Raw genomic sequence first — 220449 nt, 5'->3', positions numbered from 1 at the left:
TATTCCCTGTGCTGTACCTGTCATTCCGTGACTTATTCCAAAACTGGTAGCCTATAGCTCCCACTCCCCTTCACCCATTTCAATCATCCCTCTTACCCCCCTCCCCTCTGGCAACCAGAAGTTAGTTCTCTGTGTTCATAGGTCTGTTCCTGCTTTGTTTGTTCATTTGTTTTATTTTTTAGATTCTGCACATAAGTGAAATCTTACAGTGTTTGCCTTTCTCTGACTGATGTATTTCACTTAGCAAATACCCCTAGGTCCATCTCTTTCCCCAGTGTTTTTCTGGCACATTCCTCACTTCACTCAGGTCTCTGCTCAGTTGTCACCTTATCAGAATAGCTTCCTTGACAAATTCGTATAAAATTCCCCATCACTCTTTGTTCCTTGCGCTATTTTATTTTCTCCTTAGCATTCAAGGGCTCACACTTGAAAACTAGTCTAAGGCTTTTTCTCAAGGTGTGGGTTACATATTTCTTTACTTATTTGCTTATTGTGTCTCTAATCCCTTAAAATTTAACCCCCATGAGAACCGAAAGTTACTTTGTTTGGCTTTCCTCCGCCCCAGGCGGCCCATCTTAAGTAGCATATAGCACTTGGTGGCACATGGTGAATGTCGTGACTGAATGAATGCATGAGCCTTATATTCCTAACTTTTGCTATGGCTATTTTCAAATGTTTTTTTTTTTTATTTTTTTTAACGTTTATTTATTTTTGAGACAGAGAGAGACAGAGCATGAACGGGGGAGGGTCAGAGAGAGGGAGACACAGAACCTGAAACAGGCTCTAGGCTCTGAGCCATCAGCACAGAGCCCGACATGGGGCTCGAACTCACGGACCGCGAGATCATGACCTGAGCCGAAGTCGGCCGCTTAACCGACTGAGCCACCCAGGCGCCCCTCAAATGGTTTTTAACAAGCAGCAATTTTTGAGAGGGGAGAGGGGTGGGGTGGGGAGAGAGAATCTCAAGCAGGCTCCGGGCTCAGCACAGCTCAATCCCATGACCCCAGGATCATGGCCTGAACCAAAATCAAGAGTCAGACGCTGAACCACCTGGGCCACCCAGGTGCCCCAATAAGCAGTAATTTCTTTTTTAATATTAGGTATCAGTATTATATAACATGATGTTGCTTTAAACAAATCATCATAAAGATGGCCATTTTTTATTGCTACCTGTAGTTGTTTCAAGGAAATATGGAGTAAATATGTGTTTGTGGCTAGAATCAACTCTCCACCAACCAAATTTTTACAAACTTATGTGTGGCCCTCTGTAAAATACACAGCAGAAAAATGTAAGTCATGATTTTCTAATATAGAGTTTTTTCAGTATTATTATTTGAAGAGCCTATTTCTATGACTTAATCTCATAATCCCTGTCTCATAAGAAAACTATTTCTGCAGCATCAAGCAAAGGAATTGGTTTTTCACTTAACATATAGCTACTCATGGGGCGCCTGGGTGGCACAGTCGGTTAAGCGTCCGACTTCAGCCAGGTCACGATCTCGCGGTCCGTGAGTTCGAGCCCCGCGTCAGGCTCTGGGCTGATGGCTCAGAGCCTGGAGCCTGTTTCCGATTCTGTGTCTCCCTCTCTCTCTGCCCCTCCCCCGTTCATGCTCTGTCTCTCTCTGTCCCAAAAAATAAATAAACGTTGAAAAAAAAAAATTAAAAAAAAAAAAAACATATAGCTACTCAAATGGGAACCTTCTGAGTCATTTGTAACACACATAATGCCTGCTCTGTCTACTCATTGCTGACAGAATTATTAAAGGATATTGTAAACATGATTCTTATTATACTAACCATCAACCATCCACAGAGATGGCAGCTTGGCACTCAATACATCTAATTTCTGATAATTATATATAGACAGTTGCTAAACATTTTAAGAAAACTAGATAAATCTTTTCTCATTTGAGCATAGAGTTTATATATCATCTAATTGCCATTCCAGATCCCTCAGTTGGACTAAAATGGGGGGGTGGGGGTGGGGTTCTTATTTAATCTTTTTAATTGATTGAATGTCCCAAAGACTGATTTCTGTTTTTTCCTGGCTCATTCTATCCACACTGGCCAACACATGAGTCATAATCTTCAAGAAATATTTGCCAGGCATCAGGTATGAATATAAAGGATCAGAACTACATAAGAGTCTAGACAGCATTTAGTCTAACTCTTATTTTAAATATGAGAAAACTGGGGGATTTTCCCAAGGACAGGAACTGTTTTTTTGTCCTGTGCTTCCAGACACAGGGATTCGGTAAGATTTATGGTAATAAAAAACAAACAATATATTGTATTCATCCAGCCACTCCAAAATAAAGGTGTAAATTCAGAGCTCACCCTTGAAAACTGGTCTAAGGCTCTTTTTCAAGATATAACTATTCACCTATATCAGAGTTTCTTGGAAGTCCTATTGAAATGCAGATTTTACAGACTTTCCCTAAACTTAGCAGATCAAAATTGTGGTGAAGTCCACCACTAGCCCTTTTTGTTCTTACTGAGCATGCTAAAGTTGGAAACCACAATTGTAAGCTATACAATTGTATAAATTGGGAATTATAAGTCCCAACCCTCCCAGAAGAAATAATGAATAAGTTAGCAAGTCATGACAAGCATATTTTGTTTCTACTCCGAGATTTAAGCACAACTCAAAATGCATTTTGCATCGTTTTGGAAACAGAGATTTGTCCTTTTACAGAAAGCATTTCTGAGCAAAAAGCCATACCCCTAAATGTTTTGGAAACAGATTCACATTGGATTTTCAAATGTAATTCTTCTTATTGAGGTACTCTCAAAAGTATTAACTTCAATCACTGCTTTTTTTTTTTTTTTTTTTTTTTTTATTCAGTGAGTTTCCTTTGCTTTCTTTCCCAATAGCTGCTTCTAAAGTCAGTTCTCAAATCTTATCTTTGGATCTTGCTGAGTTTTAACACGAATATCACTTGCACAAACTACACAGAATTCCTAGTTTTGCCCTGTGCCATGTAAATATATACGATGTTCTTGGAAACAACCTCTGAAGAGCACCTTCATTTCTCATTTCTATCCCCTGTGCCTTGTGTTTTTGCATTCATTGCAATGCTAATCATCAGATTTGTTGGCTCACCATTATGATGATCACTTTGAACCCCCTAAAACATGCCATTACTTACTGAATAAATTAATGTAAATTTGTGTCACAGATCCATTTAATTCTCCAGTGAATGCAAATTACCACGAAACCTTGGAAAACAGTAATAAATGTATATAGCTTTTTTCAAAAAAAAAAAAAAAACTTCTCCACATACTGGGGTATTTTGGCCTTAGGCTATGAACACACATTAATTCATAATTCTGCAAATAGGGCCATAAATGCACTGCTTTCAGACAGCATTTTCCAAAACTACTGGCACCTGAGAGTTTTGTTTTCTTTTGCTTTTTAACTCTCCCAGGAGAAACAAGTGAAAGATCCTCCTTCACAGAATCATTGGGAACTTTGTTCCTGACTTTGCAACTCCTTTGGAGTTTTTTGTACAAAGTAGAGGCACGTGGCTTAAAAGCGGGATGGGAGACCACCATATCAACTTAACGTAGGCACAGTGTTATTGGTCCCATCTCATGGATATGACTTTGGCTCATTGTAACCCCAAGCCTCTATTTGGTGACAAAAAAACACTCTCCCTTCTGGGTGCAAAATCTCATCACAATACACACTTTAACCTTACTGAGTATATAACCCTGAGTACATTTTACTGCCACTCATATTCCTCTTCTGTCTTGCTATTGCCAAACTGATAACTTTGTGTCTTACGTAATCTTAACCAGAACCCCCAAATTATATACATTTTAAGTTCTGCCATATAACAAATTAAGTCCCTCTAGTCTCTCTTCTTTATATGATACAGTATAGAAGGAATAGTAGAAAGTAAATGCAGTTAGGCCAATGGGAAGTTGACTTCCCTAGGAATCAAGACAACTGAATTCTAAACTTAGCTCTGTTACCAACTTCCTGTTTGATTTGGAACAAGCACCAAAGTCTTCACATCTCAGTTCCCTCATCTGTAAAGTGAGAGGAGCAATTAGCCTATGTGTAGCAATTAAGTTATGCCTTGAATGATGTCTGTCGTGAATGCTGGACCAGGAAACAGCAGGACCTTTCTGTGTATGGACTAGAGTCCTCTCCACCCAGATAACAAGCATCAAAACCTTAGTTTCCTCATCTATAAAATGGGAGTAACAGTACCTACTTCCTGAGAATTAAAATAACTAATATATGTACAAGTTCTTGGCTCTATACCTGGCTGGATGATACCTTTAATCCATAAGTTCCAGCCCCTATTTTCAGCTTTTACATCCAATGAAAGAATCATCTCTACCTCGAGAAGCCTCCTGCTTGTTTTGTTATGACAACACATTTGCTATTACTTTGCCTGCTGTTTCCAGCTACCCTAGGCTTTTTTTGGATGCCATTCTTCAATCAGGCTGTGTCAAACACATGTTATTGCTTATCTTCCAAGGTCAGAATTTAGCATTTATTTTCTGACATGAGAAGACAAAGAAATAGAGATCACCCTGCATGATTGTTGCACTGGTAAGAACACCATATCGGTTGTGTCATTGATGTATTCAACTAATCCCTTGAAAATAAAACAGTGGCTACAACTTAAGTACTCCTTTTAAACTGAACTGTTAGTTTTGTCTTCATCCCAGAGAAGCTTTGAAAACCAAGGAACTCAATTTTATGAATTAGGCAAGATTACTGAGATAATTCTTCTGAAAGAACAGTATTGCTCCCCAAATCAGCTTATATATTTGAAAATCACTTATAGCAACTTAAAACTAATCACATCCAAAGAAAAGTGCATAGTTATTTTGATTGAGAATTGATTTGTCTGCTCAGCCCACCTAAAAGAAGAGGAGGAGAAGAGGGAGGGGAAGGAGAAAGGAAGGGAAGGAAGGAAGGAGACAAAGTAGAGAGAGGGAGGAAGGAAGAAGGAAAGACTTTCCACCACAAGAGCATAAGAGTGTTAGCCTCTAACAAGGGGCTCGTGGTTCTGCTTCCAGATTCTGCTTAAGAAAATGCTCAAAGTTCCCCTTGCCTCTCCTGGCCTGTCACACTCTCACCACATTTCTATTCACATGCATCATACTATGGTGTCATTATTTTCTTTCTTTCTTTCTTTCTTTCTTTCTTTCTTTCTTTCTTTCTTTCTTCTTTCTTTCTTCCCACAAATAATAAGCACCAAGAATGTTCCAGACACTGTCCAGGTCCTAGGAAATCACCAGGGAGCAGCAAGTTAGACTTGCTTCCTGTTTTCATAGAGCTAAAGACTAGGAAAAAGGCAAATATGCACAAAAAAATAAAATAAATAAAACTTAAAAAGGAAGATTCCAGGGCTTGTTCATTAATATAAATGCAGGACTTAATATGGCACCTGTCACATACCTGTTTCCAACCCAACTGCGCCCTTCCATCCTGCACATAGGAGACACTAAGAGAGCATTTGGTAAAGAGTAAAAAAAAAAAGTTAAGAAATGGATAAAAAGTCTCAAACTTCTGTTCAAAATATATAAACATAATTTTCATCTTAAGTTTGCCTCCAACAGAACACAGCTCCTGCTGGGCCCTACTAACTCAAAGTTGAATGTAGATTCTATTTTTAGTGGATAATCTAGTGTTTATCTTAACTGTGAGATACCTAATTATAAGCTGTCATTAGAAAATTTGCATCACTGTACTTGCAAAAGCAAACTCACCGAAAATAGGACAGGTTTCTCATCTTTCAGTATGCTCAAATTATATCAATTGTCTCAGGGAAAACCCATAGGAGCCCAAGCTGTGTTCCTCCATTTTAATTGCTCTGGAATACTCGCTGTCATTAAGATGAACAGACCCAACACATAGTTTCAACGCCATTAGGGTTTGGCTTGTTTAGTTTATTTTGTTTTGGGGGTATGGGGTTGTCATTTCAGTCATCATAGATAAAGCCTTCTCAACAGCATGCCCACACATCTGGGACTGTCTTCCTCAGGTTGGTGAAACACTCAAGGGACACTATCTGTGATATAAATGATAAAGAGCTCCTTCTCTAGTGTCTGCAGCCTTTTTGTAGTCCTCTCCAATAATAGGACAAAGAATTCTAGCTAGGTCTGAAGTAAATCTGTTAATAATTATATGATTATATTTTTCTAATAAGTTCAGCTTCTTTTCCCCAAGCTTGTCTTTCTTTAACCATTCTAACAGGTGACTAACTGATTCGAATTTTCACCTCATTAACCTTATCTTGTCTCTCGCTTCTAGGGGTCTCACTTCTAGTGTTCATATAAATGAACAAATAACAGAGAAGGAGAAAAACAAAGAATCTTACAGAGATTAATCGATCCCTGAAAATCTGAAAGTGACTTTTGTCACTATTATAAATCAATATACAGGATTTTCTTAATCACTAGATAAAAACCATACATCAAAACCATGATTAAAAGGTAAATAAATATAATGAATTTTAATAAGAGCTTGGACTTATTTTGCCATTTTAAAACAAGTATAGGATAGATTGTTTTTTTTCCTTTAGTCTCCTTCATACAATGATGATTGCATTAAGAAGTTTCAAATTTTCCACATTGTATATCTGGGCTTTTAACCTCTCACAAAGATCAGATAAAGACTGCCAAACCAAAAAGCATTCTTGGCTCCTGTGCACAGCTCAATCTTTAAATAGGAGTTTCAGCACGTACAGGCAGGAGCAAAGACTTCTCCAGAGTCTTTATCTATTGATTAACTGTAGAGGATATTCTGTTTAAAATGAATCTTGATACTCTCTAAAATAAATGTTTTATTCTATTTTGGAGTAAAAGGTGTAAAGGAAAAAATGAGACATATGTACCCCTCCCCCACCCTGCAAATATGCTACATTACATTTTTTCCCATGATATTTCTATAAAAAGCTGGAAGCAGAAGGAAAAATCCATTTGACAATAAGAAAAATCCAAGATCAAGTGCCAGTTACTGCTCTAATGGGCAGAAGTCACTTGGTGAGTGACTCCCTACTACGCATTAGGAACTGCCCCAACACCTTTGGTTAAACTACTGATGTACCCCACACCTCAAAAGGAGTCAGGAAGACCTTCCTTTTCCTGTGATTTTGATGGTTAAAATATCAAAATTCTTAGAGGCCTCAGGAGGAGACATGACATTGTCAAGAGATCAGTTTAAAGTGAGATTTCCAGTGTTCTTACATGGTCATTATCTTTATGATTATTACAAGTAGTGTATCAGCCAGGAAACAGAAACCACTCTGTCTCAAAAAGAAGTTTAACACAAGGAATTTGTTGCATACGTGATAGGAGCACTGAGAAGCCAAATGGGATGGTGAATTCTGATGTCAATTCAGGAATTAGCAATGGCAGGATGCCACTGTCTTCGGCAGGAAATGGAAAGAAACAAGGTGGAATTAACGTCATCAAAGATGAGAAATGGTCAAAGCATGAGCTACATCTACAACAGAGGACTTTCTGGCGGGAACCAAAACTACAGAGGGAAGCAACCGTCCCAACAGGAGCTAGAATCATGAAGGTAATTTAGCACTGCCAGAGACACCCTTAAAAACACAATGAATGGAAGAAACACCTTTGCTTCTCTCTGTCTCCTACCTTCCAGTCTTTACCAATGCTTTCCATTGGTCAAGACTATCAGGAAAACAGGGCAAAGGAATCTGGGAAATGTAGTTCACTAAAATGCAGAGCCAAGCTGAGGATGTTCAGGAAATAGATATGAGAAAACAGGTAAATATCTGGCAAAAGTGACTGTAAGTAGACTCACAATTTGGGATCTCTGCTTATCTTGAGGGTTCGTCATAGAAAAAAACAAAAAACAAAAAACAAAAAACAAGCCCTAAGACTGCCAGCTGCTAGAAACTGATAGCTTGAGAGCTTTGACTGCAATGATCAATGCACCCTCCCTGAGCTACACAGCAAAAATATTGCACATACTTTTGATCCTTCATATCTCAGTAGTCAACTTGCTACTGAGAAGACACATCTGCCCATCCATGAAAGTTCAAAAAAATATTAACAAGTGCTTTCAATCAAAGAATAGACTCAGGGGAAGAAATCTGTGAGTCCATGAAGCACTTGTTCTCAGAGAATAGAAGGGCAGATTGGCTTAGAATAAAACCTGCAGAAAGCATGGCCATCAAAATGATTGTCTAAGAAGTCAGTGATTAAACTTTGGCCACCCTGCTTTAGATCGCAATTGGTCTTAAGTCCAAATTTTCATATGACTGATAGCACTTTTTTAAGCCTTTATCTGCCAACCCAAATACATCAGGCTAGTTTTATACCCTACTTTGTGGAGCATAAAAATGATGAAAGCTAAATGATCATGCAAGAGAGAGAGCTTAGATTTTTTTTTTTTTAAGACACTGACTCTATTAGTTTAATAGTCCTCACCAGCATAGAATCCTGTGATTTAAAAAAAAAAAAAAATTACCTAGAGAAAAGACATTTTGGAGCATTTTGCTCTTCATTCTTCACTTGGTTTAGATGGCAATGCTTTCTCTTCCAAGCCCAGTTCAAACGGTTACCTCTGAACCGTTCTCTGTCTTGCTCTGTTTTGTTCTGGTAGCACCTTGTACAAACCTAAATGGGTGTACTTATTATATTATATTGGAAGTATTTGTTGCCAGTCTAACTCTCTCTAGTAGTGATTTAGATCAAAACAACCTGTCAAAACCAATTTAACTTTACAAATTGGACAAATATAAGTCCAGTTTGCACTACAATTTGGTCAAAAATTAATCCCCCAGTCCCCGTTGCCAAGTTTGACCATTTGGTTGCAGAATGGGGTTGTTTGGCAATGCTTTGTGAGTCCTGAATTTAAGAATTTTTTGTCATTTTCTTTTTTTCCAGAATTGGGACTGGAGCTTTTCTTATTTTTGCTTATGTATTTTCAGCTAGTTGTTGCTACTCTGTGTTATTTGTCAAAGTTGAAACAACCAAACTATCCAATTTAGGAAATTGGTTGAAACAAATTTGCAGTATTCGGAGGCAAATTGGAACAACTTCAAAGTCCAAAATTGATTGGCTGAAAGACAATATGTAAGTAATGTTTTCCTTTTTATAGAAGAATATTATAATGGTGCCTATTCATCCTTGATGCTAGCTCACAATACATAATAAGTATCTAATAAATGAGTGTGTGCTGTAGCCTCAATGCATTCCTCTGAGAGTCACATTTTGAAACCTAATTCTTGGTGTGATGGTATTTGGAGGTGTAGCATTGGGGAGGTGATAGGTCATGAGAGTGGATCCCTCATGAATGGGACTGGTGCCCTTATTGAAGAGAACCCAGAGGGCCCCCTCACCCCTTCTACTACATGAGGACATGGCAAAAATACTCTGAACCAGGAATTAGGCCCTCGCACGACACCAAATGTTCTGGCACCCTGGTCTCAGACTTCCCAGTCTCCAGAACTGAGAAATAAATGTATATAAGCCACCCAGTTTATGGTACTTTGTTATAGCAGCCTGAATGTACTGAAACAGTATGAATATAATTTTTGTTCTTTTTTTATTCTGAGTTCAATCCATATGGATGAGTGGCATTCATTCTTTCAGTATACTGAAAGGTGTGTATGCTCAAAGGTCTTTCTTTATCGAAGATTTTGCATGAATGCATTAGTTCAAATGTGATTCTACTGAGTTAAGAAATAGGGAATAAACAATGCTTCTTTCCCTCCTCTTCCCTCAGACAGTCTGTGTCTCCAATTCCCAGCTTCTCCATTCCCTACTCCTCCTCCCCAAATGTTAAGCAAAAGTCTCACTATCCATAAACCATATGCTGGAACAAAGTTATTCCTTTCATAAGTTATTTTCTGCCCAACTCTAAGAATTTCATTTAGACAACACTCTTGAGGGCTTTCCATACCAGAGTTGTATATTACCGCCAAAGGCACGGGGGGAAAAAAAGAATTAGCAATCTCATAAATTGTTCCTGAGTGGTTATCTGCTTCCAAAGGCTGAATGAGAGGGTGATTGCAACAGACATCCTTTATAATCAATCCTAGCAAAGTGTTGACTGGTTTTATTTCCAGTTTATGGTACAGGAGATGTAAAATCTAATGTGGTATATTAATAAACAGTAATGGTCTATAATCATTTCATAACAAGAAATCAGCTAAACAAACAAGTAATTAGGTTAATTAATAAAATTATTAATTCATGTCAGGACTTAATTGCTTTTGGCAAGACCTTTGTTGGACTTACAGTAAGTTACCAGCCCATCAGAGTACTGCAGAGGAGTGGTCATTTTATAGAACACAAATGGCCTTCCATATGGTATATACCCAAATGTACCCATCCCATAAATGGTGGAGGGTAGGCATGCTGTGGGTTTTTTTTTTTTAATGAATCACTAAAAGGAAATAAGAATAAAGAGACATTTGGATTATGAGAATGAAAAGGTCGTATTTTAGAGCAGTTCAAACAAAATAAATTATTTGTAATGTCAACCAACAGTTTTAGTGCTGAATTTTTAAATGCCCAGTGCAAATAATATTATCAACATTCTCATATTTGGCTTTTTATGGCATATCATCACATACATTATTTCATTTCACCATTCTAATGGAGAAAATGTCATTCATATATGTCTGTAGTATGTATACATGTTTCACTGTAAACAATGCATTTTGGCACATTTCGAAAGTGCACAACAAGTAACATAAACACAAGAAATTCCTGGTATGGTGTCAGGTGAGCAGTTGTTGATGTAGGGATCCATGGATGGGGCCTGTGAGTGTGTGTGCATTTTTCAGGAATGAGGATCTAAAATTTTAATCAGACTCTCAAAGGGGAAAGAAGATGAAAAATATTGGAAAGCACTCTTATAAACAGATGCTACAGTCACCAAGTAAATATAGGTGGTCGAGTTAACCCAGGAGCTCCCCAAATGTAAGTTCCTTGCACTATTTGTATCCAGAGAATTTTGCTAAAATTGTTCATTTTTATTCCATGATCCCAGTTAATGTATGATGAAGAATGTGAGCCCCTTTTTTTCCATTTGGGAGCTTTTATGATAATACCAAGGAAGAGATGCACAGGTGAAAAAGGAAGTTGCTACTGTGTGTGACACCCTATGTATTTTCTGCTAGACCAGGTAAGCTCGGCCAGGGGCAAGTGCATCCTGATAAACTATACACTTTGGGAAGGCAAGTATAGTCTCTCAAGTCACCAAGGTGCTGTTTAAAAGATGTGTTGTATTCATTTGTTAGGTTGTCAAAAAGAGACCATCTGAATCCTGAGACATACTTTGAAAAGAGTCTGTTACAAATTTTTTCATAAGGAGAAAATGTATATCAAGTGGGAGCAAAACTGAATCAGCCAGGATCATCTGGAATTAATTACAACAATGCCATGGCCATTCCAAATACTGAGATATCTACAGATGTCAACTTCTTGCAATGGGAAATTATATAGAAGTGATTTATTTTCATTAAGTCCATTTTCTAAGTGCTGTTCCCGAGAACATGCATTGGTTTCCTGTATGTCATAAGCCAAGGCCTGATTTGTGATTGTGTTCCAATTTTCCTCATCATATTATTTCCCCAAATACTCCATTTTATGGTTATATGTGCAATCGATCTCTATATAGAGATTTATGTTTAAATGGATGCTACAAGCTAGGAAATGCTAAATTAATCCCATTACTCTCTTTTGTGGGAAAGAAATGCTTGTTGTTGACCAAATACCAGCCTAACTGGCTGCTCTCTGACTGGATTAATATGTTCCAGAATGGTATTCCTGAGCAGTAGGGGTATTCATTAAAACATTAATTCCCGAGCTATCCTAGAAACACTAACACTGAGCCGCTAAATATGAGAATAAATATAAACGTTTCCTTTCACTCAGAATCCATACAATGCCTAAATTTCTATTACCAAGCTATTGAGATTATGATGAAAATTGTCCTTAATGCCAACATAATAATAACAGGAACAAAAACAAGAAAAACAAAACGGAAACCAAAACCACCAGCATAACAATAGCAAAGGATCAGGTGAATGGGAGTTCAGGGAAGATCTGTTCTGAGGAAACTGATGAAGCGTTGGCCCAGTTCTCCCTTCACATTACAGTTTCTTCACAGTAAACACCTCCATTCTAGACGCCAATTAAAAGCAAAAAAGAGAAAACCATCACAGCAAACCAACCCTCAGGGGCTCAGCTGCATTTCTGCCCAGAGAACAGCCACCCAGACAGTGCCTGGTACCCCTGCTCCCCTGGCTCTTTCTCATGCCCTCTCAGGCTCTGTCCTGCCCTGACACCTCCAGCTCATGCCTCATAAGCCCCAGCTGTTTCCCTCCATCATTTCCTAGAGAGCAAATCCTTCAAGCAAGGCCAGGAGCCAATTCTGGATTTGACAGGTGTCTGACTTGGAGGGATCTCAGGCATGTTTCTTGAGCACTCAGCATGGGCCCAACAGCTTGTGTTGTCTCCAGAAAGCCCATTCAGGACACTGCCAAGGAGGAGAGAGCTTGGTGCGCTGTGACCAGAAGCATGCCATCTCATCAGGACATGCAGGATGCCAGCAAACCTGTTCTTCAGGAAAAACAAAGCAAAGCACTGTGCTCATGGATATGTTTGGTATCCCTGCATGAGGGAGCAGTCTGATGGAAAAATCTAATTAACAGGCATCTCTTGAATGGCCAATAACGTGCTCTCCACCAGAACAGGCCATGGTTTCTGAGGTTAGCTTGGGAGCTCGAATCCAGCTCTCCTCTTGCTAGATTGATTGAGTGAGCTCAGCTGTTGATTGAGAGCCTACCATATGCCAGTCATTATTCCAGGTGCTTTGGAGACATCGAACAGACAAAGCTTCCTGTTCCTGAGCAGCTTACATTTCAGCAGAAGACAATAAACTTCATAAATAAGGAAACCCTAAAAACAATAGGAGATGAGAACTATAGGAAAATTTAAAAGAACAGGGTAAGACAATCAGGAGTGTGGGGATAGTACCCGCTGCACATGTTGCAGAATGAAGATGAAGTGGTCAGGGTGGACTTCATTGAGAACAAGAGACTGGAACAAAGGCATGAAGGGTATGAATAATTAGCCAAGGAGCTATTTGGGTTATCCAGGGGAAGAGTGCTCCAGACAGAACGGCTGGGTAGAACAAAGGACTTACACAATGGGACAAGGGGATCGGGCATGGAAGGTCAAGGAATGACAAGGAGAAGGAACAGGAATGAAGTGCTTTGAGGACATGAGTGAGAAAAAAAAGGGGGGGGGGCATTGATACCACTGTCAGGGGCAAGTCCCTCTTCTCAGCCCTCCTTTCCTGGTGGGCACAGTGTATATCACAAGGCTTTTTGTGAGGTCTGGTGAGGATGTGGTAATAAGCATAAAGTTCCATGTAGTACAAAGTGAGCCTCCACAAACGTCAGAAGTTCTCCTTTCCACCTCTTCCACCTCCGATGGCACAGCTTGTACAAATGAGCCCAAACTTAGGTCTGGAAAACAGGAGCTATGCCCCACATCAAAGTAGCAGAGGGCAAGTATTTTAAAATATTCGAAGGGGGGTTTTTCTAACAAATTTGAACCTTCTCACTACCCTCAACGAGCAGTCCAAGCTTGCAGCCACTACAGTCCCCTGGCAGCAGGTGGACAGTGGACCACCCTAGAGACCCAAGGTCAAGGGTGAAATCTTGCTCCCAAGGGGTTTCCCTTTCCCTCCCTGTATCCCCTCCCTGTTCTCACACCCATGCTTGACCAAGCTCTAAACTGGGTGGTGGGGTTTTATCCAGATGTACAGTATCATGTGAGCCCCCTGGTTGTATGCCACTGGGTATAACTAAGAGCTCCACACTTACTTCTGTGAGGAGTGAAGTGCGTGTGGACCAGCAGGTTCTTGGACAGGAAGGGGGCACACTGGAGAAGGGACAGAGAGTAGGAAGGGGCCTTCCCTGGAGAGGAATGCTTAGCACCAAGGAATCTGGATTGCTGCCCCTTTCTGGGATTCCTTGGTGGTAGGAGAAGCTAGTTGCAACTGCCCTGGCTGGGGCTTCTCTCACCTCTTTTATGCCCAGTGAGACAAAGTCAAATGCTGACATCAAAATGCTGAAGTCTCCCCTTCCTACTTCAGAGATGCAGAGGCTTAGATGGACATCTGCTGCAGCCAGATTTCCAAAAGCAGGATCTCATTCCTTCACAGAGACCTCCCCAAGCAGGGAGGAGCCCAGCACACTGAGGTGGTGTGGATTCCTTCCCCACAGACCATACATAATGGTTTCTCTCCAGCCCTCCCCTACAGCCTAGAGGGAAAAGAGAAGATGAGTAATGACAAGAAGGGGCAGGAGCCCAAGTGGCCAGCCCAGGACCTATTCCACTTGCATGTAAATGAGTTCCAGGAATTATTCATCCAGGTTGTCACCCAGCAGCTCCCCATTCCTCCTGCACTTCCAGGACCTAGCTGCCTGGTCCCTGCCTGTTCCACAGCACGTCACAGCTAAAAGTGTTGGGTCCCAGGGAGGAGACCCAATTCCTGAACCCCAGGGAAGTGCCACCCTTGCCTGTATTTACCGAGAGGGCTTCCGGGAAGAATTAGGCAGTGACTCTGACCTCAGTGCATTTTTAGATGAGTTGGGGGAGACAAAATTGGCATGAGAGACCAGGGGAAGCTTTGAGAGAGAGAGAGAAAGAGAGAATTAATGTGTGATAAGCACCACCAGTGATTAGAGAAGAGAGCCAGGCGACCTGGAAGATGAGAAATTTAAGAATAAGGCCAGCGAGGCAACCAGACTCAAGAGGGGATGTTGAAAAGCAAGTGAAAAACAAGTTGCATAAGCAGGGTGGGGCCAGACTAAGGAGGGTGTTGAAAGCAAGGGGAAAACTTTCAAATTCTCCAGGAAGAAATACAGGGTCACTGAAGGTTTCCCGTGTTGGGCTGATGTTGATGACGGAAGCACAGCTGCACGGCCCCTCTCAGCTTCACACCAGGCCTGAGGCTCCTCCAGACGCAATTCACACACTCGATTCATCACCAGGAGCAAGTGCTGCTCAGGTCCCAGGGAGTGGGCAGCCACAGAGGATGTTCTTCTTGAATGGATCGGATCTCTGGGGAAGCTTCTCGACCCTGATACTCTATTTCTGGCAGCCAAAGAAGGCTGCCAGGATATGGAAAGCTCTGCATATGAAAATAATGTCAGCCGCCTCTGGAGAGGAGGTTGGAAGCAAAATCACTCTGAAAACTCGCAGATGGCAAGCGCAGACTGCACTGTTTTGGCATCGTCCATTTTTGTTCTTTTATTTTGCATTTCCAGGTTCCAACCACAGTGGCCGGGGAAACATTTCATGACAGAGAGCTGGGGTGGGTGAGGAGAGGGGGACAGTGAGAAGGGGCTTCAGGCCCCATGACGGTGTAACAGAATCTACCCCTCCGCCTGTTGCCGACACCTCACCTAGCCACAGCAGATGGTCACCAGGACATTCACAGCTGACCCCTGACCTTCCACTTCATGCCCCCTCCCACTTTTATATCCACCTATGAAGGAAGGAGCAGTCACCTCTCCTTTTTCCATCTGGCAAGGACTTCCCATAGGTCAAGTCCTCTTCCTTCCCTACTCAGTCATCATAACTTAGTCATAATAGCAGAAAAACAGCAGGGGAGGAAAGGAAAAGGCAAATGTAGCCTCATTACATATTCTGGATCATCCTTCCTTCAGAGGGTGGAGGTTGGGCTGGGGAGCGTGGTGGCTGCCTGGAAAAGGACTAGTTATCTACATTTTCTAGTATAAAAAACAGTTCCTCTTTCCATCTCTCACAGTGTTTCCTGTGGCAGAAATCCTTGGTCTCTTCATTCAGTCAACAGTTATGGCACACTTGCCCACGCTCCGTGGCAAGTGCACATGCTTACATTGATGGTCTGCATAGCTGCTGCTCCCCAGTAACTCTCAATGCCTTCGCTCAGCAGCACATACACCTCTCCGGTTGCACTGTGGGAGATGGTGTGCTACATGAGGCAAGAGCCAGCTGTGTGGAGAACCTCAGGAAAAAGCCAGATGTGAGTAACCCGCCTGCCCACATGGCAGCCTCTCAGCTCTAATCTGGTTTGGTTACCAGTCAAACCTTAGCCAAACTCCAGGGCCTCTGCCTCTCCTAGTACTGAAGTGCAGCCTGAACCACAGCTGCCTAATCATGAAATTTGGCTAAATGTCAGGGAACTAAGAGGAGCCTCAGTGAGGCAGGAAGGAAGCCACACTGGGGGGGGGCTGGGAAGCAGTGCTGCTCCGGAAGGGGACAGGGGGCACAGCTATTAATTAAGGCAGGTAGCAGCCTGGCCTGGCACAGATGCAGGAAGCGTCTGGTGGATGCTGGGCCTGTTTTAAGGTTGATGATCTCAAGGAGACCTGCTCTAGGCTCCTGAAAGCTGAGCTCCAGCCAGTGTTGAGATTGGCTCTTGGAAAAGATCACTGGCACTTTACAGGGCAGCATGCACTCAGGCAAAGGTTAGGCTGGGAGAAGTTCCCAGCTCTAGTTAGGAGAAATATTCTTGGGGTTTTGAAAGACAAACCCAGGTCTGGGCTTTCCTGCCTCCAAATGCGATGTCCCACTCAGCCGAACTCTATGCCCACAGCCATCAGAGGTACAGAGGAGAAACCCTCGGCACTAAGAGGCTGGCTCCCACCGATGTATTCTGGCTCTTGCTGACACGTTCATGAACTATATGGATTGTTCCCCTGGCATCTCCAGTCTTTCACAAAAACATGGTGTTGTGCCTGTACCACAATATTCCAGGGTAATTTGGCTCAACATTGCAGAGTGTTGGCAGTATTTAACAGCCTTGTAAAAATATATTGGCAAGGGTTGTTGGCCATGTGATATTCTTTTAAACCGCAGTGTTTGGGCTACAGTTAAGTGTGTGTATCATTTACTTAGAGTTCATGCTATTAATTAATACATGTCTACTTTAATCCTGCCTGTCACTGACTTCCAGAAAAAGTGGGAGGGGAGTTGTTTGTTTCCAAACAAAAAGTCTCAGAGTAGCAGAATGAACTACTGGTTGGCTATGAACTTGGGCATATTAATGGTGACCTACACCCTCCGTCTGCCAACATTCTTACCCTGTCTTTGGCTCTGTGCTCAATTCATACCTGGGATATGCAGCTTCCCAACACATGACTTCAATTACCCTGACTTCCTAAAGATTTTCTTTCTTCTGGACCAGCCGACCTCTCAGAGAACTGTAACCCATAAAATTTCTAAAAACAGAAGTGGGCCCTTGGCATTCTGTCCCTCTCGACCCTCTTCTGAGCCATGTGACCATGCTGAGCGCCATCCTGAGCCATTAGCTCTGGTTTATTATGCAGACCACTCAGCCTGTATCCCAGTGCAGGTGGAGATCATAGGGCAGCAGCACAAGGATTTACACAGGAGCCTTCCTAGTGCAGAGCTCATAACCAGGACCAGGTCTGTGTCTTTAGCCTCACAATTTCTATTCAGCCCATTTTAAAATCTACTATAGCTACTTAGGTCCTGGCCACAAAAAGAACTGCCTCTGGACAGTCAAGATAAGCTATTCCTCCTGCTATAGAAGCTGGCATTCATTAGGTAGTGTGCTGGGCTAAAGTACACCCATCTCCTCCTCTAATGAGATATTTTAGGCAGAAAGAGGAAAGGATGACGTACTGCCACATGCTGTGTTTATAGACTCAGCATGTCCTTGAGTTTGTGTGAGTTCAGAGTACTCTTCAGAGGGTTACAAGGGGCATAAACTCAGGGGGTTGGTTAGGTCGATAGGTGTTCAGGATGACTGAAAGCTATCATAAAAATGCACTTACCTTTTATTCTTTCCACCTAAAGAGCATACTCCTAAATGGACCCCATCAATCTCCCTTCTCAAAACCCTTCTTTGGATGTCAAAGAAATGTCCAGAGCACCCAGACCGTCCTGGAGAGGGGGCGGCCATCGCAAGGTTGGCTGAAATAACAGTGCAATACCTGAGGTCACAAGGCTAGAATGGTAGAAATTATTGGGTCACTATCTTGAAAAAGGGACAATTGGTAAGCTAATACCTGGTAACCGTGTTTACCTTTACCCAGGGTCACTAATGGAAAGCAGAATGTACCAGTATACTGCCCTGGACAACTTGGGAGAAAAAGAAGATTTTTAGTAATCTATTCTAAGTACACAGAAACATAGTCAGAAATTTATATTCAGTTTTCACTGCAATATTATTTATAACAGTGAAAACTCAAAATCAGCCTACATTAGAATTAATTAATTAGGCCACATCAATAAGTCAGAATATTGCAATGCCATTAAAAAAGATGTTAACCAAAAAGATTTAATGATGTTGAAAAATATTCATGATCAAGTAAAAAGCACATAAAAAGTTGCATGTGCAGTATGAATGGGGTAATATTAACAGTTCATAATTTCATTTTTATTTTCTGCTGTTTTCTGGATTTTCTTCAAGGCACATGCATAACTTGTATAATCAGAAAGCCTAAAGGCAGAACTAGAGATTTTAAGTGATAAGATAATCACTTTACACTGTACATATTAAATGTTTCTCAAGATAGTTAACTCCCCAATTGCATAAAAGATTTAATTTCCACGTACAATTCATTAATTGAACAAATACTTACTCAGTGCCTACAATCTGCTGGCTAATTTATTTATTCCTGTAACAAATACTTATTAGAGATTGAGCATGAGGTACAGAAAATAACAAAATGGATTTTCTGCCCTTTTGGAACTAAGAATCTGCTAGGAATTGGTGATACTGAGATAAAAGACAAAAATCCCTTCCCTCAAGCAACTGTAGAACCCAGAAAGAGAGACAGACAAATTAATAAAAGATGATGATGCTTAGCACAAGGGTTAATACTCTGCTGAGGATCTGTGGGGTGCAGTTTGAGGAGGTCTGCAAAGGAAGGAGGGAAGAAACCATAGCAGGCTATTGGTCAGCAGTCTATTCCTCAGCCCAAATGCAGGTAAACTCATGGTTTCTTAGCTCCCTAACTTTGCATTATCCTTCCTACTCAAGGAACTTTAGCTGTGTTCAAAATAGGCAACTTAAAAAGGAGTCCATTTTAACAAAAAAGATCTGAACTCCCCATGTCCATACCCACCCCACTGCGCAGGAGAGGAATCTGCCACTGCTATAGACTGAGTGTGCCCTCAGATTCATGTGTTGAAATTTATGTGATGGTATTCAGAGTTGGGGCCTTTGGAAGGTGCTTAGGTCCTGAGGGTAGAGACTTCATGAATGGGATTAGTGCCCTTATAAGAGACTTTAGAAAGTGCTCTCATTCCTTCTGCCATGTGAGGTACACAGCAAGATGGCTATCTATGAACCAGGAAGTGGGTTCTCACCAGATATCAGATCTGCCAGCAGAGAAGTAAATAAGAAATAAATGTTTGTCATTTATAAGCCACCCAATCTATGGTATTCTGCTAAGCAGCCTAAGTGGACTAAGACAGCCACCTTTATTTGTTAAGAACACTAAGGAAACCTTGGTTTCACAATGGCAAAAAAAGCCTAGAGCCAAGGCACAGCTGGGGAAGGGGCCACATTTCCACCTTTTAAATGGTTTCTTATTAGTGACACATGGATGCAATCCTACACTTTCCACAGGAGAGCCTAAATGGGATCCCAAATCTCATTTCATCTAATTAGCAGGAGATGGGTGACTGTCTGCACAAACAGACGTCCACAGGCAATCGTTCTTGTCTGGTGGTTGCCATTGTTACTGTTTGTGAGGCTGACTAAAGGAAATATAAAGATATAGAGCAGTGGAGAAGAGCAGTAAGTGAAAGATAAGGTGCCAAGACTGACAAGTGGGGGCCAGAAGTTAGAGGAAAGTATATTATTAATGGAAAAGTCATTCACTGTGCCCACATCTGGTGGGACTAAGGGCATTCAAGTTCCACACATCATGTCTTACAGGACTTACTCTTTTCTCTGATGGTGAAAACCATGTAACTGACCTTTGGCCTTTGACCTCTCAAGGATCTCAGAATCATATTCAAAGCTTAATTACGGAAACTATTTGTCCACCCCACCCCCAATACCTGCACATGTTTTTCCTGACTTAGTCTTTACTTTCTGTTATTGTGTATAATATTCGTGTTCCTGATTCCCTAATTTTATTTTACCATTATTTGTATCTGCAGTTAGCAGATAAAAATCTTGCCTGGCGGGAAGCTGTTAATAAATACGTGAAAAATTGATTCCCAGCAATAGCCTTGCGCAATAGCCCTGTGGTATGTCTCAGTTTTCCAGATGAGGAACTGACATGAAGAGGTACCGGGCTGTGTACTATGTACCTTGAGTGTTTACATATGGAAAGAGGGTGGTGCTTTCAGAAAGAGGTGGATCACAGGGTAGAATTTCTAACATCAGTGGAGGAGAGTTATTGTTTTCATAAACCGATAAGTGTAGTCCTGACAACTGATGTCATACTCTTCTTACTAAAACATTACCTATCTGCCTAGGTCATAAATATATATATTATAATTATAAATAATGGGAAATATATATATAGTGGAATATATATACATATATATACACATATATCAATGTAATATGTACACACATATATAAATATAAATATATATATACATATATATACATATATTGAGAAAAGAATCCTCAGATCATGTAGAAAACAGTGTTTTGTCTCCAAAGGAAGTCGCAGGGACACAGACAGGAGAACCAGCTGCTAGAAAAAAAAAAAGAGAGAGAGAGAAGGGGCTGAGAGAAAGCTGAGCCACTTGAAATGAAAAATTAAATTAATTTTAAAATCTAATTTAAAGCAAAATAGAGCAGCAGATGTGGAGGGAGTTGAAACTCCTCCTTGGATTGTATCCCCTAAACTTTCCTGTTCTTTCATTCAGCCTGAACATCATCCTATTTATACCAAATAGCAAAACTGGATTAATTAAGAAATAAAATACTCCAGACAGTTCATTTCTAGGGATTGTTTGTACACAGCATGTATGAGAGGAAGGGACTGCTTGTAATTTTAATTTCTCCAGAAAGGAAGACCACCAACACTTCCTACCTCAAGCTTTTATTTTCCTGTGCAACTGTCCTAATCTTTAAGGCCCAGAATCAAGTATGAGTAAAATACATATTTCTTTTTGCCACTCATTTAGTCTTACTGCACATATGTATTATTGAACACCTTCTGGGAGTCAGAAGCTGTGTGAACTTCTCTGTTGTGTAGGTAATTTCAGAGTCAGTCCGGATGCCAAGATCCAAAATCAAGTCACAGGCCAGATCAGTCAAGAGTTCTGCCTCATTGTCACCAGCGAGACAGGTTATATCAAGAAATGAGAAAGAAAACTGCTTCCTTTGTGCTGTCACGGGACAAGCATAAAATAAAGCAGCCACAAGGAGCCCTGCTAGGAATCTTGTGCTTTTCATGAGATGAACGTCCACTCCCTGGAGGTCTGTGAATAACAAAACAGGATGCCACTTCCCTCCCTCGGCACTGCCAGCTCTCTCCTGCTAGCCACGGGCAGGACACCTGCCAGTACACCCCGCAATTTAATTACACAAGTTGTTTCGTTCCACCCTTACCTTGCATAAAATTGTTCTTTATACACCAGGCTTTCTGTTTAGTGATGCTCTGCTCAAAGTGTTTAGATTTTTAAAAAATCTAAACAACAGCTTGGTTGAAATCTGCTCTTATAGATTCCTTTCTGCATGTATTTAAGCATCACAATAAAATGTAGGTTCTAGTAACCAAGCAGGAGAAAACAGCTGGGAATATTCCTCTGCAAAGGAACTGATTTTAGAAAAGGTGAGATACCTTACTGGCCAACAGCAACAGCAATAATATCTAACATGTATCGAATGCTTACTAGGTGCACTGGGTTAGTGCATCCATGTATTAGTTTCTTGGGGCTGCTGTAACAAAGTGCCACAAACTGGGTGGTTTAACGGAAATGTGTTGTCTCACAGTTCGGGAGGCTACAAGTTTAAGATCAAGGTGTCTGCAGATTTGGTCGCTTGTGAGGCCTGTGAGGGAGAATCTGTTTCGTAGGTCCTGGTGCTTTGGTGGCAATCTTTGGCTTCTAGATGCATCAACCCGATCTCTGCCTTCACCTTCATATGTTGTACTCCTCATGTGTGTGTGTGTCTCTGTGTCTAAATTTCCTCTGTTTAAGGACACTAGTTGCATTGGATTAGGGCCCATCCCAATGACCTCATGTTAACTTGACCATCTGCAAAGACCCTATTACTAAATAAGGTCCCCTTCATTGGCTACTGGTATCAGGACTTCAACATCTTTTTGAGGGGGGACAAAATTCTTTCCTTAACACCTGCATTGCTTAATGTTGAGGAAAGGAATATGGTTATCACCATGACAAACTGGGATACCAAAGCTTGGAAAGTTTATCTTCCCTTCTCTGAATTCACCTGCTGCAAAAATAGCAAACCAAGGGTTTGAGTCCAGACAGTTTGACTCAAGAGACCATACTACTAATCGCCACATGGGGTCTCCAAAAGAGCATCAGGAAGTTTCCTGATCTTTCAGTTGTTCAACCATAGGTTATGCTCTGTGATCATTGCATCTACACAGAGCACCAGTGATTGAGCCCCTACTATGCAGACTTGTATTATCTTATTTAATCTCCCAAACAACTTTAGAAGTCAAAAACTCTTTACTTCAGTTCACAGATAAGCATATGAAAAGCCAAAGAAGTTGAGAACATTTGACCAAGGTCACAAATAAAGTAAGAGTTGAGCCAGGATTCAGGCCACCCCCGCCCCTCCACCTTGATCCTGAAGATGTATTTCTCCCCACTTTGCTGTCCTTCACACAGAGCTCAGAGACTATCAGGCTATCATTCATCACATTAAAAAAAAAAAAAAGAAGAAGAAGTCCAAGAAAATCTCACCAGTGCTGTTTTTAAAGGCATGCACAGGGGCGCCTGGGTGGCGCAGTCGGTTAAGCGTCCGACTTCAGCCAGGTCACGATCTCGCGGTCCGTGAGTTCGAGCCCCGCGTCAGGCTCTGGGCTGATGGCTCAGAGCGTGGAGCCTGTTTCCGATTCTGTGTCTCCCTCTCTCTCTGCCCCTCCCCCGTTCATGCTCTGTCTCTCTCTGTCCCAAAAATAAATAAATGAAAAAAAATAAAAAATAAAAATAAAAAAAAATAAAGGCATGCACAAAACAGACTTCATTTCCTAAGAATCTGAATCAGCCAGGGAAGGTTTTGGAAAATATCAAATGTTTGTATGATTACCTGGGCAACTTTGCCTGTGCTATGTAAATATGTAGTGACTAATCAGCCAGAGCAGCTGAGGGATTTTTCTAGATGTGGGCAGTTTTCATTCGTGCATGTGATTTGCCCAGCTATGCATATAGAAAGGGAAAAGTCTTCTATTTACTTAGCATAACGATAGACCAAAACAAAAGGAGAAATCATTTCACTCATGCTTAGCTAAGACATTTTAATCTTTCTTAAATCTCTGTGTGTGTATTTTCGGGTTCATGGCAACTGACAGACTATTTGGGATGGAAAGTGCATGTGTTGGTGCAAAGAGAAGAGGGCCTTGGGCGGTGGGGATGTGTGCAGAGGAAGGATAGTTGATTGATGTCTGGCGAGTGTCAAACACCAACGGCCATTGATTAGGAAGAGTTCTTGGCAAAATAATATTAAGATTTTTCTGGAGGTTGTTGACCATTATCATTTTTCAGTTTTCTGACATTCACAAAAACAGTGAAATACAGATCTGGACTCCCTAGTGACTCTAGTTTGCCAACTCTCTGAGAGCATTGGCAGCTGTCTAGTGCCATCATGTGGTCACTTCTCAATCTGTTCAAAAATTTGGCTAGAGCCAAGCCTGGCAGGGAGACTTGGAATGATTCAGATAGGATTGTGCTGGGCAGCTTGCGACAACAGAACTGGCTAGTCTGCATCTGATACAGGCGGCAGTAGTGTGTGTGCTGGCAAAGGGTGAAAGAAAGGGCTTTGAGGATCCCTGAAAGCAGAGCAAGGGTGGGACAAGGGGAAGCCAAGCAGCTGGACTTGGCCCTAAAGACAGACAGCTGGCAGACAGGAAATATAGCCACTGGGGATGAGGGCCATTCTAGTGGGTTTGCGTTCACAAGACAGACTTTACTCCTTGAGAAGTAGGAATTGGCAAGAGTAAGGCTAGACCCCAACCCTCATGGGGTAGGTAGAACCTGGAAATAAAGAAACAGAGCTAAACCCCAGTTACAGTCTTGCCTGGTCACTGGCTCGTAAAAGAAGCAAGGCAACCCACACGTGTTACTTGGGAGTCCAGCCAAGCCCTGCCTGGGTTTTCCCGAGAAAAGTGCTCATCCTGGGTGCCTGGTTGGCTCAGGTGGTCGAGCGTCCGGCTCTTGGTTTCAACTCAGGTCATGATCTCATGGTTTGTGAATTCGAGCCCCACATCTCTGCACTAGTACAGAGCCTGCTTGGAATGCTCATGCTCTCCCTCTCTCTCTGCTCCTCCCCCTTCTCTCTCTCTCTCTGTCTGTCTCTGTCTGTCTCTCTCTGTCTCTCTCTGTCTGTCTCTCTCTCTCAAGATAAATACACTTTAAAAAGAAAGGAAGAAAAGTGCTAATGCTGACACACTCTGCTGGCCATACTCTTCTCCCCAGAATATGATGGGAATCTTGTCCACAGAGGAGACTCTAGGATCTGGAGTCTCATCATCAGGCAGGGTGCTAGAGGCATGGGTTGTGCTCTGTGGAAATAAACAAAGCCCAACCAAATGAGAAAAGCAAATGCTATTTATTCTGAGCTGGATATTAACAAGGGAGTCAGCCACCACCACCCTCCTTTTGGCATAGACTCCAGACAGAGGGTGGAGACTTTAGATTGGAATGAAGTGAAGACCTCAGGCATGCCCTTATTGGAGGCTGTTGGTCTGGGGAAGCTGTAGGCAGGCTAACTAGAAGTGGAGCTTCCTATATGACTGGTGAGGGGTACGTATTTGGCTTTCCGTGGTTGGTTCTAAGTTAAAAACAAGGGCAAAAGTTAGGGAAGCTGTCAGTTATTAATCAAGTCCTGGTCATCTGGGGCCAATTGTACAGAAGGTATTGTTCAGCTTCCTGGATTGTCACTGGAGATAGCAATCTGGCTTCCTAGAAGTCTGACGAAGAGCCGGCTGGCTTCCTGCATTCTTTATTGTAGATGAGGCTTTCTGGGCAGGTTGCTACAGATTTTTATATATGGTCTGGTCTGTTGCTACTTTCAGTCTCTCAGCTCTCAGGGGCTATGCCCCAAGGATCAGCCTAGGAGTAAACAATCTGTGCTGAAGGCCTCCTCTTGAGTCAGACAATGAGGACTTGGAATTGGAAGAAAAAAACAAAAACAAAAACAAAAACCTCACCCCACCCTACCCCCCCCCATCAGAACCAAGTCTTTTTTTTTTTTTAATTTTTTTTTTCAACGTTTTTATTCATTTTTGGGACAGAGAGAGACAGAGCATGAATGGGGGAGGGGCAGAGAGAGAGGGAGACACAGAATCGGAAACAGGCTCCAGGCTCCGAGCCATCAGCCCAGAGCCTGACGCGGGGCTCGAACTCACGGACCGCGAGATCGTGACCTGGCTGAAGTCGGACGCTTAACCGACTGCGCCACCCAGGCGCCCCCAGAACCAAGTCTTCAGGGGACAGAACTATTTAAAAGCCCAGTGGCCAGTATGGGGTATATAATGGCTCAGACCAGCAGCACAGATGGGCTCATGCTGAACACCCTCCTTCCTGCCACTATTATGTAGCCACTAATATGTGGCCTGGTTATTTGCTGCCTGAGTCAGGACTAGATGAGGAACTTGGAAGAGACTTCAGCTTCAGGAGGGGAAAGTGGTGTTAGTGGTGGTGACAGTGGTGGTGACGGTGGCAGTGATGGTGGCACATTTTGTGGGCAGTTTCTTACCTCTGGGGTAGGTATGAAACATGAATCAGAGCCTGACATTGTCTTACAGGGTATCTTAATGCCCCTAATGAGGGCTTGGGGACCTTGCCGTATCCTGGTGAGAAACTATTTGATTTCCTAGAAAGGCAGTGGCCATGATTTGGAGAGGGCAGGGGTGCTGCAAATACAAGGCTGGGGAGCTCCTACTTTAATTGAAGTAGAGCACAAAGAACCCCGGTCTATGCAACAGGGGATCTGAGGACTTTTCCGGTCCTATTCGTGATTATAACATACTCACACTTGTACATCATTCCTCATCTAGGAAGTTACTCATGAACCAACACAACTGCCATATAATACTGACATTATTCCGTTCGCTGTCAACTCCACATGACCCAACTGGTGGCACAGACACATTAGCTGTGGCAAAAGTGTATTCAAACAGTCTCTGGTAATAGGCAAAATATGGGTATGTTAATCAGAAAAGGCATTTGGGAGCAGATGGACAGATATTTAATTTTTTACTTTCTAGCAGAGTTTTGTTTTGTGTCGACACTTGGAGCTCACTGAGGGCCAGTGTGGAGTGACACGGTGTTCCCCAAGCTTCAGTCATCATTTTGGTCATATCCAGACTCAACCTACATAATTCTGTAATATTTTTCTTTAAATTTATGTAGTCTTTCCCTTTACATTGGAAAGGGAAAGTAATTCAGTATTGAAAATGGGAAACCATTATCACTTGTCATAAATAGGAAGTAATCCTAAACAAAAGCACATAACTAATCATATCAAACTCTTCACTCAACACACTGCCCCCAAATTGTCTCCTACACCAGCAGGGGTATAAGGGCCATGTTTAGGGAAAATCGTGTGGTCAGTAACAATCTGGCTCTTGTATCAGGCTGCCTGTGTTTGAAATCTAACTGTAAAATCTAAAACAAATGTCTCTAAATTTGGTTTTCTCATCTGTAAATGAGGGTGTTTGCTTCACAGAGCTGTTGTGGGGATTCAGTGAGATGCTACATAAAAGATTGAGCACAATTCGCAGCATATGATAAATAATAAATGTTAGCTGTCTCTCTTAATGTCACTATTATTGTTCTTAATATTATCCTTTTGGACAAGGTTGCTAGTTTGTAGCTCCCCCCTGATAGCTCGTCCTCAAAACATTCACACTTATCTGTGGACAGGAATCATGGTCAGAATATACAGAGGGTGGAAGTCTTGAAAGATTTTAAGACTACCAAAAATAAAAAGCCACAGAATCAACAGTAGAACTGTTGGGCCTTTTATGTTAAAAATTCCAGTCAGTGAATCAGAGAACCTCAGTATATCCATCAACTTTTGATTTGTATTTTTTTTTATATTACCTATCCTTTCCCAGCTCCTTGGCTCCGTGTGATAATATTTTTTTCTCCTGGTACTCACCATATATCAGTCAGTGTCTCAGCAGGATTCAGATGGTACTTCAAGGAGTAATTGAAGGGCTTAGTAATAGAGCTATTTATAGAGGGGTTGGCAAGAATTAAAGAGCCAGCAAAAGACAATGAAACACCCAGGGCCTAGCACCAACAGTAAGCTGTTACACCCCAAAGCCTAAAGGGCAAAAGGAGTGTTCAAGTTTTTCTAGACCCAAGATGAAACTGCTTCTTCCCAGGGTGCTATGTCAGCAAACAGAACTTTTCTGTTGCCATAAATGTTCCACTTAACCAGGAACCCAGTATACCCAGGCAGCCAGTCCCCAAACTCTAAGCCAACTCTGGGCTCTATGCTTATTTCCTTGTTCCTTGATCTTTCTCAATAAGGTCAGATATGCAGCCCCAGCCAATCCTGCCCAGCTTCCATGCTGCCACTTCTAATACTGTATAAAACTCACCCTGGCCCAGACTCCTTTGGAAGAGTGTTCCACTGTTTGTGAGGCACTGTGCTCCCCCAACCCATGGATTGTTTTCCCTTGAATAAAGGACACCAAACTCATTACTACTAAAATCATTTTCATTTTGTCATTTGTCAGGAGGAAGCTACTGCTGGAACCCTGGGAAAGCCAAAGCCATGAGACGTCACCCCACTCTATACCCACAGAAGCTGTGGCCTCACCAGAGGAACGCAGTCATAGGCCAGCAGGGAGGAAGCAGAGGGAGTACCTACCGTGAATGCCTGCTCTCCCCTGCCAGGGTCTCCCAGGGGCTGAACCCAACTGGAAGCCAGAGAGAAAGGGGAGCCCTGGACATGTCATTTTCAGAGGTCAGCAGAGAAGGGCAGAGAGTGGATCTAAAGGGCCAGATGGAGAGGAACCAACACATTCATATAACACTATGATGTTTATATATCTGTGGAGCCCCTTTGCACCCCTTAAATTCTCAGTAGAAGGAATTGTAAACGTCAGGTGAATCAGACTATAAATGTGTGCCAGCAGCACAAAGACAAGCAAAGCAAACAAAATGGAGGCATGCACCACCCACCTAGAGTGCTGACAGAGCACCCCAGCAGGCCAGGGGCCGCTGCCCGGGAGCTCACAGCATCTCAGCACTCAGATCCCATCCATAAAGTAGAGGGCTGAAGCCATGTCTTAGTTGGTGAGCCATAGCTCTGCTACCAACAAGCGTGGGATTGGAGGTGAAGGTAATAGTCCATGGAAGGGACCCTCATGACTCTCCTCTTCACCTCAAGCTAGCAAAGTCAGGAAGTGGTGTAATTAAAATCACTCTTCTAGTAACAAATAAACGGGTGTTTTCCTCAAATCTTTTGAGAGAAGGACATAGCTAAGTCTCAAGGGCAGATGCTAAGCCCCTGAGCCAAGCTGCCTCTCACAGCATTTGGAGTAACAGTGGCTGAGCGTATACTGGTGTGAAGGGCAAAGCTGGCAACTCTCAGTGTGTGGGCTTCCAGACCTCTACAGAAAGGCAGGTGACCTTCCTTCTTTGAGAGCTTCCATTGGATGCAAGTCGCAGGCAGGCAGCACACTGTTTTCTGGTGTGAGGAAACCAGCCTGTGCAGTCTGGCTGCCCTCTCGTAGCTAGGCCAAGCTAACCCTCCTATTATCAGAACAAGCCCCACCCACATCTCTCTCTTTTTAAAACTATGGCAAAATACACATGAAATTTACCATTTTTAAGGGTACAGTTTAGTAGTACTAAGTACATTTATGTTGTTGAAGAGTTCTGGAAATTGGGTATGCTTCATAAAACCGAATTCTATCTCCATTAAACAACCCCCCATTGCCCCCTCTCCCCAGTCCCTGACAACCAGCCCTTCAACTTTCTGTCTCTACAGATTTGACTACTCTAGATACCTCATGCAAGTGGGATCGTACAGCATTTGTCTTTTTATAACTGGCTTATTCCAGTGACCAAACGCCCTCCGGGTTTTCATTCCATGTTGTAGCATGTGTGATATTTCCTTCCTTTTTAAGGCTGCATGTATGCCATTGCATGTGTGTTCCAAATTTTCGTCATGCATTCATTCATCCATCCATGGGCATTGGGTTGCTTCTACCTTTTGGCCATTGTGAATAATGCTTCTATAAATATGGGGGTATGAATTTTCTAATTTCAATTCTTTTGAGTATATACTCAGAATGAAATTGCTGCACATCTCTTTTTTATTCACCTCCATGTCAACTACTTTCAGAGGTGGTGTGGGGAGAAGGGCCTGGGATTTGAAGACACAGCTCTGGGTTTTCTTAAGTCTCCATGTTAACCTTCTATTGGCTATGCAATCTTTTTTTTTTAAATTTTTTTTTTCAACGTTTATTTATTTTTAGGACAGAGAGAGACAGAGCATGAACGGGGGAGGGGCAGAGAGAGAGGGAGACACAGAATCGGAAACAGGCTCCAGGCTCTGAGCCATCAGCCCAGAGCCCGACGCGGGGCTCGAACTCACGGACCGCGAGATCGTGACCTGGCTGAAGTCGGACGCTTAACCGACTGCGCCACCCAGGGGCCCCATTGGCTATGCAATCTTGAGTGACTTCCTTAACATCTCTGAAACCTGTGTTCTTCCATAAAATAAAAATATAATACCCACAGTATTAGTTTCTTGGGGATGCTGTAAGAAAATACTGCAAACTAGCATGGCTTAAAACAAAAGAAATGTTTCTGTAACAATTCTGAAGGCTAAAAGCCCCAAAAAATGTCAGCAAGATTGGTTCCTTCTTGGCAACCCACAGGGAGAATCTGTTCCATGCTTCTCTCCTAGTTTCTGGTGGTTTCTGGCAATCCTCGGCATCTTTGGCTTATAGCAGCATAACTCCAATGTCTTCCTCCATTGTTCCGTGGCTGTCTTCCTTGGTGTATCTGTATCTTCACATGGCATTCTTCTCTCTGTGTGCATCTAAATTCTCCTCATTTTATAAGGACACCAGTCATTGGATTAGAGCCCATCCTAATTCAGTATCATCTCATTTTAGCTTGATTACATATGCAAAGACTCTACTTTCAAATAAGATCATGTTTACAGGCATTGGGGTTAGGACTTCAACATTACTTACAGGGAGATATACTTCAACCTGTAACTCCCACCCTGCAGGATCTCTGTGAGCAGCAGATGTATTTTGTAAATGCTGTAGCATCATGTTGGAAGGGAGTGATGATTATGGCTAGGCTGACAGTTTGTGTGCCTTGTAATCGCAGTCAACTCCTTCTCTCCGTGCTGTTTAGAGTGTTAAGTCCATTCTTGTTTACTGAGTGGCCCTCTGGTTTCCTGCAGGGACTGCATTCGCTGTGTGTTGTTAAATGTTCAATGTCATTTTTGTCCCTGAGAGGAGGAAGAACATTAAGTGCGGGCTTCAGTAGATAAAGTCGGCTCCTTACCCTTTGTATTTTTTGTTGCTTTTGGTCTCTGAAGAACATGTCCTCTGCTGCTTTTCATTACCCTCTTTTCCCGGAGGACAGGCAGAAACGATGTGCCTGGGACACTGTCGGGAAGTGAAACCATCAGGCCGACAAGGTCACTGCGTCCTTCCCCGGCCCATTCAATAGTCCCCACATCCACAAATACCGCACCCCAGGGAGGCCCGTGCTGCCTCACTGATATATTGTCTTCAGATGTTCCTCCGTGTCCTCCATAACGTTCCAAGCTGGGACACACAAAACAGATTTCGTGGGAGTAGGAAGAGAAATGATTAACTCTCCACACTTTAACTATATTGCTGCTAAATGGCTCACTCACCCATGTGCCCTGTTCCTCTGGAGGAATAATCATTTTCCAACATATGAAAATCTGCACTTCTAGAAGAGATAAAATTAGGGGATGATTGTATTTAAAAAGGATTCGTGAACATGGGTCTTTAAAGAAGATGGCCTAATAACGATAATAGAAGATTTTACTTCAAATTGTTCTGAGCTCCTCTATTGGAAAATGTCACCTGATCATCTATCACACAGCCTCCTTCCAGGACATGTAACTCTGGGGGCCCTGAGATGGACTTTATTTAAAGGAGTCCAGCTGATCCGTATTCAACGGCTCAGCAGCTCAGCAACCAGACTGCTTAGATTTGCACCAGCCCTGCACCCAACTGTCAAAACTGCAGGCAGCCAGAGGGAGAAGTGACAGACTGGTGACACAGACCGCTCAGAGACTTGGACGGGGCCACCTGGTGATTTATTGACAGAGGCAGATTTGCTTTAAGATCAACACCAGGGCAATTTGAGTAGGCAGGCCACTGAACCCTAAGGCAAAGTCATAGTTTAAAAGTGTTGTTATTTTTTGTCCTCTGTATCTAGTCAGTTTTAATGAGCTATGGCTTTCTAGTGAACGCGTTAAAGATTGATTCATCGTAGGAACAAATCTAAGTAAGGGACTCAAGACGCAAAAGTCCACATTCTCCTCTGGTCCTGCCACCTATTCGCAGCCACGAAACGTAGCCCTGGATTTCACACATCCAGACAGACAGGACTTCAGGAGAGCTTATCTCCACTTGTAAAAGCCTGTTTAATGCTACTAATAGCATAAGTAATTTTGCTGGAAAGCCTGGGGAGGATTCTTCAATTTATTACCTAGTGAATCAATTCTAGCTTTAATAGAAAGACATTGGCCCTAGACCGCAATGCACCATGAAGCTCCACGCACAAATCCCAGCAGGGTGTTGATGCCAGGATTCTGAAAGGGAAAGAAAGACCCTCCCGCCCCACCCTTCTCGCATGTTCCTGCTTGGAGTGTGGGAAAGGAGACTCAACTTCTGGCAAAAGGAACCTCTCTGTTCTTCTGCTAGTGCCCTTGAGACTTGAGACTGCAGCACAGAGAACAGAGGGGAGGGAACCAGGTTTCAGGCATTGTGTTGCAAACGGAGGAGAGGTGCGGAGGAGATGGTGCTGATTAAAGGCACTGATGGAAAGCAGAGAGCACAGTCCTGAAAATGGCTGAGAAAGGAAGAAAGAGATGCCCTGTGAGTCCGGGAAAGTGGATATTGCGTATTGGGTGCCACGGGCATTTGTCCTTCAAAGATGAGGCCCACCCTGCCTGAAGTTCATTGGCTGCTTCCCCCAAGTGCCTTCTCACCAGGCGGCTAGGGGGTTGGGGGGAGGAATGGAGAATCATTTTTCCTGAAGAAGCAAATTTGACCAGACGACCCATTAGTGTGGCATATGGCAAACAATAAAGACACTTAGCCAGAAAGTTAATTCTCCCGTCCCTTTTGTCAGCATACCTTTTTATTGTCAACTCCTGTCCCTGTCACACAGAAGGCAACTCACGAGGGCAGACTGCACCATCTTCCTTTCGGATATGGCCTTGTGTTCTTAAACATTCCAGTATCCACCCTCCTCCTCCTCAAGCCCGTTCTCACCACACAGCTTAGAGCACCCCCACCGCCAGTCCTTAACCTCTGTCACTTGCTGGGACTTGACACCCAAACCAAACCTGGCAGTCTCAGCAAAGTGAGGCCACCACAGACTCACACATATCTCACACAACCGTGCATCTGAAGGGAGTAAGTTTTCACTTGCCATGACTAAATGGTCACTTTTTCACCTGGAATCACGAAACCCTAGTCATTTGCTTGAAGGGAAAAAGAGAACTTGAACACAACCCTTAATTGCCTTTTCAGAACTTCTCCAGAGCCGCCACTGGAGAGACTTCCAAAACTACATCCTGCCAATTAATTTAGTTTTAAGTGGGTCACTAACAATCCCCAGTGGTGTTTTTTCTCATACCTTCATAGCAGCAGTATGGGAAAGTATAATACGTTAAGGAATTGCTCAGTGTCTTTTCCCCCATAAGGAAACAAGGTCCCTATCTTCTCTTATTTACATGAATCTTTTCCTACCTCTGCTCTAAAAGGTGCCAGGGCATATTCTTTAAAGCGTTCCCCACCCCTCCCACGAGTAACCCTGTAGGGAGGAAATCTTGCTCAACAGAGCACTCATAGTTAAAGATTTCCAGATACTGACTGGAATAGTCTGAGAACAGTGAGTCAGCTGTGAGAGTCAGAAACAACCTGCTGAGCTCTTCTGCATAGCAGCTGAGAGAGGGCTGTGGTTTTGACACCTGACCCTCTCATAAAGAGGAAGCTCTCTGGGATTCTCTTGAAATCTCTCAGATACAAGGAAAACAAACAAACAAAAGACTCATCCAACTTTGGATGTCCCCTGTGTTTCACTTTACTGTTCAGTAACACACTGAGAACAAAACCGAAAAGAGAGAAGAGAAAACAATTCCATCCATTATTGGGACATGGTAAAGCTACACTAGGGAGTGGTAGGCAAAATAATGCCCCCCACCCTAGGTGTCTTTGTCCTAACCCCCAGAACCTGTGGGTGTGTTGTCCTACGTGGCAAAAAGGACTTTGCAGATGTGATTAAGCAAAAGATCTGATGGGGAGAGTTTCCTGGATTACCCACGTGGACCCAATGTAATCACATGAATCGAATCCTCGTAAGTGAGAGAGAGATGAAGGAGAGTGTCAGAGTGTGACAGGAAACGAGGAAGGTTTGACTGGATGTTTCTGACTTTGGAGATGGAAGGGCCATAAGCCAAGAAGTTGGCCTCTAGAAGCTGGAGAAGGCAAGGAAACAGATCCTCCCTAAGATCCTCCAGAAGAGACGCAGCCCTGCCTACACTTTGATTTTCGCCCGGTGAGACCTGTTTTGGACTTCTGACCTCCAGAATGGAAGGTAATACATTGTAGTGTTTTAAGTTCGTGGTAATTTGTTACAGTAGCCATATAAAAACTAATACAGGAAGGAAGTTGAAAAATCATATTCTCTAGTAATCAGGGAACTAGAGATCCCAAGTAACCATACACACATGAGTAGTTTATATATCTCATTTGACCCTACACCAAACCCAATAGAATCACCAGTCCAAATGATCTTTTGAAAACACATATTGGAACCTGCCTTTCCCCTACTCCCACCTTAGGTCCTGGGACAGAGAACAAAATCTTTTTTTTTTTTTTTTTTTTTTTTTAGTTTATTTACTTATTTTGAGAGTGAGAGAGTGTGAGTGGGGGAGGGGCAGAGAGAGAGGGAGGGACAGAGAGAGAGAGAGAGAGAGAGAGAGAGAGAGAGAATCCCAAGCAGGCCCCATGCTATGAGCACAGACTCCGACTCAAGGCTCAATCTCACAAACCATGAGATCATGACCTCAGCCGAAATACTGAACCACCCAGGTGCCAAAGAGAACACAATCTTTGACAGGGCTAATGGCTGTATGCTTTTACGTCTGCCTTCCTGCCCACCTTCTCCTTACATGCGTGACTCTTGCCACACCTCTCTTTGATCCAGGCAAAGCTCAATGTGCCAGGTCCCTCCCACTTCAGGGCCTGGACACATGCTGTTCCCTCTGCCTTGTGTGTTCCCCCACCCCTACCCCTCACTGCCCCCTCCCCTGCTCCCAGGCAACTCCTGCTCCTCCTTCATTTTTCTTATCCAAGATCATTTCCTCTGGAAAGACTTCAGTGACCTATGCTATCAGATTAGTTGGTAGCTGCCCACCCTCCCCACATGTTCTATAGCATCCTACACTTTTTCTTCATAGCACAGATCACCGGCTTCTCAACACCTAGCCCTGAATTTGTAAGAAAGCAACACACTTTTGTGGCATCCGTGAGCTTACTGAAGTTAAGTGATTTCCTTAAAGTCACACAGCTTGTAAATGCTAGAGCTGGGAATAGAACACAGGTGCTCTGACTTTCACATCTTTTCACAATTCCACATGGCCTCTCTTAGTAATTTCTGGTGGGGTGTCAGAAAAACAGAAGAGGAGACGCTACCAAGATTGGAGCAGTGCCTGCTGTAGAACTGAACTGCAAAAAAGTAGTAGAGTCAGATGAGCCATCAGAGGCAGAGCCTCTCACATTGGGGGCTCACTCTTGGTCCAGGAGGAGAGGAAGGGCTCTCCACAGAGCCTGGCAAACCCTGACAGATTGCTCAGGAAATGGCGCTCACTCAGCAGACATTGCAATCAAATTTGTGCAAGAGGACAAGAAGACTATCAAAGTGAGTTATTTGCCAAATTGTGAGCCCCATAGTGGGTACCTGCCAAGAACTGAATTATGTCTCCACAAAATACATATTTTGAGGCCCTAACCCTCAATATGACTATATCTGAAGATGGGAATTTTAAGACATAATTAAGGTTAATGAAGTCATATGGGTGGGGTCCTAATCCTATAGGATTTGTGGCCTTATAAGAGGAAGAGAGAGACAGGAGATCCCTTGTGAGGACACAAGGAGAAGGTGACCATCGATAAACAGGAAGAGGGCTCCCACCAGGACCCAACTGTGCTGGTACCATGATCTCAGACTTCCAGGCTCCAAAACTGTGAGAAAATAAATTTCTCCTGTGCAAGCCACCCAATTTTTGGTATTTTGTTATAGCAGCCCAAGCAGACTAAGGCCCAAACGTTTATAGCATTCATTTAAATTGTACAGTGGTTCTAGGTAAGAATACAGCAAAATTAATTTCTGATCAAAGGGTTCTAGTGGATATCTGCTATTTTTCTAGCCCAACATCAATGCCCATATTCTTTAGGAACGACCCTTGATTTTCCTTTGGAAAACACGGGATCTCTTCCCATCCCATCCCAAACCTATCACTGTAGCAAACCTAGATCAAATTTTCCATCACAGCATAACTTCGTCTTGTCAAGAAGAATCCTATGACCCAAACCAGGCCAGACTATAACAGGAATTTGAAAGTTAAGCACAGTGATACAAGAACTGAGAAATACTGAGGTGAATTTATTTTTATGATAGTACCTAGGAAAAAAATACTGTCTAGGCCCCACTATCTAGATTCCTGGATCTACCCTAATTCCTGCCCTTTCCAAAGTCTGATGGGTCAATTATTTCTTCACTTCAATTAGGTACCCCAAGTCCTTCCAGTAAATTCTTTTATAGTTTCAATCAGTCAGATTTGGTTTTGGTAGCTCACATCCATTGTCACTTATCTGCTGGCTCACCTCCTGGGTGTAAAGCAACAGCCAGACCTGCTACTATCCACCTTCCCCCAATCCCTCAACCTCTTAGACTCCTGGGCCAGGTGTGTATGTTTAGCTCCATGATGAAGTTCCCTTGTTTTTCAGGATACTCACGTTAAGAAGTGCCCAAGGCCGATCTTAGATGTTTTATGGCTTTCACACTACTGTGTGGTCATATGCAGCACTTACTGCCTGAATCAAAGGAAGTAAAAGATAGCTTTCAACACTTGGGTTTTCTATAGTTCTGGTTTTCTCACCACAACTCTGGAAGGAGTAATGTAAGAGACAGGGACTAAACATGAGTTCCTGTATGCCTGTCCATGGGCACTGCCACCACAAATGGATCAGGAAACAGAAGCTTGTGTGATGCCACCCCTGTCTGGTGATCTTTAGCCCTACTCTGAATGTCATTGTTAATGGACAAATCAAGTAAAATATGAACTGTCAAATGCAAAAAAAAAAAAAAAAACAAACCCCCAAAAAACCAAGAACCCAAAACCCTGCTGATAGTCCAGTCTATCAAATCTGTGCTGATTTTTTTAATGCCAATGAATTGTTTTTGATAAAATTATGCAGCTAAAATGAATATACATTACTGAAAACTGTCTGCAACTTGGAATGAATTTAAAAATATTTTTAGTGATTAACATACATGTTAGAAAAATTGTACTGTATTTCTGGAAATATTTTTTCTGTTGATTCTTTTATCAACAGGAGAACCCTAATATTTAGGGCCATCTGGGTAACTCATCTGGAGATGATGAGATTTCTACGCTGAAACATTTGCAGAACATTAAGAAGAATAAAGAGAGTAATACATACTTTAATATTAAAATGGCATGGATGCCACAGACCTGAAAAGGAGTAGGATTCACACAGTGAATCAATTTCAATGAAATTCTAATCTTTCTTTTGCATGAGGGTTAGGTTTGGGCTTATTATTCTCAGTCTATTTTAGCTATTCTCCTGAAAATACACATCAAAGATCTGGAGCCAGACAATGAATCAAAAGGAGCTCTGAGGGCAAATTACCATGACTTTTGTGATAACATTTGTGAACTGAGGAAACTCCGCTCCCTTTTTCAGGCTTGATATATTTATACTTTTCTGTTTTGATGAAGGAGAATGGAGGTTGGATAGATACTTGATGTGTAATGATGAATATTTTAGAACAATTTGCTCGCTGAAATAATTTAAAATGCCAGGGCTATATCTCTTTTTAAGAATACTTTAATTTGCAATTTTTTTTGCTGTGAAGCATATCATCTTTACAAAAAAAGCTGTACAAAATGTATCTGTAGAGTTTAAAGAATCATAGTAAACTTGCATGGCATTGAGAAGTAGAACATTATCAGTGCCCCTCCCTTACCCAGGAGTATCCCTCTCCCACAGAAGTAGCTACCATCCAATATTTTGTATTGATCATTCTTGTCTTTACAGTTTTATCTCCTATACATAGATCTCTAAAGAATAAATTGTGCATTTTCCTTTGTGACTTTTGTGTTTTGTTCAGCATTGTCTTTGAGATTATCTAAGATGATGCATATACTTAGTTCATTCATTTTGTATTACAGTATAGTATTCCACTTGAGGAAATATACCATAATTAGTTTATTTGTTAATGGATTATTTATGAATTTTTGCTATTTAGAGCAAGGCTTTTGTGAACATCTTTTCTAGGACACATGTGTACAACTATCTTTAACATATATACCAGGAGTGAAGTTGCTGGATCACAGGTTGTTCAAATGAGTTCAACTCATAATGAGTTCAAATCACCTAGGAAATGCAAATATTCCTTAACATGGTTGTGCCTGTTTATATTTGCACATGCAGATGACAGAGTTTCTATTGCTCTAGCCTCTTGGGTTAAGGAGAGACAACATGTCTTAATGGTCCTTGTTCCTCTCTCTTGCCAGAAAAATAGTAAGAAAGGGGGACTATAGAACACAATAACTCTCCTGCCTTGAGTTTTTCCCATGTGGTCCTAGTGAGTATAATTTTGTCCCTTTCATGACAGGAAGTGGTGGATGTCTAAGTTCTTGCATTCTGTTAGATGTGCAATTATGCCTGAGGTAGCTAGCACCCAAGATGGTTCTCAGTGAATCTTGCCTCTTGATATTCCTCTCCTTCCAGACTGTGCTCCCACAATAAATACCGCTGACCTACATAAACAATAAGATGTTGTAGAAATGAAAGACTCTTATTTCTGAGGTGAGCTCATAAAGGGCATCACAGCTTTGCCAGACTTTCTTTTGGATCACTTGCTCTGGGACAAGCCAGCTGCCATGTTAAAAGGACACTAAGCTATTTCTCCACAAGGGTCACTTGCATGGCTAGCAAGTTGATGTTGGTTATTGCTATCTTGGAAGCAGATCTTCCAGTCCTGGTGAAGCTTTTAGAAGATTACAGCCCAGCTAACCTCTTGACTGCAAGCGCAGAAGATACCCCCAGGCAACAACTACCCAGCTAAGCCACTTGCAAATTCTGGACCCACAGAAACTATGTGAGGTGATAAATGCTTATTGTAGTTTTAAGCTGTTGAGTTCTGGAGCAAAAGATAACTGATAACTTATAGTGCTCATTTTTAGTTTAGTTTGAAGTTCCCTGATTACTCATGAGGTTGACATCTTTTCCTCTGGTTATAGACTGTGTTCCTTTCTTGTAAATATCTAGCTCATATGTTTTCTTCATTTTAATTTGGTTTCTTTGCCTTTCCTATATTGATCTAAGTTTTTATATTCTAGATATTAATCTTTTGTTAATAGGAGTTGTAAATAATTTCTCCCAATTTTTGAGTTTTTTTTTTTTACTCTCGTTACTGTGTCTTTTATCACCTGAATGCTTAATTTTAAGATAGTTGAGTGTGTTAATGTTTTCCTGTGTAATTCGCATTTCTGTGTCTTCTTTAAGAAACTGTTCCTTATTCAAGAATTTGAAGACATTTCCTATATGCTATTCTAAAAGTGTATGGTTGTGCCTTTCACATTAGGTATCTAACCACCTAGATTGATTTATAAGATAAAAATCTATCTTCAGATTTTTAAAAAATATATGGATAACAAATTGTCCTTAAGCCATTTATGAAATAATCTGCTCTTTCCCACAGATCTATACAAATCAAGTTTCTATATATGCACAGATTTCTTTCTGGACTCTATTTCCTGTTCTGTTCCATTTGTCTGTCTCATCCTGTATCAACATTATATTCTTAATTATGTAGTCTGATAATAAGTCATTATATCCAGTAATGCAAGTTTTCCCATATTTCTTCTTCCTCCCTGGTATTATATTCTTCCATATAAATTTTCAAATCAGCCTGTTAAATTTCACAAAAACCACAGTGGTATTTTTGCTTTATTGGAATTTCATCAAATCTATAAATCAATTTAGAGAGAACTAATATAGTTATTTAAGAGTCTTCTAGGAGTGCCTAGGTGGCTCAGTTGGTTACACGTCTGACTCTTGATTTTGGCTCAAGTCATAATTTCACAGTTCCTGGGATCCAGTCCCACATCTGGCTCTGTGCTGACAGCTCTGGGCCTGCTTGGGATTCTCTCTCTCCCTCTCTCTCTCTGCCCCTCCGCTGCTTGTACTCTCTCGCGCACACACACTCTCTCTCTCAAAATAAATAAAAAATTTTAAAAAGTCTTATATCCATAAATATTATATATCTTTCTATTTATTTACACACTTTCTAACATCTCTTGATAAAGCTTTATCATTTTCTCCATGAAGGTATTACATATTTTTGATAGATTTATTTCCAGTTATTTTTATGCCATTGTAAATTATATTTTTAAATAAGGTTTTCTAAATTATTTCTTGAATATAGAAATGCAGCCGACACACATACATACAGATACCTACATATATTTACTTTGCATCCAAAAACTCAAACTCTTTTTTATTATAATTATTTGTAGATTGTGATGAAAATAACATCACCTGCAATTCACAGTCATTTTGTTTATCTTTTAATCCTTAAAGCTTTTTCTTTTTTCATGCCTCCCCACACAATGCTGAATAGAAATGGTGATAATGAACCTCCTTGTCTTGATTTTCTAATCTTAAAGGGAATCTCTCAACATTTTACCACTAAATATGACATCTGCTATATGCTTTTTGTATGTACTTGTAAAGGGCACTGTGTGTGCTTCTGAGGTCCCCCTTCTGAGCTGAAGTAATTCTCCCAGCAGGTAGGAGTCCTGCTAGCAGATAATCCTCAGCTGTCTGCCTTCTTCAGCTGAGAAGAGTACCTCACCTATGTCACACCTACTTCCTGGAGCAGCCCACCTCAGGTGATTGGCTGACATGAGGTAAGGCCCAACCTACTCATTCCAAATCAGGGCAATTCCAAAGGGCCAGCCTCATTTCAGAGCTGTCTTTAGGGTTGGCTGAGGCTTTCCCTGAGGCTACACTACAACCCAACTTCTCCTCCCTCTGTGTACCTCTACTTTCTTTCTTTTCCCTCAAGAGGTACTGATACCAAGAACAATGCCTAACAAACCTCCTGTATGTTAATCTCCATCTCAGACTCTTCTTACTGAGGAACCCAAGCTGTGATAATAACTGTCAGTTTGCCAAGAATTTTTCTAAATCTGAATAAATGTTGAGGTTTTTCTAGTGTTTTTCTTCTGCACAATGTTGAAATAATCTCATGATTTTTTTCTCAATTTATGAGGTAGTAAACAAATTAAAAGTGAACCAATATTACACTCATGGGATAAATGTAATTAATCATAAAATACAATCTTCTTATGCCTTTTTGGATTCAGTTTGCTAATATGAATTTTTTTTAAGGATTTGTATCTATGGTCATGATTGAGAGTATTTTGCTTGTTCATTTCGGTTGTAATGTCCTTGTCTAGATCTGGCATCAAGGTAATGTTGACTGCATGAAATAAGTTGGGGAATATTCCCTCAGTTTCTATTCTCTGTAAGTGTGTAAGATTAGAACTATCTGAAGAACAAAATTTCTTTGTGCAAAGATTTTTAGCTAATTTATGTCTTTAATGGTTATAGGAATTTTCAGATTCTATTTTTTCCTGGGATAGATTTAGCAAGTCATATTTTCATATGAATGTATTCATTCGATTGAGGTTTATAATTTATTGATTTTTCTCATAATGACTTTTTGATATCTTTAGTTTTGTCCTTCTTTTCATTCATGATATACTTTGAGAATATTCTCCCTTTTTTCCTTAGTTTTTCCAGAGGTTTGCTATGTTTGTAGTCTTTTCAAGGAATCAAATTTGAAATATGTTGATCCTCTCTATTGTGTTTTATATTTCATTGTTTCTACTCTGCAATTGCATTTTTTCTCCCTTTTACTTTCTTTGTGTTTATTCCATTGTTCTAATTTCTTCAGTTAGATATTTAACTCATTGATTTTGAGCCTTTCTTCTTTTTTTAATATAATTTTTCTGTATTTGAACCCACTCTATTTGATATTCCCTGGGTTAGAAGTGGCCACAATGGAGAGAGAGTTAGTCTGCCCAATAGTCTTCTTAAATCAGGCTGTGACCTTAACAGAAGGAGTGGATTCCCAAGTCCCAGGGGTTGAGGGAAGACATTGGATGGAGAAAAAAATCATCCCTATCTCAGGAGTAATGGAGGGATATATTCCAGGTGGAGCCTCCATAGATCCACAAACACACACCAAGAGAAATAAACCTCTTCCAGCTGGAGGAAACCAGTGCCAGGTTCCTTGCCACAAGTGAAGGCAGTAACTGTCCTGCTCCTACCCTTGTCTCTCCCTGGGTCCCCTTCTGTGAGGATCCAGGATTAGCCCCATGAACAGAGGACAGAGAGGCATGGTCAGAAGCTCAGATACAGTAAAAAAAAAAAAAAAGAAGCCATCATGCTCTCTTTTCTCATAGCATCAGTTTGGAGCAGCCTTAATTGGGGAAGAGAGGCTTTGAGTGAGATTTGGAGTTCTATGTGTGACTCAACAGTTTACTGGAATGAAGCTATTATTAGGACTCCTGTTGACCACAAAACTTTTCATTATCCACAGGTGAGCTGCCTGAATCCACTTTATTTGAATCCCCAAAGATTTGATGGGTAGTACTTTTATTTGTTCAGATCTCAATGTTTTCCAATTTCCATGATTTGTTTAACCTTATATATATGTTTTTTAATATCTAAATATATAGGATTTTCTTAGTTATGTTTAATGATTTCTACGTTAGTTGCATTGTGTTAGAAAAGTGATCTATATGATACCATTCCTTTGACTTGAGGCTTTATATACAGTGGGTGAGGAAGCTCTGATTATGACCTGGCACAATGTGAATTTTCAAAATGTTTCATGTGTACTTTTAAAAAAAAGTATATACTCCAAATTGAGGGATTGAGTTTCTTGATTTTGCTCTTTAAATCTTCTATATACATACAGATATTTTGTCTACTATCATTTACTCTGAGAGATATTTAATATCTCCTACTATGCTTATAGATTTATTTATCTTTATATAGTTCTGCCCATTTTTGCTTTTTATATTTTGAGACTTCATTAAGTCCATACAAGTTTTAATTGTTTATATCTTCCTAATGAATTTAACTTTGTCCATCATGAAGTGACTTCATATTTAACTCTTAAATTATATTTTGTCTAATAGTAATTTAGGTATACTAGTTTTCATTTAGATGTTTCCCATATGCCTTTTCAGTCTTTTGACTTTCAATTTTGTGTGTGTGTGTTTTTTTTGTGCTATGTATATCTCTTACAAAGAGCATATTGTGGAATTTTATTTATCAAATTTTATTTGATGAAATTTGCCTTTAGCTAGAGAGTTATTATGATTACCTATTTGGATTTATCTCTAGATCTGTATCATGTGATTTGTATTTATTTTACTATATTTCCTTCTTTTAGCTTTCTTGCCTTCTTTTATTTATTTTTCTATTGAAGTATACAATGTTGACACACTGTAACATTGGTTACAGGTATACAACACAGTGATTCAACAAGTCTGTACATTATGCTGTGCTCACCACAAGTGTAGCTACCATCTGTCACCATTCAACGCTACTACAATACCATTGACTATATCCCCTATGCTGTATCTTCCATTCCTGTGATTTATTCATTCCATAACTGGAAGCCTGTATCTCCCACTCTTCTTTATTCATTTTGCCCATCCCCCTACCTCTCTCACCTCTGGCAATTGTCTATTTGTTGTCTATATTTATGGGTCTGTTTCTGCTTTTGTTTACTGACGAGACTGTCTTTTTCCATTGTGTATTCATGCCACCATTGTTGTAGATTAATTGACCACATAAGCATAAGTTTATTTCTAAGCTCTCTCTTCTCTGCATTGATCTATGTGTCCATTTTTGTGCTACTACCACACTATTTTGATTACTACAGCTTTGTAGTATATCTTGAAATCTAGGATTGTGATGCCTCCAGCTTTGTTTTTCTTTCTCAAGATTGCTTTGGCGGTTTGGGGTCTTTTATAGTTCTGTACAAATTCTAGTTCTTTGGAAAATGCTCTTGGTATTTTGGCCAGAATTGCATTGAATCTGTAGATTGCTTTGGGTAGTATGGAAATTTTAACAATATTGGTTCTTCATAAACATACAATTTCCTTCCATTTGTTTGTGTCACCTTCAATTTCTTTCACCAGTGTTTTGTAGTTTTCAAAGTCTTTGAAAGTCTTTCAAAGTTTTCTTGGTCAAGTTTATTACTAGGTATTTTATTCTTCTGAGAGTAATTGTAAATGGAATTGTTTTCTTAATTTCTGTTTCTGCTACTTCATTATTAGTGTATAGAAAAGCAACCAATTTCTGTGTATTGATTTTGTATCCTACAACTGTAATGAATTCATTTATTCTGAGAGTTTTTTGGTGGAGTCTTCAGGGTTTTCTATATATAGTATTATGTCTTCTGCAAATACTGACAGTTTGACTTCTTCCTCACCAATATGGATGCCTCTTCACGTTGCCTTTTAGATTGACTATGTTTTCCCCATTCCATTTCCCTCCTCTGTTTGCTTGGAAGTTATATCATTTCTAGCCTTTTAATGGTAATCCAACCTCTTTTAATACACATACTTAAAACTACAGTTAATATCTTACCTTCCATAATTCCTGCTTTCAGTTCTGTTTCAGACTTTCCAGTGCATGAAGGAAGAAATGAAGGAAGGCTTTAAAAATTTATTTATCTAAGATTTCTGTACTTCAAGTAGGAATCTCATTTTGGATAGCTAGTCTACTGCACTACCAGAAATAAAAATATAAATTAGATCTCCAGCATTTTGTGATCAAGATATTTCAGAATTCTTTAGTAAAACAATCCAGAATAAATTAAAACCCACATGGAAAAGACTGCATAGAAACTGAGCTGCTGAATGCAGTTGGCAACAACCAATTAGTAGTGTTTTCTTATGTGCCAAACACTTTGCCAAACTTTCTCCTTTGAATACATACTTCCTCCTGAGAATTTACTGATTCTCAAACCTCTGATGAGATGATCACTCTTTGGTCACGCAAAAATATCCACAAATGAGTATAAACAAGCACAATCAAACAAGATTTACTACAACTCAGTTTTTCAACTCACTGACAAGTCTTAGACCAGCAATATGTATGAACAAAGCCTGTCTTTATTGCCTGGTTTGGCTCTTTGTCCCCTAATATTTTCAACTCTAAGGGCTGGTTAAAATGAAGGGAGCATTATGTGAACATCTGGGTCCCAGTTCTACCCATCCTCTAAGCTTTTTACTACCAGTGTAAAATTAATTGAAATCTAATGTTATCTGAAAGGTAGAACTTAAAGCCAGAGTAGTAAATAGATTTCACCTCATGTGACCACTTCCAACAATTGGTAGGAACTGTTTGGATCACTGTGCTGTAAAGTATTAGAGGGCTATATCCCATTCTAAGGAAAAGCAAGCTGTAATCCGTCAGAGATATCTGTCACCAGCGGGATTAACAGGGTAGAAAAATGGGGAGTCGCGAACATGTGAAAAAATAAGAGACTGAGTAAAAAAGAAATTTGCAAGTGAACAAGAAGTGGCATTTACAGTTGGAGTTACCTTTTTCTTCAAAAATGTAGGTTTGGAGTGCACACGAGTTGTTGAAACTGGGATCCAGGCAGCTGTTGTAGCACCAGCTGACAATTTTAATGGTCTCCTGGGGTTGGAGCTGCATCAGAACCTCAAACAAGAACTCTTGTCCTCTAGCCAAGCCAGCCAAGTAGGAGTTACCAGCGTTTGCAACCAGCTAACTTACTGCAAATTGTATTGCATTCGCAACCATAGGCTGATAGGAGGAAAAATATTTAGCAGATAGGCACAGGCAAAGAAATGAAATTGATCCTGCAGTTATTAGGGACTGGTTAACAGTGTAGATTCATTCTTTATTATGAGAAAAATGTTCTATATCCTGATACTTAATATCATTAAAATCTACAAGGAACTTGGCATTTATTTCAAAACAGAAAAAAGTGGAATGTTTTAATGAGGAGAAATAAACCTCAAAACTTTGTTCCCACAATGGGACATGATTATGTAGGAAAGGATAGATAATCAAGTTAGCTAGAAATGAAATTTTATTCATTTTATTCATTATGCTTTACTTGGGAGAGTTAAGTGTAAATTACCATATTGTTCTCCTTCACATGATTTCCCTTCCAAATGCTAGTTTGAAAATAAATTAATGAAGAATAGATTTACCCATACAATGATCCCCTACACACACACACACACACACACACACACACACACACACACCCCTCATCTCCCAATACTCTGATGTTTTTCTGTATTGAAATATATCCGTAACATAAAACATCATACAGGACTGTATTTTATGATTGAGTAGTTAGGTTACAGAAGTATGTAAGGGCCCTTCACACATAGTAAACAAACCTTTGAAAAAAGAATAATAAAGAATTCTAAAATTGCTGCCAGTCTGCCCAGATTCCTCAGGCAAACACATAAAGTGAGGAATCTTGTTTCCATACTTATCACGGTCTGTTGGGCCTTTTGAGCCTGGCAATCCAGAAAAAAATTTAAGGAGAAATGTTTCAAGTTTGTGCTCAGAATCTTTATGTCTTTAAAAGGAGCAATAAATCAATAGGCATTCCTTTTTACCTTTGGCTTAGGAAATAACATTGGCCATCAGTAAATACAATTCTGATCATGACATTGTGGCAAATTCCCAGTCAGGGTGGACCTGGGCAGAGGGCAGTGTGTAAGAGCATTACTGTGAGTTTTGATTTGATAGTCAAGCTAGGTTTCAGAGACCTTTTATAAAGACCAGTTCTTATCACAGGATTCTGGGTGTGTGACACCAAAAAACAAATTTGTAAATTTCCACAGGGTATTAGCACCCATGGGAACAGGCAGTCCAGTGTTTCTTAAACTAGATTGCTAATTTCCTTCATATCATCTGGGTTTTGTAACATATTTTCCTATAAATCAATAAGACTACTTTCATTTTATTTTCAGCTGTTTTCTATGGTGAAAAAAAATTAAATCTTCTGTGATGATCCATGTGCCCTCTTTTCTTGCTGTAATTTTTTAAGCAGCTTGTGTCTTTTGGCCAGTTTGCCAGGATGTATTTGATACTATGGGAACATCTGTGTCTGGTGGCAGTTGGATCTTGAGCACTTAGTTCTGTTCCCTGGATAAGATCCACAGGAATCTGGCAGTCTTTCATGAAATGCTTATTTCAGAAATAACGTTTCATGATTTGGGGGTTCCCTAGAATCTTATTTCTGGACCTATAAGCCTTGCTGTAATGGTGGTTTTCGGATTCTTCCTCTGGCTCTAAATAAATCACGTGAATTCTACTTAACAAATGAAATTATTTGGGAAAATATGACTCATATTCTAAATATTGACAATCTCCAAATGTTTAACCTCTGTCTTTTCTTTGTAATCCTTGTGAGCCTCTCTTCTTACATCTTGCCGTGTGCTACATAATGTTCAGTGTGCTCTTGCCCCATTCTTGGTTTAAGGCAGGGGTTCCAACCACCCTTTCAATAGAGATTCCCAGACTTCATCCCTAAAGCTTCTGAATTCGTAGATCTAGAGCAGGGCCTGGAAACCTACATATTTTTAAAACTCCTGTTCCACTCAGTTTTGCTGTAAACCTAAAAGTGCTCTTAAAAAATAAAGCCTATTTTTTTAATGCAGATGCATTAGAAAGAAAGAAAGAAAGAAAGAAAGAAAGAAAGAAAGAAAGAAAGAAAGAAAGAAAGAAACCAATCCCCAGTGATTCTGACAGTAAGTCCAATTTAAGAACTCCTGGAAATTTCTCTAATACTGACGCTAAGAACCTTAGATAGTCTCATTGGCAATAATGTCTAAATCCCTCTGGTTCCCTCTACTGGACTAAGATAACATGCACTTTCTACAAATCATCTAGGCAGTTATGAGAATGAAATTAGATTAAAATGCACATAAGGAGAAATTTTGAGATATAGTCAGAAAAAGGCAATATGCACCCAATTAAATGGGTCTGGGCCCTAACATGGTAGAAATGTCCCACAATATCTGCTATATGGCTGGTTTTGCCTTGGGTGGGGGGAGCCCAGGTCGACCCTAGTAAATAAGCCACAGGAAGAACTTTCTCATGGCCATCCCCTGCAAATTGCATTCAGGTGTCTGCCCAGGCACATAGCTCCACTGCTGATTGGAATTTCTGATTACAGAGCAAAATGAAGTTTTCAAACTCCATGCATTTTATGTTGAATATGTACTCAATGCATCTTCTTTCACTGAGAGGGGAGAAATTAAAGGGAAACTGAATGTGGGTGCATACTCCATGTGCCGAAGGTAAATACCTACCATGTGTCACATTGGGCAAATTCCAGAGATACCAGGTTGTAAAGCCAAAGTTATATACATGGCTGTCTCTGGCCCTTAACTTTGCAATATTCCTGGGACAAGAGCACTACAAACATTCTTCCTTTGGGGTATCCCTTGATCCAAATGTGAGCTGCATTCAGGGAGTTCTGCTGGTTCTTCTGTTACTGCAGCCAGCAACTCAGGAGAGCCTGGGAAGGAACTGGAATCTGCCCAGCATCTCCAAGTGGATTTTATGGGTTCACAAGGGTTAGATCTAGAATTAGTCTTTGAGGTTTTCAGTTCAACCCATTCGCTGAGCAGATAAGGAAACCAGGCACTGGAACCCAAATCTTCTGTATCCTGCTTAAATACTTATTGACAGTAGAACATTCCAAACCAATGGAATAAACAGTCCAAAGGATACAGAAGATCTTCTGTCTTATTGTAACTAAACATCTTGTGAATGGAGAAGACAACTTGAGTAGTATAAAGGGGCAATTGTGAGTTAAAATACATGCAACCACATTTAATCCTGTAGCTCCTATATCTGGAGATACACGGATCACTCCTTAAATGCAACCATATACACTCTGCATCTCTTTCATATCCGCCTTCTCTCTAAACCCATTGACACCATCCTGGCCCTACACATTTGCCGTGGTATTCCTGACTCTGCTATAACCACCTTCTTCACTATATTTTTCAAACTATAGTCAGGATGATACTTTTAAAGTGCTAATCTCTAAGTCACTCTTGCTTAAAACCTTTTGATGTTTTCCCATTGCACTTAGGATAAGAATCCAAATTCACTAACATGATTTATAAGGCCAGTTATGGCCTGTACCAAAACAGGTCACAGTGGGCTGATTATAATGCCTTAAATGTGCCTTAACCATTTAGGCTTCCACCCCTTCATAAATGCTTTTTCCTTGCCTGAATGTCTCCACCTTCCTCACACTATTGCATTTCCAATCTCTTCTCTCAGCTAATGCCTACTCCTTAAGCATCCTCAAGAAGGACTCCTGCTTTCAGGCCCATAGGGTCCCCACTCAGTAACATTCACCATCTTGTACTCACTTGCCTCTGTCTCCCTGGCTAGATGGTAGGTGAGCAAAGAGCCTGTATGCTTTTTTCTAACTTCCCCAGGGCCTAGCACAGTGTTTAGCACATAGTAGGTGGTCTTGAATGGATATTTGTGGAATGAACTAGTGAGTGAGTGAATGACCTGAGGAACAATTTCATATTTCGTATGCCCGTCCTGCTTCTTTGTCAGCCTTTCTTTCCCACCTCCCGGCACCTTTACAGCTTAGGAAAGAAGGGGAAGTGCTTGGTTTTAAAAAGCACCCCAGGTAACTTCAGGGTAGTTGTCTTACTCCTGCTTCCCCATCTTGTTGGGAATTCCTGATCTATTCAATCCCCTCAGCTCCAGACCCAGAGAAGTTAAAAGATCTGACTAAGATCACATAGCTACTTAGTGGAAAGGGCAGGTCTCCTAACTGCTAGGCTAAGTCCTTTTCTATGAGGTTCAGTGACCTCACAAGAAACCCAGAATATTTCCTCCCATGGCCTGCATGTGTTATTTTTTTCTGAAGAGTGGAGAACAGTCTTAGCTACCTGTTTCCCTTGTGAGACCCTAGATCTTGTCCTCTCACTGTTACCCCATGGTAGAGGATTCTGAGACTCCCCACTGCCACCAGTGTGCATATATCTTTTCCCAGTTATTCAATGGAACCCTAACCTAGGTGCTGCCATGAATGGATTTTGCAGGTCCCAAATCAGTTGACTTTCAGATAGGGAGATTATCCTTGGTGAGCCTGACCTAATCAGATGAGCCATTAAAGGGATTGGGCTCTCCCTGGAAAGGGATTCAAAGCATGAGAGAGATTTGATGCAATGGTGGTTCTCCATTGCTGGCTTTTACAATGGAGTTTTAGGCTTCTAATGACAGCAAATTGTGGAAACATAAATATATGGAAGAGAACTAATGGAGTAAGGTTTGTTTGAAGATTCTTCTGGTGCCTTCTTGGGGCTGATAAGAGTTAGTAAAAGGAGAATTTATATTTTGCTTGTAGGCAGAAAAAGAGGGGGCTTTTTATGTGTTTGCTGCTCCTTAATTGCCTTCAGTTCAAAATAATTTTTAAGTCAAAGAAGTGTATTTGGGAGTGACATATTCTGATTTCTTTCAATGGTTACTTTAAATATTTGTGTCACTTTTTCCTTTTTTTCAACAAAAATGTACTTACCACTTACTATGTTATGTGCATTGCACTAAGTGCTAACAGGTATAGAAAAGATAGGAATGGAAAAGCAGAGTCCTTGCCTTGGGCTGGTAGAGGAAGTAATCAGACACACAAATGTGTGCCCCACTCCCCACCCTGTACACATCTGTAACAGAAGGGTATGCACAGTGTAGAAAGGTGTTCACAAGAGTGAGATTCCCTTACACCTGCGGAAAGGTGTTGGGAATACTTTGGATCAATAATTAATGGACTCTTTATAAATACACAAAGGGTTTGAAATTAGAGGCTGTGTAAAAGTTCAAAAAGAAGCACTAGTCTCCATGTTATAGTGTCAATTACATGCAGTTTACTAATCTATGACTTCTACAATAAAATGCAGCTATCTAAAGCATCACTAGAGTGAGACTCTTACATTAAACTCCTCTACCTCCCCATGAGGACACTGGTGAAACCCATAGCAGGCAGTATGCAAAATAACTCTCAGGTCCATGATCACTGACCCAGCTCCTCCTTTGGTGTGCAAACTACATGTTCTCCACTGATATACTTTTGTATTCTATACTGATCCATACCTTTTAAAATTTTTTTTTCAACGTTTATTTATTTTTGGGACAGAGAGAGACAGAGCATGAACGGGGGAGGGGCAGAGAGAGAGGGAGACACAGAATCGGAAACAGGCTCCAGGCTCTGAGCCATCAGCCCAGAGCCCGACGCGGGGCTCGAACTCACGGACCGCAAGATCGTGACCTGGCTGAAGTCGGACGCTTAACCGACTGCGCCACCCAGGCGCCCCTGATCCATACCTTTTAATACTTGATTGTCACATCCTTGTATCAAATTTGACCTATTAAAAACTTTTTCTCTACCCTAAAGTACACCTATTTTCGTCAACTCTATTTCTAATGCCCTATTTCTGTTGTTATTTGTTATTTCACAAATCTGTGACATTTGGAATCTCCAGGAAGTGGAACATTCTTTCAAAATGAAAATGTTCTATTAATGACTACAACTAAACGTGTCTACAAAACACCTGTGAACACTAACCTTAAAAATGCCATCCAGGGGCGCCTGGGTGGCTTGGTCGGTTGAGCGTCCGACTTCGGCTCAGGTCATGGTCCCACGGTCCGTGAGTTCGAGCCCTGCGTCGGGCTCTGTGCTGACAGCTCGGAGCCTGGAGCCTGTTTCGGATTCTGTGACTCCCTCTCTCTCTGCCCCTCCCCTGTTCATGCTCTGTCTCTCTCTGTCTCAAAAATAAAATAAATAAACGTTTAAAAAAAATGCCATCCATGCAAAAAAAATAGGTATTGTATGATTACACGTATATTAGATATCTAGAGTAACCAAATTCATAGAAACAGAAAGTGGAATAGTGGTTGCCTGAAGCAAGGGGGTGGGGAGAATGAGTTGTTTAACGGATATAGGGTTTTAGTTTTGCAAGATGAAAAGAGTTCTGGAGACTGGTTGTACAACAATGTGAATATACTCAACACTACTGAACTGTACACTTAGAAATGGTTAATATGATACATTTTATAAGATGTATATTACAGGGGTTCAGAATATGTCACCCCAAAATCTACCAATTTGGCATATTGATTATTTTGAATCAAGAGTGCTTGAGAAAGAACAAGTAAAAGAAGGATACTCTGAGCCTCCTTTGTCTCCCTGAATGCAGAAGATCAATCTCCCATGTGAAAGCTACGTTCCCTGTAGCAGGAGGGTAGAAGGCATCCTTATCACCAAAGACAGGGGCTTTAGGACTGAGAAAGCTATATAAACAAACCTGGTTACTTCTTCACCAATTTACTACCCCAAAGCCAAATCCCTTTGTCTTGTCAATTTTTCACAAATAATTCTTTGTCTGAAAGCTTCCTGTTTTGGTTACTTCTTCGAGCCTCATATTTTTATGAGGCTCTTCTATGTATAAAATTATATCTGGTTTTTTTTTCCGTTGATATATCTTATGTCAACTTAATTATTAGACCAGCCAAAGAATCTAGAAATGAAGAAGGGAGAATTTTTCTACCCTTACGGTGTTTTACTACAATTTAAAAAATGCCACCATGATTGAAAAAGAAGGGATTTCAAACATCTAACTTCCAGGTTGAGAGTTGTCAGGAAAAACCCTCTCTACCTGTCATCTGTTAGCACTTTCTGCCACAGGAGGCTGACCAGTATACACTCTTATTGGGTTCTTGCCAAAAGAGAGCCCAACAAGAGATCAGAGGTGGGAAGAAAGTGACAGAGGCATTTACCCCCTTGGCTGTCTCCTAGGGAGGTCACCCTGGGCTGACCGTATCCCTGGACAGAAGGTGACCTGCTCTCTACCACTCTTCTGGTAACTGCTAGCTTCTGGTAACCTCTCTCTGTCTTGGCCCTTTAGACCTAGGGGTGGTGACAACCTCACCAGATTCCTGTGCTACTGTAATAGTTTCCCTACCTCACCCCCATTTTCGAAATTATCTCTTTATAGATGGACCTCTCTCAAATTATCCTAATTTGAATGTGCTGTCTATTTTCTGTTGGGACCCTGAGTGAGGCATCCACTGTTGAGAAGCTCTCCCTTCAAGGTAACATCCTAGCTTCCACTGTCAAACTCCCCCCTGCTTGGTGCACCTCAGGGAAAACCCCCACTTGCTGGCTTACTAGTTGCTTCTAAGAACCTCCCTGAGGTGCACACTATGCGCAAGACATTAAGAACTTTTCCTCTTGGAATGTTGACCTAGGGACCCACTCTGAAATTAGACCAGCTCTTTTGGGAATTCAAAGTAGTTTGCCAATTGTGGGTGCAAAGTTGTGAATGCAGAACTTATATGTCAGAAAATACAAAATCTTCAATACTGTTAGCAAATTGGTGCAGCCATCTAGGTTTATAACTAGCTCTTCAATGAATGGAAGGAAATAAACCTGAAATAAAAGATAATATTTCATTATTGGACTTGCTTAAAGATGGCCACATTAGTAATTGTTAACATACATTGATCGATCGATTGATTGATTGATTGATTGATTGATTGATTAATAAAGCCAGCTGAGACCAGACTTGTATATAAATTTTCTGAAATCTTATCCTCAGAAAACCATTAATAAATGCTATGGCCTGGAAATGAATCAAAATTATTAAGCCATAACAATGTTTATAAAGAATAATTTATAACACCTTTCAAAGCACTTTCAAAGCATTCATAAAATTAGCTTACTTGCAATTAATATTTTCTGAGACTAACTGAACAGAAATTAGAAAACTCTATGGATCCCAGGAATTTTTATGAATAATTAAGTATACACATATGTATTTTCCTAGGCCAAAGGGATCATTGCTTTTGTCAGACACATAACCCCAAGAAAGGTAAAAATAACTGCTCTGCTGCGAAGGGTGCTGGGGTTGTATCTATTCGGAATATACAGTTTTAACTGTTAACGAAAGTACTTTAAAGATGTAAAATAAAGTACACCACTGGGGCAGGGTTTATTTGATCTTCTAATTAGGCTATTAGTTTGTTCATGACTAACATCTTTTCAAGTATTCTTAGAGTTGCCAGATGGAAAAAAAAGACCTCTACTACCAGGGTATAACTTACTTTTTGCAGCCATTATCATTTAGATGAACCCCTCGTAAGCAATGATTTCAGCATGACTCATTTTAATAGCGTATAAAACTATCATCTTTTTAATAGAGTATGAGAAGGCTTTTACACCCCCAGGTAAAATTTTTATAAATAGATGTAGATTTTTAAATTGTAATCATAATTGCTGGCATAAAGTTAAACCTAATGGTCTAGTTATAATCATAATTATTGCCTTGATTTAAAAATTGAGAGTTGGTAGCATAAGTTTCAACATAATTTATTCTAAAAAAATTACATAAAATATTGCTGGTCAATAAGTTGTTAAACTTGTAAGATAAACTTTGATACTATAGAGCTCTTTTCACTGTTAACACATATAAGAAGTTGTCAATGCTGTGGCTAAACCAGAGTAACTCTGACAGAATTCAAGTCATTTATAGACCAAGTAGTTAAACCAAATGAAATGAAAAGATAAAAATCCTTCGGATTGAAAAATTTCTTTGACCACAACCTATAACTCCATAAACACTGATTAACTAAGACTATGAATAGCCAAGAACACTTGAAATTTTACAAAAGAAATAAAATGAGAATTTTCAAAGCCAATTTTACTTATTATCAGTAATACAGGGTTCCATAAATAGTAATTGATAGCGAATATGATTTTGGGGTGTGCTTTGTAAATGTTTGTGTCTGAGGTTTATTTAAATCTATATATGACAACTGTAATCTAATTCTACAATCAGCAAAGGGGTAATTTAGACAGAATTAAAAATAGAGTAGGGAAGAAACAAATGTCTCCAGCTGTATTTCTCTAGAGTTTAAAAAAATCACTGCCTATATTTATTTCCTAAATACCTATATTTCTCAGCAAAGATTCTGTGACCAAAACATCTACACATTCTATGACTAGTGTAAGCAGCAATGAACTTGTCACCATAAACAGTAGAGGTTTAAGGAGCTTGATCTTGTTAGCCCAGCAATACCTGAATTACCCTAGAAGCCCTCTCTATGTAAGATAAGCCCTTCAGGGTTCTTTTCCCACTTTGCTCTGGTGACTGAGGCTGAAATGTCAGAGCGCTGACCATCGGGTGCTTCTATAAACATCCACAACCCTAAACAGAAAGAGCACTAGTGTTCCCAGAGGATGGGTCAATTAATTCACCCTCAAAGAAAAAAGTGACAAATAGTCTACTGAGAAAGGATAATAAATAGAGCCAAATTCTGTTAGGTACTGCATCACTTTCTTGGCAAAGTAGAGTACCACACTGTTTCATCGACAGTTCAGATCTTCATGCCTTTTTGAGAAATCACTTTGCCTTATTCTCACTCCAATTAGCCTTCTAAACTAGTTAGCATGAAGCCAAGCAAAAGTGATATCATCAAATAATCACTCAACTGACAGCAAATATCTTAGAGGTCTGCACTAGAATGTTGGTGCTGCTAAAATATTAAAACGTATGAATGCCACTCCAGATTTTCTAACATCACTGAGTTTTGGAAGTTCTGAATCAGGCAATTCCAGGAACTATTTAAAATGAAATGGCACTCAAATTGAAATTCCTGTACTGCTCATCTATCTAACGTTCTCTTTTTAAAAAGTACTTTTCTATTAAAAATGTCATATAGTTCTCCACTCAAATAACAGCAACTCTACAATGAGATACCACTTCACACCTACTGAGATGGCTTTGAGCAAAAGGTAGACCAGAATATGAAGAAATTTGAATTCTCATAGGTAAGATGTAAAATAGTGCAGCCACTTTAGAAAACACTTTGGAAGTTCCTAAAAATGTTAGACATGGAGTTGCCATATGACATGGCAATTCTACTCCTAGGTATATACCCAAGAATTGGAAACACACTGGAACATGAATGTGCATAGCAGCATGATACTCAAAAAATAGAAGCAATCCAAATGTCCATCAAATGATGAATGAATAACCAAAATGTAGTATATTCATATGCTGGAATATTATTTGATCATAAAAAGGAACGAAGTACTAAAACATGCATGAACCTTGAAAACACTATGTTAAGTGAAAGGAACCAGACACAGAAGGCTACATATTCTGATTCCATTTCTATTACATGTCCAGAATAAGCAAATCCATAGAGACAGAAAGTAGATTAATGGCTGTCCAGTGGCTGGGGGAAGCCAGGGAATGAGGACTATTACAACTAATGGCCACAGTTTCTTTTTGTGAAAATGAAACATTCTAAAATTAGTGTTGGTGCTTGCATAGCTGTGAATATACCAAACACCACTGAATTGTACACTTTAAAAAGGCAAACTTCAGGATGTGAAAGTTATATCTCAATAAAATTATTTTAAAATGGCAACAACCTCACCAGGAAAATGTTAGAATAAACAAATTCAGTAAAGTTGCAAGATACAAAATCAGTATACAAAAGCAGTTGTTTATATACACTAACAATGAACTACCAGAAGGAGAAATTACAATAGAATTAAAAAGAACAAAACACTTAGGAATAAATTTAACAAATGAGGAAAAAGATCTGTACACTGAAAACTATAAAACAAAGCAAACTTGAGAAAGAACAAAGCTGCAACTATCACACTTACTGATTTCAAACCATACTGTAAACCTATAATCAAAACAATATAGTATTAGCATAAAAACAAACAGACCAATGGAATAGAATCAAAACCTGGAGATAAACCCATACATATACAGCCAACTAATTTTCAACAAAGAAGCCAAGAATATACGATGGAAAAAGGATAACCTCTTCAACAAAGAGTGTTGGAGAGGGGCGCCTGGGTGGTTCAGTCAGTTGAGCATCCAACTTCGGCTCAGGTCATGATCTCACAATTCATGAGATTGAGCCCCACTGCTGTCAGCACAGAGCCCACTTCAGATCCTCTGTCCCCCTCTCTCTTTGTACCTCCCCTGCTCCTGCTCTCTCTCTCTCTCTCTCTCTCTCTCTCTCTCTCAAAAATAAACATCTTTTATTTTTTTAAAAAAAATTTTTTTTCAACGTTTATTTATTTTTGGGACAGAGAGAGACAGAGCATGAACGGGGGAGGGGCAGAGAGAGAGAGGGAGACACAGAATCGGAAACAGGCTCCAGGCTCCGAGCCACCAGCCCAGAGCCCGACACGGGGCTCGAACTCACGGACCGCGAGATCGTGACCTGGCTGAAGTCGGACGCTTAACCGACTGCGCCACCCAGGCGCCCCAATAAACATCTTTTAAAAATGGTGCTAGGGAGGGGCGCCTGGGTGGCGCAGTCGGTTGAGCATCCGACTTCAGCTCAGGTCATGATCTCACACTCCATGAGTTCGAGCCCCGCGTCGGGCTCTGTTGTGCTGACAGCTCAGAGCCTGGAGTCTGCCTCAGCTTCTGTGTCCCCCTCTCTCTCTGCCCCTCCCTGCTCATGCTCTGTCTCTCTCCATCAAGAAATAACAAATGCAGGCGAGGATGTGAAGAAGAGGGAACACTTGTATACTGTTAGTGGGAATGTAAACTAGTATAATCACTATGGAAAACCGTATGGAGATTCCTCAAAAAATTAAAAATAGAACTACCCTATGATCCAGCAATCCCATTTCTGGGTATGTCTATAAAGGAAACAAAATCATTACCTTAAAGAGATATCTGCACTCCCATATTGATTGCAGCATTATTCACAATAGCCATGGTATGGAAACAACCTAGCACCCATCAGTGAATAAACAGGTGAAGATATGGTGTGGAATATTATTTGACCTTAACAAATAAGAGAGTTCTGCCATTTGCAACAACGTGGATGGATCTCCCAGGCATTGTGCTACGTGAAATAAGCCAGACAAAGAAAGACATATAATGACATGATATCACTTATACATGGAATCTAAAAAAAAAAAAAAAGTGGAATTCCTAGAAACAGAGAGTAGGATGGTGGTTGCCAGAGTTGAATGGTGAGAGAAGTAGAAAGAGATTGGTAAAAGGGTACAAACTTTCAGTTGTAAGATGAATAAAGTCTGAGGATCTAATATATAATGCGGTGACTATTGCTGATGCATGTATACATATATCAGGTCATCGCACATTACAATTTTATTTGCCAAGTATAACTCAATACAGCTGGAAAAGAAAACCACAGATGGACTTCTGAATCAAAATAAAAACAGAAACTTTACACTTGAAAGAAAATGAAAAACTGATGCCATGTTGAGTTTTCTTCTAGTCTCTTATCTTTTAGAGTTGTGATTATACTGTGTTCACTGATAATTTTAAAATTGTGCCTTCTTACGAACTCATCAGAAACAGAGTCTTAAGGGCTACACAATCTTCTATGAAGATCATTTACCACAATATAAAGAAAACTATTATTAAATGCTTAATGTGCACTGAGCATTGTTCTAAGTCATTTATATACTTTATCTAATTTAATACTAACAACAACTTTATGGAATAGATTTAATTTTCACATAGAAATTCATTTTATGTAGGAAGAAATCAAGGTTTAATTAATTTTATGGCTAGTGAGTGGCAGAGCCAGCATTCAAATAGAGGCAACCCGGCTCCAGGGCCCCAAAGTTTGACTCACAAAGTCACCACTGCCCCTTCCTCGTTGTTTCCTTTACTATTTTTTATATTGTTATACATTTAAGTTCTTTTGAGTTTTTCACTATTTTAAGCAATAAGAATTGTTCTTGAATGCTGAAGATCACACTTCCTGGGTCTCTCTGATTAGGTCCTAGAGGTCTCCTAGTAAACTGTCTTCAGCAACTAAACTAATGATATAACTTTATGAATAAATTAATATAAACTAATTATATAACTTTAGTTTTTTAAAAAAACTCCCAGCCCTATGAAAACAAGTGAAGCTCAGTCCTTTTGCCAACAGATCATTTCCGCTCTTGGGCAGTAGGAGATGTCAACTACACCCACCTGAGAGAAGCTGTAGGAAAAAACTGCTAGATGATGAGCTCATTGCAGGGAGGAGCCATATATTTTCTTATTTGTGTTCCCAGAATCTGCCAGATCTTCTAGTATGAAGTGTATGTTGAATAAACAATGAAAGACTAAACAACTTTGAGGGAAACAGCAATTCATGAACAGAAGAATTGCAGAGTTCTCAGAAGACAGCACCGACCATAAGAATCAACCCCGGAGAGGTCTCTGGGCCTACCCACTTTGTTTAGAAATTAAGATGGCTCTTTCCTTTTGCAAGAACCTTTTCCCCAGCTCCTTGCCGCAGTATAATTAATATATAATTAATATAGAGAACTCTCTTTCTTTTTTTAATTTTAGAGAAAGTAAGCAGAGGAGAGGGACAGAGGGAGGGGGACCCCAAGCAAGGTCCACACCCAATGCAGAGCCTGATCCCACGACCCTGGAATCATGACCTGAGCCGAAACCAAGAGTCAGATGCTCAACCGACTGAGCCACCCACGTGCCCCAATATAGAGACCTTTTAAACTCAAGCACATGCGTGATTCTATCCTGACTCTCCAAATCATCTCAGAGGCTATACCTATATAAACACTGACAAATGTAAGTGTAAATTCAGAGACATTCTTAGCAAAACTAATTTCATCATGTTGTAAATGAACAAATTGCCGTGAGAATGTGCTATAAAAGGAGCTTCTATTAACCCGAGTCCCAACATAGGATTCTTTAACATATGATTCTTTAAGCTGAACACAACGTACGATGAAAGACGTTGTTCATAATGCTGCTCATGTACATATGGGCTCTTTCCAGGGATTTGAGGGCTTTTCATTTTAAGAATACAATAGTATAAAAGAACAGTTAAAAAAAAAACAACATTTCTGTATCTACCACTCCAATATAACATTTTTCATTTACATGTTACTTTAAATCCTTATTCATATTAACATTTGTATGTTAGAAATTACAGTATATATTTAATTTTATACTCTATATAAATACATTATATTAATCATATATTCTATTTTCACATCAGAACATAAGCATCAGTCCATTTTTATATAAAATCCACACATTGATAATATTAAGGAATCTATAACATTTCATTATGTTCATGTATCCTTATTTTCTAATATTGGACAATTATCGAAAGGGGGATAGAAAATGATTTGTGTGTTTTATTTTATTCTGTTTTTGCTTTTAATTCTATTGCATTCTTTCCATGAGTGAGACATCTGAACCCAGAGCTATATGTCAGCAAAGCGAAAAATTTTGCCTTCTTCCTCTTAGCCTCTAATTTTGTGTATTTGAACCAAGAACCACCCCACTAATACTCTGGGAACCAATCCAAAACAAGTGTCAGGTCTATAGTTCACTGTGGCCACCACCAAACCCTCCGTAAGCCAATAAGAAGAAGGGGAACACAGAAGCAATGATCAAATGTTGCTCTCAAGAGCTGTGGTTCTTCACCTTCTGCTCTGTGACATTCTGGAGAGTTGGGCCACCATTTCCAACAGGCTTTTCTAGCCAACAACAAAAGGAGCCAACAAACCAGTCCAAGGACGCACCGTTTCCTGGTCTGGTTTGCCACTGCTTCCTCCCAAAGGTGGCAGATTTTAATAAACATTCTACAGAACTGATCAGCTGGGGATAAGATGAACAGTTAATTGCTTTATCCCTCTGCAGAAATAACCTTCTTCCTCTGGGTTCTTGTTACCCTGGCTGAGTTCCATTTATTCAATAATTACTTACTAAGCACTTACTAATACCAGATATTGTACTAGTCAGTGGGGATGCAATAGGGAACATAACAGACATAGCCAAGTGTCCTCATGGATCTTTAATTTGAATAAACATTTAAGCACAATGCATAAAAGAACAGCTGGTTTAATGAATGTTATGACGGGAATTGAAAAGGCACTATGATCAAGAATAGCAGGAGGTGTCTACACTTGGCCTCATTGAGGAAGTTATATTTTAGGTAAATGCTGAGGAAGGAGAAGAGCCACCCATGCAAACAGCTGACAGGAGAATATTTCAGGTGGAGGAAACCACAAGTACAAAGGCCCTGAGGCTGCAAAGACCTCAGTTCTGGGAAGTTACCAGACAGCCAGGATGGCTACAGCACACTGTTGAAGAGGAACCTGATACAAGATGAGGTAAACGAGGTGGGCAGGGCCCAACGTTACACCTGCATTAAGACCGACCCTCGTGAGTGGGGTGAAGGGAGATCTGTACATAAGACGAAGACCCTGCTTCCCCAGACTGCCCTATTCCTCAGCGTTTACAGCCTCACCACCACTCTCAACCTTCACTGCATCATTATAGCCTTTACCTCTGTTTATGTCTGTCACTCACAGGAAGCGCACACCCCCCTCATATGCTGAACTGCACTTCCCATAGGCCCCCTGTGTCCCTCTTGTGCCCCCTTTGCCCACATCTCCCCAGTTCCTGAAATCTTCCTACTGTGACTTCTGGGATTCACAGTCCCTCATCAGCAAAATCCCCTGCATGCTCACACTATTCTCCGAATATTTCTCTTCCTTTTCTGGCTGTAATGTGAAGACCCTACATTTCTGCAGTGCTTTTCTCCCACACCCCGCAGACCACAGGACCTGGAGCTGGGACAGGAGTTCTTAATGTTGCCTTCAGTCTTATTTCCCTTCCCTCTGCCTGATCTTCCCCCTACTTTCAATCTTGTGCCATCAGATCACATCTTCCACCAGCTGTCATTGTAGCTGTCATCGTCCTATTTTTCAGTGATCTTAGCTCCTTGCTCACTGTCATTCACTCTTCTTTCCTGAACCTACTCCACCTGCATCCTTGCCCATCTCAGCTGATGGCAACTCCAACCTTCCAGTTTCTCCAGCTGAAATCCTTGATGTCATCATTAACCCTTCTCTGTCTCTCAAGCCAGTCTGCTAAGAAATGCCGTTACCTCTGCTAGAAGCTGACACATGCCCACTACCAACCTCTCTCACCTGGATTACTACAGCAGCCTCCCAAAAGATGTCCTTGCTTTTACACTTCCCACTACTATGCTTTCAAAATGTAACTTAGATTGTGATACTCATCTGCTCAAATCACTGACGTGGCTTTCCATTTCCTCAGAGAAAAGCCCAAGGCCATGTATTGGCCTACTTAGCTATAGATGACCTGGTACCCAGTTACTTGCCAACCTCACTCACTAGGCTCCACCTGTACTGACCTCCTTGCTGGGTCTTAAAAACACAGACACATTTCTGCCTTAGAGCATTTGACCTTCCTAGGTGTTCTCCCTCCTCCCCAGATCTCTGTGTGTTGTCTCACCTCCTCTAGCTCACTAATCAAGCATCACTTTCTTCCAAACCTAATGACCAAATTTAGAATCACCATTCACCTCCCCAGCACTCCCAAACCCGTCTACCCTGGCCTACTTTTTATTGGTAGCATTGCACTTATTTGAACCTATTAAATACATTGCTTATTAATGTTCTCCTGTTGTCAGAATATAAATTCCATGAAGCAGGGATTATCATTTCCTGTTTTGTTTGCTTTTGTACCTCAAGTGTTTACAGACCATATCTACCACGTAATATAGGCTCAGTAAACAGTTTTAGAATTGTAACCCATGTGAAGTATTTGGGTTATATTCTAAGTGAAACTAAAACCACTGAGAGTTTCAAGTAGGTAATTGATGTGATCTAATTTACATTTTATTTTTATTTTTTTATTTTTAAAAATTTTTTTTAACGTTTATTTATTTTTGAGACAGAGAGAGACAGAGCATGAACAGGGGAGGGGCAGAGAGAGAGGGAGACACAGAATCTGAAACAGGCTCCAGGCTCTGAGCTGTCAGCACAGAGCCCGACACGGGGCTCGAACTCACAGACCGTGAGATCATGACCTTAGCCGAAGTCAGATGCTTAACCGACCGAGCCACCCAGGCGCCCCCTAATTTACATTTTAAAAGACAACTTCCATTGCTATATGGTGAATGGGTTATAAAATGAAAAAAAAAAAAAAAAAAAAAAACTAAACTAAAGACAAACTAAGAGATTATACCCAGAATAGGAGTGATGTGCTGTCAATGGAGACAGAAAATTGATTATATCTTTTGAGGGTAGAACTCACAATACTTGCAACGTTATTGAATGAGCCTAATGAAAGAGAGAAAATTGAGGAGGAGTGTAAGGTTTCTGGCTGGAAAAAAATATGTTGGAGGAGGTATGGATCTTCTAAAAAAGGGAAACTGAGAGAATACTTTGGGCTGCCGTGGACTGAATGTCATTGTCCTCAAAATTCATATGTTGAAGCCAAACCCCAATGTGATGGTATGAGAATGTGGGAGCTTTGGGGTGTAATTAGGTCATGAGGGTGGAGCCCTTATGGATGGGATTAATCCCCTTACAAGAAGACATGTGAGAGAGCTTGCTTCCTCGCTCTCTCTGTTCTCCACCATATGAGGATATGAAAAGACAGCTGTCTACAAACCAGGAAGAGTGCTCTCCCCAGACACCAGATCTGCTGGCCCCTCAATCCTGAAACTCCCAGACTCCAGACTGTGAGAAAAACATGGTTGTCTAAGTCACCCAGTCTGTGGTCTTCTATTATAGCAGCCTAAGCTGACTAAGACATAGACATATCTTATATACTTCCTTAGATCTCCTCAGCCTTACCTATCTCCTAGACCTTCTGGTATTGTGTCCTGCCTCAGCCAGCACTGTGGTCAAACACTGTTCTGACCCTGAGATTGACCAACCAACCCCCACCCAGGGTCTCTGGCTGTTCCTGTCACCTCGAAAATGGGAGACAAAGAAGGAAGAAGAAGTGTGCAGATTACCCTTCTCCTGAAATTGGCCTGTTCTCCATCTGGCCTGCCCAAAGAACCCCACAAGTTCAAGTCCTTACGTTGGCCAGGGCAGTAGCATGTCACCTTACATGGTTTCCAATGCCTCCCTGCCTTGCTTTCCTTTGTGTTCACCTCATAGCATTAGCATTAAACCTTGCCACAGGCTCTGTTTACTTGTGAGCTTCTACTGACATGGAGAGAAACAGATTTGTGGACAAATTCAAGAATCATTTTGGAGTGAGTGTAGACAACTATTTTGAGAAGTTTAGGTATAAAGCAAGAGGGAAATGGGGCAACTCTGCAGGAGCACTGATGAGAGAGAAGCTAGGAAGTGGTGACCCCGAAGTGTAGGAAAGTCCTGAATGGGCACAAATGGTAGAATTACCCGGCAAGTTGAATATGCATTCTATAATCATATGGTCCTTGCGTTCTATGATCATGTGGTCCTTGTCAACCTGATTTTCTGATTTTCCTTGAGCAAAACCCAGCTTCTGGGGTGCAAGCACAAAAAGTAGAGTTGGGTGCAACTTGGTTAAGTTAGGCATATGTGAGTGATAAAAGGAGAAAGTCAGGAACTCCAAGCTGGATGAAGGAGAAAGTAAATCAGGAGAGTTGATTGATGTTGAGAAAAAAGTGAGATCAATGAGTTGGAGGCCTCAAAAGTTAAAAAAAAAAAAATGGAATGAGTGAAGGTTCTAGAACAAGGTCAGCAAACTTTTTATGGAGTACTAGATAGTAAATGTTTTTGGCATTGTGATCTGCATACAACCTCTGTTGCATATTATTCAGTGTTTATTTTTACTACTCTTTTAAAATGTAAAAATTGTTCTCAGTTTGTAAGCTGCACAAAAAAACTATCCTTGGGCCACATATGGCCTGTGGGCCATAGTTTGCCAACCCCTGTTCTAGAGAATGTAAGGTAGAAGACTAGAAGGCAGAAATCCCATGTTTTAAACTGAGATTTGGAGGGGGTAATGTTCCTGAGTGTGACTATAGACACGGTGCTAGAGTACAGTAGAAGGAAAGATCATATGAGGTTAGGAGGTGAGTAACCAAGAGGCCAGTGACCCTCACAGACACTGAACCACTGAAATTGAGAAGGAGAGTAAGGGAGGAATGAGAGTTGCCATATAAAAACGTATGTGGGGGCGCCTGGGTGGCGCAGTCGGTTAGGCGTCCGACTTCAGCCAGGTCACGATCTCGCGGTCCGTGAGTTCGAGCCCCGTGTCAGGCTCTGGGCTGATGGCTCGGAGCCTGGAGCCTGTTTCCGATTCTGTGTCTCCCTCTCTCTCTGCCCCTCCCCCGTTCATGCTCTGTTTCTCTCTGTCCCAAAAATAAATAAACGTTGAAAAAAAAAAAATTAAAAACGTATGTGTTGTTTGAAAGTCAAATTAACTGGGCATCCTGTATTTTTACTGCTTAATCTGACAAGGGTAGGCGGAGAGAGATACTGAACTAGAAACTAAAGCCTTCCGTGAATAAGAAATGATAGCAACAAGGTATAACTGTATGGCATGAACTTCAAAGGACCATGATGGGGGTGGAGGAAAGAAAGGAAGAAAAAAAGGGGTGCCTGTGTGGCTCAGTCAGTTAAGTGTCTGACTTTGCCTCACAGTTCATGGGTTTGAGCCCCACATCAGGCTCTGTGCTGACAGCTCAGAACCTGGAACCTGCTTTGGATTCTGTGTCTCCCTCTCTCTGCCCCTCCACTGCTCACGCTCTATCTCTGTCTCTCTCAAAAGTAAATAAACATTAAAAAAAAAAAAAGAAAGAAAAGAAAGGAAGAAAAATGGCTTCAGAAGTGTGAGTGGGAATGAGGAGGACTCTTCCTCCATGTGCTGGCACCACAGGCACTTGAGAAGGCTGCAGGAGAACCAGTGCCCTCAGGACTCTGCCAGGCTTCTTAATGGTAGTGAAGGGGAAAGATGTTGAGAGTCCAGAGAGATTTGGGAGGATGTATGGCAGGCTGAACGTGTGCAAGAGTTTGTTGATCACACAGTTCTAGAATTTCAAGGGATACAGTTTGTGTGTTTAAGAAGGAAGAGCTGAGGGGCACCTGAGTGGCTCAGTAGGTTAAGCATCGGACTCTTCATTTGGGCTCAGGTCATGATCTCACAGTTTGTGGGACTGAGCCTCACATTAGGCTGTGTGCTGTCTCTCTCCTTCTCTCTCTGCCCCTCCCCTGCTCTCATGCATGCATGCACATGTGCGCTCTTTCTCTCTCTAAATAAATAAACTTAAAAAAAAAAAAAGGGAAAAGTTGAGGGAAGTAAGCTGAAATGGAGTGTTTTGGGACTGGGGCTTTGAGGTGGGCTGAAGAGAGTAAGGAAGCAAGGGCTGATGACTGGGTCTGTTCTCTCAGAGGAAGGGCAGACTCCAGCATGATTGTCCTGAATACTTAGTTCGGTAAATTGCTGTGTTTATTGGTATGTAAACTGGGACTTCTGAGAAGTTGTCACCAAGATTCATTAGACAGTCAACAGATTTATCAGGGGAAGTGCCTATAAAGGATAATGAGAGAAGGCAGCAGTGGAAGGGAGGAGGCTTCCCACGGTGGCGAGGCAGGTCCCACACCTGTGGAAGCACAAAGGGAAAGAGCTGGAATCCTGTAGGAGTCTCAGATGCAGCACAGTCATAAGAAATTCCCCAAACAGCCCAGCTAAAGTTGTCCCAAACAGCAGTATCCCCTCCCACAGGGAATGCACCTCTGCCCCAGAAAGTCAATAGCTGGAGCCAACCTGGGGAGTGTGGGCCCAGGGCAGCAGCAGGGGGCTGTCAGTCAACTGCACGCCCCTCTGTTGCAATAGACGAGTCCCCAAACGTCCCCTTGTCCTTTCTCAAACTGCTGCACAGAGCATTTCGAAAAAGGAAATGTGTCTTTCAAATAGCCTGACAGTCATGCCGTTGCTGTTCTTTGCAGAAGTCATTCTTCTTCGACCCCACATGCATAAATCTTCCATGGGTGTCCTCAACTCTACATCTGTCCTTTTTCATCTTTTCTGATATTTCAAATATCTTTCTCAATTCAGTTTCCAGCTTTTCTATACATGTTTCCTTAAAAAAAAAAAAATAGCATGAGCATCTCAAGACATGAAGAAGGACTTCAGTCAATTTCCCTATTTTATTCCTGAAAGAATAAAATTCAGTTTTTCTTTAGAGTGAGGCCTGTCAGGGGGGTCACTCTTCAGGGGTGTAAGAGGTAGCAGCTTCTCTGAACTGCTGGTGCTGGAGGGGAAGCCCAAGAAACTGAGAGAGGAAAAGGAATAAGAACGCTGCTTTATGTAAAATCCAATAAACTTCCAGTGAAAGATTTTTGTAATGATTTCATGAACATAGGAGGTCCTCACATGCTTTCTTTCTAGCATAAATAACATTCAGGAATTACATAGTTTCTAACTCTTAAAAAAATGTATACATACACATAGTCTTGTAATTTTGCTATGTTATTTTGCTATATTCTAAAATTGCCAAAAGACCATAGAAATAATTTCTCTAGGACTGTTAAACAGTCCAAACACTATTTCTTGTAATGAAAATATTCAGCTCCACATACCAAGAAATTGCTTTTTTAGAGAAATATAAATTGCCCAAATTACCCTTATTTGCCTTCTTACCTAGAGCTGAGTCTGCTACATGCCTCTTTTGTAGCACATTAGTACATTAAATCGCTGCATCCCTGATACTATACCCAAACAAGTTGCATATTCATCGACCGCAAGGGACCTACTTTTTCAGGAGTAGAGAAACCCAAAAGACTTCATGCCAATTTGTTACTACCTGGTAATATAAATTAGAGTATACCTGGTTTCTGTATTCTACAGAACCAGCTTACTCATTTTCCTGGAAATTCAATATTTTAAGAAGATTATCATGGTAAAGTAGGCATAACATAAAATGTACCATTTTAACCATTTTTTATACGTACAGTCCTGTACATTAAGTACATTCAATAGTTGTGCAGCCGTCACCACCATCCAACTCCAGAACTTTCTGATCTTCCTCCCCACTGAAGTTCTTATACATTAAACATTAATTCCCCAATCCCTCCTTCCCCCATTGTCTGGCAACAACCCTTCTACTTCCTGTCTCTATGAAGTTGACTGTCCTAGGAGCCTCATGTAAAGTGGACTCATACAGTATTTGTCCTCTTGTCACTGGCTTATTTCACTTGGCATAATGTCTTCAAAGACATTCATCCATGTTGTAGCATGTGTCAAAATTTCCTTTGTAAGCCTGAATAACATTCTACTGTATATATACAACCGCAGTGTGTTAATCCATTCATCTGTCAGTGGACACCCGGGTTGCTTCTAGCTTTGGGCTATTATACATAATGCTGCTTATGAATGTGGGTGTGCAAATAGGGAATTTAATTTTGAATAAGCTGCAGCAGTGGCAAGAATACTATTATTGCGATTTTCTTCCTTTCTACTCCCTGGGTCCTTATGTTCCAGTTACAGGGGACAGCCAGAGTGAATATCAAGTTTAAACTGCAGGTGGCAGCAAATATCCATAAACTAGACATAATGCTGAGCAAAAGCACAGATGTTAAATTTTGTACCTATGTTAAATTTTGTACAGTGTTAAATTTTGTCCCTTTAAGCAAAGTGGAATTAACATTTTTCTCTAGGTCTCCTACATTCATTGTAAGAAACGCTTGAAGGATTTATCTGAACTTAACTAATAAAGAGTACTTTATTGTGAAATATAAAAGTCTAATTAATCAGTGGAAGCAATACCTGAGTGCTTGAAATTCTGCTCAGGGCTTTCAACAGTCTTGCCTGAAATGTCTCAGGCAACCACACATACATTAATAATCTTTTTGCCACATCTTGGAACTTTGAAAGTAGGTTTTAATTGTGAGTAATTTGCTTCTGGCTTTTCTGTGATACACACTGCTAGTTGCTTACTCAATATCCTTCTCTCTAATATCTTCTTCTCTAATAATAAAAACTCCAATTTTTATTAGTCCCACAGTATACCCTACAACATGAAAAAAAAAACATTTCCTTCTGTTGCAGCCAAAGATGACCATGTGACGCAGCTCTGCCCTTCAAATGCAAGCTCAAGTCCTCTACAGATCTAGAGTTTTACTTTCCTGGTATAGGCTCTTCTTCCTTACTGCTTTTGTTGCTGTTGTTTTCTTTTTGTGTGTTTGATTTTTATGTTTCATATCTAAAGCTTGGATGGGAAACAAGATATGGGGCAGCTATACTGAAACCATTAGACCCAGGAAAAGAAAAGCCACATGTTCAACATCGCAAAGTAAAAAGCAGCCTGGGAAAGATGACCTTAGTGAGGTGCTAACCATCCCTGGGTGACCTACCTCTAGTTGGGCTACTTACTTTCCAGTAGGGCTTCCTACTTCCTGTTGTATAAGAAAAATCTCTCTCACTTGGCTAAATCATCAGAGTCAGATTTACGTCAGGTGAAACAATCCCTGGAGCCCAGGGATTGTCAGGAGCCCATTCCCTAAGTGAGATGGATAGACACTCTCCGACATGGCGAGATGAGTTAAAAGTGTGTTTAAAGACAAAAATAATAAATATATTTGTTTTTTCATTGAGAAATGTGCCTAAAATATAGTGAAGAATTACATTTTAATCAGATGGGCACCTGAAAATAATGAACTAAGGCTGCTATTGTGTAACATTTAAAATAATGAATTAATAGGCTTTTAGATAAACAAAGGAATGGCATTAGGAATGGTGGAAATAGTGAGAAGGAATGATCTTTTAAAAATTTATTTATTTATTTTTGAGAGAGAGAGAGTGAGCAAATGAGCAGGGGAGGAGAAGAGAGAGAGAGAGAGAGAGAGAGAGAGAGAGAGAGAAATAGAATCCCAAGCAGGGTCCACCCTGTCAGCAAAGAGCCCTATGCAGGACTTTAACTCAGGAACCATGAGATCATGACCTGAGCTGAAATCAGGAGTAAGACGCTTAGCCAACTGAGCTACCCTGGTACCCCGGGAATGACTTTTTAAATAACAAAAATAGAGCTGAGTTTCCTAAAATTTCTCATAAAAATCCTCAGGAATGTGGGCATCCCTATCATTAAAGAGTTCAATTTGTCAGATTTTACCACAATGTTATAAAAACTCATGTGTAAAATGCCACAAGATCAAGATAATCCTGTTTCCATCCATATCCTATTATATTTTATGAGGATACGTGATGGTCTGTGTACATAGCTAATATATTCATCCTTTGAAATGACCATTTATCAACATTCAATAGAGATAAAGAGAAGGATTCATAAAAAAAAAAAAAAATACAATGAGAGGGTTTAAAGAAAATATTCCAGAATCAGAGCACACAATGGAATGGAAGTATATAGGAAGAGGGAGTGGGGAAAGGGGGTGGGGCTTAAGTGCTAAAACCAGTTCTAAATCTGTGACCTTAATTTCTTCTGTAAACTAGGAGCAGGTTTTTGCATTTGTAAAGTAAGAGATGTGAAATGTCATCGTGATACTTATAATTTAGTTCGAGAATAAAAAACTAAGACAACACTAGAGCAAATAACATGGCACAGTATGTAATTAATGGCTAAATTATGTGGTTCAGAGGATAAGTGCTACAGAAATTGAGAAATAAGACAAAGAAAAGTGGAGAAAGGTTTTGTGGAGGAGATGGGAATAGGGAGAATTTTTGAAGGGAGAAGGTTAAAAAAAGAAAAAGAACATTCCAAGTAGAAAGTAAGGAAAGGCAAGGAGGTAAGAACACAATTGACTTCTTTGTGAGATGGGGAGGAAAGCCTGTTTTGGAAAATAGTGGGGAACAGATTTGGATTTGTAGTATTGGGTCAGCTCATGTGTGCACTCAAATACTAGGAAGAAAAACTTTTAAAGTTTACTAGGAGAGGTCAATCCTATTTTCTGGAGAATAGAGATGATCGGTCCCAGCATTCCCAAATCCACTTAGACCCCTGATGATTAGAAAACCTAGCAGCATCCGAGGGTGCCAAGCTAGTACTAAGTCTCAGCTCATGGACCAGCAGCTCTCTTTGCTCTCCACCAAATGATCCATCAAGACCTGGGTAACTCCTTCCAAAGAAGCCAACCCAGTCTCTGGAGGTATTGCCACTTTCAATCCATGGAGAGGGCCTGGGATACCAGCTGATTTCTGAAATTTGAAGTATACAATTTGAAAAGGTAGAGAGACTTAAAAAAAAAAGAAAGAAAAAAGTCAAGAAATTGTTCTCAAGAGTAGCAGACCCAGGACACTACTATGGAACACTGCCAGAGGCAAAGATAGCCACCAGGGCTTGCTGAATTCTAGAGCCACTGATTAGAGAAAGCAAGCTGAGGTCCAGAGGAGTGCAATACAGCCAGGATGGGATATAGGGCATTTAATGGTGTTTCAAAACAGAAAAGAGACCCTAGGTTGCTGGCGATGGTTCTACTCTGCTCTAGGCAAGCTCTCCAGTTCTTTCCACTTCCCCATAGTCATTCAACAAAAAAGTAACTATTTGGTAAGGGTGTCAAGGACAATTCACCCACCCTACATCAAGGCATCAGAGGTCTGGATGAGCAACGTATATTAACCGCAAATAAGAAGAAAAGGAATGCCATGGCAATCATGCAAGAACTCTACACCAAAAATCGTCAGCATCATTAGTGCTTTTCACACTTTCGAGTACGTAAGAATTATGAGGAGAGCTCATTAAAACATAGATTCTGGGCCTTACTCCCAGAAATCCTGATTCTGATCTCTGGAGGACCTGGCCTGACCGACCTTTTATTCCAATTCAGATGATATTTGTAAAGAATGCTGCTACCTAATGAATATGTCTTAAATTTCCTCAGACTACTAATAGCAGGAAAAAAAAAAATCAATGCCCTTTTTATTTATATCACAAACTCAAAAGAAGAAAGTTTAGAGATTCTCCATTCCATCATCCTTCCTGATATAAAAATTCCATCTATGACATCCTTTTAAAGATATGCCCTTCAAATTGATAATTGTAGCCTGCAGTGATGGAGTGCTTACCATTTCATATTTTAGCCCAACACTTTTGGGCCAGCCATAAAATTGCTATAAAACCCTTTTTGGAGATAGTCTTATCTTCCCCTGGAGAGATTTACTTATATTTCAAAGGGTTAGAGTGAGAACGTAGGATCCTTCTCAAGGAACAAAGGTTTTTGTCCCCACCTTTCAGGAGGGGAGGGGAGACAGCTGTTTCTTCTTATACAAACACCCAGATTTATATTTTCCAGATTCTTCACCTACATTACAAACTCTGGTGTGTATAATTTGGATCTACCTTTTATCGTGTTACTGTAGGGACAATTGGAGCAAAGGGAAACTAACACAGTTATTTTTCATAAACAAATAATAATCTTCTCTGCCTCAGAAACCTTGAGTTCACATTCAGGGTAATATTAATAAATGTGAGTTTTTAAAAAGTTTACAATCTCATGGCAAGGTAGGAAAACAGTATGGACATAAATATCTGTGAGAGGTTATTGGCTTTGGAAGACTAAGATCATGCAGAAATTATTTTCCATATGCAATTTTTACATTTAATGTCTACTATATGTTAAGTGGTATTTTCCTAGTAATTAACTTTTATCACAGCTTCAGGATAATAGATTTACCCCCCAAATTTTGAGATTCATTTGAGAGCTATGAATGAGAAATATATGGCCTACAGAAATATTCCACAAAGTAAGCAACCTGGATAAATGAGTGTAACAAGTGGATATGTGGTTTTTCCTCATTTCTGGAAAACATTACTCTCAATTACTAATCTCTGTTCTTACAGAATCTTCCCCCATTCGTCATAACTACTCAGAGCTTTTTTTTTTTTTCGGTGAATGTTTGTGTTTGCAAAGAACATTTAGTATTCTGAAATGTACCTTACCTATCAAGCTTTTCATGCCTTATTACTTTACTTATCATCATTACAACAAATTTGTGTCATATGTGATAATTACTATTTGTTATTTTTAGAGATAAGGAAACTGAGACACAAAAAGGTTAAGTAATTTACCAAAGTCTATCCAGTTAATTAGTTTCAAAACTGAGGTGAGAGCCAAGTAATTAAGTAGATATACTGAGTTTGCTCCAAATAATTCATATGACCTCTAATTATAACAGTTAAATTAGCAAAAGAACCTAATGGCATAGTCAGTACTTGGCTTACTTTTTTTCAAAGTCATAAAACTGCAAAAACAGATGAGAAGACAAAAGGTCCCACTCTGAGTAATAGCTATACAAATTACCCTTTGATATGTTCTCTTTTGAAATAAATCAGTGTGATCTCTAATAGCATTTCTCTTCCCAGTGATATCCAATTCAATGACAGTTTATAAAAAGCATGCCAAAAATCCAAGACAATTCTGACCTTGGATAGTGATGCAATTTGTTTAAGTATAGAATTGGTAACTCACTGACACTCGGCTGTTCAAGACTGATGTCTTTAAGTTAGTTACCCATAGTTAATTAATTAAAATTAATGTTTGCCAACTACCTTATTATGTGTCTTAGCAATAAGTGTACTTGATATTTGCTGTCAAAGTATATATTATAATGAATTTCTATGATGTGAATATGCTATTATGTATATTTCTACTATCAAAATGATAAAAACAGCTTTGTATTAGATGGAAATTATTAGAAAAACAGGAAACATAGCTAGAAAGTTAATATTTTTGTTTTAACTATTTGTAGCCCATATGTTTTTTAAAATAAATTTTATTTTTTGAAAAATTTTAGATTTACATGAAAATAAAGATAGTGTACAGAGATCCCAATATCCCACATCCAGTTTCCTCTATTATTAACATTTTGTATTAACGTATGATAGATTACTATCAATTAAAGCCCATACTTATTCAGTTTTCCTTAGTTTTTACTTAATGTCCTTATTCTGTTCCAAGATCCTATCCAGAATATGACATTACATTTAATAGCCAAGTTTCCTTAGGTTCCTCTTGACTGTGACAGTTTCCTAGACGTTCCTTGTTTTTGATGACCTTGACAGTTTTGAAGTGTACTGGTCAATATTTTGCAGAGCATCTCAACTGAGATTTGCCTTATGTGTTTCTCATAATTAGACAGGGCTTATGAGTTTGGGGGAAGAAGACCCCAGAGCTAAAGAACAACACATCATATCATATCAAAGGTACATGCTATCAAAATAACTTACCACAACTGATATTGATCACCTAAGGTATTGTTTGTCAGTTTCTTTTTTTTTTAATCTAGTGGTGTAGTTCACAATTTTTTTTAATGTTTATTTATTTTTAAGAGAGAGAGAAACAGAGCATGAGTAGGGGAGAGAGAGAGAGAGGAAGACACAGAATCCAAAGCAGGCTCCCCAGCCTCTGAGTTATCAGCACAGAGCCCAATGGGGCACAGGCCCACAAACCAGGAGATCATGACCTGAGTCAAAGTCAGCCACTTAACCAATGGAGCCACCCAGGAGCCCCTGTTTTTCAGTTTCTGCATTCTAAAGTTACTCTTTTCCCTTCTTTTCATAGTGCTCTTTGGAAGAAGTATGGAGTTGACACTTACGGAATAAATAGCTATGTGCTTTTTACATGTAAATAAAATAAAATTTATAATTTTGAAAGCATGCACTATTTTTTGCAAAATGAAATAATGAAAGTCTTCATGAGTTTTGGCATCTTGAAACGACACAGTTAAGATTTCATTCTTGGAATCTTTGTAGGGATACTCTCTGTAATAGACCATTTGGATCCTCTCTGTGTTACCAAATTTTCCCAGTTTTTCAGATTACTCATTTGATAAACCTTTATTTATCAGGCACTATGCTGGACTCTGGTAATGCAAATCTGAGGCATCCTCCTAGCCCTCAAGAGGTTTAAGTTCCCATTCTAAAGGTTCCATACCTTGAAAGCAAATACTTTCCTCATTTCTCTGGCTGTAGTATCTGGAATATTTGTAAATTCAAATATTTTTAAAAACTATCCTCACGCCCCCAACTAATATCATACTCATTGGGAGAGGTTGAAAACTTTTCCTCTAAGATTAGGAACAAGACAAGAGTGCCCACTCTCACCACTCCTATTCAACGTGGTACTGGAAGTCCTACCCAGAGTGATCAGGGAAAGCAAGAAAGCAAGAAAGCAAGAAAGCAAGAAAGCAAGAAAGAAAGCAAGAAAGAAAGCAAGCAAGCAAGCAAGCAAGCAAGAAAGAAAGAAAGAAAGAAAAGCATCTGAATCAGAAATGAAGATGTCAAGTTGTTGATGACATCTTATATATAGAAAATCTGGGGTGCCTGGGTAGTTCAGTTGGTTAAGCATCTGACTTTGGCTCAGGTCATCATCTCATGGTTTGTGAGTTCGAGCCCTGCATCAGGCTCTGCACTGATAGTGCAGGGCCTGCCTGGGATTCTCTCTCTCCCTCACTCTCTGCCCCTCCCCCACTTGTTCATGTATTTTCTCTCTCTCTCTCTCTCTCTCTCTCTCTCTCTCTCTGTCTCACAAAATAAATAAATAAATAACTTTTAAAAACTTAGAAAAAAAGAAAATCCTAAAGGCCCAACCAAAAAACTGTTTGTACTAACAAATCCATTTAAGTTGCAGGATACAAAATCAGCATACAAATAGCAGTTGTGGTTTTATACCCTAAACAACAAATTACCCAAAAATGAAATAAAGAAAACAATCCCATTTACAATATCATCAAGAACAATAAAACACCTAGAAATAAATTTAACCACAGATGTAAAAGATCTGTACACTGAAAATAATAATACCTTGATGAAAGAAATTAAAGAATACAGAAATAAATGGAAATATATCCCATATTTATGATTTGGAAAAATTAATATTGTTAAAAGGTACATATTATTCAAAGCAATCTATAGATCCCATGCAATCCCTACCAATATTCCAAGAATATTTTTTACAGAAATAGAAAAAAAATCTTAAACTCATATGGAGTCAGAAAAGACTAAACAGCCAGCCAAAGGAATCCTGAGAAAGAACAACACGGGCAGCATCACATTACTGATTTAAAACTCTTACAAAGCCATAGTAATTAAAACAATATGGTATTTGTATAAAAACAGAAACATAGACCAATGAAACAGAATAGAAAGTCCAAAAATGAGCCCATGCATGTATTATTAACTAATATTTGACAAGGGAACCAAGAATTCTCAATGGAGAAGATGATGTCTTCAATAAATGGTGCTAGAAAAACTGCATATTCACATGCAAAAGAATTAAACTAAATTCCTACCTTATATCATTCACAAAAATTAACTCAAAATGGGTTAAAGACTTAAATATAAGACTGAAACCATAGACTTCCTAGAAGAAAACACAGGGGAAAAGTTCCTTGACATTGGTGTTCACAGTGCATATGGATATCATACAAGCAACAAAAGCAAAAATAAGCAAGCGTTATGATATCAAAGTAAAGAAGTTCCTATTAAACTGAAGAAACTATCAACAAAATGAAAAGGTAACCTATGGAGTGAGAAAAAATATTTAAAAACCATATATATCTGATAAGGGTTAATATTCAAAATATACAAGGAACTCATATAACTCAATAGCAAAACAAATAATCCAATTAAAAATGGGCAAAGACCTGAAGTGGTCAACAGTACATGGAAAGGTGCTCAACATCACTAGTCATTAAGGAAATACAAATCAAAACCACAGAGATATCACCTCATACATGTTAGACTGGCTGTTATAAAAAGACAAGTGATAACAAATGCTGGTGAGGATGTGGAGAAAGGGAACCTTTGTGCATTGTTGGTGGGAATGTAAATTGGTGCAGCCACTGTGGAGAATAGCATGGAGTTTTCTCAGAAAAATTAAAAATAGAACTACCATATGATCCAGTAATCCCACTTCTTGGTATATATCCCAAGGAAATGAAATCACTATCTTGAAGAAATAGATGTATCTCCATGTTCCCTGCAGATTTATTTACAGCAGTTAAGATACAGAAACAACCTAAGTGTCCATCAGTGGATGAATGGATAAAGAATGGATAAAGAAAATATATATATATATATATATAATGGAATATTATTCAGCCATAAAAACTAAGGAAATCCTGCCATTTGTAAGAAAATAGTTGAATCTTGAGAGCATTTTGCAAAGTGAATTAAGTCAGACAGAGAAAGGCAAATACTAAAGAATCTTACTTACATATGGAATCTAAAAAACAAACAAACAAACAAACTCACAAAAACAGAGCAGATTGATGCTTGCCAGGGGAAGGAGGTGAGAGGTTGGGGAAAGAGTGAAGATGATCAAAGGGCACAAACTTCCAATTATAAGATAAATAAGTCCTGGAGATGTAGTGTACAGCATGGTGACTATAATTAACAATACAATATTTTATATTGGAAAATTGCTAAAAATAGATTTTTAAGGTTCTGACCATACACAAAAGTATATAACTATGTAGTGGTGGCTGTGTTAACTAATCTTTTTGTGGTAATCATTTAACAATATATACATATATAAAATCACTATGTTATGCACTTTAAACTTATGCCATGTGATACATCAATTATATACCAATAAATCTAATGAGAAAAAAAAATCCTCATTTTCAAATATATGGCATAATGCATTATTACTGGGGAAAAGAATTAACCTTTCTCCCTCTTTTTTAATTATTTTTTTCTCCATTTCTTTTAAAAAATATTTTTTCCTGCTTCAGGAAATCACAGATATGATTCCTTGGAAGTAGATTTTCCCTGAATCTTTTCTAACAAATAAAGTGGAAATATAATATTTGCACTGCCTCCTAGTTTTGTCCTGCTCCTCTTATATAATTGAAAGGGCAAAGTCTGCATGCTGGGATGGAAGATATACCACCACTGCTCTCACTTTTACATAAGATAAGGTGTTTTTGGTTGTGAGTTACAAAAATCCCAAATTGACTTGAATAATAGAAACTCATCAATTCATATATCAGAAAGTCCTGAAACAGTAAACAGGTTTCAGAAGATTGATATAGCTACCCACGAATGTCATGAAGGACCCAGCTTCTTTTCATCTCTCCACTTCCCAATATATGATCAGTGTCTTGGCCTCATTCTCAGACTGGTGACTAGATGGCTGTAGCAGTTTCAGCATCACATACAGACACAGCAAGGTCGAGAGGCGGAAAGGGGGCTGTGTTTTAGCACAGGCAACCTCACCCAGAAGCTCTTGCCCATCCTCTTCATGGGTATCAGGTCCCTGGACCACATACTCATAAACCAGTTCCTGGCAGGAGAATAGGGATATAATAACTGACTCAGACCAATTAGCACTGACCCCTGTGCTGAGGATTACTCCAGAATCACATGTGGAATAGATGAATATCTAAACAAAACTGAGGTCCTGTTGAGAGAGAATAGGCGAATGGATCTTTTATAGCAACCCAAGAACTGCTATGTCCTCTTCCCAATATTTCCTGGCAGATGTGTTGATTTAAGCCTGCTTTTAGAGCTCATATTTGTTTTCTCTGACTTTGTTAAATCATGCTTTTCTCCAGGGTAGTAGCTCTCTGCTTTCCTGTTACATACTGGAGTTCAATTTTGCTATAGTTCCTTTTACTTTGTAAACCTGACTCCAAATAGAGATTATTTTAGGCATAGGCCTTCTTTCTTGTGCCTTCTGGGTCTTTGATAATTTCTTGGGTAATTTTTCCCCTTCACCTTAGCTCAAAAAAAAGTACCTACCCTATGGAGCCAACTCTTTTAACCTCTCACAGATGAGACCCACCCCCTCTGTGTTCTGTCTTCCACAAAGTCCACTACTATGATCAGAATTGATAGATAAAGACGCATTGGACATTTCCAATATGGGGTGAGAGAGGTGTTCTGGATGTTCAACAGTGAAACATAAAACCCTTTGTTGTTACATGCTTTCCGAAACCACTATATATACCTTCTTAAATTTGTATACTTTCTTGACATTGCCTTAGACATTCAATGTAGGCAAGCCACAGTCATGTTGAGAACAGAAATGGCTCTGTTGCCTATGAAGTCTACTCATCCTCAACAATTATCACCCCAGAAATTCTCTCCCCACCTTGTCAACAATACTTGGGGGAATTAAGAGTTCCACTAACTGTTGGTCTACAGCAAATCCTAAGTGACTGGTACCTTATGTTTATAATCAAATTCACTCTTTTCATGAACATGACACTCTTGATCTTCTGAAGTGGGAAGGACAATGATGCGCAGCTTCCTTCCTGTGCCCTGACACCCAATCCATGTTAGACTCTGGTTCAGTTTCTTGCTAGTATTGCTGTATTTATAACGGATTCATACCATTTATTCTTTTTTAATTTGCATTTATTTTTTTAATTTTAATTCCAGTATAATTAGCACACAGTGTTATACTAGTCTTAGCTGTACAACATAGTGATTCAACAATTCCATATATTACTCAGTGCTCATCAGCATAAATGTACTCTTAACCCCCTTCACCTATTTCCCCTGGCCCCCCAACCACCTCCTCTCTGGCAACCACCAGTCTGTTCTCTTATAGTTAAGAGTCTTTTTTCATGTTTGCCTCTTTTTCCTTTGTTCATTTGTTTTGTTTATAAATTCCACATATGAGTGAAATCATATGGTATTTGTCTTTCTCTGACTGACTTATATCATTTAGCATTATACCCTCTAGATCCATCCAGGTCATTGATTTCATTCTTTCTTATGGCTGAGTAATATTCTATCGTGTGTGTGTGTGTGTGTGTGTGTGTGTGTGTGTGTACATCACATCTTCTTTATCCATTCATCTGCCTGTGGGCACTTGTGTTGCTTCCATTCACACCCTTTATTCTTTAACTTCATTTGTATCTTTATGGTGGTTCCTTGTCTTCTATTATGTATTCTGGGTACACCAGCTAGGGATATGAGTAAGAGAGAGTCACATAAAGAATGTTAAAATGATTTTTACTTAATGTTTAAGCATTATTAGTATAGTACATCTTATGCTTATGTTCAAGAAATTCTGTGCTATTATAGGAAACAAGTGAGTATCGTGGGAAAAGCACCAAGGTTAGAATGGAGAGAGCCACGTTTGAGTATCAGCAACTTACTTGATGGCCCTATGGGGTAATACTTAACTTATCTTAGCCACAGTTCTTTTACAGTAAAGTGAAGCTAATAATATTCATTTCAAGAGCTATTTTGAGGTTAAAAGAAATAATTGGAAGTACATTGTGAGAAACATGAGACATTATAGAATATTACTATTATGATGGAGCCTACAAAAACATAATATAGAAAAGTACTTTTAATGTTTTAAGAAAACTAAAACAGTCAATACAGAGAGAAAAAAAAGCTAAATTATCATATGGTTTTTGAGACAAAAATATGCAACTCCGACATCAATGCTCTGCTCAGATCTCCTCAGCTCATTCTGGAGGTCAGCTTCATTTGGGTAGAAAATTTGCTTACCTCCAATGACTACCTTAACTTTAAAGATTTCTCTGCTTGAAGGGTTCTGGGGAGTAAACGCCTTGGGAGCTAACTTCAACCCATAGAGTAGTGCCCGCTTACCCAAAGTTTAACTTTCAATGGTTTCAGTTACCTGCAGTCAACCCCAGTAAAACAGATAATCCATTATCACAATAAGAAGGGTCAGTACAGTACAATGAGATATTTTGAGAGAAAAATCATATTCACACAACTTTTATTACAGTATATTGCTATGATTATTCTGTTTTATTATTAGTTATTGTTGTTAATCTCTTACAGTGCTTAACTTATGAATTGAAATTTATCCCAGGTATGTATTTCCTATGTATAGGAAAAGATATAGTGTATCTAGGGTTTGGTGCTATTCTTGATTTCAGGAATCCACCGGCAGTCTTGGAATGTGTCCCCTACAGCTAAAAAGGGAGCCACTGTAATGGGTGAATATTGATGGGTAAATACTCCTGCTTCTTTGTCTTTTGTTGGGAGCATTTCAGATGTGTTTTTGTTTTCTTCCAAATTTTTATTTAAATTCTAGTTAGATTCTGTGTCTCCCTCTCTCTGCCCCTCCCCCGTTCTGCTCTGTCTCTCTCTGTCCCAAAAATAAATAAACGTCAAAAAAAAAAAAAAATTAAAAAATAAATAAATAAATAAATTCTAGTTAGGTAACATATAGTGTAACATTGGTTTCAGGAGTAGAATTTAGTGATTCATCACTTACGTATAACACCCAGTGCTTATCATAACAACTTTTCTCCTTAATACCCATCATCCATTTAACCCATCCCCCCACCTCCTTCCCTCCATCAACCTTCGTTTGTCCTCTGTATATGAGTCTCTTATGGTTTGCCTCCCTCTCTCTTCTTTTTTTCCCCTTCCCATATGTTCATCTGTTTTGTTTCCTAAATTCCACATATAAATGAAATCATATGGCATTTGTCTTTCTCTGACTGACATTTCATTTAGCATAATACACTCTAGTTCCATCTATGCCATTGCAAATGGCAAGATTTCATTCTTTTTTATGGCTGAGTAATATTCCACTGTGTGTGTGTGTGTGTGTGTGTGTGTGTGTGTGTGTGTGTGTGTACCACCTCTTCATTTTATGTTCATTTGTTTTTGAGAGAGCATGAGTGGGGGAAAGGGCAAAGAGAGACGGAGACACAGAATCCGAAGTAGCGAAGCAGGCTCCAGGTTCTAAGCTGGAGCTTACCAGAGCCCGATGCAGGGCTTGAACTCATGAGCTGTGAGATCATGACCTGAGCCAAAGTCAGATGCTTAACTGACTGAGACACCCAGGCACCCCTCACCTCTTCTTTATCCATTCATCAGATGTGTTTTACACAATCTCTCAGAAGGTCTACAGTGGTAGTGATCTAGTTGCTCATGGCAATAACCTGCCTAGTAATAATGTGCCACCTTTGGCATGTCTCCCTCCATTTCCTGTCCTGCTTCCCCTCCTCCCCTGTGCTTCTTATGACCACTTCCCAAATAAACTACTTGTACACAAATCCTTGTGGCAGATTTAACTTTGGGGTGAAACCTAAAGGAAGACATCTCAGTTATTCATTTTATTAGTTCAGTTATGTGGATATGTAAAACTTGTTTTACAGGTGTATATTGATGATGGCTCATATTTTGTTTCAGTTTTTGCTTTTCACTGTTCTTTTATAAAGATAGTGTGAGAAATTAAAGAATAAGACAGGAAGAAAAAAGAGGAAAAGAGGTTGAGAAGTGAAAGCTAAGGTCATTTACTTAAGTGAATAAACAGTTTTGAAAAAAGGAAGTAGCACTTTTCAAGTTGTGAATAAAACCAATCATGAGGCAGAGGTGAGAGAAAAAAGTGTCAAGCACTAGATGGAAAGGATAGAAAATAATGTTGTCATTGTTCTGACCCCAATATTCCTTTAGACGTAACTTTTCTAAATCTGGACTCCTCTCGTTATTGCTTCATCTGGCCCCCACTCTTTGTTCTCCCTGAATTCTTCCTTCTTAACCCCATTTCTCATCCTCCAGAGTGAAACAATAAAATTTTCAAATGAGAAAAAAGAGGGAGCTTCAAGCAGGATGGTGCCAAAATGCACTGCTTTGTTTCTAAATTCTGGACTTCAATGGGTTGTCTAGAGACCAGCCCATATTAACCAATGCCAATGACATGCTGGTACCTGAGAAGAGCAAGTTGGAGGGGGGTAAGGGGACTGAAGGAGGAAGGGAAGAGATAGACATGTACCCAAACATTTACCCAGTGTGCTATCACTCCCATACTGAATCTCAGCCTTGCAAAGAATATCAATACTAATAATACCCTTAAATATTACCTTTTTCTTTCTTCCTAGTCTTCCCATTATCTGGACGGATGCACCAGAAGTTCACAAAACAGTAGAAGAATGTATAGTATTACTCCTCTAGATGTTTTAATATCTTCTCTTACAGAGACCCTCCCAGAGAATGCCATGAAAAGGAAGGCAAAATTCTATCTCCTGGGCACTCGATGTTGGAGCCAGAGGTGAGGACTGAACAACTGGTAATTTGTTTAGATCTTTTCCCCCAGTAATTTGACACACATAAAACACACATATATACCTGACAGGAAATCACAATCACACAAATCTTATTGCTAGGATCTTTCCTAACTTTAGCACTAACTTAATAATGTAGATTGTTTCTTTTCTCACTCACTGCCTGTGAGGAGATAAAAGTTATTCTGGTAAGAATGGATAGGGCCTATAATTTAGGGTTCTTAACAAGGAGGAGATGGGGACATTTAATTAAAGGACACTAGGAGACCATTCACTGGTATATGGGATTGGCTTTGGTGATGAAGCAGATGCTCTTGTTAACCTGTGCTGCCTCCACTTAGCCCACCTTTGCTTTCTGCTACAGCTGTAGTGTGCTTTCCCATGCATATTGACAGAGTCCCATCATCTCATCCCTCTGACTTTCTTTCTAAGTCTTTCTCTTAAGCAGTGGGAGCCTCTATAGCTGTGTGCAGGGCAAGCCCAAAGTGTAGGGAAGAAAGGCCTCCAGGCATGCCTCGAACAATGGAGTGTGGAAGCCAGGGTGTTAGTTTTTAGCCTCCCATTCTTTGGAGGGGCAATTCAGAGGTATATCCTACATGGTTTCTCAGAGGATCCTCAGAAGACTTGAGTGCCATTGCCGTCTGTGGTAGTTGGATCAATAGCATACCCTTTTCTGGCTTTTCCATCTTCCTTCTGTTGAGAAGCTCACTTCCTCTCTCCAAACTTCTGGATTCATCTCTCAAATAAATTACCTAAACTCATGTCCTTACTTAAGGCTCTGCTCTTGAAGGGACACAAATTAAGACATGTATAACCCTAAAAAGTGAGCCCCCAAGATAGTATTCTGGAAATGGTTTACTCACCAGACAGATGGAGACAAAAACCCCATTGCTGGTGATAATTGTGATGCCCATACCTCTGGTATAAATATCAAACTTTCAACTGCAGTGGATAGGATGTGGTAGAAGGGAAAGCTTTGCTTATCCAGTATCTCTAATACTGGAATGAAAAGAGTCTATGATAATTATATAAGCAGTAGTATTGGCTAGCTTTTGTAAACTGCCTTAGAAGCCTTAACGAATGCCTTAAAGAAAGAGAGACAAATTTATTTCACCCAATTATCAACTCAAGGAATTCTGTGAAAGTCAGACGTCCTCTGTGACAGAAAGTAAAGAGACCCTATAGCAAAAGAGCAGACTGTGCTAAAAATCAGGTTCAGAATGTAATCTTAAAAGTAGCAGAATGACAAATGAGATTGAACATGCAGGTCTAAGATCTGTGCTCACATCATGGCTTTGACAGAGAAAGACAGGGACTCTGAGACTTGGGATGAAGGCATCTGTGAGGATATGCGAGGACATTACACCCTGGATGCTCTTGAATAATGGAGGCTGTAGAAGCCAGTCTCTCCCCACCCCCCCTCACTAGAAAACAGCAGTCTTCCCTTGCCTTGAGAGGATGGGCACTGCCCTGAGCTGAATGCCTGGCAACATGATGCTTATCCTCCTTGGGACCTTCTCCACTAACTCCTCTGATTGCTCTGCAGCTTAATAATGAGAGTCGGGTCCCAGAGTACTATATGAGGGAAGGTAGAGTCTGCTATGGGAAGAAATAATTTACTGAAAGAATTAGAGAATCTGGCTAATATATACTGACAGGAATGAGGGAAAGATCTATGGGAATGGATTTGAAGGTGTTATATAAAATAGGATGAGTGGGATATAAAGCAGAATAGGGGGGAGTTTGTTGGAATATATAACATGACTCAGGGATTGATATCCTGTCAGGGACACCTGGATTGTCCCAACACACTGCTGAAATGGTGCCTTGACGTTGGGACATAACAACAGTGTAGAGATGCCAAAACTGCCTATCACAGTATTAGGGAACAGATCAGAAGCCTTAAAGAGGTATATATATTAGAATTTGGTTTTTATGTGAGACCCCCTGCCTGGCTATATTTCCTAGACTATTCTCTTTACTAGGGCAATAAGAAATGTGATAGCATTTTTTAAATTTCGGTGGCAGTGTACTCTATGAACCAGGGCTCACAGAAGAAAATGTTACCATAGAATTTGGTTCTGAGGGTCCATGAGAATGAAAGAATTTCATGACATTAGAGGCCAGGCAGCTGTACTTAAACATCAAAGGCATAATTACTGTAATAGGCAACAAAACTAGAGGGGTAATTCAGGGTTCCTCTACACTAGAGATTTGGGGTAATGGCTAATAGACCTTTATATTACTAGAGATAAGATAGGCAGCCTATGAAAGTATTACTTGACTTTCATAAATAGAAAAAAATCAAAAGCAGGTGAACAGCAGGCTGGGGTCAACATCCTGATCAAAGAAAATCATAATGCTTCATCGAGTTTCCAGATCTGAGGTAGTTCCCATCCCAAGAACGCAATGACTGAAAAGGAAACCTAATTCCATCAAGGAAAGACCATGCAGCCCCATCATAAGTATATACGTTAACTCTTCCTACAAGGGAACCTATAGCCATCTACTCAGACTTTTCAAGGACTATTAGATACAGAATCTAAGATGTCAATCATATAAGGATGTGGAGAAACGGGAACCCTCTTGTACTGTTAGTGGGAATACAAACTGGTGCAGCTGCTCTTGAAAACAGTGTGGAGGTTCTTCAAAAACTTAAAAATAGAACTACCCTATGACCCAGCAATAGCACTACTGGGAGTTTACCTAAAAGATATAGGAATGCTGATTCATAGGGGCACATGTACCCCAACGTTTATAGAAGTGATTTCAACAATAGCCAAATTATGAAAAGAGCTTAAATGTCCATCAACTGATATATGGATAAAGAAGATATGGTCTATATATACAATGGAATACTACTTGGCAATGAGAAAGAATGAAATCATGCCATTTGCAGCAACGTGGATGGAACTGGAAGGTATTATGCTAAGTGAAATAAGCCAGTCAGAGAAAGACAGATATCATGTTTTCACTCATATGTAGAACTTGAGAAACTTAACAGAAGACTATGGGGGAAGGGAAGGGGAAAAAATAGTTACAAACAGAGAGGGAGGGAGGCAAACCATAAGAGACTCTTAAATACAGAGAAAACTGAGGGTTGATGGGAGGTGGGAGAGAGGGGGAAATGGGTGATGGGCATTGAGGAGGGCACCTGTTGGGATGAGCACTGGGTGTTGTATGTAAGCGATGAACCACGGGAACCTACCCCCGAAACCAAGAGCACACTGTACACACTGTATGTTAGCCAATTTGACAATAAACTATATTAAAAAATAAGATGCCAATCATAACAGGGGGCCCAAATGCCATCATGCCCTCCTCAATAAAGTGGAGGCTTAAAGAAGCCAGGGGATAAGTGGAGTACCAGGATACCTGACATCTCCAGTGTGTTTGCAGGCCATCCTATGGTACTCTACCAAGCCCCAAATGCATAACTGGGATGGATATGCTTCATTCTTAAATTTCGCATTCCTAACACTTGGCAAGAAGTACAGCACAAGTTTGGTCTCTTAATTTTAGAAGCAACAGATACTGCCCCAAACCAAATTGAGTGATGCAGAAATTTTCCACTTTCTAGTGAGACTCAAAGAAGAGAAGACTCTGCAGAAGTTCAGGCAATAATACAAGTTTCCTTGTTGCTAGGACTATACAACCCAATAGATTCAGTGGTGCTATAAGTATCCAACAGAGATGACAATTCAGAGCTCTATAATTCTGAGTCAAGGTATGCCTCCTGCTACAAAGAACCACCCACCATTTGAAAATAAGTTTCCTTATACTACAGGGTCCTAGTCGAGACTGAGCACCTGACTATGAGACATCAAGTGACTGCAAATGGAAGTATATTGTCAAATAATCTAAGTAAAGGTGAGCTTGCACAGCAGTAATCCATCATATGATGAAAATGATACATACAGGGTCACGTCTGAGGAAGTCCAGAGGGCACAAGAAAATTTCACAAACAGATGACCAGACTCCCACATCACCACCTTCTGTTGCATCAGTGATTCTCTGTCATTCCATACCTATGGCCTCATGAAACGTTCCCTGTGACCAACTGACAGAACGGAAAAAATCTAAGCCTATTTTAAACATGGCCTGGTTCTATATGTTGGTACAAGTGAAAATGGTCTGCTATTGTACTATATCCCATTCATAGGATTACTACCACTAAAAGCCTGTGCTAAAAATAAAGTCTCATAGTGGGCAGAGATTGGAGCAGGCACTCGGTATATGGAAGAAGAACTAGCCTGATATAAGGATATATTTGCTCTTCTGTGCAGTGGTGAATAACTTGGCTGATTGATCAGGGGCCTAGGATGAATAAGACTATACTATCGAGTATAAAGCTTGGGAGAGAGGCATATGAAGTGTAGGAGTAGAAATGAACATGCACATCCTTGTGTCTTACACTGTCTCCCAGAGAGCAACCAGGTAGACAAGATTCTCTTCATGTAAATGTCAACCAGCCTCTGTTCTTACTACCCCAATGCTAGTACAATAGGCCCATGCACACAGTAGCCTTATTAGTAGGTATGGAGGCCATGCATGGCCCCAGTAGTATCGATTACTTTTCACTAAACTGAAATAGCTACTGCTTCTGCAGAAGTTCTGACTTGTCAGCAGCAAAGACCAATACTGAGCATTCAGTAAAGTACCAAATCTCAAGGACACCAGCCAGGTACTTAATGGCAAGCTGATTGCATTGGATCCCTCACCCCTCTCTGGGGGAAGAAGTGATTCATCCTTACAGGAAGCATCTCCTATTCTGGATATGTTCTTGGCTTCCTTACCCATAGCATCTCTTTCAGGATTATTATCTGAGGGCTTACAGAATGATTCATTTACTGACATGGTATCCTTAATAACATCACTTTGGACTAAAAGACCCATAGTAAAAGAGATACAACAAGACAATAATGGACACAAGACAATAGGATCCACTGTTCCTACCATACACCATATTATCTAGAAGAAGTTGATCTGATAGAGTGTTAAAATGGACTAGTAAGGGTTCAGTTAGTTTGGGGACAACACCCTATATGATTGGGAGTTGTCCTACATGAGGAGGTATATGCACTGAGCCAATGACAAATACGTGGTGCTGTGTACTCAATAGTTAGAATACATGAGCCTGGACACCAAACTAGGGAAGTAGGAATGACTCCTCTCACCATCATACCCAGTAAGCCTCTTATAGAATTTGTGCTTCCTATTCTCACATCCTTAGGCTCTGTTAAATTACAGATCTTGGTTACTGTTGGTGGGAAGGAGAAAATCTCTACTACCAGGGAGTATTACAACAGTCTCACAAAATTGATAGCTATGACTGCCACCTGTTCACTTTGGCTCTTTATGCCAGGGTACATGCAAATAAATAAAGGCATTTTTTATACTGGAAGGTAAATTTATATGTTGTCATAAGCACCTGGCTAAATAATGGGGACAAGGAGAAGTATTTCTAGATCACAAAAGATTCACTGGGATTCCCCTTTTTCTTTCATGCCTGGTGATATAGCACTGAATGAAAAACTGTAGCAACCTCCGCCTGACCTGAGCATGGGCATAGCCTCCTCAGGGGGTGAAACTTGGGTGTATCCATCAAACAAATAATTCAGACCAGCTAACGTGCTTGCCAAGAGTAAGGAAAATCTATAATGGGTGGTGGAGAAGGGACCTGATGAATACAAATTGAGGTCTTTGGACCAGTTGTAGCATGGGACATCTGTTTGCTACACTAACTCTGTTGCCTTAAGTCCTTTGGAGAAGCCGGCCATGACCTTAAAGAATTGATGACTGAATGGATTTTATATAGGGCAAAAATGGATCTGAAAAGTTTCAGTGATAGATTGTAGCAGGTACTTTTGGTCTCCTGTGGCACTTCATTTGATTTCAGCTGCAGAGGTGTTGGACAGTTCCCATGCATGCCACAGTTCCTACTCAAGTGTCTGCTGCATCTTTCTGCCTTTCTGACTCACCTCTCTTTACAAAGCCACAGGAGCTCACTAAGCCTACACTGAATGACCAGACATATGAGAGGATTATTCCCCTGGAAGCTGCCCTCAATTAATGAGTGAAATGAGTCAATTGATAAATGCATCAGCCTTTTGTCCTTGGGCAGGAAAATTCTGAGATGCATTCTATATGGTTTCTTGGAGGGTCCTTAGTAAAACTGAGTCCCAACTGATCAACGTGGTAGCCAGCTCAATAATGTATTCTCAAATGCCTTTTCCTTCTTATCTCTCTCAGTTTCTCTGCTTCCCAAGATTACATATTGAGTAAACTACCTGATTCAGTCTGCTTTCTGAGGAATCCAAACAAAGTGGATGGATAAACTAGTTAGTTGCTCGTTGATTATGTTTTATAGAAAGGGTTGGCTTTGTTCATAAAGGAAAAGCTAATTATAGTTTTGGTGGAGAAAGTAAAATTAACTAAAATTTGGGAACATTTAGTGAGGATTTTTTTGTGCATCAAACATTTTAGAAGTATTATATACCACTTTCAAATGATTGATGTGACAGCAATGAGCTTTCTAAATTCATGGGGAAGGAACAGAAAAAAGAGAAAGAAAGAGAAAGGAACACAGTCCCAGACATCAACAAATAACAGTTAACAGGAGTCATACTCCTTTACAGTAATGTCTACCAGTTTTCAGCCAAATGGATTTACCACTTATTTGGATGTGTTAGGAAGTAAACACAAGAGTTGGTATATGACTGATTGTAGTATATCCAAATAAATATAATCAAATTATGTGTTCTAAAAATATGAAATAATTCAACATGTAATATATGGGAAATATAGAAAATCCTCAAGATCACTTAGTTCAATATCCTAACTTTACAGATGAAGAAAAAGAGGTGGTTTAGTGGCACAATCAGTCCTGGAATAGAAGAAGGATTTGGATTCCATTATCCTTAGAGACTGTCACCAAAGTAATGGACGTCATTTGGAAAATGTTTAATACAAAAAAAGTTCTGTACATGTGTCAAGTTTTACAGAGATCTGGTGTGTTTACTGGTACCACTGGAGTTCAGTTGCTTGTACACATTCTTTATTAATTCTGAGTTCCTTATGCTATTAAGCTTTGTTGTAAAACCTTAGATTAAGTTTCATTCAAGTACTGAATGTTCCTAAGAGGCTTAACAATGTGATGCAGAAGAGAGGAGAGTTAGAAGGTTCTTTAGAGATCACCTGCCCAACCAGGCATTTTTGTAGATATTTGGTTCCACTCTCAATTTACTCCCTGATTTGAATTCTATGACCCTTCTGATCCAAATGGGAAGGATGGGAAAGGAAAAATGGAGAAAGAAGAACATTCCCCTACCTCGTTCTTCTTTCAAACTTCATATCTAGATGTCCTCTATAGCTAACCATGACCTGGGATAGGAAATGATTATTTCACTCCATGAAGGAAGCATTCAGTAGATATTTCTTGGTTGATGGAACAGTATTTTCTGTTTATCTGTTCTCTGGAATAGATTTCCCAAAGGTAGTGAGGGTATATTTCATTGAAGAAGTCAGTGTCAATATTCTTATTGTGTTAAAATACACATAACAAAAAATTTACCATTTTAACCACCTTTAAGAGTACCATTCAGTGCATTAAGTATATTTACATTGCTGTGCAACTATCACCACCATCCACTTCCAGAACTTTTTTATTTTCCAAAACTGAAACTCTGTGCCCATCAAATAATAACTTCCCATTCCCATCTCCCTCCAGCCCCTGGCAACAACCCTTCTATTTTCTATATCTCTGAGTTTGATTACTCTAGGCACCTCATATAAGTGGAATCATACAGTATTTATCCTGTTGTGACAGGTTTATTTCATTTAGCATAAGGTTTTCAAGGGTTTTCCATGTGGTAAGCATGTGTCAGAATTTCCTTTCTTTTTAAGGCTGAGTAATATGCCATTGTATGTATATACCATATTTTGTTTATCCATTCATTTATTAATGGACACCTTGGCTTCCACATTTTGGCTATGTTAATAATACTCCTAAGAACATTGCTATACAAATATCTCTTTGAGTCTTTGCTTTTTATTCTTTTGGGTACATACCCAGAAGCAGAATTGCTACATCATATGTTAATACTATGTTTAATCTTTTGAGGAGCTGCCATAGTGTTTTACACAGTGACTGTACCATTTTTTCATTCCTACCAGCAATGTACAAGTGTCCCAATTTCTCCACATAACACTTGTTATTTTCTGTTTTGTTTCTATAATCACCATTCTAATGGATGTGAAGCAGTATTTAATTGTGGTTTTGATTTTCGTTACTCTAATTATTAGTGATCTGGAGCATCTTATCATCTTTTCATGTGCTTATTGGCCATTTGTATATGTTCTTTGGAGAAATGTGTACTTATGTCCTTTGCCCATTTTTTTTTAGTAGTCTCTATGCCAACGTGGGACTCAAACTCATGACCCCAGATCAAGAGTTGTATGCTCCAGGGGTTCCTGGGTGGCTCAGTTGGTTAAGTGTTCCACTTCGGCTCAGCTCATGATCTCACGGCTTGTGAGTTCGAGCCCCACACCGGGCTCTGTGCTGACAGCTTGGAGCCTGGAGCCTGCTTCGGATTCTGTGTCTCCTCTCTCTTCCCCTCCCTAGCTTGTGCTCTGTCTCTGTCTCTCAAAGGTAAATAAATGTAAAGAAAAAAATTTTTAAAAAGAGTTGCATGCTCTACTGACTGAGCCAGCCAGGTGCCTGTTCCTATTTTTTAACCTGATTGTTTTGTTGTTATTGAGTTATAGGGGTTTCTAAATAAATTCTGAATATTATTCCCTTATCAGATATATAACTTGCAAATATTTTCTCCCATTCCAGGAGATGCTTTTTTACTCTGTTGATGATGTCCTTTAATGCACAAAAGTTTTTAATTTTAATGAAGTCCAGTGCTATTTTGTTGTTGTTGCTTTTGGTCTACTAACTTTTAAGATCACATTTCAATCCTAATATTAATTCTTTTTTTTAATGTTTATTTTTTTTTTATTTTTTAAATGTTTATTTATATTTGAGAGAGAGAGAGGGAGAGAGACAGAGTGCAAGTGGGGGAGGGGCAGAGAAAGAAGGAGACAGAATCTGAAGAAGGCTCCAGGCTCTGAGCTGTCAGCACAGAGCCCAACATGCGCTCGAACTCATGAACTGCAAGATCATGACCTGAGCCAAAGTTGGACGCTTAACCAACTGAGCCACCCAGGTATCCCAAATGTTTACTTATTTTTGAGAAGGAAGTAAGGGCAGAGAGAGAGAAAGACTCCCAAGCAGGCTCCATGCTGTCAGCACAGAACCCTACATGGGGCTCAATCTCACAAAATGTGAGATCATGACCTGAGTCAATATCAAGAGTTAGATGCTTAACGACTGAGCCACCCAGGCACCCCAATCTTAATATTAATTCTTAACTTCAGGTACTGCTGCTTGGGTTAATCTAGGTTTTCTGGAGTCTGATGTATATACAATTTGGGAGTCTTGAGAGAAAAATACAAAAAAATTATTTTCATAATTTTTTAGTAAATTTTTAACCATGTTATCACTAGTTAGGACCCCTCCTGGAAGGAGACATGGACACTGCATTAGCTTCATTAATCAGCCCTTACAGCCCCCACTACCACTTTCTTCTTCCTTCCCCCTACCATTTCTAACAATTCAGAAAGTGTGTAGGGAATTTGAGAGCCTGGGAGGCATCATTCCAAATATAAATCATAATTGAAAAATCAGAGCTTGGAGGTTTTAGAATAAGAAATTTCTAGTCAAAGAACATCAGAACAGAGATTCTCCTATGAATAGCTTTAAACTATTGTTTAGTAAACCAGAAAGAACTGGGTATATAATATCTAGGTCTGTCTTCTAGCTCTATTATTAATTGGTTTTGAAAATCTGTGCAACTTAACCCTTCTTTTTTTTAATGTTTTGTTTAAAAATTTTTTTAAGTTTATTTATTTTGAGAGAAAGAGAGTGGGGGTGCGCAAGCAGGGAAGAGGCAGAGAGAGGGGGAGAGAGAATTCCAAACAGGCTCTGCATCATCAGCACAGAGCCCAAAATGGGGCTTGAACTCAAGAACTGTGAGATTATGAACTGAGCCAAGATCAAGAGTTGGATGTTTAACCGACTGAACCACCCAGGCACCCCACAACTCTACCTTTCTGATCTTCAATGTGTATAAAGTAATAGGTTTGGACTTGAACTTCTATTCCAGCTCTAACAGGCAATAATTCTTCTTACTTCCAGCTTATTCCTTTACCTGTTTTCAGAGCCTGCTCCCTTGTACCAGCCTCTACCTCTGCTTTACTATGAGCCCATGTCTCCAGCATTGTTTCCTTTGGCCTGATGCTTCCATCCATGGGTTATGACTCTTCTTCAGAGAGAAGCTTGAGGATACCATAGACAACAACCGTGCCTAGACAGATGCTTCTTTTCATATACTAATAGCTTCTGGTTTCCTCTTTGTAAGCAACCTTCTATTGTATTCAAACTTGATTACCATATTACCTCTTCTACTCTGTATTGGATTGCAACTGAACATCTCCATTTGGATGTCCCATAGGCACCTCAAAAGTAGCAGGTTCTACGCTGAACTTATCACTTTCTCCTCTAGGCCATCTCAGGTGGAGCTCTTGATTGCTTTCTCTTCCTCGGCCTCGATGTCCTGTTTTACTTTATGGATGTTTCACATACATCTGTTTCTTTCTATTCTTGCTGTCATAATTTAGGTCAATGTTCCATCCTCTCTCACTTGAATAAGTGCAAGAGCCTCATAACTAGTCTCCTTGCCTATAAAGTTGCCTCTGAATCCATTTTCCACAGTCACAAGAATTATGTTACTAAAGAACAAATCTGATTGTTTCATTTTCTGTGTAAAGCCCTTCATTAGTTCATTATTGCTTTCAGAATAAAGTCCCAACTATTTATCAAGGCAAATAAGCACCACCCCCATGAATGATCTTGATATCTGCTCTATCTCATATTTTGACATCCCATCAAGCTCTTTGCTCCAGCCATACCATACCACTTGCTGCTCCCTAAGTGGATTATGTTCTCTCTCACCTTCAGAGTTTGTAGTCCACCTTCCTACCCTTTTTATCTGAAAAATTCATCCTTCAGAAGTCTGTTCAATTATTGCCTTTGTGTGTGTGTGAAGTCTTCTCTGACACCTCAAGCGAGGTTAAGTGCCCCTCTTGTGAGTTCCTTTAACACCACATTGCATTGCACCTTATTCTTTGTGTTTCCCGCTAGACTGCTAACTTTTTGAGGACAGAGACTGATTCTTAGTCATTACTGCAACCTCAGCACCTAACAGCACCTGGCACACAATAAGTATTCAATAAATATTTCTGCATAAACCATCTCATGAGAGAAACAGGTACTAAATAAAGATTTCTTGCCTAACTAGCTTTTCCTGTTTTCTCTCCTATTGCATACCTCCTTTATTGGATTTTTAAAAAGTGAGATTCTGGGTAATAGGATTATGGGTGTATTATATTATTCTTTATGTTTATATTATTTATAATTGCATAGAATCCTATACAAGATGACCTGTGTTATCCCATTGTGGTAGAGCAAAAATATTAAATTCATGGAATGACACTGGATGTCTTGTGAGCATAGTATTTAGGATAAGGCTCCTCTTGGGCTATGCCGTACAGTGACGCCAGGATCTCATGTGATAGGATTCAGCGTAAACCAGGGCCGCCACCTCTAACTGCCCAGTTAGAGTGCGAAGAGACTGATAAATACTGTCTCTTTTCAGAGGAGGAATTTGAGGAGCAAACAGGTTCAGCTGAGGCTATACATTGATCTCATTATACACTTTCCACTATATTATAGAGACAAAACTAAAAACACCTTCTTTGCCCTAGCAAGACTTAATTATAAAAATTTAAGGAAATGGGGAGTCTTTTGAGCATACATTTTTGCTTAGCATGTAAAGGATATAGGAGTTCAAAAATGAGTGTTCATCTATGCCTAGAATTTGATGAAATAACACTAGCTCCTAATTCTCCTTAATTTCATTGAATCATTAGAGTTTAAGAGCAAAGCAAAATTTACATGATATTTGTTTCTGGCCATCTGCTCCATTCAGACCTTGGAACTAGACCACTTATTTTGGGGGACTTGGGGGGGGGTGGGCTGAGTACCTAGCACCTGGGAAAAGATGTAGCCAATTTCAGTCTTCTTTTCTGGCATTCCAACAGTTCTGGAACTATTTCATGATGCTATTCAATCTTCACCTTGTTGGTTTAGATTTGTTACAGTCAGATACTTTGTGATAATCTTGTCCCCAGTCGGATTTGTTAATAATCTCAAGTTTATACAATGGTTAGTTGCATCCTAAAGAGAAATTACATATTATAATGCGGGGGAATTCAGTTCTGCAAAACTGCCCGGAGAACAGAGTTTCTAAAATAGGCACAATTCTACGTTTTTAAAGTTTCTGTTAAGATCGCCCTAAAACGAGTTATTTACTTCAACACAGGATACACTTAAAAATTTTAAAAAATCACGATCTACAGGAGTAGAGATGTTAGGAGAAAATCAGTAGGAAATAACACATTTAGAGAGGTGAAAATGCACAAGTAATGACACATTTTGGCGCAGCCCCAAAACCTTAAGGAGCTGGCATCTTGTTCCAACTTGTTTTTCCCCGTTGTCTGGAAGTAAAGTAGATTCCATATATAATTGCCTCGGACTCCATTAAGACTGGGAAAAAGTAAGGGTGCTGTGCTATTGACTGATGAGGTATGATCTCTCCACACACACATACTTGACGTTGAATGAAGTACAAATGCCTGGCACTTAGTAGGTCGGCCAACTACACTGTAACCATCATATTTGCATGAATTTGAAAGGTTTAAGGGAGGGATTATTCCATTCCCAGCTATTTCATTACCCACGTTCTGCGGTGCTGAGGCCAGCTTTGGGAGGGAACTGGATGTGAGCTTGACGCCCTTCTTGGGGAAAAGCTAGTTAGCCCAAGCGCACGCGATGTTACACGTGGAAAACCGTCAGTAAATCGGCACGCGTTCTGCAAATCGAAAGGACCACAGCTTCATCCACTCTCGCAGAAATTTTTACGTAGAGCCCCACGCATGGCACACAGGGCTCGCCGCCCAGTTGGGGGCTCGGGGATCCCCACCGCAAGGTGAAGCACCTGGCGGCGCGGTCCCGGCGGGCCCTCCCGAGGCGCCTTTTACCCGCCGCGAGGCTGCGGGACTGGCGGTGGCGGCGGCCCGGGGCGGGGCTTGGCTGCGGAGAAATGACGTAGTCGTCCCCGCGCTCTCCGCGGGCCGCGCGCCCTGGTAACGGCGGCTCCGCGGCTCCCGCGTCCTCCTCCATGTCCCGCCTTCCCCCGCACCAGCCCGCCCCGTCTCCTCCTCCCTCCGCAGCCCCGGCGGCGGCCGTCTTGCCGGGTCCCTGGTTCCGGGTGGGAGCGGGACTTGCGGGGCCACGCTGCCCACGACGCCCCCGCCAGGAGCCAGCTGGAAAGCTGGCAAGAGCGGGCCGGGCCCGGAACCGCCGCCGCTGGACCCCGGGCGTCTGCCCCGCGCCGGTGTCGTCCGCGGCCTCGAGCCGGCTGGGCTGCCCCGTCCCTGGACGGGAGTGACGGGGAGGGGGGTGTCGTGGGCCGGAGGGCGCCTGCGGCCGCGGTTGTCAAACGCCGGGGGTCGGGTCCGGAAGCGGCCGCCCGGGTTCTTGCCTCCCAGACGCTGTTGCTCCTCGGCCCGCCCCCGGAGCGCGAGGACGGGTGCCCGGGCCGGGGTCTATCGGGAAGATGGCGACCCCGGGCATGAGCTGGCAGCAGCACTATTACGGCGGCCCGGCGGCCGGGGCGGCCAAATTCGCGCCCTCTCCGGCCGCCGCGCAGCAGGCGGGGCACAGCATGGACTACAGCCAGGACCTGCACCTGAAAATGAGCAAGAAAATCGCCCAGCTCACCAAGGTAAGAGTCCCCATGTGGGCCGCGACGGGCTCAGCTGCCAGGCTGGGAGGCTGCGAGCCCCGCGCCCGGGGCGAGTTGAAGGGGGCTTCTGTGGGGAAGCAACAGCCAGAGACTAAGCTCCAAGAACCGTTCAAACTTCGGTGGAACGCCGGAGACGTTCATTTAAACTAGATAACTCACCAGCACAGCTGGGTTTATGGGACTCGCACCCCGCTGCCCTTTAGGGGGTAAGCCAGCACAGAACAAATTAGGATCTACTTCCTTTATTGCACAATAATAAATCACTTTAGTTTTGCTCTCATGTATCTGCCCAGACTTCACGAGCCTTTATACTAACTGTATTAAGTACAGTACCGTATTTACCCAACAAGACCCGGAATCTTCCCAATTAATCAGTATCTTCTGTTGGATACGTACTTAGGGGAGAATAAACCTGAACAATGTAGGAGGGTAAAACATACCTTGCGTGCCATTTTGGGGATTTAATGAGTCATTCCTTACCCTGACAAAATGTCAAACACGGCTTGTTAGATGAATCATGTGTCTGCGCTTAGTTAAATGTTTTAGTCTATCAAAAGATAATTTTCAAAGCGCATAAGTCTGCAAATTTGGCCAACTGTAGTTTAGGATGGTGAGCTTTTTTTCTAGTTAATGTCGATAATGAGAAGTTGATATCTGTGAAGCAAGAGCAATTTCAGACCAATTCTATTGCTCTGTTTAGGTATCATGAGCAATCTTTCAATACCTGTTAATGAGAACAAGTGATTCGTGGTCTCAGAAAGTAGAGGTGATCTCAATGTGTTTAAGCTGAGTTGGCTAACCACTTGTTAGTGTGGGTATGATGAAGAGAGGTGGGCATCATGGGCGTTTACTAATCGTAAGTACTAATAGTAAGTCTGACTCTTTCAACTCCAAAATTCTCATTTTATAATTCCAGTACTAGTTGGCACTATTGAGAAGGTAGAGTAAGACAAAGCTGGAAGAAAGGAAACAGGAGTGAAATGGGAATGAAAAGAGGGTAAAATGATTTTGGTGAAGAAATATGATTGAGGGTAGAAAGAAAACTAACATGATAGGACTGAAGAAGGAGGTCTCCTACAGAAGAGCATTCAAGGAAAAAGGAGCAAGAACATGATGGTAAAAGTCAGCCACGCAAAGCAGGGCAACACTGGGGGAAATTTTGTGTTTTGGTTTTCATTTTAGGTCCACTCTGTCTCAGAGCTTACTATGTGCCCAGTTTTTACTGCCTAATCTTGTGACAGATGATTCCCATATTCAGAGGAAGGAAGGCCCAGGAAGAAACAATAGTATACCATCAGGGCATTTATACGTTTGGGAGCTCAAAGCCCGGTTTCCTGAAATCATGTTTGGTCTTCAGAATACTGATGTTCAGAATGAAGCACATGGTTATATATTTATTCTGGCTTTTCTTATGGTATGTCCACAACACCCATTGTTCTTATTTGAGATTGTAACCCTCTAGGTTCCTGCCGTATGTAATAGAAACAAGTTGGTAGTGGAACTGTGTGCAGTTGAATAAAAAGTTTCTCATCTCTCCAGTAAACTACTTTTATTTTTACTACTTATGCTTTTTCGATTTTCTGTTCTTTTATCAGAAAAAAATATTAGCACAACTGTTAAAGTTGAGAGTATTGGTAGAAGCTGCTATCACCTTCTCTGATTACTCACCTTTACTCTAATGAGGCAGGAAGCTGCCCCCATACCAGTGCTCCTCAAGGCTCCAGTACTATTCCTAATCTTTACTGTTACTTGGACTCTCTGATTTAGTGTTTATAGTTACAGTCTCTAAACACCCACACCACCTTCTCTGCTAAGTGCCTCGACATTTAATCTCTTACACTAGAGTTTCTCAGACTTGGCATTGTTGACATTTTGGATTGGCTAATTCCTTGTTGGGAGCAGGCAGGGCTGTCCTGTGCATTATAGGATGTTTAACAGCATTCCTCCTGTTACCTCGTAGATTCCAGTAGCACTCCCCACCTGCACACACCATCATGACAATGACCATGTCTTTAGACATTGCCAAATGTCCCCGGGAGGTGGGGGGACTCCTCTCATGTTGAGAAGCACTGACTTATACTGGAATATCTATCCCACCCTGTCTCTTGCATTTATTACTAAGATAAGATGTGACAATGAAATAATAAGATAATAGGACTCTACTGGAGCCAACATCCTTTAGTTCTTGAAACCTACAATAAGACATGCATCCCTTATGTACCATTTTGGAAACTGTCCAATTTTACAGTCACAAACACTTCTTGTAAATACTGTACAATCAGAACAATATCATGATTAATATATCAACTGTTAGAAACTTTACTGGTATCTGCTACATAGAATTTTCACTTAGGAAGGGTTTATTCACATTAGTAGAAGTAGGTTGGAAGCTTAGCGTATATTTCAGAATTAAACATTATAATCATTAAAATAGGATATTCTATCTTTTGGAGAGAGTCAGTAGTACTCAGCTCTTCAGCATTATAATTAGCGTGGCTTGGGAATCTGACTTTCTTGAATTAAAACTCCTGCTCTTACTGATTACTAGTAATATGACCTTGGGCAAGTCATTAAATTCTGGACCTCAGTTTCCTAATCTTTAAGAGAGGGATGATGATACTATAACTCTCTAAGATAGTAGGCTCTTAATTGAGACTGTCACTGAAAAGAGAGAATCTGTGCCAACAGAATATTAATAAAATAGTGGATAATATATTTTTAAACTCTTCCTCTCTTTTTAAAATAAACTAGTTTGCATTTAATAGTATTATTATATTGTATTTATTTAGAGAGTTTTCTGCTAAGTTCATAAAAAATATATACATTAATTCTATTTGAATTGCCGAGTTTAAATTTTTCACATGTATTCTGCATTGTTGTAGAACAGTATTGAAAATACATGCATTTTTCAAATACTTGACTAGTTATGAAAGGTTAAGGATGAAAGTAATCTGTATTATAATTTAAAAAAATTTTTTTTACATTTATTTTTTGAGAGACATGGAGAGACAGAGCGCAAGTTGGGGAGGGGCAGAGAGAGAAGGAGACACAGAATCCAAAGCAGGCTCCAGGCTCTGAGCTGTCAGCGCAGAGCATGATGCGGGGCTCGAATTCACGAACCATGAGCTCGTGACCTGAGCTGAAGTTGGACGCCTAACTGACTGAGCCACCCAGGCGCCCCTCTGTATTATAATTTTGTACATAGTAAGACTCAATATGTTTTTAACTAAAAAGCCAGCTCAGCTGCAGACATATTTGTTCAGATTCTATTTCCCTAGAACCTAACATAGCAGCCATCTCCTAGAAAGAAGAACAGTAGTTTTTAAAGCACCTTTTATATAAGGGGCACTATCCTAAATGTTCGAGATATAGCACGGAGCAAGACACAGTCTCTGCCTTTTAAAGTGAATCTGTTATATTCAGGCCACTCCAGCAAATTTTAAGAATCACTTTTAGATTCTTGAGTCATGTTATGGCAGGTTCCTGGGATTGTTAGTGGCTGAACCATCTTAGGATAGGCAGAGAAGCTGGGTGGGTTGAGTTATGTTTAATAGGATCATATTTGTGTGCTTCTCTACTCTCTGCTGTGTTGCCTCTTTATTGTATTAGGGTGAAAAGCAATATATGTAATGTAATTATCAAACAGCTTTTTTTGTGTGTTACTCATTGTCCCTTTCAGTTTGTGAGGCTGGCTCATCTGCCTGTAGATAAACTTGACTTTTCTGGTGGCTGTTAGATAATACAAGTTGTCTTTCAGTAACTAATTGCAGAAGTCTCAATTTGATTATTAGAATGTTCAGTGCCAACAAATAAAGACCCGAAACCAAACCTAAATTAAGGACAACGCTTCTCCCCCATGCCCATTCCCAGCTCTGCCCACTACGAGCGGGAAGCCAATAATCAGGGAGGGGGGCATCATGACTTTTTTTCTTCTGCCTGGGCTTTTCTACTCTTGCTTTGTCTTGCTGTTCCTGATTTAACACCCCCTCTACCCTCCCATCCCTGTTGGAAAAGGAAGAAGGGAAGAGAGGAAAGACTAGTAGCAAACTTCACTTGAGTGGTGCATGGTGATCTAGCTTCAGTGCTGTTATAGATTTGGCACACATTTAAAGCTCATTCATTCCTCCTGCGTCTTCTACCTCCTGCCTCCATTGCTCAGGATTCCTCACTTCAGATTGCTTGACAGTGAGAATGCATCTGTATTCTGGCTGGTTGCTTACTCCTTCCTCAGCCTCTTGGATGTTGCAGGGTCTTCATGTTTATTTTGCTGAGGTCTGTTCAAGCTTCGGGTAACCCTCTTGGATACACCTAGGTGACGCCAGCTTACTCTGTCTCCCATAGGACCCACCTTGGTCCATGGGGAGCATTCATTCTTTGTCCAGACAAAGAATGTTAGTCATATTTGAGTGGTTTAAATTGATTTCTTGTATTTTATTAATAGGCACAAAAACTTGATATACTGTTTATCAGTTGTCCAAACTTTTATAAAGGGACGCCTTTAGAGTTAAAAAAAAATTTAGAGCTGGAAGAAACCACAGATTCTGACCAGCCTAACCCTCTCATTTAATAGGTGTGGGAGTTGAGGGCCGGAGTCATTTGAAGATTGTACAGCTTGCCCCTGGCAGAACCTGAACACGAACCCAGAGAGAAGGGCAGCTGTGCTAGCAGCTCTCTTTTCCCTATGTCTTCCTTCTTTCTAACTAATACTACTTGCTCATTTTCTAAGAAGCTGGAGACTTGTTGTTTTGGTGGTGGTTTTGTCATGTTGGAACCATGTCTTGTCTACCATCTCAATCACAGATTTCTGGGGACAGTGAACCCATGTGATGTGCTGTCTTTCCGTATTTACAGGTTGTACAGTTTGCAACTGTGGCTTTGGCAAATTTGTAACAGCTATTTTTTGTATTCTCAGGTAAATGTCATAATATTTTTATGTTTTCTTTAACAGCTTTAGTCATTCCAGACTTAAAAAATGTTTTAATTACTTTGATTTGGAGACTGTCTTACTTGGTGTCAAAGTTACTACTAGGGGGTTATTTTCAATTTGTTTCCTTACACTGCTTGCTTTCTTAATTGGATTGTTGCTTAGGTCTCATTCCTGAAGGCAGGAAGTTGGAAGTTTACCAGTTTTTCTCCCTTCACCCCTCTCTCTGTGTTGTTTGTTTGTTTATGAAAATTATTTGCTGTCTTTTAATTGCCAACCTCTTAAAAAATGGTATGAAAGAGGAGGTTCAGCAAAATATTAGTGAAACAGTCTGGTCATTTGAATTGAATTAGTAAGTAAATCCCTATACTTTAATTTTGAAAATTATTAGTATTTCTGAAAACGTTGTACCTCATAAATTTGAGATGAGAATGCAGAGTAAGTTGGGTCTGTAAAACCATTTAGCTTCTGAATGATAATAGGAGGTAATTGGTGGGTGGGGGGGTGGGAGGGGAGGAATGGAGGAATAAAAAAGAAAACCAACAACTTATTTTCTGTCCTTTCAGTTTATCTTGGGAGATCGAAAAAGTTTCTAATCTTTGAGCATTCAAATAAACTTGAATATTATGCCATGAGATCGGATTGATGTGAATAATAAAAATTTGTAATGCCATATTTGTTTTTTCACCACTGGAAGTTTGTATTTTGTACACCACTTATGAGCGAGAAGGACATTAACTAAGCCAGTAGAACTGGTATCCCCCTCAGTCTGTTGTGGAGATAAACATCTGAGGAAAGGTGGGAGACAATTGCTAAATTAATTCAGGATTTTTTTTTTTTTTTTTTTTTTTTTTGGTAAATAAAAGCGATGTGAAAAATAGTAGTTTGATATGGGGAAATATTGTTATCAAAGTTGTATTTTATATCCCAACCGTGATCTGAGCCACAGAGGCTTTTTTAGATTGAACTGGGAACTTAACAGTTCTTTGAAATACTGAAAATAGTCTCTGACTGCCAATCAGTTAATATATAAAGGTGAATTTTGGAAACACCAGTCTTTGCAAGTTGGGGATTACCAATTATAGTCAGTATTTTGGTATACTTAACATTTGAGACCAAAGCAAGTATTTTAGAAAATAAAGTTTTTATTCTTAGCTTTCTAAAGTTAAACTACAACAGTGAATACTGTCATTTGTAGGTCTCAAACTTATTTCATTACTGATTACATCTTTCCCACTAAACCTTAATGAGAATGTACACAATTAGTGAAGTTGAATATGTAAATTTTTGTCCTATATCTTTTACCTTCATTTTGAGATATAAAGGGAGGTTGAAACTACCAAAGGACCTATAGTAGATGGAAAAACAAAAGACTTAGTGGTCAACCAGAATATTTGGGATTTGAACAGTTTAGATTCAGGTCCTAATATGCCACCTAATTTATTACAAAGGATATAGTATTTTTTTTTAATGTTTATTTATTTTTGAGAGAGAGAGAGTGTGCAAGTGGGGAGAGGCAGAGAGAGAGGTGGCAGGGACAGAGGATCCAAAGTGGGCTCTGCACTGACAGCAGCCCAATGTGGGGCTCAAATTCATGAACCATGAGATCATGACCTGAGCCAAAGTCAGGCATCTGACCAACTGAGCCACCCAGGTGCCCCGAGGAGATGTATTTTTAATGACTTCTAAAAATTATGAATCTATATTTCTTTATTTATATGTACCATTTCTATTTTGAGATTTAAAAATGAAAATTTGGTATACAAAGTACATTGCTAATATTTAAGTTATCTCTAAAATTCACAATTTTAGTAAAATAATTAAGATAACCCCCTATTCAAAGTTATTGGAGGGGTTATTTTAGTTAACTAGAAGTTACCATAGGGATTAATAATTTTCCATCGTCCAAAATAATATATTTACATTTAAACCATACCTTCATAAGTTCCACAGAGTCCTTTATTACCTCTCCATCAGTGTTATAATTTCAGTATATGCATAGAAGATTAGGCTAAACCTATACTAATCCTGTGGCAAATACTGAAATTTTATTTATTTATTTTTTTTAATATTTATTCTTGAGAGAGAACAGGGGAGAGGGCCAGAGGGAGAGAGAGAATCTTAAGAAGATTCCGTGCTAAGCATGGAACCTGACGCGGGGCTCCACCTCATGACCATGACATCATGACATGAGCCAAAATCAAGAGTCGGATGCTTAACCGATTGAGCCACCCAGGTGCCCCTGAAATTTTATTTCTGAATAAATTCTGTTACTTCTTGTTTTATTTACCCTGTTTTCCTCATAAAACAAAGTGCAAAGTTTGTGCACAAATTCTAGACATTGACTTTCTGGTTGGGAAGATGTTGTTTATTCTGCTGAATGTGCGTCTGTGTGCTCACAGGTATTTGCATTTTTCATCCTGTTTTTTCTTAAGCACGGTGGTAACAGAATGTCATGTCTTTCAGAAAACATTTCATAACTGAAACACTAAATACCATCTCAATCTTATTCTTAGATGTTTTGCCTAGTGAAACACTTTAAAAACAAAGCATATGTAATTTTGAGGGGAAATTGTGTATGTATGTATGTATGTATGTTTGATATAATGGTCTACCCACAATAACAAAAGAAGATCTACTTAAATTTTTTTTTTAAGTTTATTTATTCATCTTAAGAGAGAGAGGGAGAGTGAAAATCCCATGCAGGCTGACATGGGGCTGAAACTCACAAACCGTGAGATCATGACCTGAGCTGAAATCGAGTCGGATACTTAACTGACTGAGCCATCCAGATGCCCCTGAAGATCTACTTAAATACGACTAAAATAGAGCATATAGATCCATATGGTTGGTAAACTTTTGTTGAATGTTTCGTCCATGAAAGATGCTGTGCTAGGTACTAGTGATTATTTGATACTATTCATTTATCATTCCACTTTTGGACTATATATATTTTTAATTTTGTTCCAATAGATCTGTGAGAAAATATGACCAGAATGAAGTAGGTGAACATTTTAATCAACAGATTAATCTGATAATTTTAAATGCTTAATTATGGGCAGCTTTTTGGTTTGTTTTGGGTAGAATTTATAGATCTCATTTTCTTAGATAAACTAAGCTAGTCCCTTCCAGTGTCCTCTTTAATAAGGTTTTTAATAATAATTTAAAGAGTAACATCAACACGTTCTCTGGTTACAGATATATAACATATTTGTCCAGGCGGTAGAGAACTTGCAAGGGAAATTTCAGTTTTCTGAAACCCAGGAGTTAATGGGACTGTATTAGGTTTAGGTCTCTCATGGGCAGGCCAGAGAGCCACAGCCCCATAGCCATATGACCCAGTGAAGCAGCAGTGCCCATCATTATAGGTCAGAGGTGTGGTTCAGTGGGTTTGACAGACCCCAGTTTGAATTTCAGGTTCACTATGTATTAGTGTTTTACTTTTAATAAGTTTTAACCTGTTAGAGCCTCAGTCTCCTCATCTGTAAAATGAGAATAACAAAACCTATCTCATAGAATTATTGTAGAGATTAAATGAAATAATTTGTGTAGGAGAGGAGGTCAGTAAATGCCAATTTCTACCCATTTTCCACACCCCTACCCCTTGGCTTAGCATTTGCTGATACAGTTTTAACGAGTGTGTTTTTGTATATATTTTCTCTTTTGATGGAGATATATTCTACATTATTAGAGACCACAGCTATCAAAAGTAAAGGTTTAACAGCAAATAAAATACAGTTGGTTCTTATTATTTGAGATGGTTGTATTCTATGAAGTTATATTCTAGGGGAAATATAGGGTTATGTTCCTGACACCCTCTGGTCACATTTTCATCAACCAGTCAACACATAGCCTTGTTTTATGTGTGTTTCTGTTTAACGGCACCTTATTTAATATATCTTATTTGGGTGCCTGGGTGGCTCAGTTGGTTAAGTACCCAACTTCAGCTCAGGTCATGATCTTGTGGTTCATGGGTTTGAGCCCCACGTTGGGCTCTGTGCTGACAGGTCAGAGCCTGGAGCCTGCTTTGAGTTCTGTGTGTCCCTGTCTCTCTGACCCTCCCCCGCTCACACTCTGTCTGTCTGGCTCTCTTTCTCTCAAAAATAAATAAACATTAAAAACAATTTTTTAAATACACCTAATTGATTCATTAACAGTGACCTCATAGGCAACAGTGTATAACTCATGTGTGAATGAAGATTATCTAACAAACTGTGAGTGTTAAATTGTAAGGTTACATACAAATTTTAGCAAGTCCACAAACTTGGAAATATAGAATCCATGAATGATGAGCATCTACTGTATCTAAGAATGGATACATAACTGCATCTGCTGTTTACTTAGCCCCTGCATCAGCTGTTGTTTTGGGCTTGTGTGACTATGACTCTTATTAACACCCTGAACACCCTCACATGAGTATGACTTTGACTTTTATTATCCCTCTAAGCACCCACAGATGAAAGGGGTAGAAAGGATAGTGGGGGCAGGAATACTCATCTTTTGTGTGAGTTGCCAGTCACCTAGTAGCCAGCCTATAATCATAAACATGGGACAAAATTGCACCCAGAGATTCTCCTTGTATATAAACTGTGATCTTCACAATCTGAACTTGAATCTACCACATTGCTCTAGGTCAGAAAAAGGAATCAAATATAAAAAATATTCTATGGCATGGAGTGAAACCTTTGAAAATATAATGTTGACTTAATTAAAATAAAGTCTTATTTTTTTTATATTCATTGTTTAAAATATGTTTGCAGTTACTTCCTTCTCAGCATAAACTGTCAGTGTGGGAGTTGTTTTTGTTAAAAGCCTTTGTATAGGTATCTAAAGATAACTACAAAATTTATATTCTCTGGGATTCAGCACATTTGGGTGGAAGTTTCTGAATTAACTATACAATGTGCAGAAAATTTAACTATTCAAATATAGAATATTTTGGCATATAATTAGACTTACTGTTTTTTTTTATCTTGACCTATACCTTTCTTAAATGACCTAGAATATGTGTATTTTCAATGTTGTTAATAGTAGCGTATGTTCATATTTATCCATACCTTCTTGTCCCAATCCCCTGGTGATTATCAGAAAATACTGGTGAGAAAGGAGCCCAGATAAGAACACTCTGTGGTTTTGAAGGAGTTAGCAAAGTTAACTGGCCTAGAAAAAGTAAGACTTTGAATTCAAGCCATGCCTGCCATTTTGATATTGTTCTCTTGACCCTGCATATCTTTAATTTCAATCCTGAGTCACCTTTCCTCTTTGTTTTCTCTGTTTCTGGATTGTGGAGCATTGCCAGAGAAATTTTGGAACTGGACTGTGGCAGAATAATGCTGCCCTTCACTTCCTTACCCCAGAGATGTCTACAGCCCAATCTCTGGTATCTTTGAATATGTTACTTTATATTTGCAGATGTGACTAAGTGAGGGATCTTGAGATGGAGAGATTATCCTTGATTATTTGGATCGGGCCAGTATAGTCATAAGAATCCTTCTGAGTGAAAGAGGGATGTAGGTGAATTAGTGCCAGAGTGATGGGACATGAGAAAGACTTGGCCAGCCATTGCTGACTTTGAAGATGGAAGGTGGTCATGAGCCAAAGAATACAGGTGGCCTCTAGGAGCTGGAAAAGGCAAGAAAACAAATTATCCCCAAGAGCCTCCAGATTTTAGCCCAGTGAAACTCTTTTGAGACCTCCAGAATTGTAAGATTAATAAATGTATGTTGCTTTATGCCCCTAGTTTTGTGACAAATTGTTATAGCAGCTAGAGGAAACTAAGGCTTGGACATTGATAGCTCTGTGCAACATCATATGATCCAATTTTACCTGATCACACCGTGTTGCTGACTTATATTATGTTGCTGTCTCTCTGAATTGCCCACCGTTGCTTCTTCTCCTCTTAATGTATACACATCATGTAGATAAGCTGCTTTCTATTTTACTAAAACGGTCAAGACTACCAAACTTCAGTTACTTGTCTATAAGGATACTGGGGTCATTCATTCCTTGAGAGAACTTTCTCCTGGTCCTGCCACTTTAACTGCCATGTATATGCCGTTTTTCTGTGTCTTAAGTAGCTCACTCTTGACAGGGACAGATGGGAATCAAGGAAACTAATTGGGAGGGTATTGGAATATAGTACTGATGAGAGATTATGAGGACCTGGATTGGGACTGTGGTAGTAGAGAGAGCAGAGAGATTTGGAAAATCTTCAGGGGCAGATTAAAGAAACAGGAAGTAAACTTGTCGGGACTTTGTGACAATCTGTTGTGGTGGAGGATTAAGAATAATAGGTCTCTCATCACATGGTAGGTACTCGTGAATGAATGTTAATGATTGAGTGACTAGATAGATATTAACGTCAACTGAGATAGGAATATGGGAAGGACATCTATTTCTGTGTAACAAGTTACCCTCAAATTTAGCAGGTTAAAACAACAAACATTTATTATCTCACGGTTTCTGAGGTTCAGGAATGTAGGGGTTACTTAGCTGGGTGGTTCTCAGGTTACAGTCAAGCTGAAGAGTTGACTGAGGCTGGAGGCTTCATATTTTAGTTCACTCCTATGGCTGTTAGCAGGAGACTTTAGTCCTTCACCACGTGGGCCTCTCCACAGCAAGTGACCCACAGGGATTGGAGAAAGAGACCAAGGTGGAAGCTATAGTCTGTGTAACATAATCATAGAGTGATATATCACCACCTTTGCCATATATTATTTGATTACACCAACCATGGTATACTAGAGGTGGTAACCACACAAAGATTTGAATATTGGGAGACAAAGATCAGTGGGGGCCATTTTAGCGGCTGGTTACCCCAAGAGAGAAGCAGAATTGATGGGAGAGAGATAATGAGTTCACAGTTTGAGATGGCCATGTATATCCAGATAGAAAGAGCAAACATTTGGGTATTCATTTTAAGCCAAAAGGAGAGATCAATACTAGAAATAACATTTACAAGTCATTAGCATATAGGTGGTAGTTAAAATCATTAGTGATTGGGGCCTTAAGCAGAATAGAAAATATTTAGTATAGTTGCTGGGGGAAGAAGGAGAAAATCACTGACCAGACACAAGTGAAAGGATCCAGTGAGATGTGTTGTTGTCCCAAGAGGAAATTAGATGTGGTATTTGGTCTCAGTTTAAATGCATCACAGTTTTCTGTAAAGTCCTATGTAGTCCTGTGGAGAGGACCATTGTTCACCAAATGTAGAAGAGAAGAAGGCAGTTCTTAAATGATTAATCCAGAGTCTTTGTTTTGACTGATGGGTATAACGGAAGGACTGAGGTTAAAAGAGTTAACATCATGGGGCACCTGGGTGGCTCAGTCACTTAAGTGTCCCACTTTGGCTCAGGTCATGATCTCACGGTTCGTGAGTTCGAGCCCCGCATCAGGCTCTGTGCTGACAGCTTGGAGCCTGGAGCCTGCTTCAGACTCTGTGTCTTCCTCTCTCTCTGCCCCTCCTCCACTCATGCTCTGTGTCTCTCTCTCTCTAAAAAATAAATAAAGACATTAAAAACAATTTTTTAATTAAAAAAAAAGAGCTTCGATAGATAGTAGTTCAGTTAATCTACCCTTGGGCTGCATGCTGCACGGAGAAGGAAGTGGGGTTAGGACGGAGCTGATAGATTAAGGAAAATTTAGGAATTGAGAGGACCATTGGTGTGAATGTAGTTAATTCCCAGAAGTTGAAGGTTTACAGCAAGGAGTTATAACATGGGAGGGGGGCTATTTCTGAGGTGGAACAAGTTAAAATGAGATGCAGAGTACAGTCTTGAGAATGTTTATAGCCGAGTGACAGTTGTTAGAGTTGGTCTTTCAGATTCTACATGAATTTTTAAAATTTTTTAAAAATGTTTGTTTATTTTTGAAAGAGGGATAGAGAGGGAGGGAGGAAGGGGCAGAGAGAGAGGGAGATACAGAATCTGAAGCAGGCTCCAGGCTCTGGGCTGAGGGCTCTGGGCTGTCAGCCCAGAGCCTGATGAGGGGCTTGAACCCACAAACTGTGAGATCATGACCTGAGTTGAAGTCAGATGCTTTACTGACTGAGCTCCCCAGGCATCCCAATTCTAGATAATTTTTGAAATCTCCAAATGTAATGACATTTGGGATAGGAGGGAAATTTATGAGTACCATGCCTAAATATATACTAAATGTGGGCAGTGACTTGGAGGCTGGTTTATTACTATCATGAGGCAGGTGCAGTGATGAAGCTAACTAATAGAACAATTTGTCTGACTGTGGCATGTTGCCCTTTTTAGAAGGCAGCATTGAGTAGCTAGGTGAATGCCCAGATCACTTCCACATCCCATGATGAGTTGGGTGCAGCATAGGATATGGCTTCTGTTGGAAGAGAATCTATGTCTTTGGCTGAGAGGGGCAGAAAGAAAGGGGTTCTGAGGATGTTAAGAATTAGTTTTATTTGTGTGGGTGGGTGGTAGGTGTTTGATCTGATATTTAATTATCGGCTCAGGGATTGCAAAGAGTATAATAATATGGGCAGTGGTGGAGGAACCAGGGGGTGAAGATGGATACTGGAATTTAGCTTTTGCAGCTATTCTGTAGTCATATGGCTAAATAAGGTGGAATATGTTGTCTTAGAATGCAGAATCTTATTTTGCTTGTTCTTTTTTTATTAGCAACTAGAACATTATAGGTCTTCAATAAATATTAAACAAGACACTAGAATTTTTAAGAAAAAAGTGATATATTTGTGAATTATTTGGCCAAACTGTCTTTTCTAACTTGATTATTAATTTATATAAAATTCCTGCATAGTTTGTCATCCTTAATTTTTTTAATTAAGGAATGAATAAAAATACCAATATTTTATTACTAAAACAAATATGGGTATTTTTTCAGGTTTTTGCCTTTTTGTTGAAAAAAAAGTTTTAAAGGTTAGACTTGAAAATCACATTTTACAAAATCTAAACATCTTTTAGAAAACTAGAAGTTATTAAACAAAAGAAGAGAATCGTGCCAAATATAACCTCTGGAATTCCATGTCTGAGGTATGGAACTTTGCCTGTTTTACTTTATTGCTATATGGGTAGTCATGCAGTAGCCATTTTGAGGGTCTAATAAGTGCTGGACACTGTGGAGGACACACATAGGTCCAGGAGCTCATCCTTCAGGAGCTTATAAGCTAACTGATGTACAAGAACATACCTGAGACAGAACGTACCTGAGACAAAGCAGTGTTTGGCAACCCTCTTCATGTTTCGTGTCACCTGAGCAAAACTGGCCAGATCAGTAAGAAGAGCCTTCTGATCCTTTCATTTCCTCTACTGAGCACAACTGTTTTTACAAGATGGGAGATGGTGGACCTAAGCCGGCTTGTCCCGTGCATACGGGTTACTGGTTCTTGGAAGGACATATCAATAAGCAAAACAATTAAACTGAAAAATGTGCAATACTGTGTGTCATGCACTGTGTTAAGCATTTTAGATACACTATTCTGTTTCATCATTTTAACTTCATCAACTGGATATTATTCTCTTCACTTTACAGGAAAGAAACCTAAGGCTTAGAGATATTTAAGGTAACTTTCTCAAAGTTAGTTGTAAGTAAGGCTAACCCTGGTTACCTGTCTCTGACATACTGGAAATCCTGTGGATTCAGAATAAGAACAGAGCACATATAGAAGCTTCAAGCCAGCTCATTCTGTCTTACCTCTTATCTCTGTCCCTGGGCCCTAGCTCCAAATGCAGGTCCCGGGGTCACCTAGCTTATCCTCAGGCAATTGTGTGCTTCCTTTTCCTGGATGCTTGTTGGGTTTTTATACTTGCTGTCTAGAACTCTTGCTCCCTACTGAACAAACGTCTCTACAGCCATATCTTGTCATCAAATACTCTATCTGCTTGCTTTATTTGAAAACCTCTCTCCCTAGGATACTGCTTTTCCCACTGCCTTTGTAGGTGACCACTACTCATTTTCACATACCTCATCAACCGAAGGTCCTGGAGACAACATCTTTCTTCTAGCTCTCATTGCAGCCTGTAAACCATTACTCCTAGACTCTTCTGTAAATATAGTTCGTGAGGTGTAGGACAGCTGTCTCTTCCTCCTGCACCTCTCTCTTTGTTGCTTCCCAGGCTAGCAGAGAGTTGCTGTCCATGGGTGACCCATCTAACATCCTAGTCTCACATTCTTGACCTTTGCAGATTCTGTGGTCTTTAACTTTACTCAAGCTACTTGATAGATTTTCCTCTCAGTTTTAAAGTCCAGAATAACCAAATGGATGGCACTGTAAAAATTTGTTGATTAAATCGATGGACTTCTTAACTTTTCATTTCTCCCTTCCTTTTTCACATTTTACCCATTCTCCAGACCCTGTGGTTCTTTTGTGTCTTCATTTTCTTTCTATTCATCAGCCCTTCCTTGCTTCACTTTGTTCTTTATCTGTCATAGACTGCTTGCATTATTACTGCTGCCACTATCTTGCCCAGTGTTTTTCCACTACACTTTCCAGACCAGCAAGAGGATAATATTGGCCAGATGTGCAGCTTGTTCAACCTAGCATATGTCAATAAGAAAGCAGAATGTCCATGTAAGCGCCCCTAGAAGGGCCCAGCTGAGTGGGCTGAAAACAGAAGAAACAGTAGGTGGGAATGCTTGGATGACGCAAGTGAGGTCCAAGGGATGGAGTTTCCAATTGTAACTGGAATGATAATATCTGATTTTAACTGAATATCTTCTGCAAAGAAAAAACTTTAATTAGAAATGACTAAATACTTAGAAACAACAGGACTAAGTTTTTCTCTACCAAGTAGTTGCAAATTCATAAAGAAAATGAAGTTCTGTATTTAGGACCTTTCTTGCTTCTTGAGAAAGGCCTGAATTGGAATATACTTACCTCTTAGGACTACCTTTGCTGCATCCCAAATGTTATGGGATGCTGTATGTTCATTTTCACTTGCTTCCATGTATTTTTAAAAAAATTTCTTCTTTAATTTCCTGGTTAACCCATTCATTCTTTAGTAGGATGTTCTTTAACCTTCATGTATTTGAGGGCTTTCCAAATTTTTTCCTGTGGTTGACTTCAAGTTTCATAGCATTGTGATCTGAAAATATGCATGGTATGATCTTGATCTTTTTGTACTTATTGAGGGTTGATTTGTGACCCAGCATATGACCTATTCTGGAGAATGTTCCATGTGCACTAGAAAAGAATGTGTATTCTGCTTTAGGATGAAATTCTGAATATATATGTTAAGTCCATCTGGTCCACTGTGTCATTCAAAGCTATTTTATCCTCCTCCTCTTCCTCTTCCTCCTCCTCCTCTCCCTCTCCCCTCCCCCCTCAAAAATTAATAAAAACATAAAAAAAATTAAAAAGGGGGGGGGCGCCTGGGTGGCTTAGTTGGTTGAGTGTTCTACTTCAAGTCGTGATCTCATGGTTGGTGGGTTTGAGCCCTGCATCGGGCTCTGGGCTGACAGCTTGGAGCCTGGAGCCTGCTTCAGATTCTGTGTCTCCCTCTCTCTCTGCCCCTCCCCATCTCTCTCTCTCTCTCTCTCTCTCTCTCTCTCTCAAAAATTAATAAAAACATTAAAAAAAAAAGCTATTGTATCCTTGTTCATTTTCTGCTTAGGTGATTTGTCCATTGTTGTAAGTGGGGTGTTAAGGTCCCCTACTGTTATTGTATTATTATCAATGAGTTTCTTTTTGTTTGTGGTTAATTGATTTATGTATTTGGGTGCTTTCACATTGGGGTCACAAATATTTATAATTGTTAGATCTTGGTGGATAGATCCCTTAATTATGATATAATGCCCTTCTTCATTTCTTGTTAAAGTCTTTGTTGTAAAATCTAGTTTGTTTTGATACAGGTATGGCTACCCTGGCTTTCTTTTGACGTCTACTAGCATGATACATGGCTCTCCATCCCCTCACTTTCAATCTGCATGTGTCTCTCGGTCTGAAATGACTCTCTTGTAGGGAGCATATAGAGGTCGGTGGGTGGGTGATGGGTACTAAGAAGGTCGCTTGTGACGAGCACTGGGTGTTGTATGTAAGTGACAAATCACTGAATTCTCCTGAAACCAATATTGCACTGTATGTTAACTAAAATTTAGATTTAAAAAGGGAAAAAAGAACAAAGAAAAAAAGTTTTAAAAGAAAAAAGATGATCTGTTGGGAAAATGAAGAGCTTGATTTTTTTATGCTATGGTTTGTGAGTGACCAATTTGTACTTATTAAATATAAAAGCAAGTTATAAAATAGACTATATTTATGAAAATTCAGTGGTTTGAAGATTTCATATTAATATTATATATTAAGGATACTCTTTGTTAAACAGTAAAATGAGCTTTTTCTGGCAAAATAAGACTTTCGGATGAGAGTAGATATATAGAATTCAAAATAGCTAACTCATTAATAAAGCATTTATAATGGTAAAACCTGAAGTACTGGTATAGTTCTTTGTTTATGATAAGTGCCGAATAATTCTTGTGCTTGACAGAATGTTTACTTATCATGGTTATAGTTGGGTGCACAGCATCTTCAACTAATTATGTCTTTAGACATGACCTAATTGAAACATAAATTGTAATAAAAGGGTGAAAAAGACTGTCTAGTAACTGGAGAGAATGTTAGAAATAAGATTTTAAAACCAATAAGCTGGAAATCAAACACTAGGAAATTATTTTATTGGATATGATGGTTTTTAAAGTTGAACTGTCAAAATAAATGGGGAAATTAACAAAATTGGCAAAAAAAAATTTCTTTAAGAATGGAAGTTTCAGTAACACGAAGGAAGAAAAACATGGAATATGGTCACTAAAGTGAGGGGATGGCCACATTGCTCAGCATATACATTCCAGTTACTGTTGCTGCTCTGGTTATCCATCTGCCTTTCACACCACTCAAAAATTTTGCATAAAACAACAGCCATTTTATTCTCAAATTCTTGGGATAAGAATTCGGAGAAGAGATGGAAGGGTTGGTTTTTCTGTTCTATGATGTCTGGGTTTTCAGATGGGAAGACTAGAATGGATGAGTGTGATTTGCTCAGCTGGGAGTTGAAACAGCTGGCTTTGGAGAATCTACTTGCAAGATGACTTCTTTTTTCACCTTGTGCCTGGACTGGGGTGACTTGAAGGCTGGGCTCATCTGGGGAATCTAACTTGAGGACCTATATGCCCTCTCCATGTGGTGTTAGCTTTTCACAATATGACAGCCTGGGTCTTCCAGAGACTGAGGAAGAAGCTGCAAGGCTTCTACAGATCTAGGTTCAGAAGTCATTCATTATCACTGTTGCCACATCTGTCGGTTACAAGTGAATCATTAAAGCCAGCCTAGATTTGAGAGAATTGGACTCCTTGGTGGGGGAGTGGCAAGGTCATATTGCAGAAGAGCATGTGGGGTGGGAAATATTGTGACCACTTTGGGAAAACACAGACTGCTAAAATGTATACTTTCTGGGAATAGGGGAGAAAAGTAATCCACGTTTATAGCTTTTTCAGTAATTAGCCACAGACTTTTAAGGGTGTAAAAAATAAGAGAGATGGTTACCTAATATAAATTATTAGGAAAGAGCTCTTCTTGCCATTTGAACACAAATCGAGAATCCTCAGATTAGCAGAGACACTTTCCCACAGCATTTTAAAAAGGCATTATTAGATTTATGGTAATATATGGTAATAAGAAAAGCTTTTTTATTATAAGCATAGCCGAAAGTTAGAGCTTACACTATGTAATGGTGTGTACTTTGAATATTGTCACTGCTTAACCGCTTGTCATCTTCTGCCTCTTGGGACAGTAAGCAAGAGGACCATAATTTTAAGACTTTTTGAGATGTTGGATTTGAGATCTTAGAGATTTTGGATCTTTGCTTCAGCGATAATAGTGTATGTGTATATTGGGGCAACAGCGTTCACTGGTTTCAAGTTATGCTACATTAATTTTTAACCATATTGTGGAAAGAAGTTCTCCCTCTGACTAAGCTCTTGTTTCTATCCTCTTAGCCCCTTTAAGAGAGGGGCATATGGTGACAGATGTAGTGGCTGTGTCAGGAAGAAAGAAATCAAAATCTTTAGCACACTGGTGAGTGCCCTTCAGACCAGACCTACATAGGACGTAGTCCTATTTCTAGGAGGATTTAAGGGGATTTTAGTGATCTTGTGGTTTGAATCCTGAGTATTTATGATAGTTTTTGTCTCTTGGCTTCCTTTTATCACAATGTAAATGACCAGCATGTGTGAGTGCTCAAATTTACATCACTTTGGAGAGGAGGGAAGTTCTTAGTAGATCATATGAATAACATTAGTTTGGGAGATATTTGAAGATTTTAGTGATAGAACTGAAACTAACTGCATCATAGAACCAAGATTCATTAACCAGTTACTTTGATGTCCAATGCCAAGTGATGCCCTTGAATAAGACAAGGGATATATTCTGGTGAGTGTAAAATGTTGCTGTGGGATGGTACAAGCCTAAATTAATTTTAGGAAGCTTCTGTCCATTTCATCTTTTAAGATTGTCATCTGTACCTGGATGTCTGCCATCACCTCAAATGCCACATGTCCAAAATTGAATTAATCATCTTCTCCATCAGACCTCTCCCACATGCCAAAGAATAAAGAAATAAACCAAAAACCTAGTTTCCTTTCTTAACTATAGCATTTCTGTCTGACCCTACTCTCCTTTTAGAGTGGAACTTTGGAATTAAATTTTCTATTTCTTTTTTCTTGCATTTTTGTTTCTTTGGTACATTTCATTTGCATTTCCCCAGGCAGGAATCCATGTAGACCTTATTTTTGTAGTCTCTTGACTTTTGTCCCTATTTCAATTTGTCTTGTTTAGTCTATTGTACTATTAATAAACGTAACCCCCGCACAAATAGTCATTTTCTCTTTTTTGTTCACTGGACCAAATCTAAATTCCTCTCCATGACTTTTGCTTATCTTCCTATTTGTGAGTTAAGGGGTTCTATGGCTTAAACATCTGTATTAGTCAGGTTCTCCAGAGAAACAGAGCCCATAGAATGTATGTGTGCGTGTGAGTCTGCATATATGTATACACTCTATGTATGCAAACCAAAATCTAAGCCTGTAAATGTCAAGGTTATGAAATCTAAACACACAGAAAACCAATCACAAAGAGCCAACTAGAGTTTAAGCTGTAGCCAATCGGATAATGTCCTTACTTTGCTTCCACCTCTTCTCTATCAAAGTCATCACTAGCTTCTGTCAGTGGAATGCTCTGTTAACCACATTTGGTTTGGCACTGCCCAATTTGAATTAGGTTTTGCTCAAATAAACTCTTAAAATTTTAAATATGCCGTAGCGATGTGTGTTAGGAAGCATAAGTATTTGTTAGGACGCATTGGCTCATGTGGTTATGGAGGCTGGGAAGACCCAATATCTTTCGTCGGCTAGTGGGAGACCCAGGAGAATTGATGATGTAGTTCCAGCCCCATGGCTGGAAAGACCAGTGTTCCAGTTGAAATGGACAAAGCAGTTCCCTTTTACTCAGCCTTTTTTGTTCTATTTGGATCTTCACTTTGATTGATGAGGCAGTTTGCTTTACTCAGCCTACAGATTCAAATGTTAAAGTCATGGTGAAACCCCCTCACAGACACCCAGAATAATGTCTGACCATACACCTGGGAAACCCCATGTTCCAGTCAAGCTGACACATAAAATTCACAATCACAGCTCTTCAGTTGGAAAGGTTTTCTTCTGTCATTGCTTTTACTCACAAATCAAATGGCAGACAGACTGCAGACTACAGTGACAAACTGAGGAATAGAGAAAGAGAATGGGACAACATTTAATAGTGCTAGGACAAACCACAGGTGAAGGAGTAGGTCTGGAGGGCTTGTAGCCTAGGCATATTAGGAAGGAGGAGCATGGAGAGGATCGGAGGGGCAGAGAGGAGGCTGGAGTCAAAGGGAGAGGTGGTTTAGAATGAAAAATTAGGAAGGACTTTGGAAGTGTGGAATGTGAGAGTGGGAGACAGAAGAGGGAATTGAGAGAGAGGGAAAAGCTGAAGTTTACAGAGGTAGGGCTGACAGAGGCTGCTGTGATGAGGGCAAGGCTGTGTGAAGGAAAGCTAAGTATGTGTTGTCCAGGTGGGAGCAGGAACCTGATGAGGACCAGGCCTCAGAGATGAAGTGGAGAGTATAGGCTTTGTAGGAGAAAGAAGAGAACAGGCTAATAGACAAAGAGCATGGCTTTTGGGGAGGTTACCAAGACAGGAGCTGAAAGGGAGGGAGGAACTCATAATAACCACACCCACTCCAGACAGTAGCAGAGGATAAAAAAGCATGTCATAGGCGTGCTTGGGTGGCTCAGTCGATTAAGCATCTGACTTCAGCTCAGGTCATGATCTCACGGTTTGTGAGTTTGAACCCCACATCGGGCTCTGTGCTGACAGCTCAGAGCCTGGAGCCTGCTTCAGATTCTGTGTTTCCTTCTCTCTCTCCAGCCCCCCCCCCCCCCCCATTCATGCTCTGTCTCTCACTCTCTCTCAAAAAATAAACAAACATTTAAGAAATTAAAAAAAAAAATCATGTCATAATGCCCAAAGAAATGTAGTATGTGATGTGACACTAGAGATACGTTATCTGTACCATGGATATTTAACAAAGAATTAGTTGCCATCACTAGTCATTAGGGAAATGCAAATCAAAACTACAATGAGATCACACACTAAGACAGGTATAATAATTTACAAAAATAGGAAAGTGTTGACAAAGATGTGGCGAAATCAGAGCCTTATATATTACTTATGGGATTATAAAATGATGCAACCACTTTGGAAAATAGTTTTTCAGTTTCTCAGTAGGCTAATGTAGAGTTACCATATGATCCATCGATTCTATTCTTAGGTATATACCCAAGAAAATTGAAAATATGTCCACACAGAAACTTGTACATGGATGTTCATAGCAACATTACTTATTTTCACTAAAAAGTGGAAACAACCCAAATGTCCATCAACTGATACGGGGGAACAAAATGTGGCTTGGCCATAAAAAGATGGGAAGTACTGATACATGCTAAAACACAGATGGAACTTGAAAACATTTAAGTGAAATAAGCCCAACACAAAAGGACACATATTGTATAATTTCATTTCTCTGAAGTATTCAGAATGGGCAAATCCATAGAGACATAAAGTAAATTAGTTGTTGACAGGGGCCAGTGGGGATTGGGAATAACTAATGGTTATGGGTTTTTTTTTAGGGTGATGAAGATGTTCTGGAATTATTAGATGGTGGTAATGGTTGTAAAACCTTGTGAATGCACTCAAAGCAATTGAATTGTATACTTTAAAGGGGTAAATTTTATGGTATATGAATTATATCTCAAAGCAGTTGTTTTAAAAAAAAGTCACAATGTTTAGTTACTCAGGGCTCAACAAGACCATTTTTGAACATAGGGCCTATAAGAAGTCTGTGTGAATTCCTCCTGCTTTAATCTTGCCTAAAACAAAACGTATGACTTAACAGGTTTGATGAGCTACTTTTAGTGACCATTAAAGTAAATGTATTGATTCCTTAAAGTCATCTTCTGTGCCCCATTTTGGGAAAATCTGGATTATTGCATGCAGTTGGAAAGCTAGCATGCTTTATTTTGTTGTAATTCACTCATTTAGCTTAGTTTCCCTTTCAGGGTTACATACAGTATTTTCTTAAAAAAATTATGTTAGGGGCATCTGGATGGCCCAGTTGGTTGAGCATTCTTTAACTCTTGATTTCAGCTCAGGTCATGATCTCACTTTTGTAAGATCAAGCCCCGTGTCCAGCTCCACGCTGGGCATGGAGTCTGCTTGAGATATTCTCTCTCTCTCTCTCTCTCTCTCTCTCTCTCTCTCTCTCTCTCCCCCTCTCCCCCTCTCCCCCTCTCCCCCTCTCCCCCTCTCCCCCTCTCCCCCTCTCTCTCTTCCCCCTCTCTCTCTTCCCCCTCTCCCCCTCTCCCCCTTCTCCCTCTCTCTCTTCCTCCCACCCTCCCCCCGTCCCCCTCATGTGTGCTCTCTCTCTCTCTCAAAAATAAACAAACAAAAAGTAAAATAAGGGGCCCCAGGGTGGCTCAGTTGGTTAAGCATCCAACTTCGACTCAGGTCATGATCTCTGAGTTCATGATTTTGAGCCCCATGTCGGGTTCTGTGCTGACAGCTCAGAGCCTGAAGCCTGTTTCAGATTCTGTGTTTCCCTCTGTCTCTGGTCTTCCCCCACTCATGCTCTGTCTCTGTCACAAAAATAAATAAACGTTAAAAAAAGTAAAAAATTCTGTTACAAAAGTAAAGATGCATGGGTTAGTAAAGGAGTAGGTGTTTTTTTGTTTGTTTTTGGTCACTAAATTAAATGCTCATTTTTTTCTCTAAAGAATTTGAATATTGACAGCACTAAAGCTCTTTCCTAAAATTTCATTACCTTTCTTAACTTCAGATCCTCTCAGAATGGCACTGAGATTTTCACAGTAGGGAGAGCATCATAATATTCATCTCGTTAAACTATGTGTAGTTCCTGCTGAGCAGTAGATTGAGACCTGAAAATGTTTATCACCATAGGAAACAACAGAGAAGATATTTCAAAAACCACAGAGTAACTTCTCTTAGAATTCAATTTGGGACACTACTGTTATATATCCGAATCTTATTCTTATAAAACAGGTTAGGAAAGCAGTAGGTGGTTCTTAATCTTGTTTCCACTCAATCCCACCCCTTGGTGAGTGTGTTGGTACCTGTCAGAAAGGGAGAGGGGAATGAGTGTGTAGTTTTAAAAGGCCACTTGGTGATTCTTGATTGCATCCTATCCCTAGATCAAAGTAAGAATGTCTACCGTAGTGATCAAATGAGGGGCGCCTGGGTGGCTTTGTCGGTTGAGCATCAGACTTCAGCTCAGGTCATGATCTCACAGTTCATGGGTTTTTGTGCTGACAGCCTAGAGCCTGCTTTGGATTCTCTGTCTTTCTCTCTGTCCCTCCCCCACTTGTCCGTGCATATGCTTTCTCTCTTAAAAAAAGTTGGGGCACCTGGGTGGTTCAGTCAGTTGAGCATGCAACTCTTGGTTTTGGCTCAGGTCATGATCCCAGGGTCATGGGATTGAGCCCTTTGTTGGGCTCCGCACTGAACATGGAGCTTGCTTAAGATATTCCTCTCTCTCTCTCTCTCTCTCTCACTCTCACTCTCACTCTCACTCTCTCCCCCTCCCCCTCTCCCCCCCTCACTCCTCTGCTTGCGGCTGTGTGCTCTCTCTCTCTCAAAAATAAAAATGAAAAATAAAATACATTTTAAAAAATGTTATTTATGGGAGCGTAATATCCTCTTGGTTATGGGGCCAAAAAAGGATTAAGCACAAATAGCCCAAGAGAAGGCTACAGAAATTTGGGATGATGAATTTTTAGAAGTGCCTGGTCTTCTGGGAAGATAGAAGCAAAGAACAGAACTGTAGACTTGGGAGTCAGAGGCTCCTGAGTTCTATCAGCCCGGGTCTATTTGAAACAGCAGGTCACTGTCTGGGGGTAAGGGTGGGTGGTAGAGGGGTGGGACATGTGAGTAATCTCAGTAGGCACTATACAAGTCCCCAGTAACTCATCAGGTATGAATGAACCCTGGTTGAAGATAGAATGAAATTTATAGACGTACATAACCTCCCTGACAGACTGAAAACTGGGAGAGGTATCTCTCCTTCCACTTTGAATCAGCCACCAGATTCCCTTGCTGTGTATGATTTCCTAAATACCTCTAAACAATCAGGTCTCATCTCTCCCTGCCAAAGTTTATGTTAGGAACCTCAGGTTATTTTGATACATTTTGGCTGTTTTTTAGTCTTACCCCATCTAATGTATCTTTCACAGTGCAGTCAGAATTTTACTTTCTAAAATGAAAGATCAAGTTATTTTTCTGCTTAAAAGCCTTCACTTCTCCCATTACTTACAAAGAAAGGCATATTTATTGAACTCCTTAGAAGGTACTGGTACCTTGGCTTTTGATTGATTCATTATGCTGGGGGTACTTTCTTTAAGAAAACGCACATAGAAATTCAAATTCCTCATGAGTTTTGTACCCTGTGCCTCTCAACACAGCCTGTGTAGTACTGGTCTCAGCTTGTGCTGCTTCCTCTGTTGTCTCTGGGGGTATATTTGTTGATTCATTTGGCTTTAGGCTTAGGTTAGGAGTAGGGACCAGATCAGGTACAACTTCGAAGGTCACAAAAAAGGATTTTTTTTTTCTGCATTCGTGTGATGAAAACTATGAGAGTGTTGTTAGAGTGACCTCAGCTGTCTAAAAGGTTCAGGAAAACTTGTGATTTTGTAGGTGTTTGGTATTTTTTGTTACTGTGTACATTGCTCCTTCTATCTTTCTATATCCTACTTGGAAACTGGAAGTCCTTCAGATGATATATGTATATATATATATTTTTTTTTTAATTGAACACACCCAATGTCAGTATGACTTTTCTTTGAGTGGTTTGTGTTCTCCAGAGGATTTTTTTCTTTTTTAATTTTTTTAAATGTTTGTTTGTTTTAAGAGAGAGAGCAGGGGGGAGAGAGAGGAGAGAGAGAGAATCCCAACCAGATTCCATGCTCAGCGAGGAGCCTGACACTGGGCTTACCCTCACAACTGTGAGATCGGAACCTGGGCCGAAACCAAGAGTCAGATGCTTAACCAACTGAGCCACCCAGATGCCCCTCCAGAGGATTCTTTAATCTATTGCCAGGGACCTGTAAGTCTGACTCCTGGCATTTGGAATCTGGGAAGGACAGGGAAACTGGGACTCCTTTTTCAGGATGAGGATTTTGTCTTTAATAGATTTTATATTTTAGAACAGTTTTAGGTTCTCAGAAAAACTGAGTGGAAAGTACAGAATTCCCATGTATCCCATTCCTATACAAGACACAGCACCCCCACTATAAACTTCCTGCACTAGGGTGGTACATTTGTTATACTGATGAACCTGCGCTGACACATCATAATTACTTAAGATTCCAGAGTTTACAGTAGGTAAATGTAACTCTTGGTGTTGTGCATTCTTTAGATTTTGACAAATGTGTAATGACATGTATCTATCATTACAGTATCATACAGAATCCTTCCACTGACTTAAAAATCCCCTGTGCTCTGTTTGTTCATCTGCCACTTCTCCCTGGCAACCACTGACCTTTTTACTGTCTCCATAGTTTTGCCTTTTCCAGAATGTCCTATGTATCCTTTTCAGATTCGCTTCTTTTACTTAGGTATATGCATCTAAAGTTCTTCCGTGCCTTTTCATGGTTTGATAGCTTATTTCCTTTTAACACTGAGTAGTGTCCCCGTCTGGGTATACACCAGTTTATCCATTCACTTACGGAAGTATTAATTGGTTGCTTCCAAATTTTGGCAGTTATAAATAAAGCTGCTATAAACATAACGTGTGTAAGTTTTTGTGTGGACATATTTTTAATTCATTTGGGTAAATATTGAAGAGCAAGGTTACTAGATCATGTTAAGAGCATGTTTAGTTTTGTAAGAAACTGCTAAATTATTTTTTTAATATAGTTGACACACAGTGCTACATTAGTTTCAGGTGTGCAGTGTTGTGATTGCACAAGTCTGTACTAAACCTTAGTTATACCAAGCTTATACTAAGTGATACTAAGTTTATATGAAGTCTATACTGTCTTTTAAAGTGGCTATACGATATTGCATTCCTGCCAGCAATCAGTGAAGAGTTCCTATTGATCCACATTCGCACCAGCATTTGTTGTTATTAGTTTTCTGGATTTTGGCCATTTTAACAGGTTTGCAGTGGTATCTCATTTAATTTGCAATTACCAAATGTCATGTGATGTTGAGCATCTTTTCATATACTTCCTGCATGTCTTTGGTGAGGTGTCTGTTCAGATCTTTTGCTTATTTTTTTTGAGTTCATTTATTTATTTTGAGAGAGAGAAAGAGAGGGAGGGAGGGTCAGAGAAAGAGCACGCGAGAGAATCCCAAGCAGTCTTGTGCTGTCAGTGTAGAGCCTGACTCGAGGCTTGACCTCATGGTTTGTGAGGTCATGACCTGAGCGAAAACCAAGAGTCAGATGCTTAACAGACGGAGCTACCCAGGTGCCCCTTGCCCATTTTTTAATCAGGTTACTCATTTTCTTACTGTTATGAGTTCTCTGTATATTTTGGATAACCATCTTCTTCATCAGGTATGTCTTTTGTAAATATTGTCTTCCAGTCGATGGGTTGTTAGATTTTTTTATGCCTCATCCCTGCCCTCTTTTGTGCCCAGTGTTCCCTAGTCTGGAGCTGTTCTAGCTCACTTTTCCCAATTCCCTTCTATTTTGTACCAGTATAGAAATGACTTAACTGTTTGCTTGATCCAAGTGATGACTTGGGGATTTAACTGCTCTTGACAAACTTGGAAACAACGTCCCTATCATCATACCATGATTTTACCCCATGCTTTCCAGACCTGTGCTCTGGAGAAGTTTTCAACTTCTACTCTGAAAAATAATTTATCATTTCTACATTTGCTTTCTATCCTCTGGTCTCTCTGTTGTGAACTCTTCACTTTCTGTAAGGACTCAATTTAGATATGTTCCTACCCCTTCCTGCTCTAGATCTTCTGGTCATTTCTGTTTCTTGTGAGTAAGAAGTAAGAATTTGCAACTTTTTATAGAGTTGCAAGTTGATCATGTTCTACTTTAAACATAAAACACTTTTCCCCCCCTCATCCATTCTTCCTAATGGCTTCATAGTGCTCTCAGTTCATAGTAATGGTTGATTTTTAAGATGCATTATTGTTTTTATGTACCACTAAGGGGGCAAAAAATGTACTGTCCAACTGTGATGCAAATTGATTGCAAGATTCATCCCAACTTAGATGTTTAAGTGTGTGGGAAAAAAAGTATGTCTTGGAACCATTGTCCAGCACTATAGTGAACATAGAAACAGAAAATTATGTATAGATTCTAAATTTTTTTTTTCAATGTTTTATTTTATTTTTGGGACAGAGAGAAACAGAGCATGAACGGGGGAGGGGCAGAGAGAGAGGGAGACACAGAATCAGAAACAGGCTCCAGGCTCTGAGCCATCAGCCCAGAGCCTGACGCGGGGCTCGAACTCACGGACCGCGAGATCGTGACCTGGCTGAAGTCGGACGCTTAACCGACTGCGCCACCCAGGCGCCCCTCTAAATCTAAATTTACTGGAGAGACCTATTTCCCAATTAAATTTCAGGGAGAAAACTAATCACCAGGAACTTTTTATTTTTAACTTTAACTGGCTTTCCCTACCACTCACCATTCTCTCTCTTCAGGATCTGACCATACCTGCCGTGGTATGAGCTACCCTCATCCCTGTCTTGTACCTGAACTTGGGCTGCTTTCTTCCCATTTACTGCAGCCTTCATGTAGTGAAACTCCTCCCCCCAAAACTTCTCCTGCTGTATGTGGTATTCTATACTCTGTAGCTTGACACTGAATACATATTATCTAAAATTGTCTGCCATTATTTTATGTATGCTTTATTTTAAGTAGTTCTATTTAGGATTAAGTAGGAACACATATACATTTCTTTGCCAGAATACATATAAAAAATGTACTGAGCATATAGCAAGATATTCAGTAAGAGTCTGTTGATTTTTAATTTTTTTTTTTTTTTGTTCTTGTTCTGTAGCACAGATCCCATTGCACAAACCCTAAGTAATAAACCTTACAGTGGGTTGTTAGAGTTGCTATTTGCTATTTCAGAAGTCAGGTTAAATCTCCTGCAGAAATAGATATATTCTACATTACCATAGAGAAAAATATGTCTACTGTTTCTAGACTTTTTAAATATTTTTCAAAAGACTTTTCCAACAATAATTACAGATATCATAGAGAACAAACATATCTCTAAAAGTAATTCTTTCTCAAAGCAGTTGGGTTCTAAAGCTCTTTTTAAATTAGGGTTTTATAGTGCCCTTGGCTTAAATAAATCCAAATGAGCTTTTTTTGCTAACTGCCTTATAAATGTTTCATTTGGACATAAGTCTTTGCTGGAATTAATTTGATTACATAATGTATGAAGAATAGCCTTTGTTTTTTGTTTTGTTTTCTATTTTTCTTTCTAACTTAAAACAAAAGAACCTGGACCAAAAAAAAGGGGAAAAAATGGAAGTAATTGATTGCCAGGACCAAAACTACTCTTGAATAGATAGCATCTCTTCCCTTTCTGCTCACCTTGAACTCTACTACTTCAGTGTATTTCCCTAGTTCTATAGTCATTAGTGGCAAATGCTGTGTGGCAGAATATTTTGTGAGAAGATGGAATAAGAGAGTTTGCATCTTAAGAATCCTGGGTGGCTCAGTCAGTTAAGCGTGTGACTCTTGGTTTTGGCTCATATCTCACAGTTTCGTGAGTTTGAGCCCCATATTGTGCTCCATGCTGACAGTATGGAACCTGCTTGGGATTCTTCTCTCTCTCTCTCTCTCTCTCTCTCTCTCTCTCTCTCTCTCTTTCTCTGCTCCTCCCCCACTTGTGCTGTCTCTGTCTCAAAATAAATGAATAAACTTTTAAAATTTTTTTAAAAAAGAGGGTTTGCATCACATTGTATATTGCATCTCAATTTTTATATTGCATATCAATTATATCATATAACATCTCATGTTAAGATCCTCTCTAAATACCCAGCCTGTTTATCTCTTCACCACTCTCACAGACTCTTAGAAAAATCCCCTCCACTGTTTTGAGTAATTCAAGCCTGGCCTTTGGTTTACAAATTCTACTCAGGAAAAGAAAGGACAAGGAGCCCACGGGAGTAGCTATTATTCACACAAGCCCCCTTGAAGGGCTTGCCACATATAGGTAAGATGCTTTATCTTAGGGACTCAACCGTTTGTAAACAAAATTAAATTTGTTTTGTAATTATTTTCCTCCTTTCTAAATGGCCTTTAAACTGTGAGTAGGACATCATCAAAAAGGGATATTGCATTGGAAGAGGGTGGAGGAACAAAAAGGAGACTGACAAATGTGCCCTTGTATTGTGGCATTAGTTACCATAAAATCTAACAGGATGGGTTGAGAAAACACAACATAAAATTTCCACAAAGAGGAACTTGATGTAATTGTGTGAAAGTCTTTATCATATGTTTATTTCTTTTTGAGAGAGAGAGAGAGAGAGAGAGAGAGAGAGAGAGGTAGAGAGCAAGCAGGGGATGGGCAGAGAGAAAGAGGAGACGGAATCCCAGGCAGGCTCTGTGCTGTTAGCACAGAGCCCGATGCAGGGCTTGAACTCCCAAATAGTGAAATTATGAACTGAGCCAAAACCAAGAGTCAAGACTTAACTGACTGAGCCATTCAGGTTCCCCAAAAGTTTCTCATATTTATTCCGCAAGACAACCTTAGCCTGGTCTGTTAAAAAAGTCAATGCCATGGGGGGGGGAAAAAGGCTTAGTTTTGTTTTTTGTCTTCTTTATATTTTGACTTCTGTATATTAAAGTAATAAGCTCAGTACAATGTGGGATCCTTGATTGAATCTGCATCCGTAGAGAAAGGCTGCTATAAATTTCACTATTGGAATAATTTGGTAAACTTGAATACAAGCTGTGTGTTTCATTAGGTTAAATTTCTTGGGTGTGATAATGCTGTTGTCTTTGATTTTGGGAAATATATACTAAAGTATTTAAGGGTGATTAGTCCTGATATCTGCAATTTATTTCAAGATGGTTCAAGAAAAGAAAATGTATGGTGTGTGTGTGTGTGTATGCACACATACGTGAGTGCACATGCTTAGTGCTGAAAGAGGGGTTTTCTCTTTCACACATTTGTTTTACGCTAAGTGATGTCCTGTGGGTTTTGCCTCTTGCTTTCTTTTCTTTAGGATGCATGCTCATTTGTGACTTCCTAATTGTTATTTTCCCTTGTGTCCATTTTGCTAGTGTGGAGCTACTTGGGACGAGTTCTTTAATTGAGTTCTAGAAACCTAGAATTTATTTTTAAACTGTTTGTTTTCTTACATTGCAATGATTAATCCTGTTATCTAGGTTGCAAAAATACATGCTATTATTGATTACCAACAGAATAGGTCAGAAAATATGGAAGGATTTGTGCAATTTCATCACCTCTAAAAGAAAAAGTTTTGTTTTGTTTTTTTTTGTAATTTTTTTTTCAATGTTTATTTTTTTTGGGACAGAGAGAGACAGAGCATGAACGGGGGAGGGGCAGAGAGAGGGAGACACAGAATCGGAAACAGGCTCCAGGCTCTGAGCCATCAGCCCAGAGCCTGACGCAGGGTTCGAACTCATGGACTGCGAGATCGTGACCTGGCTGAAGTCGGACGCTTAACCGACTGCGCCACCCAGGCGCCCCAAGAAAAAGTTTTTTAAATTGAAGTATAATTAACATGATGATGTTATATTGGTTTCAGGTGTACAACATTCGGATTCAACAATTCTATACGTTATTCAGTGCCCACCACAAGTGTAGTTAACCATCTGTTACCATACAATATTATTATAATATTACTGACTATATTCCTTATGCTGTACTTTACATCTCCATGACTTATTTATTTTATGCCTGTAAGTTTGTACCTCTTAATCCCCTGTATCTATTTTGTCTGTCCACCTAACATTCTACCCTCTCTGGCAGCCACCAGTTTAGTTTGTTGTCTGTATTGAGTCTGTTTTTTGTTTGTTCATTCATTTGTTTCTTACTATTTTTTTATTAAGATTTAATTTTTTTAAGTAATATACACCGAACATAGGCCTCAACCTACAATACTGAGATCAAGAGTCGCATGCTCTACCAACTGAACCACCCAGGTGCCCTCATTTGTTTTTTAGATTGCACATTTAAGTGAAATCATATAGTATAACTACTTTGTTTAGCACAATACCCACTAGGTCCATTCTTGTTACAGATGGCAAGATCTTAAGATCTTAATCATTTTTATCACTAATATTCCATTGTGTGTATATATCACATCTTATTCATTTGTCTATCAGTGGATACTTGTATTGCTTATGTATATTGGCTGTTGTAAATAATGCTGCAGTAAATATATGGGTACATATATCTTTTCAAATTAGTGTTTTTGTTTTCTTCAGGTAAATACCCAATAGTAGAATTAAAGGATCATATGTAATTTCTAATTTTTTGAGGAGCCTCTGTACTGTTTTCCACAGTGGCTGCACCAATTTACGGTCCCACGAAGAGTGTACAAGTATTCTCTTTTCTCCACATCCTCACCAACACTTATTTTTTGTCTTTTTAATACTAGCCATTCTGACTGGTTTAAAGTGATATCTCATTGTGGTTTTGGCTTGCATTTCCCTGAGGATTCAAATGATGTTGAGCATCTTTTCTGTGTCTTGGCCATCAGTATGTCTTACTTGAAGAAATGTCTATTCAGGTCCTCTGCTCATTTTTTAATTGGATTGTTTGTTTTTTGGTGCTGAATTGTGTAAGTTCTTCATGTATTTTGGTTATTAACCCCTTTCAGATAGGTCATTTGCAAATATCTTCTCCCATTTGGTAGGTTATGTTTTTGTTTTGTTGATGGTTTCCTTTTCTGTGCAAAAGTTGTTAATTTTGGTATAATGCCAATAGTTTATTTTTGTTTTGTTTTCCTGAGAATATATATTTATAAGTACATTGCTAAGGTTGATGTTCAAGAGATTACTGCATGTTTTCTTTTAGAAATCTGGTGGTTTCATTATTACATTTAAGTCTTTAATGCATTTTGAGTTTATTTTTGTATATGGTATAAGAAAGTGGTCTAGTTTCATTGTTTTACCTGAAGCTGTCCAGTTTTCCCTGCACCATTTGTTGAAGAGACTGTCTTTTCCCACTGTGTATTCTTGCCTCCTTTGTCTTATACTAATTGACCATATAGGTATGGGTTTATTTCTGGGATCTCTATCCTGTTTCATTAGTCTACAAGCCTGTTTTTGTGCCAGACCCATACTGGTTTGATTACTGCAGCTTTGAGTGTATCATAAAATCTGGGATGGTGATACCTCCATCTTTGTTCTTCATTCTCAAAATTGCCCTGGTTATTTGGGATCTTTTGTTTGTATTATACAAATTTTAGTATTATTTGTTCTGGTTTTGTGAAAAATACTTATTGGTATTTTGATAGGTATTGTATAGAATCTGTAGATTGCTTTGGGTACTATGGACATTTTAATGATACTCTTCCAACCCATGATCATAGTATACTTTCCCATTTGTTTATGTCATCTTCAATTTCACTTAGCAGTGTCTGAACAGTTTTCAGAGTATAGGCCTTTTACCTTCTTGGTTAAATTTACTCCTAGGTATTTTATCCTTGTTGGCACAATTGTAAATGGATTGTTTTCTTAATTTTTGTTTCAGCTACTTTGTGATTAGTATATAGAAATGCAACAGATTTCTGTGTATTAATTTTGTATCCTGCAACTTTACTGAATGCATATTTTAGTTCTAGTAGGTTTTTGGTCTTATCTCTATGGGTAGTATCATGTCATCTGCAAATAGTGACAGTTTTATTTCTTCCTTATCAATCTGGATGCCTTTTACTTCTTTTTCTCATCTGATTGCTGTGACTAGGACTTCCAGTATTATGTTGAATAAAAGTGATGAGTGTGGACATCCTTTTATTGATTTAAAGGACAAGTTCTCAGTTTTTCACCATTGAGTATGATGTTAGCTGTGGAATTGTCATATATAGCCTTTATTCTGTTGAGGTATATTCCCTCTGAACCTGCTTTGTTGAGAGTTTTTTTTTTTTAATCATGAATGCATATTTTGTCAAATGCTTTATCAGCATTTATTGAGATGATCATATGGTTTCTATTCTTCCTCTTGCCAATGTGATATATCACATTGATCACTTTTGCAAATGTTGAACCACTCTTACATCTTGGAATAAATCTCACTTGATCATTGTTTATGATTTTTTTAGTGTATTGTTGAATTTTGTTTGCTAATATTTTCTTGAAGACATTTGCATCTATGTTCATCAAAGCTATTGGCCTGTAGTTTTCTTCTTTTGTACTGTACAAAGTAATGCTGTCTTCTTAGAATAAATTTGGAACTTTTTCTTCCTTTTCTATTTTTTTGGAATAGTTTGAGAAGAATAGGTATTAACTCTTTTGTAAATGTTTAGTAAAATTTACCTGTGAAGCTTTCTGGTCCTGGACTTTTGTTTGTTGGAAAATTTTTAGTTACCAATTCAATTTTGTTTCTAGTAATTGGTCAGTTCAGATTTTCTGTTTTTTTCTGATTCAGTTTTGGAAGATTGTATGTTTCTAGGAATTTATCCATTTCTTCCAGATTGTCCAGTTTGTTGGCATATACTTTTTTATAATATTCTTTTGCAGTCCTTTGTATTTCTGTGGTGTTGGTTGTTACCTCTCTTCCTTTGTATCTGATTTATTTGTTTTATCTATTTATCTTTTTTTCTTGATGAGGCTGGCTACAAGTTTGTCAATTTTGTTGATCTTTTCAAAGAACTGGCTCTTGGTTTCATTGATCTTTTCTATTGTTTTTCTTAGTTTCTATTTCATTTATTTCTGCTTTAATCTTTGTTATTTCCTTTCTTCTCCTAGCTTTGGCCTTTGTGTTTCTTCTTTTTACATGTAAGGTTAGGTTATTTATTTGAGATTTGTTTCTTAAAGTAGGCCTGTAATGTTATAAACTTCCCTCTTATTGGGCACGCCTGGGTGGCTCAGTTCATTAAGCAGCTGACTCTTGATTTTGGCTTAGGTCACAGTTGGTGACATTGAGGTCCACATTGGCCTCCTCACTGACGGTATGGAGCCTGCTCGGGATTCTCTCTCTCTCTCTTTCTCTCTGCCCCTCTCCATGTTCATGTGCATTCTCTCTCTCTCTCTCTCTCTCTCTCTCTCTCAAAATAAAAAATAAACTTAAAAAAAATAAACTTCCTTCTTAGAACTACTTTTGCTGCATACCAAAGATTTTGTACCATTGTGTTTTCATTTTCGTGTGTTTCCATGTTTTGGGTTTTTTTTTTGTTTGTTTTTTTTGTTTTTTTTGGTTTCCTCTTTGATTTGTTGGTTGACTCATTGGTTGTTAAGTAGCATGTTGTTTAGCTTTCATATGTTTGTGTTCTTTCCAGTTTTTTTTTTCTTGTAATTTATTTCTAGTTTCATACCTTTGTGGTTGGAAAAGATGCTTGATGGGATTTCACTTTTTTAAAATTTATTGAAGCTTGTTTTATTGCCTAACATGTGATCTATCTTGAAGAATGTTCCAGGTGCACTTGAAAAGAATGTGTATTCTTCTGTTTAGGGTGGAATGTTCTATACATTAATCTGTTAGGTCCATCTGTTATAATGTGTCATTCAAAGGCACTGTTTCCCAGGGCATCTGGGTGGCTCAGTCGGTTAAGTGTCCGACTCTTGATCTCTGCTCAAGTCTTGATCTCAGGGTTGTGAGTTTGGGCTCCACATTGGGTATGAGACCTACTTAAAAAAAAAAAAATTAGAAAAAGAAAACAAAGGCACTGTTTCCTTATTGATTTTCTATCTAGATGATTTATCCATTGATGTAAATGTACCATCCCTACTATTAATTGTATTACTGTCAATTTCTACCTTTATGTCTATTAATAATTGCTTTATGTATTTAGATACTCTTATCTCAGGTCCATAGACATTTACAGTTGTCATATCCTCTTGTTGGATTAATCTCTTAAACATTATGTAATGCCCTTCTTTGTCTATTGCTTTGGTCTTTGTTTTAAAGTCTATTTTGCCTGAAATAAGTATTTCCACCTTTTTTTTTGTTTTGTTTTGTTTTGCTTCCATTTGCATGATGTATGTGTTTCTGTCCCTTCACTTTAGGTCTGTATATTTCTTTAGGTCTGAAGTGAGTCTCTTGTTAACAGCATATAGATGGGTCTTTTTTTTTTTTTTTTTTTATTCAGTCACCCTATGTCTTTTGATTGAAGCATTTTGTCTATTTACATTTAAAGTGATTATTGATAGGTATGTACTTACTGCCATTTTGTTAATTGTTTTCTGGTTTTTTGTTTTTTTGTTTTTGAGAGAGAGCACACGTGTGGCACGCACATACTTACAAATGGGGGAGAGGGAGAGGGAAAGAGAGAAGCAGGCTCCACACTTAGTATGGAGCCCCATCTGGGCTTGATCCCAGAACTCTGGGATCATGACCTGAGCTGAAAGCAAGAGTTGGATGCTTAACCAACCGAGCCATCCAGGTACCCTGTGTGGTTGTTTTTATAGTTCTTCTGTATTCCTTTCTTATCTAGCTCTATTATCTTATGGTTTGTTGGCTTTCTTTAGTGATACACTTGGATTCTTTTCTCTTTGTTTTTTGCATGTCCTACTACCAGATTTTGGTTTGAGGTTACCGTTAGGTTTGTATATAACATGTTATGCATATAGCAGTCTGTGTTAAGTTCATGGTCTTTTAAGTTTGAACACATTCTGAATTTTTACTACGCACTGTCCACATTTTATACATATGATGTCATATTTTACATCTTTCTACTTTTTGTATCCCTTGACTAATTTTTGTAGACATAACTGATTTTACTACTTTTGTGTTTTAAACTTCATACTGGCTTTATAAGTGATTCATCTACTACCTTTCCTCTGTGTTTACTTTTACCTGTGAGATTTTTCCCTTTTATAATTTTATTCTAGTATGGCTCTTTCTTTTCAGTCAAATAATACCCTGTAATGTTTGTTGTAAGGCTGCCTTAGTGGTGATGGTTTCCTTTAACTTTTGTTTGGGAAATTCTTTTTTTTTTTTTTTTTTTTTTTTTAATTTTTTTTTTTCAACGTTTATTTATTTTTGGGACAGAGAGAGACAGAGCATGAACAGGGGAGGGGCAGAGAGAGAGGGAGACACAGAATCGGAAACAGGCTCCAGGCTCCGAGCCATCAGCCCAGAGCCCGACGCGGGGCTCGAACTCACGGACCGCGAGATCGTGACCTGGCTGAAGTCGGACGCTTAACCGACTGCGCCACCCAGGCGCCCCGGGAAATTCTTTATCTCTCCTTCTATTCTGAATGATAACTTTGCTGGGTAGAGTATTCTTGGTTGCAGGTTTTTTTTCCTTTCAGCACTTTGAATTTGCTACTCCCTTCTGGCCTGCAAAGTTTCTGCTGAAAAATCAGCTGATAGCCTTTGGGATTGCTCTTGTATGTAACTGTTTTCTTTTGTTGCTTTAAAATTCTCTCTTTATTATTACCTTTTGCCATTTTAAGTGAACCTCCTTGGGTTCCTCTTGTTAGGGGCTCTCTGTACTTCCTGGACCTAAATGTTTCCTTCCCCCAGTTAGGGTATTTTCAGCTATTGTTTCTTCAAATAGATTTTTTACCCCTTCTTTCTCTCTTCTCCTTTTGGGATCCCTGTAAAGTGAATGTTAGTATGCTTGATGTTGTCACTGAGTTCCTTTACCCTATTTTCATTTTTTATCATTCTTTTTTGTTTTTGCTGTTCAGCTTGATTTTTCCCATACCCTGTCTTCCAGACCGTGGATCCGTTCTTGTGCCTCCTCTAGTCTGCCGCTTTTTCCCTCCGGTGTATTTTTTCAGTTACTGAATTCTTTCTCTCTGACTGGTTCTTTTTTATATTTTCTCTTTGTTGAAGTTGTCACTGAGATTCTCCACTCTTTTCTCAAGTCCACTGAATATTGTTATGGCAATTATTTTGAATTCTTTATCAGGCCTATTGCTTATCTCCATTTCACTTAGGTCTTATACTGTGATTTTGTCTTATTCTTTTATTTGGAAAGTATTCCTCTGTCTCCTCATTTTGTCTTACTCTCTGTGTTTCTGTGTATTAGAGAGGTCAGCTACACCTCCTGGTGTTGAAAGTAGTGGCTTTATGTAAAAGAGGTCCTGTGTTGTCCAGTAATGCATTACCCCCTGGTGACCAGAACCAGGTGTTCCACTGGGTATCTCCTGTGTGGGCTACGTTCCCCCTGCTGTTGTGACTGAGCCGTATTTGCCTGCAGCCAAGCTGGCTGCACTGACCTGCTTTTCCTCCTGTGGGCGTACTGGGCAGGGTTTGCTCCCTGCACTGTTGAGAGGTCTGTCTGAGGTTGCCTAGGGCTCATTGGTGGGCGAGGTTGGGGTCAGGCTATTTATCTGCAGTCAGCCTCTCTGCCATAACTACAGGTGCATAGAATAACAGGGCTTGCTCCCTGTGCAGCCAGCTAAAAGTCAACTGCTGGATCTGGGTTATCTCACCTTCTCCTCTGGGCAAGAGTCAGTTTGGAGTGGCACATGTCCCTGCTGGGGCGGCTGTTTGCAGGAAGTGGTGGGACAGAAGCTGCTTTCGAGGATGCCTGCTAAGGTGTATTCACAGGAGAATGTAGTGCTAGCAACATAGATGGAGAGTGTGAGCTCTGGCTCCATCAAGTGTCCAGCTATCTAGGCTGGGGAGGGGAAGAGAAATGGTGCCTGTCAGCACTATTATTCCTGGAGATATCTGAATATTCCTGCTGTTCCAGTGCACATTCTGAGATTAGTAAATAAATCTTCACATACATCCTAGGTCCTGTGTCTTTGGTTGAGTTAATTATTATGCTGGCTCTTTAAGAGTGGGGACTCAGTTTTCTACTACCTTTCAGATTTCCTAGAGTTAACCCCACTGATTTTTAAAACTCTCAGAGTTAAGGCTTACTGGTTTTCAAAGCCAGATGTTATGGGGTCTTGTATTCCTAGTTCAGGTCCCTAGTGCCTAGGCTGCCTGGTGTGGGGTCTATCCTCTTGCTTCTTTGTGCTTATGATGTCCCTCCTGTTTGTGGTTAGTTTCACAGGGAGTTTGGTTCCCAGTCATGTCTATGCCCCTCCTACCCTTTTCAATGTGGCTTCCTCTCTAAGATTAGTTGTGGAAGGTTTGTTCTGCCAGTTTTCAGAGTTAGTTGCACTTATGTAGCTGCTATATCAAGAATGTCCTGGAGGAGGTAAGCTCAAGATTCTAAGAAAATGTTTTAAACACATTTTATTAACATGCTCTTATGTAGCAAGTATGCTAATACTATACCGACTCCAAAAAGGTGAACCATTTCATAGAAACATTAGATTCCCTAGGTAAGCCACCTAGAGCTCATCAATGTTATTTGATAATATGTGAAAATTTTACTTATAAGACTGGTATGCGAGTACTATTGAATATAAGTTGTGGTTTAAAGCAATGGTCTGTGTTATTGCTCTAGAACAGATAGAATAGAACCTACATGGCAGAGGTCAATAACCCACTATTTTTGAGAAGTTAGAGTGTCTCTTTTCAATATTCTTTAAGTTTGGTGCTTTAAGGTGAGTAGCTCAATTAGAAGGACTAAGTGTTTAATAATAAAAATATATTTTATTCTTCCTTGTACAGGATCTTTTTAAAAAAAAATATTGAATCTGAGATTGTTCCTTTATTACTTTGTAAGTTCCCTTGTGCCTCATATAGTACTTGTGTACTTGAGGGTAAATCCACACTTCCTCCCTCCTTCTCTCTCTCTCTCTCTTTCTCTCTCTATTAGTCTATGTGTCTCTGACATTGATAAGAAAGGGAAAGTGAACAAGTTCCCAGAAATTTCAAATAAGCAAAAACTAAAGATTGAGATTGGCTGGGAAACATCTGGAGGAGTAGTGATGAGAAGGGTCTGCACATGGTTGCTGTGTGTCTGAGGCTGTTTCAGTGGGACATGCTGAGAAGGCTGGGGCTGGCCTCACCAGCTAACATTAGCAGCATTGTTTGTGTCCAGTGGAGAAGAGCACCCCCACTGCACTCTGTGAGGATAATTTCATCTCCCTATTAAGGAGAACTATGACTCAGTCAGACAGGAGTTGTCCATCTTCCCTCTTTACCTAAAGATCTCAGTCTTCAGCCTTGCTCTCTTGGAAGGACTTTTTCCTACTGTCAGCCAGCACCAGTCTTTCCACTGTGTCAGGCAAGCCCAGCCTCAGACTTTCTTCATGACTTCGGTTCTACAATTGACCCTTTCTGGGTCACATTTTCAATCTCTCTTTTAAGAAAAGTACTCTCCCTGAACTTTGCTGCCTCCTAAGCCATTATCCTAGTTGTCCCTAGTTGTTTCCTTTCTTTTACCACCATTTCTTGGAGCTTTTCTCTACTAATGGACTGCCTCCATTCACTTACCATCCACTCACCCACTTTTGCCATTTTTCTTCCAGCTCTGCCCTCACCACTCTACCAAATGTGCTCTCAAAGACCTGCTTCTGAGATTTAGATTCTGAATTCAGGGTCTTTGAGTCTTCATTTTTCTTGATTTTTATTCAGCCTTTGACAAGATGTATTGTTCATCTTAGACCTTGATGCTCTGCCTCCATTCCACTCTTACTCATCTGTCCAGCATGTTGCCTCTGTCTGTGGGTCCTCATCCTCCCTGCTGCCCCTGAACCCTGCCCAAGGCCTGTCCTCAGTCTTTTTCAGTCTTTCTAATTAGTTTCTCCCTTCTGGATCCCATCCAGAGCAACAGCTACAATGCAAGTACCTCTGCAGTGTGTTGCATGTCTACCTTTGTAGCTCTGGAACCCATTTTTCCCCTCACAGAATCCTGTGCTTTCCATTTCTGTGCCTTCTACTCTTAGCCTTCAGCTCACAATTCTCTCTCTCTCTACTTTATCCATAACATTTTGACTAAATGAAGAGATTCTGGTTGAGATAAAGTAAGCATTTCATTGAGAATAAGGGGAAACCCCTACATTACCACTGTCACTCCCATCCCTTGCAAAAACTCATTTTGTCTTTATTCTCCTTTGTGTAACTTATCAAAATTTTATTTGACTAATGGAGTAAATATTTGTTTAAGATTGGTCTCCACCAAGTTGCATGAGAATAGATACCATGTATGTGCATCCAGCTCACAGTTGTGTTTACTCTGCCAGTTATAGACCTTGGCACATAGCAGGTGTGCAATATATTTTTGCTGAACGGAAGAATAAATGAAGTAGGAATTGACCATTATAGATTTGCCAGTATGTTATCAAATTTTAACTAACTAGATTTTTAAACTTTTTCTCAAAATATGATCTTTTTCATAAGTAAAATTATTTCATAAGTAAAATTCTTTAAAATATTTAAGTGTGATTTTTATTTTTATTTTTATTTTTTTTATTTTTTTTTATTTATTTATTTTTTCAACGTTTATTTATTTTTTGGGACAGAGAGAGACAGAGCATGAACGGGGGAGGGGCAGAGAGAGAGGGAGACACAGAATCGGAAACAGGCTCCAGGCTCTGAGCCATCAGCCCAGAGCCCGACGCGGGGCTCGAACTCACGGACCGCGAGATCGTGACCTGGCTGAAGTCGGACGCTTAACCGACTGCACCACCCAGGCGCCCCTTAAGTGTGATTTTTATAAATGTTTTATTGAGTGATTTTAAAGGAAACTTTCAGAGTGCCTGTTGGTAATTAATGAATGTTCCTTTAATTTTCTTTTTGAATTTTGATTGTTTTTTTCCTAAATGAAGGCATTTTGAATATTCTTTTTTTAATATTGTTAGTGTTAATCTTTTAAAAGGGCTTAATGTTTTCTGACTATAATAGTAACATACATTCATTATAGAAGGTTTAGAAATACTGAAAGTATTTTCAGTGGAAAAGAGAGTGAGGAAGCAAGCTCACTGATGTCTCTTATATAGGCACTGATCCCGTCATGAGGGCACCACCCTCATGATCTTGTCTAAACTTAATTATTTCCCGAAGGCCCCATCTTCAAATACCATTATATTGGCAGTTAGGGCTTCATTCAGTTAGATGAATTTTGTTGGGGGCAGGAGAGGGACACAATACAGTCTATAGCAGCCAACAACAAGAACTATTTCAGAGACGGTTTGTTGTTACCTAAGTAGCATTTTAAAGAGTAGATCTAGACTTATTCTTATTTTATTAGTGGGTAAGATTATTTGAAAATCTTCATAGAAAAAGTAAAAATTACTGACTATTCCTTTTTCATCCTGGAATATGTAGTTAAATCGTGCATTGTTGACATAAGCTGGAGCTGCGAAATTACATGAAATTGTAATAATTGTGCTCTCCCATTCTCTGAGTGCTTATAGTCCCTGAAAAACTGCAAATGGCTCTTAATGTCTTTAAAAATACTTTATGAAAAGAGATATTAGAGAGTTTCCTTTTCCCATGTGGAAAATAATAGCCAACTTTATGGGTGATTATGATCACTCACTAAAGTTTCTTTTAAAGTTATTCTCGGGCACCTGGGGGGCTCAGGTTAAATGCAGCCTCGGTTAAATGTCCGACTTTGGCTTAGGTCATGATTTCACAGCTCATGAGTTTGAGCCCTGCGTCGGGCTCTGTGCTGACAGCTCAGAACCTAGAGCCTGCTTCAGATTCTGTGACTCCCTCTCTCTCTGCCCTACTCTATCTTGTGGTGCTCTGTCCTCTGTGTCTCAAAAAATAAATAAATAAATAAATAAATAAACAAACAAACATTAAAGACAAATTTTAAAGCTATTCCCATTTTCTCCATAAATGATACAATGAATAAAAAAAGATTTATCATCTCATAGTGCTTTATATTTTTTGAAAAATATTTATATAGTATCATTTTTTTAAATGTCAGTGATAGGTTGATCTTATAATAATGATGTCACTAGGATAGAATAAATATGATCTCTATTTAATATTGAGAAACTTGAAGAAATTGGAGAAATTAAGTTATTTTACGTAGAGTGAGAAATCCAGTTTGGATCAGTTCTGTTACTTCAAGTCATATTTTCTGTGTGTTCAAAGAACATAGAATATTTCTATTTCTTTGGTCTGAGAAAGAGTAATTAATCAGAGAAAGATACTTTAAAATGGTTACCTTTGTAATTATGTAGAAAAGTGAACAGTCAGGGGATATCTTGTTAATGTCAAGTTGAAAATTCATATATAGCATTCTCATTTATAGTGGTGTATTTTAAATGGCTATTTAAAGACACTATTAGTTTGTTATTGTTGTTTTTTAAGATTTTAGAAACTTTATTTTAACACTGCTGTCTTGGAAGATACTATTATATGGCCAGTATAATATTGTATTTCTTTTATATTTATACTTTCAGAATCAAATAATTGGTTTTCTTAATGTCTTAAGAAGCTGTAGTGGTAAGAACCCTGGACTATTTATTAGAGGGTAAACAAAGCTAGTGCAAATATTTTTTATTTTTGGCTGCCAACTTTGGCTGATGAGTTGTCAAGTGCGGAGCGCCTGCGGGGCTCAGTCGGTCCAGAGTCTGACTTCGGCTCAGGTCATGATCTCACAGTTCATGAGTTTGAGCCCTGTGTGGGGCTCTGTGCTGACAGCTCGGAGCCTGGAGCCTGCTTCAGATTCTGTGTCCCCCCGATCCCGACCCCTGCTTGTGCTCTGTCTCTCTCTGTCTTTCAAAAATGAATAAACATTTAAAAAAATTTTTTTTAATTTTTTTTTAATGTTTTATTTTTGAGACAGAGAGAGACAGAGCATGAATGGGGAGAGGGTCAGAGAGAGAGGGAGACACAGAATCAGAAGCAGGCTCCAGGTTCTGAGCTGTCAGCACAGAGCCTGACGCGGGGCTCGAACTCACGGACCGCGAGATCGCGACCTGAGCCGAAGTCAGACGCTTAACTGGCTGAGCCACCCAGGCGCCCCTAAAAAAATTTTTTTAAAAGATGACTTGTCAAGTGTACATCACAACAGGAGTCACTACTAAGGTCTCTTCCGTAATTACTCAACTTTGTTGTTGTAGTAGGAAAGCAGCTGTACACTACACATACACAAAGGGGCATAGCAGTGCTCCAGTAAAACTATTTACAAAGACCAGCAGCAGCCATATTGGGCCTGCAGGCCATAGTTTGCCGACATCTGGAATAGAATATCAAGTGAAATAGAGTTCCTCACCATATTCCCCTATTATTGGTCAGACATTTAGTTTGTTTTTCTTAAATTCTATTCTAATTTCACCTTTTAATCCATACTTTTGTATGTTACTGTGCTTTTATATCTTCAGCTACTTTTCTAGGCTCTCTAACATCCTAACCCAGCTTGCCAAAATTGTTGTCAAGACCCCCATTTTTAACCAGTTGAACATTTACTGATTTACAGGAATGAATAGTGGTAAGGAAATGAAGGTACTGGATATAAAGAAAAGATAGACTCCCGTGAATTTGGGTGGTCTTGGAAGCCTTATTAAAGGATACAGGACTTGAGCTGATGCTTCAAAAACTGCAGGGAAATCAAGTATTAGAAAAAAGAGAAGAGTATTGTTGAGAAATTGTTGACAAGGGGAAGCTCACATCTTCCCATAGTGTTTCATCCCTCGTTATATGGAATCCCACCATGGAGTGGTCCTTTTCAAGATCATCTCCTGGGATAAAATGATGAAAAGTGTCACTTATTATTCTCAAGGGATTCCATCTCTTGTATCATTTATTTTCCTTCCATGTGCTTAGTAAGATAGGGGATTTGTGCAGATTCCCTGGGAAGGTCTGAGACCTGTGGCCTACACCAGCTCTGCTCTAAGCATTCTACAAATGGACTTCTCTCCAGCTAGTTGGCATTTTTTTTCCCTTAGTGCCTCTTTCAGTCTTTTGTGGGCATCAACATGATGGGTAGGTAAGACCCTGGAGGAAGGTAGTAGGAGTCTACCAACTTTCTTGGGTTATAGGCTACCTTTGGGCTTAAATGTGTAAATGAAAGGAGTCCTCTATGGGGATCTTGTCTAGCTCATTAGGGACATAACCTGGGATTTGGAATTAGGGTTATTTAAAAAAGGAGAAACTGGAAATGAGCATTTATTTCTGTTCTGTGCACATATTTCCCTTTGGAAGTAGCTAGCAGGTGAAGTAGCTGGCAAGACAAATGGAGTCCTGCCATCTCTCAATCTTTTCACCTTTGCTATGATTACATCTCTCAATAGTTAGAGCAGACCATGTGAGTATATGAATGGGGGCCTGATTCTGGAAGACAAAGCCCTGTGTGGAGAGAGTGAAGCCCCTGCAGTGGGGTAAGCCTCTAATGTGTCTTCTCCTTCCACAAGTACAGCTACAGGCCTAGCAGGTGACCATCTAGATTTAGCAATAGGATCTGGCGTCACCAGGATGTGTGAAGAGCCAGGTAGTTTGTTTCTGTTGCCTCAGGCTGTATGAACAAGTTCTCTACAAAAATTGCAACATGTTTGCATCTTAATTGCCTCTGACTTTTGGGGCTGGAATCCATTTCTAAAGCCAGAATAAGATCACATTGAAACGAGCAAAGCTCCAGGACACTGATTTTTTAGCTTCTGGATTTTTGGATTGGAGAGTGTTCATTTCTCTTTACTTCAGAAGAAAGTGGGTGAACCTGTAAGCCTTAAGTAATAGTCATGAATATTGTACTGTTTGGCCACAGTGGTATGATGGAGGGTATCAAAGAACATACAAGAATGGAAGCATCACTACAAAGGGAGTATGTTGTCATTTGTAATTAAGGTTGGGGAAATGTCAATGGAATCATTAGAATCCAAGGACTAAAATGAAAATAAAGACCTTTGCCCAGATACTCTGGCTCTAGAACCCTGGCTTGCCTGGATTCAGAGGGAAAATTAGGCAGTGAGTAAAACTATACTGTTTAATATGTGAGCAGAAAAGTACTAACTGGATTTTGTAAGGAAACCACTAGGAACTTGGAGAGAAGAGGATCAGCTTTAAAAACTGACCATAGGAGGGGCGCCTGGGTGGCGCAGTTGGTTAAGCGTCCGACTTCAGCCAGGTCACGATCTCGCGGTGCGTGAGTTCGAGCCCCGCGTCAGGCTCTGGGCTGATGGCTCAGAGCCTGGAGCCTGTTTCCGATCCTGTGTCTCCCTCTCTCTGTGCCCCTCCCCCGTTCATGCTCTGTCTCTCTCTGTCCCAAAAAAAATAAATAAACGTTGAAAAAAATAAAAACTGACCATAGGAGAATTAGAAGAGGAAATTTCTAAATTTAGAATGTACCGGACATTAAACAGATGAAAGAGCCTTTAAGAAAACTTAAGGCCTAGAACTTCCACTCATGCAAAGCACTAGAGTAAGGCAGATACTTTGAGGCTTTTCTGCTGATCCTCACCCCAAACTAGACTGGACCCTATGGAGAGCTCCTTTCTTCTAGGCTTCCTTTGTCTCTTTTCTCCTCACTGTTTCATTTATAGTGGAATCTTCAGATGCAACTTTTCAGGTTGTGCTAAGGTAAAACTTTGCTATGTAAATCAATCTATGAATCTAAAACAATGCATGAAGCTTCAGTATTTAGTATTTACCATACCCAATTTTGTGTGTTGAAAAATATCAATCCAAATGGAAGAATTAACTTCCAGTAAGAACAGAACATGGTTTGCTCAATTCTTTCCCTTTTTTAAAACTATGCAGGTAATATATGCTTTAAATACTAAAAATGATGAGCATGAATCTGCAATGCAGGCCCTCAAAGATGCTCACGAAGAAGAAATCCAACAGATTCTTGCAGAAACAAGAGAAAAAATATTGCAGTATAAAAGCAAAGTAACAGAGGAGTTAGACCTGAAGAGAAAGATTCAGGTTTTAGAAGCATCATTAGAAGACCACATAAAAATGAAGCAGCAGGCTTTGACAGAATTTGAAGCTTATAAGCACAGAGTCGAGGACATGCAACTTTGTGCAGAAGCCCAGCATGTCCAACGCATAGTAACCATGTCTAGAGAGGTTGAAGAGATCAGAAGGAAATTTGAGGAAAGATTACGGAGTTTTGGGCAACTCCAAGTACAGTTTGAAAAAGACAAACGGTTGGCATTGGAAGATTTGCGAACTGCTCATAGACGGGAAATCCAAGAGCTGTTGAAGTCCCAGCAGGATCACAGTGCCTCGGTCAGTAAAGGGCAGGAGAAGGCAGAGGAACTGCACAGGGTGGAGGTGGAGACATTAAACAAAACACTGGAGGAGCTAAGACTTGAACGGAAAAAGTTAATTGAGGATTATGAAGGCAAGTTGAATAAAGCTCAGTCCTTTTATGAGCACGAGCTTGATACTTTGAAAAGGTCACAGCTTTTTACGGCGGAAAGCCTCCAGGCTAGCAAAGAAAAGGAAGCTGATCTTAGAAAAGAATTTCAGGGACAAGAAGCAATTTTAAGAAAAACTATAGGAAAATTGAAGACAGAGTTACAGATGGTACAGGATGAAGCTGGAAGTCTTCGCGACAAATGCCAAAAGCTTCAGATAGCACTTGTTACAGCAGAGAACAATGTTCAGGTAAGCCTCTCACTTTCAACCTATGGATACCCACTCTCTCTCCCTCCCCAGTTTTGTCTTTTTCTTTTCAATTAGACTACTTTAACTTTTTTTTTTCCCATTTTGCTTTCTTCTGCTTTTCCTTTGTGAGAAAAATCAAAAAAGGGGCAAATTTTTACTACTCTGTAGTTATTATCTACTACTAGAATTTCAGATATTAAAGGCCCATAAAGATAACTTAAAACCTGATAAAGAAATGTTTCTAATGAAACAACGTGTTGATATTTTTCACAAGTGACTTGGGAGAGTTAAAATATTGGGCTTTAGTTTTAATTATGTTTTCTCCTTTACCTTCGTTAATAATGGTCTGCACAGTGATCAAAAAATTGTTTTCTAAACCTGAAAATAGGTATAGAAAATTTCATAGCTGTTTTTAATATCTGCAGCATTTGAGTGGATTAAAAAAGGTTGACTAGCCTTTCATGATTGGGTCATATGATTTATGAAGGTAAGTTCTAAGTGTTATCAAAACAGATTTAAAACTAAGTATTATTAACTGTGACTTTTGAATATGAGAAAGTTGATGCTTGTAATTTAAGTGAATTGGCATCATTAGCTTAGCTAATTAGCTTTGCATCATTCTTGCATATTACTAATGGCTATTTGATCATTCTTAGGTTCTTCAAAAACAGCTTGATGATGCCAAAGAGGGAGAGATGGACTTACTAAGCAAGCACAAGGAAGTGGAAAGTGAGCTCGCAGCGGCCAGAGAACGTTTACAACAACAGGCTTCAGACCTTGTCCTCAAAGCTAGTATGTGTGACCGCAGTTCTTGGTGTATTCCTTAGCTAAAACCAACACTAAAATATTTACTCAAGACAAAATTTGCCTTCTCATACTTTAACATTATTTAGATTCTAAATATTTTAAAGGACTCTAATTTCTTTTTAATCATAAGATAAGCAAATAATAACTTATTTTTAAGAATATATATTTTTATACAAAAATTAAGAGCAGGTATTTTATCACCAATAAACCATTCACTAAAAGAACAAAGAAGCATTCTAAGAAGTTTTTTGTTCTTTAAAAACATGTTTTAGGGGCGCCTGGCTGGCGCAGTCGGTTAAGCGTCCGACTTCAGCCAGGTCACGATCTCGCGGTCCGGGAGTTCGAGCCCCGCGTCAGGCTCTGGGCTGACGGCTCAGAGCCTGGAGCCTGTTTCCGATTCTGTGTCTCCCTCTCTCTCTGCCCCTCCCCCGTTCATGCTCTGTCTCTCTCTGTCCCAAAAATAAATAAACGTTGAAAAAAAAATTAAAAAAAAAAAAAAAAAACACATGTTTTAAAGTATTTAAAATTAGTGGAACTATATGTGAATTATAGTGCCTCATTTCATTTGGCTTATTAATAAGGATCATTTACATACTAAAGCTGAGTTGCCCATCCTAATATGGCTAATGTTCTCATTTCATAACCTGTACTAGAGGAAGTGGGTGATTCATGTCAGTTCTGAAGTTACATTTTGCCCAAGTGTTTAGTGTGCCAGATGAAGCCATTTGAAGTAATTCTTTGAGAATGTCATTTGATTTGATTGGCTCATCTGTGAATTCCCAGATGACCTTTCTCCTAAGTAGTAGTTTTTCAACTTTAGTGTGTATGAAAATCACCCAAAGGGCTTGTGCAACCACAGATGCTGGGCTCCAGCCTCAGAGCTTCTGATTTAGCAGGTCTGAGATGATCTTCACTGCGGGCTCAAGTTCCCAGGTCTGCTGGTCCAGGGCACTTTGAGAACCACTGGCCTACCTAACACATGCTTTCTGAGACCTTTATCTCACACTCATTTTTCATCTCTCTGTCTCTCTTATTGCCCGTCCCCCTTTTTTGTTGTTGTCATTTATTTATTCTTTGATAACTTGCTGACTTAATCTCTTAATCCACCTTAGTTCTTTATTTCTTGTCTAAAACAAATTCAGTTTCAACCAAACCACTGCCTTCCATATTTACTACCTGTGTACAAATTTCTTTCTCTTTAAAATTTTTTTTAATGTTTATTTATTTTTGACAGAGAGAGACAGAGCATGAGTGGGGGAGGGGCAGAGAGAGAGGGAGACACAGAATGCAAAGCAGGCTCCAGGCTCCAAGCTGTCAGCACAGAGCCTGACGCGGGGCTCGAACTCACAGACTGTGAGATCATGACCTGAGCCGAAGTTGGATGCTCAACCGACTGAGCCACCCAGGCGCCCCTAAATTTCTTTCTCTTTATGTGAGAATTTGAAAAAAGAGATTAGAAAAGAACAAATTGCTCATTTTGGCACTGTAGTGCCATCCTCTTTGTTTGACTCCCAAGGCTTTTTTTTACATGCATCTCTGAGAGTTGCTTCTACTTCAGCTTGTTTAGTGTGCAATCTTAAAAAAGGGTCCTGGGTACAGTGATGCAGTGATGTGAAAATAGACCTTTTCCTCATTTAAATGATTCTACTTGGGGGGCGCCTGGGTGGCGCAGTTGGTTAAGCGTCCGACTTCAGCCAGGTCACGATCTCGCGGTCCGTGAGTTCGAGCCCCGCGTCGGGCTCTGGGCTGATGGCTCAGAGCCTGGAGCCTGCTTCCGATTCTGTGACTCCCTCTCTCTCTGCCCCTCCCCCCTTCATGCTCTGTCTCTCTCTGTCCCAAAAATAAATAAACGTTGAAAAAAAAAAATTTAAATGATTCTACTTGGATAAGAAACATTCCCATGGTAAATATTTCCATTTTATACAGTGAACAAACCAAAGTACTGTTTGTACACGCAGACTATTTATTTCACTCAGGTATTAAGTACAATTGTGTCATTAAATATAAACTTTTACACCACAGTGCAACAAATTTTAAATTGCAGAGTTTTTCTTTTTGGGGTATAGGTCATATTGGAATGCTTCAAGCGACTCAGATGACCCAGGAGGTTACAATTAAAGATCTAGAATCAGAAAAATCAAGGACCAATGAGAGATTGTCTCAGCTTGAAGAAGAAAGAGCTTTTTTGCAAAGCAAAACTCAGAGTCTGGATGAAGAGCAGAAGCAGCAGATTTTGGAACTGGAGAAGGTAAAAAGCAGTAGAGTTTGCCCCCCACCTGCTGTCCCACAACAAAGAAAGGAAAAGAAAAAAAGTTCGGTTTTCTCAGATTTGATTTAAAAAGTGTTTACTTCTACTTCACAGTAACAGTCAATTTTTATGTAATGTTTATGTATTTTGAGAAAGAGAGAGTGGGGGCGGTGCGTGGAGAGAGGGAGAGAGAAAATCCTAAGCAGCTAACATGGGGTTTGAACTCACAAAACTGTGAGATCATGACCTGAGCCAAAATCAAGAGTCAGATGCTTAACGAACTAAGCCACCCAGGAGCTCCAATAACAGTCCATTTCTTAATTCTAGTAAGTTTTTGTCTTTATTTTGAGGAAAAAGATATAAAGCTGGACTATCTATTGTACATGTATTCAGAATATTTTTTTCAGATTTTTTTAATTTTATTTTTTATTTTTTAAAATTTACATCTAAATTAGTTAGCATATAGTGCAACAATGATTTCAAGAGTAGATTCCTTAGTGCCCCTTACCCATTTAGCCCATCCCCCCTCCTACAACCCCTCTAGTAACCCTCAGTTTGTTCTCTGTATTTATGAGTCTCTTCTGTTTTGTCCCCCTCCCTGTTTTTATATTATTTTTGTTTCCCTTCCCTTATGTTCATCTGTTTTGTCTTTTAAAGTCCTCATATGAGTGAAGTCATATGATTTTTGTCTTTCTCTGACTAATTTCACTTAGCATAATACCCTCCAGTTCCCTCGACGTCACTGCAGATGGCAAGATTTCATTCTTTTTGATTGCTGAGTAATACCCCATTGTATCTGTATATACCATATTTTCTTTTTCCATTCATCCATCGATGGACATTTGGGCTCTTTCCATACTTTGGCTATTGTTGATAGTGCTGCTATAAACATGGGGGTGCATGTGTCCCTTCGAAACAGCACACCTGTATCCCTTGGATAAATGCCTAGTAGTGCAATTGCTGGGTTGTAGGGTAGTTCTATTTTTAGTTTTTTGAGGAACCTCCATACTGTTTTCTAGAGTGGCTGCACCAGCTGGCATTCCCATGTATTCAGAATATTATTAACAACTTACAATGTAAAAACTTAAGACATTTCAACGTATTTCAACCAGAAACTGTGAAACTCTTATTTCAGTGGAATGTACATTGTGGTTGATCATATGTTTTTGTACTGATGAAATGTATTTTTGCCTATACACCTAGGAAATTTTGGTAAAACTTTTGGCAATCATTGAGCTCTGAAAATTCATATACCAACATATTGAATTTCTAGATTAAACAAATAAGACCTATCATTTGTAGAGTAATTGCTGAATATTTATTGCAGTTGTTTAGATATCAAGTGGGAGTTTTGGAATCTTTCTTTCCCTCAACAACCAGGCATATTAAAAATAAGTCTGATCTCCTTGCCCTTTGCACACCTCCCATTCATGCCTTACCTGAGTGCCATGTGGTTTCTCTTACGACGACTCCACAGAATGTGTGTTTGCCCCAGCCTCCGGGGACATCCTGGTTGCTGGACTTGATGAATCTCATCCAACAGTGTTACTTATTTCTCTCTGATTTACAACATCTCCCTTTTGGTATTTCACATTCTCCCACATTTTCCTCCTGCCTGCCCGGCCTTGCAGTCTTGTTTGTGAGCTTTCCTTCTGTCTGTTCCCTTACCATTTACATTCCCCAGCATTTTCACCTCATTCTATATGCTTTTCCATTCTGGTAACATCAGCTGTCACTTGTTAAGTGATCCCTCCCAAATCTGTTGGCCTAGGCCCCATCTTTTCCCTAAATTTGTGCCCTGTGTGTCTAACTCCCACAGGATATGTTGGTTTCTCACAAACGTGTCAAATCAGCATACCTAGAACTTTCTCCCCTCAGAAGTACTTTTCTTTCCCCCACTCCTTTTTTCAACCAATAGCACTACTGTGTGTATAGCTTGGTAAATCAGTTGTTATTGATTACTGTTTCCTTAACCCTCTTATCTGTTAGGGAGTCCTCTTGGCTTTCTGCTACCTTAATTTTATTTTTATTCCATGATATCCCTTCATACCCTTACGCGGATTCTAGGTTTAGGTTTAGATCATTGTTGCCTGGATTTCAGTTACAGCTTCCTAAGTGCTCTCCCTGCCTCAGCTCACTAGCCTACTGTCAACATGACTGTTGTTAAAAATATGTCAGTTACATAAATTGCAGTGATTTCTCATTCCTATCAGAATAAAAGTCAGAGTCCTTAGCATAAAAGACCCTTTTTCATCATTTGATTCATGCTCCCTGCTGAGCCCCATTCCTTACCACTGCCAGCCTCATATCTGCTGTTCCGTCCACACCGCTCAGCTACATGGCCTTCCTATCATATCTGAACTTCATTACCCAGCTGGCTACTGCTCATTTTTCAAAATGCTGGAAATGGTTTTGAATGCAGGTTTTTGACACCAGATCTAGGTTTGAAATTTTCTCCTCTTTCATTTCGTGATGGACTTGTGAGAATTAAATGAGAACGTGTCATCAGCAGCTCAGATGTTTTCTCTTCTGGAAAGCCTTCCCTGATGTATGTATGTATGTATGTATGTATGTATGTATGTATGTATGTCTCTCTCTCTGTCTCTCTCTCTCTCTCTCTCTCTCTCTCTCTCTCTCTCTCTCACACACACACACACACACACACACACACACACACGCACACACACCCTTTCCCACCCCATCCAGGTTAGTCTCCTTTCCTGTATACTCTTACAATGTGTGATGTACACTCCTTTCATAGAATGTATAAAATTATATTTCCATTGTCTTTTGCCTTTTTCCAGACTGTGACTGCTTAAAAGGCATATAATTGGCACTCAGTGAAATTGTATTGAATATCATCTGAGTGGTAAATTGGTAAGCCATTTTGTGTACAGCTTTGACATACAGGAAGGCTTTCTGTCTTAAGCTCACAGATGTGCTAACTCACACTTGGTTCTGACCTAGCCTGTTTTATTACTTGTGTTAAAATTATTAATTTTGTCAGTGCTACCCTGTCATTTTCTGAGAACACCAATGATGTAATCTCATGTCCAAAGTCTAAATTCCATAGTACTCAGTTCATTCAAATGTATGTATTTATTGAGTATTCAGAATACTAATAGCAGTAATGAAAAAAGCAGGTGTAATTATTGATCTTTATTTGCTTTAATTTTAGAAAGTAAATGAAGCAAAGAAAACTCAGCAAGAATATTATGAGATGGAGCTAAAAAACCTGCAAAATAGATTGGAAGGGGAGGTTGCTCAATTAAATGAGGCTCATTCTAAGACTTTGGAAGAATTAGCTTGGAAGCACCACATGGCAATTGAAGCTGTCCACAGTAATGCAGTTAAGGATAAGAAAAAACTACAAGCGGTGAGTATAAATTCAACGTAGCATTGCATCGTGAACTGGAAGGGTTTCTGTAATGATCCAGTATGACCCATATTGTAGAGTAATGAGTTACTTCATTCTGATGGCTGCTCTCTCATAATCTGTAAATCATGATTCAGAGAGTAATATACTTAAAAATTCTTGTTATCTCCTGTGTGTGAATTGATAGGAGGCATTCCTACTTTGTATGAGCCATGGTAATACTCCCTTGATCTTGAGCTGTTTCTTCATGAGACACTGTCTTAAGTGTGCTCCTCGGGAAGTCTCAACTAGCTGAAGCACTTATTCTCCTGTAGATGTTTCCTTTCGCATAGTAGAAGAAACAAGGTGTCTGACAGATCTGGGATTTACACTGAGCTCTTTGTTTACTGGCTGCCTAAATTTGGGCCTCAAAAACCATGCCTGTCCTCGTGTGACAGATGAAGAGGAGATCCATCTTATAATGTTCCTGTGAAGGTTAAGTGAAATAAAATGTTAAGAACTCAGACATGTCCTAGCATATAGTGATAAATAAATGTTAGTTTTTAGTATTTCTTACAGTGTGCCAGGCGCTGCAATAGTGTTTTCCATCTGTTTTTTTACTTAATTCCCGCCACACTCATAGGTTTAATTTTTGCACCCGCTTTACTGAAGAGGAGATAAAGGAAAGAGAGGTGAAACACTTGTTCAATCACATGCAGCTAGTAAGAATCAGTCAGGTCTTGAACTCAGGTTTCAGATGTCAAACTCTAAGGCATTTAACCACCACATAAAAGCATGTATTAATGATGATTGTTGTATGTTTTACATAATAGCTTTTTAGAGTTTATTAAGAGCTTTCTTGTATACTCCTCATTACTTAAGGCTTGAAGATTAATGTCATTTTTATTATACAGGTGGTGAAATAGTTTTAATAAACCTAAATGATGTATTCAGTGCCACCAACCTAGTATATAGAAGAAGCAGGATATGAATTGAGAGATTCGCCTCTATGTCTCTTCCTTTTGTGACACAACTAGTTGGAAAAAATATTCAACACTTGAACTTAATTAAAAACTCAAATAAAACTTCCTGCTAAAATGTTATTTCTGTCTAAACCTGCTACTATATGTTTATGTAGCTGGAGACAAATCTTAATGACATGTTATTTCTCAAAATTGTGGTTGTTATTTTCTCTGTGCCAGCTCACTATTCCAGAACGAATTTGTACAGCTTTAATTACGTGGTGCATGTACACGCTTACTGACTCTGTATGTCTGTGTCAGTTGTTCAGGGATTTGTAGTGAAGTATTCAGTGGTAACTGCTGCTTCAGTAAGCTCTTCCATAGCTATTTTTTGTTTTGTTTTTTCATCTTTACATCCCTTATTCACCTTAGCCTTCTCCCTTATTGTGATATTTAACCTGAAGGTGTTCTGCTTTTTGCCTCTCTTTACTCCTCTATATTAAGTTCTAAGTGCTAGAATCTAGGCATCTTTCATCAATATCATTTTTGCCTCACTACTTCTCTCTTAATTATACTCTTGCCCACTGAATTTCAAGTTCTGAGCCACCTAAAAATCTGCTTTAAGCTGCTTACATTTCTTGCAATCTTTCTTTAAAATGTGGTTGCTATAAAACACATGACATGCATTTCCTGTGTGTGAACATAGTCAAAACTCATGATAGCTTTATCTATCCCCTTCCCTTTTCTCAAAATAACTTATCACTTGCTGTTACATTCCTCTCTTGCCTGGCTAGCTCATGTCTGAGCCTCAGCTCAGACCAGCCTCCTTTTAGAATAGTCTTTCTCCAATGTCACATTATCTTTTATTATTTTTTTAATGTTTATTTATTTTTGAGAGACAGAGAGAGACAGAGTGTGAGCAGGGGAGGGGCAGAGAGAGAGGAAGACACAGAATCTGAAGCAGGCTCCAGGCTCCATCTGAGCTGTCAGCACAGTCATCTGAGAGCCTGATGCGGGACTTGAACTCACGAGCTGCGAGGTCATGATCTGAGCTGAAGTTGGCTGTTTAATGAGTAAGCCACTCAGGTGCCTCATGTCACATGTTCTTTTAAAGAACATTTACCTAAAGGTGACTTCTTCATTCCTTATTACTTAGTTATCAAAAAGGATTATATTTTTTTTCAAAACTTGAGTTTACCCACCCCATTTGAAAGTGAATATATAGAGAATCCATGCAGAAAAGAGTTACCATTGCAGGCCTGAAGCTGCTATCCTTAGAAAGGCACATGGTGCAAGGTTGGCCCTTGCTAGTACCTGGGAACTTGAATTTCGGGAGGGTTTCCACCATTCCCTGATAACAACAGCTCATGTGCCTAAGGTGTTTATGCAAACAATATGGTTTCTGCTGAACATCCGCTTTCCTTCATGAAGTCTGGGTGTGTGGCACATGGTAATCAAGTGGTACCTATGTGATTAGCCCCGAATAAAAAACCTAGGCAATGAGTCTCTCATGAACTTTACTAGAAGACAACATTTCACATTATTGTCACAACTTGCTAGAGAGTCCTGTGTGAGAGGACTCTTGGAAGCTTGTACCTGGCTTCCTACAGGCTTCACCCCCTATGCCTTTTTCCTTTGCTAAATGTGCTTAGTATCCTTTTGCTATAAAGTAAATTATGACTGTGAGGACAACTATATTCTGAGTCCTGTGGGTAATCCCAGCAAATCATCAAACCCAGAGTTTGTTTTGGGAGCTCCACAGAACTGCATTTATTACTCTTCTCACCTTCCACTATAGAAATATTGAACTGCTTGTAACATACCAGGCTCTTTTGTACCTCCATGGTTTTTGCACGGGTTTCTTCTGCTGAACATGTTATATTTCCCCCTTGCTTCACCTCTGTTCCTTACTAGTACACTCCTTCAAACTCTACTTAGGAATTGCATTATCTGTGAAGGTTTCCTCACCAAGATAGAATTTACCAGTTCTCCATCCATGCACTCCTGTAGTCCCTATGGATATTTAATTTTAATCACATATTCTTTTTTTTTTTTTTAATATTTTTAACGTTTATTTATTATGGAGAGACAGAGAGACACAGAGCATGAGCAGGGGAGGGCAGCGAGAGGGGAAGACACAGAATCTGAAGCAGGCTCCAGGCTCCGAGGTGTCAGCACAGAGCCTGACGTGGGGCTTGAACCCACAAACTGTAAGATCATGACCTGAGCCAAAGTCGGTCACCCAACCGACTGAGCCACCTAGGCACCCCAATCACATATTCTTTAATTGCTTGTTACCTTGAACTAATTAAGGGCAGGCCCCATGTGTTAATACCTGTGTATCCCAAGTACACATCCCAAGTAGCATGCCAGATAGTAGGTGTTCTTCAGTAAGTATCAGTTTTACTGGCATTGTTTCTTTAGATGCCTTAATTTTGTACTTGGTAGCTCTTGACTATGTTCTCGTGTTCCAGAAATGTTACTGGATTTTGGCTCTTTTTATATAAATATAAAATAATTCTATATTCAAGAGATAGTTAGAATTTTTATTTATCTCCCCACATTATCACTTATAGCATACATTCCTGTTACTGACTCAGCTTGATCTAGACCAGTCAAATATTCTTATCATTTTAAAAAAATAATTATTTAACCACATCATAAGTGATTCAGAGTGACAGAATCTAATCTCTTAGGATTAGTTAGGTTGACTAATAACTCCAATATTATTAATTAACAATAAAGCTAATTTGAAGAGCAAAATATCAAAATATAAGACAGAATAGTAGTCTTTTTCTTGGAGTCTTTGAGGTATACAATGTTTGCAATTTTGTTAATGGTTAAAAATGTCTCTTCCTAAGGAATTAGAGGAACAGTATAAAAAGGAGAAACTAAACCTGGAAGAGGATAAAAGTCAACTTCAACGAGAGCTGGAAAACTTGAAGGAAGAGCTGGAAGACAAGCTGAATACAGCCAATCAAGAGGCAAGAATTCTTTAGCCTTATCACCTGTGTTATGTCTTATCCATAACATCCTTATTTGGTAATGTGGTACCAGAGATGGTAAAATATCTAGAGTAAAAATAATCACTTTGCTTCATGCTGAATTTTTCATAATACATTGGTTATATCTTACCAGGTAAAAATTTACTACCCAAAACATTAGACCCAGGTGCTTTTGTGGGGAAAACCAAAACAAAGGATAATGTCACCATATGAAAAATAATTGAAAAGGTTTATACACCCTTTTGTAAAACACAGACTTAGTATTGTCTACACTGTATCTCCATTTTAAAAAGAGAGATTTTATAACATCTGGAGAGTGACATCTAAAATAATTTTTAAATGCTATAAGAAAATAGTATTCTTTAGCTTAGAGAAGGCTAAGAGTATAAAAAGAATGTGAATTCACAAATTCTGTTGTGAATAAAATAAATGTAAAGACAATTTAAAAATTCTAATATTGTTTGTTCTTTTCCTTTCTCTCTGTAGCCCAGGTTCACCTATACCCTAGAATAGCCACACCTGTTGTCTTTTTTTTTGCTTCCATTCCAGTTCATCCTTCATGTGTGTGGACAGTCTTGTCTTGCAGAGTGCTCTTCCTAAGACAAGTTCTTGTCTTGACATTTCTCATCTTGTCAGCTGTTCCTGCCTCAATAGCGTCATCTCTCCCAAGATTGTCTAAGTCCTGGTTTCTCATCACTCAGCTGCTGCTCACAGAAACCATGCCAACACAGGAGTGCCCCTGGGCATGCTAATCATTTGCACCCAGTCTTCTTTACTTATCTTTAAACATTTATTCAGAGAAGGCACCAATCACTGTGTTTGGGAATGATAGAATTAAGACTGTTGCAGGTTTCCCCTGCTTGTCTGTAGGTAGAGTGTCCTCAGAAACCTTTTGTAAGCTGAAATGGTGTAAGGTGAATAAGCAGTTATGATAATTTATATGGAAAATTGAGCATTCCAAGACCCCAAAATTAACCTCTCTTAGGCTTTTCTGATACCTTAGGACCCATCTTGCTAACAAATACACACAAAAAATATCCAGCAACTGCACAGATGCTCACAGACACAGTTCAAAGCTATGGTAGTGTGATACTGAAATGCTGAGTGTGGTTCCGAAGGAAGGAACTAGGTGGGGCCCTCTCACTTCCTGGGGTGCATGCTGTTTCTGTGAGGGTTCACTGCAAAACAGATGCTGAATGCTATTTTATTTTTTGCCTTTTTTTTTGTAAAAGTGAAAATCTCTCCAGATTATTTCTGTTAGCAAAAATAGGTACTACTGTAGGTATTTTGTGAAAGTGAAGTAGCATAAAATGAACTTTCAAAAAGCAGGTGTTTTAGCTATATTAGATTAGGTCAGCCTCTCTTCTCTTGTCCAAGATAATTCACTGCTGCTCCATATTTGCATATTTCTCTTGGCAGGATATGATCCTTGCAGTTATGGTGTCCTGCTCTCATTAGAAGGCAGTTTAGTGACCATCTGTGTTTCTCATTAAGCTCCCCCAGGGTCTCCTCTCAGTTGCAAATGGTTTAAGCATTCCTGCAATCTACACACTGTAATCTCACTGAGAAGAGCTATAATAAACATGTAATTGATTTTCCTTTTAGATACTTTCTCAATTATGCTTTAGTACCCTAGTAATGTTTTGGTGCCATATTAGAATATGCCCCAAGTGGAAAGAATTGAAAATGGTGGAGCAGCATGGAGACCCTCAGCTCATCTCATCCCTGAAACACAGGTAGATCAGCACCAAACCATTTTGCACACCTAGGAAATTGATATGAGGATTAACACAATGATATGCATAACTTGAGCCACAGAACTCAGCAGGAATTCACCCCAAAAGAAAAAACAGGAAGAAATGACAGGCAGGGGCTTAATCAACACAGATCTAAGCAAGATGTCTGAACTAGAATTTAGAATCACTACAGTAAGAATACTAGCTGCGGTCGAAAAAAGCATAGAATCCCCTTCTCTGGAGATAAAAGAAGTAAAATCTAGTCAGGATAAAATTAAAAATGCCATAATTGAGATGCAATCTTGAATGGATACCACAGCAGCAAGGATGGATGAAACAAAGCAACAAATCAGCGATATAGAAGACACAATTATTGAGAATAACGAAGCAGAAAAAAGAGGAAAACAAAGGTGAAAAAACATGATAAAAGACTTAGAGAACTCAGTGTCTTATTAAAAAGGATTAACACCGAAATCATAGGAGGCCAAGAAGATGAACAGAGAAAAAGAGGGCAGATGGTTTATGTGAGCAAATGATAGTGGAAAACTTTCCTACTCTGAGGAAGGACACAGACATCAAAATCCAAGAAGCACAGAGAACTCCCATTAGATTCAACAAAAACCAAACATTACCAAGGCATATCATAGTCAAATTCACAAAATACACAGACAAGGAGGGGGCACCTGGGTGGCTCATTGGTTAAGCGTCTGACTTTGGCTCAGGTCATGATCTCACAGTTTGTGAGTTCAAGCCCCGTGTAGGGCTCTGCGGCTCGGAGCCTAGAGCCTGCTTCAAATTCTGTCTCTGTCTCTCTCTGCCCCTTCCCTGCTTGCACACACGCTGTCTCTCAAAAATAAATAAATAATAAATAAAATACACAGACAAGGAAAAAATTATGAAAGTAGCAAGGGGAAAGAAGTCCTTAACCTATAAGGGAAGGCAGATCGGGTTTATAGTAGACCTATCCACAGAAAGTTGGCAGGCCAGAAAGGAGTGTCAGGATATATTCAACGTGCTGAATTGGGAAAATATGCAGCCAAGAATTCTTTACCCAGCAAGGCTGTCATTTGAAATAGAAGGAGAAATAGTTTCTCAGACAAACAAAAACTAAAGGAGTTCGTGACCACTAAACTAGCCCTGCAGGAAATTTTAAGGGGGACTCTTTGGAGAAAAGATGTAACAAAACCATGAAGACCAAAAGCAACAAAGACTAGAAAGGACCAGAGAACATTACCAGAAACATCAAGTCTACAGGCACCACAATGGCACTAAATTCATATCTTTCAGTACTCACTCTAAATGTCTATGGACTGATTGCTCCAATCAAAAGACATAGGGTATCAGAATGAATAAGAAAACAAAACCAATCTATATCTGCTTACAAGAGACTCATTTTAGACCAAAAACACCTGCAGATTGAAAGTAAGGGGATGGAGAACCATCCATCATGCCAGTGGTCATCAAAAGAAAGCTTGAATAGCCATGCTCCTATTAGACAAACTAGATTTTAAAATAAAAACTGTAACAATAAATGAAGAAGGGCATTATATCATAATTAAGGGGTCTATCCACCAAGAAGATCTAACAATTGTAAATATTTATGTCCCAATGTGGAAGAACCCAAATATTAAATCACATTTATATATTTACATTATATATAAACTTACATATGTTTTATTATAATTTTGTGATTAACACAAACATAAAGAAATTCATTGATAATAGTACCATAATAGAGGACCTTAACACCCCACTTACAATAATGGACAGATCATCTAAGTAGAAAATCAACAGGAAACAAAGGCTTTGAATGACACACTGGACTGGATTGACATAACAGATATATTCAAACCATTTCATCCTAAAGCAGCATATACACATTCTTCTTGAGTGCACATGGAACATTCTCCAAAATAGATCACATACTGGGACACAAATCAAGCCTCAACAAGTACAAAAAGATCGAGATCATACCTTGCATATTTTCAGACAACACTATGAAACTTGAAATCAATGACAAGGAAAAATTTTGAAAGGTCTTGAATACTTAAAGAACATCCTACTGAAGAATGAATGGGTTAACCAAGAAATTAAAGAGGAAATTGAAAAGTACAGGGAAGCCAATGAAAATGGAAACACACCAGCCCAAAACCTCTGGGGTGCAGCAAAGGCTGTCACAAGAGGGAAATATATAACAATCCAGGCCTTCCTAAAGAAGGAAGAAAGGTCTCAAATACACAACCTAAACTTTCATCTAAAGAGCTGGAAAAAGAATAGCAAATAAAGCCCAAAACCAGCAGAAGAAGGGAAATAATAAAGAGTAGAGCAGAAACCAATGATACCGAAATCAAGAAAACAGTAAAACAGATCAATGAAACCAGGAGCTAATTCTCTGAAGGAGTAACAAAATTGATAAAGCTCAGCCAAATTATCAACAAGGAAATGACCCAAATAAATAAAATAACAAATGAAAGAGGAAATATCACAACCAACACTGCAGAAATACAAACAATAATAAGAGAATATTATGAGCAATTATATGTCAACAAATTGGGCAATCTGGAAGAAATGCACAATTTCCTAGAAACATACAAACTATCAAAACAAACAGGAAGAAATAGAAAACTTGAACAGACCCATAACCAGTAAAGAAATTGAATCAGTACTCAGAAGTCTCCCAACAAACAAGAGTCCAGGGCCAGATGACTTTCCAGGAGAATTCTACCAGCAGTTTACTACCTGACATGTCTCCAGAGGCAAGGGAAACAAAAACAAAAATGAACAATAGGAATCTCATTAAGATAAAAAGCTTCTGCACAGTGAAGAAAATAATCAGGAAAACTAAAAGGCAACCAATGTAATGGGAGAAGATATTTGCAAATGACATATCAGATACAGGGTTAGTATCCAAAATCTATAAAAAAAAAAAACTTACCAAACTCAACACCCAAAAGACAAATAATCCAGTGAAGAAATGGGCAAAATACATGAATAGACACTTTTCTGAAGAAGACATCCAGATGGCTAACAGACACATGAAAAAATGCTCCATATCACTCATCATGAGGGAAATACCAATCAAAACCACAATGAGCTCACACCTGTCAGAATGGTTAAAATGAACAACTCAGGCAACAACAGATGTTGGCAAGGATTCAGAGAAAGAGGGATCTTTTGCACTGCTGGTGGGAATGCAAACTGGTATAGCCATTCTGGAAAAAAGTATGGAGATTCTTCAAAAAATTAAAAATAGAACTCCCCTACAATCCAGCATTGCACTACTAGGTATTTATCCAAGGGATACAGGTATACTGTTTCGAAAGGCACATGCACCCTAATGTTTATAGCAGCATTATCGACAATAGCCAAAGTATGTTAAGAGCCCAAATGTCCATTGACTGATGAATGGGTAAAGAAGATGTGGTATATATATTCAATGGAATATTATCCAATGATCAAAAAGAATGAAATCTTACCATTTGCAACAATGTGGCTTGAACTAGAGTGTATTATGCTAAGCAAAATAAGTCAGTCAAAGGCAAATATATGATTTCATTCATATGTGGAATTTAAGATACAAAACAGATGAATATAAGGGAAGGGAAGCAAAAATAAAAACAGAGGGAGACAAATCACAGGAGACTCTTAAATATAGGGAATAAACTGAGGGTTGCTGGAAGGGTGTTGGATAGGAGGGAAGGGCTAAATGGGCAAGGGGCATTAAGGAGGGCATTTTTTGGGATGAGCACTGGGTGTTACATGTAAGTGATGAATCACTAAATTCTGTTCCTGAAATCATTATTCTGCTATATGTTAACTATCTTGTATTTAAGTTAATAAAATAAAAAAAGAACCACTCCCCAAGAATTTGCCTGGCTCATCCCTCTGTATGTACTTACCCTTTCCTTCAGCCTGGACATCTTTTTTTTTTTTTTTTTTTTTTGTCCTACTTTGCTGGATAAGATGCCTAGAGATAATAAGTTTTCTTGTTTTGTTTCCTGCTCTTAAAGTGAAGGATGTGAACATTTTATAGTTAATTATCATGCTTCTCTAAAATTTTATTTTGTAAATGTTCTTTATCAGGTTTAGGAATTCTCTTATAATTCTAGTTTCCTAACTTAAATCACAAATTGATGTTGATTTTTCTGCATCTGTCGAGATCGTACTTTTTTTTCTTTAATTTGTTAATGTGGTACCTTATATTAATTTTCAAATATTAAATCAACTTTGGATTTCTAAAGTAAGCCCAAGGTAGTCATAATAGATTATATATATCTTTTTGTGTATAATAACTAGATTCAGTTTATTAATATTCATTTTGGGAGTTTTTTAAGCCTAGGTTCAACTAATACTGCTTTGTGCTTTTCCCTTTTAATACCGTCCTTTCTAGTTTTGAAATCAAGGTCCTATTAGCCTCTTAAAATGAAAGACTTATATCCTATTCTGTTCTATGGGAGATTTGTGTGAGATTGACATGCTTTTTAAACTTTAACTGCATCATGGTTAAATATTGTTTATATGAAAGCAATTTTTAAATTTTTAAATTCATCAAAGAAATTTAATATTCTGGGTGTGTCCAATTTTTCAATGTAGTCTTGTATCCCAGTTCATTAAACAAGATTTTAAGTTATTTTCTTCAATATTCTGTGTTCCAAATATTATATTCTTTTTGAATTTTATCTTTTTCATATATCACTTACTAAAAACTGATACTTTGATGGGGGATTTGTTTATTTCTTATATTCTTTCAATTTTTGCTTTAAATATTTAAAAGTTTTGTTATGTGCATACAAATATAAAATTTTTTTAGCTACTTAATGAATCATGATTTGTGGTTTAGTCTGTGTTGTTTGATAGTGTGTCACCAGCTTTATTTTGGTTTGTTATGATTGGTATATCTTTTTCCATCTAATGACCCTTTGTTTTTCTGCATCCTCATGGTTACACAAATCATGGAATCATGATTTGTGGTTTGGTCTGTGTTGTTTGATATTGTGTCACCAGCTTTATTTTGGTTTGTTATGATTGGTATATCTTTTTCCATCTACTGATGGTTACATGTGCCTCTTGCCAACCACATATAGCTGCATTTTATCTAGTCTTAAGTTTGTTTTATTTTATTGTATTTTATTTTACTTTATTTTACTTTATTTTAAAGTTTATTTATTTTGAGTGAGAGTGCACGTGAGGGAGGGAAAGAAAGAGGGAGAGAGAAATTTCCCTGCAGGCTCCACTCAGCACAAAGCCCAACACAGGGATTGATCCCACAACAGCAGGATCATGACCTGAGCCTAAATCAAGAGTCAGATGCCCAACTGACTGAGCCACCCAGGCACACCTGAAGTTTGTACCTTTTAAATAGAGATTTTATTCCATTTACATTTATTGGATGGAAAATAGATATATCTATGGAAAGATAGGGGGAAAGAATTAAGGGGTACTTCATAAAGACTGAGAGTGATTGTTTTAGAAAAAAAATTAATGAATGTATTATCTTCATAAGATGGATCTTGATACTCTTAGAATTGATAAAACCTAAAAACATAAGTAGGTCAGCTAGGGATTTCAGTGATAAATTCATGAATGCCCAAATCATATGAAGATATATTAAGGGAAGCTAGTGAGTCTAAAATCTCAGGGGGAGGATAATCCTGTTATCCTATCAAATGTTATTTGGGGTCACCTTTGAGGACAAAATACTAGACTGGTCAATAAAATCTGTTACAGTCTTTTTAAATGTTCTGATGTAAGTTGTAGATTTTCTTCTGGACATAAGATTTTTAAGCATATACATAGTTCAGTAGTTTGTTACAATAAACATCATTTGGCTTTATTATAAAATGTTGTATCACAGATGATACACTACCTGACACATAAGAGATCAGTTTTGCAAATGAAATATTTGTTGAATGAATAAAACTCATTGAAAACTAAGTCAACTTAGTTTAATAATAATAAATAAGATTATTAGTTTTCTATTGCTGTGTAACAGATTACCAAACACTTAGTGGCATCACACAGCTCATGTTTATTACCTCATGGTGTTGTGGGTCAGGAGTCCAAGTATGGGTTAGCTGGGTCCTCTGTTCAGGATCTCGCAAGGCTGAAATCAAGGTGATAGCCATACTGCAGTCCCATTTGAGGCACAGGATCCTTTTTTAAGCTTACTGGTTGTTGTCAGAATTCATTTCTTTGTGGCTGTATGACTGAGGTCCCTGTTTCTTGATAGCTGTTGACCAGAAATCGCTCTCTACTTCTAAAAGCCCCCCTCAAGCCCTTGCAACATGACTGCCTCCTCTTATAACATAGCAGTTTACTTGTTCAAGGCTATCAGGAAAACTTTAGTGGCTTTGAATTTCTCTGGTTTCTAAGGGCTCACCCAATTATGTCAGACCCACCTAGAGTAGTATCTTTTTGGATAACCTTAAAGTCAACTACAGTTAAGGATCTTAATTATATCTACAAGATCCCTTTTGCTAAATAACATAATACAATTATGGGAGCAAATCCCATCATATATGCCTAAGTCCCAGGGAAAGTGAGGGTCAGAGAGGGGTCATATTAGAATTCAGCCTACTGAAACACACAAATAACTAATTTCTCTGGCTCCTGTAGTGGCTACACTAGCATTTAGGTAATAGAAGACAAACAGGTTATTTATTGTGATGATTTAGAGAACAGGATTGAGTTAAAGTCTGTTCTGGAATGTCCATAATATATTCCTTTCAAAGGCACTGATTGGTACGTGCTAAAGTTTTGAACATTGCTCTTTATGAACTTAAGCAATTTTACAAAAAAAAAAAAAAGTAAGAACATGAGGAACGTTTTCAGGATTCCAGATTTTCTAATGGTATTTAATATGTGTATGTGCATTTTAGTATGGTTGCAATCTATATTCACAGTACTTTGTGTACTTGGTTTATAAAACATTTTACATATAAATATTTGCATTTAATTTTGTCTACATGTTAGTCATTTAAAATATTCATATAGTGTTCCATTATATATCTTTACCATAGTTGCTTAAACATTTTCTTTGTTGAGCATTTAATGTTTTAAATACTTTATTATAAAGATAATTTTAAGGAGTTGCTCCCTCTTAACTTGAGGAGAAAGGATGATCGTGCAAAGGCCATGGCCAGTATGGCAGGATTGCAGTTTCCTAAGGCCAGTTCTTTGTCCTCATCAGTGACCAACCAAGGTGTATTTCAGCCATGAGCCCTGAAACCCTGAGGAGCCTGGGGTATTAGAGAAGACTTCTCTGAATGCTGTTTATCAGTGTCTTATTTTTACTGGTAATTGGATAAATTATCAGTTCTATTAATACTTTTCATTTTTAAAAATTATTTCCTTTTTGTGTAACTCTTGCCCTCAATGAAATTACTGGGTCAGAGTAGGAATAATGTTATACGTCAAGTTATTTATTACTAAATTGCTCTCCAGAAAAGTTGGAACTACAGTCCGGTGACATCAGTAATATTGCATATCTTTTATGATTTGGGAAACATTTATTGACTACATGATATCTTCTAGATGGTAGGGATACTTTGACAAAATGTCAAGGAACTCATAGTTTCAAGTGACTGTTATGAATTGGTGATAAATACAATGTTATTTTTAAAGTTCAGAGGAGGGAGTGATTCTCTACCATAAGTGTTCATAAAAACTCTGGAGAATGTAATATTGGAGAATTTTTAAATGTGGTATGGGAGGTGGTCTTTGAAAGGTGGGTGTAAATTTTCCAGCTGTAAGAATGATGAAAGACAGTATGGGTATGAAGATTAGTATAAGTAGGGTCATATTGGTATACAAGCTATAATGCCTTGGTGAACCATAAAAAGTTATTATTTATTTCTAATGTTTAATTGTGCAGCATTTTAAGGTTTTTGTCTATTTAAACATATCAATTCTGTCTAATTATATTCTTAGTTTCTTGAATAGATCTTGTCTATTCTTTATGGTAATAACTACAATACTAAGTTTTTTCTTTTTTCTTTTTCTTTTCTGCAATTTATGTATTTATTTATTTTTGAGACAGAGCATGTGAGCAGGGGACGGGCAGAGAGAGAGGGTGAGAGAGAACCCCAAGCAGGCCCTGCACCATCAGCACAGAGCCCATTGTGGGGCTCCATCTCACGAATTGTGAGATCATGACCTGAGCTGAGACCAAGAGTCAGACGCTTAACTGACTGAGCCACCCAAGCATCCCTATCAGTTTTTTCATGTATTCCATTTGTGCATGTAACTCTTACTCATTTGAAAATTATCTGGATTGTGAAACAAAATTTTTTTGGCAAGCCAGATCAACACAAAAAGTAAAGATACAAATAAGCTAGATTGATTAGAGAAAGGGGGCATAAATTCAGTGACAGAGAAAATGTTAAAACAAGGAATGAATATCATATTCTATTCTTTAGGAAAAAAGATGACTTTGTATAAAATTTTAAATTTCTGAAATGACTCAAAGTAGTTGATTAACTTGACCGAACTAATTATAACCACGAAATAAAGACTCCCAACATGTATCTAGAGAGGCACCAGGCCCAGAGGATTTTAATGGATGAATTCCATTAAAAATTCTAAGAAACAGAGGGGCTCCTGGGTGGCTGGCTCATTTGGTTAAGGATCCAAGTCTTTTTTTTTTTTCTTTTAAATTTTTTTGTTTACATTTATTCATTTTTGAGAGACAGAGAGAGTGTAAGTGGGGGAGGGGCATAGAGAGAGGAAAACACAGAATCTGAAGCAGTCTCCAGGCTCTAATCTGTCAGCACAGAGCCTGATACAGGGCTCAAATCCATGAACCATGAGATCATGACCTGAGCCAAAGTCAGAAGCTTAACTGACTGAACCACCCAGGCGCCCCAAGGGTCTGAGTCTTGATTTGGGCTCAGGTCGTGATCTCATGGTTCATGGGATCAAGCCCCTAACTGGGTTCACGCTGCAGCGTGGAGCCTGCTGGGCACTGTCTTTTTTCCTCCCTTTCTGACCCTCCCCCATCTCAAATAAACAAACTTAAAATTTCAAATAAATCTTAACTGTGAAAATATTTCAGAGTACAGAAAAAAATAGAAGCTTCCCAGCTCATTTTATGAAGTTGGTATCCATCACCAGAATTGTCCAGTATATAAACATCTGCGTGGAAAGGGGACAGGAAAAGGGGTGCTGAATTGAGACGAGGTTGAAGGAAGATGTTTATAGTTTTCTTTATGGTGTCTGTATTTACAATGAGAAATATTCAGGTGTTATTTTTAAATTAGCAGTTTTCATTTCTGTCGAGTTTTGATCAGCTTGGCCATTTTATAAAAATGAGATTTTTACTTCATAGTGGTTTCCTAGATAATTTAAAGTATTTCATTTATTGATTTTAGTTCTCATAACTCGAGGATATAGATCTTCCTAATCAACAAATAGTCTTATTAACTCCTAATTTCAAGAGTATATATAAATCAACTCTTAACAATTTCAGATATTGTATGGAAACAAAGAAATCACAATTTATTCTAATACACATTTACCAGCTTATCACTATTGACCTAAATCAGTCACTTTATAAATGGTAGGAGAACTGGGTTCAAATGAAGTGTAAGTGATTGGATCTTGAAGAGCAATTTTAAAAGTACTTTTTTATCTAAAAAAAATACTTTTTTCCCCTCTGTCTTTGATATAATCATCTTGGTTCAGTTCCTTTGATAGAACTGGGAATTCTCCTTGTTAAAACAGGGCTTTGAATTATCCACCTATTTCCATGGTTGTCACAAAAAAGGGAAATCATAAGTATGGAGGTCTTCACAAAAAAAAACAACAGATGAAGTCTATCATGATTATTTAAGTGCTTCTTCCAAATTCATCAAAAAAGACCCATTCAGTAACACTACCACTAAAGAAAAGACTGTAAGAAAACAAACGTGACTTTTGCTAGTCGATAACAGTGAGGTATATTAAAAGTACTGTATTTATTTGCAGATTGGCCGCCTCCAAGATCTGGTAAGGAAAAGTGAACAAGGTCTTGGCTCTGCAGAAGGACTCATTGCTAGTCTTCAGGACTCCCAGGAAAGACTTCAAAATGAGCTCGATTTGACTAAAGGCAGGCTGAAGGAGACCAAGGATGCTCTATTGAATGTTGAGGTAATTTTATAGTCCTGCTATAGACATTAGCAAGGTAAAAATATAATTTAATTACTCTGCTTAAATTTCTCATAAATAGACATTATATATAGTATACTAGTTCTGTAGGGCTTTCCTAGCAAAATACTAAAACTAAGTGGCTTAAAACAACAGGAATTTATCCTCTCACCGTCTGGAGGCTGAAAGTCCAAAATCAAGGTGTTCTCAAGACTATTCTTCCTTTTCAACCTAGAAAGCAGGTCTTTCCTCACCTTTGCCAGCTCCTGGTAGCCCCAGGCCTTCCTTGGCTTGTGTCACATTTCAGTTTCCTCCTTGATGTTCAGTGGCATTCTTCCTGTGTGTCCTTACATATTCTTTTTTTTTTTTTTTTTTTTTTTTTTTTTACTTTTTAGAGAGAGAGTGCAAGCAGGGGAAAGGGCAGAGGGAGAGAGAGAGAGAATCTTAAGCAGGCTCTACACTCAGCATGGAGCCTTACTCAGGGCTCAATCTCACAATCCTGGGATCATGACCTGAGCCAAAATCAAGAGTCAGATGCTCAACCAACTGAGCCACCCAGGCTTCCCCCCTTTTTGCCCCACATCTTCTTCTTATGAGGCTACCCATCACATAGTACTAGGGGCTCATCCTATGACCTCTTAAGGAATTACATCTTCACTGACCCTATTTACAAATAAGGTCACATTCTGAGGTACAGGGGTTGGGATTTCCACATATCTCTTCAGGATCACAATTCAACCCATAACAATCAGTATGCACAATTCTTCTATTGGTAAGCATTCAAACTCTCATAGGTAGCAACTAAACAATGCTCTGTCACCTACAAATTTTGAAAGGCTCTGCTCCCTTCCATTCTCACAGAGCAGAGCAAATATTTAGATTCCCTCAGAAAGTGGAGAAAAGAATCCATAACAACTAAGCGTATAGTTTCCAGAGAGTTCTTACTTTTCCTTCAGAGAGGTGATTTAGAGTGTGGGCTCTGAAGTCAGATTGGCTGGGTGTGATTTCTTGATCCATTGCTTAGTGTGTCACTTTGAGCAAGTTACTTATTCTAAGCCTCAATTTACTCATCTGCATATTGCAGGAGGGGGTAATAATACACCTCACACCACTACTGTAATAATTAAATGAGGTAAACCATTTACAGCACAGTGCTTAGTAAATATCAAGCATTCAGGAAACATTGCCTTTTATTAATATTATTTCAAATTTAATTTTTGTAGCTTAGTATTGGAATCCGTTTCATTTCTCTAAGGTCCTTGCTCATATTTACATTGCTCTTCTATCAAGTAGTGGAATATACTAAGTGTTGTAAGCAAAACCTTAGCAACTGTCCATTTTTTTTGTTCTGCTGGACAGTTTTGATTGAGAAAATACAGATACTGCATCACAGTTTACTTCAGCTTTAGGTAAGCTCTTCAACAGCAGGTGTTTTCTCTGGATGTGAGTTTTTTCCCCTCCTCCCTGCTGAGTTTCGGTTGTGTATTACATAAATGAACCTATCATAAAATGGATATTGATCCCTGAGTATATGTCCAGTTGTTGGTTGATAACCTGTGAGGGATCCAGACACGGATGAGGCATGACTCTCTGCACTTAGGACATTTTAGGCCACAGTTGGGAAATAAGGAGTAAGATTGTGATGACAGTGATGATAATATTAGTTTAACATTTGTAAATCTGTAGTTGGGAGTTTATAGTTTCTCCCATTACTCAATCTTGCTGAGCCTGTTTCCTCACCTGTAACCTCCCCATGTTGCTATGAGGATCCCATGAGCTGATGGATGTGAAAACAGTTGGGGGAAAAAAGCAAGTATTTTCTTTACTTCTGTTCTTACCCCACTAATGTCTGATAAAGTACTTTGCATTCAGTAAAAGAAATACTTCTTAAGTACTTCTACCTCATTTAATGCTGCCTGTGGTGGAAAAAGTAGTAGTTCCTAGAGGCAGAATACTTAGTGAAAAGGATGGTTGGCTAAGATGGCCAAACCCAATTTTCGGAATTTACTGCTATAAGCCGGGTCACCAGTGTAGAATGGCAGTTTCAACATTGACTTGCTTCTCTCCCATTAATCTGGACATGCCCCTCAGCAGTGTTACAGCACATGCCATTAGTAAGTGGGTGATCCAGAAAGGGTCACTGTTAGAACAGAAGGAAGCACCATCATCTGTTCCTCTTCTGTGGGAGGCAGAGAGCAGCTCCACTGCTGGCGGGGACTGATGGTTGCCAGTGTCGTCCAAACAGTCTAGCCCTAGGCTCCGGAGAGCCACTTGATTGATGCTAATCTACAGGGCTTTCATATATAGCATATTATGTTTCCATAACACTAAACACATGGATCACTGTTTTGAAGTTACATAATAAAAATAGTAGCCAAAATGTCTTATAGTTATTTTAATCATGTCAGTGAAGTATAATTGTAATGCTTCAGCTTTGGATAAATAGCAGACTTTTGATTATAAATATGAATGAATTTGAAGAACGTATCTATGTAATGTGTATATATATGAAGATAATAGATACCCATGATATGGAAAGTTTAGTTAAGATTATTGGGGTGCCAGGTGGCTCCGTCAGTTAAGCATCGACTCTTGATTTTGGCTCAGGTCATGATCTCATGGTTTGTGAGTATGAGCCCAGCATCAGGCTCTGTGCTCATAGCACTGAGCCTGCTTGGGATTCTGTCTCTCCCTGCCCCTCCCCAGCTCTCTCTTTCTCTCAAAGTAGATAAACAAACATTTTTAAAAAGATTATTAATTATGCTAACTTTAAGCTATTTAAAATAATTTGTAAAATTATAAGCCTTGATAAAACATAGTTTGCACAAGGACATTTAAAATATAAAATGTGTGCCACATACTGTCAGAAAATCTTGAGTAATTGTTATAGATGGCACTATCAGTTATTGTGCTGTAAGAATTTAAAAGTGATAATGCAAGCACGCTGCTTATTTGAAATAACCAGCAATAACCTTGCTTTTGAACACTTGTTTTCACTGAAAAATTTTTGTTTTTCAGGGTGAGCTAGAACAAGAAAGACAACAGCATGAAGAAACACTTGCTGTCATGAAAGAGGAAGAGAAGCTCAGAGTGGACAGAATGGCCCATGACTTGGAAGTAAAATGGACTGAAAACCTTAGGTACATTTCTTACTCTGTGATGTAATCTTATCAGTACAGATGTGCAGGGGCGCCTGGGGTAGCTCAGTCAGTTACGCATCCAACTTCATCTCAGGTCATGATCTCACAGTTCATGAGTTCGAGCCCTCCGTCGGGCTCTGTGCTGACAGCTTGGAGCCTGGGGCCTGCTTCGGATTCTGTGTCTGCCCCCCACCCCTCCCCTGCTTGTGCTTTGTCTCTCTCTCGCTTTCTCTCTCAAAAAAAAAAAAAAAAAAAAATACGATGTGCAAAGATGTTTTTCTGTTATATGGCTTACATTGTCTTATTGTTAAAATCATAGGGACAGTATTCTTAATGAATTTTTTTCATGATTAGATGCAGAGAAATTGGAACTCTTTTTTTCTGCTTGAATACTTTTTCTCATTTTATTTTCCTGAATGCAAAATACTAACCTCAAGTCAGAAATCTTATTCTAGTACCTGTTCTGCCATTGTTAACTGACAAATCAATGATCATGGGTAAGTTACCAACTTGCTGTATAGTCCTGTAAACCTGACTAAAATCATTAGTAACTCTTACTCTGAGTTGACTTTTGAGGAGGATTAATTAAATATGTAGAAAACCTGCAAACAACTGTATTATAGCTATTGAGAGGAATAATTCTCTTTAAAAAGTAAAAGTATTTGTTTTATTTTAGACAAGAGTGTTCTAAACTTCGTGAAGAGTTAAGACTACAACATGAAGAGGATAAGAAGTCAGCAATGTCTCAACTTTTGCAATTAAAAGAGAGAGAGAAAAATGCAGCCAGGGATTCATGGCAGAAGAAAGTAGAAGATCTCTTAAACCAGGTAATCAGTAGTCTCTACATTATGGAAGTTCATTTTCCTTGACATTCCCTAGCTAGGGAAATATTGTAAAATATTGTTTGTTAATTTCATTGTATTTTGGGTTTTTTTCTATAGGGCAAATTTAAAAAATTTTTAATATATAAAATCAAGGAGACATATTCGTTAACTTGTGAAATGTTGTGTTAAATAATGTTATATCGGGTGCCCTAAATTCTGAAAAGAATTTACATGTTTTTGGTTTAATATTTGAACTGAACACATCAGGGATTTTTAAATGGGAAGGTTACCCATATTTTGAGAGTATAAAAATTTTTTTTAAGCCATCAGATATCATTTGGGTCCCGGAAGGTAAAATTTATTAAATGCATCCTGATTGCCTAAAACCATACCAGAAGTGAGCAATTTCCTTCTTTCTCACTAAAAGGATATTGCCTGTTATGCTTCAAAATGTTATCAACAAAAAGTAGTGATATTCCTAAATCTATCTTCTTATGTCAGGCTCACTTATTTCCATTTTTAACTATAATTAAACGAATGTGCACATTTTCACTCATTTTATACAACTTCTAACTATGAATTCTTAGCATTCTTCTGCAAAGCCAGTTATTAAATAAGACTGACTGCATGAGTCACCAGTTGATAAGCAAGTGCAGAGCTTAGACGAGAAGCAGCTCCATAATTTAGTGCTAGAAATCTACTATTATCTTTCTATTTGTGATCATGATGAATTTCACAAGAAACAGGAAAGGCTTTCTGTAAGATAATTTATTACATAGGTACATACATATAGTATCTTTCAAGAGTTCTTGGGGCCTGCCAGTTTGTGTCTGTTCTCTCATAATAATTAGTAATGTTACTTTAAAAAGGGAGTATATACATGAATATTTATGAGTTTTGTGAATAAATTTGCAACCTTTGAAACTCAGACAAAAATAAGAAGGAAACAAGTCTCACTAGAAGTTGGGCACCATGTTAGCATTGCTTAGGTTACCTTCTGTACACTTATTTTACATTCCTATTTAGAGACCTAGAAGGACAGATTCTGGGTACAGTGGTACTACCCCTCTGTGATGTTCTCTACTTAAAAAGATGCAATTAATTCAAATATATGATAAAAAATAACCCCCCCACTGAAAGTCTGCCTTGTTTTTCAATCACAAAGTATTGACTAATAGACATTTTTTGGCTGGGTTTAGCACTGTAAAGAGGACCTACCACTTCTCCCACCTGTTTTCTATTATTATTTTATTATTCCTATAATCTCTCTTATAATTATCATATTTCATGCATGCTTCTCTGACATTTTTTTCTCCCCTCCCCGCACCCCAGTATCTGGTCTGTGTTGTTTATCCCTGAAAGGAAATAATGCTTTGCGTATGGTTTTAGTTCTGTGTATCATAAAATAATTTATTACATAATGGCTCCACTTTTTGCCAGCTTTACAGAAAGAATTTTTTTGATCAATTTTCAAAGCAGATTAACCATAAATATCAATATAACCAGGAATTAATTGCCTCCAAAGGTGAAACTTATCTGTGCTGCTCTATGCCATCGGTCCATTTCCAAAATTATAATGTCTTCCCCTCTCACCCCTTCTGAAATACAAAGGGCATACACATTACCCTAGGTAAAACTGGCAAATGGCTGTTGCAGCTCAGGATCTTCTGTGCCTGAAGAAAGTTAAGAAAACAATTGAACAAAAGATTCTACATTGAAGTGAAAATGGTATTATGCTATCAAAGTTGCACTTTTTCCAGCTATGTGGGAGGACAAAAACTTCTAGCAGGAACAGCAAGTTGTTTTTTTTCTTTTAAGTTTATTTATTTATTTTGAGAGAGAGAGTGCAGGGGCAGGGCAGGGAGACTGAATCCCAAGCAGGCTCCACCCAGTCAGCACAGAGCTGGACCCAGGGCTCAATCCCATGAAGTGTGAGGTCATGACCTAAGCTGAAACCAAGAGTGGTAATGCTTAACGACTGAGCCATCCAGGCGCCCCAGGACCAGCAGGCTTTTTAATGGAACTTTGTTATGGACAAAAGAACCTTTTCCTCCTTCTTGGCCCTTTGGATCTTGTTCTGTTGGTTATTTTGGATGGATTCCTAGAGCCTGTGCCCTACACCTGCTCTACGGCTTTCCCCTTGCCTGATCTTACCAAGCCCTGTTCCTCATACTTTCCACCCCCAGCCCTGAGCCCTACAGCCATTTCACTCTGCGGGCCTCACTCATCCCCTTATCCCTAGCACTGCCAGGACCTTTTGCATTTAGGGAAAACAGACCCACCTTGGGGTTTGTGACATTTAAAGAGTAAGAGTGGGGAACAGAATTGGAACAGCCAGACCTTAGGCAGAAACATATATTGTGAAAAGTATCAGAGGATCTGTGTTTTCACATATTTTAACTATTTCTGAGTGAACTGAAAATAAGTCTATCTTTGTGCCTTGGTTTACCTGTATTTCATTTTGCTTAGAGCAAAGAAGAAATAATTTCTTCCTGTGAACTTAGTCTCTTGAGAGTTAAATTTGATTTAAACTTATCTATCAAGAAACGGGTAAAGAAAGGCCTAAGAATTTCACTTTTCTTCAGATGTTTTTCACTTTATCAAAATTTCTCAAAGCTATTATTTTTATTCTGTGCTCTAATTTCATATTTTTAGTTTTAATATTTCATGGTGTTCTTTTTTCTGTCCAGTGATTACACCTTAGTCCAAAACTAGGTATGCTTCCTGGGCTAATCAGTGTGTACATTTAAATTCCTTTAAAATAAAAGAACTACATTTACTCTTCAACTGTAAAGAAAAGTAATTATATAGAGTCATCTGTGATCATATTTTTTCTATTTATGATCCTAAAATGTCGTGATATATTTATTTCACCTTGTTTTCAGGGCAGATTTTATTTGGGGTCCAACTTGATGACTTTATATTCCAATTCTCTCATTCAGATCAGTGGACTGAGAAATTTGGGAGAGACATGGACTGTTCAGACATAGAACTGTGGAACTTTGTTGTTTGGGTCTGACTCTCCAGTTTGAACTTCGAGGCCCCAAGGTTATTTAGCTGGTGATAGCCACCATTGTATATGACAAAGTTTTTACCCTCCACATATCTACAGTCTAATAGAGGAAGATTTGTATACAGATACCTACAGTAAAAGTCACTGCAGTGAGTGACTATAAATGGTCTGGAGAGTCTGTACTATAGGAGCAATGATATGCTGGGTCTGGCTCCTACCAGCTCACATAGTTGTGATTGTGTACAGGCCTTCTCAGCTCCATATTCTGGGACATGTTGGTGGCTGGGAGTATTTACACCACAAATATCAGCATGTGCTACATATCAGGGCTTTATTTTTCAGAGAGCCTACATCCTTATCAGCTTACTGCTTGGTGGGAATATGGAGTAGAGAACAGTGACATAGCCAAAGTGATTGGGAAAATTTTCATTAAAGAGGTCAGCTTTAGTGTGAGTTTCAAATACGGTAAAGGATGAACACAAATATTTTTACTCATTCTATGTTTTATTGAATATACTATTATTTCCCAAGCACAATGTATAAGGAGTACAGAAAAATGAGGTGTGGACAGCTGGGGAGATAGGTCATTGTGAAAAATTTTGACTTCCAAGCATAGGAGTTCAGAGTTCACTCAGTAGGCTATGGGATTCTGTCAAAAGTTTATGGATAGGAGAGTACCATGTTGAAAATTTCATTTTAGGAAGCTTAATGTGGTTGTGATTTTGAAGTGAGGATGAAATGGAGACATCTCAATAACCTACAGTGTCTGAAACAGAACTCTTGAATACACATGATGCACCCAACCATCACCCCTCAACAGAAACCAGACTCCTCCTCCTAGAGTGTGCTGTCCATTCACTGCTCAGCCATCTCTGACTCCTCGTGCTGTGCCGCCAATCAATTCATCAGCATTTCCTGCTGCTCTCCCTTCAAAGTACACCTAGGATCTGATCATTTCCCAGCATTCCCTCCCCTACCAGCTAGTCCAGGCCACTTGCAGTTCTCTCCTACACTGCAAATGGAATCTGCACTTGGTCTTCCTGCTGTTTCTCTCGTCTGCCTACATATTATTTCCCAACCAGCCAGAGTGATGCTTTTAAAATGTTAAGTTGGATCATGTTACTCTCTTGCTTCACACTTTCCACCATCAGATTATAATCCACACTTTTACTGTGGCCTGTAGTAGCCTTATGATTTGTCCCCTACCAACATCATCTCCTGCCACTCCTTCCCTTCCTTTTCTGCAGTCCTGCTGGAAGACTTGGAATTCCTGGAACACACACACACACACCAAGCTTACTCCATCTCAGGGCCTTTGCACCTGCCTCCACATGGAACCCATTTTCCCTAGATCTTTATGGCTTTCTTTCACTTTGTTCAATTCTCTGCTCAATCTTAACTCTTCAAAAAGATCTTCCTTAGCCACTTTCTCTAAAATAGCATCCTCCATCACTCTGTGTCCTCCTATTCTGCTTTGTGTTTCTTCAAAACACTTATTACTGTATAGCATCATATTATTTACACTGTTAGAATGTAGTTCCATGAGAGCTGGGCCTTTATCTGTGCTATTCACTGTTGCACACCCAGATGCTTAAACTCCCTGGCATATAGCAAGCACTTGATAGTTGTTTGATGTAGTGAACAAAAACAGACACGGCTACTGAAGAGGCATTTGTCAAACATATGAAGTACAAATAATTCTACCCATTTAGGACCTGAATTAAGTTTATTTCATTGAGAACACAAGGGAAACTATAAAGAAAAAAAACATGTAATTTGATGGAATACTTTGGTAAAGGAGAAATAAATGTTAAAGTTGACTGAATTTGAAGCCAGAATAATCAAAAGGAAAAGCATCATCTGAGAGAGGGAAGTCATGAGCTCCTTAACTGGGGAGAAGGGGGATGATGAGATGGTCAGTTTGGTTTTAGATGTAGTGATTCTACCATCAGAGGAAATTTTGGAATTCTTCACACTCAATTGGAAAGATCAATGACATGAATGAGAAGTAGAGCATTAAAATAAGTGCTGGGGACACTTGGGTGGCTCAGTCAGTTAAGCATCCGACTTGGCTCATGTCATGATCTTGTGGTTCCTAAGTTTGAGCCCCGCATCGGGCTACATGCTGACAGCATGGAGCCTGGAGCCTACTTTGGATTCTGTGTCTCCCTCTCTCTCTCTGCCCCTCTCCCCTTCACACTCTGTCTCTCTCCCTCTCCCAAAAATAAACATTAAAAAAAATTTTTTTTTAGTATTTCAAAAAAAAAAAGTGCTGTTGATCAAGAACAACTGAGAAGCCAGCTTCCTATGGCTGTTGCAGACTGTGTTCTGATATTAATTAATTAATTAATTTGTTAATTAATTAATTTATTTGTTTATTTATTTGAGAGAGAGAGAGAGAGAGAGCATTAGCTGGAGGGTGGGGGGCAGAGAGAGGTAGAGAGAGAATCCCAAGCAGGCTCCACCTGCCAGCACAGAGCCTGATGCAAGGCTCGAACCCATGAACTATGAGATCATGACCTGAGTCGAAGTTGGACACTTAACACACTAAGCCACCAAGGCACCCTGAAATAATTCTAACCTTTTTAAAAATATGGCTACTGAAAACTTTGTTTTTAATAAGAAAATTTAATTTTTTAACATTTATTTGTTTGTTTTAAGAGAGAGCATGAGAACAAGGGAGGGACAGAGAGAGGGATAGAGGATCCAAGGCAGGCTCCTTGCTGATAGCACAGAGCCCAGTCCAGGGCTTGAACCCACAAACTGTGAGATCATGACCTGAGCTGAAGTCAGATGCTTAACTTACTGAGCCACCCAGGTGCCTCTGGCTACTGAAAACTTTTAAAATTACACACATGGCTCTCAGTTATAATGCTGTTAGACAGCAATGGTCTAGACTATTTAGATCAAAAACTCAAAGTAAATTTGGCTCAGTGCTCATTTTGCTAGCTCCATCTCCTAACTCTTAAATTAAGTTTTACATTAGGAAGGAATTCTCTTTAAAAATTGCATTTCTGCCTACTGAAAAAAAGATTATATTTGCATCAGTTTTTATGTTTTTTAAATTTTTTTAATGTTTATTTTTTAGAGAGAGGGAGAGACAGAGTGCTAGCAGGGGAGGGGCAGAGAGAGAGAGAGAGACAGACAGACAGACAGACAGACAGACAGAATCCGAAGCAGGCTCTAGGCTCAGTTGTCAGCACAGAGCCCAATGTCGGGCTCAAACTCAAACCACGAGATCATGACCTGAGCCTAAGTCAGACGCTTAACCGACTGAGCCACCCAGGCGCCCCTTATGTTTGTTTTAAAAGAATAACAATACTGCCTTTTAATGGAAGAACAGATACAAGTAGTTTCTGAGGTAGAGATTAGAAAGAGAGCTGGAATAATCATCTCTTCCCAGCTAGCTCAAAGACCTTGACAGAGCCCTGAGCAGTGATAGGACATCAATGAAGCTGACCCTGAAGGTTCTGAACCCTCTCCCTAGAAATTAGGAGAGCAGGAAACTTTCTAGAAAAACATCAGAGATCTAGCTTGAGCCCGGGGAGAAGAGATGACTGGAGTAAGGAAAAGGGAAGTCAAAGGAAAAAGCAGAAGACCGAAGTGTAATAAAACATAGAGAAAAGCCACCTAGAATAGAGAGTGAGAATAGCAGGCAGGACCCAATTTTGCTTTCTCAGAAAATGTGCAATGGAATTAAAGTCTACCAAAACCCAGCCAACATCCATTATCTTCCATGCTTTTAGTTCCTGGATTCAAAGTTAATATGCAGTCTTTTCCTTAGTAAATATGAAAGTTTGTTCTTCATTTCTCTTCAGTCAAAAAAATTTATGATGTTGGAGCCCCTGGGTGGCTTAGTCAGTTAAGCATCTGACTGGCTCAGGTTATGATCGCATGGTTTGTGAGTTCGAGTCCCACACAGGGTGAGCTCAAGCCCCACCGTGGGTGAACACAAGCCCTGCTTTGGTGAGCCTTGCTTCTCTCTCTCTCTCTGCCCCTCATGGGACTCTGTCTCTCTTTGCCTGTTGCTCACTTGCACCCTCTCTTTCTTTAAAAAAAAATAATAATGACATTATTTTAACTATATTATATCCTCTTTTATCAGACTTAAGTTGTTAGTGTTCTTCATCTTGAGATTTTTTTCCAAGATAAATAGTACTAAATTGTTTTCTGAATTAATTCACAAATCTAAAAATGTTCATTTTCTTTTCCCTACCCAAACCTCCCTTTTTAGAAGTTTATCCAGTTCTTAAATTGGTACCTTTAGAAGAAGAGACTGAAGAGATGGAACAATGATGCCTACACCTGGCTTTAAAAAGAGATGCTTAAAATACTGGGTAGTGATTAATGTGTACTAAGCATATATATAAGTTCTGCAAAATACTATAGTAAGACCTTTGATGAAATGCAGAGCAGTTTGTGCCTCTTTCAGAGGTAGCAGGACCCAGAACACATCTGAAAAATACTTATGAACATTGAGATAGCACTGTAGTAACAAATCAACTTAATATATTTCTATTTCATATGACAAGGTACTAAAAAAAAGCATTTTGGATCTGAAAAATTTCAATGGGTATATGATTATACAGTTATTTAAGATAATCTCTGAGGAAAGTGTTAAGAATTATCTAACATTAGCTTGTCTCTAATTTCATTTATTGTGTGCCTGTTATTACTACTTTAGTTTAAATACTGAACAATTGTTCATGAATTTTTCTTCAATTTTTTGCTTTAGGAGAATTATTTTTTTAATTTTTTTTTTTTTTTTTTTTGAGAGAGAAAGAGCACGAGCAAGGGAGGGGCAGAGAGAGAGGGAGACACAGAATCTGAAGCAGACTCCAGGCTCTGAGCTGACAGCACAGAGCCTGATGAGGGGCTCGAACTTATGAACCACAAAATCATGACCTGAGCCGAAGTTGGATGCTTAACCGACTGAGTCACCCAGGCACCCCTAGGATAATTATTAAAGTTGTGATTTTCACTCTTAAAACTTAAGTTTGTTGGTTGCTTTTCTGTAGATATTAGTAAAACTTGAAATTAATATTAGAAAAGGACTTTACATAATTTGCTTTAAAAAATTACCATATTATATATTAAATATTGAATTTTGTAACATTTCATTAGGCTTTAACGTATTTTACTTGAAGTGCAGTGTAAGATCATTGTACCTATTGTTTCAAGGAAATCAAAAATTTGATAAGTGACGTTTCTTGTTTTAGTAATGAGAATTTTATTCTGTCGACATTTGATGACATTTTGACATCTGTCAAAAATTTAGTGCTGATAACACCATGTAGTGTGCTAGACCCATAATGGAGTCATAATAATCTCTGCCTTCCCAATGCTTATAATCTAGAAAGGAAGGAAAATAGAAATAACAGTTGGATACATTAACTCATTATAACTGTAGTACACAACATGTGTACCATGGGAACCTAACATAGTCTGGAAACTTGGGGAAGGTTTCTTTGCCTATAGGATCCTTTACCTAAGACCTGGAAGAGAGGCAGGAATCAGGGAAAGAGGAAAAGAACAGCATCCTAAGCAGAAGGGGACATATGTGCAAAGGCCCTCAGGCAGCCCCCAAACACCTTTGCTCTGGAGAGTAGAGAGCCAGGAAGCTGGGGAGGTAAGCAGGGTTGGATCACTTGGGGTCTTGTGATCCCCAAGGCTGGGAGTTTATCTAAAGAGCGATGAGGAGCTGTTGGAAGATTTTAATCAGGAGTATGAAATACTCAAGTATTATAATTTCAAAATTCTGCAGAATGGAGAATAGAATACAGTGGGACAAGTTAGGTGCCATTCAACAAATATCGTTCCCTCTTGTCGGTCTTTGTTTTGATCAATATTTTGAGGAAATAGTATATTTGGTATAGTCACTAGTTCATTTCTGTGAGAGGAATCGTTTCGAAGTCTTAGAATCTTTTGGCCTCTGTCAACAGGATTTTTGCATGATTTGGATGTATGTATTTTTTCTAAATAACTTTTTTCTTTTTAACTTTGAAGCTTTCTTTTTACTGCTTATGTTATTATGGGGGAAAGGAAAAGTAAGGTAGAGAGTAGCAAAAACTAAATAATAAAAATCCATATCATTCAGTCTTGAAATAAGCATTCATTGATCCATTTACATTTTGCCACATACCTTTAGGCACTTTGGATACAAACTGTGAATAAGACAGTCATTGTCCTCCAAAAGCCTGTAATTCAGTGGATTTTAATATTTATATACCAATATGTTTACAAATTGCAAACATGTAAAACCTTGTGCTATTTTCTAAATGAATAAACTCAGGTTTAGAATAAATGTGATGATTCCTAAGAGCATAGTTTCTTACATACAAAGCTCTAAATTTCTTATTAAGCACAGCAACTTTTTATTTTGTTTTCTTTCTCACTTATCTGAAAGTCTGATTATATTCATCTTTCAAGAAAAGAAATTCCAGGGGCGCCTGGGTGGCGCAGTCGGTTAAGCGTCCGACTTCAGCCAGGTCATGATCTCGCGGTCCGGGAGTTCGAGCCCCGCGTCAGGCTCTGGGCTGATGGCTCAGAGCCTGGAGCCTGTTTCTGATTCTGTGTCTCCCTCTCTCTCTGCCCCTCCCCCGTTCATGCTCTGTCTCTCTCTGTACCAAAAATAAATAAACGTTGAAAAAAAAAAATTAAAAAAAAAAAAAAATTCTGAAACACATTCAGTAGGCTTTCGATGTTGAGAAATCAGAGTGCTATCAGTGGAAGAGGATGTCCTGAGGCCCTTTTTACTCAAAAACTAACAAGAAGCTTAAGTTGTTTTAAAACAAATGGACTGGGGCGCCTGGGTGGCGCAGTCGGTTAAGCGTCCGACTTCAGCCAGGTCACGATCTCGCGGTCCGTGAGTTCGAGCCCCGCGTCAGGCTCTGGGCTGATGGCTCAGAGCCTGGAGCCTGTTTCCGATTCTGTGTCTTCCTCTTTCTCTGCCCCTCCCCTGTTCATGCTCTGTCTCTCTCTGTCCCAAAAATAAATAAACGTTGAAAAAAAAATTAAAAAAAAAAAAACAAAAACAAATGGACTATTATATAGGGCATCAGTTTTTATCAACATGGATCTTGCTTATATAGAATGCTTGCTGAGTAACATCTTTGCATACAGACTTTTAGTTCATCCAATATTCTTTCAAGCAGACATTTACTTGGGGAATCTCATCTGTGTTATGGCATAAATACCATCTATGTGTCAGTGACTTCCAAAGTTAAATCTCTAGCCTTGATATTTTCACCTGAACTCAAAATCATTTGATTGGATAATTGGCATCTCAAATTTCACCTGCCTGACTCAGAAATACTGATTCCCAATCTCCGTCTGCCAACCCATCATCTTCATTTCTTGGCACTGCTTGTGGCTCAGAACAGAAACTGAAGAGTCATCCTTGATTTCTCTTTCCTTTATCTCTCATGTAATCTGTCAATCCTATTTATTCCACCTCTAAAACATACCATCAGCTTTTATCTACCCTAGTAAATACTGCACCAAGCTTCCTATCCAGCCTCCCCAATGTCACTTTTCTTCAGAAGTACTCAAAGCAGTCTTTTATGATGTAATCAGATCTTGTCATTCCCCTCCTTAAAATTCTCTCGAGGCGCTTCATTGAATTAAAGCTCTTATTCTGACTCCTTTATTGTCCTATAATACCCTAAGACATCTGGCCCCTGAAAAATCACCCATCTTTTGTCATCCTCACAAACCTTCCCCCCAGCACACATATCATATATACATGTACATCCAGTCACTCACAACTCACTTCCACCTCAGGCTCTTTGTGCTAGCTAATCCATTTGCCTGGACACACTTTCCCCAGGATCAGTTATCTCATTTTGTGGCTGGCTTTTTCATTGATTTCAAGTTCAAATTTCACTTCTTTCAAAAGATCTTTCCTTACCATCTACCCAATATCACTTCCAGTCATTTCCTATCACAGCAATCTTTTTTTTTTTTTATTGTAGAATACTACAATGTCATCAACTTCTTATTTTTGAATTTGTTTTTTGTATGTTTGTTTTATGGTCTTATTCAACTCTCTATATCACTCTGTACTTAAGATTATTTCCTGGAATTTAATAGTACCCCAATAAAGATTTTTTAGTTGAAAAACTAATCTTACTTCATTTATGTATTAACCAATTAGGGTATTGTGACCCAATAGCACTAGTGCGTTTCCCCATTGCTGCAGCCAAGTCTGTGATGTAAGTCACCCCAGGTCACAGCTCAAGGACCATATCTTTTGGTTTAGATATTTCCATGGCCTGTAAGAGTGTGTTGACAGAGGCAGTACCCATGTGAGTTTAGATTCCAAATGTTCAAATACACTTCTGTTGTACAGAATCTAAAGTCTAGAATTCCTAAGGGAAGACCTGGCATGCCATTTTGATATGTTGTGTTAGCCTAGCTTATCAATTAGTTCAGGAATCCTAAATAACATACATATTTAGGTCTGATGATATCTTAAAGAATGAAAAATCAAATCTACTTACTAAGTAAATGCCATACATTTTAGATTAACTTCTAGTACTAGAACATCACTTCTGAGAAATAAAAGAAGTAAAACAAACAAGAAAAACAATTAAAAGTCCCTTAGCTTTTTGTAAATTTTGTAAAGTCTGGAGAAGTGTCTTTTTAGTATATAAAGAATATTGAGTATGAGAAAGCATGAAGAAAAAGTAAATAAAATTAATATGACATGTATATAAAAGAAAAAGTATGCATTTACAAAATATATATTATGTATATTATGTATTCTGTATGTAATTTTATGTATTAAATGAATGAGAAACTTTAAATTGATCAGTTATGGAATAACTAAATAGAAATTAATCTTTTTTTTTCTCAGCTTATTTTTATAACTGATATATTTGTATCTTAAACTGTATCTTATATTAGTCTAAATAAATTGTTTACCAAATAAAAACTAGTTTTAGCTTATGACACACTAAGGAATAATCACATTATGAAAGAGAGAATTATTTTCTGTCTGAAAATTTAATTATAGTGTCCAAAGTAGAAAGTATTCCACAGGCACTTATTTAAATTACTAATATAAATTTAAAATACTATTTTGTATTTTTAGAAAGCAAAAAAAAATGAGGCAATTGAAAATGAAATCACATTTTCTCTCATATTTGGGGAAAGAGAGGGTGTGGGTATTTCCAGTTGTTTTATATCACTGAAAATTTCAATGAACTTCTGAAAAATGAACCCAGATCATAAATAATTTTGCCAAATATATCCTAGAAAATAGGACTGAAGAGATATAAAAGCATCTCTTCTTTCTTTCCCCTAAATATAAAATCAGATTATTAGTAAATGTTCACATTTTTAATGATTATGTCATATTTATTTTTGGCCCCCAAATTATATAGTCAATCAAGTTAGTGTTTCAGTTCTCATCTGCTCATTTCTCTTGAGAAGTCTTTCATGAGCTTATATTAGTACTGAGTATAATGCTTTGAAGCATTTTATATTGTAGATTTCTGGGAGGAATTTAGAACAGTAAGATTTCTTCTACGTCCTTCAATAACCATTATCTTTTCAACTGAATTCTGATTTATATGTACTGGCCTTCAGTATTTTGCGTAGGTAAGTCTGCCATCCCACAAGCATCAGATACTGTCTTAAGGGACTACAGATAATTTAGATTGTGTGTCTTAAGTTTTTTGGTCTAATTCCTTTCCGAAAAACTGTTTTCAACTTATTTTTTCTTGAGCATATTATAACTAATGTTCTGTGTTTTACTCTCCCTTTTATATTCCTCTTTCTTTCACTTAGTTGATTTCTGAATGTTTCCCTTTATTCCTTTGATCTTTTCTTCCTAGCGGCACTCTCTGGGTGAAGCTTTGCATAAATCTATCAACAATGTAAGTGAACGGCACTTACAATTTGTACACAAGGGCATGTTGCACTTTTGATTTTGCATAAATATCATCACTGCTTTACAGCTTTAACTTACAATATAAAAAATACACTTCGGTATTCAATAAGTTATGTTTCGTATATGGGTAACAAAAGCTTCTAACTTTCAGCCATTTGTTTGTGTATGTGCATACCTCTACCACATTGTATTAATAAGCAAATTTTTATTACAAAGCCGAGCAAGATTTTACCTTTCAAACATAGAATTCGTTATTTAAATTACTCTGAAAAATATTTTTGAAAACTGTTAACTACTTGACTGTCAAAACAATGGAAATAAGTGTAAATATATTTTTTCTTTTGGTAAACTAGTTTATTTTTTGAAAAAGTAATATCAATTAACAGGTGTTAGTTGTGAAGGTTCATGAGATTCAGGACATATTTTATATTTTGATGTTGTAATTATGAAAAGATTTAAGTGAAATGAAGTAAGTTCCTTTCCTAGGAATTGCCAAAGCTATTGTTTTTACTTAAATATGCAGAAATTAAGCTTTAAAGTAATATTCCAATATAAACACCTCTTTAAAAAATTTTCATATATAATATGAAAAGAAAAAATGAAATTTATGTTTACCGTTCCCAACATTGTTCTTTAAAAAAAACAGAGCTGAAGATCTTTGAATATTTATTTGATATCCTAGGCCAGAGGTTCACCAACTTTTTCTATAAAGCACCAGGTGGTAAATACTTTTGGCCTTGTAGGCCCTGCAGTTTTTCTGGTAGCTACTTGACTCTGTTGCTGTTGTAGGATGAAAGTGGCCCTAACAATATGTGAACAAATCTGTGTGGCCGTGTTCTAGTAAAACTTAATTTACAACAGGCTGCAGTGTGGCAACTCCTGTCCTAGAGGACTCAAAGCTTGAGTCTAGAGATGTCCTATAAAATTTTGATATTTCTGGAGTGAAACTATTTCCTCATACCTTTCTAAATTATTTCTACTATGCAAGAAAAGACAACTTTATCTACCTTTAAAATTAAACTTTGCCTATGGAAAGAGCCCAAATGTCCATTGATGGATGAATGGATAAAGAAGATGTGGTATATACATACAATGGAGTATTACTCGGCAATCAAACAGAATGAAATCTTGCCATTTGCAACTACAGGGATGGAACTTGAGGGTATTACGCTAAGCGAAATTAGAGAAAGACAAATATATGATTTCACTCATATGAGGACTTTAAGATACAAAAGACATGAACATGAAGGGAAGCAAAAATAATATAAAAACAGGGAGGGGGACAAAACAGAAGAGACTCTTAAATATAGAGAACAAACAGAGGTTTGCTGGAGAGGATGTGGGAGGGGGGATGGGCTAAATGAGTAAGGGGTTTAAGTAATCTACTCCTGAAATCATCATTGCACCATGTGCTAACTAACTGGGATATAAATTGTAAAAAATAAATAAATTATAGAAAGTTAAAAAAATTAAACTTTGCTTTCTACCTAAAACATAATTAGAAATACATGAATACATTGAACATCATTTTTAAAATATATTTTTAAAAATTTTTTAATGTTTATTTATTTTTGAGAAAGAAAGAGACAGCATGAGCACAGGAGGGGCAGAGACACAGAATCTGAAGCAGGCTCCAGGCTCTGAGCTGTCAGCACAGAGCCCAACACAGGGCTTGAACTCACCAACTGTGAGATCATGATCTGAGCCATAGTCAGATGCTTAACCGACTGAGCTACCTAAGTGCCACTAAAAAATGTATTTAAAAATAAGCAACAAAGATATTTATCCCATTGTTGGTGAAATAAGACTACAGTTAGAAATTCACATATAACCTAGTAAGGATTTGGGCATGATCACTATATTAATCCAGTCTTTTTGACAAATATACTGATTGGGATAGAGGTAAGAACCCAAATAAGGTAAGATTATTGTCAGAATTGTACTTCAGAATACTTGTGACAACATAGTCATCTTTACTTAAATAGTTATAAATGGAAAAACCTTAAATTGAAGTTAAATCAGTAAGTAGAATGAGAATGCCTTGATTCATCCATATAAAAGGTAAAAGGAGTTGGTGACACAATGAAATCCCCATTAATTAATTCCCTTTGGTAACATCAGTCATTGAGGATCAGCTCTTCTAAGTTGTCCTCATCCAAACAAAACATGACTGTGTCAGTGTTGTTCAGCAGAGTGAGCAACTACCCACCCCCTCCACACATTCTTGCCCAGCCTTCCATGCAAACAGTTGTATGCTATATACTGTCTTGTTCTAAAAGACAAGTGGTTATTGAGACCTTTGTCCTTTATAAAAGCTGTCTAGGGGCGCCTGGGTGGCGCAGTCGGTTAAGCGTCGGACTTCAGCCAGGTCACGATCTCGCGGTCCGTGAGTTCGAGCCCCGCGTCGGGCTCTGGGCTGATGGCTCAGAGCCTGGAGCCTGTTTCCGATTCTGTGTCTCCCTCTCTCTCTGCCCCTCCCCCGTTCATGCTCTGTCTCTCTCTGTCCCCAAAATAAATAAACGTTGAAAAAAAAAATTTTTTTTTTTAAAAAAATAAAAGCTGTCTACTTTCTTTCAACTAAGAATGAAAGAGTGGGAACATACTGCAGAAATATTTTAAGGACATTAAGTAGGCATTTTTGGGGTTCTTAATTGATAAATTCAGTTTATAGGTTTTCTTAGAAAAATACCAAGAAATTATGAACAATTGAGAATTTTCTCAGAATGGTCATAACTTTCCTAAGCTTAAATTTACTTTTTTAGCTAGACTCTTCAAAAATAGCAAATTAGTGGTTAAAAACAAACAAACAAAAAAAGGAGCTAAAATATTCAGGGACCTTCAAATGTTTTACATGAACATTTACAGAAGTTGTTGATATAGTAATAAGTTTTCTCTAAGCCTGTGTTAGCAGTTTTTAATGTTGCTTTATATATTTGAAAGTATTGAACTGGTATCATATGGTTTAGACTTTCTTATAATTTGTGTTGACTTTTCTTGTCAAAATTGTTAAGTATTTTGGCCTAACATAATTCCATATCCCATGTTGACATCCTATCACATCCAGTACTTCAGATTTGATTCATTTTCTATTTTGAGGGTGTTTTTTCATACACCATTGTGAAGGTAGAGAGTCCTTGTGAAATTGCCCCTAGGAAATAGATAAAACTTTCCATTCTCCAGAAAAATGTATCCATATGTTTTTAATTTTAGTCTTTTTGAAAAGTTTACAACACTTTATATTTGAAAATATATCAGCGTTTTAAGTGGTAGAGGTCCAAGGGTAGCAATTTCTATTGGCCTTTAAAACTGTTTGCAAAATATCTCGTAGCTATTAATCAATAGAATATACTATATAATTCATATCCAACTCCTGTGGTAAGAATTTTTTAAATTACTAAAATTCTTTTCTGAAATAAGGATTCTTTTGGTTTATTTAAAACCAACAAAGCAAAAAGCATTAAAATTTAAAATTATAACACATGTAAATAAACTAATACCACATAACTAGATACTTTGAATATATAATTTGAACAACCATTCTCATTCATTTATGAGAAATGGCTTTCTATAATTCTGTAATAAAAGTACTGATAAAGATTGCCTATACTATTTGATGTGAAGTCTATCTTTGTTCTCTTTTATTTTGAATTAATGAAGTTTTATATTAATTATGTATTTTCATAAAATATACTCAGCTGTTTAAGTTACAGCTATACATAAAACATTAGTTCATTTTACATTGCTTTGCTCATTATTTCTGTGTTTTAAAGTGCCATGTAACTGTCACATTGAATAAAGGCTGATAATTTAATGCAATGCTACTAACTTATAAAATGAGCGAAATAAGTTTTGATGCTGCATTGCATGATAAAGGCTTTCTGCATATGGTATTGAGCATGAATCTAGAGACTTTATATAGCCTTAATATTATTTTGGTGTGCTTTTAAAGTTAAGAATACAGAATATCTAAGTATATTTGAACACTAAATTGCATGATAATGTCTTTTTTGCATATTCTTTATATTTTATTGAATATAGATAACAAAAATTGATCTTATATCCCAAAATGAAAAATAATACTTTGGAATTTTTTCAAGGTAAACTATATTATTTTGTAAAATATTTAAATGTATTTCATTTAAGCTAGAGAGGTTTGAAAGTGTCCTTAGATTTTTTTTCTTTTATAATTTTTTTTAAAGTTTATTTATTTTTGAGAGCAAGAGAGAGAGGGAGACAGACTTCCAAGCAGGCTCTACACAGCACAGAGCCCAACATGGGTCTCAAACTCGGGAACTGCGAGGTCATGACCTGAATCAGAATCAAGAGTCGGATGCTTAACTGACTGAGCCACCCATGTGCCCCAAAAGTGTCCTTAGATTTTAAATATGTTACTGTTCTATTACTGTGGTTTATCATTTTAAATACTCTATTTCTTCATAAGTTTCATCCTTAAATAGTTAAAATGTGAGTCCACTGTAGTCCAATTAACATATGGGAGAGCTCTTTTTGATGCACTGAATTTTTGAAGTGGGTATTGCAGAAAATAAGATGCACTGCTATGAACTGATTGGCTTCTTACTAATCTAAGTGCACACTTAATTAAAGGACTGGACCCATGGCTACTACTAGTCCATATGGTACCTGTGTGCAAGTTTGAAAAACATGCCCCCTTTCTTTGAGTGTATGCAGATGCATACGAGGGCAGATAGCTTAGTGAGCAGTTTGTTCACTGGTCCTTACTTGGCCAGGGGCCAGTTAATCACTTTGAAAATATCAATCATTATGCTACATGTAACATGGTCTTTTCCTAACATTTCCATATATGTTCTAATAAGTTATCACCAGAGACAAGAGTGTCACATGGGTCCCCATGCTGGGTATGAGACAAAGGTTGAACTTGGGAAGAGAGTGGGCAGGTAGGTGCCTTTTCTGTTTCAAGGGCCAGCTAGCTGGGAAGAAAATGACTACCAATTACACATTAGTGTTCACAAACAACACATTTTACCCTTTTGTAATGTACTTTTTCTTTCTGGACTGTCCTTAATATTCATTTCATCCTGATTTTCTTTGTATAAAATGGTGAGAAGTCACATGGTATAATTTGTCTTAGTCTTCCTACTCTACAAGTATGTCCTTAGTTGCTGTTGTAACATTCTCCTTATTTTTTGCATCTCTGATGATTCTCCACCCTTTTTCTTTCCCAGGTCCCTTTTCCTTTGTGAGACATGTGAGGCATCCTATACCTGCCTTTCATCAGTCAAAAGAATATCTTATCCCATTTACAAAACTCACTTTCCTCTCTCCCTTAGTCTTCTTGGCCACAGAAACTGTTTTACTTGTATATAAACACATATAGCATCTTAAATTAATGGAATACAATTGACAACTTTTTGTCTGGTTCTCCTATGTTCCTTAGCTTCAAACTTCTATTACAATATGGTTGAGTTATCTAGTTCCAAGTTAGATTTTCCTGTGTATGAGAAGAGAAATAGATCAAATTAAATGGTTATATCAAACAAACAAATGACATATGTATATATATGTATACATGCGTTTGTGCTTTTATTCTTTAAAAGGGACTCAGAAGCAATGCAGACATTAAGGGTGATGTCTGTTTCAAAAGGTGTGACAAACCAGTTTTCCATCAGTAAAGAAAAGTACCTGACATTGTGAGGATATAAATAGAGGACTGTGGGATGTTTGTGGTTTTAAAAAGCTTGAAGTTTACAAATTGTTTGAATTAAAATTCAAAAGTGAACATCTTTTTTTTAAACATAAGGATTCTAAACCATAAATGGAAAAATCTTTTATAAAGAGTAATTTTTTAAATCCTCAAAAAATCCTCAAAAACCATTTATTGAGCACTTATTACATGCCAGGGGCTGTTCTAAGTGAACACTACACTAATGTGTAGTAACACACTTCAGCTCACACGGCCTGGTGAGGTATTGGTCTAGTAAGTGGCAGAGCTAGGATTTTAACTCAGAGCCCCCATTCTTAACTACTCAATTCTACCACCTCACAAATCAGCAATTTAACTATTTATACTATCTCCTTGAAGGACTGTAACCTAATAAATACATTAACATTAGTTGTCCTGTTTTTGTTTCATATTATGAATTTTTATCGCACTATAACACAGGTGTTCACTGTATTTCTAAATGTCGGGTGTTCTTTAGCTAGTCCACAAACTAAATACCAATAAAACTGTCTATTTTTAGGATATTATAAATAGAATTACAAGTGGTGGTACCTAAATATTAAATATTTATAATATATTGCAAAACATTTTAAGTGGATACTTAAGGCAATTATTTTACTTTAGTTAATATCTTGGAAATGCTTTTTTCCCTTAGATTGGAAATTTGTTGTGAAGTATGCCTTGTATTTATTCTTCATTGTGTACCATTCTGTGGAATAGATTTCCTTGCTGAAACAGAATCTGGAGATGCAGCTTTCCCAGTCTCAGACTTCTTTGCAGCAACTGCAAGCCCAGTTCACACAAGAGCGACAACGACTTACACAAGAGCTTGAAGAATTAGAGGAACAACATCAACAGAGACATAAATCTTTGAAAGAAGCACATGTCCTTGCATTTCAAACTATGGAAGAAGAAAAGGAAAAGGAACAAAGAGTAAGTTTAATGTGATATATGTTCTGAGGTATCCGACAGCCTAATAATTATAAGCCTTCATGTTCTTAAGAATTCATTTTTTTGCCTCCAAAAAATTATATATTGCTTTATTTCATTGTGTTTTCTAGAATTTTTCTTGTGGGGGTCAGAATGATTAAGCATACATACTAGTTACACAGATTAAACTAGGGCCAACATTTTATTTCTGTTTCCCACCATAATGCCAAATTCATGCTATGACCGATACACCATCTGGTTTGTCGTATAATTGATGGTGGTTAAATAAATTTAGCATGGTCCTACTGAGTTGTAACCACTGTAATCACTTAATACTGTTTTGAACTTATAATTGCCTTTCATCAAATTTTTCAGTTTTCTGTCTCAGGTTGGATCTACAAAAGGCACAAATATCTAAGGAATTTATATTTTTTATCCCATATTTTTGTCCTCAGACTACTGCCCCTCCTATAAAAAATTCACAATAAAATGAAATTGGAGACATTTTAAAATAGTACAATTCCCTGTATACCTCCCCAAAGGCTATGTGAATAACTAGTGATACAGAAAGATCATACAAAAGAGATTTAAATCAAATAGATACATTATTCTTCTTCTGTGTAAGGCACTAGTTTGACATGTCGTAGTGTGATTAATTTTGGTTCAGTTTATTTCTTAACACTGTATTTTTCATTTTATTCTAAGGACTTTATAATTAAGATAAAATATTTGATAGAAAATGCAGTTTTACTAACAATAATTTGCACCATATATAGTAAATTAATGATATAGGTTGTTTTGTTTTTAAAAAAAATTTTTTTTAATGTTTTTATTTATTTTTGAGACACAGAGAGACAGAGCATGAGCAGGGGAGGGGCAGAGAGAGACAGGGAGACACAGAATCTGAAGCAGGCTCCAGGCTCTGAGCTGTCAGCACAGAGCCTGACATGGGGCTTGAACTCATGGAGGGTGAGATCATGACCTGAGCTGAAGGCAGACCAGACGCTCAACCGACTGAGCCACCCAGGCACCCCAATATAGGTTGTTTTCAATCCTTTATTTGGGTGCAGGCAACTATTTTAAGAAGTAGTAGGCTGTAAAGAAATTGTTAAAACAAAATCACATTCCATTAAAAACAAATGACTAGCCTATCCAATAAATTATAGTCTATCGATCTTATCTGGAAAGTTAAGGAAGTTTCATTGGTTAAAAATTGGGCCTTATTTCCATTATCCATGATGAATATAGATGCGAAAACTGTGAACAAAATATTAGCAAACCAAAATTAACAATACATTTAGAGAAATCCATACATCATGATCACATGGGATTTATTCCAGGGATACAAGAATGGTTCCATATCTGCAAATCAGTGTAATTTACTGCATTATTAAATGAAGGATAAAAATCACATGATCATCTCAGTAGATGCAAGGAAAAGCATTTGACAAAATTCAACATTCATTTATGATAAAAACTCTCAACAAAGTGGGTATAAATGGAACACGCCCTAATATAATAAAGGCTACCAGTGACAAAACCACAGCTAACATCATACTTAACAAAGAAAAGCTGAAAGCTTTTCCTCTAATACCAGGAACAAGACAAAGAAGCCCTCTTTCACCACTTTTGTTAAACATAGTATTCCAAGTCCCAGCCACAGCAATCAGACAAGAAAAAGAAATAAAAGGCATCCAGATTGATAAGGAAGAAGTAAAACTGTCACTATTTATAGATAACATGATACTATACATTGAAAATCCTAAAGAATCCACCAAAAAACTATTAGAATAAATGAATTCAGTAAAGTTGCAATATACAAAATTAATATATAGAAACCTGTTGGACACAGAAACCTGTTGGATATCTATACAGTAATAACAACTATCAGAGAAATTAAGAAAACCATCCCGGGGCGCCTGGGTGGCGCAGTCTGTTAAGCGTCCGACTTCAGCCAGGTCACGATCTCGCGGTCCGTGAGTTCGAGCCCCGCGTCAGGCTCTGGGCTGATGGCTCGGAGCCTGGAGCCTGTTTCCGATTCTGTGTCTCCCTCTCTCTCTGCCCCTCCCCCGTTCATGCTCTGTCTCTCTCTGTCCCAAAAATAAATAAACGTTGAAAAAAAAAAAAAAAAGAAAACCATCCCATGTACAATGGCATCAAAAGAGTAAAATACCTAGGAATAAATTTAACCAATGAGGTGGGACTTGTACTCTGAAAACTGACGTGGATGAAAGAAATTGAAGATAACACAAATAAGTGGAAAGATATGTCATGCTCCTGGATTGGAAGAATTAATATTGTTAAAATTTCCATGCTACCCAAGCAATCTCCAGCTTCAATGCAGTCACTATTGAAATTGCAATGGCATTCTACAAGAGTCTCATTTGAGACCTAGAGACCTCTGCAGGTTGAAAGTGTTGGAGAAACCTCTATCATACAAATGGATGTTATGTCAAAAGAAAACTGGGGTAGCAATACGTATATTGAACAAAACTAACTTTAGAACAAAGATTAACGAGACAAAGAAGGATACTTACATAATAATAAAGGGCATAGTCCAACAAGAGGATATGACTATTGTAAATATTTATGCAACCAACATGGGAACACCCAAATACATGAAGTAGTTAATAGCAAGCATAAAGGAACTAATTGATACTAGAACAATTATAGGGAACTTTACCACTGCACTTACATCAAAGGATAGATCATCTAAACAGAAGATCACCAAGGAAACAATGGCTTTGAATGACACATTGAACCAGAGAGATTTAACAGATATATTTAGAACATTCCATCCTAAAACAGCAAAATACACACTGTTTTCAAGTGCACATGAAATATTCTCCAGAATAGATCACATATTAGGCCACAAAACAAGCCTCAAAAAATACAAGAATGAAGTCATACCGTGTACCTTTTCTGACCTCAACGCTATGAAACTAGAAGTCAGCCACCAGAAAAAATCTGGAAAGACCACAAATACATGAAGGTAAATAACATGTTACTAAACAATGAATGGGTCAACCAGGAAATAAAAGAAGAAATTTAAAAGTACATGTAAACAAATGAAAATGAAAACACAACAGTTCAAAACCTTTGTGATGCAGCAAAGTGGTTCTAAGAGGGAAGTTTATAGCAATTCAGGCCTACCTCAGGAATCAAGAAGAATCTCAAATAAACAACCTAACCTTACAACAAAGGAACCAGAAAAAGAACAAACAAAACTTAAAACCAGCAGAAGGAAGGAAATAATAAAGATTAGAGCAGAAATAAATGATAATAGAGCTAAAAAAAAAATCACTGAAACCAGGAGGTGGTTCTTTGAAGAAAAAAAAAATGAATAAAATTGATGAACCTCTAGCCAGACTTATGAAGGAAAAAAAGACAAAGGACCCAAATAAATAAAACCAGAAGTGAGAGGGGAGAAATAACAACCAACACCACAGAAATGTGAGCAACTATAAGAGAATATTATGAAAAACTATATATCAATTAATTGGACAACCTAGGAAAGATGGATAAATTCCTAGAAACATGTAACCTGCCAAAATTGAAACAGGAGGAAATAAAGAAATTTGAGCAGACTGATAACCAACAAAAAAATTGCATCAGTAATCAAAAAACTCCCAACAAACAAAAGTCCAGGATCAGATGGCTTCACAGGTGAAATCTACCAAACATTTAAAGAGTTAATACCTACTCTTCCCAAAGTATTGCAAAAAATAGAGACGGAAATAAAACTGCCAAATTCATTCTATGGTGCCAGCATTATCCTGATACCAAAACCAGATAAAGACACCACTAAAAAAGAGACCAACAGGCCAGTATCTCTGATGAAACATAGATGCAAAACTCCTCAACAAAATACTAACAAACTGATTCCAACAATACAGTAAAAAAAATCATTCTCATGGTCAAGTGGGATTTATTCTCTGGTTGCAAGGGTTCAATATTCAGTCAGCGTGATACATCACATATGATCATTTCAAGAGATGGAGGAAAAGCATTTGACAAAGTACAACATTGATTCATAATAAAAACCTTTAACAAACTCAGTTTAGAGGAACATACGTCAACTAAATAAAGGCTTTATGTGAAAAACCTATAGCTAACATCACCCCCAATGGGGAAAAAAGAGCCTATCCTATAAGGTCAGGAAGAAGACCAGGATGTCCACTGTCACCACTTTTATTCAGCATGGTACTAGAAGTCCTAAACACAGCAATCAGATAACACAAAGAAATAAAAGACATCCATATTAGTAAGGAAGAAGTATAACTTTCATCCTTTGCAGATATGATATGATATATATGATACTACACAGAGAAAACCTGAAAGACTCCACACACACACACACACACACACACACACACACACACACACACACACAAAGGCTAGAACTGAAAAAATGAATTCAGTAAAGTTGTAGAATTCAAAATCAGTGTGCAGAAATCTATTGCATTTCTGTACACTAATAATGAAGCAGCAGAAAGTGGAATTAAGAAAATAATCCCATTTGTAATTGCACCAAAAATAATAAGATAGATACCTAGGAATAAACCTAACCAGAGAGGTGAAGGATCTATACTCTGAAAACTTTAAAACACTGACAAAAGAAATTGAAGATGACACAATGAAATGGAAAGACATTCCATGCTTATGGACTGGAAGAACAAATATTCTATTTAACAAATACTAAAATATGTATACTACTCAAAGAAATCTACACATTTAATGCAATCCCTATCAAATTACCAACAGCATTTTTCACAGAATTAGAACAAACAGTCCTAAAATATTTATGGAATTGCAAAAGATCCCAAATCGCCAAAACAAACTTGAAAAAGAAAAGCAAAACTGGAGTCATCACAATTCCAGACTTCAAGTTACACTACAAAGCTGTAGTAATGAAAACAGTGTGGACTGGCACAAAAATAGACATACAGATGAATGGAACAAAATAGAATATCCAGAAATAAACCCACAGTTTTCTGGTCAATTAATCTTTGACAAAGCAGGAAAGAATATCCAAAAATATCTCTTTGACAAGTGGTATTGAGAAAACTGGACAGCAACATGCAAAAGAATTAAACTGAACCACTTTCTTACATCATACACAAAAATAAATTCAAAATGAATTAAAGACCATGGGGCGCCTGGGTGGCGCAGTCAGTTAAGCATCCGACTTCAGCCAGGTCACGATCTCGCGGTCCGTGAGTTCGAGCCCCGCTCAGGCTCTGGGCTGATGGCTCGGAGCCTGGAGCCTGTCTCCGATTCTGTGTCTCCCTCTCTCTCAGCCCCTCCCCCGTTCATGCTCTCTCTCTGTCCCAAAAATAAATAAAAAACGTTGAAAAAAAAATTAAAAAAAAAAAAGACCTAAATATGAAACCTGAAACCATAAAAATCCTAAAAGAGAACACCAGCAATAATTCTCTTGACAACTTTCCATGGCAACTTTTTTCTAGAAAGGTTCCCTGAGGCAAGGGGTACAAAAACAAAAATAAGCTCAGGACTGCATCAAAAAAGGAAGCTTCTGCACAGTGAAGGAAACACTGAATGGAAGAAGATATTTGCAAATGACATAGCTAATAAAGGATTAGTATCCAAAATACAAAAAGAACTTTCTATGACTCAACACCCAGAAAAGAAATAATTCAATTAAAAATAGGCAGAAGACATGAACAGACATTCCTCCAAATAAGACATACAGATGGCCAACACATTCATAAAAAGATGCTCAACATCACTTATCTTTACAGAAATGCAAACCAAAACTACAATGAGAGATGACCTCACACCTGTCAGAATGGCTAAAATCAGTAACATAGGAAACAACAGGTGTTGACAAAGATGTGGAGGAAGAGGAACCCTTGGGGTGCCTGGGTGGCTCAGTCGGTTAAGTGATTCTTGGTTTTGGCTCAGGTCATGATCTCATGGTTTGTGAGTTTGAGCTCTGCATCGGGCTCTGTGCTGGTAGTGCGAGCCTGCTTGGGATTCTCTCTCTCCCTCTCTCTCTGCCCCTTCCCCGTTTGTACTGTCTCTCTCTCTCTCTCAAAAATAAGTAAATAAAAACTTTTTTTAAAAAAAGGAACCCTCTTGAACTATTGGTAGGAATGCAAACTGGTGCAGCCACTATGGAAAACAGTATGAAGGTTCCTCAAAAAATTAAAAACAGAAATACCTGAGGCGCCTGAGTGGCTCAGTCAGTTAAGCATCTGACTCTTGATTTTGGCTCAGGTCATAATCTCAGTTTGTGAGATTGAGCCCTGTATCAGGCTCTGTGCTGACAGCATGGAGCCTGCTTGGGATTCTCTCTCTCCTTCTCCCCTGCCCATGCCCTCTTTAAAAAAATAAACATTAAAAAAAATAAACTACCCTATAATCCAGCAATTGCCCTACTGGGTATTTACACAAAGAATACAAAAACACTAATTCAAAGGGATATATGTACCCCTATATTTATAGCAGAAGTATTTATAATAGTCAATATATGGAAGCAGCCCAAGTGTCCATTGATAGATGAATGGATAAAGATGTGGTATATATATCCAGTGGAATATTATTCAGCTATAAAATAGAATGAAATCTTGCTTTTTTAGTGACATAGATGGAGCTAAAGACTATAATGCTAAGTGAAATAAGTCAATCAGAGAAAGACAAATACCATATAATTTTACTCATATGTGAAATTTAAGAAAAGAAAAACAAATGAGCAAAAGGAAATGAAAGTTAGAGGCAAACCAAGAAACAGACTCATAAGTATAGAGAACAAACTGGATGGTTACCAGAGGCGGGTAGATGGGTTCGAAGATGGGTGGAATAGGTGATGGGGATTAAGGAATTCACTTGTCATGATGAACACTGAGTGTTTAATATAAAAACAATAAAAAAAATCCCTTCTCCCCAGAAGTTAATGTTTGTGTATATAATGTGAATTGAAAATAAACAGCAATTTAATTTTTTAAAAATGCAATGGCGTCTTTCACAGATTTAGAACAAATAATCCTAAGAATTTGTATGGAATTACTGCAAGACCCTGAACAGCCAAAGTAATCTTGAGAAAGAACAACAGAACTGGAGCTATCACTCTTCCTGATTTCAAACTATACTACTAAGCTATAGAAATCAAAACAGTATGGTACTGGCACAAAAACACAGACCAATGGAACAGAATACAGAGCCCAGAAATAAACCCATGGTCAATTAGTTTACAACAAGAATATATAATGGGAAAAAGACAGTCTCTTCAATAAATGATGCTCGGAAAAATGTGCAAAAGAATGAAACTGAACCACTTTCTTATACCATATACAAAAATAAACCCCAAATGGATTAAAGACCTGGGGCGTCTGGGTGGCTCAGTCAGTTGAGCATACAACTCTTCATTTCGGCTCAGTCCTGATTCCAGGGTCATGGGAACAAGTCCTGCATCAGGCTGTGTGCTGGGTATGGATTCTACTTAAGATTCTCTCTCTCTTCCTCTGCCCCTCTCTCCTGCTCTCTCTCTAAAAAAGAAGAAAAAAGTAAAAAAAACATTTTTTAATTAAAAGTAAAAAAGCTTTTGCTAGTAAAGGAAACCATCAATAAAACAAAAAGGCAACTCAATGAATGGGAGAGGATATTTGCAAATGATTTATCCAATAAAAAATTACTATTCAAAATATATAAAGAACTTATAGAACTCAACACCAAAAAACCACAGTCTGATTAAAAAAACAGGTGGGAGACCAGAATAAACATTTTCCAAAGAAGGCATACAAATGGCCAAAGGATACAGGAAAAGATACCCAATATCACTAATCATCAAGGAAATGCACATCAAAACCACAATGAGATATCACCTCTCAGAATGGCTGGTATTAAAAGACAAGAAATAACAAGTGTTGGCAAGGATGTGGAGAAAAGGGAATGTAAATTGGTACAGCCATTGTGGAAAACAGTATGGAGGTTCCCCCCAAAATTAAAAATAGAGCTCCTGCGTGATACAGCAATTTCCCTTCTGGGTACTTATCTGAAGAAAATGAAAAGATATCTGCACTCCTGTATTCATGGCAGCACTATTTAAAATAGCCAAGATATAGAAGCAACCTAAGTGTCCATCGGTAGATCAACGGATAAAGTGTGTGTGTGTGTGTGTGTGTGTGTGTGTGTGTGTGTGTGTGTGTGTGTGTGTGTATCTTGTCATACACATACACACACACACACACAATGGAATATTACTCAGCCATTAAAAGAATGAAATCTTGCCATTTGTGATAACATGGGTGGACCGGGGGGTATTATACTAAGTGAAATAAGTCAGAGAAAGGCAGATACTGTAGGATTTCACTTGTATGTAGTGAACAAAAAGAAAACAAATGAACAAACAAAACCTAAACAGACTAAGAAATGCAGAGAATGAACTTGTGGTTGCCAGATGGGAGGAGATGGGGGCGGGGAGGGGGGGAATGAGCAAAGTAGGTGATGGGGATTAAGGGGTACAAACTTCCAATTATAAAAGAAGACCTGGAGATGTAGTAAAGTACAATATAAGCAATATAGCAATATAGTCAGTAATATTATAATAACTTTGTATGGTGATAGATGGTGATTACACTTCTGGTGACTATTTCATAGTGTTCATAAATGTTGAATCAGTATGTTGTATCTGAACCTAATACTGTATGTTATCTGTACCTTAACAAAGGTGCATGCGCGCGCGCGCGCGCACACACACACACACACACACACACACACAATTAGACCTGATTGTTAAATAATCTTTTTTGTTGGTATCATTTGTGAATGAGAATAACATATAACCTCTTGTATCAGTACTTTAATTTTACACATTCAGTCTCTTTAGAACGTTAATCATTTTTCAAAAGTTGTGCATCACTAGGTAGCTAAGCTACCTAAGTAACTAAAGTTGTCTAGATTAAAAGTTCCATATTTTACTATATTTAAAGAAACCTGTGCTTTATTTTTCAGAAATAAAACACTTGAGAAACAGTGAGCATAAGTAACCAAATATTAACTTATAAAAACAGGATTTTAGAGTAATGGCTAGGGAAATATAGCCCTAGTTACAACATGGTATCTTTCTCAGAAACCTTTCATGTTACAGATTATGGTAAGAAAAACCCTTCTTGTCAGTTCAGTCTGTATCCTTGAGGTACGCTGAGCTCTGTTTTTCTCCCGTGGCCACATAACTTCTCTTAGTTTTAGCCACATATATGTAGTCTATTTTCTCTGGTTAGGCTTGTAGAACTAATCATGTGAGAGGTTTGTTTACTTTTCCAGTTCCCTACTCTCACAGATTTTCTTCTGTTCCCAAATGCCTGTAGAAAGTCATTACAAAATATTTGATAAGGTTTGAGTTGTAAAAGCCATCTGTCATCTGTCTTTTCCTGATCAGAAGGAGATCTTTTCTTGTTAATGCCCTCCTCCTCTCTTCCTAAGTTTGTGCACACCGAAGAAATATTTGTTCATTTAGGTGCCTTACACCCCTCAACAACTTCAGAAAATGACTTTAGTGGAAAACTACCTTAGGTAAAGGGCTGACATCCCAATTTAAACACAATACATTGGATCAACTGGTTTCATAAGGATTGTTCTACTGAAGTGACCCTTTTAATTTAGTTTCTAATGGTTGTTATCTTATATATAAAATATCCTTGAAGATGAATTAAAAATGCCTTGTTTTTCTTAAATAACTGAGTTTTAGTAATTTATTTATTTTTTGCCTCCCCCCACAATTTTTTATTTTGCTTTCATTTTCTTTCCTGTATTCTAACATAATAAATTGAATACATTTCTCCTGTTTTAGGCTCTTGAAAATCATTTACAACAAAAACATTCTGCAGAGCTTCAGTCATTAAAAGATGCACATAGAGAGTCAATGGAGGGCTTCCGGATAGAAATGGAACAGGAACTTCAGACTCTTCGGTTTGAATTAGAAGATGAAGGAAAGGCTATGCTTGGTATTTTGAAAGGATTATAATCTTGTCATATTTATTTGTATCTTCTTTAAAATTCAACATGAAATGACAAAGTTTTATTTTTAATTTTTGACACACCAAAATGAGTATCTAAGTGTTTTGCATATTTGAAGTTATCAGATGAAGAGGTGAGTATGGAGGAGTAGAATGGATAGAACACAATGAAGTGAGGTCCCCTCACCTTTCTCCGTACTCTGGCTATGTAAGCAGCACTCACTGGGGCTTCCACCTATTAAGAGACTAAATGGAGTTGCCCTGACTTTCCAGTGACCGAAAGGAGTAGATAAGTATGGAGCCACACGTCCTTAGACATGATAGTCATATGGGTTGTTTGTTTTTGTTTCTGTTTTTGTTTTTCCCACTTCAGGATTTTGTTTGTATGAGAAAACTCTTTAGGTCTGACTTTTTGCTTAGGTATTTTTCAGATATTTTTTATTGGGATTTTAATCTTTGAAGTGTTCAAATCACTACCCTTCTTATGAAGAGATCAGTTGAGTTTTGAAGAAATACTGCATAGGTATTTAAAGAGTTTGGGGGTGGGAGGGTTTGGTGTTGTTTGGTAACTTTATTCCTACCATCTCATTTTCCTTCTGTTTGTTTTTTTCCCTAAAATCTCTTAATATAAGTTTTTATTGTATGTTGTCACATTTCAGTGGCATATGCTTTCTAAGTAGGAATTGGAAACAGAGAAGACCAAAGTGTTGTGAATACTTTGGGCCTCAAAGGCAAAGCCATTTGACCCAATACATCATCTCTATTATTGCTGGGAGCCCTAGGCCAGGTCGTCATAGTTCTCTCCTCTTCCTCTGTGACAAGACACTGCAATAGCCAGGGTGAAAATCATCGTGAGAATGTTTATCAAACATTTGTGGAATACCTGTTTACATGCTACAGAAACTGCTGAGCAAGGAGAACTAAAAAGTGAACTGCTGCTCTGTCTTTACATACAAGGAGCATACAGTCCAATGCAGAGGTAGCCTCTGGAGAATTCTGGCCCAAGGGAAGCACAGACTTTCCACAACTGTATGAAAAGAAGTAGAAACAGGCCAAGTGTTAGCACTATTGTTTAGTCCATTGAAACTTGATTAAATACCTCTTTGTTGACAAAAGGACTTTTTGTGATTTTAATTAAACTTTTTTATTTTGAGATAGTTATAGATTCATATGAGCTTGTAAGAAATAATACAGAGAGATCCTCTGAACACTTTAGACAGTTTCCCCCAGTGGTAACATCTTTCAAAACTGTAGTTCATATCACAACCAGGATACTGACATTGATACTGTCAAGACAGAACACTCCCATTACCATGAGGATCCCATTTATAGCAACACCTACTTCCCTTTCCTCCCCACCTTTGATGCCTGGTAACCATTAATCTGTTATCCATTTCTATTATTTTGTCGTTTAAAAAATGTTATAAATGGAATAACATATCACCTTTTGGTGATTGTTTTTTTTTTCACTCAGCATAATTCTCTGGAGATTCATCCAGGTTGTCGTATGTATCAATAGTTTGTCCCTTTTTATTGCTGAAGGACAATTGTTATTCTTTACCCATTGAAGGACATCTGGTGTTTTCAGTTTTGTGTAAGAGTAAGCTTTCATTTCTCTGAGATAAATGCCTAGGAGTAGAGTTGCTGGATCATATGATGATTGTAGGTTTAGTTAAGAAACTGTTTTCCAGAGTGGCTGTACCTTTTCACATTCTCACCAGCAATGAATGAGTGACAGTTTCTTTCACATCCTTACCAGCATTTGATGTCACTGTTTTGTATTTTAGCCATTCAGATAGGAGTGTGGTATTACCTCATTGTGAATTTTACTTTGCACTTCTCTAATGGCTACTTATGTTGAACATGTTTTCAGGTATTCATTTGCCATCTGTATATCTTTTCTAACTGGATTGTTTGTATTTTTACTGTTGAGTTTTGGGAGTTCTTCATGTATTCTAGGTACCAGTCCTTTGTCAGGATCCTTCAGGTCTACATTTTGCACCCCTTATACTATTGAAATTACTGTCCCTGAAGTCACCATTGAACTATGAAATTCCAAATTCATATATTCTCACTAGCTCTCATCATATTTGCTCTGTCTGCATCATTTGACCTCTTTGACCTTCTTGAATCTTCTTTTCCCATTGGTCTCCATGATCGTATACTCACCGCACTGCATTCTGACCTCTGCTTTTTAAGAATCTTCACTTGCTGCTCCTGTTTTCTATGCATCTGTTAAATATGGCTGTTTCCCAATCTTTAGTCCCCAGCCTTTTGGTCTGTTTTTCAGTCTTCAGGCTTTTCCCGGTTGATTGGATTCACAGCTATGGCTCCAACTACTGTCTATTGTGCTAGTGACTCCAAATATGTATTTCGAGACCGAACTCCTTTCCTTGTGAATTAGATTTCTATTTCTTATTGCATATTAGAAAGTTAGATATTGTAAGTTATATTCTATATTTTTAAATATTAGCTTACCATCTTTCTCAAGCCCAAAGTGTATTGCCATTCCTGTACCTTCCATTTTAACTAAGACTGTCACTGTTTACCCAGTTGCCCAAACCAGGAAGCTAGGAGAACTTATTTTCTTTTGCTTCCACATTCTGTTATTTCCTCCACTTTTCATAGTCATATCATTTTTCACCTGGGTTATTGTCATAACCTTCTCGCTGATCTTTGTTCCTTCAGTTCATCCTTCAGACTCCAGTCTGGCTAATCTGTGTAAGACTCAAATCTCACCATGTAACTTCCCAACTTTAAATCCTTCACTGATTCCCATATACCACCTCACTGCCTGTCAAGTTTTTCCACTGAAGCCGCCCTTCATACCAGGGGAGACTAAACTTATGCCCTATGTGGAGGCCTCAGGAAGAGCCTAAATTGACTAGCTACAAGCACAGCATTTCTTTGAAGTCATCTTATGTTTTAGCTTTAGAATATATAATTTGCATTTTACTCACATCTCCTTTGTATTAACATGAAAGTAATGACTTTCCCCTAAATCTTTAAGTACAGTTCATGTTTCAGATGATGATATTGTATACGCTAAAAGTCCCTCAGATATACTGCCACACATATCCCAGACTGAGAACCATGAACCTAAACATAAATTTAAAAGCATTTTATGCTACAACTTTCTCAGACTGGGCTCCATTTTCTTTCCAGTATGACCACATGTTCTGTGGGCATCTGCCACACCATCTTCCTATAGTTTACCTGATAAATTAGGTTCTCTCTGCTTTTGCATATCTTATCCCTTTCTCATTTATGCTTTTCTCTTTCTCCACTTGGAGAACCCCTAATCAGTGCTATAGACTGAGGCCCTGTGACAGTTCCTTTGTGATAGCATTCCTAATTTCCTTCTCCTAGGAAACGGTGCTTCCACTGCTATGCTTTCCTCATAACTAATATTCATTTCTGATATTCCACTTAATTCCCTGGCATGATGCCTTTCCCTGTTGCCTATGCAGTTATTAGAACAGGGTCATATTTTGTTCTCCCTTAGTATAGTACCAGACATTCAGTAAATGTGGATTGTATCAAATAATCTCAAATTCAAATAAAAATGATGATTTACAAATCACTAAGAGCACTCACCAGCCAGTGTTTAACATCTTTCAGAAATATTGTGGAAGAATTCTTACCTGGGTGGGAAGTTGCTTCCTAAATGAATATATGTTGTGGTATTATTCAGCTCTAAAATGATGTTATTCCAGTAGTGAATGAGAAAAGTTAAAAATATTTCATTTCCATTAGCACCTTACTGCCAAACTCAAAGCATATATGGAAATTCCTTGATCTGTTGAGCAGATGAAAATTTTCTTGTTCTTATCAAAGCTGGATGACCTTTAAATTCATGACATTCTATGACAGTCTATGATATTTTAATGGGCATATACAAGTGTCCTAATTTTAAAAACAATATTCTGTGACTTTTATAATTTTTACGTAAAGTATCAGTAATATTTTTCAATATACTAAAGCTCTTTTTTCCCTCGGATTCCAGCTTCCTTACGATCAGAACTAAACCATCAACATGCGGCTGCAATTGATTTGTTACGGCACAGTCATCATCAAGAATTGGCAGCTGCTAAAATGGAATTAGAACGAAGCCTAGATATTAGCAGAAGACAGGTAAAGAAGAACATGTTATGGGATGATTCCTTAAATGTGGATAGATCTGAATGTTCACAATTTTCTGAAAATTTTGTAATAACTAGTATTTACATTAGTTACTATTTACTACCTATATTGAAGAGCTTTATTTTTAAAGGGAAATAAGGTAATTTGACTTATTATATTGGTCATAAAATTACATTTTATGACTTTTTAATTGAATATATTGAATTTTACTTGCATCCTGAGAAAGCGATCAATGAAATATGAATAACATAAAGAGTAAAGACAGAATACCATAAAACAGCATTGTCTATAGGCGGACCTCTTCTGTATCTGCTATCTACTGTGGTAGTCACTGGCCACATGGGCCAAATATGTCTAGTGTGACCAAGGACCAGGATTTTCAATTTTGTTTAATTTTAAATCATTTAAACTTGAATTTAAGTAGTCATGCTGGATAGCATAGCTATGGAAGTAGTAGGTCCTCAAAAAAAAAAAAAAAAATATTTCCATACCACTCTAGCACAGGTAATATTTATGCTTTTTAAACTTCACTCTTTAATGAAGTGTACTTCCTTTAATTAGAGAATTTATGATCTTGAATATATGTCTATCCAGGTGGAGGGATTTCTAGGCATAGTGTAATGAAGTCCATTATTTTTTAGACTTAAGACTTTTACTTTGTTAGTCTTTAGCTTTGTTAAATGATCAGCTCAAATTTTCTCTTCATTGCTATGAAGTTTTAAATGAGCCACCTTATAATCATGGAGGGAAGTTCTATCGTCAACTATGCTGACACTGAAATTGACAATATCTAGTAGACATTGTGAAAAACAGTGACTTCTAGGAATATGGAAGGGAGCTTATCTTTCAGACAAGGTAACTGTTAGATCAGCACAAAGCAGACAAAGTCTGCTTTCTAAACCATATGATATGTGTGTGTTGGGATGGCCTCCCTAGATGCAGAGAATTTTTAGATTAAAGGACAGTGGTGCTAGCATTTTACTGTAAGCCCATATAACTTGGTGAGTATGTAGGAGCCCTGCATTCTAATTTGAGCTCTGCCATTCATATACATCCTCCTTGAACAGGTATCTCTTGGGTATTGGTTTCCTTGTCTGTAAAATGTGTGGGAAATTGCATTTTATGGTCTTTTGGGCCTCTTGTCACCCTGATATTATCCATATAAACTGTATCCATATAAACACTTCATATATATATGGAAAAAGAAGAGCCTTTAGATTTTTTTCAGCAGTTTGCTTTCGAAGCAGTGTCATTACATTTGACATTCCAGTATGTCGTTTTCTTTCCTTTAGATAAATGCAGAAAGCAAATATTAGAATACGTTTAAGAATTATTTGTAGGGGTACCTGGCTGGCCGAGTTGGTAGAGCATGCAATTCTTGATCTCGGGGTTGTGAGTCCAAGTTCCGCATAGAACTTACTTTAAAAAATAATTATTTGTATTTTGCAGAGTAAGGAACATATGTGTAGAATAACAGATCTACAAGAGGAATTAAGGCACAGAGAGCATCACATCTCAGACTTGGATAAGGAGGTACAGCACCTTCATGAAAATATAAGTGCCCTAACTAAAGAATTGGAATTTAAGGGGAAAGAAATTCTCAGAATACGAAGTGAATCTAACCAACAGATGAGGTATGTCATTAATCACAACAGACAGAATATACAGTGTTACCTGAAAGACTGCTATAATAGTAGTTAGCAATACATGCTTATTTTTATGACTAGACTGCCTTCTCGTAGATATTGAAGACCACTCCTTTATTTGTTGATGGCTGTAATTTAGAACATAGATAAAATGTTGGTATTTTGAATAATATGTATGTACTCATTAACTTTGGAAACTATACAATTAACTAAAAGCTTTATAAAATGTAATTTAAAAAGCATTAAAGGAGACAACTTTAACAAACTCAAAGATAGGAGCAAAGTAAGTTATTTTAGGCTATTTCCATTAATTTTCTCTATATTATACATAAAACCATTTCAAATCTGTAGAATATAGAAAGTTTTGAAAGCTTGATTTCAGAATAACATTTTCTTAACCAAAAATAAACAGGTTGCATGAACAAGATTTAAACAAGAGACTTGAAAAAGAGCTGGATGTCATGACAGCAGACCACCTCAGAGAGAAAAATATCATGCGGGCAGATTTTAATAAGACTAACGAGCTACTCAAGGAAATAAATGCAGCTTTACAAGTGTCGTAAGTCATATTATATTAAAGAAAATTCATATGTGGGACGTAAACTGAGGAGACTGTGTCTAACCTCAGATTAGCTATTCTTTTTAAATCTAATTAAGGGATACTTAAAAAAGAAAACATAAGTGCTATATTCCAGATGGTAATTGCAGTATGATATTTTATTTAACGAGAATAAGGCAATTGAATGTTTCTCAGCTGCCACTGTTCTGGTTCTGCTAGGACAGTCCTTGCCTAAAGCCTGTCCCTCAGGATCTTGAACCGACATGCCATGGTGAAAACTCCAAAGATGTCCATTATATAATATTAAATACAAAGGGCATATTGTGGCCAAAAGGAATATTATGATCCTATACATAAACTAATAATACATATTTTATATACAAATATCAAAAAATCTTGAAAAACAAATACAGAATTTTAATGACAGTACTTCCATCTAGAGAGTGGATTATAGGGTATTGGAGGTGGGGAAGAGCAAAAACTATAAAAATATACTCTACAGAGAGATTGTTGGAATTCATACAAACATTTAATATTGATTTGAAAAATTAGTGCAAGTTAAACATCACAGATAGTTACTACTCATACATAGTAACTCCAGTATTGTTAAAACCAAGATTTATCACTGTTGCCTAATGTTTTAAGAAAGTATTTAGGGGCGCCTGGGTGGCGCAGTCGGTTAAGCGTCCGACTTCAGCCAGGTCACGATCTCACGGTCCGGGAGTTCGAGCCCCGCGTCAGGCTCTGGGCTGATGGCTCGGAGCCTGGAGCCTGTTTCCGATTCTGTGTCTCCCTCTCTCTCTGCCCCTCCCCCGTTCATGCTCTGTCTCTCTCTGTCCCAAAAATAAAATAAAACGTTGAAAAAAAAAAATTTAAAAAAAAAAAAAAAAAAAAAGTATTTAATAGCTTTTCTCTTTTCTCCACATTTCTAAACTCTTATAGCCAATGTGCAAATAACATTCACTCCATCTCTGTGCCCTAAACCCTGGTCCAACTTAAATTATTTTAGAATTAATTAATCTACTCTAAACTGCTGCTGCTGCAAATGGTTTATTCACCTTTAGTCTATCTTCTTCCAGTCAATTTAAAATGCTGAATAAAAATATGTAAATATCTCCACATAGTTCAGTAAAGTCAAAATAGTGACTAATCCCGTTAACCTTAGTCTCAAAGTGAAACTTAAACTCCTAGTGTCACTGTGCCTTATCCACCTGTGTCCACCACACTGACAGTTTCCTTCTGAGATTCTGTTACGTTTCCTCTACAGTCTAGAATAATCTGTTGTTACTACCTGATTACCTATCCCCATCTAAATATCTCCTCACATTTTATTCATTTAACTGATTAAGCTTCATAGTTGCTTTTGTTACATATATGTAACATATACAACCACATTCACTTCAGCTGAAACAAAAAACAGACCCCAGTTGTTGGTATTTACTTCAGTGGTGGCTTCTCAAGTGAAGTACTCTGCAATGGACACACAGGATTTTCGCATTAGTAGGCACTTGAATGTTTCCTGAATGCATTTTTTGAGAATTCTAACATTTATCACATTATGAAGTTATACTTGAAATGATGAGGAGACCTGTGAGATCATTTTTCCAGTCACGATGATTTCTGGTGTTTCCTGGTTTTGGAGGTAATATTTAAATCCTTTTGAGCTACAGTAAGAGCTCAGGTATCTTCCATGTAGAAGAGTGCATCCATCACCTTAGGCATTTTGCAAAAATTAGTTACAGTAAACCCCACTCTTGGCTTTCCCTTCTCCTGGCCTCAGTGTTACTCATTGAGCAGAGACTGAAATCCTGGTATCTCCCTCTTCACAGTCTGAAAAAACATGCTCACAAAAATAACCTGTGTCTATCCATGTGTCCTGTCTCCTTAGGAATGTTAATTTACAAAGATTAAAGATTTATTTCTACTTTATTCTGTTTTATATGGTTTTACACATTAGGAATTTTCAGTAGATAGTAAATAACTTTGTTTTGCTAATTATGGTAATTTTTAATTGAATTAGTATTACTCATGAGTCAAATATTTGATCTGCTTTTCTAGATCTACCACTTGTTTTAGACTTCAGCTAGATCCATGTTAACCAACTGTATTTCTTTTTCCACCAGAAAACTGCTATCATACAATTAGTCTCTAGTTTAGGTATTTACTCTTTTAGTTGAAACCAAACACACACTCAAATAAATGTATTTAGACCAGGGCTGCCCAGATTTTTCTATGATAACGAAAATGTCCTGTATCTGCTCTGCCCAGTACAGTTGTTACTAGCCACAATGGCTGTTGACCATTTGAATTGTGGCTAGTGCCACCAAGGAATTGAATTTTTAATTTCATTTTAATTAATATAAATATAAATAGCCACGTATGGACTAGTGGCTACCATATTGGGAAAGCACAGTTTCTTGTTTTTGTTTTTTTGAGAGAGACAGAGACAGACAGAGTTTGCAAGCAGGGGAGGGATAGAGACAGAGGGAAACACAGGATCCGAAGCAGGCTTCAGGCTTTCAGCTGTTGACACAGAGCCCGATGCGATGCTCGAACTCACAAATCGCAAGATCATCATGACCTGAGCCAAAGTCAGACAATTAACCAACTGAGCCACCCAGGCACCCCTGGAAAGCACAATTTTAGACAATTGAGATATTTCTGCCCCATATCCTTAAATGCAGCGTGCTTGGATCTGCTGAATGCCTTCATCAGTGGTGATGAGCAGGGAGACTGCATTCCAGGTTAAGGAGCTGGGGGGACACAGCATTTGAACTATTCTTAGCCTGTTGCAAAGGACTATGGACACCTTACTGAAGTTCCTAATCAACTGCATGCTAACTTTAAGTCTTTGAAATTGGAAAAGCCCTGTGGAATCATAGAAGTGGGTGGTAGTGGAAGGGCTGCAGCATTATGGGTCAGGCTGAAGCCTGAAGTGGAAGGGCCTCTCGAGCAGCTGGAAGTTTTATTTCTGTTCCTGCCCCAAACCCTGTTTGGACTTCAGGGAAGAGGGGAATGGAAATTTAAAGAATGGAAAGGTACCCTCTAAACATTGTAGAAATGGTGATGAGTTCTGTAGTTATGGAATGATTACTAGAAAACCCCCTCTCTAGTGCTAGGTACTCAAGTCTTAGATTTTCTGATACTGTATAGAAACTATTTTATTTTCCTGAGTGGGATAGTAGTAAAACCCTTGTGTCTAATATGTCATAGTTTTTGTTTGTTTTAGGAACAAATGAGAGAATGGCTGTTTTAAAGAACTTTAAGCCAAATCAATCTATATAGAACGTGGGTGGGGTCATGACATCTTTCTTATGCAAAAAGGGGAGTTCAGAGATTATTATTGATTGTCTAGTTTACATTAACTTCTCACTGTACTGAAACAAAAGGCGTTTCTTCTTGGGGGAAGCATTGAGTTTTCTGTATGGGGCCTTTAAGTAGGTAAGTAATCCCTAATTGAAAAAACACTCCACCATATTGGAATTACCACTCTTTAAAAGTTGTTGATAAAAGAGTTCTTTTATCTATACTACTCTAATCATCTTTTGTTGTTGTTGTTTGATTTTTAAATTACCATTCAGGTTGTGTTCATAAGTTTTGTGAGGTAAGGAGATAGTAGTCTGTGCCCATAAATTATGGGGAAAGAAAGGTTCAACATTAAACTTCTTCAATTATTGTATTTCCTTTCCTTAAACTGTAGAGAAGGATGGTATAATAGAGTTTATTTTTATATAGTTAAAATTCTAAAATATATGTGTGCCAATACTGTTTGGCCTATAATCTCAATTTGCTGACTTTGTCAATTATTTTTATAAAGCATAGGAGTACTGCCACCTTGAAAAGTTTTTTATATGTTTTATACAGCTTTTTTATGTATTCATATTTTTGGTTTGTGTTGTTCATGAACCCTAGACATTGACCTATATATTCCCAGAGCCAAAAGAAATCAGGGCATGCATGCCTGGGGAGAATCCAACAGTGACCTAATTAGTAATTATATATGTTTTACTTCTAGTATTACTTTCTTCTAGTATGTTTTCTCTAGTATTACTTTTTTTAATTTTAAAAATTTTTTTTAATATGAAATTTATTGTCAAATTGGTTTCCATACAACCAGTGCTCCTCCCAACAGGTGCCCTCCTCAATGCCCATCACCCACCCTCCCCCCCCCCCCCCCCCCATCAACCCTCAGTTTATTCTCAGTTTTTAAGAGTCTCTTATGGTTTGGCTGTCTCCCTTAACTTTTTTTTCCCCCTTCTCCTCCCCCATAGTCTTCTGTTCTCAGTATTACTTTTAATGTGAATCTGTATTTTGAGTAAAAGACTATACAAACTTGTACATTTCCCCTCAAGGCAGTGTTTCCCAGGCTTTATTAACCTTTCAGAATTTGGTCATTTCTGGCTACCAGCTACCTTTGATACGGTTTTCATATTTTTAATTGACTTATTATAACTTAAAAAATTTAACAGGAAAACTTGATTATTTCTGCAGTAAAACCATTATCACTACTGAAAAATCATATCCATTTTTTTTTTTTTAAACGTTTATTTTTGAGAGACAGAGTGTGAGCAGGGGAGGGGCAGAGAGAGGGGGAGACATAGAATCAGAAGCAGGCTCCAGGCTCTGAGCTGTCAGCACAGAGCCCGACAGGGGGCTTGAACCCACAAACCATGACCTGAGCTGAAGTTGGATGCTCAACCAACTGAGCCACCTAGGCGCCCCTGTATCCATTTTTCTAAATAGAAGTTAGGCTGGGGCACCTGGATGGCTCACTTGGTCAAGCATCCTTACCATTCTTGTGGGTTCTTGAGTTTGAGCCCCACATTGGGCTCCATGCTGTGACAGTGCAGAGCTGTTTGGCCCTCCCCCCCTCATGCTGTCTCTTTCTCTCTCTCTCTCTCAAAATAAATAAACTTTAAAAATAAGTAAATAAATAAATAGAAGCTAGGCTGTAATTATACAAATGTAAATTCTGTGAAAATACAACAATGTTATTAGATCCTAGCTACTATCTGATGCTGCAGGCCTGCCCAAGTGGTATGAAGTAGGGTAATAAGCATATGTTATAAAGGGCCATTTAAGATACATAGAACAAAACTGTGACTTGTTTCCTTCTTGTGACCAGAAAGATTAAAGGAGAATAAAACTAAGATCATTTCCTGTACCACCAGTTGTTCACACCTAGTCTTTAGGAAGCAGTGCTGGCCTAGAGTTCACAGGGGCAACTGAAGAAAGAGATTGTTGACCAGCGTTGGCTTGAAATGGATCAGAGTAATACCAAGGGTTCTTCCTGTTAGGATTTTGAAAGACTTGGTAATTCTGGAAATATATTTGCAAGTTAAATCTAGATCATTTTACTTGTTCTCTCCTTTAATGCTTTCCCATTTATATTTATATAAATGGTTTCTTCAATTTAATCAATTATTTTTTCCCTTTAATATCCAGGTATCTTTTAAAAGGTGTGTGTGTGTGAGAGAGAGAGAGAGAGAAAGTCATTTTGTGGAGAGGATTAACTGATGACAGTTTTGTAGGTAAAGCATGCTTTACCTAAATGAGAACTTACACTAGAATTGAGGCTCAGAGCAAAAAAGATGGGTCATGGGTTGTAAGTGATTTAGACTTACTTTTCCTTAACTTCTCATTGTACTAGAACTAAAACAATAGACATAATAGTTTTATTTTTTTTAATTTTGTTCTGTTTTGGGTTTTTTTTTTTCCATAATAGTTTTAAATAAGGTGTTAAATTGAGTTTTTTAGTGATCATTTACTGCCAAGTATTCTTGTTTAGCTGCAGGAAGCAATTCAAAAATCTTGTATTTTGTGTTTAATGATAAAGTTCTACAGTGACATCTTGTGGCTACTCCAGTATTAAACCCAATGCCTTTTTCCTTGACTGGATTATTGTTTCTCAAGCTTCTTAAAACTGTTGCCCTTAAAACACTGTATCACTATAAAATGCAAGTCCCTTTATGTGAGCCCAGTGAAATCACATCTTTCACTCAGTCTGCATGGTCACAAAAGAACAAAAGTAAAGACAGTGAAACTAACCTCAAACTGAACTGACAAAGACCAACTGATTCTGAGACTGCCCCTTCCTAACCCCACACTTCCCTTCACCCACACACCTCCCTAAACCCTCTAGATTAGAACTTTAGCTTGGAGTGAGTTAGTGTAGGAGTTTGCTAAAATTCCTAAAGTACACAGAGATTCTTGTACCCCTTTAGAATTAGGGGGTGGGAGTAGATCACAGAATCCTAGAAGACAGATTGTCTAGAAGTTATTCAGTATTTGTTGAGTGAATAAGTTTTTCTGTGTGTCTTCATCCACCATGATTTTATTGAGCTTAATTTCTATCCTTTTATTTTCAAAGGAGTGAATTTTTAAGTCGTTCTATTTAAATTTTCTAAAATTGAAAGTACTTCTTCTGTAGCAGTTTCCATTTGCATCCTCTTCATTCTGCCTTGTCCTATATTTTTGGACCCTGCATGGTCTATGGAGCCTCTGCTCATAAAGGGTGGCCTCTATCCTGGAGTCTTCAGTGGCATTCAGTCCTGTTGCCTTCTCGTCTCATTCAGGGCAGAAAAAGGGAAAAATGAAATTATCTGATGTACTTTTTTTACAGTGTAATGTATTAGCTGATAATACAGAATTTTTAAATTGAGTTTCCCATAAACCGAAAAAGAATGATGTTATTATATGTGTCCTTTGTTTCCCTTTCCTCTGTATCTTTTCTTGTCCCTTGTCCCTTTTCGATATGTTACCAATCCTTATGTCATCACACAGGAGTATAATTTTGGTAAGTTCTCCTGATAGTGAGCCTGCAATTCCAGCATCAAACCTGTATTTAGAGGTATTATTCAATATATCATTTCTTCTACAGAACTTACCTCACCTCATCCCCACACACTGTTGAATGACTTACAATGAGTGAATTCTTCCAAAAGTAACCTGCAAAGTCTTTAATAAACATCATCTACCCTGTAGAGCCTTTAATAAGGCTATTTAATAAGCTATCTTAGCTTTAATAGCTTTAATAAGCTATTGAGGCAACCATGTTATCTGAAAAGTTTTAAGGAAAAAAGTTTGGTTTTAAATTTTGTATGTGTTCAGCTGGACTATTTTGAAAACTGCAGGTATTAAAAAGGATGTGTCTGAGTCCTATCAATGAACTAAAGGTTTCTTGTTTTCAGACTAGAAGAAATGGAAGAAAAATATCTAATGAGAGAATCAAAACCAGAAGATATACAGATGATTACAGAATTAAAAGCCATGCTTACAGAAAGAGACCAAGTCATAAAGAAACTAATTGTAAGATTTGCGGGGGGAGGGGGAGGTTGTAACCATGTTAGTAATCAATAGACTGTGGGTTTGCAAAACATGGAAAAGTATTAAGTAATGCTAAGTGAAAATTGAAAGTATAAACTATATGCATTGTGATTGAAAGTTTATTAAAATGTTCATGAATTAAGAAATACAAAGTAATTAAAAATTTTAAATTTGGTATTAGGGTAAAGGGATTGTGCTTCTTTTCAGTATTTTTTTAAGAGTCTTTTTTAGGACATATGTTTAAATAATATGTCATTGCCAATGTACAGTTAATATACTTTTGAAGTTATATACAATGTACAGCTAATATACTATATGAACAATATACATATTGTTCATGTAGAATTAGAGTTGGATAGGAAAGAAGAGTCAACACATGCATGCATCATCCTGTACCGTATACTTCCAGTTAGTCATGTTAACTTACCCTGATCCAAAGGGATATTCCATGGGAAAAGGGTTCCATTTTGTTAGGGTTCTAAGAAAGGCTTCAGGCTCTCTCTTGAGAGTCTCGGTCCAAACTGAGGTGTTAGGGTCTCTGACCAGTCCATCAGAGAAGAAAATACAGATTTAACAATAAATAGACTGCCTTCATTGAAGCTATTATTCCTCAAGAATAAGAAATACACAAATGTTTCATAATTCATGAAACATTTTAGAGTCTTCTGATCCATAATTAAAGTAATGTTTTTTACTATCACTAAAAAAGAAAAATCTTTCAGAGTAAAACTAAAAATAGAATGCTAATCACTCTATTGGCTCACTGATCTCCTCAACTGAAAACTGTGGACATTAGCATGAAAAGAGAGCCTAGAAGCATTTATTTCTGAAGTCCTTTTTCTTCAACTTATCTATGTTAGCATCTAGGAAAGCTATCCTGTTGGCTGGGACTAGAAGTTCCTGCCAAAAGCAGCAGGTCATAGATTGGGGTTCATTATGGAGCCAGGAGCAGACATTGGCAAGATTTCCCAGGCATTGTGAACATGAGCACAGCCCTCATAGATTGCTTTGATTACATTACATTCCACACATGAAGTTATTAGCAAATATATTAAGTATATTTCATCCATGGTAGAAACAGCTTTTCCAGTTCTTAGCATACGTCACAGATATAGTTGTATTTTATCCTCATAACAGGATAGGTATCAGACTTCAAAGAATAAAACAAACTCAAAGCAACACCTAGTTGGTGACAGACTAGGAATCCAGCTAAGGGTTGTTCTACACGCTTTCCACTATACCCTGATTCTGTGGACTCTGAAGCACGTGGGCTGAGATTAATGATACAAAAGGTAGTGGTAACTAAGAAGGGAATGAAGAATCTAGTTCTAGTAGAGCACAGTCCTGCATTTCACACTCATGTATTTATTTCCTAAAGTTTAGTTGTTCAGTTGACATATACTGATCACACGAAAGGCAAAGATTTATCTCTATGTAGGTCACTGTTTCTCTGGTCAGTGATTACCACTGCTGTAATACAGCTGACCCTTGAATAATGCAGGGGTTAGGGACACCAACTCTGTGCACAGTTGAAAATCCACACATAACTGGATTCCCCCAAAACTGAATTACTAATAGACTACTGTTGACTGGAAGCCCTGCTGATACCAAAGTCAGTTAACACTTATTTTGTATATGTATTATTACTGTATTCTTACAATAAAGTAAGCTAGAAAGAAAAATGTCACTATGAAAATACATTTACAGTACTGTACTGTATTTATAAAAAAAAAAAAAATCAGTGTGTAAATGTACCCACACAGTTCAAACCTGTATTATTCAAAAGTCAACTGAACATTGAGGTTTCAGAGAGGAGATTAAGCAAGATGAAATGTATTTGCAGTACTGAAGATAATGCTGTATCAGTATCACCTTTATAGAAACAACAAAACCATGCACACAACTCCATGAATGTAAGTTAAGCATGTTCAAACTGCACAGCCAGCAGTTTGGAATAGAGATGGGACCAAGGAAACCATTTCGATCCAATCTTGAAGGGAAAAGTTATTAAAGGGTACAGAAGGTGCTCACTTCGGCAGCACATATACTAAAATTGGAACGATACAGAGAAGATTAGCATGGCCCCTGCACAAGGATGACACGCAAATTCGTGAAGCGTTCCATATTTTAAAAAAAAATTAAAAAAAAATAAAGGGTAGAGAAGAGTCTCAAAGCATAGGGTATTGGAAGGTTTTGATAACCATCCCACCAGCAGTCCTTAAGACACTGGCAATCAGATTTAGAAACCTTTGGGGCGCCTGGGTAGCCAAATCGGTTAAGCGTCCAACTTTGGCTCAGGTCACAATCTCACGGTTTGTGAGTGAGCCTCACGTGGGGCTCTGTGCTGACAGCTCAGAGCCTGGAGCCTGCTTCGGATTCTGTGCCTCCCTCTCTCCTGCCCCTCCCCTGCTCATCCTCGCTCGCTCTCTCTCTCAAAAATAAACATTAAAAAAATTTTTTTTAATCTTTGATGAACAAGGTGTATAAATCTTCAGGTTTTATATTAAATTTTGAATGGAATGGCATTTATACATTACAGTTTTAAATTTTCAATAGAAAATGTCTAAGTGACGTTTATAATTCTTTTGCATAGGAGGATAATAAATTTTATCAGCTGGAATTAGTCAATCGAGAAACTAACTTCAACAAAATGTTTAACTCAAGCCCTTCTGTTGGTGTTATTAATCCATTGACTAAGGTATGTGCTGTAAACACCATAAAATAGGGATGTAGTTTAAAACTTGCTTAAAAAATTTTAATATTTAGAGCAGCATAGGATAAAGCTTACAAACAATGTTTTCAATTTAATATTTAGGACTAAAATCTATGAATTCTTTATGTATACATTTTCACTGAACGAGGCTAATATTTTTGTTGAGAATTCTTATTCCTTAAAACATTTTATTAATTATAAACCCTTGTTTTCTACCATTCTGTTTTTCATATCTCCAAAGAAAACTAACTTTTAAATCTCCTCAGGATAATTTCTTGTCATTTTCTTGGTGTTCACTATTCTCTGTGGGATCCTAAAGGTACTCCAGCCCTGTATACACAACAGGTCTCCCTAACGTAAAGCCTAAGTCCTGCCATCTTAATGGACGTTGCATTGGACATGTATTTTGTTGCCTACCAGTCTTTGGAAAAAGGCTTTACTTCTCTCAGTCTTAGGACCTCTCATGACAATTAAAATTGAAGATGACCCATTTTTGGGGCCATCTTTGTTACTCTCTTAGGACAGATAGAAGAGCCTTGTAGACAAATGAGATGGACATGGCTAAGTCTTACACATCTTTGTACCCCAGCTTCCTATGGCTCCCCTCATAGTGCTTTGGGTATAGTAGGTAATCAATAAATACTTGTTCAGTTGCAAACTTCATCACATATTCTATAAGCTACCACAGGTAAGTGAATAAAGCAAATAAGAATAAATAATTATATTGGCTTCACAGGAACTTCTATATCTTCTGGAAGACATCAGTAATAGAAATAAAGTACTAGTGGTAAAGCTGTCTTTTGATTCAGATTTAATTAATTTGCCCATCATGCCTAATTTCTATTAGGCCCTTAGCCAGAAACTTTTGCTTTCAAAGCTCATAAGAACTTCTCTGTTAAGAACATGGGATTCTATCCTTCCTTCACAAGTTAAAGTGCTCCAAACTTTAAACTTAAACCTTTAACATAGAGTGACTTAAATGTTTTATGAAACAGAATGACTAAAGTAGGGAGGCATATAGCTTCAGAGCCTAAAATACTGCCTGGCACATTGAAGGTTCTCAGTAAATAATTGGTGAATGAATTAATATAGTTACAGTTTTTAAGTCCATAATTTAGGATGAAATAAGCTTTTAATTAGAGAGCAAGATTATGAGACTTGCTGAAACAAGATAATAAAAAGGAAAATATTTCTAATATATTTTGCGGAATTACAGTTTTAGCTATAAAACCATTACCGTAGAACTTTATAATAATACTTTTATAATAACACCAATAACACTTTTATAATAACAATATTTTTTTTTCTTCAAATAGTAACCTTAAATGGGTTTATTTAATGCCCTCTGGTGACCAGAACAAGAAAATGCACACAATACATCTTTGTTAATTTTTGAATGACTTCACCTTTCACTAATATTGTGATTCTAGAAGATATCCTTTCTTTTTTCAGTTATGCTAAAGACTCTTTGTCAGAGACTCCATGACTGACAGAATATGACAGAGGACAATCTGTAGATAGCAAGTATATTACTTTGTAAATAAAGGAAAAAGGCCAATTAGGCTTTTTTTTTAAAACACTCAAATCATTTTGCAGAAAAATATTTCATAAATTTAACTAGTACACATTTAGTAAAAGATGGGAGTATTAAAAATATCTTGCAACTTGTGAATTTTTATTCTGCACAGCAAGATGAGTGCGAATAAAATAGAGACTTAAGTTAATGATTTGTAAACTGATAGGTTTTGATACTCTGATTATATTCCTCTTGCTATCTGATTTTAAAGACCAACTAGAAAATAAAAAAAGATGGATCACTTTTGTTTTATATCCTTTAAATGCTTTTAAAAGATTATGAGCCAATTAGTGATACTACCAACTGGGAAATGAGATTTAATTATGCAGACTTAATTTTCTCTTGTAAGGCAGCTTTGGGTCTTAAGTGGGAATGTGGAATATGTCTCAAACTACTGTGCCAAGTATTTTTTCACTTCCTCTTTTTTCCAGACAAGGACTGCCTCCCTTTGACAGAAGGCTAAAGTTCACGGACATCTCTTTAAAACTGTTTAACTTTATACCTTCTTCTCCTAATTTGAGCCCAAATCCGTTTAGCCTTGTGGTATCTTCACGACCTGCTCCTTCCCCATTTCCTCACAGTATTCTTTACCCTTTGGCATTCTTTCCATCTCCTCCCCTCCCTATGAACACCAATCCTCATTCTTTTCTGGCCCAGGAGCATGTCTGTCTGTGAGGATTCCATGTAGATAAAGAACACCTCCAAGGATCCCCAGACCACACTTTGGGTGGCACTGTTTCATTTTAACATCCCAATTTAATGTAAAGCTTCCGAAAATTTTCCATGCCAAATTTATATCTTCCACTATTCCTATTTTCTCATTTGTCCTTATACAGGGACTATCCTCACATGTATTATTTTTAATGCAGCAAAAGAAGAAGAATGATAAATCACCAACAAACAGGTTTGTGAGTGTTCCCAATCTAAGTGCTCTGGAATCTGGTGGAGTGGGCAACGGACATCCTAACCGCCTGGCTCCCATTCCTAATTCTCCAGTCCACGATACCGAGTTCAACAGCAGCAAACCACTTCCACAGCCAGTGCCACCTAAAGAGCCCAAGACATTTTTGAGGTGAGCCCCGTCTCACCAATGATTTTTTTTTCTTTTCTTTTTTAACCTGAGAAATTTACCTTCTTACATTGCAGAAATTCACTACTTTAAGGACAGCCTAGGGAAAAAAACATATTACTGTGAAATCTTTTCAAAATATATTTATCACTTCTCTAGAGAACTTCTTTTTTGGCTCTTAAGATTTTTTAAAATTTGTCAGTTTTTCTATATACTGAAAGAAGTGCTAATTCTTAATATTTATGGATAATTGCTTCATTTTGAGTATTGTAGCCAATTTTTTCACTAATCATCTTTATTACAGAACTTTAAATTATTTTTTATTTCTGTTACATTTTTTCACTGTCTTGTTTGCCAGGCTTATTTACAAATATATATGCTTACTGCCAAAATAAAATATACGTAAGCTCTGGGAACTTCATGATCTACGTAAGCAAAAAATAAAAAAAAATTTTTACCATTGACGTTCCAATTTTAAGTTAAACTCGGACTTGATTAAATGCATTCACAAGGAGAATTTGAATGAAACCCAATTGTTTATCCATTAAATAAAGTCAGAAAGTACTGGTTTTTGGTAAATGTTTACCTTACTATTACTGATTCTGTGCTGCTTTAAATTTACTGTTTAACTTATTCCTACTAAATCTCAGCTGTGTCACCAGTAATAGCCTTACAGGTAGACTATCTTTTTCTAGGGTAAGTGATTACATAGTTAATGACAAATTGTTTTAAAGAGAAAAAATAGCAAGAATGAAAATAGTCAAATACGTTTTGAATGTGTCTCCTGCTAAATATTTTGTGTTGCTTATTTTCCCTTGTGCATGGGTATGTTCAGGTATCAGTAAGATGCATGTGCATGAGCTCAAGGAACATGACTACTGGAGTTTCCATTACACATTGTTGCGTGCCTTGTAATTTCCCCCAAAGACGGTAGGGATTCTTTTATTTTCTCAACTAGCCCAAAGACTCTTTAGTTAGAATTAAGTATAAATTTGAACTTTGAAGATGGAGGGGAAACTGGCTTCTGAATGGTACTCCTTTCCCCCTAGAGTATTTGCTTATGGAATTATGATAGTTCAATATAAATATACATGTAGTAAAAATACTGTACCATGGCTTAGTTACTTAAGTTAGTTATATTTGAGGACACATCTGTAAAAACCAAATGCTTCTGTCAGATTCTGAAATTTTAATTAGCTAGAAGAAAAGGTGCTGAAAAAGAGGAATGTTATCTTATTCTTATTTCTCACAATTCCTCCTGAATTTTCTTTATTCAAAGAAGGTGACATTATTTTTCTCAACTGTCTGGATTTTGGGGGTTTTTTGTAATTTTTTGTAATTGTTTTGATGTGGCTCCTCCTTAACTGACTTCATCTGAGCTGCTGATGCACTCTCACACTCTCATGGAGTGGAGAACCCAATCTAGTGTAGAGGGGTCTACAAAACACATCTAATGCAGGGAACCACTTGTGGTCATCTACACTGGTGTTTTTTTGTGCTTTTCCCTTCGTTTTGCAAAACAGCTTAATGCTGGGTTACATGTCTCTCTTTTTTTATGAATTCAGTCCTCCTCAGAGCGAAGCTTCCCCGGTGGCTTCTCCCGATCCCCAGCGCCAGGAGTGGTTTGCCCGGTACTTCACGTTCTGAAAGAGTAGTGTTGGCAACAGCTCTGTGTGGACTGTTCCTAAGAGCATGACCTTATACAGACCATTATGTGAACAGGCTTTCCTATGTCAGACACTGTGAATGAGAAAGTATTTGTCTCTCCAATTTGCAAATACACTATTTCCTGTGATATTTACTGGAATCACTCTACTATATTATGTGTGTAATTATAACAGTTATTTTTATTTGAGATGGAGGAGTCTTTAACCTTTGTAATTACTGCATAATAAATTTTATTAGAACAAACAGTGCTTTTCATTTTTTTCTAGTAAGTTTGAGTTTTTAAGTATTTTTTAATTCTAGGTAAGACTTACCCAAAAAGTGTTTTCTGAAAAAAGTTTTCCTGCATAATAACAAAATATCAAATTATTTGACTTCAATAATCAAAACAAAATCAGGATAGGTAAATCTACTCATTTGTTCCATTACCATGTATAATATAAACTGTGT

General features: G+C 38.5%; 1 protein-coding gene and 1 non-coding gene across 12 annotated transcripts; both read left to right on the top strand.

The window, feature by feature from the left end:
- Positions 1–96243: 96243 nt before the first annotated feature.
- On the top strand, positions 96244–220247 carry FAM184A (family with sequence similarity 184 member A). Of its 11 annotated transcripts, XR_015251505.1 has the most exons (20): positions 96244–96528; positions 142733–143587; positions 144244–144379; positions 146461–146642; positions 149821–150018; positions 153821–153943; positions 165664–165825; positions 168841–168962; positions 169639–169789; positions 182639–182680; positions 189116–189328; positions 199137–199290; positions 203309–203436; positions 204895–205079; positions 205504–205650; positions 212841–212958; positions 215570–215674; positions 218102–218337; positions 219170–219264; positions 219900–220247. XR_015251505.1 is itself a non-coding variant. In XM_086707695.1 (19 exons), the coding sequence occupies exons 1-19, from the start codon at positions 96361–96363 to the stop codon at positions 219979–219981; spliced, it is 3474 nt and encodes a 1157-aa protein (XP_086563821.1). In that variant the 5' UTR covers positions 96244–96360; the 3' UTR covers positions 219982–220247. The 11 variants fall into 11 exon arrangements, 10 of the variants coding, with proteins under 10 accessions (XP_086563821.1, XP_086563820.1, XP_086563823.1 ...); XM_086707695.1 differs by lacking the exon at positions 219170–219264 and having other exon boundaries at positions 218135–218337; XM_086707694.1 differs by lacking the exon at positions 219170–219264.
- LOC112863045 (U6 spliceosomal RNA) lies at positions 215000–215106 on the top strand. Its single transcript, XR_003223865.1, has one exon. It is a non-coding gene; the product is annotated as a U6 spliceosomal RNA (small nuclear RNA).
- Positions 220248–220449: the final 202 nt, after the last annotated feature.

Source organism: Puma concolor, chromosome B2 (genome assembly GCF_028749965.1).
Source record: "Puma concolor isolate L17-30 chromosome B2, mPumCon1.1.hap2, whole genome shotgun sequence".
Classification (NCBI taxonomy): domain Eukaryota; kingdom Metazoa; phylum Chordata; class Mammalia; order Carnivora; family Felidae; genus Puma; species Puma concolor.
The sequence above is the reverse complement of the archived record's forward strand: the minus strand, read 5'-3'. Positions and strand labels throughout refer to the sequence as shown.

What these genes read in the sequence shown, in the direction of transcription:
- FAM184A (XM_086707694.1), top strand. Translation starts at nt 96,361, where the DNA reads ATGGCGACCCCGGGCATGAGCTGGCAGCAGCACTATTACGGCGGCCCG. An exon ending in AGATTTTGGAACTGGAGAAG is followed by an intron (nt 146,643 to 149,820) that starts GTAAAAAGCAGT and finishes CTTTAATTTTAG; the next exon opens with AAAGTAAATGAAGCAAAGAA. An exon ending in TGAATACAGCCAATCAAGAG is followed by an intron (nt 153,944 to 165,663) that starts GCAAGAATTCTT and finishes ATTTATTTGCAG; the next exon opens with ATTGGCCGCCTCCAAGATCT.